Raw genomic sequence first — 227,739 nt, 5'->3', positions numbered from 1 at the left:
AGCTGTTTGTATAACTGGGTGGGGCATTTAGAAGAAGAATAATGGGGTTTATTTACCCCGTTTAATTTATAAAGCCGTTCCCCGCTGTTTCTATACACATTATCGGGGCTTTTAGGGCTGTAGAACCCTGCGATCCCCTCATACCCAGCAAACATTCTGACCTCCTAGAAAAGAGGGGCATCAGGGGAGGAGAGAGGGGCATCAGGGACTTGGAGACAAAATAGGGTAACATGTAGGGTGTTTTCAGCCTCCATACTTAAAAAGCTAATTCGACCAATCACCTTCTGCCAAAGGGTAGGGGCAACTTAATAGGAAAGATTTAGAATGCAGAGCCGATAAGATGGCTGCACGCATGTTAGACACAAAAGTTGGGTTTTTAGTCCACATAACTTGCCTCTCGATGAACTCATACTATTCATTTAATAGGGGAATCATTAAAAGATTTTCACCTTGTATCTAAATTACAGATTTAAACTCTAAAGGGATCAAAAAAAACCTACTGTTTAGGAGGGTTTGGCGGGGACGTTGAGAATCGCCGGTCCTGATCACATCGATTCAAGGCAGTTCACAAAGACTGGAATCCGCTGATTCCCTTTAATTTGTTTTATATGCTCCTTGTACTGCAAATAATGACTTCATGAGTTTCCTCCTGGTCATTGCCGGTGGTGGGAAGAGGTAGAACGTTGGAGATGAAGAATCTACGTTTCCGTGTGGAGTTTCGTAATCCCCGTCCGTTCCTAACTTCCTACTGTTACGGGGACCTGACGATGGCTATGCTTTACTTACGTTTCCCGTAGCATAAATATTGTCCTCTTATTCCACGATATTCAGTACCATAATCCAGTGGGTGATGCCGGTCAAATATCAAGGGACAGCCGGTCGATAGCACCATATAATTACCCTTCCCTAGTATCCTCACCCTTACTGCTCCAGTGGCAGATCAGGTCCTGGTGTGTGGGGTCGCTGGTTTTCACCCGCAGTCTGGCCTTGGGGTGATTTTCCTTTTCCTGAAGTCCAGAAACATCATTTTCTATGGCGGATACCCCGTGTGACTGGTGTGACTGGTGTGACTGGTGTGACTGGTGTGGTCGGCTTCTCTTTCTGAAGGTCTCTTTCCAAACCCTACGGAGGCCATTCGTTTTATCTTTTTTTTATACGCGTCGCCTTACATTCTATTAACAGAGCTCCAGCAGATTCCGCAGCGCTATTACAGTACAGAGTGAAAATAACGATAAATTGGCACTAAATTAACCCCTTAAGGACAATGGGCCGTCCCTAAACCCATTGAAAACAATGCATTTTGAGCCCGTACATGTACGGGCTTTGTCATTAACGGGTTAAACTGACAATAAGATTACCACGTGGAATAGAAGGAGAAGTGGACCATTTGAATTTTCTTGTGATATATCGGCACCCCTGGCGGGATTTAAATATAGAAAATGTAGCAAGACGAGTAATAAAGTGTTACGAATGGAACGTCTTCATTTATTACCCCCCCCCTCTGATATATTTCAAGCACAATTTCAAATAATCCAACGTTACTTAATTTCTGCTTAATTAAGCTGTGAGGCGTCCACCTAATGAATCACCCCGCACGGGATAATTGGTCCTCACCGTTCCTTTTCCTTAATGGTTCTATATTTTTCCGATTGCCCATCCGTCTTTATGTTAAACATTTAATTAAACTTTGGTGATCATTTAGTAATAAACCAAAAGGTTAGCGCAGATCATGTATATTCGCAGAGAACGGATTTGGACTCTGGCGATTTTTCATGTTTTGTTTGCTTATATTTAATATTCCGCTAAAAACAAAAAAACATCGCAGAAAAAACTTTACAAACAAACAACCGTAACGACAGAGCGCGTCATAAAGGGAGGTTTTTTGGGTTTTTTAATCCTTTTTTTGCAGGAAAAAAAATTATCAGGGTAGACTAAGGGGTCTTGGGGGAGAAAAAAGAGAGAGAGAGAGGATGAGAGAGAGAAGAGAGAGAGATAGAAAGGAGATGGGAGAGAAGTTTTTATTTCAAAGGAAGAGAAAAGTTACAAGAGACCGGAATCTAACACTACAAGGTTAGAGATGGAATGAAAGGAGGTTTTACTTTACTGAGAGGGTGGTAGATAAGTGGATCAGCCTCCCAGCAGAGGTGGTAGAGGGTAATACAGTGAGGGTATTAAACATGCATGGGATAGACATACGGCTCCTGAATCTAAGACGAGACCAACGACTGATTAAGGTTTGAGTCTTTACAGCAGGAGAAACGGGCAACTATATGGGGGCCGAATGGGGCTGATCTGCCGGCTGGTAGTAGGTTTCTAAAAGTCGCTGTATTTTTTTGTGTAATTAAATATAAATCTTCCATGATTTCTTAGATTAACATGCCAGAGGGTGTAATTAATGTTTCAATTGTGTGGAACATCTCCTTTTAATCATCGATATACCGGAGACGCAATTAAAACTTGGCCCGGTTACTCCTGCAGTCATGAAACCTCTTTTAACGCGAATCACTGATCTAAACCGGCCAAAGACCCCAAATCCCAACAATCTCTTTCCTTTATTTGAAAAGAAATGGCTATGGTGTCCTGTAACTGAAATCAGTGGCCCAGAGTAACGTTTTAAATGAAACTCTACATTTTTATCATTCCACTCTATTACAATTTCTTCCAAATATATACATTTTTTCCATCACTTAAACGCTAAAAAAAAAAATGTAAATTATTAATATCTTTCCAAATATCTTCAAGGTACGAACCGGATCTTCTAACCATGGCTCGAACGACACAGAACCCTCAAACACAGGACGGTCCTAGATGGGGGTGACGCTGCACGGATACTTTGTAGCAACGCGGCTCGATGTTCTTTCTTATAAATGTGGAATTCTAAAGCTCCGTTTATAACCGCGTCTCCCAATCGCTGCGTGGTTACGGATTATACTACGCGGCGCGTGATAATTATTTTACAGCGCTAATGATACTATAATGACCTAAACCCTAATTCATCTTTACATTACATTGTAAGTTTAATTAGGTTATAATGAAATAAAAAAAATAAGAAAAGTGTTAGCGTGAATTATGATCATCATAACAACGCAAGGAACATTGCCACCGATGTTTCATCTCCTTCTGATCAGAGCAACCAAGCTGCCATAACCTGTAGAATAAATGATATTTAAATGGCAGAACCTACCTAAAATGATTATTTACAATGAAGTTAAAGGGATATTTTTCTAAACATAAATTAATCCCAAAAAAAAGTAGATGCGGTGGAGGCTGTCGGGCAGTTGTTGGTAGTGTTTGTGATTAATGATACTCTTTGATTGATTGAACTCCGTCTCTTTGACAGTTATTGATAAATTGTTTATTGAAACTAGAATTTTCTGGCAGATCGGCCCCATCCGGCCCCCTGTCTAGTCGCCCGTTTCTCCCGCTGTAAAAACTCAAACCTTAATCAGTCGTTGGTCTCATCTTGGATTCAGGAGCCGTATGTCTATCCCGTGCATGTTTAATACCCTCACTGTATTACCATCTACCATCTCTGCTGGGAGGCTGTTCCACTTAGTAAGTAATAGTAGTAATAATAATAAATAATAGTTATAATAATAAATTATTATTAATAATTATTATAATAATTGGGGTAATATCTATTTAAATCTAAATAATAATAATTATTAATAATAATAAATAATAGTAATAATAATAAATTATTATTATTACTATTGATAATAATTATATTATTAATAATTATAATTTATTGATATTATTGTTATTAATAATTATTTAGATTTAAATAGATATTACCCCAATTATTATAATTATTATTAATAATAATAATTTATTATTATTACTATTATTAATAATAACTATTATTTAGATTTAAATAGATATTACCCCAATTATTATAATTATTATTAATAATAATTTATTATTATTACTATTATTAATAATAACTATTATTTAGATTTAAATAGATATTACCCCGATTATAATTATTATTAATAATAATAATTTATTATTATTACTATTATTAATAATAACTATTATTTAGATTTAGATAGATTTTACCCCAATATGCTGAATATTGGCATAGGGTATTGCAACCAATGAATACATTATTTTTAAGAAAAATAATTTCATTTTCATCTTTCTAAAATCTGGCTTATAAAAGTTGCACATATCCTGTTTTGCCAAAGCAAACTCTTAAAAAATATGATTGCTATTTTTTATATAAATAGGAGAGAATTGGAATAGAGGCGGACAGTTATAAAAGGGCCTTTATTTCCATGAATAAAACGCAACTTTGTTAATAAGACATATCAGAGGATGTTTTCACTTTAGTGAGTACTGTAATGGGAGCAGCCATCTTAACTTCCTGTTCTCGGTATCTGCATGATTATTCCTCCCCATTAAGTTATCGCTTTCCTGTTGTGAAGCATAGGACAAGAATGTGGTTGTGTGTTATCAACACACAACGTATTTCAACACAAACATAGCTGGCTGTCACATGAAGGGTTAAAGGCTTGTGAAAGGAGACTTGGATTTTAAACACTGCTGATTTTTTCTCTTATTCCCGGCCTTTTTGGCCAAGGCGCACAAAAATATCTGATTTTGCCAAACTAAATGAGTTTATTAAGACGCAAGAGCAAATGTCAGCCTAAAAATAGTCCTGAGTGGTAAAAGGGCTTTTTTGTCTGCAATTTTAAAAATAATGTAATTCTGGGGGGATAAACGCAGCAGAATGACCCTACTTTGGGCTTATTCTCTGGATGTTTGCCTTCGATTAACTGTTTGAGCGCCGGCGCGTTACATAAGCCCATCAAATTTCAAAACCAAAAAGCATTGTTCATCCTATGGTACCTTAATGGTTAAATAAATAATATAATATATATAAAAAGAAATCAAATGTCCAAATACACAGGGGATCATGTAAATATGTATATTTATTGGACGATCAGAACCCCTGGGGTGCCTTTGCTCAATGGGCTGGTTACAGGGGAGATCACTAACCTCCATACCCTTAAGGTTTGCCCCCTGAGTCTCAGGGTTTTTGCCCCAGTCTCAGGGTGAAGTGGCAGATTCTCGGGGTCACATAGTCTGGAACTGACTCATTTCTATTCTCCCCTCGTTGTGATCACATATAAGACTCCCAGTTGGTGCTTTTGCTCCCAATATGTTATGGTTGATTTCCCTGCTTGAATGCAGGTGACTCTATTAAGTGTATCTTTAAATAATGCACAAGAGTTACATATGTCTCTGGTGAAGCGCATAGTATTAAAGGATAAAATTCTTCTGAACCTGCTACAAAGATTAATATTATACCTGATGGGGAGGGAGTTAAATAAGCCAGAAGTCTCCAATATGCATTTAACAACCCAATAGAAGTGGAATGGTCCTTTAACCCTTTGCTTTCTTTCTATGGGTTGTTGACATTAATAAAATGTGCATATAGGTATAATGTGAATGGCCTGTTACAGGTTACACTTATAGCTTCACGACTTAATGTTATTTAGCGCATCGGTATTATTGGATACAGCGTAGCAACCGGAAGCACACGGCATCTTATACTCTTAAAAGTATGCAGACTCCTTAAACAGTCCAGGTGGCCGGAGTCAAACCCTACTAGGAGTCCAAGGCCTCTGGAACAGGAGCTAATAAAGGATGAATTAGGATTGCTCAAACTTCAGGAAGCATCAAGTCCAGGTTCACCCACCAGACATCACTTCCTTCTGCCCATAATCACCAGGAACACAAGACTAAGATCATCAGGTGGAAATAGCATTGACTACAGCAGCAAATACAGCCTCTGAGGAACCTCAGTGGTGCCATAACATAAAAATACAATTTCTACCCTGACAAAGACAGCACCAAGGCTTACCCCCAAAAACCAAACAGAGGTCTTGTTGAAAAATCACCCCCAGCCTCCAAGAGCCGTTCAATAAACTAGCGGTGAGCTATGTCCAGCATGCATCACACCATATGTAAACCGCAATATGCAGATCATATGCAAATTACACAACCAACACCAACTTACACAATGCTGCCATCAGAACCAATAATATTGGTCAGACAGACGGGTGGACACTGGGATGTAGAGATTGCTGTTGCCGCCCTGAATGCCTAATCAGGTACAGAGTGACTTACACATAAATCCAAGCAAAGGATCCAGATACTGCACGGCGATTAGTGTCCACTGTTGCTTGCTGGAAGTATGTTATGTAATCCAGGGGTCCACCATCTATATTGGGAAATACAGCCTCCAGGCGCCCCCTAAAGCCCCCTGCAATGTTTTTCTTTTCTCTTGTTGTATGTAACTTCTTGCAGCCAGTTTGCATTTGCTGATACTTATTAGATTTAATGGACTCAAGAACACATTGAACCTTAGCTACATTTTCTGGGAACGTTGCCAAGAGGCCAAGCACAGCTTGTTTCAGCCTCTCGCAACAAACGTAACATCCGGGGAGAGAGAAACATCCAGGGAAAAGACTCAGCTACTGAAAATGAGCATTTAGAGGGTTTTTTTTACTCGCTTTCGTTTGTTTCGTTGGAGGCCCTTCTAATGTTTGGAGATTTGCATAAAATCGATGAATTAGACAAAATTTGTTAAAATGAAAGTTGAGACGAATCCGATTGCAGAAGTCTAGTTTTTGTGACATGATATAGAATGTATGAACATCAACGCTAAAACATTTCTTACGTTCTCATTCCCTTTTCTGTTCGCATTGCCGTATCATCCTCTTTACCCAGGTAATAAGTGGGTATTATCAGCCGAGCAGATGGTTTGCTGTTTGACGCATATCAGTGCATTGACTTTCATGCATTTAATGCGCCGGTGGGTCCGGCGTGCGGCGATAATGCGCCGGTCTGAAACCGAGGTCATTGATTCACACGGTGGGACACGCCTGGCGGTTCCAGATAACGTAGCTTTATCCTTTTACTCTTTTCAACCGCAATCTCTATTTCTACAGACAGTTATATTTCATATTAAATAACAGCTGGTCCTTTACTGAACCAAACTAGTTTTTTTTTTTTACTAAGTTCCAAGGATCTTGGTGAAAACCATTAGAAAAATCATGGATTTATTACCTTCTTCTAAATAAGCTTCATGTTGTCTTGCAATATAATAAATCATAAATAATTCATTCACAGAGTAGCTATTCCTCCTGGCTCCTGCGCAGACTACTTTAAAAGAATGTTTTCGAATAAAAGCCATTTTAAAGATTAAATATTATAATCTTCAAGGGTCACCATGTCAGATTCAATGCTGGAGATACATATATCACACGTAATATGCGATCGATTTATCTCCAGCAGTAAAATCATGTCTAATGAAGGCCTACGAAGGAAAGGACTTCATTAGCATCGCCATAAAGCATCAGCTCAGTGTGGTGCTTGAGCCGGGAAAGTCACCCAAAATATCACATGACTGACAGCGACGGCGGCTCCAGATCTGCAGATAAAGGGGGTTTATTGGGACAGAATGAGATAAAACCAATGTTTCTTAAGTGCTACATTGTATAAGTGAATACAGCACTGGGCTTAAGGCCCAAAGAAATAATTATTTTCCCATGAGACTTCACCTTCAGCCTGAAGAAGCTTCTGCTGACTTGGCTCCACTGGGAACCGCCTTGGTTTCTATAATCGTGGTTCCTTTTGGCTTTTAGGACTGGGTTTTCTTCTCACATTTGCTCCGTACAACTTCAAAGACAAGATACTTTAATCATTTAACGCTATTAGGTCAGCTGGATGAGTTTGAAACACACGTCGGCCCATACGTAACACATTGAGGCCACCACGGTTATGAAGGGTAAAAGAAGATGGTTACCTTGGGTCCAATTTGTAATCTAAATGTTAATTCTGTCCACTGAATTCGAATGAAGGTCCATTTGTGTCGGCCCTGCGAGCTCTCATTACCTGGTAACATTATTCTATGCGACTCAAAATGAGCTGAATTGTTCTGTTGAAGCATTACCGATGCTATAAGAAGTGCAGGCCTCGCCGCGTTTCTCCTGCAGGAAGGTCGATGTTGGCCACAATTCATAGTTAATTATGTGGGAAATTCCTGTTTGTCTTTTCATGAGTGGCTGTTTAGTGAATAAATCCCACTATGAGGAGTACAAATCACTAGAGGAGATTGCTAACTCTTGGCACACGCGTGTTTTCTGTTAGTGGTCTGTATATGAGATAAGGGTTACGTTTCTGAATTGTTTTGTAGAGCTTTATGAACGGGTTTTATTTAAGGTATTTCTTTTTCTTTCTTTTTGTCTTTTCCAATACTCACAGCTCCAAAGACAGAGCCCAAGAAAAAAGAAGTGCCGACGGTATCCGGGAAAGTGGACGCGGAAGATACAAAGAAAGAGAGTGGGAAAGGAGGAAAGAAAAAAGAAGGAGATAAAGGAAAAGGAGACGGGAAAGAAGGAAAAGGAGACGGGAAAGCGGATGGGAAAAGTGGCAAAGAAGAAGGAAAAGGAGGCGGAAAAGGAGGCGGAAAAGGTGGAAAAACTGATGGTAAAGATGGTAAAGGCAAAGGAGACGTGAAGGATGGAAAAGATGGCGCTAAAAGGAAAGATGGTGAGAAAGCCGGCCCGGATAAACAGGGAGCAGGAAAGAGCGGAAAAGAATCGGGCGCCGCAAAACCAGGTGGGGCGAAATCGGCCGGGAAGGGAGCTGGTGACGCCAAAACCCCGGGGAAAAAGCCACCTGCAAAGAAATGATGGCGCTCTATGAGGGGGCATTCAGCGAAATGGACGCTTCTATCTTCAAAGCTCGTCCAGTGGACCTTGTGATTGTTCTCTGATGACTTCATTTGTGTTATACTGTAAAAACTGTAATTTTTGCCAAAAAAATATTATTTTTCATAAAATCGTGCCGCACGCCATTAATAATTTACTGAATAGAGGATGAATTCGTTGTCTATGGGTTTAGTATTAGATACAATTACATTTAATAAGGGATATTCAGTGATATTGCCCAATACCTAGATAATTCATGCAAGGAGGACTTCCAGGTCTGAGATGCCTCGACCGGCCCCTTGGTATTGAGGTCCACTGGGCGTGCGGGGGTTCTGCCAGTTACCGGCTCTCGCTATGAAGCCATAAAGGAGCGAGAGAGACAAGCTGGTGAATAACTGAAAGTCCTGAGTGGCCATTATCACTAATTAATGGGGCAATAATGCCATTTTTGGCTTCACGAGGTAAGTGAAGCACAACACGCTTGCTTCACTCTCCTCTAGCAGCAACATTAAGGACCGAATGCTTCTGCCACCTGCCTGTGCCATTGGCACACAAGCCAGCTAGATGGGCTAACGTGTTATTGGTGTTAGTAGAGGGAGGAGGGAGGAGGGGGGGGGGGGGTTTGGGGGTCGTAGACTGCGACCGCCACAAAAACCTACATAAAAATCACTAGGAAAACAACTTCTACCAAGCTGTTCAATGGGCTGCGAGGGATATTAGCAATTAACCGAAACGGGTACGTTTTTTTTGCACGCACATTCTAGACCATAAAAACCTTTGTCTGGAATCCACAGGCTAAAGAAATTTAATGTACCGTCCAAAAAAAAGGCATAAACACCCCGCGCATGCATAGAAAGGAAAAACATTGGCGATTCAATGCTTTCAATTCAATGCCGGTTATGTTAAATTGGATTCCACTGAATTAAGAGTTACTGGGATTCATTTATTGCCGTATTTCGCCTTTCTGTTTAAATGTGTTTTTGCATTAGTCCTCCCCGATACTATTTTTTTTTTTACTCGCTGTGAAAATAGAATTGCGCATTTTCAAAATAAGCAAGTTATTAATTTTATTAATCAATAAAACGCTAAATGCATTATTTTTGAGCTAACTTTAGTTTGAATTTTTCTGACTTCTGAAGTTATACCATATACCATAGAATCAAAAGTCTCCTCTCCATCCCCGTTACTGGGAATTGTCAGGGTTTGCCCCCTGAGTTTCACAGTTTTTACCCCAGTTTCAAGGCGTGGGGTGAATGTGGCAGATTCTCAGAGATTTTACCCCAGTCTCAGGGTCCGAGGGTGAATGGGCAGATTCTCTGGGTTTTACCCCCAGTTTCTGGGTGAATGGGCAGATTCTCTGGGTTTTACCCCAGTCTCCGGGTGAATGGGCAGATTCTCAGGGTTTTACCCCCAGTCTCCGGGTGAATGGGCAGATTCTCAGGGTTTTACCCCCAGTCTCCGGGTGAATGGGCAGATTCCCAGAGGGTCACGCAATCTGGAGTTGACTCCTTTATATTCTCGTTTGATTTAACGATATCCAAGCATCTCCCCATTATATCACAGTTGGAATCCCTGCTTGAATACAGGTGACTCAATTCAGAATAACCTTACCACCTGACAAGTCACGGTTTCCATAACGACCATTGTTAGAACCATTTAATTGAAATGAATAGTAGGTCACTATATTAACAACATATATATATATATATGTTATTAAAGGGTTAATATTTGAAAGAGTCCCATGTATGACAATTCCTGTTAATTAAGGGCACAATAAAAAAAAAACAAAAAAAGAAAAACATAATTTATGGTCTATGGGATAAATTCTTACTTTCCTTGGTAACTCAGCGCAGAGATTCAGAAATGAAATATTAATAAAAGGCTGCGACCTAAACGAATACTAAAAATACTACGCTAAAAAAACATAATAAATATCAAATCCAAGCTCCACTGACTCTGCCTTTATGATTCTCCGCTCTGCGAGCTAAGAAATGATTTCCGACGGATAAGAAAATAGATCAAAATATCAGAGATGCACCAGAACCCCTCCCCCCCCTTCCCGCCATAGAGCCCCCCTAGAATATCACCCGAGCCGGCGAAAGGCCTTTTCATGTTCCCGCTATTAAATATTTAGCGGAAAAGTTCCACGAAACCCAACTTTTTTTAATAAAGCAAAGCGGACCGGACCTCCGCAAGTCACCGCTAACAAATCGAAGAGAGCGGAACGTCCGCCGGTATTTTGTTACAAATAAAAACATTCTATCTTTGGAATGTGCGAGCGTTTATTATTCTGAATTCCGCGGAATGTATTCCATCTTTTATGGAGTTCTAATTCCGTGCCTCGTTTTATCAGGCATCCCGTCCTATTACCCGGGTTATTAATTTTTATTCAGATAAAAAAATCAAAAACTACTCATCAGGAACTTTTAAATGAATGAGGGATCCTGTCCCGTAATCACAGTTTATCCCGCTGCAGAACCGGGGGCGTCTCTTAAAACACACAAAAAAAATCAAAGCCGTGGCGCATCATTTTAGAAGAGACAGAAGCTAAAGATTCCGAGCCCTATCAATCAGCTCGAGGGAGGGAAAAAAAGCATTACGGCATCACAAAAGGAGCTTTAAAAGAAGACGTGAGACGTGCCAGTGAATATATCTGCATCAAATGTTAAAGACATAAAAGCGATTCTTCTGCTTAGCTAATGCGCTTTTAGCAAATATACCAAAAGCGGAGATTTTTTGCTTTATACAGGAAGATAAAAGAAATACATTTCACGTTGTGGCTTTGTTTCTATGGTTCAATAGTTAAAAAATACAGAGATTTCCATAGCAGGCGTTACCATTTTGACAAAAATGCTAAAAATCGGCAAATTGACTTTTCCCTGGCGTTACATTCGCTAAAAGTAATTAAGATGCACAAATTGAAAAAAAAAATGTTTCTTTGTAACATGAAAATCATCTTTTTTCTCTCCACGTCTTAGAGTTTTGTTCCCATCGCGGTTATTTTCGGACATGACCCTATCGTAACGGGGGTGAACGGCCTTTAACTATCCAAGTGCTGGCTGAACGTCATGGAAGTTCTAGTTATCGGAGGCTGGGGGGGTCTGGTTTGGATTTGGGGCTGACCGAGTATACTTGCATGTGAGTGGCCTCGTTTATACTCAAGGGCGAGCACTGGAGGTGGGATTATAATAATATTACAGAATAACTAGGAAAATTCAAGACCAAGATGGGAGGACTGGCAAGGGGGCAATTGCCTCCTATGCTGCTTTGATTTGAAGGTTTGGCTGGAAGTATCCTTTGGATCTATTCACTAAGAAGTTGAGTGACTTCTGTTGCAAGCCCTCGCATTTTAGCACTCAGACCTTCTTGCAGATTCTCTAGTCTGTGAGTTGTTTGTGAGTAGGATGAGTTTACATTTTGTGAGTTACGGGTGAGGGCATGCGTACGTCCCATGCATCCTTTTTTAGTCTTGCCAGTCCATCTTTGGTCTCTAAACCGTGGAAGGCTACCCCTCTTCCTTCTCCTGAGGGTATCAGATGTAAAGCCCTAATGATGTGTGTAGAAACAGTAAGGAATGGGTTAATACATCCATTATTCATTTTCTTAATGCCTCAGTTACACAAATAGCTCTGCCTTCAGACACGCCTCTAACCACACCCCCTAAAATAAAAGCACCCCAAAAATGTTAGATTTTTTGCAATGAACGCAAAAGTCAGACTTGACCATCTATCGTTAGCTTTAGCCATTTTGGGTGATATCGGCGTTTTTATTAAACTTGTTTTTGAAATACTGGATAAAGTCACTTTAAACTTAATCTAAACTTAATTTAAAAATGTTTACGTGAACAACTAAAAATGTACAAGCGAGAAAAGTTTATACGTAAAAGGCAGTTTCATTTTTAGATATTTAGAATATTTTAAGAAATTTGGATTAGATTTTACCAGCCGCGGAGTTAAAAGTTTTCTCATCGAACGAGAAACGAACTTTACGCTCTGATTTAAGTCGTCCTCGGGGAGTTGCTAGTTCTAAATTTAGTAGATCAGACCTTTTTTTTTCCTATTTTTCCATTATCTTTGACGATAGCCTCTGATTAATGACATCGCGTAAGGAAAACACCTTCTGGGGCTGCATACAAGCCAAGCGGAAATTCCACTTTTTGTACTAATTTTGGATAAACTCCGGCCATATGGAAAATTAATTTTTTTTGTTTAAGTACCGTATTGGCTCGAATATAGGCCGCACTTTTTTTCCCCCACTTTAAGTCTTTAAAGTGGGGGTGCGGCCTATATTCGGGGTCTAACGCCCGGGCAGGCAGCGGGGTTAGGATACAGATCCCCCGCAGCGTTGCAGGGGACCTGCATCCTACTCCCCGATACGCTCAGACACCCTCCCCTGCCAGCACTTTCCACGGGGGGGAGTACCGGCACGGGAGGTTGTCTAAGTGCATCGTGCGGACGGTCACCGGCTGCGGCGATGCGGGTAAACAGCCTCCGCTGCCGGCACATCTGCACGATGTGATTTAACAATCTCCCTTGCCGGGAATTCCCACGGGGGGGAGTCCCGGCAAGGGAGATTGTTAAAGCGCATCGTGCAGATGTCCCGGCAGCGGAGGCTGTTTACCCGCATCGCCGCAGCCGGTGACCGTCCGCACGATGCGCTTTACCTCTTCCCCCAAGACTTACCAGAGCAGACTCCCGGTTGTCTTGCGGGGCTGGCGGGGGGCATCTACGCAATACGTGTATACAACTTCCGGTGCCGGCACATCTGAGTGCCGGCACTGGAAGTTGTATACGCGTATTGCGTAGATGTCCCCGCCGGCCCCGCAAGACAACCGGGAGTCTGCTCTGGTAAGTCGGTGGGGCAGAGTGGCAGCATATCTCGGGGGGGGGGAGGGGGAGGACAGTGGCAGCATATCCGGGGGGGGGGACAGAGTGGCAGCATGTTTTTTTTGGTGCTTTTTTAAAGAAAAAAACTTTTTCTTTAAAAAAGCACCAAACTTTTAGGGTGCGGCCTATATACGGGGGCGGCCTATATCCGAGCCAATACGGTATATGACTGATACAAAGGCTCCCTGCGACTTCTCTAATATCATTGGACCTTATTTGCATGTGCCTACCCAGAATCCCTTGTGGTTGTGGCAGCACCATGAGATTTCTGAGGGAAAAACAAGCCTTCTGGCGTGTCTGGTGTCTGTAGATGAGCGTTTAATAATAATACTTCTACTATATATATATATATATATATATATATATATTACCTTATAATAGAATAATATAATTATTATATATTTTTTTTTATCACCATAAGAGTAAATATTTCCCACCATTAGACGGCAATTTGCAGATTTTTACAGCCCGTAACCTGTTTAGAATGATAAACTCGCTTTAATTAGATTGTTATAGCAAGATAAAATACAACATTTTATCGAGTGACTCAGAACGTCGAATTGGAAACCGAACAACCCAAAGCAATATTTAAACGTTATTGCCGTTATAAAGAAAATAATTAGAGTTTCTGTTCAAAGTTTTCCCATTATCTGAAAATCTGGAGAAAAAAAAAATATGTGAAAAGCAATATAACAAAATTAATGATTTTTCACTAATTAAATTACCCAAATGCTATACATAGATATATTAGCATTATTGAATTTAATACATTTTGGTAATAATATATATTCCCGAATTTTGTATTTTACTGTACAGATTCACCAACATTTCTATATTCAGAGCATATAAGTTGTTCATATTTTGTCATTTTAGGGGATTTTTTCCATATGATTTTATTTGATAATTTTTTTCCTACAGGAAGCTAATTTTAGACACTTTTCCCCACTAACTACATTTCATCCCGATAATCAGAGGGAAGCTGAATTGAAGCCAAACTGCCGGCTAAAATACCCTTTTCCTGGTGTTTACAGGATTTTTAATAATATTAATAATCATTTTTGTAAACACTTATTGAGAAGAAACCCATTTAGAAGACAATACACCCAAAGTCCGTTATCCAAAGACATTGGGAAGGTAGTTTTACTTTACTGAGAGGGTGGTAGATAACTGGAACAGCCCCCCAGCAGAGGTGGTAGAGGGTAATCCAGTGAGGGGATTAAACATGCGTGGGATAGACATACAGCTCCTGAATCTAAGACGAGACCAGCGACTGATTGAGGTTCGAATCACCCCACTTTTTCTGTCGCTAATGCGTCTCTGCTTGTTTTTCTGGCGCTTATCGATGAATAAATAATAAGAATTTCTTGCACCGGCTGAACTTCTCTCGTTTTTGTGAATCGCGGCTGGGAAGGTCCTCTTATTTTCCGTATTATTTTCTGAACCGGCCGGCCGCGGCTTTTATTATCCGCGTGTTCTTTGTGAGCCGCTTTTTGTGAGTTTTTGTAGGCAGGGTGGCCAAGGATCCCGTTAATCTCGATACATTTTTTTTTTCTTTTGTAGTCCTGGCTTTGACTAAAGAAAGAAAATCCATTATTAGTCGGAATGCCGAGGATTCGCGTAGCGTCTTACCGAACGCTTTACCGTTTCACCAGAAAAAAAGAACATCTACATTCCTTCATTTATTCCTATTTCATATTTATTATAGTTTTATTTTTTATTTTATTTTTTTATTTTTTTGCTTTTCTTGGTTCGTTTCTATTTTCGAAATAAAATTCATTCACATTTGGAAAAAGGTCTTTTCTGCCTAAAAAAAGGCAAAAGTACAGAACAGCGTCCGTCTTGCTTTCCGTGGAACCCCCAGCGGTTTAACACTTTGGTTATTATTCAACAGATTGGGTCAGCGGGCAGTCCTGGCCGCATCCCACATGGGAAGGCCCCGCGTGGCCGGAGCCCAGAAGTTCCCAGGTATGTGCGGAGCCCCTACTGTTGTCTCAATTACCCAAACTATACCTTTAGATTGTAAGCTCTCGAGCAGGGGCCTCAGAAGCCCCTCATTCTTGCCAGAAGCCTTGTACAACAGTGCCGTAGGGCTAGACGGCAGCTCACGGGCCGGGTCCTCATCTCCTGATGCGTCTGTATGTATTAACCCCTTAATGACAAAGCCCGTACATGTATGGGCTCAAAATGCATTGTTTTCAATGGGTTTAGGAACCGCCCATTGTCCTTAAGGGGTTAATGTATATTTGTTATGTGCGTTGACTGCCCCATTTAAATTGTACAGCGCTGCGGAATGTGTTGGCGCTCAATAAATAAAAGGTAATAATAATAATAATTACAATTAAATGAATAATATTTGCATGCCGGGGGCGTGTTTTGCCTGCTTTATTTTTTTTTATTATTATTTTGAGGCAAACGAGCAGGAAGCATGCTCTGTATATGATGTCATGAAAAAGAAATGTGTCCTTAATAAAGAAAGCGTCATCAGAAATAAACCTGTTTTCTCTGAGAGATTAACCAAACGTAGGTATTTTCACCCCGTTCTGTATCACTAATAATATTCTTAAAAGAGAAATCGGCAGCTGTTTTTTTTATATAAAGCCGTTGTTCATAGAAAATACTTTGAATGGCAATTTAAGTAAGAAAAGAAACAATTTTTAATTTCAGGAGGTTTTCACGGACTATCGGGGGGGGGCAGATATCTCAACCAGGAGGACTTTTTTTTGCAGAACCAAAATCTGGATGATTTGACCCAAAGTCAATCAACAGGGAAGTGTGCCGGGAGGACGGACACCGTCATTTTCGTTTGTTTTTTTTGGTACATTCGTGTTCAGATGATGAATTTCGGTTGCTGCCATCTTGGTTCCGATGAAATTCCAGAGAGGTTTTTCCATTCGGAAACCACATTTATTGTCACTCACTTTACTCTCTCATCCTCTCTCACATTCTATTTCACTCTTTTTTTCCTTTTTTTTTCTTTCTTTCCCTCTTTTTTCGCTTTTCTTCTTGTCTCCCTACCTTCTCCGCCGCCCCCCCATGCCCTTCCCTCAACGATGCTCCTTCTCTTGCTGCGAGAAAGTCTGAATCTTTATAGATGTAAATATTTTAAAAAAAAGTTAACAAGTGTTATAAAAATTATAAAAAAGTTATAAAAATTATCTTACTTTGTAAGATAAATAAAATTGGAAAAATCGGGGCGTTTTGGCCCAAACCTGATACCGTTTTATGATTTCAAACATCTCTAGTTTCTATTTTATTACATAATATTTTCCCTCAAATGGCTGCTTTTAGGCAGTTCTAGAGTTTCCTTTCTTTTATATTAAGTTTTTCACATTTTTTTGGCATTGATTTAATGTCTGCCGTAAACTGAAAACTCATTATATAAAACACCCGAACGGAGGCAATCAGATTCAGCACATTGGCATATTCACATTTCCAGCTAATTGGAATTACTTATCGCTCTCCCGCGGGTAATTACAACAAACAAACAAAAAAGTGAAATCCTAATGAAAGGTTTATTAAGAAAATATAACGATTTTTTTTATAATTTATGCTGTGTGAAAATAACAATTTTAATCTCTGATTCTTTTAAATTGCTTGGTGTACGATGTGGGAGATGCTGTCATTTTTTTCTTTACTAAATAGGTGGTTGATAAGTGAAACCGACTCCCAGTGGAAGTGGTAGAGAGTAACACAGCGAGGGAATTTAAACATGCGCGGGATAGACATACGGCTCCTGAATCTAAGACGAGACCAACAACTGATTAAGGTTTGAGTCTTTACAGCAGGAGAAACGGGCAACTAGACGGGGGCCGACAGGGGCCGATCTGATGTTTCTATACATTATTTTATATAATGCCACTAATTGTCAGCCATTAAATGGACGTCATTTTGTGGATATAAGGAAAACATGGCGGACGTCTGCTGACCAGCAGTGACTAAAGCCCATTCAGTAAAGTGCATTGGACCCAGCCATTCTAATCCAAAACAAAAGCGAATAAATCAGATGAAGGATCTCGCCTACCGTGACACCCGGTCAGAGACATCGGCAAAACGGTTACAATGTGAACCGAAATCTTCATTAATAAGTAAAAGACCCCGAATCCCCCCCCCCAGTCTGGCCGGGTATTTCATTTAATGCCCTAAGGGCAGCTGGGCATTTCCATAAAGCCTGTGAAGCGAAGTAGAGGGTTTGAAAGATTTATCACCGGCTTCATTTTTTATCCTTAAATTAAATACAGAAATGCGTTTTTAGACACAGAGGGAGATTTTATTTCTCCGACATTTTAAATGACCCTTTTTTAAAAAAAATATATGCTCCTGGGGGAACTGATCTGATCATCATTTTCTGAAAGTTTTTAACCGGTTGACGGGGAAATTTCATTTCTACGGCCATTATCCGCTGACCCTTCGACTGCTTAGTGAGAGGTGTGATGGGGGGGGGGAAGGGTTAAACTGTCAGATTCTATCATCGTAACGTGAAAATGAGAAACTCCATGTATTGTTCGCTGTGAAATATTTTATAAAAAAATCTATAAATGGACATCACCCCCCCCACTAAGGGGACATTTTAGTTTTTTAACCCCTTTCATCCCACAGGACATGGGTGGAGAGGGGGAGGGGTCTGTGTCCCTCCAAACTGGATTTAATTTATTCTTAATCATTTTCTCTCTCCAATGAGAAGAGGATGAGGGGCAAATATGCCACACAGGGGGCGGCTCTTTTCAGTGGCAGCTGATAATGCATCCAATGGGTAGAAAGTGGGGTCAAAGGTCAAGCTATTCCATATTGGGCCCTTTAATCATATTGATTATATTCATGACCTCATTTCCAAAGCAGGGACACTCAGATCAATTTGCCTAGAAGCCAAATAAAAATAAATTATATGATGTGATCAAAAAATATTAATTAGGACTATTGTAAAAATGTTACCATTTATGTACAATATGTATTTATTTTAATGTATCTTTTCTTAAATTACTTTTGGTTCAGTGCAGAATTTATTGAATTTTTAGCAGCATGAAGTCATTTTACAAAACTGTGTAAAAAAAAAAAATACGGAAATATTTGTCCATAAAATGGTAATTTATAATTAATTATATTACATAAGACGTTCTGCAAAATGTAACACTCGCTGATGGCGTTTAATGAATCTGGGTGTTAAATATTGTAATAGAGTCTGTAGCGGACTGACTAATTCATACACTGTATCTCAATTAGAACTAATGTAAGACCTAGGTAATATGCAAATTAAAATTTGATTTAGCACGCTAACCTGTTTCAATGCATTTGATTAAGATTTTATTTTAATATGACTTTTTCCCCTTAAAAGTTCTATGAAGTTAGTGCATTAATTTACAATGGGAAGCAGGGGCTTGAGGAGCACCTAATAATTAAGAAATGTTTTCATGGAGGTATAAAAGCCTCCCAGCTTATTTGCTTAATTTAAATGTTTAACATACACGGGAGTGCAATTAAAGTTTCGTCAAAAATTAGTTTTTAAACAGAATGGACTAAAGACATGGGAAACTGATAAACACATGAAAAATATATATATTACAATATTATAATATGGAACTCGCATGTCCTCCCCTTCAACTCACAAAATTATTAATTATTATGATTAGTAACTATATCATAATATTTTAATATTATATAAAATAAACTATATACATCATTCTTCAACCAAAAAAAACAATAATTAAAAAAAAGAAAAATAAATAAAAAAAAAGATTTTCCTTTCAACGCATCCTATTTTTTCTGTCTCAGGTTGAATTACTTGTGGTTGAAAAAAATCACCGATAAAGAGTCCATGCTATGCCTCATCCTAAAATTGGAGGGGGTTAAAAATGAAATTATCTTAGGGGAGATTGAGGCCTCTATCCCATGCCCATTATGATATGGACTTAAAGTAAAATGAACCCTTTGGAGGGGTATGGGGGAAACCGGCGCCATTCCTGTCCTACGTGGTGGAAGCGATTAAGTAAACTAAATTTTAAACAAGCTTTAGGAGATTCAAAAGAATTTATTTGAAACATTGTTCTAAATATAAGACACTTTAAATGCTAATCCTTTTTTAGACTTAATAATGTGCTTTGTCTACAGCAGATCTCAACAGTAATGATCGCAAAATAAATTCGCTGCAAATAATTCCTACTTTTAGGAAGCCCATGAGCTTTGGAAATGATTAATTTTATCTCGGCGGGAATATAATCAGATATCTTATCCCGAAGGTATTTTATAAAGATAACACGTGTGTAAAATCGAACAGAGACTCATATCTTCAAAGCAACAAATGACCTTTGATAATGATGTTTTTGGTGGGCACACAAGATCGAGTCATCCTACAAAAAACATTCCCACCAATAAAAGCGAAACAAGGAACAAAGTAGGTTACTGGAAGGAGAAAGTTTGAGCCCAGAAGAGCCGGCACCCAGCACCATTTTGCAGTTGATGGTGGATTATTTTTGTCCGAGCAAGATTGCCTTCTTACCTTGGGACACAGGGGTCCAGCGCCTGCACTGGAGATGAGACTTACCCAAAAAAACTGGGGAATATTTACCTATCTGCTGGTGACTTTGACTAAAAAAATAGATTTTTTTCACTGTTCCTTTTCTTTGTAGGAATTAATGTTTTTTGTACACTGACTATATAGAAGAGGCATTCATTGCGCACATCTTTAACTGAAATCACTTTACTATAATCCAATGAAAAGGAGGGGGGAGTTGCTAACGGTAAGAAATCCAGAGAAGGGGCTTTGCTTTATTATTTCTCCCGGGCCCTTAGCTCCTTAACCTGGCCTTGTCCACACACATACTAGCACACACATTCATGTTAACACTAACATACACTTACATACTCTAACCCCATACAGACACACACATGCTAACCCTCACAATATTTTACATAAGGTCACTTTTAGCTTTAGGCAGCAGTTAAAAAAGCTTTAAACATTATTAAACAGTCACCTACAGAAACCAGACAAGCCAGAAGGCTTGTTTTTCCCCTCAGAAACCTAATGGTGCTGCCACAAAGGATTCTGGGAAGACATATGCAAATAAGGATAATCATTATCACCCTTTGCCTCTATATCAACTTTATACAAGGATCCCTTAAAAACAATCACCCCGCCATACAGGACAGACTTTAGACAAAACTCAGGTAAGAGGAGTAATAGCTCCACTCATGGACGGCTGTTTTATCCTTCACGGGACTCATCAGCATGAGGTTGTGATACTGATAGTTGAGGCTTGGGGTGGCCAAGAAATATCATTACATAAGTTATGGTGAGTAAATGTGATGGGAAAACCCTTTCACTTAAATTTAAGGGGTAGTAGAAGTATTATTATTAAACACTCATCTACAGACACCAGAAGGCTTGCTTTTCCCTCAGAAATCTCATGGTGCTGCCACAACCACAAGGGATTCTGGGTAGGCGCATGCAAATAAGGTCAACAATTATCACCTTTTGCCTCTATATCCACTTTATACATGCATCCCTTGAAAGATAATTGTTGACCTTATTTGCATGCGCCAACCCAGAATCCCTTGTGGTTGTGGCAGCACCATGAGATTTCTGAGGGAAAAACAAGTTTTCTGGGTTGTGTGGTGTCTGTTTAATAATACTTCTACTACCCCTTAAAATTAAGTGGAAGGGTTTTCTATCACCTTTACTCACCATAACTTATGTAGTAAAACTTTAAATAAAATACAGTATATGTTAAAGCACTATTTGGTGGTTTCTAGATCAGTGTAGGTTGAAGAATATATGTTTTGGATATTTTTCCCTTTTATACTAGCTAATTTACATATAAGTAAATCTTTAAAAAATATTTCACGTAGATGAGCATGGCTTTCAAAAAAAGCCCCGGTCCCTAAGGGGTTAAATATTTTCGTCAGTCCTTAAAATGCTACATTTCTCAGTGTACCTCATAGTGTTTTAAACTTGTCCATTAATTAATGGAATATAAGGTCGGACCCTTTCTGTGCCCGACGTTTATTATAAAAAGCCATTAAATATACGTACATATGACGGCGCAACGCAACGATTCACCACGGACCCACAATTTTTAAAAGCTCTAAAGACCACAATATGGTGGAGATTATTATTATTTTTTAATAATAAAAATTAAGTGAAATTCTATGCTTTCAAATTCTACTATGCAGAAGTAATTACTGGTATTCCCCATGATATGGGTGGTTATGAAAGTGGAGCTCTCTATGGAACCCTAAGTAATTAATCACTGGCGGTTAGAGCCCTACGCCTGATACTAAATGCCATAAGAATCTTTATTCCATTGATGTATTGCAATTTTAATTAACCACATGGTGGCTCGACTGGCAAAATACATGCAAAATAAATCAAAATCAATTTGTCAGATTACAGGGTGAAGCAATTACTGTTAAAAAAAAAATCAGATCTCCCCCTGCCAACAAAATTAAGCCAGACAAGAGATAAAATATTCACATTTTTTTGTTATTTTTAAATGGTTAAATAGAAACAATTTGGGACCGGTAATTTTTTAACCCCTTAATGACAAAGCCCGTACATGCACGGGCTCAAAATGCATTGTTTTCAACGGGTTTAGGGACCACCCATTGTCCTTAAGGGGTTAAAAATGTGCTACAAAAGCATTATGAGGGGTTCCAGAGGAATAAATAAGATGATTTCAGCTGCATTCCAAATCTAAATTGTTTCTTCGACTAATTAAAAGAGTTCAGGGCCCGAATTAGTCTTTTTCCGCGGTGCCAGAAAGGCATGTTTCACGTCTCACCCGGGCCGTCTGTAGCCCAGAGCTTTCCCCCTCCCCTGGCAATGAGCTCTGGTAGAATTAATTTTAAATAACTTTTTAATTGCCGCGTTTATTGCTTTATTCTGCACTGAAGTGCGCAGGCATCTTGAATAAAAAAAAAAAAAAATTGAGATTCCTTGCAAGAAATTCTAAATAGGAAATAATTGTCCCCGAAATGAATTTTGTTTTCCCTTTTAACAAGTAACGGTTTACAAACAGCCCTATTGGTTCATCGTTATAAAGCATTTTTTAATTCCTAATTAGCGAGATTGCTCAGTTGAAAATACAATGTGCATTATACAAATGGCGGGTAGAATAATTGAGACGATTAGATTGTATTATTACGGCAGGTGACGTAAACATGGAATATTAAAACAGAATAATGGAATCATTAGACAGACTACTCCTAGGCTGGCAGGTCCAAGGGGCAGCTGAAAAAAGCAAGCAACTCGCAGATTCATTTGTGGATTAAGTTCTAACCCTAACTAATACTAACTCTGGTGGTTTGCCTGCCTGCCTGCCTGCCTGCCTGCCTGCCTGTCTGCCTGCCTGTCTGCCTGCCTGTCTGCCTGCCTGTCTGTCTGTCTGTCTGTCTGTCTGTCTGCCTGTCTTCATGCTCATAGGGAGTTACTTACCAGTGTAATATTCATTTGGCAGTTACCATGGAACGAGGTGAAAATGTGAATTCAAACACTGGAATCTCTAGCTGGGTTTCAGGGTAAGACACTTAGGTCTTTTTACAAAAAAGTTAAGTGGTCAATTGAGCTAAATCTTAACTCTACTGACCTGACCGGACTTCCGTTTTATACTAACAAACATGAAACAACTCACAGATTTACCCACCTGAAAATGATTAGGAAGGGATGCGACTTTGAATTTAGCGTGTTTCATGTGAGGGCATGCAAGTTCAAAATATACTGCTCCTCCCAATACAAATTATAATAAATAATAATACAATAATAAAAATAAATTATTTTAAAAATGAAGGGAGGTCCCCAGGATCCGCTAGTAACCAACAGGAGGACCAGTGATAGAGCTCCTTAATCCCCCCACCCTGTAACCCATTGGGGGTAATTAAAGTACATGTGGGGTTTATGAGCCATACTGGGTTAAATAATATAAAAAGAAAATCTGTGGAAGGAACAGATACCCAGCCTTTCCTAGTGTGCACAGGTCCCTGTAATCATTTAACCCATTTTATATTGTCTCTTTTTTGGCATCACATGTTGGCTGCTGTTCTTTAAATTATTCAGCTAAAGTACATTATAAATTATGAATTTTTATTATTTTCTTTGCTCTCATATTTTTTCTGACATTATTTCTCCAAGGAACAATAATAATAATTCTAGGGGTATAATGCTTACAATTTAGCCCATGAGTGTGTTGAATTATATTTTTTATTACCAGATAGGATGAGATAATCGGAGGTCATTTACCGACTTCCCTTTTCCATAGCCCTGGCCATTTATAGTTATTTTTTACATGCATTTAAAAATATAAATATAAATACATTATTTGGGATGTCTGTTTAAGCCACTTGATGAAGTATGAGCTGGCGAATGTTTTTCTCCCATTTGCATTTTATTTAATTTTTTGTTTGTTTTAATAAAAATATATATTTTTTTACATTTCCAACCGAGGAAAGCATGGTATCTCCGGCTTCTAATTATTTGCTGATTTTCACAAAGCTGGGTTTAAGCGGACGATACTGCGGATCAGCTCCAGACCAGATCATATTAATTAGCGCGACTAATTGAACGTAACACGGAGAGAACTTTATTTGACGCCCAAGTAGCTTCATAGGACTTAAGGCGCTTCATGTCTGTTCCTCTTACATCAACGCAACTGCTCTGTTCCAAGAGACTGAGTTACATTTAAATTTTTGGACTCAATACTTATTTTCTCTGAAAAATATATTTTTTAAATTGGTGATTTTTTTTTCATTCATATTGTTTATTATTTTAACTGTAAATGATGTTAACAGGAAGTTAAGACAAATTCTTATTTCTCTACTTTTTCCTTGATTTCTTTTTCTCCTCCCTCTTCTTTGATGGCGTTTGTGGACTTGAGCCATTTTTTTATTGCGTTTTGGGGGGGGGGTGTCCTAGGAGTTATCATAAGTCCCATATGTTATCTCTTTACCGCCAGGGGCAAAATATCACTGGATAATCACCGGGGGACGATGCAAACCCGTTCACTTACATATAACCAATCTGAATCATGGTCGGATTACAGATATGTCTTCAGACGGGTCAGATGAGATTTATATAGCCTCTCTCTCTCTCCTTTTTATCCCAAATGAGCCCCACAGGACGCATCTAGGATCCTCTTTCTTGTACTACCTACCGAGGCCTGGACTGGCCATTTGGCACACCAGATAAGGTCCGGTGGTCCGCTGGCCAACATCACTACATAATTACTACATACTAGACGTGCAAATGGGCCAAAAAGGATTCGCATAAATGTTTTGGTTAATTTTTTGTGGCCAATTCGTCTCGGCCAAAAATTTGGGTCGATATTTTGATAGAATTTTTCCACTAAAGGCAGGAAGTTCAAGTTTTTTGCAAGTCGTGCCCAACGTATTGACCCAAGAGACACTTTATATATATATATATATGAGGATTATTTTTTTTTTAAGTGAACTGCTGTATATAAGATGAATGATTGAAGGGTATAACACAGACTTCTTCAGCCAGGGACGGCTGTCATAGACAGGGCTGCACTGGCACTTTAAGGCCAGCGGCCAAATGATGACATAGGTGCAGCCGGAGGTTGGGTGTGTGCGGCTGTATGTTATGAATGCAGTCGGGTGTATCCAGCCAGTGGTCGCACAATTACCCCTGGGGTGTATGGGGCTGTGTTGGCCAGTGGCCCTGTGGGCATTCACCTTGTGTGTCAAGTGGCCAGCCTGGGGCTCCCTGTAGCCCCTGGGGCTCCCAGATTTAAAGTGCCCCTAAGGCTTTTTGTACAGAAGTGGGCTCTATGACGTTTTTGCTATTACCGAACACTCCCAAGGTCTTTGCCCATATTACACCGGCTCATATTTTGAGCTTGATTCCCTTTATTTGCTCTAAAATATTAATTCATTAGGAGTCGGGGCCCTGAACACAGATTGCGGGGGGGGGGCTGTGACTTTGTATTATTTCATTGAAATGAATGTTGCGTTTTTAAACAGAAGACGGGCGGACTGCGTGCCAGCTGATCCTTATGTGCCGAGAGCCGCTATCTTCCCGCGTCTGCCAACCGCTGCCAACAGAACAGCTTGGTAGAGTTTAGATTCCATTAGTAATCATTAAACTGTCCAAGAAAAGCAAGCAATGCGTTAAAAACCCTCATTTGTCAACATTCTGTTATCAAGGGTTCTGAAAGGCAAGCGATCTATAGAGAAATGCACCGGAGAATCGATTATTACCGTCCCAGAAATCTGATGAACTCTTTTCTTCCAAACTCGTTAACAACAAACCTCTAGGTCACAATAAATACATACAGAACTCGGAGGTCTATTCTTCAATTTCTCAACCAAAAGTCAACAAAAATTCCATAGGAACAAACATTTTTCCCCTTGAGTATAACCCTAAGTGTTGTATACAGTAATAATAATAACCCCCAGCGCTGTATACAGCAATAACCTGCAGCACTGTATACAGTAATATACCCCCCCAGCGCTGTATACAGTAATATAACCCCCAGCGCTGTATACAGTAATATAACCCCCCAGCGCTGTATACAGTAATATAACCCCCAGCGCTGTAAACAGTAATATAACCCCCAGCGCTGTATACAGTAATATAACCCCCCAGCGCTGTATACAGTAATATAACCCCCAGCGCTGTATACAGTAATATAACCCCCAGCGCTGTATACAGTAATATACCCCCAGCGCTGTATAAGTAATATAACCCCCAGCGCTGTATACAGTAATATAACCCCTAGCGCTGTATACAGTAATATAACCCCCAGTGCTGTATATAGTAATATAACCCCCAGCACTGTATACAGTAATATAACCCCCAGCGCTGTATACAGTAATATAACCCCCAGCGCTGTACACAGTAATATAACCCCCAGTGCTGTATACAGTAATATAACCCCCAGCGCTGTATGCAGTAATATAACCCCCCAGTGCTGTATACAGTAATATAACCCCCAGCGCTGTATACAGTAATATAACCCCCCAGCGCTGTATACAGTAATATAACCCCTAGCGCTGTATACAGTAATATAACCCCCAGTGCTGTATATAGTAATATAACCCCCAGCACTGTATACAGTAATATAACCCCCAGCGCTGTATACAGTAATATAACCCCCAGCGCTGTACACAGTAATATAACCCCCAGTGCTGTATACAGTAATATAACCCCCAGCGCTGTATGCAGTAATATAACCCCCCAGTGCTGTATACAGTAATATAACCCCCAGCGCTGTATACAGTAATATAACCCCCCAGCGCTGTATACAGTAATATAACCCCCCAGTGCTGTATACAGTAATATAACCCCCCAGCGCTGTATACAGTAATATAACCCCCAGCGCTGTATACAGTAATATAACCCCCAGCGCTGTATACAGTAATATAAACCCCCAGCACTGTATACAGTAATATAACCCCCAGCGCTGTATACAGTAATATAACCCCCAGCGCTGTATACAGTAATATAACCCCCAGCGCTGTACACAGTAATATAACCCCCAGCGCTGTATACAGTAATATCACCCCCAGTGCTGTATACAGTAATAACCCCCCCAGCGCTGTATACAGTAATATAACCCCCCAGCGCTGTATACAGTAATATAACCCCCAGTGCTGTATACAGTAATATAACCCCCCAGCACTGTATACAGTAATATAACCCCCAGCGCTGTATACAGTAATATAACCCCCAGTGCTGTATACAGTAATATAACCCCCCAGCGCTGTATACAGTAATATACCCCCCAGCGCTGTATACAGTAATATAACCCCCCAGCGCTGTATACAGTATTATAACCCCCCAGCGCTGTATACAGTAATATAACCCCCAGCACTGTATACAGTAATATAACCCCAGTGCTGTATACAGTAATATAACCCCCCAGCGCTGTATACAGTAATATAACCCCAGTGCTGTATACAGTAACATAACCCCCCAGCGCTGTATACAGTAATATAACCCCAGTGCTGTATACAGTAATATAACCCCCCAGCGCTGTATACAGTAATATAACCCCAGTGCTGTATACAGTAATATAACCCCCAGCGCTGTATACAGTAATATAACCCCCAGCGCTGTATAAAGTAATATAACCCCCCAGCGCTGTATACAGTAATATAACCCCAGTGCTGTATACAGTAATATAACCCCCCAGCGCTGTATACAGTAATATAACCCCAGTGCTGTATACAGTAATATAACCCCCAGCGCTGTATACAGTAATATAACCCCCCAGCGCTGTATACAGTAATATAACCCCAGTGCTGTATACAGTAATATAACCCCCCAGCGCTGTATACAGTAATATAACCCCAGTGCTGTATATAGTAATATAACCCCCCAGCGCTGTATACAGTAATATAACCCCAGTGCTGTATACAGTAATATAACCCCCTCCAGCGCTGTATACAGTAATATAACCCCAGTGCTGTATACAGTAATATAACCCCAGTGCTGTATACAGTAATATAACCCCCCAGCGCTGTATACAGTAATATAACCCCAGTGCTGTATACAGTAATATAACCCCCCAGCGCTGTATACAGTAATATAACCCCAGTGCTGTATACAGTAATATAACCCCCTCCAGCGCTGTATACAGTAATATAACCCCAGTGCTGTATACAGTAATATAACCCCAGTGCTGTATACAGTAATATAACCTCCCAGCGCTGTATACAGTAATATAACCCCAGTGCTGTATACAGTAATATAACCCCCTCCAGCGCTGTATACAGTAATATAACCCCCAGCGCTGTATACAGTAATATAACCCCCAGCACTGTATACAGTAATATAACCCCCTCCAGCGCTGTATACAGTAATATAACCCCCAGCACTGTATACAGTAATATAACCCCCTCCAGCGCTGTATACAGTAATATAACCCCCAGCGCTGTATACAGTAATATAACCCACAGCGCTGTATACAGTAATATAACCCCCAGCGCTGCATACAGTAATAACCCCCAGCGCTGTATACAGTAATATAACCCCCAGCACTGTATACAGTAATATAACCCCAGTGCTGTATACAGTAATATAACCCCCTCCAGCGCTGTATACAGTAATATAACCCCAGTGCTGTATACAGTAATATAACCCCCCAGCGCTGTATACAGTAATATAACCCCAGTGCTGTATACAGTAATATAACCCCCCAGCGCTGTATACAGTAATATAACCCCAGTGCTGTATACAGTAATATAACCCCCTCCAGCGCTGTATACAGTAATATAACCCCAGTGCTGTATACAGTAATATAACCCCAGTGCTGTATACAGTAATATAACCTCCCAGCTCTGTATACAGTAATATAACCCCAGTGCTGTATACAGTAATATAACCCCCTCCAGCGCTGTATACAGTAATATAACCCCCAGCGCTGTATACAGTAATATAACCCCCAGCACTGTATACAGTAATATAACCCCCTCCAGCGCTGTATACAGTAATATAACCCCCAGCACTGTATACAGTAATATAACCCCCCAGCGCTGTATACAGTAATATAACCCCGAGCGCTGTATACAGTAATATAACCTCCCAGCTCTGTATACAGTAATATAACCCCAGTGCTGTATACAGTAATATAACCTCCCAGCTCTGTATACAGTAATATAACCCCAGTGCTGTATACAGTAATATAACCCCCTCCAGCGCTGTATACAGTAATATAACCCCCAGCGCTGTATACAGTAATATAACCCCCAGCGCTGCATACAGTAATAACCAATACAGTTATTTCAGAACAGATATTCCGATTTTTATTGTTTCCCCGGTAAAAAAAAAAACAGTTGGGCTTTAAATGCAACTTTGTTACTTTTTGTGCCATCTGGATTTCCGTTTGTTGATTGCAGAAAGCAGCGCATGGTTTAAAATGCATTTGGCTAATTTTTCTGGATCTAAGAATTCACAGGTTTGTAAGTTACTTGTTAATCTCTGATAAGTTAAATGAAGTCTCAGCTGCTCTATTATGTATTTAATAAAATTTTTAGAGTGTGAATGAACAGGACGCTCTCCGTACCAGCTGTGCGTTGGAGGACGTTCAACTCAACGGTGGTCACCAAATGCAAAATGCGTTAAAATACTAAAAGAGGCTGTTAAGCGTCCAAAGGATCAGGGAATGACACACGGAGATTCTAATTCCTTTGTAAAGGTTCCAACAATCCTTTTTACTCTTCTGTGTGCGGGCAGAAGGACAATGGCGGACTTTGGCTCTGTGACGTACAGACGAGATCTGTTCGATGGCTCCATGATACCAAAACAATCAACAATGTACCAAGTACCTCGCAGTTATGGAGCAGTCTGGATAAAGTCGTGCCCATAGTGAGACATTAAGGAGCAATATACTTCTAACATTATGAATGATAAACAACCATAGTCGGCAATGCAGTCAATGAAGAGTTGAAAAGCCATCTTCAAAAGATCTTCTCATCAAATGTCCCAGAGCCACTAAAGTATCATCCAGCGGGGACCGATGCCAGGTAGAGGTCCTGCTGGTGGGATAGAGCAATCCTAGATGTGGTTGCCTTTTGGAGCTCAAGGTCATAGATAGTAAATGTATAACCTTCTCTGGTCAAACGAGTCTAAGAGATGGTGACCTCGTTCTTGGAAATTAGTTGCCCAAGACCACTGCCATAACAATGTATAACATATCTCCCAACCATTACCATTTTCAGTGGGAACTACCCTGCTGTTCAACCCAGCAACCCCTCTGGCAGTGGGAATCAACTCAGACTCCACTCCAATAGCCTATGAGGTCAATGGAAACTCAAAAGTTTAACCTATCATCGCCTATAGTCTGGCCCACCATCCCTGCGGTCAATGTCAGGGGGTATGGGCGATGGGTCCAGGGCAGGCCTTAGGGGTGTGCGACCTGTGCGACCGCACAGGGCGCCATGGTTGCAGGGGCGCCTGACCGGGACTTAGATTAAAGCATCGTTTTTTTTTTTTTTTTTTTTTTAAACTTTATTTAACATCATTGATGTTAAATAAAGTTTAAAAAAAACAAACGATGCTTTAATCTAAGTCCCGGTCAGGGGCGCCGAGCGGTTGCTCGTGAAGTTCTCGGCAACCGCTCGGCGCCCCTTACTCTCCGTGACTCCGTCGCGGTGCCAGCATCTCATGTTGAGCGGCGGACTATACCGGCGCTCAACATGAAATGCCGGCAGAGCGAGAAGACGGATGCCTCCCGCTCTTACCGCAGGACTCCGGCAACAAGGTAAGTGGGGGGGGGTAGTTTGAAGGGGCAGAGGGGGGGGTAGTTTGAAGGGGCAGAGGGGAGGGGTAGTTTGAAGGGGTAGAGGGGAGGGGTAGTTTGAGGGGGGGTAGTTTAAAGGGGCAGAGAGGGCGGGTAGTTTGAAGGGGCAGAGAGGGGGGGTAGTGAGGGGGGGCGCCAGAGGAGTAGTCCGCACAGGGCGCCACAACGCCTAAGGCCGGCTCTGGATGGGTCAATATCTCCAGCTTCATACGTACAGGTTCCCGGGCACTGCTTAGGGCAGGCAGTCTTTGGCGATGTTTGAACCCCAACTCCCATGCAAGCGGCTCAGCGTTGTGAAAATTATAGCCTTAAAGCTGCAAGACACCTGCTGGTTGCCTACTTTTAGGTAATATGGATTCCGTTGTCCTGCTGTTAATTTCCCTGTAAAAGATTCCGCGATCCCAAAAGGTCAAACTGTGACGTTCGATGTGCGGCCGGAGCCTACATGAACTGATGTTTCTCCTATTAATGTGTTAACTCCTTCGAGTCTGAAAGCTTTTCCTTTTCCCTTAATTTATTGTACATACATAATTAATACTAGATAGATGATAGATAGATGATAGATAGATAGATAGATGGATAGATAGATAGATAGATAGATAGATAGATAGATAGATAGATAGATAGATAGACGGATAGATAGATAGATAGATGGATAGATAGATAGATAGATAGATAGATAGATAGATAGATAGATAGATAGATAGATAATAGATAGATAGATAGATGGATAGATAGATAGATAGATAGATAGATAGATAATAGATAGATAGATAGATAGATAGATAGATGTTCCAATGTCCCAAACTCATCCAGCAAAGGACACACAGAAAGTAAATTTTGTTTATTTTAACCCCTATTTCATGGGGACTGGGATGGGGGATCAGGGGAGACAAAACTTAGGGTTTTTGCCTCCCATAGGGCAAATCTTCTAAATTTCACTATCCCAGGCGACTCTCCTGCAGGCGAGTGTATGTGATCAAACCTAAAGGTTCTGCATTAATAATGATGTGGGCTTAAAGTTTGGAATATGGCATTATTATGAGAAACCAATGGAAGCCTCTAATCAGCCGGAACATTCTATTAGTCGCTACAGTGATGATAGCTTTTCAAACGTTGCACCAGAATCATTTTTTTACGCATGACCCCAACGGATCCTTCAGTTACAACGGAGCAGCCGACATAAACCCTGATAAAAGTCCTAAAATGACTTTGGGGATGGCGGGATTACATACATTATCTGTGTGTGATTCTTGTATTGATCACTTACAATAAATGTCAACCTGCAAGTCTATCCCTTATCCCAAAGATCATTCAGTGCATGTATTATGTGCGTTATTTCAAGTTTTCCGATCTTATATTGGTTTTGCTGACACCTTCTGAACTCTTTATGTTAAATCAATTCTCTAGAATCTCACTTTTTTTGTCTTGGGAAATCCGCATGCGATAAACACTTATCTTCATATAAGAGGAAACGTCTATTATATTTAGGTGGAAAGAAAACAAGATTTGATCATAAAGTTGTTAGGATTCAATTATTAGCCTTTGCTACATCATTTCTATAAAATGCATTTTATTTAGGTTTTTTTTTTTATTCAAAGATTTAAAAATAAGAAAGCTGTGATTTAAAAAGGACATATTGGCCAAAAAAATAATTACACACTCATGCTAACACACACTTACACATACACATTTATGCTCACACACACATATACACATTCATACTCACATACACTTACACATTCATGCTCACATACACTTACACATTCATGCTCACACAAAAACCCTTAAACATACTTGCTAACACACAAACACTTACACTAACATACATACATTCATTAATAAATACCCACTATATGACACAATTTTAACACCGCCATGTCCAAAAAACATAACATACCCCATCACTACCATCTCAAATACCTATAAATACCTACCTCTATGTATATATACTTTTTTTGTTTTATGCACTGGCTATGTATAATTTTTTGGGGGTAAAACCTTGAAAACATATTTTTTTCCTTTTCAAATGTTGTAATATTTTAAATACTAAATGATGGTTTATTTATATATATATAAGGTTTCTAAAAAAAAAGGCATACCTGTTCAGAAAGATTAAAAATCAAAAATAATAATAAAAAAATAAATAAATAATAATAAAAATATATATATACATTTTATTTGTGCGAATTAAAAATTAAATCAAAAATTTGAATGCAAAATAGCATAAGTCCTCAAGGGGTTAAATTTATGAGCGATGCTAGTTAGTTACCATTGAGTGACAAATGGTTAAAATCCAATGTGTACATTGAAGCCACTGTGAAATCTGAAATGGAGCGCATTGATTTCACACTGAAGTATCCGGCAGCAAATCATGGTGTGCGACAAGGAGCGCACTGCCGGCAGCTTGGGTCGCAGCCAGCTTGGCTTCGGTACAATTATTTCAAATATTTCTAACGGGATCTTCAGTTCAATTAACTAACCTCACGGGATGCAAATAAATGATTCCCTGCACTTCCCTTTTTGACTTTGGAAATGCAAACTCTTTTTTTTGGACTCCAATTCAAAAATAAAGATAAATTACACAGTATAAAAACAGGATGTTTTATGTCGATATATCACCCCTTTTCCAAATATTTGACATTAACCCTACGTAATATTTTTTCATGAACCCCCATTTATGTATACATCACGTGAGCAGCCATTACTTTCTATTATCAGGATCTGCATGATTATTCCTCCCCTATTGTTAAGTTCCTGATTGGTTTACGCAGCCTTCCTAAGGGTGGCTTTGTAAACCAATCAGCAACTTAACAAGTGTTTGAATGCTGTATTGCAGCCTTAATTAACTTGCATGGGTCCTCGATGAGCTCTCTGTGCATAGGGGGTCTCATTATATCCCCCCACTAGGAACTCTCAGAGGGCCAGCCCTGGAGCTGACTAGTGGTCAGTAATAGTATGTCACGTGGCAGGAAAGGGGGCAAATAAATATCCATATTGCATGAAAGTGCATATGATAGCTGGAGCGGCCCTTGAAGTATAATTAGGGCCATATTAATTCATCTAAAATTTGTATTTCACTTTGTTGATTAATTAATTTGTTATTTTCTCCACTTTCAGGATGAAGTACAGCTAACAAATAAATGACTAATGATGAGATCTAAGTACCGACAATAAAAATAAAGAGTCCTAATGTCTTTCTCCGCTCTGATTTGTCACATCGCTATCTGCAGCAATGAATCATCAGACATCCAACTTATTTTATATCAAAACATGAAAGCGTTGTTATCGATGTAAATTGGTCTTTTGGGATGGAATTCGGTTATGGAAGCGCTCATAAAGCATTAGACGTTTTGTCAAATGACTGATTAATGACTTAATTATTAGAAGCCAGAGAATAAATTCTAAGAAACCCGTCAGATGTTCAGTCTTTACTCAAGATGCTAAAAAAATATAAAATGTGGGCCGTAAGCCTGATGATCTCATTCCTGAGATCCGTTAGCAGGGGTTAACAGGCATTAAAATAAACATCAGCAAACAAAATACAAACTTATTGGCTTTAATGAGCTTCTGCTGTGGCAACAACCTGCACCAATGTCAATTAGAAGGTTTTCATTGATCTTATAAGGTGCTCAGAGGTGCCGATTGTCCATTGAGTGATCTCGTTCCATGGTCATGTTGGGTGGAGAGACCAAAACGATTGTTTTTTGACCAACGCAAAATGTATTCTGCTGACTGGCAGCTGTTGTTGTTTTGGCCTCCGCTGCTGGTCTCTGCTTCCAGGCTCACTGAGGGCCAATGGGGAGGGCCGAGACCGCCTGTCTATCTAGCATAGCAAATTGGGTTAGTGCCACAAATCAGTAAAGGGACCTACTTGTCCCTTAAAGTCCACATCTCTCTCCGATTTGAGTGGGCAGAGGTGGGCAAGCCCCACGTGACAAATCACCAAACTAAGCTTGGGCCAACTCAACTTCTCAAGCTGTGTATGTGTCCTTCTAGACAAATGGTAAAGAAAGTTTAGACGAAGGAGGCGTCTCAGTGGACTGGGTCCAAGTCCAATTCTTAAACTCAACATTTCTGATGAACCAAAGAGAGCAGACACTAAGTTGAAGCTCACTCTGGCTCCACCAGCTCTCTACCAGCATCATTTCACTCCGATACACGGCTCGCTTACCTGGTGGCTGCATCCTGACCTCATTCATGGGCACCACATTCACGTCTTCCTAATACTCCCTCAATTATGAACCCCGGATACCCCATTACCTGCGACAATTGATAACTTTCTCAGACGGCTCCCAGTTGGATAATTTTTATTTTTGGGAAATTTCATTTAAATTACAAGCAGAATACATAAAGTGAATTATACTAATACCCCCCCCCCGAAATATTCATATTGATATTTTTTTATTCCCCATTAAAGTGCAGTGCTGAAAATATGTGATTTTGTTATTTTCTGAACAGGAAACAAATATATAGGTAATCTTTCTGCTTTTGGCTGAAGGCATTTCGTGTTCCTACCAAGCTTGTGGTGTTTATGAAATGCAATCAACAAACAATTGCGATGATGCATTAAATTCTCAGAACGATGATGCCAAAAATCTCCGCAAAGTTAAAATGCAAATAAATCAGTTTTGCCTTTGAGGACCCCCTGCAGAGAATCTGATGTCTTATAAAGAGAGCATGAAATGAATGAAAGGTAAAAAATAAAAAAAGAAGAAAATTCACAGATATTTTGTATTTTCCAGTACAGAAATATTTAATAAACTTTTAAAACATTTAGATCAAGAAAACAGGAGACAGGAGAAGCGTCACTAACCTTTGTAGGCAAATTTGTTTCTGTGTTACCTCAAGTGGGGACAAAATCTTGAATGATCGAGGGACCATTTTCTTTTAGTCTATTCTATACAGGAGCAGGGCCGGTAGGAGACGGAAATATTCGTGAACAGTGGTGGTAAGAAGCCATACGTAACCAGTAGAGATCACATGCCGCACTGGTCAGGAGCATTCCACTCTATGGTTAAGTTGCTGATTGTTGCTGATTGGTTCAGGCAGCCTCTGTAAGGGTGACGCAGGAGAGGAGAGAGAACTTTGGGACAGGGAATTGATTGGATAATATAGGTTGTAAGATAGGGTTATTGGATAGAAAAGGACAAAGGGAAGAAAAAAGTAGGAGCTCCAAAAGGGAAACAGGTATTACTTGAGACTGAATATGTGATTATAAAGAAAGTGAGAGAATGAAGTAAAGAAGAGAATGAATGAGACACGCACCCACTGGCTACCTTGTGGAAGGACTGGTTGGCTGCGCCTCCCTAGATATGACTCCTGGAGATGCCCCTGACCCATGGGGCACGTCAACTCAATGACAGGCCTCGTCTGCTGCGTCCCAACGCGCCGTACGCTTTAAATTAAGCAATTATGAGGTCCGTCTTACGCAAGCCCTGGTTATGTATTAACAGTGGAAGGCTGGAGAGCCGGCCATAAGATCACATCTGAGAAAATACTGTGTCATTTCACCGTTACAAGGGGTATTTGTTCAGAGGGGACGTTGGCAAGTTGTAAAAACGCTTCTCATTTACAGATCTGGAGCAGACGTTGTTGATCTGTTTGGTTATGTCACCCTCCAAACTGTGGTTTCCCTCAACTCCCGGGTCACAATGTTGCTTATTCTTCGGATTTCAACCGCCAGTAACATTTGAAGTTGGATCCAGAGACCCCAAACCACAATAAGCACATAAATCTTACTCTATTTTATATTTAAATGCCCTTTAAAGGGATCGTGTACAAACTAGACATTTTTTACATAATGTCATCATCTTATTCTATCGTCTCATTTTCTAAAAGGTTACATTTATATCAACAGATTACTGAATATTCATTAAAATATAGTTATTTTTTATATACAATATTTTCAGAACTCCAAGATATTTGGAAATACATCTAATACATTTTTTTAAAAATACATTTTGAATGAACAGAAAAAAAGGCATTCCAGAAGCCCACAGGGGGGCAGAATGGGCCCTGACTGAGATGCTGAGTAGGGCTAGGCCTAGCGGCAGTTAATGAATATAGAGGGCGGGGTTATTGGGAGGGTATATAAGGATGTATGCTGCAAGTGTAGGGGCCATTTTGTTTGTCACCTTATTATGTAGTTTGGCCCACCTTTGCTCTCTGTTTGTTGTTCAGGGTTCTAGTAGTCTTTATTTTGTCCCAGTCATGGGGCAGAAGCTTTCCAGGTATCTGAAGGTTTAATGCTGTGGTGAGAGCATTAGGTGGGACACTTTGTGGAAGGTTCCTGGTGGGTGGAGCTTGGAGCCTCAGGTCTCCTTCCCTAAGTTGATGGTACCTCGATAACTTTGCTTATGTTAATTATTTATGCTTTTTGGTAGTCATCACCCCGTTAACACACTCAGGTTTTACTTAAGGCTGCGTGGCAATGGCTGATGTTAAATTTATCGGCTGTGGTCTTTCCGGCCATTGTGTCTTTATCGTTATTTTAATTTAATGTACAGGCCTAGCATGGAAATTGAGGCGACATCCGTTATCATGTAGCCCCCTCCATTTCCTCACATTTATTGCCCCCACTGCTGATGGGTTGTTTAGTCTCAAAATGGAGGCTTTGGCTGGTCCTTCCATCCACCCCTGCTAGCAGGGCATGCAAGCAAAGACTCTCTCTTTGGCACTATTTACTCTTTGAGTAAAAATGGACACAGCGTATATTTTACTTTTTACAAAAGCCAATTACATACGTTATGGTGAGTAAAGGTGATGGAAACCCTTCCACTTAAAATTAAGGGGGTAGTAGAAGTATTATTATTAAACACTCATCTACACACACCAGACAGGCCAGAAGGCTTGTTTTTCCCTCAGAAATCTCATGGAGCTGCCACAACCACAAGGGTAGGCGCATGCAAATAAGGTACAAAATTAATCATCTTTTGTCATGAGATTTCTAAGGGAAAAACAAGCCGTCTGGTGTCTGTAGATGAGTATTTAATAATAATACTTTAAGTGGAGGGATTTTCCATCACCTTTACCCACCATAACTTATGTAATGGTATTACTTGTGCTTCCCCAAGCCTCGAGTATTAAGCCGGTATCAGAGCCTCGTGCTGACAAGTCCCATTAAGGATGAAACGGCTGTCCATGAGCGGTGATCTGGCTGCTGCACCTCTTCTGGAGTTTTGTCTAAAGGCTGTCTTGTACAGCGGGCAATTATTTTCAAGGGATCCGTGTATAAAGTGGATATAGAGGCAAAAGGTTGTAATTGTTGACCTTATTTGCATGCGCCTACCCAGAATCCCTTGTGGTTGTGGCAGCACCATGAGATTTCTGAGGGAAAAACAATCCTTCTGGATCGTGTGGTTGGAGGGACGCATTCTCAGGTAAATCTATAGGAAAAGTCAATTGCCCCCAAGGACAACCTGCCTCTGGAATCAACCCCAATGTCTACAACAATCGTATAAGGAGATTAGGAAGCTACTTTGGGCCCTCAGTGCCGTAGAGGCTGAAGGCGAGGAGGCTTTAGGTTTAAAATGGGTTCCTTAGCCCGTTATATCACTGGAAATAAAATCTAATTCATGCAAAATTATTCTTTTCATTGAGTTATTATTTTTAATAGACGGGAACCAGATAAATCCTTATTTTTTTTCTTAATGCTCGTAAAAAAATCCTAGATCCATCCCTCATCTTAACTTCCATTGAGATTGAAGAAAGCATCTTAATCCATAAACCGAAATCGGTCAAATTTACAGAAGCAGAACCCCCCCCACTCACCAGGGTCCTTCAGAGCAGATATAAGGACCACTGACACTAAAACGTGGGACTGACACTAACTCCAATTAGTGAAATATCTCTCCATGCCGACCAAATAAAGACCTTCTTTGCGACGAATAACCGCATGTATTTGGAAAGGAACAGGATGAGCTTTGATTCCCTTCCAAACGCGGCACAACGTTTACTTCTGTCCAGGGAGGTGTAAAAAAAAAAGAAAAATAATCAGAAAATATCATTAAATATGAAGCTTTGCTCAGTTATTTACCATCATCGGGATGAGGACGTTCTGACGTGCGTCGTAACATCGATATTAACCGAGGGTAACGTCCGTGACCTCCAAGGGTCAACGCCAAACGCAGTAGAATTAAATATATTCCTTAGTATCGGGATTGTGTTTCCAAAAAAACGCTATTTTTGTTTATACATTTTTTAATCCATATTCAGTGTTGGGATTGGCGCGCAGTCAACGCTACAAATGTATCCTCTGGAGGAACCGAACGGAACCCGTTAAAAAAAAAAAACCCCTCGTAGATCCTTCCATGAGAGATGATGAGCGGAAAAGGCCTCCACACAGATAACCATTATCCTTTTGTGCGATTTGCAGGATATAAATGATTTCTGTAAATTTTTCTGGCTGCGCGTCACAGGGAAATCGGTCAACAAAATAAAAATTTACTAGGTCCGCGTAATTTGGACTGGGCAAATACCGTGTTATTTGCAAATACTTTTTATTAAATCTCCCCTCTTCCTGCTGCTTCACAGTATGAATTTTTTTTTCATTTATAAGAAAATTCTCCATTTTTGATATTTTTTTATTTATTTTTTTTTAACTGCGTTGAGCTGGAAAATGGTCGATTTCGAACTGATTTTTTGTAAAAAAATTAATTAATTAATTAATTTTTTTAATGTTGATCTCTAATTTTTCCCGAGTCTGATTTCTTTACATTTTTAAACACCAATGTAATAAGTTTCCGAAGAATTTTATCCAGTAGAGAGGGATAATGGTCATGGAGTTATTGTCCTTAAGAATGATTTCCCCCAATGAGGGACTGGCCAAACTAAACAGGGGGCACTGGGTGTGTATGGTTGTCCATTGAAGCGCTGGTGGTTATTTTTACTTATTATATATATATTATAGCAGTACGTACCCCAATGAGAAAGTTCTAGAAGGGAAATGTGAGTTACGATGAACATTCTGTGCTGTTTTCCGCACAAACAGTTATTTTTGATGATTCGGCTCCGCGATGTTCCCGGTCCAGCGACCCAACCACAGCTTCGAATGAAATGTTTTCTCTTAAAATGAACCAAAAGCAGTTTATTTTTAATACAAAACCAACTGATTTTGGAGACAGTTTGTATTTTTTGTGTCACCAGAAAGAACTCATCTGGTAAACCACAGTTTGCAAACTTCCCCAATGCTACGGAGCGGAGACTCCAATAAAACAAACACGCAGTTCATCTTTTTTTTCCTCTTTATTTTTCCACTAAAAATTAATAAATCAAGTAAACATTCAACAGATACATTTTTTCCATATCTCACAACTTTTCATATAGCCAAACAATTCCTCTTTGGGTCCCAAAACCCTGAAGCATCCATTTAGTCTCCTGATGCCCCTCCTTCCTCCCCTGTGCCCCTCTTTCCTCTTCTGATGCCCCTTATCCCTCCTCTGTGTCCGACTTTCCTCTCCTTATGTCCCTCTTTCGTCCTATGTGCCCCTACGTCCTCCCCTGTGCCCTCTTTCCTCCTATGCGCCCCTCTTTCTTCTCCTGTTGCCTCTCTTTCCTCCTGTGTGCCCCTCTTTCCTCTCCTAATTCACCCCTTTCTTCCTATGTGCTTTGCTTTCCTCCACTGTGCCCCCTTTCCTCTCCTGATGCTTATTTTTTCTCTTATGTGCCCCTCTTTCCTCTCCTGATACCCCTCCTTCCTTCTCTGTGCCCCTCTTTCCTCTCCTTATACCCCTCCTTCCTCCTCTGCGCCCTCTTTCCTCTCCTCATGCCCCTCCTTCATTCTCTGTGCCCCTCTTTCCTCTCCTGATGCCCCTCCTTCATTCTCTGTGCCCCTCTTTCCTCCCCTGAAGGTTTTTGGACATGTTCCCATCAGTGATCATAAAGCATTAACCCCTAAAACCTCTATGTGTAACAAAACTTTTCTGAATTTAAACAAATACTCGCTTTATAGGTCACAGATACGCGCTATTAATGTTATTATTTTATGTGTAATGCGATGGTTCGAGTCTAACGCACGCTGGGCTTGTGCGGAGGAGTTCGGGGGAGAGATATTTTTAACTCTATTATCAAAATGTTCCTACTAACTGTTTTGAGGAAGAAAATGCGCTGACGTAGAAACACAAAACCTGCCTGTAGATCAGAACCGTCCTGCAAACCTTAATCAGTCGCTGGTCTCGTCTTCAGGAGCCGTATGTCTATCCCATGCATGTTTAAATCCTCTCGCTGTATTAGCCTCTACCACCTCTGCTGGGAGGCTGTTCCATGTATCGACTTCCCTCTTGGAAAAGTTGCTGTCCAGAGTTTCCATGATCACAATAGCCATCAATGTGTTTCTACTGATATTTCTAGATAATGGGTTTAGCAGTAGCAGAAAAAGGAATGTGTTTGCTACAAAGTAGCCGGGCTGCATTATTAAGTAACGACGAAACGTTCCTCCGCTCCCAGACCGCGCTCTGCGTGGACATTTTATAAAGTTACTCAGCAGAAGGCCGACGTTAAAAATAATTACTTACTGGTATTGCACATCTGCTTTAACTATTCACTCGAGAAACCAAACATCTGTTCCTGCGCTGGATTTAGTGTGAAATAAGCATAAAAAATAACCTGACAGGTACCGAGGGTGTAAACAGCAGAGCCTTAAAAACAACTGGAAGAAAATGTATCAACCTAGAATTACAATGACGGACGCGATGGAGCCCCTGCTCGTGAAGTTACCGAGCGGGTAACGAGAGGCCGTTTGTTACGTTTAGAAGAGTCGCCGGTTCTGGCTTAACCAGAAAAGGCTGTTGTTCCGCAGTAAGGGCTGTAAAGCTCTGGAACACACTGCCTATGGAAGTGGTGACCTCACCTATTGCCAAGGCTTTGGAGAAGAACCTCAATGTTACTCAGAGTACCCAGCATCGTTAATAAGATGAGGATCCAGGAATTTTCCTTTTTATTAAGTTCCTTAAAGAGTAGTGTTGCCCCCTTTGGCTCAAAGTAGATAAAGTAGTAGCTGCAGCTTGCACTTGGTCTGCACGAGGTAAGTGTGTAAGTGTAAAGTGTTAGAGTGAGTGTGTGAGTGTAAAGTGTTAGAGTGAGTGTGTGAGTGTAAAGTGTTAGAGTGAGTGTGTGAGTGTAAAGTGTTAGAGTGAGTGCGTGAGTGTAAAGTGTTTGAGTGAGTGCGTGAGTGTAAAGTGTTAGAGTGAGTGTGTGAGTGTATGGTGTTACTATCAACAGTCTTTTTTTAGCATGATTGTGGGGTTGAACTCCTTCCTATGTGTGCCGCACCTGTATATATAGTGTAATATATCGATATATTGTGTACTGTGAGCTACATGGGCTGTGAGCGCAATCTACATGGATTTACTAAGCGGGTCTTGGGGTTAATAGGCAGAATCTCAGGGTCACACAGTCTGGAGCCGACTCCTTTGCATTTTTCTCTGATTTAATGATATCTGAGCATCCCGACTGGTGCTTTTCTCCCTGCTGTATCACAAATGAAATCCCTGCTTGAATGCAGGTGACTTGATTCAGAAGATCGTCACCTCCTGACAAGTCATGGGTTTCCATAAGCACCTTTATTAGAGCCGTTTGGCCACTATTGTTGGCGAGTCCCTTCGATACGATGCACTTTTAAAGGGTTAAGATTTGGGAAGTCTCGGTAACGGTGTTACTATGTTACGTATGGCTGATTTCACTGAAGTTAACTCTATATTTAAAATAAAAACTTACTGCATTTTGCAAAAGTTTTAAAGAAGACCAAGAGACAAATCTATAAAGTACATTTTTTAATAGCTTCAACCAATTGAAAACATAGAAGTAGACATTTACAATGGCCTCGGGATCCTTGAGTGATACATGAAAATCGGGTGCACTGCGCATGCACTGTGAGTTTTACATATGTACAGAGTCATGATACACGGATCATAAATAATTCATTGTAGTGAATGTGTCAAAATAATCTGGGGTAAAATTAACAAATCAATCTAAAATCATTTTGTCGAAACACAGAATTAGCTCGGATTCCATCCTCCTTCAGCTCCCCTGCATTCTAACCATGACCTCTTCCTATGAGAAGTGCCGGGTATTAATGACATAGAGAGACAAACTAATTTCGTTTTACATGTGTTTATAGACTCCACTTCCCATGATCCTCTGGTCCCCATAACCTCCCACAAATACCCTTAGTCTTCTGGCTGGTGGAACGTTCAAGCAGCTCTCATGGACCATCGTAGACTGTGAAGGTCCTGCCATCGATGGACCTTTTTATCGATGGATTTGCCAAAATGGAAACCAGATACTCAACTTAAAGAGACTTAAACTTCATTTAACATGTTTTGTAAGTAGGGTTTGTTATCAATCTTGTTGGAACCAGGAGGCCAGAGCACAAAAAAATATATTGGAGCCCCATATCTGTTCAAAACTATTCTAGATGAATCCAAGAACCCACAATCTCTGTATCTCCAGCTGGCACGGGATACAATTTTAAGAATGATAAATCTTGAGGTTAACCTTGTGGAATTCCTGTCTCAGATAATCTCAAACCAATAAATACAAGATTTGTCAACATTCATTTTAAGATTATCTTCCTTAACGTATCTAATTTAAGTTCTTCCTGAGTTCTGTCCGCCATATTTGTTACGACATTTTTTCATGATGTTTTGGGAGTTACACATTATATAAGGTATAAGAAGTTTCATAAAAGCATTGAACTTGATACTTTGTTCTGTCTCCCCCGGTGGTCCACTTGTCCCGGTTCTCCGCAGGTGTAGTAGCCCTTGGTGTAGTATTTCCGCAAAGGGGCAGAACCTTGGCTCACACCATAGTAACCGCCTCTCTCCTATTCCTCCAATCGGGGGAGAGGATGTACGCCAAGGCTTCGCTGGGAAACGGCCAGGATAAAGCAGAGGAGAGCCGGGAGCAGTGGAGAGCTGGGAGAAGAAAAAGAAGAAGGAGAACAAGAAGCAGAGAAAAAAAGAAGAGGAGCTGTAGAAAAGGAGATGGAGAGGTGGAGACGTGTTTGTCAGAGAAGGTAGGGAGACATTGAGAGAGAGTGTGAGCGAGAGTGTGTGACTAAGAGTGGGTGACAATGAACTTAATTTCCAAATAAAAAAAAAATCCCTCTGAATTTCATTCAAACCAAAAGGTCTGAAAATGAATTGACCAAAAACAAATCAAAAAAATGCATCCAAATCGTCTTTGGTCCATGTCCTCAAGTCTAACCTTAACCCTTAACTCCCAACTACGCAGAGGCCAGAATCTCCTGTAGGAATCACTTACTGATTATACTTCCGCATGGGGCTTATTCACCAAAGAGCGACCTGCGGTGACGGGAATAATTCAATTTCATCAACCTTTCAATTTAATGTTGCATTGTGTAGTAGAACCTTGGCCTATCCTTCCCTGCATGGCTAATGAAACATTGAATCTCGCTGGAACCATTCTGTAATTAACCCCGTGTGTCTGAAAGGATCGCCGTCATTCAAGTGGAATTATTGGGCAGCATCTCACCAAGTTAGCCCGCCGGAATCTGGTGGTTTGCCATCAGTCGTTGGTATCTCGTTGGTAGCGGCTCAATCATCCAAGTGTTACCAACAAATACGCAAAAGGCAATACTCAGAATTCAAAGGGAAATATATTTATTGAAAGATCGATTCCTACAAATATTACCAACATTTTGACCTTTATCGGGGTGCATGTATAAAAAAAACAGCACAACTGGACTGTACCTCGATGAAGGTCCATGTCAGGGTCGAAAAGTTGGTCATCTTTGTAGGCGCCTAGCTTCCAATAAATATATTTTCTTTTGAATATTGAGCGTGTGGAGCCGTGGAGCCTATGAATATTTCCAGAAAAGACTAATATGATTATTCATTCGCTTCTACACCAAATACGTTATTCGCTGAGAATCATAGGAATATTCAACACTTAAGGGAACATTCAAAAACCCAGAATCTGGACCCATTATATTTAGAGACCGCCATGAGGTCAACGCAACGCATTGAAATAGTCAACAAAATCAATTTTTATTCCTAAGGAAGAGGCGATGACCTCATAAAACCCATCTTTTCCACGAATAGACAGAACCTTTGGTGAGTAGACTGCTGTTGACCCCATAACTCATCTAAGAACTAGAACTTTGCGAGCTAAACTGTAGTGAAATTTCGGATTCTCCCTCAAGATACCCGACGTGTCTGAAAATATCTAAAGAGGTTTTTTCCATAAATTAAATCAAACTCAGCGGAGAGGGTCAGACACAGGAATTTCCCCGTATAATATATATGTATATATATGACATATCGTTTGCATATGGTTTTACATTTGTCTTTAGTAGTTTTGCTTTAGCCAGAGTTACTTTTTTCCCAAAAAACATTTTCTTTTATTTTTAACCCAAAAACTGTAACACCGCATATTGTAAGAACATTTATCAAAAAAAAAACAGCATAATTTATCATTGCAATAATTAAATAAACATAGAATTTGACCAGTTTTGTTTTTCTGGTTTTTATTTAGGAGTTATCATTTGTTAACATGATTGGCAACGTCGCTCAGACGCAAAATATTTGTAATTTACCAAATCCCTGAAACCTTTCTTTCTAAGTCCTGTTATTATCTCACGGTGCCGTTACTCGTGGTTGTGAAGGACGTTGAGGGTCCAAGCGAACTGCGCTACCCAAGAGTTGGTAGAGCTGCGCAAACCTTTGGGAAAGAACTAAATCAGGCATTGTTTGGTATTTTAAATGCCCCAGCAACAATAATATACACCTCAAAAGTGGCGTTAAAGGGGGAAACAAGAGCTGGGACACATTTATAAAGAGCAATTCAGGTTCTAAATTTGGAGGAACCGAAAGGAACGTCCCATTGGCTTCAAAATCTCTCTTTCTGCTCAGAGGCGCTTTCTGAATCGTACGGTAATAACAAATATATCACATAAGGTAGACAGAAATCTGATATAATAACTTTTGATAATTCCCTATTTACCCAGATTTGACCATTATAAAGACGAGTCATAGTTGTTTTTATTTTGAATGCTCTACTAATTTCTATACTCTTTTTAATATCTAGATTTTATCTATAGGTGGAGCTGGGCAGGTTTAGTATTCGAAGGCTTTGGAGGGCTTGACTTATGCCGAGTCTGGGTAGGATCGGGCACAGCTTGGTAAATTCTGGGCCATACCAATGACTGAATGATTGGTTGCCCTCCACGACCTGCTGGAGTTTCTTTAGAGGGACAGAATGCCCCGATGTTTGCTTGAGTTAAACCCAATGCATCACAAAACTTTGGTATTCAAGCAGCCGGAGAATTATTAATAAGAGGTGTGCAGAGGTTTTAAGTCGGTTATTGGCCACACATTGTGGCCCCGTATTTGGTTCACCCCTGTGCTTTACATATTGGGAAACCTGGGAACTCTCTGAGGTTAACCCGGAGTCTTCTGGTAAAGAGCTGCCTCCATGGGTCTCCTGGTCACTTCCACCTTTTCCTGGCAGGGGAGTGGTGTTAGCCACGCCCACTCCTTGATCATTTCCCCTCATACTCCTCTCCTGGTGACTCCCCCTTTTCCTGGCAGGGGAGTGGTGTTAGCCACGCCCACTCCTTGATAATTTCCCCTCCTACTCCTCTCTTGGTAACATCCTCTTTTCCCGGAAGGGGAGTGGTGTTTAGCCACACCCACTCATTGCCCATTTCCCCTCCTACTCCCTCCAACTTAAGACTGTCTGCAGTTAGCCCAACCCCCACTGACGGTTATTCCAGCCCCTTTAATGAAGCCACTCCCCCAGAAGAGGAAGAGCTCTGGGTATCCAAAGAGCTTTTACATTGCTGCACCCACACCCCCCCTTTTTACTCCTGCGACATGCTTTTCATTGGTCACCTAAAAAACAGGTATATTATTAAGGGAGATTTTAATATCGCCCCAACATTCTATCCAAATATCAATATTTTCACTTATATCTAATATATTATTCCCCATAATCCTTAAAGTTCTGGCACCAAAAAATATAATAATTTAAATATGTATATATCACGAGATTATTTGGTAATAGAAGTTATTTAAATATTTTCTTCATTATTAATATTAATTTAATATTTTTTATTTGATTTTTTTCCTGAGGAAGGAGTGAATGATCTATCCCTGATCCCTGTTAAGAAATATTAGAGAGTTCATCAGTTTTAACCCCTGGCACGCACATTCTAAACTGTATTCCGACCTAATTGCATAGCTAATTTGGTAGGTTTTGTAAATTTAAACTTGTAATAATTAGTTATTTTTTTTACATTTTATGCTACACGTCATCTCTTTTTTTGTAATAAAAATAGAGCCTTTTTTTTTTTTCCTAGAACGCATTCTACTTTTATGGAATTACGAACGGTTAAAAAAAAATAAAAAATCATAATTATCTATTTTGACGGATGACTGACTTGCAGGACTTCAAAAAAAAAAAAAAAACACAAAAGTTTTAAAATCCGGGACTCACAACTAACTGCCTTGCAAAATAATACAAAAAAAAATAATAAAATAAATTAAAAAATATATATATTAACAGTCGTTGAAATGAATGCAATGGTACATTATATAAAAAAAATAATATATATATACTTTGAATGCACAGAATTTCTTGGTAATTGTGTTTTTGTGCTCTGATACTTCCAATAAACGGCCTTAAAGTAGCTGTTATTATCTTCTGCTTTATTCCCACCCGGGCAGCCCGACGGAGATCTTGTTAGTCTCCTATTCGGCCGCGTTCTTTTTTTTTAACGCCGCGTCTTTTCCCGCCATGTTTATAGGATCCGCGTGTCCTTTGGAACATGAAAATATTTACATTACGGTTTCCCTCTCCTCCTCAACCACGGAGTTGGGTCTTTCTGCGTCGTATAACCCCGACCCGTTCAGGTATTCATCATCTTTGTTATATTGTTCTGGTCCCGAGGAAGGTATGGAGTTTTCCGAAATGGAGCCGTTTTTGACGTAGCCCGGCAAGTTCCGGTGGCCGTTGAGGGCCGCCGATACGAGTCTAGTGTTCAGGTGCAAGGCGAGGGGCCCCCTCGTGGTTACGTTGGTGATACTCGTGTGCGAGACCATTGGTCCGTAGCTATACGTGGTGCTGCCGCTCCTGGCTTTGCGTTTAAAGTCAAGGGCCAGCGTCCACCGGCTCCAGGATTTCTTGATCTCCGCTTGTACCTGGAGGCAACAAATCCAAGTAAAAAAAAAACAAAAAACATGGCGGAAAATGGATTATCTCAACTGCACAAAACAATCTATAATTCTGTAAATTCTAGGTTTATATACATTTTCTGGACAAATATTTTATGAAGCTACTGAGAGGACAGCATTTTTTTGGAAACTCACCGTGACCTCCATAGTTTCCTTTTTCAATTAACATTTGCAGTGAGACCTCACTACGGGTCACTGACTGTGGGTTAAGTAATGGGTTAACTCTTCATTTTAATGGAGACCCACGTGCCGCAGCTGAATTTAATGGGAATTCAGATCGATCGAGTCTCAGTTGAGCTTGGCCTGTGTCCAGGTGGTGATATCACCCACCAACGGTCACTCTACTGGACCGAGTAGAGCACCCGGTTTAGCTGTGAGACCACAGACTTGGAGCTATGATCCCTTTACATAGTTAAGGAATAAGTAAGGTTGGAAAAAGCCATTGGTTCACCCGGTTCCACTTATGTAAGATGTCTCTAGGAGCGAGAAAGCCTCAAGAAGGTCTCTCCATGACCATGGACAGTCAGAATACGTTCTAGATCAACTTTTCAATTACGATATGTATCCATGAAAGAGATTTCTTCCCAGCCCAGCTTACTCTTAAAGGCGTCTGAGGTACTTGTGATCTCCACCTCCATTAGAAGTGGATTCCTGATCTTTAGGGTCCTTATTTTTTTAAGATGCACCAGTGGTTCCTCTAACCATAATAAACGATCGTCAAACATTCTGACCCTGGGGTGAAGATTTTTCCGGAAAGGGGCCTCAAACGGACCTCAAGTATGATTAAATATTGTATTCAAATTATTTGGATTTAGGCCAAAGTTTTTAGGGGCTTTAAAGACACTTCAGCCGACCCCGGCTTCTTACTTAACAGACCACAGGAACATAGAATCTAGGGTGCATCGGCCCCATTCGGCCCGTTTTTTTTTGTAAAGAATGGAACCTTAATCAGTCGTTGGTCTCGTCTTAGATTCAGGAGCCGTATGTCTATCCCATGCATGTTTAACCCCTTAATGACAAAGCCCGTACATGTAAAAATGCAAAATGTTTTCAATTGGTTTAGGGGCCGCCCATTGTCCTTAAGGGGTTAATAACTGCACTGTATTACCCTCTACCACAGATTCCCTTTATCCTTTATCTTGGAAACCAGATGAAAAGGGTGCGTTGCGAGTGGATGGAATTACTGTTACAAGAAATCTTTATAGAGCAATCGAATTGGAACAGAAGAATATCGAGTAGAAGATTATTCACGAGGAGCTTTCATTCTGATTGACGGAACGCGGTTATTCCCGCTGACAATGCATCCCTGCGGATATAACCGCTCCGTGTCATTTCCATTGCTTTGTACGGGGAATGAAGGGATTAAGGGGAGATCTCACCTCTCCGTTGCAGAAGCAGTAGATAATAGCCACGAAAAAACCCTGTTGAAAATCAGAGAGAGCAAAATATTTGATTTTGTCTTTTTTAACATGAAATTTTTTTATCAAGTTTTTTAAACAGCATGAATAATCAGCCGTGCGATTAAACTATAAATATAACACTGTAATATATATATAAGATTTAAATTAAGTGTTTGAATCCCCCTCCCCCTCCAAAAAAAACCATACCATCAAATAACTCCCTACCTGACCCCTATCTCTAAGTGCCCCAGGTAGGGGGGTGAGGTTCATCCAAGTACCCTTTTGGGTAGACAGTGAAAATGACACTGCTTTTTCACTCAAAGGGTGCAGCCTGGGGTAAAAATGTTCTTTGGGGTCCCCGAATCCTCATCTTCAGCCCAAAGGAAACGGCCATCCAAAAATTTGGCCAATAAAGAAAAGGCTGATGTAGAAAAACCCTTCTCCCCAGCTGGTTATTATTATTATTATTATTATCTTTTATTTATATAGCGCCAACAGTTTACGCAGCGCTTAATACAATACATAAATTCAAGGGATATGACAAGACAAGAATTGACAGACTAAGACAAACCGATACATTTGGTGGAGAGAGCCCTGCTCGCAAGCTTACAATCTAGAGGGAAAATGGGGTGATAAACAAACATAAGGCATAGAGAAAGGGTGAGAGGTATTGTGGGGGTATCAATGACAAGGATGTTCTAGCAGCTAAGATGGTATGCTTCTCTGAAGAAGTGGGTTTTTAGATGTTTCTTGAATGTCGGGAGGGAGGGTGAATTCTGAAGGTTCCTTGGGAGCAGATTCCAGAGATATGGGGCAGCTCGAGTGAAATCTTGTAGACGGGAAAAGGAAGAGGTGATGAGTGAGGAGGAGAGCCTTAGCCCATGGGAGGAACGTAGGGATCGAGTAGGAGAGTATTTGCTAATGAGGTCAGAAATGTACGGAGGAGCAGTATTGTGGATGGCCTTATATGTCAGTACCAGGATCTTAAATTTAAATCTAAAGGTAATTGGGAGCCAGTGGAGGGATTCACAGAGGGGGGAAGCAGAAGAGGAGCGACGTGCAAGGAAGATGAGCCTAGCAGCGGCATTAAGGATAGACTGTAGTGGAGAGAGTCGAGACAGTGGAATGCCAACCAGAAGAGTGTTGCAGTAGTCAAGACGGGAAATGATAAGTGAATGAACCAGAGTTTTTGTGGATTCTTGGGTGAGGAATGGGCGGATACGAGAGATGTTTTTTAGGTGCAGGCGGCAGGATCTGGCGAGGGACTGAATGTGAGGGATGAAGGAGAGGTTTGAGTCAAGGATGACCCCAAGGCATCGGGCCTGGTTAGTAGGAGAGATAGTTGTGTTGTTAATGGTGATAGAGAATTCAGGTAGTGGAGTGGAGATGGAGGGAGGGAAGATAATGAGTTCCGTTTTAGAAAGATTAAGTTTCAGGTAGTGTTGTGACATCCATGAAGAAATAGCAGACAAGCAGCTGGTGATCCGGGACAGGAGAGATGGAGAGAGATCAGGAGAAGACAGGTAGATTTGGGTATCATCTGCATATAGATGATACTGGAGGCCAAATGAGTTGATTAGTTTGCCAAGAGAGGAAGTATAAAGAGAGAACAGCAGAGGACCAAGGACTGAACCTTGGGGGACACCAACCGAAAGAGGAAGGGGCGATGATGTCTCGCCAGAGAAGCTGACAGAGAAGGAACGGTTAGACAGATATGAGGAGATCCAGGAGAGAGCTGTATCTCGAATGCCCATAGAAGCAAGTAGGTCAAGAAGAAGGTGGTGATCAACAGTATCGAAAGCAGCAGAGAGATCCAGTAGAATTAGAATAGAGTAGTGACCTTTAGCTTTGGCAGAGAGCAAGTCATTGGAGACTTTTGTTAGAGCTGTTTCAGTAGAGTGAAGGGGTTTGAAACCAGACTGTAGAGGGTCAAGGAGGGAATTAGAGGAGAGGAAGTTAGTGAGGCGATTGTACACAATCCGTTCAAGCAGCTTAGAGGTAAAAGGAAGCAGAGAGATAGGGCGGTAGTTAGTCAAACAGATGGGGTCTGAGGAAGGATTCTTTAGAATTGGTGTGATTAGCGCATGCTTGAAGGCAGATGGTACCGATCCAGATGATAGAGAAAGATTAAATAGGTGGGTAAGTGATGGACCAAGGGATGGACATAGAGACTTTGTGAGGTGTGAAGGGATGGGGTCAAGGGGACAGGTTGTTGGGTGAGAGGAAGAAAGAAGAGTGGCTATCTCTTCTTCGGTTGTAGGGGAGAAGGCAGTTAGTATAGTAGGAGTAGAGAGGGTGGTGGTGAGTGGTGTAGGAGGGAGTTGTAAGGAAGAGAGGTCTTTTCTAATAGTCTCGATCTTCTCTTTGAAGTAGGTAGCAAGATCTTGGGCAGTGAGAGAGGTTTGTGGTGTGGGTGTGGAGGGACAGAGAAGGGAGTTGAAAGTAGAAAAAAGGCGTCGTGGGTTGGAAGAAAGAGAGGATATGAGAGTGGAGAAGTAGAGCTGTTTGGCGAGAGAGAGGGCAGAGTTGTAGGTGTGAAGCATGAATTTATAATGAGTAAAGTCTTCGCTGGATTTTGATTTTCTGAAGTAGCGCTCAGCTGTGCGGCAGCACTTCTGAAGATACCGTGTGGTTTTGGTATGCCATGGTTGGCGTTTAAATTGTCGGGGGTAGCTTGTAGTAATTGGAGCTATGGTGTCGAGGGATGAAGCAAGTGTGTTGTTGTAAAAAGAGGCTGCTGTGTCTGGGCAGGAAAGGGTTAACATGGAAGGTAAGAGAGGTTCAAGTGAGGCTGACAGTTGGGTAATGGTATTTTCTGGTAATGGCCTACAAGTATGAGGTGAGCGCTGTAAGTTTGTCTTGTTAGGGGTTAGCACTGGAGAAAAAGATAGGAGGTGGTGGTCAGACAGAGGGAAGGGGTAGATGGAGAAGTCTGAAAGGGAGCATGATCTGGAGAAAACCAGATCAAGTGAGTGTCCCTCGGTGTGCGTAGGGGAATTAGTCCATTGAGAGAGACCAGAGGAAGATGTCAGGGAGAGGAGTTTGGAACTTGCAGAGTTGTTAGATATATCTAAAGGGATGTTAAAGTCACCCAGAATAAGACAGGGAATATTAGTAGAGAGGAAGAAAGGGAGCCAGGCAGAAAGGTGGTCAAAGAACTGCGAGGTAGGGCCTGGAGGGCGATATATGACAGCAATTTGAAGAGAGAGTGGAGAGAAAAGACGGATTGTGTGAGCTTCAAAGGAACCGAATGAGAGGGAGGGAGGGCTTGGTATATTCTGGAAGGTGCAGTGAGGTGAGAGAAGGATGCCTACACCACCACCCTTTCTGCCATCAGGCCTAGGAGTGTGGCTGAAGTGTAGTCCTCCGAAGGAGAGTGCAGCAGAAGCAGTAGTGTCTTGGGAGGGGATCCAGGTTTCAGTAAGAGCTAGGAGGTTAAAAGCATGAGATAGAAAAAGGTCATGTATACCAGCGAGTTTGTTGCATACCGAGCGGGCATTCCATAGGGCACAGTTAAAGACGGGAGGGAGTTTATGGTTGGAGATGATAGGAATAAGATTGGTTAGGTTGCGCATGTTGATTGAGTTTGCTGGTTGAGAATGATAGGAATAGGACAGGAGTGGTAGAGCAAATGCAGGTAGGTTTCACATATACAGGTTGAGTGTAGAGGTACTGGGATAGCTTTGACAGCAGAGAGATTGGGAGGGATAGGATCTGGAATGCTTTAATGGGGAGTAGTGGGTAATAAAGGGATCCACAGTGTGGTGCCCCCTACTGGCGTGATCCAGTAGATCCGGTACTTAACTGTCTATATATATATTAGAACAGCACTGGGGCGGGTGGGAGAGGGGCAGGGAGGGCGGGCAAAAAACCAGTTGATTGTGGGGAACATGAAGGTGGGTATTGCAGGTTGTGAGAGCTGTAATAGAGAGTGTTAAATAGTGTTAAAGTGGACGGGGGCAGTAAGAGGGCAGATATAGGAGATAAGGGGTCAGTAGAGCAGAAAGATAGAAAGTAAAATATAACACACTTAAGTAGTGACAGGCATGACATAAATTTTACCAAATAAAAACAAATAAAACAATCAGTGGAGAAATGCTGCAACTCCCAGTAAAGGCATTCCTAGGCCATAAAGCATAGATAGAAAAAAAGGGTAATAGACAATTCAGGCACAGAAACAGGAAAATGATAATAACAATACAGAAAACAATAACAGATAATAAAGGAGATCTCTTGGTCCACTCTGTATACCTTGTAGCAAAGTATGCAGGTTTGCTTGGGCTTCAGTTGATTGTGGGGAACATGAAGGTGGGTATTGCAGGTTGTGAGAGCTTGTAGCAAAGTATGCAGGTTTGCTTGGGCTTCAGTTGATTGTGGGGAACATGAAGGTGGGGAACATGAAGGTGGGTAATAATAATAAATAACCCCTGGATACCCCATTTTGTACACACCACATCTTGCACTCAGGGAGGTCAAAATATAACAAAAGACGCCATACTAGAGGGGCTGAAGCCATTCTGTACCTCGCCTGCACCACCTATCGTGTGTCCAGCGGCACTTTTATAGAAAGACTTCTGCTTGGAGCAGGCAAGATGGCTGCTGGTCAGCTCAGGAGCCGATCATGTGCCTCAACTACGCTACATAAAAGATAGAGGGGACACTAGATATAAGATGTGTGGCTGGCTCCTCGTGTGGTTGACACTGAAAGAGTTAAAGTTGTTAACCCTTTGGAGATTCTCAGAGCCTCATGTGCCTACAGAGGACCCCTGTTTCTTAACCATGCGTTGCTCTCTTCTTTCAACCTGCGCCAACTCGACTTTCCTTCAGCCGACCGCCTGCACATCTGTTGTTGACGTGATTTCTTTAAAAAAAAAACCATTAAATTCCTGGGGGAAGGGGTTTACTTTTACAAATTTACATTTTTTACAAAATTTGTGTTGGTTGGGCCAAATCCCAGCTATACATTTTATTTTTTTGTGAACTATTTGACTGCGATTGTCTCCCGCACAGCCAGGCTTGGAATTAATGGTGACGTTATAACCGCTCGACTGGTAAACATCAGGAAAAACGCGTACCTTCAATAAGGTATTCGCGCCGTCGTGGTAACGCTGTGTATTCTGGCGCGCCGAGCCGTGACGTGTCAACATGCTGACCTCGCTAATCACCAGCTCAATAAATCACAACGTGATTTAACGGCCACAATATTTACCGGCATAGAAAATGCCCAGATAGACCTTCCTTGTAAAAACATCTGGGTCTAATATAAGACCTTCCAGAGCCACGTGTTATTTTTCCGCTAAGTTCCCCGGCCCGGCTCGGAGCTGGCGATGACTGAATTATGATGATGCTAATCCTTCTGACCTTTGGGTTTGTCGTAGATGTTAATTCTATATTTGTTTATCGACCGCTTGCCTTTGATGATATTTTGGTACGACAGCCAGTGGACAACACCCCTCCCCCGCGCCGCACCCCCACCACCAGTGGAAATGGTTTGGTCCAGATGTGATACTCTTGAATGAAGGTTCCTACAGAGCCATCCTTAGCGGTCTTAGACGTGGTGCCGGGGATCAAGGAGCTCATTATGAACAAGTGAGGTTTATGGAAAACTACCAGTTTATTTCGTTATTCCAAAGCGATATTTATTTTCATAAAAAAGATATTGTTTCTCAGACCAGATCGCTGATGGAAATTCTATTCTGGAGACTTTATATAGTTTATTTTACATTTTAGTGGAATGTTGAAAGTGTGAAGTTGTGTACATTCTCCTAGAATTGGTGTGAACTCCTAATTGGCTGAAATATAAGCTATTTATTCAGACTTTTCACCTCCGTGTGGGGCTTCCTCGGTCGATACGCTCTTTGGTTTTAAGGTTTTTTGCCCCTGGCTCAATTTTTCCTGGGCTCTTTCTTTTAAGAGAACGTTTAATGAACAGCACTGAGTGTTTCCAGGGTGCACTGAATATCATGGACTAGACAGATCATAGATCGATTGAAGAGTTTATTTTCACAAATACCTATAAAAATCATTTATTTTCAGGTGGGGGAAGCATATTTCCTGCGCGTTGCTCCTGTGAGCGCTTCCTGTACACTTTCTCAGCAGGATATTGTTGTGAGATACAACAGGAAGTGACAAGTGCCACAGCACAAACAAAATATTATTTAGGAAAAAAACTAAAATGCTAATTTATCTTTCTTTATATTTTGAGGATTTGGGGGGGGTGAATATAGTATATTATTATATAGTATATATTTCCATGCAATGTTAAGAATTGTATTTGCAGCAATAAAAAGCGGTACCTGGAAGGAGTTAAAGAGCATCTCGTAATGCATCTGAATCTGCCAGAGAACCCCCGACACATCGGTATACGGCAGAGCCATGAATACGATATAGTGAACGCCGAAAAGTGGCATCAGTACGAGGGTCGATTTCAGCAGCTTCCTGCGGAGAAACACAGACACAAAGTAACGCCTGGATAACGATTGGCTGGAAAAATATCATGGAAAAGACTCGGGGATCGTTCTAAAAGTCTCTCTTTCTCCGTTTTAATTTTTTTTAAGGTTTGGAGGGTTAACTTGGGACCTGCACAGAGACATTTTTTTTTAAATTCCCTTACTATATTAACCTGTTCCACCTCTGCTGGGAGGCTGTTCCCCTTATCTACCACCCTCTCAGTAAAGTAAAACTTCCTTCCATTCTCTTGTTGTAATTTTTCTCCTCCTTTGAAATAAATTCCCTCCCGTCCTTTATCCCTTTATATATTTAAATATCTGCCCCCCCCCAAAGCCGGACATATTGAGAGCCCCTGTAACAATTCTGTTGTCATATAAAGGAAAATGACATCACCTGTACTGTTGTCGGGCGTCACATCTCCCCGCATTCGTTTCTCTTAATTTGGTCGCTAGAACTCTTACAATATTTAAAAAAAGACCAAAATTAACCTGAAAGAAAAAAGAATCTTGGTGTCAAATCAGGAATCAAAATGTGATTTTCGCCACCCCCCCCCATGACCCCTGTGTATATGTATAGAAACCATTTCCATTGACTTCAAAGGAAGAACTTTCCTGATTGGCTGCTTGGGTGTCTATTTTATTTTTAGATAACGCCAAAAATGGCCACTACTAAAATTTTACAAAACCACAAAATTTGTTGTGTTTCTGAACTCTGCAAACAGTAAGCCGAATGCCAATTTAAGCCGTAGGACCATCGCGTGACATCACACATATGACATCACTAGTTGAGGGAGGATACACAGAGGTCTGGAATGAAGAGCTTCACATGAACCATAAAGATTACTTAAATGTCTAAACAAAATCATACTTTTTTAAACAAAAAGGCTAAAAATACATAGGATAAAATATTCTCATGCAAGCCAATTCCTTGCTTTCTCATTTTCTTATTGCCTTCCGAAGGAGCGCAAGCAATTGTCCCAAAGAGACGAGTAACGCCGCTACATTGTTTAAGTTTTGCTCGTTATTAAACCACGAGACGCTCCACGTAATGTCCTTGATATCAGACCGCAGACGTCTAACTACATTCCGAGTCTCATCAGGACCTAGAAAAACAGACACAAAAAATCCACATCCCGGCCAAATGAATTCCAGTAATGGCTGCGAACAAAAAAAAAATAATAATAAAACAAAAAAAAAAACACGCGGCGGCGGCGACAAATAACGGCGACCGGGGTTTATTAGACCGCGTGGTCGTAAAAACTGAAAATAGCAAAGGGCAGGAAATGTGTTTCCATTTCTAGAAACGGTAATGGCTGTTAGAAAATAAATAATAAATCTCAGTACACGGGCCTGAACGCCTACCGTCCCCGAGGGCCGGCAAAGCTTCGCAACACACCGCGTATAAAACAAACATCCAATTGTGTTCGGAGATGCGGATTTGAACTTGACTGCGACCTCGTCCGAATCCCAGGCGTAAAAAAAAAAAACAAAAACCAAAAGGAAATATATGTTTTTGTTACATTTTTAGCATTTTTTTTTACAGCTCACCATCTGTATTTTAAAAACAAATAGTGCCAATTAATTAATAAAAAAATAATTAGTTAAAAAAAAAATATGTATATTTTTAATGCCCGTCACGGAAAATTTAATTTAATTTAATTTTTTTAAAGAAGCAAAAATAAAGGAATTAAACGGCTTTTACGATACATTTTCTAAAGGAAATTATTTCCGCTCGAGCACAAAGTATGTTTATCATGGAAACCGCTCCCTGTTTTATTAATAAATCCCTATTTCTGTTTTTGATTAGTAACTATTTTTGGGTCGGGCTGCTAATAAATACATTCATAAACACAAGCAGCAGATTATACTTTTCTCTGTTTTATATTATTTTATGATTCAGAGGAGGAGAAACGTTTGAACGGGAGGTTATATCCACTAGAGGGTCAGAGGCTGAAAGGAAGTTTTGCTTTAAAGAGTGGGTGGTAGATAAATGGAACAGCCTCCCAGCAGAAGTGGTAGAGGGTAATACAGTGAGGGTATTAAACATGAATGAGATAGGCATATGGCTCCTGAATCTAAGATGAGACCTATAGCACTGGGCTGATTAGATGGGGCGGAAGGATCTGATGTTCCGGTAGATTCCATGATGAGAAGTCAAGAAAAGGCTGGCAAGTTGGTCCTGGAAAAGTAAAAGCCAAGTGCCAGATTACCAAAGGGGAGGAATAACATTATGTGAATTGATTCCAGTTCACAGTTCGGGCTAAACGGCCTAAAGGGATTGAGCCCAGTTGGATCACCAGCTATCATCTCTTGTAATAGATCCTTTCCCTCCATCTCATGGGCCGAAGGAAGCCCTTAAGCAACTCAGTTGAGAGGGGCAAACTTTGGTCGCGGGTTCACATGGCACATTTATAAATGGCGGAACTGTAGGTCTTCCTTCTTCCAGCTAACGGGGCACTGGATCCCCTTGAGCTCGATGGTGGACATTACAGTAGACCATTCTTAATACACTTTCTGTGACCTCTTGTATTGCCGGAAGCCAACTGGAGATTGACGACCCTTTGTTCAGAAGGTTATCTGACTTTAATGAAGATGAAAGGTGCCCATTAATCCTCCGCTTGTCTCGCCTTACAAGGATAGCGTATGAATTTGGGCAAAGAAAATGAAGTAAAAGAGGGACCTGAATGAGATTTTGATGTTGGGTGGAAAACACCATCACTGGATAAATGTATCCGGAGAATCACGCGTGCCAGTGGTGGACATCTTCTTGCTTCGCTGCAAGTTGAGTTCATGGGGATTTCCTTGGTGCCTGAACTCTCCAGGGAACTTTATGGAAAACTCATGGAGTCCAGTTGCCACAAGAGCCCCATTGGTGGAGTAGGTCAAAAAGTTGACCCTGTTTCTACGGGACTTTCTCCGGTCGGAGGTGGCTTCCCATTGGGTTGTCTTTGAGGGCATCTACAACCAACATGCTTTTAGCTCAATCATCGCTGAAGCTCAGGTGGTCAAAGTTAAACTCCAGCCAGAGAACTTTCTAAAGGAATTGTAGAAAAACATTTTTAAGTGACGCACGGCGCTCCGCTCTTGTTCCAGATAAATCTGCCAATTACCAAAACCATTCGCTTCCTGAAACAAGGACCACAAGCTGTTCCGCTGCAGATGTGTATTAATCCAAAAAAAGCTATTTTACGAGCAGGTTCAGAAATAAATTTAACAGGTTTTTGTTGTGTAGGATGGGTCATTAGGTTGGCCGTAACGGCTTTTATCGCTCCGCTTTTACCTCGATTTGAATATTCAGCACAAAAGAACCTGATGATAATCATCCAATAAACTTGTTGTCCTCCCCGGCAAATTCCTCCCACGCCAATTCATGTGGGTTTTTGTTAAAGAGGAATTGGATTCAAGCGGCCGCGGTAGTCCGCAGGAGCCAATATCACGAGATGGGCCTTATTATCTAAACACCGAAAGGCATCAATACATCACATCGTTATGTAATTAAAAGCCAATTTCCGGAATTTATCTCGTGTTTTTTTTTTTTAATTAAATATTCAGATATAAATTCTAGTTAAATTAATCGATTATTTGGTTGAATTTAATAGAATATTAATTGTATTTAATAGAATATATATATTACTTTTTTCTATATTGGCCCAATAAAAAGCACCGACTATTTTTTTTAGTTAAATAAATCGAATTATATTAAAGGAATATTATACTCTATATTATATTAGTGATTATTATCAGTACAACATGCGTAGCGTATCCGGCCAGCAGCATTTGGGTGGTCTGGTAGAATATTATATTTGCAGCCATTTTTCTAATTAACAAATTCTTGGTTCTTCCTATAATTTCTCGCAGATGAAGTAAATGCTCTTCAGAATTATTATTATTTCATAAAATGTTAGTTATGGGTAGAAGTTTAGAAGCTATTAAAATGTATTAAAGGCTATAAATGCTTAATGTGCTTTTTTTATACTGTGGACGAAGCTCAAAGCTCTACAGAAAATCTGTGTCTTCAGGTTAAAAATCTGGATTTTAAATTAAATTAATCTATTTTTTTTTTCTATTTTGTTCGTGCCGTGGATTTCAGTCAATGTGGATGAGAAGAACCTATTTGGGTCCAAGAGATAGAAGAAAAGGCTGAAGGATGTCTTCCAGGAAGCAAAGGAACGTTACAGAGAACGTCACAAAGTAGTCCTCTTTGGAGTAGTACTGAAGTCCACAGTACCCATCTATAGGGGGTTGGAATCTTTATGGCCCGTAGAACACAAAGTAGAGATTGTATTGGGGTAGCTCTATGCGTTTTGTGATTTCCATGCTCTACAAGAGTTTTCTTGTATTAGGTAGGAAGAAACACCCATAACGTCTTCAAAAGCCACCTTTGAAGGTCTGACGTCCAACGAAGAAGATGCGGTCATCGATATGTTGCTTCTTCCAGTTGACGCACTCGTTGGAGTACTTTGATGGCCACATCCAATTTTGATGCCTATACCATTGGTCAACTTTTTGTCTGCCGTAGCAGCCATATTGTTTTACCACGGATTTGACTTTTATTTAGCCCTACCAATAAACTATGCTATGTTCCACCAACCATAGTAGGCATGGACAACGAATAATTCCAAATCAGAGGGTGTGTATCTTGGCGTCAGGTGTCTCTTGGTGTTCAAGACCAGTCCTCATGGTTAGAGAGGAAAAGGTTTAATTCCCGGCACCAGTCGCATCATCATCTTTCAACGTGTCCATTGTCTTTGGGCGATTATAGCAATCATTTCACTTGGGCCTCCGCATGTTGTGTGTGAGACGCCGAATGATGAAACCATGTCAATAAAGCCTCGGGTCGTTTCTACATATTGTGTGTGCGAGGATAACAAGCTTGTATTTTTCTACAAAAGGAAATATTTTCTGTAGACACCAAGCAGTGAACAAAAATGGCGCTTATCTTTTCCAGACATCTGTGGCCAAGGGGGTTCATTCATTCGCTAACTCCATGCGCCAGCATCACACTGCTGGTCAGCGCTATAGCAGTTCATTCGAGACCAATCGGAATGAGGATCCAACAAACAGGACAGTCCCATCTGACCCAGCCCTGAAAATTCGACTAAAGTGATATTATTTGCCACAAGGTAATTGTGGCAAATTCTGAAAAATTAATGCATTAAAATATTTTAAGCTTAGTTGGTAAATAAATGCGTGAAAAATATTCATGTTTTTGGAAAAAAAAAATAGCTTTCCTGGCGTCTGTCATGTCTTTTAGCTCATCGTCTTTATCTAAGTTTTAGAAATAAATGAATTTTTTTTTCTCATAATAGGAAAATATTTCCTGATTTGTAAAAATCTAAAAAAAAGAGGCAACACCTCCTCACTTTCTTGCCTTATTAACAGAAATAAGAAGCTTAAAAAGCAAAATCAAATTAATCAGCTTTTCCGCCAAAAATTCTCTCAGGACTGGGTTTTATAAAATGAATTTGGATAAACAGCTATTCATGACTTGATGAACGTGCAATGAATTAACCGGAGCCAATTAAACCTAGAATCTGCCGGGAGGTCGGCCCCATTCGGCCCCCCATCTCGTCGCCCGTGTTTTAGAGCAGTGGCATCTTCTGTTTTAAGAGAAATAATTGTAAAAGTGCAAAAACAGCATGCGATCAGTGATGGCAGAGCGAGCTTCCTACTTCCTATGTAGTAATAGCATCAGCCAATAAGAAGCCCTTTTTGTAGTCACATGCTGCAGTGAGAGCGGCAGCTGGCGGCTCTTAGGAAAAGTCACAGCCAGCAACCTGCAGTCCCAGGAGCTGAGATACTCTGCGCAGGCAGGTGCTTAGATCCGTGTGTATGGCGGTGTGCACGGCACTGTGCCTAGTAAATCTATCTGTGTGAGGGAGGGTTCTGGGGTCACGGCGCCAACTCATTTGGGTGCGCAAGAGTTTTATGCTTCTCTCTCTACCTCTCTCTATCTCTCTTTCTCGTTCTCTATGTCTTTCTCTCTCAGTCTTTCTCTCGTTCTCTCTCTCCTGTCTTTCTCTACCTCTCCCTCTCTCTCTGTATTCCTCTCTCTCTCTCTCTCTGTATTTCTCTCTCTCTCCCTTTCTGTTTCTCTCCTGTCTTTCTCTCTCTCTATCCTTCTCTCTTTCTCCCCTCTCTGTATTTTTCTCTCTCTATCTTCCTTTCTCTCTCTCTCTCTCTCTCTCTCTATTTCTCTCCTGTCTTTCTCTCCCTCTCCTGTCTTTCTCTTTCTCTCTCTCTCTCTCTCTGCATTTCTCCCCTGTCTCTCTCTCTCTTTCTCTCTCTCTCTTTCTCTCCTGTCTCTCTCTCTTTCTCCCTCTCTCTCTTTCTCCCTATCTCTCTCTCTCTCTCTCTCCCTCTCCTGTCTTTCTCGCTGTCTCTCTCTCTCTCTGCATTTCTCCCCTGTCTCTCTCTCTCTTTCTCTCTCTCTTTCTCCCTCTCCCTCTCTCTCTCTCCTGTCTTTCTCCCTCTCTCTCTCTCTCTCTCTCTCTCCTGTCTTTCTCTCTCTCTCTCTCTCCCTCTATCTTTCTCTCTCTCTCTGTCTTTCTCGCTGTCTCTTTGTACTCCCTGTTCTGTGGAATGAAGCTGTTATGAACGTCGTGCCGTGAGTCCTGCTGAATGTCACTCTCCTGTTTTCCCTTCCTTATCAGATTCATTCTTTACAGCCTCTGCCACCGAAGCTCCCGATAAAGGTAAAGGAATGAGGGATGTAAGGAGGACGCGTTCTCAGAGCGAAAGGTTATCGTGCCTGGAAATCATGCTTCACCGTATCAGCGCTGAAGCAGAAGCTTCAGAAACAGGTCTGGCATTAAAAACATGCAACGGATGCCGACAATTACTAGAAAAATAGCAAAGAAAATAGATTTTTTTAGATTTATATTTTTGTGTTAGATTTGCTTCACTTATGGACATGGAGCAGATGCCTCTTGGTGGAATTTGGCAAAAAGTGTATCATTTTGCCCATTTCTGACATCATGAGCCATCCAGAAAAAAGAGGTCTATTCACAAATGATTCAGTCAGTCCCCCTCTTGGGGCCAAAATAACCCCCACCCCACCAAACAAAAGATTGGGTGAGATATGGTGATTCCAGAGCATACGAAATGGGGTCACACCTCCTGCCCCGTCTATGGCCCCACCCACTCCCACCTATGGTCCCGCCCATTCCCTCCCCTTGTCGCCCCCCCCGAACACAGGTATCCCGATATTTATCAAGGCAAAGTGCCACATATGGGGCAATCCGGAGAGAATTCCCATTGGTTTCCATGGTGACGTATACCAACTTTGGCACTTTGGACTACAATTGTTTGTGATTGTGGCCCTTTACACTGATTGACACCCACTGAATGTCACAAACCCCGGGCTCATATCCGACTCACCAAAATAGCAGCCAGGATAGGAAACTGCACGATCCACTTTAAATAACCGGCACTTAGATCCCAGCACCTGAGGACGGAACGGAAGAACGACCGTGAAACCAAGCGCAAGGCACTTCGGGGACAGATTATTACATCGTATATGACATCATTATTACAAAGGGAATCAACACTCAAGGAAACGAAATAATACGCGGGGTCTCCCTGGCTGCCGCCGCAAACATGAAACCCGGTTCATGAAGTTACATTAGAAACCAAGTTTTCCTTTCATCGGCTAGTTTTTGGCACTTAAAGGGACATCCGGCATACAAACTTCACTGCATAAGACAGCTGATTGGTCCCTTTAAATGTATGCAGTGTCCCGCTTGATTTTATTGGGAGCGCCATCCTGCCGCAGAGAAAGCAGGGAGCTGCAGCTTCTCCTATAGGTCAGTCCCTATTTGTATTCCTTATTAACTCCGCATATTTGGGTTCTAATAAAGTATTTTGCATTCTTTGTTGAATATCCCGGCTGAGATACTGCTGTGTCTGTGGTTGTTTATGGCTGCTTGCAGGGACGCAGGCAAATCAGTCCCTTATATAATCCCGTCCACCCACTTCCCCTATAGATTGTCAGCTCTAGTGACCAAGGCTCTCTGCATCCTCTGTGTCTATTGCACCATGTGATAAATATGTATATTTTTTCTGCTCTGTAAAACTATTCACAAATAACACAAACTCCCTTTAAGAGGAAAGCCAGAACCTGACGCCAGATCGGCCCCATACGGCCCCCCGTCTAGTCGCCCGTTTCTCCTGCTATAACGACTCAAACCTTAATCAGTCGTTGGTCTCGTCTTAGATTCAGGAGCCGTATGTCTATCCCATGCATGTTTAATACCCTCACTGTATTACCCTCTACCACTTCTGCTGGGAGGCTGCTCCACTTATCTACCACCCTCTCAGTAAAGTAAAACTTCTACATCTGATGAGGTGAGGCCCGAACTGCACTCAAAGTACAAAATATACTTCAAATTCAGAAATAGCAGAAAATAAAAAGAAATGTACAACAAATACTGTATAATGATACTAATGCTGCAAATACGGCATGGTAACATAGTAATTAAGTAATTTAGTTTAATAAAAAAGACCGATCCTTCCTGCTTTTAATCCAAAAAAAGAAAAATAAACCTCAATTAAGTCATTTTTCTAATTTTACAAAAAAACAAAATCCTTCATGACTCCAGGAGGCAATTAGATTTCTCCTCGGATCCAGAAGCTCTAAAATATTAATGTTTATTCTGTTATTTATTCCCCCCCCAAAACAATTCTTTTGTATTTTAAAAAATAAATGTAAGAAAAAGTCTAACTAAACAAACCAAAAGAAAAGGAAAATGTTTTTTTTAAGTGCACATTTGATAGTTTTGCACAAAAACCTTCTAAAAATGCAAGCTTTTGGTGTAATGACTTTGTTGTTCTGGCATTCATGACCGCCGGACTCCAGCATTAAGAACGTTGCTGCTTTTTGTTGCATTAAACCCGTTTCGACGTCTTTGTAACGCAATCTCAGAGGCCAAATTAAGACTAATGTGATGGGATTTACGGTCATGCGCGGCCCGTTATTTACACGATATACAGCGCCGGCGTCTCCCGCGGCGACGGGGCGTTTGGTAATAACATCTTTGTACCTTTTTTTAAAGCTCTTGTCCTATTGATCATTAAAGTGCATTCATGTTTTGCTACCGATGACAAACCCAAGCTTTTAGACCAAGAAAATCGATCGGATGGCAGGAAAAAAAAACAAAAAAACCCCAAGGACGAGTAATCTTTGGCTCGATACTTTTTAACCCTTTAACCCCTTAAGGACCGGGCTCATTTTTCGTTTTCTACCCTGTGGGACCGAGGCTGTTTTGACACTTTTGTGGTGCTTGTGTTCAGGTGTAATTTTCTCCTCACCCATTTAGTGTACCCACATAAGTTATATATTGTTTTTTTCAGGACAAGATGGGCTTTCTTCAGATACCATTATTTTGATCGTATCATCTTATTTACTATAAAAAAAATAAAAAAAACATGGTGAAAAATTGAAAAAAAAGAAATTTTATGACTTTTATTTGAAAAATCTTTTACTCACCTAAATAAGCAAGTAAAAAAACTAGCTAAATAGATTCTACTACTTGTCCTGAGTTTAGAGATACCCAATGTTTTTATGTTTTTTTGCTGTTTTTTGTACGTTATAGGGCAATAAGTACAAGCAGCGTTTTATGATTTCCAAATCTTTTTTAACAAATCTGGTCAGTCTGCCTCCATCTCCTCTTTGGAACATCTTTGAAGCTGGTTAACTCAATTTAACCCCATCAAACCATATATTTTTGAAAACTAGACACCCCAGGGTATTCCAAATGCTGTTATTTTAACCCTTTACATGCACCAATTATACAACTACACTTTGTCAAACTTTGTAATAGTAATTTTTTTTATTTTTTTTTCCACACAAATTGTACTTTAGTTATAGATATAGAGGTTCTGGTATATGTCACTATCAAACAACACCCCAATGTGTGTTCAGGAACATCTCCTGAGTACAGCGATACCCCACATGCATGGGTTTGTCAGATTGTTTGGCTGGTAAAGGCTACTTTTGGGGCATGCGTAATTCAGGTGGTCATTTGGTCATTCTGCCTCCATCTCCTCTTTGGAATATCTTTGAAGCCGGTTAACTCAATTTAACCCATTCAAACCATACATTTTGGAAAACTAGACACCGCAGGGTATTCCGAATGCTGTTATTTTAACCCTTTCCATGCACCAATTATAGAACTACACTTTGTCAAACTTTGTAATAGTAATTTTTTTCACACAAATTGTACTTTAGTTATAGATATACAGGTTCTGGTATATGTCACTGTCAAACAACCCCCCAATATGTGTTCAGGAACATCTCCTGAGTGCAGTGATACCCGACATGCATGGGTTTGTCAGGTTGTTTCAGATTTAAAATGCCACATTTGGGAAGTGCGCTTTTTTTCTCCATTTTGGTCAGTCTGTACCTATGCCCTATCTGTGAGCTAGGCCACTCCAATTTACCCCATCAGCCATTTTTTTTATATATTAGACACCCGTTGGGTATTTGAAGTGCTTTTATTTTAACTCTTTGAGATTTTTGAGAAATTTTAGCACTTGCTCAAAATAATAAACTTTATTTTTTTTATTTTTTTATACTTTTTTTATATTTTTTTTTACACATTTTGCTGGTACTGGATGGTTCATCTAGTGACATCACTGCATAATTATTTTTAAATGTTAGCACATTTTTTTTTTTCCATTTTTTTTTTATTTTTATTTTTTTTTGAATATTGTACTAATCACATAGTGATTAGAAAGCTGGGCTCCATTGACTTGCATGGTTGAATGCAGTACCTGTATTCAACCAGCAAGTGGAGCCAGTTCTCTAGAGGGTCTGGAGACCATCTAGCAAACTTTGTCTTGTTCGTTTTTTTTACACAGAGCGGCGGCCATCTTACTTGATGGCGAAGATCACCGGCAGCTGCGGCTGTGACCGCTCTCCGGAGCGGTCACAGCCCACCTAAAGGTAAGTGTTTGGTGTCGCTGGATGCCTCCTGATCGAGGCATTCCAGCGACACCATTTAAGTTTAGGAGGCGATCGTTGATCGCCTCCTAAACGCTTTTAAAACGGGCGTCCGCCGCCATACAATGTATGGCGGCTGTTGACGCCCCGGGGAGGGGCCAGACATGGCCCCCGATGCCGATCTCGGCCTTGCTGAATGCCTCGACATCGAGGCATTGCAGCAAGGCCGTTTAAGCGAAGAAAGTGATCCTTGATCACTTTCTAAGCTTATTTAACCTTTTGACGGTTCAGGACCGTCAAAGGTCATTTAGTGACCTTCTTGTCATGACGGTCCTGAACCGGCAAAGGTCGCGAAGGGGTTAAAGAATATCAGGCAACCTGTCGCAAGTAATAAAAATAAATACTTTTTTCTGTGTTAATTTGGCATTTAGAGGATTTTATACAGGTTATATATATAGTTTTTTTTTTAAATCACCATTTTTAAGTAGGGAAAATTCCTTAAATTCTGTATGCTTCTTATAATCAAAATATTCCAAAACAACAGTGACTATTTTATTTAAATATAAAAAATATATATATATATATATAAATAAAAAAAATATAAATATATATATATAAATATAAAAAATATAAATATATATAAATATAAAAAATATAAATATATATATAAATATAAAAATATAAATATATATATATATATAAATATAAAAAATATAAATATATATATAAATATGAAAAATATAAATATATATATATAAATATAAAAAATATAATGCAGCGCTACATTTTATCTGTATAATAGGGGTGGAGGGGCAGCATTTTTTATTTTTTTTCTTAAATATAGAGGATAAAAATTAACAGAAAATAAAATGCTACTTACTCTGTATCCGCAACTGTTGCCCTTTCCCTGGCCCATATGGTCACGAATACAGCAGGCAGCCCTGGGATAGAACAAAAACATAAAAGATATGATTTTGTTCTGTACAGTTTGTTTTGTTTTGTATAGCTTTGTCTTTGTTTCTTCAATTTTTTCTGTTTTTTTAAAAAATGTATTTTTATTCATTTATTTCAGTAAAAATCAAAACTAAACTTTTCTTAATAAAGAGATATTTGTAAAAAAAAAAAAAATTAAAATAAAAAAGAGAGAAAATAGAGGTTTTGACCATATCTTTCCCAAGGTTATTTATAAAATCACAAAAAAACATTGGCGAGCCAGCCACTGCAAGTCATAGTGTAGACAGGAAGATTGCGTATCAGAGTGAGGGTAAGCCATGATTTTAACCCCTTAAGGACAATGGGTGGTCCCCTTGTCATCAAGGGGTTAAGGATTTGCATTTTTGCACAGTTTTTGAAAAAAATTATATGAAATACAATCTGAAATTGCAAGCTCGTGCACACAATTTGCAGCGGGGGAATTCATCCAAGATTTAATTCCCTAAACGTTGAGGTGTTACCTTGGTTTTAAAAGAAAATCAGGTGAATCAAGTTTATTTCGATTTCATAAAGTCAGCCGTAATCCATGGAAAATCCAAAGAAAAGTCTTAAGAAACTTTCTTTATCAAAAAAGGAAAAAAAAGAAAAAAAAAAAAAAGTTTTTGAGAGAGGGCAACCCAAATGATCAATAGTCAAAATATTTGGGGCAGATTTTGAGAGGAGGTCATTGGAGAAAGAAATACATAGATATTTTGCAGTAATATTATTAATAAAAGGTTATTTTGTATAAAATAAAAAACAAAAAATTGGCGAGCCAGCCACTGCGAGTCAGATGGTCAGGGCGGGGGCAGGGAGCCCCCATGCGGGTGCGAGAGGCCATGTTTGCTCCATCCTTTTTCCCTGTCACTCCTGCTCCTGACACCATTCACAGGAACGGCAGAGTGGCTGGGGAAAAACAAATGGAGCGGTCGATCGTGGCGATCATTTCATCATCGCTGTCAAACTGTTCCAAAGTGACAGATGCAATAACACTAAATCACATGCCTGGGAACCTTTTTATTTTCCACATTTAACTCTTTTCAACGGGGCTGGGGGGGGCTGGGGGGTTTGATCCATACATTCCTGCTTGCATTAAAAAAAAAACTCTTTCAAAACCTAGGGAGAAAAATTGCTGCTGAATATAATAGAAATCAAAAAATAATAATAACGTTCCACCTTTTTTAGCTGAAAGTTGTTTTATTATTTTTTCTCCATTTACGCCTCCCAAAACGTCAAATAACCGGATGGATTCTTTTGTTTGAGGGGCTGTGAGGCATTTAGAAGAAAAATGGCCTTTATTTACACAGTTTAATTTATAAAGCAAATTTCTATACACATTATCGGGGCGTTTAGGGCTGTAGAACCCTGCGATCCCCTCATACCCAGTAAACATTCTGACCTCCTAGAAAAGAGGGGCATCAGGGGGGGAAAAAGGGGTCTCAGGAGAGAGGGGCCCACGGGTGGTTATCCACTGCTATAGGCTTTCTTTTGGTGATTATTATATAGTTAAATATAAAAAATATACAACAATAAATATAAAATATATATATAATAATAATAATAATATATTTAGTAAAAAAAAATGTATTCGGGACTCATTGTCTATGTTTGTAGCAGCCGTGACGCCATTGACTGATATAGCATCCACATTGTATGCGCTGTGCAATCGGAAGTCACACACAGTGTGTACAATGCAGGCTCCATAACGCCAAAAATCCAACTCACCCCCTGAGCTCTTACTACAAAACATCCACTGAACAGAGGAGATTCACTAACTCATTAGCATCGCCATAAAGCATCAGCTCAGTGTGGTGTTTGAGCCGGGAAAGTCACCCAAAATATCACATGACTGACAGCAACGGCGGCTCCAGGTCTGCAGATAAAGGGAGTTTATTGGGACAAAATGAGATAAAACCAGGTTTTTGTCACCTACCGACTTTACTGTATACAGCGCTGGGGGTTATATTACTGTATACAGTGCTGGGGGGTTATATTACTGTATACAGTGCTGGGGGTTATATTACTGTATACAGCGCTGGGGGTTATATTACCGTATACAGCACTGGGGGGGTTATATTACTGTATACAGCGCTGGGGGTTATATTACTGTATACAGCGCTGGGGGTTATATTACTGTATACAGCGCTGGGGGTTATATTACTGTATACAGCGCTGGGGGGGTATATTACTGTATACAGCGCTGGGGGGTTATATTACTGTATACAGTGCTGGGGGGTTATATTACTGTATACAGCGCTGGGGGGGTTATATTACTGTATACAGCGCTGGGGGTTATATTACTGTATACAGCGCACGGGGTTATATTACTGTATGCAGCGCTGGGGGTTATATTACTGTATACAGCGCTGGAGGTTATATTACTGTATACAGCGCTGGGGGTTATATAACTGTATACAGCGCTGGGGGGTTATATTACTGTATACAGCGCTGGGGGGTTATATTACTGTATACAGTGCTGGGGGTTATGTTACTGTATACAGCGCTGGGGGTTATATTACTGTATACAGCGCTGGGGGTTATATTACTGTATACAGTGCTGGGGGTTATATTACTGTATACAGTGCTGGGGGTTATATTACTGTATACAGCGCTGGGGGTTATATTACTGTATACAGTGCTGGGGGTTATATTACTGTATACAGTGCTGGGGGTTATATTACTGTATACAGCGCCGGGGGGTTATATTACTGTATACAGCGCTAGGGGGTTATATTACTGTATACAGTGCTGGGGGGTTATATTACTGTATACAGCGCTGGGGGTTATATTACTGTATACAGCGCTGGGGGTTATATTACTGTATACAGTGCTGGGGGTTATATTACTGTATACAGCGCTGGGGGTTATATTACTGTATACAGCGCTGGGGGTTATATTACTGTATACAGTGCTGGGGGTTATATTACTGTATACAGCGCTGGGGGTTATATTACTGTATACAGTGCTGGGGGTTATATTACTGTATACAGCGCTGGGGGTTATATTACTGTATACAGCGCTGGGGGTTATATTACTGTATACAGTGCTGGGGGTTATATTACTGTATACAGCGCCGGGGGTTTATATTACTGTATACAGCGCTAGGGGGTTATATTACTGTATACAGTGCTGGGGGGTTATATTACTGTATACAGCGCCGGGGGTTATATTACTGTATACAGCGCTGGGGGTTATATTACTGTATACAGTGCTGGGGGTTATATTACTGTATACAGTGCTGGGGGTTATATTACTGTATACAGCGCTGGGGGTTATATTACTGTATACAGTGCTGGGGGTTATATTACTGTATACAGTGCTGGGGGTTATATTACTGTATACAGCGCTGGGGGTTATATTACTGTATACAGCGCTGGGGGTTATATTACTGTATACAGTGCTGGGGGTTATATTACTGTATACAGCGCTGGGGGGTTATATTACTGTATACAGTGCTGGGGGTTATATTACTGTATACAGCGCTGGGGGGTTATATTACTGTATACAGCGCTGGGGGTTATATTACTGTATACAGCGCTGGGGGGTTATATTACTGTATACAGCGCTGGGGGTTATATTACTGTATACAGCGCTGGGGGGTTATATTACTGTATACAGCGCTGGGGGGTTATATTACTGTATACAGCGCTGGGGGTTATATTACTGTATACAGCGCTGGGGGGTTATATTACTGTATACAGCGCTGGGGGTTATATTACTGTATACAGCACAGGGTTATATTACTGTATACAGTGCTGGGGGTTATATTACTGTATACAGTGCTGGGGGTTATATTACTGTATACAGTGCTGGGGGTTATATTACTGTATACAGCGCTGGGGGTTATATTACTGTATACAGCGCTGGGGGTTATATTACTGTATACAGCGCTGGGGGGTTATATTACTGTATACAGCGCTGGGGTTATATTACTGTATACAGCGCTGGGGGGTTATATTACTGTATACAGTGCTGGGGGTTATATTACTGTATACAGCGCTGGGGGTTATATTACTGTATACAGCGCTGGGGGTTATATTACTGTATACAGCGCTGGGGGGGTTATTACTGTATACAGTGCTGGGGGGTTATATTACTGTATACAGCGCTGGGGGTTATATAACTGTATACAGTGCTGGGGGTTATATTACTGTATACAGCGCTGGGGTTATATTACTGTATACAGCGCTGGGGGGTTATATTACTGTATACAGTGCTGGGGGTTATATTACTGTATACAGCGCTGGGGGTTATATTACTGTATACAGCGCTGGGGGGTTATATTACTGTATACAGCGCTGGGTATATTTTATTTTTTGATGGTCTGTGTAGGAAGTATTCTTAGGCCGTTCTATTGTTCTGATGTCATCGCTCGTGTAAAATAATTCTTGTTCCGTTTCCTCTTCATTATCTTGAAGTTAAGTTAAGAGAAGCAGGGATTCTGGAAGCGATGTTGTTATTGAATGGGAAGCGCTCGCGCTGTGAGGTGACTGCCGGGGTAATCAGCAATAAGGCAATCAAGACATCGAGACAAGACTGAGGTTCCCATTACACAGAGACTGTCGGAGTTAACCCGTTTCATGCCAAAGCCTTCTACATACAGTGTGACGGCCAAGACATGAAGCCAGTACGGCCTCGGCAAACAGCATCTAAAAATGTTCTTAAGCAAAACATATTTATTTTGTGACTTAACCCTTTAGTACACAGGCTGCTCGTGGAAATTAAGAATAATATTCAATGCATTATCCTTATAGAAATGTATGGTTTTATTGTTTTCAGGAGTATTTTTGGAAATTATTTTCTTGTTACAACTGAGGTTTTTAAAAAATCTTTTTCCTTCCATTGAAACCACGCTCATACTCAGCAGGGCTTTTATCGCATTCTTCTAGGCCGCTATCCAAAGTAAAAGGGAGTAGATGAAATGCAATTCCACCTACAGCCAGTGGGTGGCACTGCTGAGTCTCGCTGGTTCCATGCGCCTACAGGTCCACGTGCTAAACCCAAACGGGGTACAAATCTCCCCGACATTACCCCAGAGACATAATCCATGACATCACTACCAACATAGGGAGCACGCTGTCAAACAAGGACGTTTCTACCCCCACAAGGCGCACCATATATGCATCTGCCCCAATGTTTCTCTAACTATTGATGTTGATTTATATAGCGCCATCATATTCAGTAGCGCTGTACAATGCGTGTAGGTGCATGCGTAACACACTGTAGATATAATCATTTTGTGTAATTTGATATAATAATTTCCTATGCAGGCTGCAATTAAAGTAAATGAGGGGGGAGCGGAGTCCCGCGTTTCAAAAATTCCCGTTTCTTTCAAATAAATAAGTATTTTTTAACGTGTTTTAACACAATTTTCCAAGTAATGAACGAGACTCTTTATGGCAATCCCCCCAAAAAAGCAGATAATTAACAATAGTTGTGTTTTTTAAGCAGAACACCCTACTTCCGTACCCCAAAAACTAACAGCGTTATCATCGGTAATAGGAATGGGGGATCCTTCCTATGGAACACTAATAAATTCTAACAATATCTTAAAAAGAAAGCTTGTCCACGCCACACAATAAAACAGTGTAGATATTCACTCCCATCACTGGCAGCCAGACGATGGATTATTGGGAGACACGTTTGCATTCATCGGCCGTCGCTCTGACGCACGCGGGTCTCTTACCAGCAGACGTGTTCTATTATTATCTTTTCCTAATTATTCCGTCTTCCTTAATAGCATTCCGCTTCATTTAAAGTTAAAATAGTTATTGGCTATTTTTGGAACCACGGGGTAATGTATTAACCCTTTGAACTCCATTAACACGGACATTCACAGACTTTCTAACGATGTCTGGTAAAATGTATCGGCTCAGCTTTACGGGACAGAAGAGGAGCCTGCGCCAGGTATATGCTGTAAGACGGTAAGGTCTGGGAAGTCTAAAAGGTTAATGAATGCAGTTACTGCTTCTTACAGGGGTTCCTTTCGACCGGTAACTCATGAAACGTTCACCGGGGTATCGGTACAGAGTGCGGGGCGAGCTAATACAAGGAGACGGGAAGAGAAGTCGTTCCTGTAACAGTGTAACTCAACATGAACGATATAATATATACAATGTATCAATATCTAAATATTACTGATAAGGGCAATAATAAAATAATAAAAGATAATAAATCTGTTAAAAGAGATCAATAATATCAGATTAAAATACGTTTTCTGAAAAATTCTGCTGTTTTCTTTTTTTACCCCAGTTGTAGTTTTTGCCCCCATAATATTCTGTTTTCAGGCAGCTGCATATCAGCCGTTTGTATGATTCTCGCTCTGTTATCTGATCCCCGATCTACTAAACCCCCCGACTCCTTATCATACTGCCTGTGGGGAACAATAGAATGGCTCAGTCTTAATCACCCAGCAGGACTCTCTGACTAATGGAAGTCTATGGAGGAAGGGACTTTATTATCATTGCCATAAAGCATCGGCTTACATGATTGAAGAACTTTTTTTTTTGCTGAAATATGTATTACCTTAATATATTTTCTTCGTTAGAGAGACTGAAAGGGAGTCTATTTATTCCGCACAATATGCATTACACACCCAACTCGGCATGCAGGGGGTTAATAAAGAGTAAATGGATCCTTACCCCAGCCAAAGAGTGTGAATCCCCAGAGATACTTTTTGTCGGAGAAAAAAGCCATGAATATGAGGCTGTGCAGATAGAGGCCTTCCACCAGAATCCAGTAGTAATTGGTGGCCAGGAAGTAGAGGAAGAAAGTGACAGCAACTTTACATCCCACCTGGAGCGAGGAAAACATACCAGGTTTAAATAACCCGAGCACGGGCTGTATAAATCAGGGTAAAAGTGAAACAATCGCCATAGCAAGATTTAAGTCACAAGAGGGCTGGGAACATTCTCTGCGGGGGGGGGGGCAATCACAGCCAGGTGGCTCCCTGATAAAGCAGACTAAAGTTTGGAAGCAACGGGCACAGAATTTACTTCCAATCCCATCCATAAAAGTTTTTACAAAAAATGAATACATAAAAACAGATAAACAGAACATAGAAAGGATCTAGTCAATGAGTACATTTGTCCTGGAGCCTTTTTACTCTAGACCCCCCTGGTGGCTGTAAACGGGATTACAAGTAAAACACAATAAAAAGCTTCAGGCAGTGGCTCAGGATCATTAAATTATAACATCCTAGAGGGTAATTTCCTCCTGCCCTACTTGCCGGCCATCCCCTGATTTAAATCTGTCCATATTAATTATACATTATACAGGGCCAGCCCCTTCCTGCAAGGGCTTCTTGGGCTTGGTTCCTCGTAACGCGTGTGAACCATATCCCCTAATAGCACTTTATCCATAAACTCATCGTTTAGTAAAAAATACCCCCAATCCTCTGAAAAGGGCAGTAAATAAAAACATTTGGAAACGAATGATTCTGCTGCTTCTCAATAATGCCTTCCTTAAAGAATACGAAACTCAATAGTATGAGATGTACCTTCGTGTTTGTAACAATAAATATTTAACTGTGACATAAACTGAATTTGTTAATCATGATTCATGAGTATGCAAGATTATAATTATTATTTTTATGTCTTATTATTATTATTATTATTTTTATTATTATTATTTTTAATTATTATTATTATTATGTTTTATTATTATTATTATTTTTTTATTATTATTATTATTTTTTATTATTATTATTATTATGTTTATTTTTATTTTTTTTTTTTTTTTCATGGAGGTCCCAAAAATGAATAGCATGCCAAATAATATTTAATAAAGTAATTTACATATTTTTGCCAGTGTATATATATAATAATATAATAGATATAATAATATAATAGTTCATTGTATGTTTTATTTCTATAGATTAAATGTAGAGATATTTAGAGCTTTTCTTCCTGAGACCGGACAGGAAACACAAAATTCTAGATAAATATTTATTCAGCTATTGTTCCTTTATTTAATCTCAGATGGGATACTGATTGGCTCTCATCTAACCCCCTCCTCCCCCCAAAAAATGTTCATTTTTGAACGTAAGGCCGGATACATTAGTGACAATATTTTGAAGGTATCAAACTACAGAAAGGATACTTTTTTATTTTTTTGAGCTAACGCAAATACTTTTAGCCCCGGATCCTGTAAATGCCTCCGGGGCAAAACCTTATTATTTTATCGGAATGGAAGATAAGAGATTTAGGAGGAAAGGCGTTGGGCTTTGGACTCACAAACTGCGCCTTGTCTGCCGGAGGGACCTCAGTGATTGACTTAAAGTCTTCTTCGGATATCCGCTCCATCTCTTCGAGAGCCGATCCGGAATACAGGACGGCGTCCTTCACGAAGATGCTGACGGCTCTCAGCATGAAGGACACGAACAGATGCATGTGGATGTAGTTTCTGGTGCAGTGCAGCCTCCTAATTAAAAAAATAAATAAATAAAAATAATTTTAATTTTTTTTTTTATTTTTATTATTAAATATTAAAAAAAAATCAAAATTTTACCAATGTTCCCCTTGTCAATAAACGTAAGACTGCGGTGTTGGGATAATTGGGCAATTAAACGGTCAGCCTGGGGGTATGTTAGCTGCCGAAGACAACCTAATAGCCGAGCTGTTTATATTTTTGATGAGCGTGGTTTTGCCCGTGGCGCCTGTCATTTTATTTTAAACATATCTCGCCGTAAGTACAAAGAGACGTGTAACGAAGTAATTACCAATAATTATAAAAGGTATTATTCAACTATTTGATTAGATACCTCAGAATCTCTCCTTAAAATGCCGAAAGGGGATGATCTGCCGGCAGGTTGTATTTCGCTGGGTGCAATACACTTTATCACCACTGCGTTTTATGGGGGCGCTGTTTGATATTATTTCACTTAGCGGCACCAACGAACCATGTTAGATTTTTCTTACATTTCTAATGAATCCCTTGGGACTTTTGCTCTCAGCAGACTGATTCCTAAAAGGAAACGTCATTTGGAGGACACACTGACCTGAAGTATCCCAGAATCAGGACGGCCACGGTTAGCGAGCCCAGCGAGATGGAATATCCCACCGTATAGATCAAATAAAGACGGTCAAAGACTTCCTGAAAGAGAGTTATAAGGCGGTTTAACCGGGATAACGTGAAAACGTACGGGGACGGCTCCGCGGTAATAAAACGGAAGAGAAAAGATAAATGTTGTGTGGTGTAAGGGAAAGAGATACTTTGTTTCCAGAATTTATACTTTTGTAGTTAATCGGTAATAAATCAGGTGACCCGAGCCGGCTTCCTCTCTGCTTAAAATGTCTAATCTTATTTTATGTTATTTATCTATCCGACTATCTGTCTATCTATCTATCCATCTATCTATCTGTCTATTATTGTACAGCGCTACGGAATTTGATGGCGCTATATAAAACAATAAATAATAATAATAATCTATTATCTATCTATCTATCTATCTATCTATCTATCTATCCATCCATCCATCTATCTATCTATCTATCCATCTATCTATCTATCTATCTATCTATCTATCTATCTATCTATCTATCTATCTATCCATCCATCCATCTATCTATCTATCTATCCATCTATCTATCTATCTATCTATCTATCTATCATTCTATCTATCTATCTATCTATCTATCTATCTATCTATCTATCTATCTATCATCTATCTATCTATCCATCCATCTATCTATCTATCTATCTATCTATCTATCTATCTATCTATCTATCTATCTATCTATCCGTCTGTCTCTATCATCCATGCAGCTCTATTATTTAAAGAGACAGTAACATTTAATTATCACAATCTTGAGCCTCATTAACTTTTTTTTAACGTGTTGTTTAAATGCCATGACTGTTCCTTTAAGAAAATACAGATTTTTTTCCGTTCTTCTGCATGGATTCCCCAAAACATTTCATTCTAAAGCTCGATCGGAGAGCCGCAGTAACGTCAGGAACAAAGTGGCCGTTTACTCCTCTACACGACGGTCTTTGCGGAATAAAACGGGTTTAGTAGTTAATTCCCCCGCCGGCCGTTAGACAGAGAGAGATCGCTGAGACCTGGAGTCATCCGGCCTCGCAAGACCAAGAAAGGAGACGGGCGACACGCTGCAAGAGTCTGAGAACGCAACGTCAACCAGGAGACACAACATCTCACCGCCGGCCCCTCGGGGGCCGCTTCCTCACGAGTGACTGCAAACATCTCCCTTATTATTAGCGTCTGGAGAGATTATGGAGGAGACGCACGGAAAGTTCCGGTCTCCGAGGAGAAGATTCGATCTCTAAGTCATCCCGGATTCCCAAACTTTCCACAAATGACTTCTACGGAATTTCCTGTTTGCTACAATTAAAATTTCATTATATTAAAAAAAATGTATATTACTGTACGGGTCATGATAAAATATAAACATAAAAAATTAAAAATAAATGAATTGTTCCCTTTACAACTAAAAAAATAAATAAAATAATGGGGTTATTATATTTTACTGATAAATATGTATTTATTTTAAGTTATTTTATATTTATTTAGATGTTATGGTTGCTTATTTAAAAACCACGAATATTTACAAAGCTAATTTTAAAAAATACTTTCAGATTTTTATTTTTTTTATTTTTTAAGTAAGTTTATTTGGGTTGAATGAAAGGATTTGGAAAGTTCTGATTATAATAAATCTTACACTTTTAACTATTTTTCTTTAAACTAATATATATAAAATTTGGTCATTCTAACTCTGCGCAACCTGGATGGAACTCAGCAGGGCAAATGCAGCAATGCGCACGGGCCCGGGGGCAGATTAATAATGGGCGAATGGGGCAGTTTCCCCTGGGCCCCTGGTAGCAAGGGCCCCCCATATTGCTGCACCACGGAACATGAATACAGCAGTTATTGTGCTGGGTGATAGGGATCCTCTTGCTCTATGGGGGTCGCACTCCTGCAGCAGGGGTATCAGCAGAGGTGAAGAAGGGCATCAGTGATGGCAGAGTCAGCTTCCTCATTTGTGTCATGTGACAGGACCGACCAGTAAGAAGTCACACGTTGAAGTATGAGTGGAAGCTGCGCGGCTCTCTGCGTGTCAATAAAAGGCTCAGAGTTACTGAGTCAGGATCCTCCGCCCAGCAGCCCCCAGCCCCAGGAGCAGAGATACTCTGTGCGGATAGGAGCTGGGATTGGGGTTTACGGAAGTCTAACACTAGAGGATCAGAGGCTGAGATGGAATGAAAGGAAGATTTACTTTACTGAGACGGTGGTAGATAAGTGGAGTAGCCTCCCAGCAGAGGTGGTAGAGGGTAATACAGTGAGGGGATTAAACATGCATGGGATAGACATACGGCTCCTGAATCTAAGACGAGACCAACGACTGATTAAGGTTTGAGTCTTTACAGCTGGAGAAACGGGGCCGAATGGGGCCGATCTGCCGGCAGGTTTTATGTTTTTATGATTCTTCATGTTCTTTTATTTGAAGAAATCTGCTGCCCGAAATCACAAACAGTCTGGAGGTGCGGGGGGGGGTTGGGGGTTGCGTTACACAACAGCTTTTCGGGGCGTAACAGGTGCCCGGCGCACTCGCGAAGGATGAGCGGCGTCAGTTGTTTTTGATCTTTTCTGGAGAGCGCGATTGGACGCGGCAGGAATCCAGACGCTGGCGGAGGACGGAGCGGCGCTGGGATTCGGCTCTCGCTATTTTTACCGCCCGCCGCGTTTTAGAGTCTCAGGGCTTCGCTTTGAAGTAGAAAACTTTGAGGGGATTAAAACGGCAGAAGCGTGAAACCCGGCCGCGTAATCGCGAGAAACGCGAAGGCAAAGTCTACAGAAACTTTTATTAGGTGAAGATTACTCTGACTTAAAGGGGACCCCCTACATTCTTTTATTACAAGAAAAAAATTAAAATGTCAAAATATTGAGCAGTTTTCTTTTTTCACCCCAGTTGTAGTTTTTTCCCCCATAATATAATGTTTTCAGGCAGCTGCATATCAGCCGTTTTATATGATTCTCGCTCTGTTATCTGATCCCCGATCTACTAAACACCCCGATTCCTTATCCTACTGCCTGTGGGGGGCAATAGAATGGCTCAGACTTAATCACCCAGCAGGACTCTCTGACTAATGAAAGTCTATGGAGGAACGGACTTCATTAGCATTGCCATAAAGCATCAGCTCAGTGTGGTGTTTGAGGCGGGAAAGTCACCCAAAATATCACATGACTGACAGCGACGGCAACTGGGGGTTTTATTACTGTATACAGCGCTGGGGGTTATATTACTGTATACAGCGCTGGGGGGTTATATTACTGTATACAGCGCTGGGGGTTATATTACTGTATACAGCGCTGGGGGGTTATATTACTGTATACAGCGCTGGGGGTTATATTACTGTATACAGCGCTGGGGGTTTTATTACTGTATACAGCACTGGGGGTTATATTACTGTATACAGCGCTGGGGGGTTATATTACTGTATACAGTGCTGGGGGGTTATATTACTGTATACAGCGCTGGGGGGTTATATTACTGTATACAGCGCTGGGGGTTATATTACTGTATACAGCGCTGGGGGTTATATTACTGTATACAGCGCTGGGGGTTATATTACTGTATACAGCGCTGGGGGTTATATTACTGTATACAGCGCTGGGGGTATATTACTGTATACAGCGCTGGGGGTTATATTACTGTATACAGTGCTGGGGGTTATATTACTGTATACAGCGCTGGGGGGTTTTATTACTGTATACAGCGCTGGGGGTTATATTACTGTATACAGCGCTGGGGGGGTTATTACTGTATACAGCGCTGGGGGTTATATTACTGTATACAGTGCTGGGGGTTATATTACTGTATACAGCGCTGGGGGTTATATTACTGTATACAGCGCTGGGGGGGTATATTACTGTATACAGCGCTGGGGGGTTATATTACTGTATACAGTACTGAGGGGTTATATTACTGTATACAGCGCTGGGGGTTATATTACTGTATACAGCGCTGGGGGTTATATTACTGTATACAGCACTGGGGGTTATATTACTGTATACAGCGCTGGGGGGTTGTATTACTGTATACAGCGCTGGGGGTTATATTACTGTATACAGTGCTGGGGGGGTTATATTACTGTATACAGCGCTGGGGGGTTATATTACTGTATACAGCGCTGGGGGGTTATATTACTGTATACAGCGCTGGGGGTTATATTACTGTATACAGCGCTGGGGGTTATATTACTGTATACAGCGCTGGGGGTTATATTACTGTATACAGTGCTGGGGGTTATATTACTGTATACAGCGCTGGGGGTTATATTACTGTATACAGCGCTGGGGGTTATATTACTGTATACAGCGCTGGGGGTTATATTACTGTATACAGTGCTGGGGGTTATATTACTGTATACAGCGCTGGGGTTATATTACTGTATACAGCGCTGGGGGTTATATTACTGTATACAGCGCTGGGGGTTATATTACTGTATACAGCGCTGGGGGGTTATATTACTGTATACAGCACTGGGGGTTATATTACTGTATACAGCGCTGGGGGGTTATATTACTGTATACAGCGCTGGGGGTTATATTACTGTATACAGCGCTGGGGGTTATATTACTGTATACAGCGCTGGGGGGTTATATTACTGTATACAGCACTGGGGGTTATATTACTGTATACAGCGCTGGGGGGTTATATTACTGTATACAGCGCTGGGGGGGTTATTACTGTATACAGCGCTGGGGGGTTATACTGTCTACAGATGCATACATCTTCATCACGGGCTATTAAAGGGTTAATATTTTAAGAGTCTCGGGGTCCGCTCATTGTCCTGGGTATGACAGGAAGTTCACAGTTAGATGATGGCTTTAATGAGCTTGCAGGCGCTTTATTTAAATTATTCTTACATCTGAAGAAGAGACCTCTGAGCTCTTGTGAGTTTATGTGTCTCAGGTGTAAGATTGATGGTGGGGGGGTGGAGTCCAATAAATGTAATTCAGATGGAGAGACCAGGCTTGTGACCCCCAGCATTTCAATATTTGGTATACATTCTCCCAATATAAGCTCAATATTTAAAGGGTTAATAAGGTACCACCTGCTGCTGGGAGCTGATTAAGACGTTTAAATATTTACTGAAGCCTGGAACGTCTTCGGATTTTCTAACAGGTAAGAATTGGACCAAAAAAAAAGCGTCACCAATTCATTTTTCATCCTCGGAAATGACCTCATTCCCCCCTCTTTGCTTCAGAAAATCTGAAATTTGCCAAATCAGGAACTGAATTGCGATTTAAGAAAATGTTCGAAAAGTTTAAATATTTAAACTTTTTTTTTTTATGGCGAGATTCCAAATGAGAGACGGAAATTGCAGTTTCTGTAATTAAAATCCTTCGAGAAAAACGCAACGAACAGACGGTGAATGTAACGACATCTGGGTGTTTTAAGGCAATTCTTCAAAGATTTAGGACATTTTCATCCTGTATATCTTCATATTTAATAATAATAATAATAATAAGTAATATAATTAATAATAATAATTCATTCTTAACATAGAAACCCAGACCCCGCTGGCAGATCGGCCCCCATCCAGCCATATGCCTTTCCCATATATGTTTAAATCCCCTCACTGTATTAGCCTCTACCAGTTCTGCTGGGAGGCTGTTCCACTTATCTACCACCCTCTCGGTAAAGCCAAACTTCCCCCCGACCCTCTAGTTTTAGATTACTTAGTTCTTTATCTAACCAAAGCTCCCAGATTTGAGAGAAGCAGGATTTTGCTCATGTCAGAAAATGCTAAAAATAACCATGTGGGTATCTCTAAGCAGGGGCGGGGCGGGCAACTTAACTCCACCCACTGATGGTGTTGCCCCAGAGGAACATTCTAAGTTTTAGGAATTCTGAAAACAGAAGGACTGTTCACTTGTGTTAATGATTAGAGAGCATTTCTTAATGAGCGGTCATTACCCAATCAATATCCTTTCCTGAGTTCTCTCACTACCCCCACCCCCCTTACAAAGGCTGTCCAGGCCAATCAGCAGCCATCAGCACCTTAACAAGAGGTCAGAGATGAGTAAATGGGGAGGAATAATCCCGCAGATCTTGAAGAACAGGAAGTTAGATAAGTTCCTGGCAGTTACACTGATTTGTAATTTTTCCAACCCCCAAAATATCTGTCCTGATGAGTAAAGCGCGTCGGCCCCGGGAGCAATTAGAGCTCGACGGCCGGCCCCCACCTGTACATACGCAGCCGACACATAACTATTCCCTGTGACACGCGTAGTGATGGGAGTGAATTCCCAGCGTGGGCTTTTTAACCCCCCCCGAGCTGTTAAGCTATTGATTCCCACAAGCAGTCACTTAAAATCCGCTGAATTCCGGAACTTTCCATGCAATTTCTGCCCTACGTAAAACATTCTTATTTCAGTATCAGTTCAATGCCTTTTTTTTTTTTTTTACGTCTGTAAATTTCATGCCTAAAACCCCATAAATTGAAGAAAAAAAGACATTAAAAATAATAAATTCTGCCATCTATACAAATAATCAGCAAAAAAATATAAATTAAAGATTCTGTTCCACTGAGACGAAATATTCATCTCTCTGGTATCCTAAGAAAATCATCCGTAGCAAATCTGTCATTTTATATTTTTTGCATTTAAAGTTTAATCAGATAGGGGCTGCACGAAAAATATTTTTTAGTTTCTATGGCGACAACCTATCAGTGTCCGCTTTTGTCACATGACAATTAATTGTTCCCGCCAAAATTTTTTGTGAAAGAGGCAAAATTTTGCAGGATTTAAGAATTATTTCTGAGACGGGCTTGACGTTTCCGCAGGAGTAGGAATGATGTTTCTGATGCTGCATTAGGACGAGCAGGTGGAACGCGACGTTTAATTGGGCAAAACCCATTAAATAAATAAAATGGGGATTTAAAAGTTAAACTTTAAGATATAATCCAATGTGGGGTTTTTTTTTTCTTTGAATAAAGAAAAGAAAAATATAAAATACAATTATTTCTTTATTCCCTGAGAGGGTGGTAGATACATGGAACTGTCTCCCAGCAGAATTGGTAGTAATTAAAGGTTTAAGTCTTTACATGGAGAATTTTTCTTGTTCTTCTTTTAACTGCACAATATGTCGGCCAAAATACATGCATTCCACGTCTTCCCGGAGAAATTGCGATATTAGCATTAATTTACCCGTTCCCTGGTGTCGTTGGAGAGGTACTTGGCGCACTCGGAATAATTCGCCCAGGTGCGGTTGTTACCGGGCACCAGCTCCCAGCTTCCGTTCATGTCACACCGGCGATAGGCATGGCCTGCAACGTAAGCAAAAGAGAACAATGCTGACAATACGGCACCGACGAATAAATATCCGTAACCGGTCAGGACCAAGAGAGGGTTAACGTTATTTTTTTGAGAAAAGAATATTTATGTTTACCAAAGGGTCAAAGTAAATACCCCCCCAAGAAAAATAAACGAATAAACAAAAAACAATATGTTTGCCGATGTTTTCAATATATTTCTTAATGAAACCTACATTATTTGTGTCTCTGCAGCATGTATCGTTCTATTCACTAAGAAGTAGAGTTGTCAGTTGAGTGAAGGGTTAACTTGTCTGACCAGACTCCTCTTTGGTCGCACGCTGTCGCGTTGTAACACCTTGAAAACTGTGCTGTTCTGTGAGTTGTTTGCGGGGGAGGGGGGGGGCTGTGACTTTCAAAGTTACAGGCGAGGGCATGTTGTGTGTTCAGAGTGAATTCGCATGCCCTCATCTGCAACTCGCAACATTCAAACATAATAAACAATAATTATTATTATTATTTTAAACTAATAATAATGGGAGGGGTGCCGATTGTCTCCGCCTTCTCTTACTCTGAGCATGGTGGGTGAGGCTATTAAATCTGGGAGGGGTATATGCCATTTGGGGGGGGGGGACTTTGCTCCTCTGCCCTGCCCTTCAATGGGCTCCATAGACATGTTTCTTATCTGCTGTCCTCCGTAGACTTTCATTAGTCGGAGAGTCTGAGAGTCTGACTTGGTGATTAAGACCGAGCCATTCTATTGTTTCCCACGGGCAGTATGATAAGAAGTCGGGTGTTTGTCGAGTAGATTTGGCTCAGATAACAGCAAGAAGTCTTACAAATGGCTGATATGCAGCTACCTAAAAATATTATATTATGGGGTAAAAAAACTACAACTGGGGGAAAAAAGAAAACAGCAAGATTTTGAATAATGAGTTTCGTTTAAGGCATCTCTGCTTGAATTGAACGTTTTTTCCCCCCTGGTTTTACTCATTTCTAACAGCATTTGATTTTAGGGATTCATAAAATGTTCTAATCAAAACTATTTTGTAGCAGAGATTAAATATTGATAGATTTTAGCCAACAAAAAGCTGAGCGTGGGAATGACTCATTCTACAAATAATAAAGTATAAATAATGAAACATGCGCGGCGGGAGCTTCTATTATTCAGTTCCAAGAGAGGAATCTCTGCCCAGGTTATTTTATCGACGTAGTCGAGGACTTTTGGAAATGTCTTGACCCTGAGACTCTCCGAATATTAAAAGAGAGTGGTAGATAAGTGGAGCAGCCTCCCGTCAGAAGTGGTCGAGGGTAATACAGTGAGGGGATTAAACATGCATGGGATAGACATACGGCTCCTGAATCTAAGACGAGACCAACGACTGATTAAGGTTTGAGTCTTTACAGCAGGAGAAACGGGCGACTAGACGGGGGCCGGATGGGGCCGATCTGCCGGCGGGGTCTCTGTACGTTGAAAGAGAACGTAAGCCTTAGTTGTAACGGTTGCCTTTCAGCACCATGGACAGCGGCCCAGAGCCGGACAGTACAGAGCTTTTTGTGTTCTGGTCCAGCGAACTTTAACCCTCTCAAAAAACGAGTTAACCCTTTACATGAACGATGCCCGATACGGCAGCCATTAATGCGGTTAGGGCCTAGCGGTGCTTGTCCAAAATAGAACGTTACTTCAAATCTTTTTGAAACCAAACTTTCCCATATTTTAAGATTAAACTGGCTGGAATGTTTTAAATCTACAGAATTTCACACCAAAACTAGACGGGGGCCGGATGTGGGCCGATCTGCCAGCGGGTTTAACATTGCAAATATATCGCGATCAGAGGTTTATCTAATTCTGTGTCTTGGGGCAGGCGGTTGCTCCGAGCCCCGGACTGCGTCTCTCCGTGAGCTTCCTGATAGAAGTATTACCGTTGGGGGGGTTAGAGAGCGCATGCACACAGCACGGCGAGACTGTTTACCCAACCAACCGCCAATTAACTCTTCCCTATTGACACCGCGGATTATTACTCCCTGGATATGTTTATCTCTGATAATTATTCTCTGAAATAGAAACCCAAAACCCGCCGGCAGATCGGCCCCATCCGGCCCCCGGCTAGTCCCCCGTTTCTCCTGCTGTAAAGACTCAAACCTTAATCAGTCGTTGGTCTCGTCTTAGATTCAGGAGCCGTATGTCTATCCCGCGCATGTTTAATACCCTCACTGTATTACACTCTACCACCTCTGCTGGTAGGCTGTTCCACTTATCCACCGCCCTCTCAGTAAAGTAAAACTCCCTTCCATCCCATTTCAGCCTCTGACCCTCCAGTTTTGGCCTCTTGTTCTAACACTTCTCCTCCTTTAAATAAATGTGAAAGGTTTCCGTTCGCTAACACCAAAGATTAACGATTTATATAAATAAACCAGGGTGTACAAAAAAAAGTGCGAACTTCGTTAAAATCACCAGTATTTGACACATTATATATCATAATATATTTAAAATGATCTCAAAATCGCCATGGCAACGGCTAGTAAAAATAAAAAGAATGTTCCAAATTTAAAACCGAAAACATTTTAATCAATCATTTAAATGACGTCACGAGGATCCCGAACAGCATTTATTTTTTTGGTACTTCTTCAATTTTTGATTAGGATTTTTTATCCCCAAAAATATTATCTAAAAATATTTTAAAAAATCAACATAATTTCTTAGCCCCCCCAAAAATTGGAACTTTTCTAAAAGTTTGACCAATTCAGCCCCAATTGTATGGATTTTTTTTTTTTTTTTCTGGAAATTTCCCATAAATTTACAGATTCAAATTTTATATTTAAACTAAAATTTGGTTAAAAGCGAAGTGATGAGAACGAGGAATCTGCCCACCCCGAGAGCCCCAGAATCTGCCCCTTCGTTCCGGGGTTCCGCGTCAGACCAGCGGCGTTCCCGGGCGTCAGCGCCATGCGCGAGCGAGTCTGCGTTACCTTTGTGGTTGAAGTCATAGATGTACTCGGGGCACGGGACGGACACCACGTTTCCCGGCCTTCCCTCCGGCCAACAGACGACGCCGTCCCACTCGGAGAGACAGAATCCATCTGCACGGAGCAAACACAGAGCACCGAAGAAAGCGTTAGCGGGGGTGACGAGGAAGCGATGGCGCCCTCCATGGTTATTGCGAGAGCGACCATCGCGGTTCTGCCAATGGAAGAACGGCCTCAAGATTTATGATGTCATCAACTGAAGCTTATGTGAAAACGAGCTGCTCTTCGGGCCTACGATGATGGCGTTAATTTGTCTGCAATTCTGATAAAATTAGCAACAAATTTTTACGATGAGAAATAAATTATTTTGTAATTAAAAAGATGAATTCCAGGATAACAAGCGAGAAACCTGCGCAGAATAAACTTTCCTGCCCGTAGTTTGTTAATCCCCCTCTCTCTATCTCTTCACTCCCCCATCTCTCTCTTCTCTCCCCCATCTCTCTCTTCTCTCCCCTTTCTCTTTCTTCTCTCCTACTCTCTCTCTTCTTTCCCATTCCCTCACTGTCTTCTCTTCCATTACCTCTCTCTCTTCTCTCCCCTGTCTCTCTCTTCTCTCCTATCCCCTTTCTCTCTCTCTTCTCTCCCACTCTCTCTCTTCACTCACCCGTCTCTCTCTCTTCTCTCCCATCCCCTCTCTCTCTCTCTCTCCTCTCTCCCACTCTCTCTCTTCACTCACCCGTCTCTCTCTCTTCTCTCCCATCCCCTCTCTCTCTCTATCTCTTCTCTCCCACTCTCTCTCTTCTCTCCCATCCCCTCTCTCTCTCTCTCTTCTCTCCCACTCTCTCTTCTCTCCCCTGTCTCTCTCTTCTCTCCTATCCCCTTTCTCTCTCTCTTCTCTCCCACTCTCTCTCTTCACTCACCCGTCTCTCTCTCTTCTCTCCCATCCCCTCTCTCTCTCTCTCCTCTCTCCCACTCTCTCTCTTCACTCACCCGTCTCTCTCTTCTCTCCCATCCCCTCTCTCTCTCTCTCTTCTCTCCCACTCTCTCTTCTCTCCCACTCTCTCTCCTCTCTCCCATCACCTCTCTCTCTCTTCTCTCCCATCTCACTTCTCTCCCATCCCCTTTCTCTCTCTCTTCTCTCCCACTCTCTCTCCTCTCTCCCATCACCTCTCTCTCTCTTCTCTCCCATCTCACTTCTCTCCTATCCCCTCTCTCTCTCTCTCTTCTCTCCCCCAAGCCAAACACACTGAGGTCCCGCAGTCTTTCCTTTAAGTTATTTGTAAATATGGTGATAATGGATGTTTTGAATTATTTGACACAGATTTATGGAATGTGGATGCAGGCGCTGAGTATATTAACAGCCGGACCGGTTTACCGGATAACACATAAATTCCGTGTCATACAACAGCGGTGATAAAAATCATACAACCCCCCCCTCCCCCGCTGAACACTGAATCCATCAACATTACAAAGGTCACTAATAGAAGGACATTTTTACAAAGACGGACATCTGAGTATAACAAAGGTTTCCATGGTGACTGCACCAGATGTACTACCATCCAACATAACAATAATGATAATAATAATAATAATAAATGGATTATTTCCGTTAAAGCAGCGGCCAGGTCGGCTTCTCTCCGCTTCTTCCTAATAATCTTATGGGGAATATTGTGTTTTACTAAAAGTTATATCCCTCCTCATTCTAATTCATCTCTGGCCGTCCATGAAAACCAGAAACCGGTAACACAGAAACCCAGAATCCAACAGCAGATCGGCCCCCTCCGGCCCCCGTCCGGTCGCCCGTTTCTCCTGCTGTAACGACTCAAACCTTAATCAGTCGTTGGTCTCGTCTTAGATTCAGGAGCCGTATGTCTGTCCCATGCATGTTTAATACCCTCACTGTATTACCCTCTACCACCTCTGCTGGGAGGCTGTTCCACTTATCTACCACCCCCTCAGAAAAGCAGAAACAAGATAGTATAATAATCTCTAGATGCTATATGTTGATATTAATCTTTTTTGTGTGATTTTGAGGTCTGTGGTATCTCATTTTTATTGATTATAAGACCAGCTCCGAGGGGAGTCATGCATCTGGGGCTCTGTTGGCTCAGATCCGACCGTAAGTTTTTTTAAAGATAAGCTGAAGTTCTGATAACGAGCATCACTTTCCGGTTACCGGACACTCAGATCGATTCGCCCCGCGCGGCCCCCAGCTGCCCCCGTTAATAAACCCATCGGGGGGACGGATGGAGCCAATTTTTGCAGCGTCTTTAAGACGATCGTCACCTCGTTGGAGGCAGACGGAGAGTCTTGAGATCTCTTTAATGGCGATTTGCTGGCCTCTGCCTTCATGCAGCGACTTCTCGGGGATTCGTATAATCCGAGAACGACTGCACGCCGCGTGATGCTAAACCATTCTGAGACGTGACCGGTAACCGTTATAACCAGAGACGCAAAATGTACAATATGCACACGCTGGAGCTTTAATTTACTGAGAGGGCGGTAGATAAATGGAACAGCTTCCCAGCAGAAGTGGTAGAGGGTAATACAGTGAGGGTATGGGATAGACATACGGCTCCTGAATCTAAGACAAGACCAGGTGTGATTATATGTAACGGAATCAGATTATTATTTTAGTTTTTAGATATGTAGAATAACATTGATTTCAATGTGCAGGAAGTGTACTTAAGTATGCTTCCTGTTTACACTTCCTGGTTTCAGAAGAGGAAGTTGGGGGAGGAGCTAAATGGAGACCGAAGCCTCATTTTCTAACTCTAATAACTAAAGTACGCAAGCTCCGATTTGGGTGCGGTCAAATCCTTCGGTGTTCAAACAAATCGGACTTCAACATTAAAGCCGTCCTGGTCCCAGAACCAGCTGACAATTTAGTGGGTAGGGAAGGCGATTGTCCTCTCGGCCGCTCTGATTTGAAGATTTTGGGGATGCTTGTTCATTGGGTAATCAGGACATCAGGCAGCCTTTACTCAATGACTGGATCCTTTATATCAATGTGTTTTTCAGTGCACTAAACAGGTAGTGATATATTTTTAGTGGCTGACAACCATAAAGGACCTCAGAGGTCTCATCATCAGATGCCATCGAAAGACAGTATCTTTAAACATCTGAAGAAGAGACCTCCGAGCTCTTGAGAGCTCTAATGTGATTAATTGAATAACTTAATAACGTGGAAACGAATCCATTAATCAGAAACATTCCGATAGGCTGTTCGGTTTTATGTAAACGGAGACGCTGCGTGTAAACAATGATCAAATATCATCTTTTTCTATAAATGAAAAGGCCAGAAATTCCTACATCATTTCCTTTCCACTCAACGAACAAATAAATGGCGAGCCGCAGATACGATGACCCCGTTATTGCCCGGGGCAAATACATTTTTTTACAATGTATAACATTTTATTTTTATGTCGGGGGGGGGGGGGTGAAATAAAAGTCAAACATGCATTTGGTTCACATATGGAAACCATATGACCCGCGGAGTGTTTTTAACCCTTGCTGTGCAACAATGTACAGAGCAACAATACACAGAGCAGCGATAAAGCTGATACCTGATAAAAAAATTTAACCCTTTAAAAATTAGATATTTGTCCTATATAAAGTACAATGTATAGCTCAAATTAGACCCCAAATGAGTTAAATATATATATTAATCATCTTTGATAGTTTTGTAATTTCCTTTCCGGCAATTACACAGCTTTTATAATCCATTTTGGACTCGCGCTATTAAAGGGTTAATAGGAATAAAATCTTATTAAAGCATTTCTGAGAAACCCTTTCAGCCAATAGAATTTTCTATAGGATCCCAAGGAGGCAGACAGCGAGACTCTGGCCAAAGCGGTTAGAAAACGTTTAGCATACTTTGCTCCACCAATCATCGTATAAAACGCGAATATTCAACAAAAGCCCAAATTATATTTCTGGGAAAGAAAAAAAAATTTACTGGTAAGAATCACGCGAATTAAATTTCACTTAGTAAAGCAGAGTCATTGAGAAAATTCTTGCCGTTCGGCGGCGTTAAGCACGGTCCTTGTAGAGGGTAATTGCCGCCAGACAAATTATATTTTTTTAACGTTAACATCTTAATGGTCTATTTTGGGGGGGAATAAGTAGGGATATTGTTGGTTTGGGGATTATTAGGGATAATTAGACCGGGAGGTGCTGTGTGTGCCTACGGGTTCAACAATAATGGAAACAGACCACTCTAATACAAGGATACATTGTATACGCATCGGTCGCTAACGCCTGATTGGCCAAAGGCAATGTGACCATTTCGGCCATATTTTTTAAGGAATAAAATTATATTTTTAGCTTGTGGGGCCTTCAGGAGCCCATCATTCCTGCCGGGAACGTTTAATAAAAGTACCATAAGGCTAAAATCATGAGCTCGGGGGAGGGGTCCACTACTCCTGCTGTATCTATAAGTATATGTAATTGTGTAAATGTATATTTGTTGTGTTTGTTATTTAAATTGTACAGCGCTGCTGAATATGTTATCTCTGAATAAATAAAGAATAATAATAAGAATAATATTTGCATATCACTGACCAGCGCATGTAAAGTGCTGCCCCCTACAGCATGTGGGGTGTATAACATCGCAGAACGGAAATCAGTGACTTGGTTATACTTTCTGCTGAGAGGGATAAAACGTTATATTTTTATTTTTTGTTAAGTTTGTAGACCCCCGGGGATCACTCTTTTATTTGGTATAATTAATAATATCACGATGACATCATGAATTTAATTTTCATTTTTTCTTTATGATTTATTTGATTGCGCAGCGATCAGTAAGCAGGTCTTTGCAGTCCTGTTTCCCTGATCCTGGAGGGTTGCACAGATTTGAAGCTGGATCCTGTTCCATTACAAGCTAAAAAAACCCACCCATTTCCAATAAATATATTTAGGGAGAAGCCTATTGCGCGCTGAAGTTCATACTAACCCTCAGTGACAAGCACCAGTAAAAAATAGAATATTTTCAATAGATTTAATGGCTTTATTTTTAAGTTCCGTCAAATAAATTCGAATATTGGTCATTATTTGGACCTGTGCTGAGAAGAGAAGAGGCCATAATGTGAAACCCGAGGTTCAGAGGCATTGATGGAATCTAAGGAAGTTTTACTTTACTCAGAGCTGTATAAGTGGAGCAGCCTCCCAGCAGAAGCGGTAGAGGCTAATCCAGTGTATAGGTTAAACACACAGTGATTGCTGCTGATTAAGCGCTCGCTCTGTAAAAAAAAACCTATAATTTAACTAAATAACACAAATTGACACGGATTGCAATATCCTGATTAGCTGTAAAGGATCAGCAACTACAGGAAGTCGATAATCTATACGGCAGAGCGGAAAAAAACAACAGGTTTTTAATTAACCCCAGAAGGACCAAGGCTGTTATTTACACCTACAGACCAAAGCATCATCAGAGAGCAATGCAGCGCAAGTTAAGATTCTCCTGCCGTCTTTGTAATTAGCAGGTAAAAATTAAAATTCATTAAAAATGAATATTAAAAGATAATTATTTAATTCTTTGATTTTTTTTTTAATTATCATATTTTTTATGCGGCAATCTAGAAGCGGGGTGCTGCAGCCTTGTTTTCCTGATCACACCTCAGCAGCAGGTGGGGAGTCAACAGCAAGATGGCTTTTTTTTTTTTTACATTTTTCAAAGTTTCCATCAAACGCCTGAGCTTCAGTACAGACATTTAAATGCTCTCGGGGAATCGCTCCTCTCACAGAGCACCATCGCGGTGTCTCTGCCCGTGATCCTCACTCCCGGTGACAGAGAGGAGGCGGCGGATCAGACTCACCGGATGTGCAATGACTACTCTAACTATTTACTGTCATTTTGTTGCCCTGCGCTGACGAAGGCCAAAAATGATAGGCCAAGGGTGTCCAACCTGCGGCGCTCCAGCTGCTGCTGCAGGACTACATCTCCCATCCTCCTCTGCCAGCCACTTAGCTGAAAGAGCATTATGGGAGATGTAGTCCCACAGCAGCTCGAGGGCCGCAGGTTGGACGCCTCTGTGATAGGCGGTCTATTACACCTCCTGGGGCAACAGTATTTATTTTTGTCTGCCCTGAGAATCCAATCCTTAACCACAGACCTTCTGTTAAATAAAAGTAGTATAACTACAGCAGCGAGAATGGTCTAAATTAACACAGGGAAGTTGGGATGGGTGGGTCACAGGGAAGCATTGGGCTTCTGTGATTAGGAGATAATAATGATAAATAATGGAATATTCCACGCTATGGGGGTTGGGTATAAAGAACGATTCTGTTTCACAGTGGTGTTAGTGCCATAGCAACCAATTTCTATTTACTGGATCATTCTGTGGGTTGCTATGGTGATAACACCCCTTTTGTTTGTTCTTTTGGAGTTTATCTTTTCAGATTTTAATGTTTCTCTAAGTTTTCTGTTGTACTTTACGGCGTCCGATTACTTTTATAGTAATTGGAAAGCAACAAATTATCATTTCAGCCGCAAGAAACCTTTTTTGTTTTTTTTTATCTCGGAAACACTCTATAAACCCATAAACATGGCAGACACGGCCGCGGCGCCCCAGATAATACAGCCCAACGTTAGCAACAAAAGAAACATAATAATGGAAAAAAAACAAAGCCTATAAAATTGACAAAATGAAAGACAAAGAAAAGCCCTTTGCGTAAATTCATAAAAATACTGGATTTTATAAACAAAAACAAAACTATTAATTTGAACGTTACAGGGCGAGGAGCTCGATTTCCCCGCGGCCTGAAACATCGACTTGGCATAAAAATTGTAATTATTTCACTCTACCTTCTAAAAAAAACCAAAAACCTTTATTTTCAGTTTTTTAACCATGAAATGGACTGCAGAGGTCCAAAGGTAACCAACTCAGTGCCCTACTGTGACCTCACAAACACCACCTACCCTTCTTATCTGCTCTTTTTGCCCCCGACAGAGTCCCCTCTACATCGGGTTTTGCCCGGAGTCTCCAGGGGAAGCTCTGCTTCTCTGGGTCACCGTGCTCTGTCTCCAGGGTATGGGCGTGGCATCTAGGCACGCCCAATCCCCGCCCTATTCCTAGACTCCTCCCATACAGACTTAAGATATCTAGAGCTAGCCCAGACCTTGTAGGCAATGAGCCCCACCCCTAACATTGCTAGCCCCGCCCCTCTCCACGCCTCTTCTTAAAGATGGAGGGCTCCAGAGGGGGAGCGGCAGCCGTCTGGTGTAAAACCAGAAGGCCAGACCACCATCTTGGGCTATCGGGCCCCCGATGTGTGCTGCTGCTCAGTCACAATGGGAGATCTCCGGTCGGAATAGGGAACATGGCAGCCATGGAGGGGACGGCTGAGTGTGCTGCTCTGGGTCAGGCCTAGGGCAGCACCCAAAGGAGGCACACTCCCCGAAAATAAATTCTCAACAAACGGGTCGCGGCGTTCTAAGCTCTTGTAAGAGGGCCCTCGGTTATTTGGTGTTTGGAGGAAAGGTTTAATCTCCTGGAGAAACCCGAGAACGTTATTGAAAACACATGCTGGAGTCTCGGGGGGGGGGGACGTGACATCTGAGTTGGAAACATTCGGTGGTTTTGTAATAAAAAGCAGATTAATCCCATTGGAGGATTATGAGGACAGGTGGATGAAGCTGCTGGATCCCAGATTCGAGAGACGCGGGATAATCCATTTATTGGCCCAAATTGGACGCGCTCTTTCCTGATGGACTATTTTACCCTAACATGTGTTTAAAAAAACCGACATCTTTCTACATATTTAGATTCATTTGTGGTAAAAAAGAATTTAGGGGACTATTTTACCCCTGGGAAGCTGAGGTCAGTGGCAGCCTGTGGCAGAGTCAGTATTATCGAATCAATTTCCTCGCTCTTCTCCTCCTGTTATCCATACAAAGGCCGTCTGAAGCCATCATCAACCATCAGCAACTTAACAATAGGGGAGAGATAACTTAATTGGGGAGGAATAATCATGTTATGATGGCCGCTCCCATAGTATACACATCGGTTGAGCTTCTACTATATATATTGTTTATGTTCATCTCTTTATCGTGTTATTCCGTAGAACTATAATAGAATAATGGAGAATGTAAAATTAACAGAAACAATAAAGTTAACAAAATACAAAACTGACAACACGCGTTAAGACATATCGGTTTAGGAGAAAAATAGGGCCCTGCTCTTAGGAGTTTACAATCTATTAGGGAATTTGGTGTCGAAGCGGTTAAATCTAGGATTTGGGTAAAAGGACATGACCAACCGTAAGATAACCGTATTAGCCTCTGCTGGGATGCTGTTCCGCTTATCTACCACTCTCTCAGATAAGAGATGATTAGGGTGATACTTAAGTCTCTTTTATTTGAGTTTGTTCTGTCATCGGCTCGTACGTTCTATCGTTCTATCGTTCTATCATTTTATCGTTCTATCGTTTTATCGTTTTATCGTTCTATCGTGTTATCGGCTTGATTTTACTGCAAAGCAGACGGGATTGTCAGACAACATTCAATACGTATCGATCGCCTCATTAAATGAGTTAAAAGATGTCAGGATTGACGTCCTTCCAGAGGCCGCTCAGTTTAACCGATTAATCTCTGTGACAAACGGCTGAATATGATCTAAAGTCACCTTATAAAATCACTTCGCAGCAAATAGCATTAGCCGCTGGTAATCAGATCTACGAGCCACTCCATAAACTCCTGGATCCTCCCATACAGGCTTAAAAATCTCAGCTGCTTTTTATTAGAGAAAGCAAATGGAATAAAATGCTTTCATTTACCTGGATGGGATACTTTAGTAAATACAGGGAATTATTAAAAAGTATAAAGCCAGGTGTATAGGTAACTCGATAACGGCTCAATAAATAAAGAATTTTTTACATTTTTTGCTGAATTTCTCTATTTTATGACGTATATATTTTGGTCAGTATATACTTTGCTTCTGGTTTTCTATATTGGAGGTATAACAATTGTTACAAAGTATGTAGAGATTGAATGGGTTAACAAGACCCCAAGGTTAACAAGGCCCCCCCCCCAGAGCCAGGAAGTGGTTAATGTTAACTAACGTTAATTGGAAGTACAAAAATCCTTACAACGTAACATTACACAGAGAGGGAAAGGGTTACCAGGAGTTTATTTCCTAGAGACAGGAACAGGTTAACGTCAACTAACTGTTAATGTCACTAGGAGAGTTAATAATGTTGTGAGCTCATATAAAGTCGGTAGTCAAATGGTTAATAAGACTGTAAGCTTGTTACACGCAGAATAAGCAGGGGAGTGGTCAAGTATACCGTGAGAATGTTACATTGTATCAGAAGTGAAATGGTTAATGTTATGGTGCGCTTGCTAAACACAGGATTGGCAGTGGAATGGTTAATCCTTTGGGGAGCGTATGTAAAGTCAGTAACCAAATGGTTAATATCACCCTAAGCTTATTACACACAGAACAAGCTGGGGGGGGGGTTACTGTTGCTGCACAATTGTTGCTCAGAATCGGTACGGAAATGGTTGTGTGAAATGGTTAATGTTCCGTGAGACTTTTGCACACGGGAGCCAGCGGTGAAATAGTTAACATTACTGCGAGATTGATAAACAGTATCAGCAGTGAAATGGTTAATATTCGGGCGCGCTTGCTCAATACGCGAATGGCAGTGAAATGGTTAAACGGGACGTGGGTAATCTGTATTATGAAGGTCCAGCACAAACAGCGTTATAACCGGTGCACCTGCGCGGCAGTAACTCCTGGGAATGGACTATAGGTTCAGGAGCCGTATGTCTATCCCATGATTGTTTAAATTCCCTCACTGTATTACCCTCCACCACATCCGCTGGGACACTGCTCCACTTATCTACCACCCTCTCTTTAAAGTAAGAAAAAAAAAACCTATAATAACAAATCACTCTGGTGCATAAAGGGTTAATAGCTATTCCTGCACTCGTCCAAGCTCTGGATTATAAAAGTCTTTATTTATAAAGTCTCGGCATTTAGAGAAATGAAAATGTGATTCTGATCGAAAAAATGCCGTCGATTGAACAGCCTTTAAAAAAAAACGAGTCCCGGACTTTAATCTCTTCGCAAGATATACCAAAAAAAATAAAAATAAATAAAAATGGCAGAAAACCAATATCCAACAGAAACGCGGCATCCGAAGACAACGATATTGCCGTGTAACTCGATAATCTGCTTTATAATTAACTCAGGGCTTAGTTTTATTATTGTGACTTCCTGGAAGCTGCCGAAGTTTCGTGGCAATAGAGAAAAAAAAATAAAAAAACCTGAACAAAATGTTCTCATCATAAATTAAAAGAATTAAAAATTAAAATAACTTGACGTGCAAAATAAAACTGGTTATATAAAGAATATTAAAGAATAGGACATAGCATTTTATTATTTTTATTTTTTTATAATTATTTTTATTTTTTATTTAAATTTTTTAATTACATTTTTTATTAATTTTCTGAAAAAAATACTTTTTAAGTAACAACGGACTATTGCATAGTTATCTCGTAACGCTTTCATATTTCTCATCATTTTTTCAGAAGACGTCGGCCACGAGCGACTTTCGCATGCGCCAAAAAAAAAACACAAAATCCTGATAATTCTTCCATAAACCCCCAATGCGTTAAAGTTTTGTAGAAACTAAACAATAATCCACATGATCATATTTGGGATTTTCTGCTCAAAAATGCCAAGTGGTTCTTAAAATCTGTAATTCAAGAAATGTCGGATTTCTGGATAATCTTACAAAATCTCAGTAAACAAGTTGTAAACCATCGTAAAAAAAACAAAAAAAAAAAAACAAATGAAATAAAATAAAAAAATGGAAATCTGTCTTAAAATTCCAGGCGCCTGCAGCTTGTGATCGCGCTTCGCTTGGAAAGCTTAAGCTACTGAATGAATCATAATTTTAGATTTTTCAAATAAATGTAAATAAAAATTAAATTAAAATTCCAGGTTTAAATATATACATTTCTTCCATTCCTGGTATTAAAGGGGGGTCTTTTTTTTATTATCTATTTTTAGCATTTTTGTGTGTTTGCTGAATTTGGGATATTTCCTCTACCAAGGACACGTCTCGCTGATGCATGAGGAGAAGCGACAGGGCCACGGGCGCCTCTTATACCGACAGACAATAGCAGACGGGGCATTTTCAACGGCAAAGGACAAAGGTCCCCCCGATCGGCTGCTCAGCCCCAGCCACAGAGACCCCCGCGGGGTCAATACACTTTCTGCCCATGGAAATGACGATAATGCCATAAAAAGACATGTCTTTGGGTGAAAGTTGGCCACGCTCCGCATGTTCTACAAGCTTTGACATTGGCGCTTCCTCTTTAAGGACATTTCTCCAGTCCTAAACCGCTCCCAACCATCCACTAACCAGCGGTTTCTCCATCCTATCTCGAGAGGCAGTTAAAGGGACACACACCCCAGATCACACAGAAAGGGGCTCCCATTTGGGGTCAGGAGCCATATGCCTATCCCATGAATGTTTAAATTCCCTCACTGTATTAGCCTCTACCACTTCTGCTGGGAGGCTGATCCACTTATCGACCACCCTCTCTGTAAAGAAAATAAACCATAATAATAGAATTGTATTCTATACGTCTTCTGTATCTCGTCCAGACAACAACCTGTGAGCGCAGCCCGGAGCCCGTATATAATCATGGGATTTGTGCTTGTGGTGTGAAAGTAATAGGATAGAGATAATCCTGCAGCTTCAGCGATGATGCCGCGTTCACCGGTCATGTGACGTCCTGCAACATTCGTTGAGATGATTTTAAGATATTTAAAGGGACAGTTTTAGGCTGAACACATCTCTTGGGTGGTAAAAAGATGGAGGGGGGGCACAAAGGGGCAAATTTGTCCCTTTAAACTCCAACCAATCATAGCCTCTGATCCCATGCGATCGGTGTCATCCCATTAGTTTTTTAAATATTTTTCAATATCTTTCAATAAAGTTTTATTTATTGAATGAAGTCCTTTTTCCCATAGGCTTTCACGAGTTTCTGAGTCCGTCAGGGTGATTAAGACTGAGCCGTTCTACTATTTACCACAAAGCGCTGTCCTATGGACTTTTTACATCCAGCTGGGTTTGGATAACACAACTAGAACTCAAAAAAACATCAAAAATCAACGATGGAATTATTTCAAACATTTTTAAACATTTGTTTTTGATGTGATAATATTAAAAAACATTTTTTGGTGGAAACGTCCCCTTTTTAACAGTAAATATTCTGGAAGACGTTGCTCGATAATCTGTATTAACCGACCATGAATTATTCCCGTTGACTAATTAGATCCAGGAATAAATATTTTTGCCGACGATTAATGTATGGCCGCCTTTCATTACAAGAAAATAACTACTTCTAATTAACGTCTTCTCAAAGAAATGCTTATTATCTGACGCTCGTGTCCGGTGCGTTCCCCTTCACCCCATAAACCCGCGTCCCGTGAATTACTCTCTGTGCAAATTATTTTCACGAATAGCCTTTAATGGGTGCTGGGGAAAAAAATGCACAAAAAAGGCTTGTTTAGGGGGATCAGTGAGGCCCTTTCTTGAATTTTAAGCTGGAAAAAATAAAATTATTTTTATTTAATATATTTTCGGGAATTAAGAAAACCTTTTTTTTTTGTTTACTTATTTAGTAGCTATTTCAATTTTATTGTCGTATTTTATTTATTATTGTTTTTTTTTTTTTTATAAAATTCTAATAATGGTTAATCTCTTTATTTTAAAAAAATATTCTTGATTCCTAAAAAGAATTCTTAAAAAAAAAAAGAATTAGGAATTTAATTCTAAAATAAATACTGTAACAATTATTGGAATTTGTGATACAAAATGTAACAAGTAAATGTAGCCGGTCGCATCTATAGCACAGAAATAAGATTGAATGAGTATTTATAATTGATGTTATTGCCACAGCAGAAGCTCATTGTAACCAATGCGGTATAGCCAGTAGTCGGAGGGCTTTTATGTTTGCCGGTTCTGGTCGGAGCCGATCTAGTTACGTTTTTAAATTCAACTTAACTTCATGTATGTGTTAAATCTTGGGATGGAAGTGAATGTTTATGTTCAGGTAAGAAGCCCCCCTATGGAAAGGACGGTGAATGCGGTGGTCCACACGTCGCTGTATGGAGAGATTCTAGTTATTTAATGATTGCAAACCATGTATTTTTAATCACTATCAAGTAAACTAGAACTTATTCTGTTCAAAATGTGCTTTTCTTTCCAAAACAAGGAAGGTTCCGAGTGACCCCAAACTTTTGAACAGTATGTATATGTTATGTATATGTTATATATATGTATTTATAGATGATTGGAGGGCTCCTGTTGGCTGCAGGGGGGTCTCTCTGATTTCAGCAAACACTCAATAAACCTTAATGTGTAAAAGGGGCTTTTTCCTTTCTGAATGTAAATCTAGTGAGTCTAGCGCCGGGCGAGCGGGTAAATAAATCACCCGGGAGGGAATCCAGCGGGGAAACGTGCGCTCCGCCACTCCGACACACAACGCTGCCAGCGAGATAACCGGGATCAGACAGGACTCGCCAAACTTGGGGTACTCTGATGTAGTGGGGGGGGCGACGGAATCCCCAATATTTATGCCTTAAATAAGTGGGGGGGGTTTGGTATTTATTGGTCATTTTTATTCTAGCATCAACCCTGGAATCTGAATTTTTATGCTGTTTATGCTTTTTTTAGGTCGCGCTCCCCCTTCTGTATATTTTTTGTGAATATTTGCAGGTTCTGACCAAACCTGAGGGTTAACCCCCCACCTGCCACACAGGAGCCTCATTAATGGAGTCCAGAGAAGGCTTTAAGTTGCTGGAGAGTCTCAGCGGGGTTAAGGTGCAGTCCCACTGATTCAGCTCCTCGGTAAGCAACATAGCCGGGGAAAATTAGGTAGGAATCGCCAAACGTGGGGTAATTTGACGTAGCGGCGGGGGATATGCGGCCGGATAATGTGACGGAATCCCCAGTATTTACGCCGCAGATCGGTGTTTTTTGAGCAGTATTTACTGGCTGGGCGAATCCCGGGATATTTCCACAAAGTAAAAGAGTTGAAGGAATCAAAAAAACGCCGGTCTCTGATTTAATACAAAACAGTCACGCGGCACCATAACTAACCGGATTTTAGCATATAGTAACACGTAGAGCAATATGGTATGACATCATAGCGCCTATACCATAAACATATGTGGAACTTCCAATTATTATAGATTTCATTGATATTATTTACATTATTATAGATTTTATTGATATTATTTACATTATTATGGATTAATTTTCCAATTATCATAGATTTATTTTGCTTCCGTTACATTGTACCAACAGAACAATAGAATAGCGGATTCCGTTAGCGCTATTACAATACGAGGACGAGGAAAATAAATATTAAATAAAATAATATAAATAAAAATATATAAAATACCATTTAAAAAAGAATGGCTTAGAAATTGGAAAAAATCTATATATATATATATAAAATAACATGTTTTCTGTTAGAATCTATAGAGATTGGGTCTTTTTTAAACACGCGGTGAGCGCGGTGTCCGTATCGCGGGTATCACCTGTTCGTGATGAAAGGCCTCGTGCGTAGAACAGGCTGTATATCTTCACTTTAATGCTATATACGTTGAAAGCGCTCCACGTTCTGTTTATTTAAACATAAACCGTCCCGTCTTAAATCTCTTTTATGAGAAGGATTCTCGCAGACTGGAGACGCGGCCATATTCTTCCCGTAAAAAATATTTATTTGAAGTCTGCTTCCTTTTTTTAAAAAATCCGCGGAAAAACGGAAAAGCCGCTTTCCGTGTTTTATTGGTTAGGGGGTCTAATAAAATGTATCGCACCTTCATAGAACTGTAGGCGAGAGTAAAACTTTAAACCGCGACTGTAAGTAAGCCACGTTAACCCTTTCGGCCCCAAAAGGAGGGTTATATTACTATATACAGTGCTGGGGGGGTTATATTACTGTATACAGCGCTGAGGGGTTATATTACTGTATACAGCGCTGGGGGGTTATATTACTGTATACAGTGCTGGGGTTATATTACTGTATACAGTGCTGGGGGGGTTATATTACTGTATACAGTGCTGGGGGTTATATTACTGTATACAGCGCTGGGGGTTATTACTGTATACAGCGCTGGGGGTTATATTACTGTATACAGCGCTGGGGTTATATTACTGTATACAGCGCTGGGGGGTTATATTACTGTATACAGCGCTGGGGGTTATATTACTGTATACAGCGCTGGGGGTTATATTACTGTATACAGCACTGGGGGTTATATTACTGTATACAGCGCGGGGGGTTATATTACTGTATACAGCACTGGGGGGTTATATTACTGTATACAGCGCTGGGGGTTATATTACTGTATACAGTGCTGGGGGTTATATTACTGTATACAGTGCTGGGGGGCTATATTACTATATACAGCGCTGGGGGTTATATTACTGTATACAGCGCTGGGGGTTATATTACTGTATACAGTGCTGGGGTTATATTACTGTATACAGTGCTGGGGGTTATATTACTGTATACAGTGCTGGGGGTTATATTACTGTATACAGCGCTGGGGGTTATATTACTGTATACAGTGCTGGGGGTTATATTACTGTATACAGTGCTGGGGGTTATATTACTGTATACAGTGCTGGGGGTTATATTACTGTATACAGCGCTGGGGGTTATATTAACAAATAAAGAATATAAAAAGGCCTGAATGGAATGTTTTAAAGAATTCAGCAGGAGATATTAGAATTTATTTTGAATGCGTTGTTTAAATGAAAATATTTTGATCGCATAAAATCATGAAATATCTGTTAAAAAAAAACAAAACAATAATATAATATGAAAATTTGTGAAAATGTTAATGTTTATCATTAAAACAAATATATGGAAAAATGAACATTATCATACTTCCCAACAGTCCTGCTTTTTACAAGGCAGTCCCAATCTCTCAGGGGCTTCCTTTGCAGCTGTCAATGGGCGTCATGAGTTGGGTCTATGGGCAAGGCCAGGGTGGCCACGCCCACTTCAGGCACATGTGTCACTTATTTCTGGTCTAGCCCCGCCCCAAATATCCCAATTTCCTGTAATCGATGAAATAGAAGCCTTTTTCCCCCAAAATATAAGCATAAAAAATATATTACGCTGGGAAAAAAACCTATGAAATGTTATAATAGGAAATCGCAGAAGAATCGAGAAAAGCCTAAAGTACATAAGATCTTTAAAGTTGTGTTTTCGTTGAACGGGCTTTAGTCTGACTGGAAATGGAATAAATCTCCGATTCTAAAACTGCAATTAACGCTTCATTTATTTTGGCCGAGCGGAAAGGAAAAAAAATGAAGGACGAGAATTAAGAATATTAAATGGTCGACAATATTGAACAAATATTTTCTTCCACAGTAGTGAAGGTAAGAAGAGCTCGACGGGCAAAAGAACTACAAACCAGGAGAATTTAAGGAATCTAAAAAAAAACAACATTTTTGAGACCAAATATTTTTGATTTTAGTGATATTTTAGTCTGTCCTGAGATTTGTATTATATGTTTTTTTTTATTTAATGTTTCAAAATATTCTTGGTTGAATTTTGTTGTAATTTTAGAATTTTGTCACGAGTACAGAGGCAATAATAATAATGGCGCACATCACGCTCACGGACGGAATATTGGCCCCCAGTGTAGAGTAATATTGGCCCCCATACTGCAAATGAAGGGGCCTGAAGAGGAACCAAAGTAAGAAACGAAGGTAGAATTGGATGGTATGTTTGGTTTAATAAAGATAAATTTAACCATTTCATCTTTTTTTCCATAATTCTTAACAGGTTTTCATTGGAGAACCAGGGTTTCAGTGAAGACCTCCATCGGAGGTCGCCATTAGGTCAAGGTGTGGTCAAGCTAGACCTCCATAAATTTGACCAGAATTTGTCGACCTAAATATTAAGTCACTTTGTCACCGCTGGAGACGGCCTCTCGCACAGCATATACCCTTACATCAGCATTAGACATTCGCTGACATCTAGAAGTCCACAGAATGGAGTTATGTGCATTACTTCCAAGCGACAGGACAGTCTTCTGCTCTCACGCTCCGGAACAAAACTGATTGAACGCAAACATAAATTAATGATGGTGGGGAAAAAAAAATATTCTAAATTCCACCATGTGAAGAACTGCTCACAGTTTTAAAAAATGGTCTCTCGCTCCAAACAAGGCTTGGAGAAGATACAAAATATGTCCGAGTCTTGGCCGGTCCTCGACCAAATAGCTCCTGAGATGAGAAGCCCCCCACCAAAGCCAACCATGTGTTCTTCATTCATTGAAAATGAAATCATTGATCTCTTGTGCATTTCAGAAGCTTCTGACCCTTCTCAGGCACCACATTGAGTTCTACAATTGGGGGCATTTTGTATAGGAACTGTTGCCCCCCCCCCCCAGTCTAGGAACCAAAGGCAGCTGCCTGACTCGCCTGGTCCAGGTCACTTATAGATGACCCTGAAGTTATGATGGTACCACACGTCCTATGGAGTTCCATCAGCCCACATCATCATATGACTCAAAGTTCTACCACATCTCCACATCCACCACAGGACAGATCATCGTCTGCTGGATCCTTACAATAGTATTTCAAAAATAATGCCATCATTTCAATTTAATTATTTGTAATTTTGTAATGATTAAGCAATTACAAGACTCGTCTTCTAATCATATTGAATGATGTCATCAAATGTCACAATAATGTAATAAATGCATCAGAATGAAGCCAAAAAACAAAATGTGTTTTGTCATCATCTTGTGCAATAAATCGTTTCAAAGAACTGGAAAGCCATCCCGAGAGCGGGAAGCGGGTTGTGTGTCTGATTTCTAGAGATATTCTGCGGCTGATTATAAAGCTAAATATTTAAACGTTAGCTCCGGGGGCCGTATTACCCATTTCTTCTTTTATAGAGGTCCTGTATATAAAAAGTATAGAAAAAAATATTTCTTGGGCAATCGGATTCCAACAAATTTTAATTTTAACAATTTTCCAATTTTGTTCATTCTTATAAACGTTCAAAAATGAGGAGAAACCCCCAACAAAACAAATATATAACGTATATATAAATATCTCTCTCACGTTATTATAAAGAATTATTTTAATAAAAGAGATTTATTGACAGAATCACCGAAAACCTTTAAATTCCTGATTCTCACCAGAACTAAAATAAAGTCACCTCTCTCTCTTCGTGCGCCCTCCGGTTCCGCGTCTCTTACGTTAATGGGAAGTGCTTTTCCACCGTTTTGCTCTTTGGTTGTATCGTTATAACAACGCACTAAGTGGCCCATCAGCGGCCCCCCTGAACGCACACGCTTTATTACACGCGCATTAAACAGCCCCGTGATGCCCAGACTGACATTTAACACCTCGCGCAGGCTTTTCAAACATCTCACGTTAGTTCTTAGGCTTTCCAAGATGTCTTTGCGGTTGTGGCCATGAATATTCAGGAGGCCCGTGGAACGCGTCTAGATCCTGAGGGGTTTAGATATCGACGTGTTTGGAGGATTATGGAATAAAGCGGGAATTACGTCTCTATAAGCCTAGTATCTGGATGCGTACAATGATTAACCGCTTTGTGACCACCGACATACCAGGAACGCCACACAGAGAGGGTTCTTTACCACCAGTGAGGTACCTGGTCTCTCAGAGGTTCTTCTCCGATGCATTATCCTGGCCTTTTTTGAGAGTGGATACGCGTTAGGGCCTTTTTCGCCTGATTGGAGGAATGGTTGTCCCCGGTGGTGAGCGCCGAGGCTCGGCCCCCGTTGCGGAAGGACATGGAAGAGCCTAGGATAACGAAGAAGCCTAATACTGTAGACACAGGGAGGCCGAGACATCGGGTCAAACCTGTAGTGGCTACCACCATTAACTAGAGTCTTGAGTCTTTAGGGGGTTCATCCCAGTCACGTGGGATAAATGGGCAGATTCTCTGGGTTTTTACCCTAATCTTGGGATGAATGGGCAGATTCTTAGGGTCACACACCCGGGAGCCAACTCATTCATTCATGGTGTCTATAAGGACCGTCATTAGAGCCACTCCAATAGAATCTTTGTGATCGGCTGTTCTTATTTGAAGGGTTTTAGAGTCGGCAGAAAGTTCCCAGGTATGCTTAGAGTGATGAGAACCGACGGGGAATTTGGAAGAAACAACCGCTATTTTTAGCAGGGTCCGAACAACAAAATTGTCCCATTCTGCTAGATTTTTAATGACATTTCAGTTGTTTAATGAGGTCACAGGGGAGCTCCACGCACGATTTTATTTCAGAATTTTGTCGAGTAGGCTGGAAGAATACCAACTGACGTACGCAAGCCAGAGCGACCCGACGGATCAATTGACGTAAGTCATTGGTAATCTGGTGGGCCACCACGAGGCTCGTTCCTTGTGATACTCATCTCGCTTTGAGTGTGGAGCTCATTAGGTCCACCAGATGATGAGAAGGGACCTTCATCGAGATGCCTACGGCCTCAGCTGAGGCCGCGTGGCTGATCTGCTCGCATTTGATCTGCCGAAGGAAGTCGGAAGCTTTTGATTGTCCAAAAAAACGAAGCCAACCTCTCTTTCTTCGTTGAGGTTCCAGCCTGTAGGGTACGTCGACGGCCTCTCCTGAGTTTTCCGAGAGTTTGTGTGTGCGTTAGAACAGTGTGAGACTGTGGGCCTCTCGTTTGATACTAATTAGTTTGAGCGGAACGCTGGACTCCAACATGTCTCCCATTAATTGGTATCCGGGGGACTGGCGAGGTCAGCCACCTCAGACGCACATCTGTGTTCTGTTACATGTCCCATAATCTAATGATTGGAGGCACGGCGCAGACGTCGGCTAATTATTTACCCCCGAGGACTAACATATTCTATCCGCAGAATGTTCTAAAACCCCCGTATCCCTGAAAACAAGCTGTGCGCAGGCATCGGCACCAATATCTCAAATTAATCATCATTTCTATCAATAATTGTAAATGAGACCCGAGAAATATTAACTCTTTAATAGCCTATTGCGAAGATTCTAAGAAAATGCGTTACCAAAATGGCTCAAATGCCGGCCTTAATGGAGATCTTAACTTGTCATTATTTAAAGATACATTTAAGTGAGTCACCTGCATTCAAGCAGGGATATCAGCCATAACATACTGGGAGCAAACGCACCAACTTAGAGTCTAAGTTGATCCTAGCTGGGGGGGGAGGGTTGTAGGAAGGAGTGCGCTCCGGACTGAGAATCTGCCCCTAAACCCTGAGATTGGGGAAGAAACCCTGAGACCCGGGGCAAATCCGGCCCAGTAATCTTGTAAATGAAAATGAAAAGTGTCAGGGTGGCAGCCTGTGGCAGAGACAGTATTATCCAATCAATTTCCCATCCTGATGTTCTCTCAGCAGCAATCAGCAACTTAACAACGCGGGAGAGAGATAACTTAACGGGGAGGAATAATCCTGCAGATCCTGAAGACATGGTATTTCCAATAAATAAAATGTTGATTATTTTAATTTGGAAAGAAACACAATTTTCTGGTTTTTTTTTTTTTTTGAGCTGTAAAAAATGTTTTTTTAATTTCCCTTTTTATTTGGGAAATAACTTTTTAGATTAATATATATATATATATATAGAGAGATGTTATTATTGGCGCCACATAAATCTCATCAATCCCAGCCAAGAGAATTCACATACCCCCCCCCCCGCGTAAAATGATAAATCACCCTGCGGAGACAAACTTTCCTTATAATGCATCAAAAACCCACAAACGGATTAACGAGGAACGCGATTTATTTGGCGTCGTTTACTTGAGAAATGTTTCTTTCATAAACCTGTCTGCGGCGAGGTTAATGAACATGATTAATACTTCGGCATATCAAGGACGTACGACGCGGGGGATGGGATGCATTATTATCTAAATTAGGCTATTCTGACCTAAAAAAAAAGGCAAATAAATAATGTTACAAACAGGGAACAGCTGCCTTTACTGAGAGGGTGGTGGATAAGTGGAACCGTCTCCCAGCAGAAGTGGTAGAGGGTAATACAGTGAGGGTATTAAACATGCATGGGATAGACATACGGCTCCTGAATCTAAGACGAGAATAAATGAGATTATTGAGAAGATGTTGATCGCCCCCCGTAGTCGACAGATATTTCGAAGTCTGGATTTCGGTAAAATATATAATTCGGAAACAATTACAGAAAAGCCGTTAGTTTTTATTATTGAGATTCCGTTCTATTATTTTTTTGCGGCTGTTTCACGCCTGACGTCGCTGAGATATTTGGCGGCGCGCATGAATAATCGGGGCGGTGACCTGGGGATAATTCACTTTTACAATAATTATTAATTTCCCAGGAAAATGGCTACAAATACAAAGCGGGGGGGGGAATAAACGGGACCCAGAGAGGGGGGGTCGGGGTTTTCTTGCTTAATGTCAATCCATCTGGCGCATTAAGTGTCATCAGGCGCCCGCTGGCCTTAAAGTGCCGAGACCACCACATGACCACCAGTCCCGTCACCAAAGACACGCAATACCGTTCAAAGGTTTGGGGTCACTCGGCTGTTTTCATGGAAAACAAAGAAATTTCTGGCTGTAACATAAATTACAAAAAGGGCTTCTAACCATTAATTAGCCTTTTAAACTTAAACTCTGATCAGCGAACACAACGTGCCATTGGAACACAGGAGTGATGGGAGTGATAAAGGGCCATTGGAACACAGGAGTGATGGGAGTGATAAAGGGCCATTGGAACACAGGAGTGATGGGAGTGATAAAGGGTCATTGGAACACAGGAGTGATGGGAGTGATAAAGGGCCATTGGAACCCAGGAGTGATGGGAGTGATAAAGGGCCATTGGAACCCAGGAGTGATGGGAGTGATAAAGGGGCATTGGAACCCAGGAGTGATGGGAGTGATAAAGGGCCATTGGGACACAGGAGTGATGGGAGTGATAAAGGGCCATTGGAGCACAGGAGTGATGGGAGTGATAAAGGGCCATTGGAACACAGGAGTGATGGGAGTGATAAAGGGGCTCTGTGCACCTATGAAGAGATTCCATTAAAAATCAGCTGTTTACAGCTACAATAGTCATTTCCAACATTAACCCCGTCTGCGCTGAATTTCTGATCTGTTTCATGCTATTTTAATGGGGAAAATGTGCTCTCCCCCTGAAAAACAAAGAGATTTCTTAGTGACCCCAAACTTTTGGACCGCAGTGTATATAGGAATAACAAATAATTATACGATGTTCTAAAATGATGATGAAATGGAGGCCCCGTTAAGAAGCCGCGTATTCTGAGGTCACTCCAACACGTTTGGTAACGGAGCTGTGATTTTTGCAACTTTTGTGATAAAACGCAACGTAATTTTTCTTAAAAATGAAACAGTCCTGATTTGCTGACGGTTTGTATCGGGCCCCAAGATTTATGATGGTGGCCCTGTAACCCTTTATATTACATCATACAGTAATAATAGAGCGCGGGCGAGAGTGAAAATTGATGGTAACATTAAGAGTCGTCAAGATACCAAATTGATGGTAACATTAACACATATTATGACAGACTGTGACAGAAGGAGAAGGGGGCCTTGTTCCCGGGAGCTTACAATCTATCAGGTGCAAATGTAATGATATCAGAGTGAATATCCCACCTAAATTATTTTCCATATAAGTCTGAAATTATTATTATTTTCCCAATTATCAAAAACATATCGGGGTCACACATTTTGAGATCTGTTTTATATACAGCGTGATCTCTGCGTGATATTCAGTGCAAATGAACTCAAAAATTTAGAATTGATACAAAATTAGTTTTTTTTTTGGGAATAGTTCTAAATATTTTGGGTTCATTTATATCTAACGCTAACAGCTTACAGCCGGGACGCGATAAACTATCACATCAGCATCTCTACTTTATAAATAGAAAAAGGGTCATATAAACACAGAACCTGCCGGCAGATCGGCCCCATCCGGCCCCCGTCTAGTCGCCCATTTCTCCTGCTGTAAAGACTCAAACCGTAATCAGTCGTTGGTCTCGTCTTAAATTCATAAAATACCCCCCAATAAGTGCCGCATCATGTAAAAGAAACATTTCATTGAGTATTGAGATACTGGTGCTGCTTAGCAACAGAGTCCTGTCCTTCTTCCAAAGCTCTTCCTCTATGTTTTACATCACAGCTCTCTGACTTCCTATAACCACTTCTAGTCTCCTTTAAACAGACCGCCCATCCTACGCCCCCTTCTGTGATGTCAGAGCTGAGCAAAAAAATAAAATATACCAAACTGCAGAAAAACGGGGCATTATTTCCAATGGGAATTCCTTTATTTAACAAGCGTCCAAGAGTAGGATATAATAATGTAATCGGGGGGTCTTGGTGAATATCGGGCAAAGCCTCGGCAGGAAATGTTGTTTATTTGTTTATTTGCTATAAATTGTCTCCTGCGTTAAGTAAAAGGTAACTTTGTCGGCCTTCTATAAAGTAACAAACGCAAAGTTACATCAATTGGCCGCCGAGCGCTGCCTTCCGCCGGCAGGAAACAGATCGCCGCGGTTACAATGACATTTTGGTTTATTTTATGTGGATTTTGTATACGCTGCCTGAACGTTAGCGCTTCAGAATGAAAGGGGAAGGGATAGCGAACGCTGCGGTTATTTATGTTTCACGGATTCCGGTAAAAATAACCGCAAGTCAGCGATCCGAGCGTCTGCGGGGGGAAAAACCCTAAATAAAACGTAAACACGATAATTATTATGTTCACGCGGCGACTGCTCGGACTACAGTCAGGGAAGAATATTTCAGATAACTTTGGTGAACCACAGAAAGAAAGAAAGAGAGAGAGAGAGATAAGAGAGAGGAAGGGAGAGAAGAGAGAGATAAAGATGAGAGAGAGAGCAGAGAGAAGAGAGAGAGAAGAGAGAGATAAGAGAGAGAGAGAATAGAGAGAGGAGAGACAAGAGGGAGAGAGAGAGAAGAGAGATAAGAGAGAGAGAAGATAGAGAGAATAGAGGGAAAAGAGATGAGAGAGAGGAGAGAAGAAGAGAGAGAGAGAGACAGAGAGAGAAGACAGAAAGAGAGACAAGAGAATCGAGAATAGAGAGAAGATACAGAGAAGAGAGATAAGAGAGAGGGAGAGGGAGAGAAGAGAGATAAGAGAGAGCGAGAGGGAGAGAAGAGAGATAAGAGAGAGGGAGAGAGAGCGATAAGAGAGAGATAAGAGAGAGCGAGAGGGAGAGAAGAGAGAGAGAAGAAAGAAAGAGAAGAGAGAGAGGGTGAGAGAAGAGAGAGAGAGAGAGATAAGAGAGAAAGAGAGACAAGAGAATCAAGAATAGAGAGAAGAGAGAGAGACAGAGGGAGAGAAGAGAGAAGAGAAGAGAGAGAGAGAAGAGAGAGAGGGGGAGAGAGAGAGAATGTTGTTTGGCTTATAAATAACAGAATTAGTGGTGTGGAGAAGCACAGCTGGGACGGCCAGATTTATCTACAAGGCATGCGATCCACATACAGCGCTTAGGTTTTTTTAAACTTTATTTTTATTCATTTTCTCTAAAAATGGAATAAATAAATAAATATATATATAGATAATTTATGTTCTACGATGCCGGCAAATAGCGAATTAGAAGCAAAAAGAGCAGTAAAGCAAAAGAGAAAATGTTTAAGGTTCTTCATCACAGATTCATTTTCCACGATTTATATTCTGCGGGAAGCCTCTTAGAGAACGGGGCGCTGAGTTCCCAATAATCAATATTATTTCTTAAATCGGAGACCCCGGCCCCGTCGGCTGCGTAACTTATTCAGCCGTTGGTCAGACTCATAGCTCTCTAGTTGACGTTTCCATATGTCCAGCACTGACTTCCACTGTAGGTTTTATCTCATTTTGCCCCAATAACCCCCCTTTGCAGACCTGGAGCCGCCGTTGCTGTCAGTCATGTGATATTTTGCGTGACTTTCCCGGCTCAATCACCACACTGAGCTGATGCTTTATGGCAATGCTAATGAAGTCCGTTCCTCCATAGACTTTCATTAGTCCTATTGGGTGATTAACACAGAGTCATTCTATTATATCGCCACAAGAGCTATGATAGGGAGTCAGGGGGTTTATCTAGTAGATCGGGGCTCAGATAACAGAGCGAGAATCATACAAAACATTATATTATGGGGCAAAAACTACAACTGGGGTAAAAAATAACACAGAGCGATATTTATGAACTCTGACGCGAGGAATAAACGAATGCTTTCCCACTGAAAGGATTTTTTATAAACTTACCGTGTTGTTTGGGCACTTTGGAGCTTATATGTCTTTCGCACCTTGCTTTGGCTTTCAGTAACAGGAAAATTTGTTCTTCCTTGGTGATGACATCATCTGCATCCACCTGTAAGACGAGAGAGGCAGGGAGGTGAGTACGCTGTGTGTAACGTGAAACATGCGTTCGTATCCCGCCGGGAGCGAGGTAAACGTTTCATAAATTTGGGATACTGGGACTTGTAGTCCATCGTAGCTGGTGTTAGAGCTGATTTATTAAAGTTCCCAGGCCTCCCCATTTTTGGTTGTTACTCAGAGTCGCGCAGGCTCTCTGCTGGCCCATTGAAGGTCTAATGCTGGCTGAGGACCAATCTAGCTGGGTTTACATGGGAACTGTCTGGCTCCAGCTAGCCGTTGCCCCCCACTGCGGGATGCGGGTGGGAGGTTCCTCTGACATCAGCGAGTGGTCTCGCTGACGTCAGTAGGTGGTCCCGCTGACGTCAGTAGGTAGTCCCGCTGATGCCAGTAGGTGGTCCCGCTGACGCCAGTAGGTGGTCCCGCTGACGTCAGTAGGTGGTCCCGCTGACGCCAGTAGGTGGTCCCGCTGACGTCAGTAGGTGGTCCCGCTGACGCCAGTAGGTGGTCCTGCTGACGTCAGTAGGTGGTCCTGCTGACGTCAGTAGGTGGTCGTGCTGACACCAGTAGGTGGTCCTGCTAACGCCAGTAGGTGGTCCTGCTGACGTTACGGGATACACGCTGTGGTTGGAGGGGAAAGGGACGGCGTGTAGGGGGGCCGCAAGGCCTCTCCCACGACTTGGAGTTTCCCTGTAGTGACCCGGAGGGTCCCCAGTTATGGTTCCATGGAAAGACAGTGATGTCTTCCATCGTCATCTCGGTGTCACCCTCAACATCGTCCGATTCCAGAGACGACCCAGGTTTGGAAGGAAGCGTTGACTCCGTTGGTCACGGATCCACGACTAAAATACTTCATTCCAGGAAAAGAATTCAGAAGTTCTGGTATCAGCCCGACCCTCGCAGACCCTCAGAGACCGTCTCTGACATAAACTTTCCCAAACAGTTTGCACGTCTTTGATGTCATACATCAAACAAGCATCGGCCAGAATCGTTTTTCCATAAGACGTTCATCTAAATAAACTTTGAATTCGGAACTTTGTGTACTTAAAAAAAAAACATAAAAACATAAAAAATGGGATACAAGAGATGAATTAAGGAGATAAATTTAAAAATGTATTACAGATAATTTCCGATATCAGGAAAGTCGCCAGAAAATAGGCCGTCTGTGAAGATCTGAGGTATCTTCACGATTTTCTCCTTTCCTCCAAAGTCTTAATCGCATAAAAACTACATAGAATCTTTTTGAAGACGTCTGCTGTCTCCATGGCAACAACCAATCAGTGCTCGGTTGGGTGTCACGTGACAATTAGACATTCCCTGAAAACATATGAATTTTCTAGGATATAACACTTATTTCTTAATTATTGTCAGACCTCAATATGGGAACTATGTGTGATTTTTTTTTGTTGTCCTCCTAGAAAAAGAGAGACCAAAAATTTGCCTTATTTGGTCTTTTAATATCGTCGTATTTTTAGAAAAAGTTTGTAATAAATCCCCGCGGATACGGGAGAAACGTCTAGAATTCACTCGCCCTCGGGCTCCCTGATGGTTATCACAGTTCACCGGCTAACGAGCGACATTATTTAACAAATTAACTCGATTAAACGGATAAATTAGAGCTTTTCTTTGACTTTAACGACGCTTCGTGTGATCGCCTGAGGCTGCCGTCACAAACCGAGCGACGGAGAGAAGAGCGGAGAGACGCGGGCTGCCGCCTCTCATCCCGGAAAGGATAGGTTTGGGGCAAACAAATGATACGATCACCAAATTACAAGATAAATTCTGTCGCCGGGAATTAATTATCTGATTGTAGGAAAAAAATGACCTAAAAATAGTTGGAAAAAAAAACGAATGAATTCAAATAATATCTAAAATATAAAATAATATCACGACTTTCTGTGGTTCTCAGGGCAGATCCTTAGGGGGGGTGGGCACATTTTTTGGGTGATAGCATGAAGGGGCAGATTCCCACGGGAAATAGACATGGTTTAAGGGTAGAGGGGTAGATCCTCAGGGTGAATAGGCAGAATCTCAGAGTAGTGGGGTAAAATCTGAGGGTGAACGGGCAGGATCTCAGACTAAAGGGGTAGATTCCCAGAATGAATGGCTATGATGTCAGAGCAAAGAGGCAGGCTCCAAGGGTGAATGGCTATGATGTCAGAGTAAAGGGGGGGGCATCAAGGGTGAATGGCTATGATGTCAGAGTAAAAGGGGCAGGCTCCAAGGGTGAATGGCTATGATGTCAAAGTAAATGAGGAGGCTTCAAGCGTGAATGGCTATGATGTCAGAGTAAAGGGGGGGCATCAAGGGTGAATGGCTATGATGTCAGAGTAAAGAGGGGGCATCAAGGGTGAATGGCTATGATGTCTGAGTAAAGGGGGTAGGTTCCTAGGGTGAATAGGCAGAATCTCAGAGTGGTGAGGTAAATTCTGGGGGTAAATGGGCAGGATATCAGCATATAGGGGCAGATTCCTGAGGGGGTTGTTATATCAGACTCAAGGGGCTGAATTTCAGAGCGAACAGGCAGGATCTCTGACTAACGGGTCAGGATCTCAGCGTAAAGGGGCAGTTTCTCACAGTCAATGGGAAGGAACTCAGAGTAAAGGGGCAAATAAGGGGCAAATTATCAAAGTGAATAGGGAGGATTTCAGAGTAAAGGGGCAGAATCCCAAAACAACTGGCCAAGACTCCCGGAGTGAAAGGGGCAGAATCTCAGAGGAAAGGGTAGGTTCCCGGGACGAATGGGCAGAATCTCAGCACACTGGGGCAGATCCCCATGGCCAATAGTCCATAACCTCGTATGACCCCTGCCCACCTCCATACACATCGGTTATACCTCTGCCTGCAGCTGCCTTTCATTGCCGCCGTCCGGCGATCGCACAACATATTAGCCCAGTCTTCACCTACTAATCAACCTTTCCGAGCAGCCGGCAGAATCCGTGGCACGGTGCCACGCCACCACGCACTCGCTCGCTGTCAAACATAACACACGCAGACGCGTAATTATATTTGCAGAGTAAACTGCCACGGTGACGGCCGGCACGCGCTCTGAGATTACAGAATTCATTATTACGGCTGTCTCGGGACAGTTAAAGGGACAGACGAACAAAACGAGACATTTCATTTCTTTTCATTAACATTAAAAATTTATATATTTTGTCACCTTGTTATTAAAACACAAGATTTTGTTACATTTTAAATCATATATCATATAATAGTTGATTAACTAATAAAGCCCCCCCCATGTCCATAGTTCTGTAAGATTTTTTTTTTAATGGAAAGACCAGATTTTGATTAAAAGTTTCCATTCGTCCAGGAGGTGAAATCTCGGGACAATTTCTCATAATCTAAAACAGAAGGTTTTTTTTTTTTTTTTTTTTTTAACTAAAAATGGGGGGTTGTTAAGGGGAACAGTCTTCCAGCTGAGGTGGTAAAACCTTCAAGCAGCTAGGGAAATGAGTAGATTAAACAGGCCCGATGCTCTTAGGTCAGGTAAAATGCTAATATTTTAAGTTCTATCTTCTTGAATGTATATTTTAATTCATATTTAATAAGATTTTAGAACGCTTACATGCGCCAGACACACAGTTTGCCCATGGGGCTAAAAAGCCTCGGGCCGGCCTAGATGGGGTAAAAAGTGGTTAAAAAAGCCGTGGTGATCCATGCCACATATTTTTAATGAGACGCGATATCCAATCAATTTATTTCACAATTTTCATCGATTTTAGGTATTTAACTTTAACGTTGAAATTATTGCCCTATTTTTTTTTTTTTTTTTTTTTTTAACTGATTCCAAAAATTAATTTTCATGGTTTTTTATTTTTATTTATTTATTTATTTATTTTTACACATTTTTCGCATGTCCATCAGCGCAGCCGAAACGTCTCGAGAAATGTCATTAAGACCTGAATAAAGTATTTATTTACATTCTAACGTTCTAAATGTTTTGATACAACATTCCGGGGGGGCGGAGACAGAACTGCAGGATGTCAGCCCAAAGCAATCAATGGAACGCAAATTGCTGTAATTTACTGAAAAATTGTTTTTTTTTGGGGGGGGGAGCAACAAAGGTCCCTTTAATTCCTTCGGTAGCTAAAGGCTAGAAACAATTTTTTGCTGTTTAGCAAGCTAGATTTTTTTTTTGTATGTTTTGGGGCTTTTTTGGGCAGAAAATGTAAATTCCAAATTCTGAGCTGGAACACGGTTTTATGTCAAATGAAATTTGATTTGAAAACATTTCTTTTTCTGATAAACGATCTGATTGAGCGGAGCCCTCAGCGAGTTTTCCTCCTCCGTTGATGTTCTCAGGGGATCCCACTCGTTTATTTTATCTGGATAATATCATTTCTGTAATGCGGTTTGGCTCGTTAAACGGAGCGTAACACACAGCGAGGATGAATCCCGGACTGTCCGAGAGATTGCAGCGCGCGAAAGGTTAATCGCATTCAGCGGGATCTAAAAACACCAAACTTTGAAAAGTACAAATTTGGGAAAATAAATAATCGGGCAGCTGTTTAGTTTGGTAACGAATATAAGGGGCAGTTGATTTTTTATTGAAGTTTTGATGTTAAAATATAATTGTGACTCTTTTTGGATCGCAGAATTCTCAGAGATTCTGGATGAACTCCGAATACTTTGGGGTTTGAGCCAATAAATGCATCGGAGACAAAAGGGAGGAGGCAGCAGGGGCGGATTAGCATTGCGGCATTGGGGGTAATCGCCCCAGGGCCCCTGGTAGCAGAGGCTACCTGCAGTCACAGGAGCGGAGATACTCTGCAGTCACAGGAGCGGAGATACTCTGCAGTCACAGGAGCGGAGATACTCTGCAGTCACCGGAGCGGAGATACTCTGCAGTCAAGGGAGCGGAGATACTCTGCAGTCACAGGAGCGGAGATACTCTGCAGTCACGGGAGCGGAGATACTCTGCAGTCACAGGAGCCGAGATACTCTGCAGTCACGGGAGCGGAGATACTCTGCAGTCACAGGAGCGGAGATACTCTGCAGTCACAGGAGCCGAGATTCTCTGCAGTCACAGGAGCATAGATACTCTGCAGTCACGGGAGCCGAGATACTCTGCAGTCACGGGAGCGGAGATACTCTGCAGTCACGGGAGCGGAGATACTCTGCAGTCACGGGAGCCGAGATACTCTGCAGTCACAGGAGCGGAGATACTCTGCAGTCACAGGAGCGGAGATACTCTGCAGACACAGGAGCGGAGATACTCTGCAGTCACAGGAGCCGAGATACTCTGCAGTCACAGGAGCGGAGATACTCTGCAGTCACAGGAGCGGAGATACTCTGCAGTCACAGGAGCGGAGATACTCTGCAGTCACAGGAGCAGAGATACTCTGCAGTCACTGGAGCGGAGATACTCTGCAGTCACAGGAGCCGAGATACTCTGCAGTCACGGGAGCGGAGATACTCTGCAGTCACGGGAGCGGAGATACTCTGCAGTCACAGGAGCGGAGATACTCTGCAGTCACAGGAGCGGAGATACTCTGCAGTCACAGGAGCGGAGATACTCTGCAGTCACAGGAGCCGAGATACTCTGCAGTCACGGGAGCGGAGATACTCTGCAGTCACAGGAGCGGAGATACTCTGCAGTCACAGGAGCGGAGATACTCTGCGCAGTCACAGGAGCGGAGATGCTCTGCAGTCACAGGAGCCGAGATACTCTGCAGTCACAGGAGCCGAGATACTCTGCAGTCACGGGAGCGGAGATACTCTGCAGTCACAGGAGCGGAGATACTCTGCAGTCACAGGAGCGGAGATACTCTGCAGTCACGGGAGCGGAGATGCTCTGCAGTCACAGGAGCCGAGATACTCTGCAGTCACAGGAGCCGAGATACTCTGCAGTCCAGAAACCCGCAGCCATCCCTTCTCTGGACACAGGTACGCGGTCCTGCTGATGTCGGAGGACGGTCCGGTGGACGCTGGCAGACGGTCCGCTAGTATCAGTGGACGGTCCCGCTGGAGCTGTGGAAGGGGAACTGGCCTTTGATTGAGGGGACGTGTGTGGGGGGTGGGGAGTGGGGAGTGCGACGTTCTCCCAATTTCTCAAAATGGAGGGTATGGAAAAGATTTTAAAAAAAAGTAGAAATTCCTCTTTACAAGTGAAATTTGTAAATGTAATTTTCCACTGCAAGTTGCTGCCCAATAGCATTTCTAAAAAAAATAAAATCTGAGCTTCTCTTTAAATTCTACAAAAATGTTTTCTTTAAAAAAAAAAAAAAAATGTTAAGAGGAGATTATTAATAAACAACGATAGAAAAAAATAGTGATTTTTGTTTAGCTCAGACTTCTCACCCAGGCTGGTGGAGGAATTTCAAAAACGTGGGACACAAATTTAGAAAATGATTAGATGATCGGAGAGGCATCTGCTGAAATCAGGGGCTTAGCTATATTAAGCAGGTCCCACGATGGCACCAGGGGCTTTCACAGGCAATAAATCCGCTAACCGCGGAGTTTAAACAATTTGTCCTCCTTGAAGTTTTATCTAAAGTATTTAACACATACGGGCACATCTAATGCACACTACTATAAAAAAAATAAAAAAACTTTTTATACGCATGCATCTGTTTATATCTAACGTATATATATATATATATATATAATATATATACTAATACCGTATTTATATATACTATACTATATATTTTAAATTTATTTTTTATGGATATATTCTAAAATATTATTTTTTATGTATATTATTAAATTATAACTATATTTATATTTTTTATTTTTGAGATATTTACATTTTATTAAAATCTAAAATTTTATATATATATATATATAATATTTTAAATCTATATATTTTTAACACATATATATAATGTAAAATAGATATATATTTTTTTAACATATATATATATAAAATTTTAAATAGATATGAAACTTAAAATAAAATTTTAATAAAATGTAAATATCTCAAAAATAAAAAAGGTAAATATATTTATAATGTAATAATAAACATAAAAATATATATTTTTATTTAAAAAAATGGGTGTTTATATATATTTTAGTTTGTGAATACTGTTTATTTTCTTTGAATATTGATTTTTCTCTTGTTTTGTACACTAAATAAACCCATGTACTGCTGATTGTTGTTGATTGGTCGAGGCAGCCTTTGTGAGGGTGGGGGGAGGATGGGAGAGAAGGTTTAAAGGGAGAGTGACCTGGAAGCATAAGAAAGGGTTAAGGCTGGGGGGGGCGTTGTACATTTGCAAAAACCACAGTTTTACTGAGAAAAACAATTTTATTAATAGAAATGTTATGAAATGCTTTTTCTTGGACTAAAAATGACAAGTTACGTGGGCGTGTACGTTGGCTACAGCTGCGATGATTATTCCAACAAATAAGAATAATTTTATGTCAGTTACAATTTTAGTCTAATATTTGTAATTTTTTTTTTTTTAAACATTTTCCTTAATATTCCTGCCTTATTGCAAAAAAAAAAGAATTATGGAAAAAATGTTTTGTTAGATAACATAATGTCATTTTCCTTATTTTAAAATATTTGCTAATTTTTCACGTGAAGTACTTGGAACATGCACCATGCTGCGCGCTGTGTTCCCCCGATGACATCATCAGAAAAAAAAAAACATATTCTGAAATTCATTAACAAATGGAATTCAGACAGATGTTGTTTTGTTCAAAAACATTTTAAAAAAAATGTTTTAATTAATTTGCTTAATAGTCCATAAAAATGTATTATGTTATTCATCTTCTTTTTATTATAATAATCTGTATTTTGTTCCCAAATAATGTTAGTTATAAAAGACGTGCATTTAAAAATATAGAAAAAAAAATGTATGAAAAATAGATTTTCTAAAATATAGTCTTTTTAAGAAGTTCTTTTTGAATGACCGGGCGAACCACACATGGCTATCCCTCTTCTGGGGGAGTGGCTTCATTTAGGGGCAGGACTTGCTGTTTATAAGGGTGGGGCTATCTGAATCTAGGGGCGGGGCTAGTCCCAGACACTCTTTAGTGGAAGGGAACTGGGTGGGGAGACCCATTCGGCCCCCCATCTAATCCGCCTGTTATTTCAGCTTTAAAGACTCAAACCTTAATCAGTCGTTGGTCTCGTCTTAGATTCAGGAGCCGTATGCCTATCCCGCGCATGTTTAATCCCCTCACTGTATTACCCTCTACCACTTCTGCTGGGAGGCTGTTCCACTTATCCACCACCCTCTCAGTAAAGTAAAACTCCCCTCTGTTTCTCTAGTGTTAGATTCTGGCCTCTTGTTGTAACTGTCAAGCTGATGGCTGAGTTTACTTTCCCTTTAAGGATTCTTCCTTAACAGGAAGGCCTACAACAGGAAGTAAGGAGAGCGCTGGGAAATCTCTTCCCCCTGGGAACTGCAACAACACAAAATTGTTTTAAATATTTTCATGTCCAAACTATTTTTTTGGACATTTCGAAATCTTTAACAAACAAACCCTCTTTGACCAATTAAATAGATCGTTATCGATTTGGTAAAAAGCCATTTTTTTTCTTTTCTAAATCACACGAGACAACATTGCTTGAGCTCAACTTAACCTAAGGTTCTCTGCCAGAATTTTTGGGTAGAGAAATCCGGGAATATCTGTTTCCAAGTAGAAAATGTTCGGAATACAGCCAGAGTTAAGCGAGAGCGAGATAGAGATTCTATCCAGGACCCATAAACGAACGTTCATTTGGCGTTTCTTCCCCTGAGAAGCACATGGGGCAATTATGATAATATGTGCTGGAATTTCCATTTCATTGGCGCATCTCCCAGCCACTAAAATAAACCCCCGGCTCTCCAAGGAGCCTCCGTATTCATCCCCGTTTATGGGGCTCATTTTCAGAAATAACACGGCAGGTTTTTGTAAAAAAAATTCCTTGGCCCTTTTTCCGGATATAGCGGAAAACCAAATAGACTTTAACGGCACCAATACAACAGCCCAGGGAAATATTTCCGTGCCACGACCTCCCCACCTAAGGGGCATTGAGTGCGGCTACTTACCGGAGCTTAAGTAGCGACTACACCCTTAATATATATAAAGACCCCCCCAAAAAAGGAGCAACGCAGTGGGATTCTCCTTCATATCCTCGCCTATGTTTGCAAAAAAATATACATTTATAATTTTACCAACAATAAGGAAAGAAACCCAAAAACTATGATGGAAGATATGCCTCTAACTGGGAGTCAAACCAGCTCAAACCAGTAAACCCTAGTAATGGGTACAACCAGTACAACCAGCGGGGTACAACCAGTACCCATGTATAACACTCAGGAAAGCCCGGGGGGGGCATTGCCTTCTTGATGGCTCAAGTGCCCCCTTGTTGGTTCTTGTGGCCCGCTAACCAAAGCTGGGCCCTAACAGCCTGCCATACGGGACTGGACCCTCGTGGACTTTGGGGCCCAGATGACCTCTTTCCTGAGAATGGGGCCCACTGCCCAACTCCTGGACCTTCATTAATTTTACCCCCTCCCCGGGGTGGGTCAGATGATGCCCCCCAACCGGCCCATGTTCCCCGCTGCCCGCAAAAAAAGTGGCACAGTGAGGCAGCTGCGTCCTGCAAAAAAATTGCGACTGTCCTGCGAACACCGGGACTCTCGGGAGGTATGTCAGGACGATTTACCGAAAGGCATTTAAATTATTCACGTAACGGAGCCCGAGGACGGCCTTTCAGTCCGCAGCGTCGAATTTTCTCACCTATTTCTCGCGCTTTTTTCTGTTCGTCTCTACGGGGGCCCCGGGGGGATTAAACGCAATTTACTGGAACATTTTTTGTGGGAAGCAAAACCATTTGCAACAAAAAAACAAAAAAAAACGAGCAATTTATTATGTATGAAATACGCGTTTAAGGCTCGTTTTCCTTCCCTTCCCTTATTCCGCGACGCAAGGAGAGAAACTTTCAGTCATTCTGAATCGAGACTCGAGGCAAACGCGACACGGAGGGAAAGCGCTCTAAAGAGACGGACAAACACTGATTGCGAACAGATCCGGCGAACTGACCAGAAATTACCAGAAATCTCCCAAAAACGGATTTATGATTTCTAAAGACATCAGGCTCGCTGTAGACTTTAACAGCCAAGTCACATTTATAAGGATTCTAACAGCGTTTTAGCAGCAGAAACACCTGAAATTAAACATTTCCAACTAGAATCATCATACGTTTCCTTTTTTACCTCAGCCCCATAATGTTTTCAGCCATTTGTATGATTCTCGCTCTGTTATCTGCTCCCAAATCTACTAACCCCCCGACTCCTTATCATACTGCCTGTGGGGGACAATAGAATGGCTCAGTCTTAATCACCCAGGCAGACTAATGAAAGTCTATGGAGGAACGGACTTCATTAGCATTACCATAAAGCATCAGCTCAGTGTGATGTGTGAGGCGGGAAAGTCACCCAAAATATCACATGACTGACAGCGACGGCGGCTGCAGATCTGCAGATAAAGGGGGTTTATTGGGACAAAATGAGATACAAAAAACAGGTTTTTGTCAATATAGACCAACATTACTGTATACAGGGACTGTTCTCGGCTATGCAAATGCATTTTAAAATCAGGAAGACTGAAAAAGATTGGGAAAATTCCCAAAATAAACTATACCGCTTTCTAAGCCACCCTCTTGATGCACCTCATTTGGGGCCAAAGGCCTGATTTTACCCAGCCGCGATTGGCTCCATGCAGGTACTGTCTGTGAAAAATAAGTTACTACCAGTAAATATGCATTCATAACATGCTCAGTTCCCACGGATTGTTTTGGTAAAAGTGTTTGAAGCTTTAATTTCCCCGTCGATCGCTTTCCTGCCCCTCTGACGGGGTCCATAGGTTTTTCCGACCGCGCGGAGACAGCCGATTGGCTTCAGCTTCCTCCGTTTACCGATCACAGTCTTTAACCCCACAAAAAAATCATATTCATAAGTATTTGGCCGCTGCAGACGTCGCGTTCAGCGGCGTCATCTAAAATGCAAATGGCGGCTACCACTCCGCGTGGATCATCGCACCGTCTGAGAAAACCATTCACGAGTCGCCTTTAATCCTGTTTGAAAGGCGCATTGAAACGGGGGACTTGTACTTAGCTGCCACTAGGCTCAGATCGTCTATGGCTACTGGTGGCGGCAGAACGTGCGCCAACCCCATATCGGCCACCGCGCACGTTTACAAAACAGGAGGGGATAGTGTGTGTGGGGGGGGGGCGGAAGACTCTCCGAACATTCTAAGCGAGCCCTGATTGGCTACTTAGTGCTCTAATTTGGAACTTTGATAAGAATTGAGAAAGCGCAGTTTGTTCTTCATATCCCACCAACCCTGAAAGAGTTACTTCACATACACAGTACCCCGGCGCTGGCGCTCACGGTGACTTAAGGTGAGAAATCTCTTTCCCCGGGGCACCGAGCCAAATATATCAGCTTTTAGCTGCAAAGTGTTCTGAAATGGGAAATGGACGGATATATCGAGCAAACATTCATAAACGTAACCTGCAGAAGCCTTCACCCCATCACGGCAGCTTCTCTGTACACAATATCAACCGGGTGAGGGGGGGGCATTGTGAATACGGAAAAATATTCAGAACTGGCGCAGGATTTCTAAGGTCAACTGAGTGAACACATATACGACTTTTTTGTGTGTGTGTTTTTTTTCTGGAGTCCTTCACCAGTTACAAAAAAAACATTGCGAATTTATGAAACCGATCAAATTATCAATTTTACTAAAACACCTGCTATTAAAACCTGCTATTATTATTAAAATTATTTTTTCCCCTGTTATTTAGAGTATTTTTTTCTTAATATAAATCGGTTCTCTTTTAGTTAGCAGGAGGGTTTTTTTATGTAAAATATATAATTTTTTTTTTAAAAAAACAAACTTTTTTTTTAGATACTGAAACACCTGCTATTAAAACACCTTTTTTTTCCGTTATCTGCAGTATTTTTTCTTAATATAAATCAGTTCATTTTTAGTTAGCAGGAGGGTTTTTTGTAATTTTTTTAAAAAAAACTGTTTTAGACACTAAAACACCTGCTATTAAAACATCATTTTTTTCCCGTTATTTGCAGTATTTTTTCTTAATATAAATTGGTTCTCTTTTAGTTAGCAGGAGGGTTTTTTATGTAAAATAATATTTTTTTTAAAAAAAGCAACAACTTTTTTGAGATACTAAAACATCTGCTATTACAACATATTTTTTAAAGATTTTTTCGTTAATTATTATTTTTTTTAACATAATCTCTTTTAGTTAGCAGGAGGTTTTTTGTTTATAAAAAAAAAAAATTTAGGGGAATTAAACATTTTTTTTCCCCCTGTTCTGGGAATTTATAAGAGAAGCAGGCAGTTTTTGCCTTAAGCCCTAAAAGACGTTAAATCTACGACTGTGCCCGATCCACATGCGCGGCTCCCGGAGCAGATAAACGGAGAAGGAGGTGAAACGAATCGCGTTAGTTCTGCGAATACGTAAAGCTTTTGGAAGACTGGCAGAAACTAATTACTTCTCTATCTCCGCAGAAAATCCGAGGAGGGCAGCACAGTGACTGCGATTCACCCCCCGGCTCGATGGCGGGGGAATTGTTCTGAAATGAAAATTACCCAGAAATTGGATTTCCTTTTTTTTTTCGCTCAATGAGTTAGTCTTTCATCGCTGTTTTGACACGTTTTTAGCAAATCGCTCGGGGAATCATCCAAAGAGGCTCCAGGGAGAGAAACGTTACTGGAAGCCCCAGCGATATTTACCGGAGCCGCATAATAGTCCACCGGAGACAAGCGGAGAGCTCGGTGTATTTAGGGGCCCTTATTACAATAATAATAATAATAAAATAATAATAATAAAATAATAATAATAATAAAATAATAATAAAATAATAATAATAATAAAATAATAATAATAAAATAATAATAATAATAAAATAATAATAATAATAATAAAATAATAATAATAAAATAATAATAATAAGTGAAATTATAAAAAGTAACATAATATGCCCCATATTTAGGAGTAGCCACGTTTTTTGTAGGCTTGATACTTAACAGAGCGGCCACGTAACTTATAATAGCAGACTAAAAAATAAAAAAAAAAAACACATCCGTTCCCCACCTTTTATTCCCAGGTGTAGTTTTTGCCCCATAATATAATGCTTTCCGGAAGCTGCATATCAGCCGTTTGTATGATTCTCGCTCTGTTATCTGACCCCCAATCTACTAAACACCCCGACTCCTTATCATACTGCCTGTGGGGAACAATAGAATGGCTCAGTCTTAATCACCCAGTCGGACTCTCTGACTAATGAAAGTCTATGGCGGGACGGACTTCATTAGCATCGCCATAAAGCGTCAGCTCAGTGTGGTGTTTGAGCCGGGAAAGTCACCCAATTTAATTATCATTAAAAGGCAACAAATTTGGAAATAATAAACGCAGGATTCTCCAAAATAAAGGATGTTGACAACCACCGTGGTACTCAATGGGTTAAAGAAGAATCGGATAATGGGACTGGATGATGACATCATCAGTAAACCTCTTCTCCCCAATCAATTCTTACAGACTCCGGGAGGCTGCCTGCGCTCGACTCGGAGGCTGGCAATTTCTGAGCGGTTTTTTATTCACAGACTCCGCTGGGAAAAGCCTAAATATATAAATATAAGAAAATGTTACAACTCGATTTATCTTCCGCCAGTAAAAAAAAATGTGTTTTCTAAAAATAATGATAATAAAAAAAAAAGAAAAGCCCCCGTAGCCGTCTCCTGTTCGGTGGCATTACATTTTATTCACAAATGAGAGATGGCACGTGCCCCGGGGTGATACTTTACACTGTCCACTGGCTCAAGCGCTTCCTATCAGCTTGTCACAACGGGTTATCGCTCGAATGAGCTACAGAACCACAAAATACGGGTCAAAGTACCAGAAAGACAGGAAAGCACATCAAATATCCCCTTCATATCCTCATTCTTAAAGAAAAGGGAGCCAGACAAGGAAACGGCCCCATGCGGCCCCCATCTAGTCGCCAGTTTCTCCTGCTCTAAAGACTCAAACCTTAATCAGTCGTTGGTCTCGTCTTAGATTCAGGAGCCGTATGTCTATCCCGCGCATGTTTAATCCCCTCACTGTATTACCCTCTACCACCTCTGCTGGGAGTAATAACCACCCCCGGCGGGGCTGGAAGAGCTACCTTGTGTCCCTCAGCTTCAGAAGGTTGCGAGGAGGCCACGTCGGAGCTGCAATGGAGGTCCACTCAACAGCAGCACAGACCTCCATAGCTCCAACCCTGGACTGGTCACAGGAGATCACCGGACCCCCCCCCAACCGGACCATGGCCAGAAAAGTTGATTTAGAACCAAGCATTAGACGACTCGTCTCACAAATGACCCCAACATTGAAATGATGTCCTCAAAGAAATCCAAATGTTTCTATCGTTCTCTCTACTGTCACTCGACGGTTCGCATCTCTCCCCGACGCATTGTCTTTGACGGCTTCCCGTCAGCTGTCAGATGCGGCCCTGTGATTCAGCAATTAACGGCAACTTTGTAACTCGCGGCAGGTACCGCTAACTCTCAATTAAGTGGGAGTCTCCGAGAGAGAACATCTGAAAAGGGATGACAATGTATAAAAAAATAAAAAAACCCACAGTCACGGCCCCCGACAGGGAGAACGCACGCTCCCGACACTATTTTAAGAATTTCTAAAGTAGAGGTGTCTGTGGAACAAAAAAAAATTGACAAATGGCGCATTTTCTATGTTATTATTTTTTACATTTTTCAGCTAGGGGTGGAAATGGTCAGCACTCCCTGAGCACTGCCAAGGAGGTCAACTCAAGACCCAGACCTTCTCACTGACCTTCTGGTTGGAGCTAGGCAGGGGAAGGAGACTTGGGCTTGGTCCACTGTGGCTCCTCATTTGGCCCTCACTTGGCCCAAGCCACTTGGACCCTCGTACACGTCAGAGGAACGTTGTGCCTTGGCTTTCCATATTGGTGGAATGAGTCTGATGTCCTCACGGACATTCTTCCGAGTGAGCGGCAGAGCAGGGCGGCGGTGCCCCGGTAAACTCTGACTACTCGCCACTTTTTGTGTCACTTAGGGAGAACACATCAGGATATTACATAAGCACTCATGACATCACAGCGCATGCACATTTATGGAAATATTGTGACATTATCAGGTAGACACCACCTTCTTTCCCACAAATCTTTGCCACCATAGAAGTTACCCTATAGAGTGTCCAGACTCAGGACTTTGGTCTTCATTCTATGCCACCTGCTTCTTCTCTCTCTCCATCTCATCTCTTTTTTTCTCATTGTCTCCCTCCATATCCCTTTCCACACTTCTCATTATTCCTCCCCTCTCCCCTCTCTCCCCTTTTCCCCTCACCACCTGCCATCCTTTTTACTTGTATTTTACTTGTATAAAGCCCAGAGATTTATAACTCCCCTCCGCGTGGCACGGCTGACCTACCGCAACCGCTACTGTTTGTTCTTTTCTATATTTCCAGTAAGGCCGTATAACGCGCCATGGCGTGGAAACGCGATCTCCTTCCGATAGTAAACAAAACCTACGACTGGAAAGAAACGTTTTCTTCTCCGCAACGCGCATTATGTTATTAGTGAGAATAAAATTGTTTCCAAATGAATCGGTGTGCATTTTTTTTGGGGTGGGGGGGGTGCTCCTCCGTCCTATTGTAAGCTGTAACGGCGCATGTTCTCGTTATCCCAGCCGCGGTCTCGGGGTATGAATAGCTGTGTGGTATAGAAATGGCTTCCAGATGTTTGACCACAGCCGGCGGGGGGGTCGGGGGGGGTTCTTCTGGGTTTCTCTTTCTACTTTTTGCAAAAAAAACAAACAGAGGAATGACTCGGCGGGCTCGGCGCCCCACGGCAGGCTGGCTTCTCTTCTCCTGCGATGAAGAACTCCATAACAAACATGGCCGCCATGTCACACGAGCAGCTCCGGGCGTCCTTTCCGACCATCCAGCTGGTTCTTTACGTAGGAAAACACGCAGGGGGATCGTACAGAAAATTGTCATCATTTTATTCCATTTATTCCTATAAATTTAGTTCTGGTGAAACGTTTGGAAGATGGCCTTATCACCATAGCGACCAGTGAAATACACTTGCTGATTGGACCATTCTATTGGTTGCTATAGCAGCACTTTATAAAAAAAAGTGTTCTGGTATCAGGATCCAGCTTGGGTTGGATTTTACACCAGGTGTTTTCCGTGTCTTAATACAGAGGAGCCAGGACCGAACCGGCCCCCTGGCACGTGGGGCAAATGCCCGGCGGGCCGCTGGCCGACAGCAACACACGCTCACCCGATCTGCCGCTCCAGCAGTGCATTGGATGCTGCGGTGCGAGGCCGGATACGACCGGCCGTACTCTACATCATCAGGTGGCCACTGGCCTTAAAGTGCCAGAGCGGCCCAATCATCGCCAGGCCGACCCTGAGAGGAGCCTTATGAGGACAGCCGCTTCTTCTGCCGAATGACAGCTTCTTTACTCTCATTTTTAGTCCCAGAACAATAAATTGTAAGGAAATTTTAAGGAAATAAAAATATTTCGCATTTACGCCGCCCGATGAAGGTTCAGTCGTTGGCCACGTAGCTGTTTTGGGGTTTTTTATCGTATTTTAGTTTTTGGTTTTATTATAAATTTGGACACCGAATACACTTTTGAAATAAAAACCATTACAATAATAGTCTCAAAGTGTCCCCAATTTAATGCAATTTTATTCGAGAGAAACACGGAAATACGGTAGATACCGTGTATTCCCTGAGAGTCTGGAAGTATGTTCTGAAACGGCCTGATTTTCTGTCTTTTTTCAATGTTTTTTACATTATGAAGTCATCAAAAAGTTAACTTAACTTTGAGTTAACTTTTCAGAGGAAGTTGGTTTTCTTTTTTTTTTTCTTATAAATATGTTTTTCTGTAAATTCCAAGTTCTTCTCAGTTAATTGCGTCGGCTGGAACACCTTTCCCCGAAATTACAATAATTACAGCTGCTGATTGCTTTAGAAATGAGAAAACCGTTGTTTCCCGGGGTGAAAAGGTCCATTATTCTCCAGCGCACCTGTCAATCAGTCTGTCCGTCTATCTGTCCGTCTGTCTGTCCGTCTATCCATCTATCCGTCTGTCTATCTGTCTATTATTAAGTGGCTGATTAGTTAAGGCAGCCTTTGTAATGTTGGGGGAGGGGAGAGAGATCCACTTCTCACTTCTCTAGAGTGAAACAACGTTTAATTTTTTTCCAAAACAATCACTTTGATTGGAAAACAATCTGTTTTAGTAAAATTGAGTTCCACTATAAGCTACGAAGATGACGGTTTGGGCGCTCTGTCGGGCCGGGCTCTCTGTCGGGCCGGGCTCTCTGTCGGGCCGGGCTCTCGGTCGGGTCGGGCTCTCTGTCGGTTTCTGTCGGGCCGGGCTCTCGGTCGGGCCGGGCTCTCGGTCGGGCCGGGCTCTCGGTCGGGCCGGGCTCTCGGTCGGGCCGGGCTCTCGGTCGGGCCGGGCTCTCGGTCGGGCCGGGCTCTCTGTCAGTTTCTGTCGGACGGGGCTCTCTGTCGGGTCAGGCTCTCTGTCGGGTCGGATGCTCTGTCGGGTCTGGCTCTCTGTCGGGTCGCTGTTTTCTCACGTCGGGCTCTCTGTCGGGTCGTGTGTTCTGTCAGTTTCTGTCGGGTCGGGCTCTCTGTCAGTTTCTGTCAGATCGGGTCCTCTGTCGGGTCAGGCTCTCTGTTGGGTCGCGCGCTCTGTCGGGTTGGGCTCTCGGTCGGGCCGGGCGCTCTGTCGGGTCGGTCTCTCTGTCGGGTCGGGCTCTCTGTCGGGTCGGTCTCTCTGTCGGGTCGGGCTCTCTGTCGGGTCGGGCTCTCTGTCGGGTCGGTCTCTCTGTCGGGTCGGGCTCTCTGTAGGGTCGCTGTTTTGTCGCGTCGGGCTCTCTGTCAGTTTCTGTCGGGTCGGGCTCTCTGTCAGGTCAGGCTCTCTGTCGGGCCGGGTCCTCTGTCAGTTTCTGTCGGGTCGGTCTCTCTGTCGGGTCGCACTCTATAGACTCGGCGTCGGCTCGGTAATTGGTGACGCTGGCGTCGGATGTCACTCCTATCCTACTCTTGTATTGAGCCCGGCACTCGCAGGCATACATATTAAATGCACCGGGATACGTAGTGTCGCCAGGATTAAGTGGTGAATGCGTTTCTTACAATAAAGATCATTTACAGGAAGGACGTTAAGAATAAATAATTTAATACACGGAATTCTAGATTTAATGGTTTCCTCCGGCAACAAAACATTTCGGCTCCACAAAAGGGCTGGGATTGTGTAGGAAGGAAGTCGATGCGGCACAGCTGGGGTAGAAACAGAGCCGGGGCAACACGCGGCCCACACAAGCATTATGGATATATATATATAGATATTGTTTATCTTTACTGAAAGGGTGGTAGATAAGTGGAACAGCCTCCCAGCAGAATTGGTAGAGGGTAATACAGTGAGGGTATTAAACATGCATGGGATAGACATACGGCTCCTGAATCTAAGACGAGACCAACGACTGATTAAGGTTTGAGTCTTTACAGCAGAAGAAACGGGCGACTAGACGGGGGCCGGATGGGGGCCGATCCGTTTAGGTCTCTGTGTTTCTCGCGCACGCTGCACTTTTACAAGCCCCTTATTCTTCCTCTTTAGAAAATAATTCAATTTAAATAAATTTAAAAAAATAATAATAATAAAGAACAGTAAATGTATGTCCAGTTTCCAGCTCAAAACTCCAATTCCCATCATCCCCGGCGCTGTTTGAATATTGTGCGCTTCCTTCCTATTGTTAAGTTGCTGGTTGTTGCTGATTGGTTCAGGCAGCTCTTTGTAAGGAGGAGGGGACTTCTGGACAGGAAGTTGATGGGATAATGCTGGCTGTGTCACTTAAGGACTAAAATCCCGCATTTTAAATACATTTTAATCAATGAACTTAGTGATTTTTCACCAAAATTCCCTTTTAACCCTTTAAAAATGAGTCAGTGCAACTAGGCGATACGTAACGCTCCTTATAAACACTTTTTTAATGTTTTATTGGTTTAAGGCACGGGGTCGCTCGGACGGCGGGTCGGGGAGGTAAAGGTTATGTGAGGAGAATAGTTTGGGGCGGAAGACGTGGTTTCAGGGGCCGCAGGTTTTACAAGGTTAGAAAAGGTAAATAGCGGCTTTCTGTACCGGAGCAGAACGGGAGGAAACGGCCGGCAGTATAATTACCGCCAGCCACAGCTCCCCTTAATTAAATGTCCCGGAGCAAATATTTGCACGCAGTGACGGCGGCGACGACACCGCTGGGCTTCAAAAACAACACGAGCTTCGTAAATCACAAAATAAAATAAAACGGTCAGAAACGGAACAAGACACAGAACTTTACTACTGCGTACAAACCATCCGGGTCCTGCTGTAACGACGCAAACCTTAATCAGTCGTTGGTCTCGTCTTAGATTCAGGAGCCGGATGTCTATCCCATGCATGTTTAATACCCTCACTGTATTACCCTCTACCACTTCTGCTGGGAGGCTCAGCCCCGTCATGCCCGTGAAAGCTTTGGAAAGTCGAGAACGTGGCCAGCGCTGTCTCCTGACCCCTGATCCGTGGAATCCGGACCCCTCTGTCAGGGGGTTTTCTGTAAATGCCGCCCATGTGACCTTCTATAGGGTTCTCAATGACCATAAAGCGAGGGGGTATAGATGCGGTGGCCCTTATAGACGTCTCCCTTTATTTCTGGGATCTGATACATTGTGTCGAACGGACTTTGTATAACGACCAATCAGGAGGGTAGGCGTGACTGCTGGCCCATGCCGGGCTGGTTAGTAGTAAGCGTGGCCATTGGCTAAAGAGGTTGCGACAATGTTGCGAAGTGGGGTTTATTACGGGGGGACATGCTGGGGGGGGGCGACACCTTTTGCTGCCCAGAGTCAGCCCCCCTCCCCCCTTGTTGTTCTTGTGTTGTAGCCGCAGCGGGATGCTCCGTGGCCGCCGCTCCGGGGTCTGCCAAGAACATTGGGGGGTCAGGCCCTGAGTGGAGGCTGATTTGAGAAGAGTGCGGAAGCTGGAGGAGTGCTGGAAGCAATCCTAGCAGCTGGTAACAGAAAGGGTGGTAGATAAGGGGAACAGCGTCCCAGTAGAGGTGGTAGAGGCTAATACAGTGTGTGGGGGGGGGGTTGACCATGCAAATATTATGGTTTTGATGGACGCTGAAAATCTTATGGCTCAAAAATCCTACAGGCAGAAAAAAAAAAAGAATTCCATGGATACAGAGAAAGGAAGATTCTAGAATAAAACAGATGATCCCATGATTTCTGTGAATATGTTTCATTATTTTAACCCTTTGGTGAATTCTTCTTTTGCAAAAGGAGCCCTAGTACCTTGTGGGATCCTGGTCCGAATGAATATATTATTATTATTATTATTATTATTGTATATTAATAATAATAATAATAATTATTCATTGTTAATATTATTAATTATTCAGTCTTTGGTTTGACGTTTCTGAAAGACATTTCTCCAAATTTCTGATGTTTTCCGCCCTTACGGGCAAAGAGTTGCGCGGTTTGTTCCTCCCCATGTCGGGGATCCGTCCTGCAGCTCGCACAGAACCATAAAAACCAATTATCCGAAAAAAAAACAAGATCTTCCCCGAGCCGGGATCGAGAAAACGCTAAGCGCTCGGCCAGACGAGACGCTCACAGCTTTGGGGAAAAACTCACACTTTTAAGAAGCCTTTCTGAAAACGCTCTGTCTAAACGCAGAAAACCCATTAGCGCCGATTCTTATATAAAAACTTCCCGGACCCCCAGGGAGGCGCCGGAGTAAACAGATATTTGTCCGGTATTAACCCTTCCTGCCCCAAAACGCCTTTTGCCAGCATATTGTCTATAATATGATCCTCAACATCGCGTCACTGATACAGCCTTAAAACAACTATATATATAACCCCCAGCGCTGTATACAGTAATATAACCCCCAGCGCTGTATACAGTAATATAACCCCCAGCGCTGTATACAGTAATATAACCCCCAGCGCTGTATACAGTAATATAACCCCCAGCGCTGTATACAGTAATATAACCCCCAGCGCTGTATACAGTAATATAACCCTCCCAGCGCTGTATACAGTAATATAACCCCCAGCGCTGTATACAGTAATATAACCCCCAGCGCTGTATACAGTAATATAACCCCCAACACTGTATACAGTAATATAACCCCCCAGTGCTGTATACAGTAATATAACCCCCAGCGCTGTATACAGTAATATAACCCCCAGCGCTGTATACAGTAATATAACCCCCAGCGCTGTATACAGTAATATAACCCTCCCAGCGCTGTATACAGTAATATAACCCCCAGCGCTGTATACAGTAATATAACCCCCAGCGCTGTATACAGTAATATACCCCCCAGCGCTGTATACAGTAATATAACCCCCCAGCGCTGTATACATTAATATAACCCCCCAGCGCTGTATACAGTAATATAACCCCCCAGCGCTGTATACAGTAATATAACCCCCAGCCCTGTATACAGTAATATAACCCCCAGCACTGTATACAGTAATATAACCCCCAGCGCTGTATACAGTAATATAACCCCCAACACTGTATACAGTTATATAACCTCCAGCGCTGTATACAGTAATATAACCCCCAGCGCTGTATACAGTAATATAACCCCCCAGCGCTGTATACAGTAATATAAACCCCCAGCGCTGTATACAGTAATATAACCCCCCCAGCGCTGTATACAGTAATATAACCCCCGCACTGTATACAGTAATATAACCCCAGCGCTGTATACAGTAATATAACCCCCAGCGCTGTATACAGTAATATAACCCCCCAGCGCTGTATACAGTAATATAACCCCCAGCGCTGTATACAGTAATATAACCCCCCAGCGCTGTATACAGTAATATATCCCCCAGCGCTGTATACAGTAATATAACCCCCCAGCACGGGCGTAGGAACCGGGGGGGACGGGGGGGACGGATCCCCCCCAGGAAATCATGCGGGGGGGACCGATAATATAGAAATCCCCCCCAGGGTGAGCGCACTCGGGTGCAGCTGTGAGGGTGCTCACAGCTGCCCGATCGGCAGCTGCAGCCTGCAGGACTGGTTAGGGAAATCCGTGATCTCCCCAACCAGTCCTGCAGCTGCATTAAAGTCACACTCACCAGCTGTCTGTAACTGAGCGCCGGGGCGATGGGATATGACGTTTATATCCAGCCCCGGCGCTCAGCAGAAACAGCTGTGCGCAGCCGCACTGCACAGACTGCGAGCGGCAAACAGAAGGAAAGTTAGAACAGAAATCAGAAAGGAGGAAGCAGGAAGGAGGAAGGAGGAAGAAGGAAGAGAAAGCAGAAAGGAGGAAGAAGGAAGAAAAGGTAAGATTTGTGGAGAACCAAGGTGGGTGGGTGGTTGATTATTGGGGGGTCTGATGTAGAAAACGAAGGTTGTGGGGGGTCTGATGTAGAAAACGAAGGTTGTGGGGGGGTCTGATGTGGAAAACAAAGGTGGGTTAGGGGGGTCTGATGTGGAGAATGAAGGTGGGTGGGAGGGGGTCTGATGTGGAGAACAAAGGTTGTGGGGGGGTCTGATGTGGAGAACAGGTGGGTTGGGGGGTCTGATGTGGAGAATGAAGGTGGGAGGGGGTCTGATGTGGAGAACGAAGGTGGGGGGGTCTGATGGTAGATTTGTGTGTGTATATACATATGATAAGGCATGTGTATGGGCACTTGGGCAGGCATATGTGTATAGGGCAGCTGTGTATATGTGCGTGTATGTGCATACGTCTGTATGGGCAGTGTATATGTGTATGTCTGTATGGGCAGTGTATATGTGTGTATCTGTATGGGCAGTGTATATGTGTACGTCTGTATAGGCAGTGTATATGTGTATGTGTGTATGGGCAGTGTATATCTGTACGTGTGTATGGGCAGTGTATATGTGTACGTCTGTATGGGCAGTGTATATGTGTACGTCTGTATGGGCAGTGTATATGTGTATATGTGTATGGGCTGTGTATATGTGTACGTCTGTATGGGCAGTGTATATGTGTATGTCTGTATGGGCAGTGTATATGTGTACGTCTGTATGGGCAGTGTATATGTGTATATGTGTATGGGCTGTGTATATGTGTACGTCTGTATGGGCAGTGTATATGTGTATGTCTGTATGGGCAGTGTATATGTGTACGTCTGTATGGGCAGTGTATATGTGTACGTCTGTATGGGCAGTGTATATGTGTATGTCTGTATGGGCAGTGTATATGTGTGTGTATGGGCAGTGTATATGTATATGTGTATGTCTGTATGGGCAGTGTATATGTGTACGTCTGTATGGGCAGTGTATATGTGTACGTCTGTATGGGCTGTGTATATGTGTATGTCTGTATGGGCAGTGTATATGTGTACGTGTGTATAGGCAGTGTATATGTGTATATGTGTATGGGCAGTGTACATGTGTATGTGTGTATGGGCAGTGTATATGTGTACGTGTGTATAGGCAGTGTATATGTGTATGTCTGCATAGGCAGTGTATATGTGTACGTCTGTATGGGCAGTGTATATGTGTATGTGTGTATGGGCAGTGTATATGTGTACGTCTGTATGGGCAGTGTATATGTGTATGTGTGTATGGGCAGTGTATATGTGTATCTGTATGGGCAGTGTATATGTGTATGTGTGTATGGGCAGTGTATATGTGTACGTGTGTATGGGCATTGTATACGTGTACGTCTGTATGGGCAGTGTATATGTGTGTATATAAGGAGTGTATTTGTCTTATAGTGTACATGTCTGTGTAAGTATGTGCAAGGGCAGTGTATATTTATGGGGAGGCGTGTGTGTGTGTGAGCAGATTATGTATGTTTGGGCAGGCGTGTATAAGGGTAGTGCATATGTGTGAGTACTGGCAAGTGTGTATGTGCAGGCAATTGCAGCGTATACGTGTGTTTTTGTGGGCAGGCATGCGTAAGAGCAGTGCATATGTGGGTATGAGCAGGCATGTCGTACTTAAAGGGAAGATTATGATTCCCTGTAACACATGTTTAACCCATTGTGTGTGTACGTAAGTGTGTGCATGCGTGTGTATGTTATTCAAGTGTTTAAGCGTGTGGATATGTTCCTGTGTGCATGACGTGTTAGGAGTCTTAGATGGTTCCTTCAATACATCATAGTAGTCTCTGTGGCCGTGTCCAGTGGGGTCCATCTGTGCTTGTAAGATTTGTCTTTTTTTGTGAGTTTCTGTGGGAATTTTCTCCCATTTATCTAGTAGAACGTTTTATGAGCTGAAGGCGATAAACCAAGACATTTTGGACAACACTATGCTTCTAACTTTGTGGGAACAGTTTTGGGGATCATGACTGTGCCCCAGTGTGCAAAACAGCTACTTTGCACCATAACCACTACAGTGCGTTGGTTGTAGGGTCTTACTCTGCCTGCAGTTAATAAAATATTTCTATAAGAGTATTTAAGTGTTGTCTGCTCCCAGACCACAAATGCGGAAAGGGTTAATTGCATCATTGCATTTCTGTAGGATCTTTTGTTAAAATTTTGGCAATTGTGCATTACTTAAAGTATTATTACCAGTTGTTCTAAGTGAAATAACTGAAATATAGGCCAAACTTTTGGTTAATTTTCTTTGACCTGTTTGTTTAATAAAGAGCTTGTCTGTGAAAACTGAACATGATACTTTTTTTGTGCGGAAATTGTACACACACACCACACATACATTTATATAAAATTTGCCATGAACAATTCCCAGTTTACTGAACAAGAATATACCCTACCAGTAAAAATGCTATCCCCCCCAGATTTTTAGGGGTTCCTACGCCCATGCCCCCCAGCGCTGTATACAGTAATATAACCCCCAGCGCTGTATACAGTAATATAACCCCCCCAGCGCTGTATACAGTAATATAACCCCCCAGCGCTGTATACAGTAATATAACCCCCACCGCTGTATACAGTAATATAACCCCCAGTGCTGTATACAGTAATATCCCCCCAGCGCTGTATACAGTAATATAACCCCCAGCGCTGTATACAGTAATATAACCCCCACTCCTGTATACAGTAATATAACCCCCAGCGCTGTATACAGTAATATAACCCCCAGCGCTGTATACAGTAATATAACCCCCCAGCGCTGTATACAGTAATATAACCTCCAGCGCTGTATACAGTAATATAACCCCCAGCGCTGTATATAATAATATAACCCCCAGCGCTGTATACAGTAATATAACATCCCCAGCGCTGTATACAGTAATATAACCCCCAGCGCTGTATACAGTAATATAACCCCCCAGCGCTGTATACAGTAATATAATCCCCAGCGCTGTATACAGTAATATAACCCCCAGCGCTGTATACAGTAATATAACCCCCCAGCGCTGTATACAGTAATATAACCCCCAGCGCTGTATACAGTAATATAACCCCCCAGCGCTGTATACAGTAATATAACCCCAGCGCTGTATACAGTAATATAACCCCAGCGCTGTATACAGTAATATAACCCCAGCGCTGTATACAGTAATATAACCCCCAGTGCTGTATACAGTAATATAACCCCCCCAGCACTGTATACAGTAATATAACCCCCCCAGCGCTGTATACAGTAATTTAACCCCCAGCGCTGTATACAGTAATATAACCCCCAGCGCTGTATACAGTAATAACCCCCAGAGCTGTATACAGTAATATTTGGGTGACTTTCCTGGCTCAAACACCACACTGAGCTGATGCTTTATGCTAATGAAGTCCTTTCCTCCATAGACTTCCATTAGTCAGAGAGTCCGGCTGTGTGATTAAGACTGAGCCATTCTATTGTTCCCCACAGGCAGTATGATAAGGAGTCGGGGGTTTAGTAGATCGGGGATCAGATAACAGAGCGAGAATCATACAAACGGCTGATATGCAGCTGCCTGGAAACATTATATTATGGGGGAAATATGTCCATAAAAACACGGTTGGGTGAGTTTGGGGAGGAAGAACTTGACCGGCCGCACAGAGCCCTGACCTCAACCCCATCGAACTCCTTTGAACCGGGCGTCTCGTCCAACATCAGCGCCGGACCTCACAAACGCTCTACTGGATGAACGGGCAAATATTCCCCAAAACACCCCAAAATATATCTGCAAAGGGGGACCGACCACGGAGGGAAGCATTAAAAGCTTTATAATACAGAACATTTACATTTATTTGGATATTCTATACAGAGTCTCCCGTGTAATAATCACAGCCTTGGGCTGGAAACCAAGAATCATCGGTTTTACCAAATAACTGTAAAAATCCGATGAAATCATTTAAGTTTTTTGGCTCAGTTTCAGAATTTTAATTTTTTATTTGAATTTTGTTTTTTTATCGGCTAAATCCGAGATCTCGCCCCATCTTCTTGGGTTTTAAGGAGAGTCTAATTGCTAATCGCCCCATTCTAAGAGTCCATGAAGCAGAACATCTGTTTTGAGTTAAGAATCTGCTCTTCAGGGCAATAAGTTCTTTAAATCGTAATTTAATATCGTTAGCAGGTATTTTCAGACAAAATTATCTTATCGGGGTTTGCAGATTAAATTTAAGATGAGGAATCGGACTGACGAAAACACGTCCAGGTTCTACTGTACTGCTTGCCCATTGTACAGCGCCACGGAATATGATGGAGCTATAGAGACAAATAATTAATAATAATATATAATAACTCAGGCAAAGGTTATTCTTCATGCATTAATGATTCATTTTGGGTGAATCCTTCTGCTAAAAGTATAAAAATTACAGATTTTCATTATTATTATTAATTTATTATTATTATTATTATTTTAATATAGCCTCAACAATTCCCGCCGCGCCTGTTCCAGTCCCTACATTCAAAGGATGCGACAAAACTAGAACTAACAGACTGAGACAAACCAGTACATTAGGTGAAGCGGGCTTGGCTCGTGAGCTTACAATCTAGAGCATTTGCAGTCAACATCTGTAATTTTTTTTTAATAAATATTTTCTAAAATGGGGCCAAAAACCTTTTTTTTTACCATCAAAATGATTGTTTATCCTTTCATAAAAGTACTTTAATATGAATTATTTATTGGTGAGGCTGCACGGGGCTCAATTGTGCCGGATTCCCAAAACGAGGACATTTTTACCCAAAACATCATATTATGAAACCTATAAAATAAATGCAGGAAAACTACTAACAGAAACTTTATATATTGAAATGCAACCAAAAACTCTTTGTTATCGGGTGACCGTGGGATATTTAATCAGGGATGTATAAAAAACGGCAGATCGGCCCCATCCGGCCCCCGTCTAGTCGTCCGTTTCTCCTGCTGTAAAGACTCAAACCATAATCAGTCGTTGGTCTCGTCTTAGATTCAGGAGCCGTATGTCTATCCCATGCGTGTTTAATACCCTCACTGTATTACCCTCTACCACCTCTGCCGGGAGGCTGTTTCGCTTATCTACCACCCACTCAGTTATGTAAAGTAGAGCGATGTGGGCGCTGGAGATTTGTACAAATAAAACATTGCCATGGAGATCCCTGGTTCTGCTCGGACTGGATGGTGGTTTCCATCGTTCGACTAATTAGCGCATCATATACAGAAAATAAAATAAGTTCTCCTGTTTTTCTGGTAATTAGTAACTTCGGGAATTATGTTTCCAAAAATACTCAAAAATACTCAAAATATTCATTGAAAAAGCAGCGTCTTGTTCGGTTAAACGATGATATAAATGTATCAAGAACAAAAGAATTCTACCCGGGATAATCGACCTTCTCCAAGAACCCAACCTGCGATCCGTCCACGGCCTTCGCAGAGCGCTAATTACCGGCTCGTTAATCGGAAGATTCTGGACACCGGCGATGAGGAGAAGGAGACGCGACGTTTGGGTCAAACAACACAACGACCGAAAACCACACAAGCGCCTACCAGACAATCGCTGCAAAGGACGGTTGGCTTTTGGAATGGGCCATTCAAGTCCCCATCAACACCCCATTAAAACACCGTGGGCCCGACAGGAAGGGGGGTGTCCACGAGACCCTCCAATGCCTCCAAGCAGCTCATTTCCCAGTGAGGGAGAGCGACGAGGGTCCCACGAAATGCTTAAGACTTCTAAAGGAACCCAAGCTTGGTCCTCATGGATCCATAAACTGAGCGGGAACCCGCGCACGCCGATGGTGGAACCGTTCATAACAACTACATGACATGGGAGGTGATATCTGCTAAACGTCTGTCCTCGACTGTCCTCGGGGCTTTTAGTATTCAGTCTCATGAGTGACTAAAGAGTTTTCATTTCTGTGGTGGAACATCGGACAAAAAGCCGCTTTTAACCCTTTTATAGATTACGACCCTCTTTATGTTTCTCGTCGTAGCTCCCGGAGGGCTTCCTCTCGTCGAAGGGAAAGTAGAACGTCCAGGTCTCCAGACAATGTTATTAAGTACAAGGTCAGCCAGGGGACAGAGAGGTTAAACCAATTAGCAGCTTCTGCTGGATATCCTTCCCATTCATTCCATCATTCCTCCGCTCCAGACCGACAACGCATTCTCCTCCTAGTAATTATTCTCCTTTTTACGCATATCCAGCAGGTACGAGCCATCCGGCCCCCGACCCTGAAAACCCAGAACCCGCCGGCAGATCGGCCCCATCTGGCCCCGGTCTAGTCGCCCGTTTCTCCTTCTGTAAAGACTCAAACCTTAATCAGTCGTTGGTCTCGTCTTAGATTCAGGAGCCGTATGTCTATCCCATGCATGTTTAATACCCTCACTGTATTACCCTCTACCACTTCTGCTGGGAGTCGGCTCCACTTATTGACCACCCTCTCAATAAAGTAAAACTTCCTTCCATTCTGATCTTGATCTACCATTTCTCCTCTGAAATAAACTCTAGAAGGTTTCCAAATAGAAGGCAGAGGGTTCCAGGAGGCCATCACTGGTGGTGGAGCTGGAAGGACTATGGAGACCCATCTGGTGTTGCCCAGTTGTACCGGTAAACGGCCATACTGGGAGATTAATATGGAGGACGGGTTTCCTTTGGAAAGGGAAGGTTTGTAGGAAGTCCGGAATAATGGACTCCTCTGGACCCGAGGAAATATTCGGACTTCCCACCACAACGTAGAAAAAAATTGCAACATCCAACGTCGAGTTGTTAAAGGGTTAATATCGCCAGACATGAACGTTTGAAAAAAGTTTAGCTTTTGGATTATTTTGCTTACAAGTCAGGGGCTTTAAAGAGTTAAACCCGAAGCCGTAGCAGCGTTCAGGTCTCTGCGATGGAAAATAACGGAAAAAAACAGAATGTTTGGATGTTTTGTTTGCCAGAAAACACCAGTTTTATAAGAAGAACGATGCCCTGGCAGGCGGCATCAGCCGTGAACCGCAGCATTCCCGGTACAGCCATAAAGCCGGAGACGCGGATCCCACAGACATCTGATTCCCGTTCAGCCAATCATTAAAGGGATAAGGGGCGGCGGGGCGGATTACGGGGGGTTTGGGACAAATCAAAAAAAGTAAATAAAAATAAGGGATCATCAGAAATCTGAAGCAGAATCCAGAAGCGCGGAGAGACAGAAATATCTGTTTAGTTTTACGCATTTAGTGAAAAATATTCAGTAACCGGAGGGTTAAACAGCCGGGAAACGCTCTGCTCGTTTTACTGCAAATTCTGAATTTTTTTAAATTTTTTTTTTACTGTAAAATGAAAATTTTGAAGAAATTGGCATCCGAAGCAGAAAAGGGAAAGAAAAGTTCTTAAAGATCCAAAATCCTCAATTCACCGGGTCCCAATTTTCTCAATTCTATTTTCATATCTCCCAACAGTCCCAGTTCTTATGGGACAGTCACAATTTCAGGGCACTGTCCAGCTGCCCCCCCTGTCCAGGTTTTATGTGCAGAATCATTGAATCATTGGCCGGCTGGGGAGATCTCCATTGCACATGGCAACCTTTCAAAGCTCTACAGCTCCACCCACACTGGTCCCGCCCATGCTTAACTCTTGCCACACCCCCGAACAAAATTGTCGTGACAAGGACACATGAAATGTTAAAAGGTAATGTTTGCACACACACATGCCCCACCCTCATTGGCAGGTGACACACCCACTTTCATTTTTAGATCCACCCATCTTTACTTATCCCCTCCCCTTTTTTTATAAAGCCCACCTACAGAGAATTTCATTTTTACTTTTGAAAAACTAGATTTGTGCGGCCCAGAGATTTACATAAATCCACAGAACTCGAGGAGAAATAAAGTCAACATAATCCACCCCAAAACGCAGAATTTAAAATGAAATTGTAAATTTATGCAAATGGACCAAAAAAATAAAAAAATGACAGAATTCATAATAAACGAGGACTACGCAAAATAATTATGTAAATCCGCTTCGATTATACAAATCGTATGAATTATTCATAATGACGATAAAACAAACAACAGTCATTGCCCCCCCCAACCTGCGACTACTAAATATACAAATCCTAGAAACCGTGAGGTCATCGGGGCGGAAAAACAGATTTATAAAAAAAAAGGGCATTAGTGAACGTAGCGGACGGAATCCAACAATTCCACGGCTAACGGGACGCGATTAGAGCCCAGAATCTGAGAATTTGGAAATTCGGCCAAAATAACAGCTGCCGCTCGGCTTCTTTTTCCCAGTTCGGCTCCATTTAAAGGATCGAGGGCCGGCTTCCCGGGCGGCTGCGATGAGGACCGGAGCGAAGGAGGAGGAAAGTTACAACCAGAGAGCGGAATCCAACGCTAGAGGGTCAGAGACTGAGATGGGACGGAAGGGAGTTTTACTTTACTGAGAGGGGGTAGATAAGTGGAACAGCCTCCCAGCAGAAGTGGTAGAGGGTAATACAGTGAGGGGACGTATAATGTTTTGAGAGGAACAGCCCCGCTGGAAAGAGGGGCCACATCTACAGAGCGCTTCCGGGGCCCCTCCTGCGTTTATCACCCCCACTGGGGCAATTAACCCAACGCCAGAGGACGCCATCTTTAACTCGTCCACATAATAATTTCAAGCATAACCTCCAAGTGTCCCTGATTCATTTGTTCAGTCCCTCCCTGAAACCCCTGCACCCCTTTTTCCTCTCCTGATGCCCTTTTTGTCTCCCCTGATGGCCCTCTCAGGACAGGTATCCTGTCAATAGGTATCGTCACAAAGGGGGTAGTAGATAAGTGGAACAACGTCTCAGCAGAAGTGGTAGAGGCTGTTTGAGTCCTTACAAGAGGAAAATAGGACAGACTAGACGGGCCGAATGGGGCCGGTACTTTATGTTTTTTAAATTGCAAAGCGCATGGACTCTGTCGCGTGATTTCTGTCTAAATTTCAAACCGCAAATTTCACTGTGAAAGTAAAAAAACGCTGGGGGGAAAAAATCACTTTCTTCCAGTCCTGACCAAACTGGGATAAGGTGAATCATCACTGGTTTAACCCTTTCCGTTGCAGGGGTGAGTCAAACATACACTCCATGATATTACGCAGTTTAGACTATACTGAGGGGGTGGTAGATAAGTGGAACAGCCTCCCAGCAGAGGTGGTAGAGGGTAATACAGTGAGGGGATTAAACATGCATGGGATAGACATACGGCTCCTGAATGTAAGACGAGACCAACGACTGATTAAGGTTTGAGTCTTTGGGCAGACTGGGCGGGCCGATGGGGGCCGGTTTCTATGATTATTATTAGGAAAATTCTACAATTTAAAATTTTTGGATAATTCGACAAAATAGTTAAGTAACCCCAAAAATCCTGGGGCGCTCGGCTCTCGCCCCGGGGCGTCTTCCACCCGCTTTGCCGAGAAGTTAATCCTCCGCAGATTTTATCCGACCGCCGGGGAGCGGATCGCCGCTTTTATTTTTTCAGCTGCTGAAACCACAAAGACGCATCCTGCCCGAAAATCACTTAAATCCACACAAAAGAGCCGAGCAAGACGAGGAAGTAAGAGAAATGACTGAAATTCAACAAAAACCTAAAAAAAACCAAGAAAAAAAGGCTGCGAATTCTCAGCGCAAACGGACTTTAATTAATAGTTCAATATTTCCATATATTTTTATTTCTTTATATTATACCATTTTTGAATTTTTTACCACTAGCATTAAATTAAAAACGTTATTTAGATTTAAATATTTCAATAAAAGATTTTTTTTTAAATATCGTTCTGTTCGCTTTTTACCCCACTTGTAGTTTTTGCCCCCAGTTTTCAGGCAGCTGCATATCAGCCGTTTGTATGATTCTCGCTCTGTTATCTGACCCCCGATCTACTAAACCCCCCGACTCCTTATCATACTGCCTGTGGGGGACAATAGAATGGCTCAGTCTTAATGACCCAACCGGACTCTCTGACTAATGAAAGTCTATGGAGGAACGGACTTCATTAGCATCGCCATAAAGCATCAGCTGATATAAACCTTAAACCTTTTTATCTGCTGACCCGGAAGTCTCCATGGCACCGACACCAAGCTCATTAAACATTTATAAGGACTCTGGGGACGTTAGCCAAGTTGTCAGTCCTGACATATTCAGGACTGTTGGCATCTATGGTCCACATTTTCCTTGTATCCCTTACTGAGCATCATTTTGGCCCCGTGGGTCTTCGGCTCCTGGTGGAAGGTCGGGGTTGAGTCACATTGTCTCTCTAGATATATTTTCCCCGACTTTCCCAGGAAATTGAATACATTTGGGTCAAAAAAACACAAAAGGATCGTTTTATAAACCCCCCCCCCCCCGCTAATCAGCTGCTTTGTCCGGCTCTCCTGGACGCAGATTGTTTTTTGGGACGGCGCCCGTGAGCCCCGCGGCCGCCCCGTCCCGGTGGTTGTTTGTGACGGCGATCAATGAACTCCTTTCTTTCATCAAACAGCGGAATTTTGGACCAAAAAAAAAATATATATATTTTTGAAATGATTTTAGAAACGATGATATTTGATTACGTTGGATTTTTTTTGGAGGTTGGGCTAAAGGGTATCCCTGGCTTGATTGAGTTGTTTAGGAGCTATTTTTTTAAAGCGGTTCCAGCGGGCTGTGAAAGAGACCACCGTGACGCGCTGCAGTCCCATCGGGTTATCAGAAAGCTGTGATTACGGCGTGAATTCTTGTGCCCTTTGTGGTCAGGAAAGGTCGTCGGCGCCGCTTCTAGTCGCCAACTCACCGCGTTCTAACCGAATTACCCAGCATTCCCTCTGCACGCCGCCCGCTATCATTCCACCACCGCACACAGACGCCAAGTGTCTCATTTTACTTCAACCAGTCCCTCTATGGTCTCTAAATTCCCTGTGTCCCTCTCTCCTCCCATGATGCCCCTCTGACCTTCCCTGATGCCCCTCATTCCTCTCTTGATGTCCCCTCTATCCAGCTGTGATGCCCCTCTCATCCCTTGATGCCCCCTCTCCTCCCTTGATGCCCCTCTTTCCTCGCCTGCACCCTTCTTTCCTCCCCTGTGCCAATCATTCCTCCTCTGATACCCCCTCTTTCCTCTCTTGATGCCCCTCTTTCCTCCCCCAATGCCCCTCTCTTCTAGGATCTGGTAATGTTTGCGGGGTATGAGGGCATCGCAGGGTTCTACGGCCCTGAAGGGGTCAAATGTCAGCCGATGTCAGCCGGGATGCTCCCCAATTTCCTCGTTTCTTTAAACTAACAGGGAAAAAAAATCAAAGTTTTTATAAATCCATCGTCCGGGGAACGCGGAAATCTTTCCCATGCGTGTTTAAATCCCCTCACTGTATTACCCTCTGCCACTTCTGCTGGGAGGCTGTTCCACTTATCTACTACTCTGGAGATCGTTTGAATATTATTGTATAGAGTGGGGTGGAGAATAGACGACGAATGGCAAAAAAATAATAATTCTCCAGCACACAAAGATTTAAGTTAAAAAAACAAAAACTAAAATCATAAACCCCTCCCCCCACCGCTCCCCCCCCTCCCCCCAGGGCTGGTTTGCGGATTTAAAATTGCAAAGTTCTGGAAAATAAAAAGATCCCTGAGATTTTCTGGAAAAGCTTTAAAGTTTGGGAAATTATAGGTGTCTGAAAAATGTTCTCCGCGGAATCTTCTGCCGGACGAGACCCGACGCAGCGAGAGCGCTCACGAGACCGCCGCTGCCGGGTGACTATTTTAGGATTCCGAGGCGAAAGGAACGCGGCTTCAAACGCGTTGGTTTTTTTTTGTGGCCGTTGATTGAAAGGACGCGTTATTCCACCCCACCCCGGGGGGGCTAACCTCGGGGGTCTCCGGCACAGGCCGCCCCCGGGGTTTAATTATCTCTGTGTGGCGTTCTCCCTCTGCTACCAATTCACTTTGTTGGCGTAGAGCGAGACCACAAGGATCTGTCAGGGTCCCAAATCCCGCAACGCTGATTAATGGAACGAGTCGCTGCCCACGCTCTGCAAACACGAGCCGGGGGGCCGCTGCAGGTCGGGAGACTCTTTAGATGTGGCGGCCCCTCGGACGGCAGGTTCCGTGTGATGGTGCGGGGCTGGGAGGAACGCGGAGTGATGTTCCGGATCATCTGCCAAGTTTCGCTTCATGTCATCTGATTTACGCCGACGGGGATTTCTCAGTCCGGTCCTTTCACTTTCTACGTCTTTCCGCCCCAGTGGAGCCGTCCTGCGCCTCCAGTCTACTCCTCACCCCTTCACCCAACGCACCCTGCGTTCCCTTCCAAGCCCTGTTTTAAAACTTTCTCTCTCCTCTTGCCCTTCTCTCTCTCTCCTTCCTCCCATGTCTGTCTATCACCCTTCTCTCTCTTCATCCTCCCTCGTCTGTTATGTTCCTTCTCTCTGTCCTTCATCTCCTGGCCTTCACTCTCTTCTCCATTCAATGTGTCTCTTGCCCTTCTCTCTCCTCTCTCTCGTCTATTTCTCTCCTTTCTCTCTTTCCTTCATCCCAATTCTATTGCTTCATCCTCCTTCCTCCCTTTTCTATATACTGCCCTCCTCTCTCACTCCTGCATCCCATCTCCTGACCTCCTCTCTTTCTCCATCCGATCTTTTCCTTCTCCCTTTCTCTCTTCAATTCCATTTCCATCTCTTCCACCTTCATTGCATTTTCCCACCTTGCCCTTCTCTCTAGATCTCCACGTCGGCCTTCTCTCCATCCTCTCCATTCTAAGTGTCTTTCTCTTCCATTCCCACCAAACCTCTGATCCTCAATCTTCTTTCTTTCTTCTCCCTTCATTCTTGTGACTCGTCTAAAACGTTCTATGTTGTCTTCTCCATTCCACCCCTGCCTCTTTCCCTTTCATATTCCTATCATTCCCAGCTCTCTCTCAAGCCCTTTTTCCCTCCTCCCCATCTTGATCCATTTTCGCTCTCTTCTTTTTCCATGAATCTTCCACCGTGATGGACAGAAGATGGACAGAAAACCATGGCAACCTTTCCATCAGTGCCTTATTTTCCAACTACCCTGGGATCTGCGTTCGGACCGAGAGCCCCCTAATTGTCTTCTTATCGTTCTTCCCAACTCAATGAAGCCGAAGACCCTCCATGCGATCCCAACGAGCTTTCTTCCCTTCCTGTAGCATCAACGTATAGATCATCGAGAAAAAAAACGCAGACCTCGGCAGAACGCCCATCGATTTCCTTCTCCACCAATCACATCTCCTTCCTACAAAGCCCATTAGAGGAGAGGAAGATGGAGAAGACACCGGTATTGGCCGCCATCGTTTAATGAGATGAAGATTACCCGCAGCCTTCAGTCTACTAATGTACTGGGGGGGGCACATCAATAATTACCCCCTCGCTCCATTTCGGGTCCCGCCCGTCTTTTATATTTTAGAATTTCCGTTTTATTATTATTACAATCAATATTTTTTGAATAAATAAATAAAAAAAGATTTTTTCGGATGGATTTTTATTTTATTTTAATTTATAATTTATTATTCGGAGAAATCGTCTCTCCTGCGTTCAGAAAAGTCACCTTTCGTATTCTGGTAAAACGGCCCGAATGTTTCGATGACATCATCGTGGGTCTGAGGGGGGGGTGAGCTGGAAATGTCAATCAAAGACGAAAAGGATCGGACATGAAATCATTTCCCAGCAGCTCGCGCCCCGCAAGGGGGCTTCTTACGTCTTTTACGTTTTTGGGTCAGCGAAAGCTTTACTGTTTTTAATTTACTAAGAAAGATCTTTAAACGAGGAGATGCTGCGGGGGGGGGTATTTTAAAAATGCCAACGTTCTCCCCAAACTGTCCATTATAACCCTCAATCAGTCGTTGGTCTCGTCTCAGGAGCCGTATGTCTATCCCATGTTCAAATCCCCTTCGCTGTATTAGCCTCTACCACCTCTGCTGGGAGGCTGTTCCGCTTATCTACCACCCTCTCAGCTTTTTTGTTAGGACAGAATAAAAGGACAGATCTGCCAAGGGTTTATTTGCTTCTAAAGAGCGTGATTAGTGGAACAGCAGCTTAAAGCGTCCGGGGGGGGCTGGGAATCTGATGTTTCCCCTTTAAGCCAGGGGGGGGGGGATTAGCGCTAATCATGTCAACAGGAAAGAGGCCAAAGCGGCCGGGGCACCCGGGGCCAGGCGCTCCACGGTTAAAGCTACGGCTATAACAGGAGGCCACTGTGTTGGCTCGCGGGAACCTCGGTGTGTTTCTTTCTGCAGCCTAACAGCTCCTGGAACAGACGGGGAGGAAAAACTGAAATGAGAGAAAGTGAAAAGCAATTTTCAGGCTTCAGACGTTCGAAATCCATTAACGTGCGGCGATTATTTAAAAACCGTGACAAGCGTTTCTGCCGAGCCTGCATTACAATAAAAATAATGTCATTTCTCTCGCGCTCTGCCGGCAGATCGGCCCCATCCGGCCCCCGTCTAGTCGCCCGTTCCTCCTGCTGTAAAGACTCAAATCTTAATCAGTCGTTGGTCTCGTCTTAGATTCAGGAGCCATGTGCCTACCCCATGCGTGTTTAAATCCCTTCTACCACTTCTGCTGGGAGGCCTTTCCACGTATCTACCACTCTCTCAGTAAAGAAAAAAATCTGCTGACTCGATTTCAGAGTGAATTTCCCACTTTTAAAACTTTTTTTTACATGGAAAAGGAAAATTCCATATTTTGAGTTTCTATGTTATATTCTCCCAGAAACAGGTTATTTATAAATAGTTGGTAGTAACGGGGCGAGTGCACAGTGTGCGGGGTGAGCGAATGCCTGAAAACGGGGAGGGACCCCAAAGAAACAAATGCTTTTTTTTGTCAGTAAATCCGTCTTCATTATTTTGGACCCTCTGAGAGCTTCTGCTGAAGGACGGAGGAGCTCCGGGAGGCCGGGTTCCCGAAGAAGAGCACAAAGAAAGAAGACGCGGGGGGGAAAGGAGACGGGGCACGGGGGCGATCGGCGGAGAAAGTAGAGAGACACTAAGAGAGAGAGAGAGCGTGAAAGTGAGAGAATGAAGGTGAGAGAATGTGAATAAGAGAACATGGGGGAGTTTGAGAGAGTGAATGAGGGCGAGAGAGCGTGAATAAGGCTCTGCTACGAGACGAAATATATTTACATGCTAGTTTTCTCATTTATATGTTTTCATGCCCCCATGGGATTGGTCGCATGCGTTGGGGGTGTGGCTATAGGTCAAGCTATACGTCGGACGCGAGTCAGAAGTAGGCAGGGCTTGGCTGGACTACCGCCTTACCCAAAGAGCCACTTTGCGGAGCTCAGCCACAGAGCGCCTGTTTAATCCCCTCACTGTATTACCCTCTACCGCTTCTGCTGGGAGGCTGTTCCACTTATCTACCACCCTCTCAGTAAAGTAACACTCCCTTCCATTCTCAGCCTCTGACCCTCTAGTTTTAGTTCTTGATAAATTAACTTGCGCCGCCCTCTTCTTGCAAAACCCATTTTTTTTTTTAAATGTTACTAATATTTTTCTGCCAATACAAAGTAATTTATCTTTTAATTTCCCGCAGCAGAGAAGTGGAACAAAAAAACGTGAAAAAAGCTCTGGTGTCGGTAGCTCTGTATAGACCGATGGCTCGGCGTTCCTGCGCGGCGCGGCGCGTTTCTGTTATTTATTCGTTTAATTGGCAAGAAAAACTTTTGGTTTCTAAAAATAAAAAACGTGAAGCCGCAGACAGATCGTTTCTGTGTATCCGGCTGAAAAATTAACAATATGACATCACAACAAGGAGGAGAAAAGTTACAACAGGAGACCGGAATCTAACGATAGAGGGTCGGAGGCTGAGATGGGACGGAAGGAAGCTTTGCTTTCTGGAGAGGGAGGTAGATACGTGGAACAGCCTCCCAGCAGAGGCGGTAGAGGCTAATACAGTTAGCTAATACAGCTCCACGGGCCGGTCGAGGGAGATCAGAGGATCCCTCCAACTGACCCATGATCCGTACTGCCCAGTAGATCGCCTGAATAGGGACTGTCTCATGAAAAACGGGACTGTTGGGAGGTACTTTCATATCTGTTTAGTACAATTATCAATAAGACTCGTTTTGTGATAAAAGTGCGAAGCTGTCACCTTGTGACCCGACTAATCACCCCGGTAACCAAGAGATGGCCTGCGCAGGGTTAAAGAGACCCCCCAACCCCCGCTGAAAACAAATTTCTAAGCAATCTTATGTTTTTGATGCCACCATTCGTCACGTTTAACCCCTTCCACAGTGCAGTTTGGAACGTTAATCACGAAAGCCACCGTTTCTGGCATTTTTTTGGTGTTCCTTTCCCTTTAATCAGAAACGTGCGATTTTTTCGACGCGCTATAAATAGAAAGTGGAACCGCAGCTCGAACGCACCTTAACCCCTTGATGACAATTGCCGGTCCGGGCACGTCACTCAAAATCGTGACGATTATGACAATTGACGTGCCAGGACCGGCACGTCTTTAAACGGGTGAAAAAATCGATCCGTGATCGATTTTTTCACTCAAACGGTGTTGCTCTAATGCCTCGACATCGAGGCATTGAGCAACACCAAAAAAAACATTCACGCCCCCCCCCGATCGCTCCTAGGAGCAAAAAAAAAAATGTTTGAAAGACTGCACGTCTTTCAAACATGGCGATCGCGAGTCGCTTCCTTTGCTTAGCTGGTGTTGCTAAGATGCCTCAGTATCGAGGCATCTTTGCAACACCTGTTTAGCAAAGGAAGCGACTCGCGATCGCTTCCTAAATGCTTAACTTACCTTCCCGGTGCCGGTGTCTTCGAAACACACGCGGTGTTTCAAGATGGCGGCGCCCATCAAGCCGGGGGGCGGAGCCTGCTGACATCATCGGGGGGGGGGTTGCTGGATGTCATGGACATCCAGTGAATAGCACCCCTAGTGGTCAGATCACTCATAAGAGTGATCATTATTTGCTAAATCAAAGGCAATGTTTTCTAAACATTGCCTTTGATCAGTATTGGATCTGCCTCCCTCCCTCACTTGCTTCTAGTGAGGGAGAGAGACAGATCAGTGTGTATTCCCAATAAAATATATATATATATATATATATATATATATATTGATCCAAAGGCTCTTATAAGAGCCACCCATTTAATATTAACCCCTTCATTGCCATTGATCACTGCATAAACAGTGATCTTGCATAGTGGCAATTGTTTTTGGGGTTTTTTTTTTTTTTTACTTTTTTTTTACTTTTTTTTTTTTTACTTTTTTTTTACTTTTTTTTTTACATTTTTGTAGGTTTTTTTTATTAGGACCATTAACCCTTTCCTTCCCCACTATTTTTGCTGCAATTGTTACCATGCAGCGGTATACGGCTGAGGAGGCATGTTCCAAATGTGGCCCTTTTGCCCCCAAACAATCTGACAAACCCATGCATGTGGGGTATCAATGTACTCAGGAGATGTTGCTGGACACATATCGGGGTGTTGTGTGACAGCAACATATACCAGGAGCTGTAATTTCACACCTGAAGTACAAAGTATGTGAAAAAAACACCAAAAACAATTACTATCACAAACTTTGACAAGGGTTGGTGGTAGGATTAGTGCATGGAAAGGGTTAAACTATCAGCATCTAAAATACCCTGGGGTGTCTAGTTTTCAAAAATATATGGTTTGGTGGGGTAAATTTAATTTGCTGGCTTCAAAGATGCCCCAAATACCACATAGAGACAGAATTACCAGATTCAGAGAAAAATGGTTTTGAATTAGCAAAACGCTACTTGTACTTATTGCCCCATAACGTGTAGAAGAAAGCAAAAAAACATAAAAACATTGGGTATTTCTAAACTCGGGACAAATAGTAGAATCTATTTAGCAGGTTTTTTCAGTAGTTTTTTATGATGAATAAAAGATTTTTCAAATAAAAGTGAGAAAATGTGTTTTTTTTTTCAATTTTTCGTCATATTTTAATATTTTTATTATAGGAAATTACATCATATGAAAAAAAATTTGGTGTCTGAAGAAAGCCCTTCTTGTCCTGAAAAAAACAATATATAACTTGTGTGGGTTTAGTAAATGGGTTAAGAGAAAATTACAGCTAAACACAAACACCGCAGAAACGATAAAACAGCCATTGTCACGAAGGGTACAAAAAGGAAAATCAGCCTTTGTCACGAAGGGGTTAAAGTGAATGCGACCTGCGCCCAGAAGAGGCGGTTTAACGGGCAGAGATATTTCCCATCATGCCCCAGAACGCAAAGAACCAAGAAAAACGGGATTCAAAAATACAGCTTTGGAGGAAAAAGCGAAATTTGCTGACTCCTTCAGAACGCCTCCTCCGTGTTGTTTTTGAGCTAAATATACATTATTTCTGGCCTATTCTATCCGACCTCCGAAAATATTTTCTCTGCGGATTTTCCATATGAAAAATGAAGGTTTTGTATAACTCGGCTCGCCCAGCTGGGCCGTAAAGACCGGGGTGAAATAATATACAGAACGGGCCATAAAGTGTCATTTCTGTGCTTCTTCGCATCAAAACTCGTAATTCCAACTAAATATGTGCTTTTGTGTTGTTTTATTTTAGTAATTTTCTTATTATATTCTACAAATAATTAGTGATTTTTGTGCTTTTAGTTTTTGTGAATTTTTAAATTATATTAAACAATTTTTTTAGTGATTTTCGTGCTTTTTGTAATCTTTTATTTTATTAAATAGATTTTTTTCTGATTTTTGTACTTTTTGTTTTTTTATTATAGTAAATATATTTTAAGCGATTTTTGTGCTTTTTTTATTATATTAAATACATTTTTTGGTGAGTTTTGGGTTTTCTAGCGATTTTTTTTGCTATTGTTTTTTTGGCGCATCTTTTTGTGTTGTTTTTGGACATATTTGGATTAAAGGTAAAAGGCCATTTTTCTTCTTATCAGACATAATTTCTTTGACTGTGGGTGAGAAAATTGGGTCAAATGGGGGGGGCCTCTGATTCTATTTTACCATGCATGATCTGAATCTTATCTTGGGTAGTAGATAGGCGGAACAGCATCCCAGCAGAAGTGGTAGATGAGATTTAAACATGCATGGGATAGAGATATTCCTCTCTGCAGGGTATAATAATTTTAATCTCGTCTTTATTACCTGTGTACTGCGCATGTGCATGGAGCTATATGTTGCAAATCACGGTCTGAAGGGGATAAAATATTAAATCAATTTAGCGCTTGCCTGATGTATGACATCACTGATTAGAAGCATCATTCCATAGAAAATGTCTCTATTATTTAATATTTATTACATTTTTATATTATTTAATTAAATAATGTTACTAAGTAACGACAACAATGTAACGTGAATGAATGAAGCGCATGAATGAGGTTTAAAACTCTTCGGAGGTCTTTGTTAATAATTACTGTCGAGTCTCGGCTGCTTAGAGATGGCGCTTAAATAATTTCAAAGCTGGCATTACATCATCATCCCGTCGGGTCTCATCACACCCTAGATGGGAAACATTAGGAGCCGCGCGGAGACGGCAGCGTCTTCCCCCACGCGTGGCCTCCTGCCGCAGAATTTGTTTGTAAACAAACTACAGAACAATCAGTTCTATTTACAAACAGATGATGAGGCCGCGGAACGCGTCGGATTCTATCCATCCTCGAGACATTTGGGTGCTATGTGCGCGCGTTTTGCTTTTCTTCTCGTGGATGCGGCGGAGGGTTAGTGCGATATTTCACGTTACACGGCGGAATGTCGAATGTTTCCCGTACAATTTCACGGGGCGGCCGGAGGGAATTCGTGGAAGTCGAACAAGCCCATTCACACTATGGAGGCTGCGTTAGAACCCGCCGGCAGATCGGCCCCCATTCGGCCCCCGTCTAGTCGCCCGCTTCTCCTGCTGTAAAAACCTTAATCAGTCGTTGGTCTCGTCTTAGATTCAGGAGCCGTATGTCTATCCCATGCATGTTTAAACCCCCTCACTGTATTAGTCTCTACCACCTCTACTGGGAGGCTGTTTCATTTGTCCACCACCCTCTCAGTAAAGTTTGAAACATGTTTCTTGATTAACAGGGAAGTAAGAAGTCAGGGGCCCATGTCCTGTCTCCACTACTACAAGAAAGTAGGAAGAGCTATAAATATCTGCCCCTTTTCCACGAGTGTCTTCCCTTAGAATTTATTTCACTGGAATGAAGCCTCTCGTAGGATAGAGAATTAGGAACGCATTGCTTTGTCAGCTCGAGTCGGAATGAATTCCGTATTAAGAGGATCAGAAAAGCACTCAATCTAACAACCCCCCCCCGGCGCATAAATCCCGCGGGACTCGCCTTTTCTGAATATTATAATCAAAACGTCCGCCAACAACCGGCGACGCGATTCAAATTCCTAACACGTAATACATCACAGAGACAACGCGGACGGATAACACGCTGAACGAGAGCCGGGGATCATAACGGGAAACTTCCACCAACCTTATTACACGGAAAAGTCTTCTTTCTTTAAGCTATTTGTAGTTTTTGCCCCGTAATATAATGATTTCAGGAAGCTGCATATCAGCCGTTTGTATGATTCTCGCTCTGACCCCCAATCTACTAAACACCCCGACTCCTTATCATACTGCCTGTAGGTGACAATAGAATGCCTCAGTCGTAATCACCCACGTAGACTCTCTGACTAATGAAAGTCTATGGAGGAACGGACTTCATTAGCATCGCCATAAAGCATCAGCTCAGTGCAGTGTTTAAGCCGGGAAAGTCACCCAAAATATCACATGACTGACAGCAACGGCGGCTCCAGGTCTGTAGATAAAGGGGGTTTATTGGGGCAAAATGAGATAAAACAAGGGGGTTATATTACTGTATACAGCGCTGGGGGGTTATATTACTGTATACAGCGCTGGGGGTTATATTACTGTATACAGCGCTGGGGGTTATATTACTGTATACAGCGCTGGGGGGTTATATTACTGTATACAGCGCTGGGGGTTATATTACTGTATACAGCACTGGGGGTTATATTACTGTATACAGTGCTGGGGGTTATATTACTGTATACAGCGCTGGGGGTTATATTACTGTATACAGCACTGGGGTTATATTACTGTATACAGCACTGGGGGTTATATTACTGTATACAGCACTGGGGGTTATATTACTGTATACAGTGCTGGGGGTTATATTACTGTATACAGTGCTGGGGGTTATATTACTGTATACAGTGCTGGGGGGTTATATTACTGTATACAGCGCTGGGGGTTATATTACTGTATACAGTGCTGGGGGTTATATTACTGTATACAGCGCTGGGGGTTATATTACTGTATACAGTGCTGGGGGTTATATTACTGTATACAGTGCTGGGGGTTATATTACTGTATACAGCGCTGGGGGGTTATATTACTGTATACAGCACGCCACACTCCAGGGGGCGCCGCCGCGGGGTCCGCTGCCGCCAGTCGCGTACCTAGCGGGGGGGGGCGTTCCGCACCGGGTGCCGCTCATCAGAAGGGTGCCAACTTGCCGGCACCCGGCACCCCTCCAGAGACGGACAGTAATGTCCGCCGCTGGAGGAGCAGGCTCGCAAGGGAGCGGTATCGGAGGTCTTTAACAGACCTCCGGTTCCCTTGAGTGATTTTAAGCCGGTTCAAGGATCTCCCTTGTGATCCGCGCGGCAACAGCTGTTGTGCGCCGGGGTTTGTTGTCAGATCCCGGCGCACGACACTGAAGCTGCGCCCACCGCTGTCCGTGCCCTCTGACCCGGAAGAAGACAGAGAGGACAGAAGAACTGAAGAAGAGGAGCGAAGAGGAGGAAAAGAAGCTGTAAGGAGAAAATAGGAAAGGTAGGAAAGCATTCAGTGAGAGTGAGAGTGGATTGGTATATGTGTGTGGATTAGTGTACGTGTGGATTATTTAATTGTTTTGTCCTATTTTGGTGTGTTACTTACTTTAAATAAAAGTGTTAGATTTCTTTATGGTATGGGGGGGGGGTCATATTCGGTTTTAGCCAGGTAAATGCTGCACTTTCGGTTTCAGTCCAGACATCGTTTCGGTGCATCCCTACTACTAAGCCAGACAATGAAGTGGTAGGCCTACACCACATCGATGTTTGGCGTAGTATATAGTGATTGGGGTTTTGTTACAAGTTTTTATTCCTTTCTTTTTTTGGGATGGGGGGGTGCCAGAGGAGTAGTCCGCACAGGGCGCCAGAACACCTAAGGCCGGCTCTGATTACCATATACAGCGCTGGGGGTTATATTACTGTATACAGCACTGGGGGTTATATTACTGTATACAGCGCTGGGGGGCTATATTACTGTATACAGCGCTAGGGGTTATATTACTGTATACAGCACTGGGGGTTATATTACTGTATACAGTGCTGGGGGGTTATATTACTGTATACAGAGCTGGGGGTTATTACTGTATACAGTGCTGGGGGTTATATTACTGTATACAGCGCTGGGGGTTATATTACTGTATACAGCGCTGGGGGGTTATTACTGTATACAGCGCTGGGGGTTATATTACTGTATACAGCGCTGGGGGTTATATTATTGTATACAGCGCTGGGGGTTATATTACTGTATACAGTGCTGGGGGGTTATATTACTGTATACAGCGCTGGGGGTTATATAACTGTATACAGCGCTGGGGTTATATTACTGTATACAGCGCTGGGGGTTATATTACTGTATACAGTGCTGGGGGGTTATATTACTGTATACAGTGCTGGGGGTTATATTACTGTATACAGCGCTGGGGGTTATATTACTGTATACAGTGCTGGGGGGTTATATTACTGTATACAGCGCTGGGGGTTATATAACTGTATACAGCGCTGGGGTTATATTACTGTATACAGCGCTGGGGGTTATATTACTGTATACAGCGCTGGGGGGTTATATTACTGTATACAGTGCTGGGGGGTTATATTACTGTATACAGTGCTGGGGGGATCTGTAATTCAGACACTTTTTAGCGACATTAACACTATTAATTCCACATAAATACATGTTTTTAGCTTTGCAGATATTTGGCTTAAAAGTCAGAAATTGGTTGAAAATCCAACATTTGCTGCCCTCAACTCACCTTCCTTTTTCTCACTGGAGCACTTAGCAGCTGAATGGGGAGGAATAATCATGCTGCTCTGCGAACAGGAGGTTAAGTTGGCTGCTCTCACGGCAAACATCAGTTGGGTTTCCAAAAAACATACAAATTGCGTATTTCTAACCCATTAAAGGGGTTTTTACGATATCTCCCCCTGAATCTACGACCTTCCGCCTCTTCTCTTAAGGAAAAGGAGATTCGATGACCTTCCTCCATTCCCAGCCGCCAAGGAAATCGCTCTCAGAGAAATTACGGGAACCCAAGAAAAGGCGTGAAGCGCGTCCTTAAACGGCTGACGCCTACCGAGGATTTCTAAGCCGCCAATTCATTACTTCGGGAGAAAGAGACATCTGAGCTCTAATGTACAAATTACACGCAGACCTCCCCCACGAGCCGCGGCAGGAATAGAGATTTGTTGAGTTTCGCGGATTTTCTCTTATTTCAGAAAATGTCGTATTCGTCGTCTCGGAGTCCTGTGTTTAGTGCTTTTGTGTAAATTTGACGATTCGTACGAAGCCCCGAAAACGAGGCCAAAGCCCCTTCAAGAAACGGATGAAAGCGAAGCTAAAAACACAGAATTTCTGTCCAGAATTCAAACTCTCTCTCACGCTCTCTCGTTCACTCACACTCTCTCTCACGCTCTCTAAATGTTTTCCCTCCCTTCTATGCCGAACACTTCCGCCTCTCCATCTCCTGCTCTCTGCTATCTTCGGCCGCATCTTCGCCAACCCAGTTCACGTTGGGGCAAAGTGATGACGCTTTCAATGACGTCCGCTCCCCTGATCCGAGGATCGAACGTCGCCGCAAGCGTCGCCATTTTGGCTGAGATTATGCCGGCGAAGATGCGGATGAAGACAGCAGAGAGCGGAAGATGAAGAAGTGAAAGTGTTCGGCAGAGAAGGTAGGGAAACATTCGGAGAGCGTGAGAGAGAGAGTGCAGGAGAATGAGAGTGTGAGAGATAGTGAGAGTTACGGGGCCTACAAATTTCTGACAAAAGTTCAGAGGGGGTCTGGCTTTGTTTTCGGGGGCTTCATACGTATCATCAAAACTAACCAAAATTCTGTAAATTTAGGGAAACCAGCGCGGAATGTGTCGACAGAACTCATTCATTCACATTTGGATCATTCGCATTCGTTACTCAAGCTCAGGCGGAATGTGAGTGGATGGGTATTTGAGTCAAAATTCCGAACACCTGGCAGGGTAACTCCAGGGCAGCCGGTCTAACGCACCCTTAATAACATCAACACCCAAGGCCAAGAGTGCGGGATTTAAAACTCATTACATCTGAAGAATGTCTGCTGCATTCTCCTGAATTCTTTTTGTATGGATTTATAGCTTCAGCTGCTGAGAACAATTCTTCTATTTATTTATTTTTAACGATTCCAACAGAATTTTGGAGAAATATTCGACAAATAACGTCCTTTCGAGCCTTTCCTTCTAACGTGTAAAAAAAAAAGGTTATCATTCCTGGGTGCTTGTTATTGAAATATTGTTCTTTTTAACCCTTTTATGTTGGAGGGGAGGAGGAACTCATTGCAGGATAATGAAGGGGTTAAATCATAAATGATATCACTGCCACCGGTATCTCATGCACCGCTTGGGTGCTACAAACAAATACAAACTCTCACCAATTATGCCTCGGAATGCGGCAGCGGAACTTTATAAACCTCACCACTGTTCCTCGGGGGCGGGACCCATGCAGGGAGGAGCCATAGTTAAGTCTTTTATACAGCAGTAAAAAAGTATAGGGATTTTCCCCGTGAAGCCAGGTCCAGGAATTCGGGCTGGTTCTTGTCCCCGCTGATGTTTCCAATTTTTTCTCCTAAATCTTATATTCCCGCAGTATCCTGCCTGTCCTTGGATCGCACTCCCCTCCCCCCACCCCCGTCAGATGCTTTTCATAGCTACACCATCTATATTAATAATCTCCTTCATGCTAATCTGATTTTTATATCGGTCTGTGCGTCCGCTGCTCCGTGGGAGGATGATGTTCCTGCTGTTATTTCAAGGCTGCGTGACTCGACTTTTATTACTTATTAAAACACAACTTCGATTCCGTAAAATCCGTAAATACCAATAAATACGTAACATCCAATTAAACCCGATTAACGGGCCATCACTTGTAATCCACCTTCGTATTCCGACGCATCGCCCGCAAACCTTTATTCCTCATCAAATCACGGCAGGCGCGATATATTTGTAAGCGGGGCAGCCGCGGATATAATTATCGGGGATGGTTGCAATTATAAACATTTTTTTTGCTGTTTTAGCAGAAAAAATGGAATTTACTGCTTTTTTTTTTTTTGCCGACAGCGAAATATGCCATTCAGCAGAAAGTTACTTAAATTAACGCAGAATAATTAAAATTCTATTTTTGCACCATTGTTTTTAATCACATTTTTTTCACGCTATACCTTTTACGTAATGTATGGGGGGGGGAATAAATACCGCGTTGGAATTTATATGATTCCACCCCGATTCTACTAAGGTTTGGTTAACGGTAGTTAAAATAAATGAGATAATAGAGGGTTTTAACACAATAATCTGTATGGAAACTAGACTTTTAGATTTGTACGAATTTAGATTTCTAACAAATGTTGTTAATTCATAAAAATGTCTAAAAAACAAAGGGGAAGCCACAATTTTTCTATGAAATTTGTTGGTTTTTTTCCTCATTCTCACTCTCACTTTCTCCCTACCTTCTCTGATGACCACTTCCATGTCACCACTTCTCCATCTGCATTCTTCCCTCCTCTTATTTCAACAACAGGTTGGAGGCTCCGCGCAGGCGGAGATGAGGAGGAAGCCGCGTTGGGGAGTTGACTATGGTTTCTGTGCCGGTTTGGCCGGTTACGCTGGCACATAGTGCCGATCTGGCCCCCGGTTACGCGGCAGATGGGGCACCACCTGTTGCAGCAGCTCTATAGAAGACTTTTTCACTCACTCTCTTATGCTCATTCACTCACTCTCTCACGTTATCTAAACATTCGCTACATTTTCTGCCGACCACTTTTGCTTCTGCCGACCGCTTCCTCTCCTTCTTCCGCACCTTCTCTCTTTTTATCTCCTATATTCGTCCACATCTCTGCTGACATAATCCGGCGCAAACCTCCACCAATATGGCAGCGTTTCCCGTGACATCCTCCCCCCTGATTGAAGGATTGGACCAGAGGACATCACCGGTAGCGTGGCCATTTTGGCCGAGGTTCGCACCAAGTTATGTCTGGAGAGATGATGACGAAGAGAGAAGATAAAGAACAAGAAGATGAGGAAGTGGAATTGGTCGGCAGAGAAGGTAGGGAAGCATGAGGGAGAAAGTGTGCAAGAATGAGTGTGTGCGAGAGATCTACATGCCTCGGCAGATATGAACTACAGCTGCCTGACCCGTCCAAGGGGCTTCCACACTTTTGGGACCCGACGAAGTCAGGAGGTTTGGTAGATGTGTCGTCAAAGTATTTCAATGGGTTAAAATGTACTTTCGGGGGTTTGGAGGGTCCGTACAATATGTTCGACATGAAACTGTCACCTTACATGAAATACAGCGGGGGACCTGAGAAGGCGCCGCCGAGCTGATTCCCGAAACGCAGGAGGGGCTGTAAATCAGGGCCAGGTGCCGTGATTTATTCTCTCCGCGTGCGACTTTAATGATTGCCTCTCAGCTGCGCGGCGCTCGGCGAGATGTGGCGCCGCTTTATAAATAATGTTACAGACATTTCATCATATTTGCATCTCCTTATCTATGCGGATTCAGTCGTCTCCTTACCAGAGATGCGAAGCTGTTAACCCTTTGTGTTGTAATGGCTTTTAAATAGCCAAAAGATGTTTTGGATATGAAAACTTTGCTCTCGGACTTCAGAAAATAAGATTAAGTGCGTGCCTTGTTACAGCAAATTTACATACATCGGAAACTATGGGTTGGGGGGGTGGCTAGTGATGGGAAGGGGTGGGACCAAAACTGAGAGGGGGTGTGGCTGGACACAGGAAGTATTGGGCATTGGGGCAGGACCACCCGCCCAGCAGACTCAAAGAGCTTTACATGGAGGCTATGTGGGAGCCGCTGTATACAGTAATATAACCCCCCCAGCGCTGTATACAGTAATATAACCCCCCAGCACTGTATATACAGTAATATAACCCCCCAGCGCTGTATACAGTAATATAACCCCCAGCGCTGTATACAGTAATATAACCCCCCGCGCTGTATACAGTAATATAACCCCCAGCACTGTATACAGTAATATAACCCCCCAGCGCTGTATACAGTAATATAACCCCCCCAGCGCTGTATACAGTAATATAACCCCCAGCGCTGTATACAGTAATATAACCCCCAGCGCTGTATACAGTAATATAACCCCCCAGCGCTGTATACAGTAATATAACCCCCCAGCGCTGTATACAGTAATATAACCCCCAGCGCTGTATACAGTAATATAACCCCCCAGCGCTGTATACAGTAATATAACCCCCCAGCGCTGTATACAGTAATATAACCCCCAGCGCTGTATACAGTAATAAAACCCCCAGCACTGTATACAGTAATATAACCCCCAGCGCTGTATACAGTAATATAACCCCCCAGCGCTGTATACAGTAATATAACCCCCCAGCGCTGTATACAGTAATATAACCCCCCAGCGCTGTATACAGTAATATAACCCCCAGCGCTGTATACAGTAATATACCCCCCAGCGCTGTATACAGTAATATAACCCCCAGCGCTGTATACAGTAATATACCCCCCCAGCGCTGTATACAGTAATAACCCCCCAGCGCTGTATACAGTAATATAACCCCCCAGTGCTGTATACAGTAATATAACCCCCAGCGCTGTATACAGTAATATAACCCCCCAGCGCTGTATACATTAATATAACCCCCAGCACTGTATACAGTAATATAACCCCCCAGCGCTATATACAGTAATACAACCCCCAGTGCTGTATACAGTAATATAACCCCCCAGCGCTGTATACAGTAATACAACCCCCAGTGCTGTATACAGTAATATAACCCCCCAGCACTGTATACAGTAATATAACCCCCAGCGCTGTATACAGTAATATAACCCCCAGCCCTGTATACAGTAATATAACCACCAGCACTGTATACAGTAATATAACCCCCCCAGCGCTGTATACAGTAATATAACCCCCAGCACTGTATACAGTAATATAACCCCCAGCGCTGTATACAGTAATATAACCCCCAGCACTGTATACAGTAATATAACCCCCAGCACTGTATACAGTAATATAACCCCCAGCGCTGTATACAGTAATATAACTCCCCAGCACTGTATACAGTATTATACCCCCCAGCGCTGTATACAGTAATATAACCCCCCCAGTGCTGTATACAGTAATATAACCCCCCAGCGCTATATACAGTAATATAACCCCCCCAGCGCTGTATACAGTAATATAACCCCCAGCCCTGTATACAGTAATATAACCACCAGCACTGTATACAGTAATATAACCCCCTCCAGTGCTGTATACAGTAATATAACCCCCCAGCGCTATATACAGTAATATAACCCCCCCAGCGCTGTATACAGTAATATAACCCCCCCAGCGCTGTATACAGTAATATAACCCCCAGCGCTGTATACAGTAATATAACCCCCCAGCGCTGTATACAGTAATATATCCCCCAGCGCTGTATACAGTAATATAACCCCCAGCACTGTATACAGTAATATAACCCCCCAGCGCTGTATACAGTAATATACCCCCCAGCGCTGTATACAGTAATATAACCCCCAGCACTGTATACAGTAATATAACCCCCCAGCGCTGTATACAGTAATATACCCCCCAGTGCTGTATACAGTAATATAACCCCCAGCGCTGTATACAGTAATATAACCCCCAGCACTGGTGACTTTCCCAGCTCAAACACCACACTGAGCTGATGCTTTATGGCGATGCTAATGAAGTCCGTCCCTCCATAGACTTTCATTAGTCAGAGTGTCCAGCTGGGTGATTAAGACTGAGCCATTCTATTGTTCCCCACAGGCAGTATGATAAGGAGTCGGGGTGTTTAGTAGATCGGGGATCAGATAACAGAGCGAGAATCATACAAACGGCTGATATGCAGCTGCCTGAAAACTTTATCTTATGGGGCAAAAACTACAAAAACAGGGATCAGCAAGTTTTTTATCTGATACGAGGAATATAGAAATGGTGGGATATTTTCTTTCCGTAGAGGTTTAGATGGAAGTTGTTTGTGTTGTCTGCGGATTATCGTGCCGGGTTGTGATGAGTGATACCGCTGTTATCTCGCCCCGTGTGATTGTTTCCCCCGCTCGCGTATGATCACCGTATCTGTTGCCGTTCTCCTGCGTACCGTGAATTATTTCGTATCGTGACGGATCGTTTGGCTCTGGAATTATGACACGAGAGCGCAGAATACCGTCTGCTGCCATTATCCCAATCATATTAGCTGCAGAATAATAGAGCGTCTGTTCCTATATCATTCATATGTAAACACATTAACCCTTCTAATCCTGGAAGTAGCTTCTTTGCTGAATTTAACCCCTTCATAACTAAACTTACACACATCAATCACAATACTCTCGAAAGCCCGGACCCTTTCTAAAAAGAATGACTTTATTTTGTGAAATTCTGCCCCGTTTATGTTTTCAGTGAATGTTTGTCATGTGACATTAAAGGGGCAGTCCCACCAACCCAATATTTTAATATATAAGGAGAAGTCAGCAAGGACGCCCGCATTAAGTTTCACCCGACACAAACCTACTAAGCATACATTACTACTGAGCTACTCCGTGATCCAATGATTCTTGCCACTGATTGGCTGCTAGAAGTAGCCAATCAGTTGCAAGAAATTGCTCCCATTTAAATCAATGGAAGCACTTTCTGGGCATGTCCACAAGATACCCCCTGCACAATAAATCGCAGGATAAGGGGGGCAAGCAAGGGGCAAATGCATGAGGGAGGATTCTACAGACCCCCCCCTCCATTCTTTTGCAAGGGGGGGGCAACTCATAAAATGTAAAGGGACCTCTGGGCTCTCATATGTATTAAAGTGCATTTGATGGCCCCGAGTGGCCCTTCAATCTCTGAAGTGCAAGACCTCCATGTGTGGTTAACCTCATCAATGCTGGAGTGATAAACATGTGTCATTAACCTTTTCAATGCTGATGGGGAAACCTGCCCTGTCTGTCTTAGACCTCTTCCATATTGGAGCGCAACCCCCGAAAACGATTAGAGTTTAGTGCAAAATGTGCCGAAACTGTGAAATGTTACTGATGTAAAGCTGTGTTGAGGCCATTTTTGAAGCTGGCAGCCCTACTGCATCCTGGCAGCTGATGTGTCGCTGGGTCAGCTCGCCAGCTTGCAGGCACAATTGTCCGATCCCTGCTAACGTGCAGGATGGAAGCACCGGAGATGTAAAAAAGGGTATAATACTTACAGAAATGTATATTTTCTCCCTAGACTGCGTTTCTTTACCATAATTACAATAATTAACCCCGTATTATATGTCTTTCCTACATGTATAGGATATAGCCGGGGGAGGGGTGAATATATAACGACGGCACTAATGCAGGTAGCCGGGTCGTTATGGTGAAGACGTGGCTGACAGAGAAGCGAGACAGCAGGGGGTCTCTTTAAACGCTAACAAGCAATAACCGCGCATGATCAGCTTCGCTGCGGGCTTCCGGCTCCACACTCAGAAATGAATCACTCCAACGTTATTTATTTTAACTTTAAAACCACAGCTTATTCATTTCTCACCGCAGCAGAAAGCTCTAAAAATACAGCAAAAATATTTTCTGAATCAATTAAAACTGAACTCCTCACCTTTATTTTTCTTTTGCTGCTGCAGAGATCACGACGTCGATGAAATGAATCGGCCGAGGTACAGACCGTGAGATAATTCGATTTCCGATGTCACGGCAGGCATCGCACATTTCAAAAGTTTAGATGTAATAGAAGTTGGTTTTACTGCACTGAGAGGGTGGTAGATATGTGGAACAGCCTCCCAGCAGAAGTGGTAGAGGCTAATACAGTGAGGGCATTTAAACATACATGACGTAGGCATAAGAAAGCTGTTAGGGACCAAATAGGGCCACACCTGTAGTGTGCCAGCGGGAGCTGCATGCTCCTAAAAACCTAGAATTTGCCCCATCCGGCCCCCGTCTAGTCGCCCGTTTCTCCCGCTGTAAAGACTCAAACCTTAATCAGTCGTTGGTCTCGTCTTAGATTCAGGAGCCGTATGTCTATCCCACGCATGTTTAATACCCTCACTGTATTACCCTTTACCACCTCTGCTGGGAGGCTGTTCCACTAATCCACCACTCTTGCAGTAACTGAATCTAACGTTTATCCCAGCGTCACCGTAGGATATGTACAGACTGTCCTCGCCGCGGCTCACAGAACTCTGTTATCAGTGATTTATTTCGAACGATGTAGAAATATCAATACGCTGCGTCTTTTGTAAAAGAACAGCAATTAACCCTTCGCAAGCCGAGCCGCCTGATATTAAAAGTTTACATTGCTTGCGCTCTCCGTTCGTACGTCTTCGGGGCGCGTGCCGCGTGTGCACCGGACGACACGTCTCAGGCTAATGACACGGCGTTATCCCGTCCGAGACGGCCGTCTGACTTGGCTTCGCTACAGAAAGCTCATAAAAAAAACACGGAGAAGTTTCAGACTCTCCGGGATCCGCTAATCGGCGGCCGGTTATTTATAGACGCCGGGCGCTGGTTAATGCCAGGAGACGGTAAGAGGATCCCTCGGTTTAAAATGAGATTTATCCTCTCCCCCGCTGGGGGCAGATCCACCCCTGGGCATTAAAGGGGCAGAAACGCCTGATGACAATTTATAGGCATTCGCTCTTTAATGCATATTATAGGTGCGAGGCCCCTTTAAAAATTCTCCATTTGGGGGGGATTCTGCTAAACACCTCCATGTGCATTTGCCCCTTTCCCCACCCCCCAGGGGCAATAACGTCTGATGACGTCTTATAGGCATTCGCTCTTTAATGTATATTATAGGTGCGAGGTCCCTTTAAAAAATACTCACTTTGGATGTATTGAGCCGCGTGAGCAGAAGTCACTTCAATTTATTCCAATGGGAGTGCTTTCCTGCCGCTGATTGGCTGCTTCAAGCAGCCAATCAATGGCAAGAATCGTCGGCCAACGAAGGAGAAGGCCAGCTGAAGCAGCAGGGCTGCAGCTTCCAGCTCACGTTTTATTTCTTTGTGGGTTGGAGTTACTCACGGAGCGCAGTCACACGCATTCTGCTATAGTGGCGCCGTCAGGGGCATTAAACTGTCCTTTCACTAAAGAGCAGCCGATGCTTTGTCTCAGTGGAACAGCAGCTTTAATCCCGAGATATTATAAGACTTTGGGATAAAGTAACAGAAAAAAAAAAGAGAAGTGGAGCAAATACGGCTCTCGGGGGAATTGGATAATTTGTAAATTATGTTTGAAAACATAAAAAAGTCCAAATATTTGGAAAGCGGATACATTGTAACCGAAAAAGCGGAGCGGAACTTTCCGGATTTCTCTTAAATCAATGCGGTTCTGTATCCTTGTTAAAAAAACAAATGGATTTTTCCATCTTTTATAATCGATATCGAGTATTCCTTCTGTGGAATATTAGTTAAAAAATAAACGCTCATTTGGAGTTAAAAAAAAAAAGCAATTGCTGTCCCTTTAACTCTTAAAGAGACCATCGCATCACAAAATCAATTCCTAGTGTTTGGAACAAGACTGCGGTGTATTATATGTATTATATGACCTTATCTGACATCTGTTCCGTCTTCATATAGAGGATATATTTGACCTATACATCCGCTTGCTCCGGCACACTGTTTAGGTGACAATGACCTAAAATAACCAAAGATTGTTTTTTTTTTATTATTATTTTGCCTTATTTTTGAGCGCTTTAGGATTTGCTGTCCTCCCCTACAGTTTAGCGGCTTTAATTTCACGGTTCACAGATGTAGTCAATCAGTAAACCGATATCTCCGAGGCGACGGAGCGTTTCCAGAGTAAATGTTCGGGGCTGGAAGCGACCGTTTTATTTTTTTTTTTCGTTTTTTTTTTGCGATGATGGTTTGCGGATTGAAGCTCTGAAGAAAGATTAAACGGAACGGAGAGCAGGAGACGGGGTTCGGTGACAAGGGATTCGAAATGGAAAACCATTGTTGGATAACCGGCCGTCTGGATGTATCGGAGCCGTCAGATTTATCAAACGGCGCGGGCGTTTAGAGCTCTTCCTGGGAATCCGAGCTGCACGTCAGCACCTTCCCGAAACACGCGGCGGGGCCGCTCTATTACACGACCCCCCCATGCCACAAAAACGCTCCGGGAAAAGTGACCATTATCGGGTCTGGAGCGCCGTAAACGTCTGTTATTAAATTATCGGAATAATGAATAACCCCACTACTTCCCGAAAGCAGAGCCATGTGCCAGTGAAGGGTTAATATCAGCTTAAAAGGATTTGCTCCTCTAATGCTATATTTTATAGCCCTATACACTAAATTGACCCATGTAATGATGTTAAAATACACCATGTATTTGTATTAGAAGCCGTTCTCAGGATCTGCAGGATTATTCCTCCCCATTAGGTTATCTCTCCCCTATTGTTAAGTTGCTGACTGTTGCTGATTTGTTCAGGCAGCTTTTGTAACGGTGTGGGGGGGGCCGTCACAAATGATGGACAACAAACCTAAATGAAGATGTCACTCGTTGGTATCTTTGTTGCCCTCTAGTGCCCGGAGGTTGCAATGACAGATTTGAATCTTGTAATTCAACAAAAACACGGCACTGAACAGAGACAATGTCCAACCTGGTGCATGTGTGGTGGATAAGTGGAACAGCCTCCCAGCAGAGGTGGTAGAGGGTAATACAGTGAGGGTATTAAACATGCATGGGATAGACATACGGCTCCTGAATCTAAGACGAGACCAACGACTGATTAAGGTTTGAGTCTTTACAGCGGGAGAAACGGGCGACTAGGCGGGGGCCGGATGGGGCCGATCTGCTGTCATGGTTCTAAGTTTCTGTGGTCTGGGAAGTTACTGCTGAAAAGAAACAAATCATAGAACCTCATCAATGCGAACACATTTTACAGTTGTTCCTGATTTATTAACCCCCCGTATTCCTTAATAAGAAGCGGAATTCTGCTGAGCCGACTACAGCTGGATCTCAGAAGAACCTGCTGAGTCCTGGATTCTCATAGATGTTGATGGCGCGGCTTCTTTGGGGGGGAAAACTAATATTTTAGCTAAGAAAAAATGAGAAAAATATACAAGAAGAAGAAGGAGGTCGAATGACTCCTTTAGGTGACCACTGAGGTTGACGCTACTCTCAAGCATCGCCATCAGAAGACCCTGAGACAAAGTAGGAGAACTCCTAGAACTTTCCCCCTCCCGTTCCGAGAGGAAGAATTTGGTTCAAACGTTTCCGTTTTAACATTTTTTAAAAAAAATGAAACATTTTGAGCAAAAGCCTGCAGTTGACCATCTGGTAGACGATTGCTAGGAGAGCTTCGAGGCGGAAAACATACGGAGCGGAAAAGGATGCTGAAGGTCAGCTGTCCGAGCCCAAAAAACCCCCATTATGATAAAAATAATGAATGAACTTTATCAATAAATAGAGAGGAACATTTAACCCACGGAAGGACCAAGCGCTAAGTAAACTCCAAACATCAAAACACCATCACTGAAGTATACTTTGGGGGGGGGCAGCTCTGCATAGATCCTACGACCCGGAGACCCCAAGACTCTGGAAGTAGGAATCCTTTACTAGCCCACCACACAGATCCTGCTGCAGGGACTCGCTAATGGCTGCGGCCAAATCATTTTAATAGTGACTTGATGGGTGCATGGAGTCACCTGTATTCAAGCAGGGATTCCAGCTGTGATATAGCAGGGAGAAAAGCACCAGTCGGGAGGCTTGGATATCATTAAATCAGAGGAGAATACAAAGGCGTCGCTCCAGACTGTGTGACCCTGAGAATCTGCCCATTTACCCCAAAGACCCTGAGACCGGGGTAAAAACCCTGAGAATCTGCCCATTTACCCCAAAGACCCTGAGACAGGGGTAAAAACCCTGAGAATCTGCCCATTTACCCCAAAGACCCTGAGACCGGGGTAAAAACCCTGAGAATCTTCCCATTCACCCCAAAGACTGGGGCTTAAATCCAATGGATTTGGTGCGAATTTCTAGCCATTATTGTTATAAAATGCCAGCTCCGTAGGGCAAACAACAATCAGTTTAGCACTCGAAGGATTATTTCTTCATTTAAAGCCCTACTTATGATGACCTTTGCTTTTGCGCACTCTGCCTCCATCAGCCTCTAGCACTTCTGCTGGGAGGCTGTTCCACTTATCTACTACCCTCTTATCTACCAAGGGAGTAAAGTAAACGTCCTTACATTACATATAAGCCTCTGCTGTTGGTGGAACAGCAGCTTTAACATGCAGAAGTTTTTCAGTGCGAGGAGATAACACGGAGCTCTTTGGCACTCAGATGGTTAATACGTTTTTTCCATTTGTTGACATTTTCACTACATCTCCATTTACCAATTAATAAGCAATTTGAGTGAAAAAGACATTAATGATTAACCCTCGCTTTGGATCATCACTCAGCTGGTTTATCTCCTGTACAAGGATCAGGCTAATCAGCGGATCCAAGTTCCTCCTGTCAATCAAATTGATTTAAAGAGACAGTGTGTAAATATTGGACGTTCCCTCCCCCCCCTCCCCTCTGTTATTATATGTACAGGAGATCTGTGTAAGAACATGTGTAGCTCCTGTCATCAGCCGTGTTCTAAAACTGGAACGTGTTTCATAATGAAAATGCAGCAGCCAATAAAATATCGAGAAACCAACTGATCCACGAAACATAGTAACCGGAAAAAGATCCGCCAAGTCCGTCCAGAAGAAGCAAAAATTATACATATTATATATTATATACTCTCCGGCCGTATAACTAATCCCGTCCTTATAACCCGTTATATCCTGTATATTCCTCATATTATATATTATATACTCTCCTGCCGTATAACTAATCCCGTCCTTATAACCCGTTATATCCCTGTATATTCCTCATATTATATATTATATACTCTCCCCCCGTATAACTAATCCCGTCCTTATAACCCGTTATATCCCTGTATATTCCTCATATTATATATTATATACTCTCCCCCCTATAACTAATCCCGTCCTTATAACCCGTTATATCCCTGTATATTCCTCATATTATATATTATATACTCTCCCCCCGTATAACAAATCCCGTCCTTATAACCCGTTATATCCTGTATATTCCTCATATTATATATTATATACTCTCCCCCCGTATAACAAATCCCATCCTTATAACCCGTTATATCCTGTATATTCCTCATATTATATATTATATACTCTCCCCCGTATAACTAATCCCGTCCTTATAACCCGTTATATCCTGTATATTCCTCATGTTATATATTATATACTCTCCGGCCGTATAACTAATCCCATCCTTATAACCCGTTATATCCTGTATATTCCTCATATTATATATTATATACTCTCCGGCCGTATAACTAATCCCGTCCTTATAACCTGTTATATCCTGTATATTCCTCATATTATATATTATATACTGTCCCCCCGTATAACTAATCCCGTCCTTATAACCCGTTATATCCTGTATATTCCTCATATTATATATTATATACTCTCCGGCCGTATAACTAATCCCGTCCTTATAACCCGTTATATCCCTGTATATTCCTCATATTATATATTATACACTCTCCGGCCGTATAACTAATCCCATCCTTATAACCCGTTATACCCTGTATATTCCTCATATTATATATTATATACTCTCCCCCCGTATAACTAATCCCGTCCTTATAACCCGTTATATCCCTGTATATTCCTCATATTATATATTATATACTCTCCCCCCGTATAACTAATCCCATCCTTATAACCCGTTATACCCTGTATATTCCTCATATTATATATTATATATTCTCCCCCCGTATAACTAATCCCATCCTTATAACCCGTTATATCCCTGTATATTCCTCATATTATATATTATATACTCTCCCCCCGTATAACTAATCCCATCCTTATAACCCGTTATATCCCTGTATATTCCTCATATTATATATTATATACTCTCCGGCCGTATAACTAATCCCGTCCTTATAACCCGTTATATCCCTGTATATTCCTCATATTATATATTATACACTCTCCGGCCGTATAACTAATCCCATCCTTATAACCCGTTATACCCTGTATATTCCTCATATTATATATTATATACTCTCCCCCCGTATAACTAATCCCGTCCTTATAACCCGTTATATCCCTGTATATTCCTCATATTATATATTATATACTCTCCCCCCGTATAACTAATCCCATCCTTATAACCCGTTATACCCTGTATATTCCTCATATTATATATTATATATTCTCCCCCCGTATAACTAATCCCATCCTTATAACCCGTTATATCCCTGTATATTCCTCATATTATATATTATATACTCTCCCCCCGTATAACTAATCCCATCCTTATAACCCGTTATACCCTGTATATTCCTCATATTATATATTATATACTCTCCGGCCGTATAACTAATCCCGTCCTTATAACCCGTTATATCCCTGTATATTCCTCATATTATATATTATATACTCTCCCCCCGTATAACTAATCCCGTCCTTATAACCCGTTATATGCTGTATATTCCTCATATTATATATTATATACTCTCTGGTCCGGTATATAAAGGCATCTTAGACTCTGAATGGACGATCGCTTGTTCTTTGCATAGACCTACTAATGAACAGGTCACCAGGTATTTGCCCCCGTATGTATTTGTATAATGACATCATATCCCCTCTAAGGTAAGGATTATGATGCTATAAGTGGTCCTGTAGTATTATTAGGGCAGCCACAGGTTTCTGTGGTCAATATGCTGGGAATAAATGATGCCAGTTAATGCAAGACGAGCTTCAGCAAATAAAAAGATAAAGTTCACTTCAACATCTGGCGTTTCTATAGGGTTAACACACAATGATAGAAACATGCGCAGCCTCATCCTCTGCAGCAAAAATATGTTTGTTTTTTTTTAATGAAAAAGCAGCAATTTCCAGGGGTTCTCTTATTGCATGGGGTTTAAGCCATTGCATAGTCCTGGCATGGATGCACAGACATGATGGGAGAATGAAGGGTTAATGCACAGTCCTTTCAGTGACAGCGGCTGGGAGAGTAAACTGCAAACATCTGGGGGTATTCTTTATCTCTAGGGTGCCAGTGCAGCTGGACTCCAACCCCTATAACCCTTAGACAGCTGGTAGCTGGCTGAGAGCCGCAGGACTTGGGGTCCACCATTGCTGAGGTTCCAAAAACTTGGAAAACATGGCAGGCTGAGAGTGATGGGCTTTGGAGTCCTCAACCTCTAAAATTGGGACTGGGATGGCAGGGGCTCTGGACTCCAATCCCTATAACCCTTAGGCAAGCCAATGGCTGGAAAATACTGGATTTTTAGGGGTTTCATGACTATTGAAGATCAAAAGGAGGTGCAACTCAGGATGGCTCCTAACTTTGGCATTGGGGCTCAGAGCAAATAACTTGGCTTCCAGGCTATGAGAGGGCGCCCGGGGGGGGGGGTAACTAAATAACAACATAAATCCACAGACAGCAGGAAGGATACTTTGTAGCAGGAGACTCACCATGGCATAGACAGCGCTCAGCAGGGAGGAACACAGAGCTATACACAGGCTGGAGGACAGCAGGGAAGATCCCATATCCAACTGGAACTGCAGCCGAAGAAAACGGATCGCAGGATCGCAGGATCACAGGATCGCAGGATCGCAGGATCGCAGGATCGCAGGATCACAGGAGGCTTTCTGGGCAGAACTTCCTTAATCTCCACATCTAGCCAAGAAGGCGCATGGCGAGGAGGTCCACCTGGCTGCCCCTTCCCAGCTTCTCCCGGGGTCTACAAGCCATGGCTCTTGGTGGCCACCAAGGAATACCATAAAAAAAGGGGCAATTGTTGTGAGCAGAGGATCTGAGGGATCAGAGTGCGCGGAACCCCAGAGAGATCACAGATCTCACATCCCAGGGGATCTGTCCAGGTTGTCCAAGCCCATTGGGTTGGAGGGTCCTTTATGGGCTCCTGGGGGTCAGAATAATAGCCCCAGTGTCTGTCTATTGCCTCTGATGTCTCTTCTCCATTCCTGACCGAGGATCTGGGAACCGCTGTCTCCAAAGTGTCCTCTCCCGGGTCATGGATCTCTTCTGGACTCCGGTAATCTCAATTGGCTGCTGGGAGGGATCTTATAAGTGATCTTCTGGGGACCGCAGTGGGTGAAAAAGTGCTTTCAGAGAATGCAGGAGATCTCTGTTGGTACAAAGTAGCGGCACCCTGGGGAAGGACACAGCCGGTCAGCGGATCCCTGATCAGCGGGTCTCTGGATGCAGTGATCCGTGTGGGTCTCTGTATAGCGATCTCTGCGGGTCTCTGTATCGCGATCTCTGAGGTTCACTGAGGGTCTCTGTATCGCGATCTCTGAGGGTCTCTGTTTAGCGATCTCTGAGGGTCTCTGTTTAGCAATCTCTGAGGGTCTCTGTATTGCGATCTCTGAGGTTCACTGAGGGTCTCTGTATCGCGATCTCTGCGGGTCTCCGGATACAGTCGGGATCTGCTTGTTACGGATCGCATGCACCGGTCCCTCCGGGCAGATCTCTTGGCAGGGAAGCTCCTCCGGTGCTGTGGGGCTGCGGGCTGGGGTGAGTGTCAGAGACCCCGGGTCCTCCCCTGGCCGGAATACCCCAGTAGTTTGTTAACTTCACGTGTTCTGCCTCCCGGCGTCACTGTTCATTCATAAAAAAGTGCGAGTTTCGGGGCCGCTTCTCCGCAGCTCCTCGCCGGGTGGCGGATCGGGGGCTCCCCGGGAGGTGTTTAGGAGCCGCTGTCAGGCTGCTGTGTTTTGGGAGGTTCGGAGAGGCGGATCTCTCCCCCCCGTCCACTCAATGGCTGCCTTCAGCTCACTTTATGAAAGGAGCTTCTCTGCTGCTCGCTGCGGGTATAAGAGCCCCTGCCTGCCCCCCCCCCCCCGTCACCATGTGACCCACAGCCCGGGGAAGGGGGCTACTCCGCTGCCCACCCGGTAACAGCCCTGGGGCAGCCCCGGACAACCCCCGCCTTAACCCATTCGCTGCCAAAACGGAGAGCACAACGCCTTTCACCGGCTGGCAGCGAGAGCGAATTAACCCTTTCAGTGCCGGTGCGCATGCAAAGCGATTGCTCTGCACAGGCAGGACTAAGCTTAACCCTTTCAGAGACAGGCATATCCTGGCGGCTGGAGTGAATTAACCCTTTCAGTGCCTGATGAGTGATTTTTTTCTTTTTCTTCATTATTATTATTATTTTTTTTTTTTTTAGGTCTGAGACCTTTGGGATGTTTAACCCTTTCGGAGTATAGTGCAAAGTGGGTAGTCAGTGCCAGGTTTTTGCCCGAAGTGTTGCTTACAATGCAAGGCGATACCAGCCTCTCGAGGGTAGGAGAGATTAACCCTTTTGGTGACAGTTAACCCCCTGTGCTACCAGAGGTGAGTGCAACCCTGCGACCGATGGACAAACATTAGCATTTCTCTTGCAATGCAGGGCCAATTAACCCATTAACAGATTGCATGAAGGCAATGGCTGAATTTTGTCTTGGAAAGATATTAACCCCTTAATTCAAAGATCCACGCGAAGCTCCAATATCCCAGGAGCATGCATTGTGTATAGGGAATATTGGCACATCATCCAGCATTAATTCCATAAAAAAGGAATCACAATATAACTACAGCTGCTGCAGAACCTCTTGGAGAAGCGCATTCTGACTCTTTAACTCCCAGCCCACCCTCAGATCCCTGAGAAAAAATATATGTTTATAAACAGTCATGCTAAATATTTCATTTTCTGATTTTTTTTTCAAAATAACATCTTATTAACCATCGAGTTGCTTTGTTCACTATTTGGCTTCGATATCCCTGGGAATTACTGAGCAGATGATGATGGGGGCAGTTAGCACAAGCCGGGGATGATTAGTGCTTTACGGACGCTGCCGGCCGTCATTCCTTTATCACAATAGATCCAGGATGATCACAACGTTCCATGTAAATAGCGCCAGCAGGTTCCGTAGCGCAGTTACAAAAGGTGACAAGAAAAGACAATCGACAATACATTTTACACGCGTTACGTCAGATTGGAACAGATAGAGTGGAAAACCCTGTTCTTGGGAGCTTGCAATCTATTGGGTGGGATCCGTCTGTGGTTTGGGGTAAATAATCACCGCTAATATTCCGTATCGTCTAACAGACCAAACCGGATCGGATTAGCCGCTTGAACTATACAGTCGCTATAACGCCATGAAACGGGAAATTACATAGTTACAAAATTCCCATTTTTTAAAAGGAATATAAATTTCTTTTTTATTGTAAATTCCATTCAGGGGTATTTTTTTTTATTTATTTTTATGAATTTTATTACATGTTAGGTTGCTTTAATATATAAATGTAATAACCCGATGTTATATAATGATAAGGTAATAAATAATAAATATATATATTCTGGTGCAAAACTGTTACACCGGATTAACCAGAAGGAACCTTTTGCTGGTTGCTATGGTGATTGCACACTTCAAAGCAGCACTTTGCTGCAGCAAACCCATTTTGATCCTGTAGAGCTTCCTACCGATTCAGTGATGCGCATGCCGTGTGGCAAATGTATTATTATTATATGTTATATAGCGCCATCATACGCCGCAGCGCTGTACAATGGGTTACCAGTCGTGATGGTTTCCGGTCCTTGCCGTTAGATCCCTATGATATTTCGCTATTAGCTCGGATTAACCCCGAATTCTTTGACACAAAGTCAGGATAAGCGGGCATTGAGCCAATCCGTGTTGAGTATTCACGCTCCACACCAAGCCCGCGTGTACATCTCACATACGTGATCATCTGTCCACATGTGACCGATGGCTGGGATCCAGTCGATCCGCGTATAACTGCACACCATGGATTTTCTGTGTTAGAAGTTGAATTTCCCCAATGTGCACGCGATGACCCCGGTTATATCCGAGCAGCGCGGGGGAGGGGGCAGGGGGTTCTCGTGGGGTCACCGAGCACACAGGAAAATCTATAGCTCGTATATACGCCTGATTATGTTGTCACAGTTATTCCGTCCCGGAGGGGAGCAGTGACAGCAGCAGCTGGGAAGCTAAAGCTAAGCAGACAGGGAACGAAGGAGAGGAGGTTTTTTTTTTTTTCTATCTTGTTTTGGGGCTATATCTACAGAAAACGCAATGTTACGAATTTGGGAGAATCAAGATTTATGAAAAAACTCCGGAAAAGAGAATTTAGGGAGTTTTAGACTATTGAGAGATACGCTGGGGAGGAAAGACAGATACAGGGATTCGGGAAAGGGACTGGGCAAGCTAAACAAGGACACTTGGGAGGTATAGGCAAAGACTACTCCCAAGACCCGGGAGCAGTCCAGGAAAGCTGACATCCGCAGCCGGATTGTAGGCTAGAACCGGCCCCATGGCCAGGTGGCATTCTTACCAACACCGCCGCTCCGGCGCCACTGGACACGCGCGGCCGCACACACGGCAGGAGTATAAAAATATACACCGCGCGGCCGCCTGTGTCCAGCCGCCGGCTTAATGTTCACCGTTTGGCTACCCGAGAAAAACGTCATCAGTCATTAAATCGATCCTCGCCGTCTCGGCCGGGCGAACCTCGAACTGCGACGTTCAGACAGAAAATAGAAAACCTCTGTTTCAGAAACGCCAAGATTCCTGCCGTACAAAGTAAGAACGTTTTTCCAAAAGAGATACCCGGCTAATGACATCATCAGTGCCCCCCCCATCCGTGATGTCAGGATATGGAGGGGAACCCCGCTCCCCGTCGGAGTTACTCGCACGTAGTTACCGAGCTGCGACAGCCGGATCCGCTCAGCGCTTTCGCTGCAGAACATCTGGGTCCGATTTGGGAAACGTCGTCGGGAGATTTTATTTTTATCTCCTGGCTGATAAAAGTTTTTTAATCAGTTACAGCATAGAAGAGGAATTTCGGAGAGATTTGAAGCCGTGGGGCGCAGTAAATGCTTATCGCCGCCTCTATGTACGAGTTTCTACGATGAAACCAATATTTAAATCGATGCATACCTCCCAAGTGTCCCTGGTCAGCCTGAACAGTCCCTCTTAGTCCCCTGGAGCCCTCACCCCCCCCCCCGATTCCCCTCTCTCCCCCTGATGCCCCTCTTTTCTAGGAGGTGAGAATGTTTGCTGGGTATGAGGGGATCGCAGGGTTCTACAGCCCCGATAATGTGTAGAGAAACAGCAGAAGACGGGGTTATACATTAAACGGGGTAAATAAACCCCATTATGGTTACAAAGTGATATAAAAAGTCTTCTTAAAGCCCCGTCCTCTATCTGCACCTCTCAGATGTTGGCGGTTGTGTTCGTTGCGTATTATTTGAACGTTAAAGGGCAAGGCCGTCTTTTCTCCTTAAATTAAGGGCCGCGTTATTTACGTCCCTTTAACCTTTTCAGCTGCGACGTTTGTAACCTTTCCGCGCGTCGCGGGGGATCCTGCGCTCTCGCTGCCCGTGGGAAGCCCACCGTAAACTAACCGCAGAGATGCCGTCGGCCGCAGCCCCCCCCTCCGCGTTGCGTCTCCATAATGTTTTCTGGCAGGGATTCGCTCTTCCTCCCGTGGGGGTCAGATGGCCCTCCGGCTCCCCGTGATGAAGGAGGAAGCGGCAGAGCAGGAGCTGTAGGAAATGGATTGGTAGACGTCGGACGTCACGGCGATCGATTCAGCTATTAACTTATACACGGCATACAGGAGCTGGCACATCTTCTCAGTAAATATACGTAAAAGCCGGTAATTGGAGATTGTAAGCCTGCGTGCCGAGCCCTCTATACCTAACGTACGTACCTGGGGACTTCCAGGCTCCATCTGCGGGTAGCCCAATGCCATCGGTGAGCTGGGCCAACTCCATCTACGGCAGGGGCTGACAGCATCAGTGGAAGGGCTTGGTGACAGCCCCAACCACTGGCCATGGCTACCGTGACCCATAGCAACCAGGCCATGGCCCAGAGAGGCGATGCTTCCACACACCGGCTCATCTTAGTCTGTCGGTTCAAGTACTGTCAGACCTTTGGATGTAGGGACTGTAAGAAGAGCTGTAGGAATTGCTGGAGCTATATTGTCACAGGAGCATCTAAGACTTGCACCTGCAGGCTGTATTTCCCATTATAGACGGTGGACCCCCAGATTGCATAACATACTTCCAGCAGGAGCCAGCCTGAGCCCTCTAGATCCAAGCTTCCCCCTCCCTCCTGCTCGTCTGACCAATATTATTGGTTCTGATGGCAGGATTGTGTAGGTTGGTGTGGTTTCCGGGTATAACTAATCTACATACGATCTGCATATTGTGTTTTACATACGGTGTGACGCATGCCGGTCATAACTCACCGCCAGTGTGTTGGAAGGCCCTTGGAGGCCGGTGGTGATCGTTGCTTCAAATTGTTGGTGGCTGCTTTGGCTTGATATGAGTTTTGAGTGTCTGTAAAGTGCTTGGTTGTTTGGCCTTAGGGTTAGAGATGGGGGTTTAGCATCTGTTAGCACATATCGGGGTGTATGGTTCTGTTTTATTCAGCTTGTGTGGGTTGATAAGTATGCTGTATTTATGTTAGATTTTCTCGTGGTTCACCTGTTTTTTTATACCCCCTCTCAAATTGCCCTTGAGGCTAGCTGGTGATGGAGGGTGAATTTTTTATTTTGCCAGTCTTTGGCACTTGTTTTGGTGCAGGCGCTTTTTCGGTTATCCTGATTCAGAGCGCGATTGATTTCAGGTTTTGGAAGTGAGTTAAGCACTGAAACCACAGTGAAGCTGAGACCCCGAAGACTCAGTACAGTATTGGTCGGGGGGGGAGTTTCTTGTACAGTAGGACGAGACGACTTAAGTGGATCTCCTCTCAGGAAGATCCTAGAAGATCCGGCCCTAGAAGATTCCGGGAGGGAAGGGGATGCGTATCCTTTCGGGAGTGCAGCCCCAGAAGACCAAAGTTGAGGACTCGGCTCCACTGTGGCTCCAACAGTTTGGATCACTGATCACCTTCTTCACATTTTGATTAATGCACAACAGAAGAAGATGGAAGAGAATGACCTCGGGCTCTAAAAAAAAAAATGGGGGTGAGCCTCGTCGGGGCAGTAAAGCGCTGTATTGCTTCCGTATACTACAGCGCTGCCGAGGTTCCCAAACAGCTGTGTTTCCTGAGTCTTAGACGCTAGTCTTGCCTGACAGTTGAAGTTTCGTGTTCCCGGCGGCCATGGGGAAAAGGAAGCAACGTCTGGCGGGTGTACCCGTCACATTGGTGGGAAGCTTCCTTTCCAGCGGGAAATCCAATTCACCACTGGGATTGATCACCATGCGGGCAGAGAAAGAGCGATGCCAGGATCCTCAGCTCTGGAAGTAGAGTTCGGATGGCGTTGGCCCGATCTGAACCGGCAGAGGACAAGCCGCTGTGGAGGTATGATATCCCCGACATGAGGTCTGGTGCCTGGTCACTCTCTTTTTGAGGGGGGGAGAAATGTCACGGGAGCCTCTGTGACTTGGTGGGCATCTGATGGCTGTATTTCCCGTTATAGACTGCGGACCCCTGGATTGCATAACGTACTTCCAGCAGGCAACAGTGAACACTAATTACAGCGCAATACCTGCTCGTTTTATGTTTAAGTCCCCCTACACCTGATTAGGGGTACAGGTCAGCACCAGTTTTTTTTTTCGCATACAAAACTCCCAGTACTTTATTTTGTCAAACAATGATAAAGCCTGGCTGTCCCACCCTTAACAAGGCTTGTCAGGTGAGAGCACCAGAACTCTTTAGAGCCCAGTTTCCCCATTCATCCTGTCTGCCTGACCAATAGTATTGGTTCTGATGGCTGGCTTGTGTAAGTTGGTGTGGTTTTCTATTATAGACTATTTGCATATGATCTGCATATTGTGTTTTACATATGGTGTGATGCATGCTGGACGTAACTCGCCACCACCCTAGGGAAAGGCACCTGGAGGCCGGTGGTGATTGTTTCCTTAACAAAGTTTAATTGTTTTATTTCAACGAAAGCGCCATTTTGTTGATGGGGTAAGCTTTGGTGTGACTTATTATTCTTTTGTATACTATAATGCTGCTGAGGTTCCTGAAGGGCTGTGTTTATCTTGCCTGTTTTATCTACCCTGATGGTAGGGTTTATGTTTTCTGGGTGGCTCTGGGGAGAAGGTAGGGTTGTTTGGCGGCTGCACCTATTCAGGTTGCCGGCTCTTATTGTCACATGTATAAATAATAGCTAATACTAAAAAGAATTCTGTTTTCTGTATTATTATACGCTTTGCACATGTGACATACTGCAGCTTTAAAGCACGTGCCTCGCTTCCCGTGTACATCGTGCCATTTGCAATCATTTCCTTGATTATTCCTCCCCTTTAAGTCAGCGTCTGCCACGTAAGGCGCGCCAAGCAGGACCGAGATAGCCCCTAACTTATAACCGGGATATATTTGAAAATAAATGGAAAAACTGAGGTGTAGGAAGTGGGGTAAAAGTATCGCCGCGCATGCTGTGTAAGCATGATGAGGTGCGTGAGGCTGTGACCTGAATTTTGCAGATGTGTTTGTCAGGACTGCTTATCACTGCCATAAAATGTATGTGTTTATGCCGCAGTAAACGTATATATATAAGTTTCCACGCATATAAAACCAGTTTATGGGTTTCTTCTACAGGCCATAGAATGCAAACACGCAGATAAAGGATTTCTGCCGGAACGCAGGGGATCCGTGTATTTCTGTGTATTTCTGTGTGTTTCTGTGTGTTTTTGTGTATTTTGGCGTATTTCTGTGTATTTTAGCATGTGCGTCTCCTTCTTTTGGCTTTTGGCCATTTATTTATTAGCTTTTTATTTGGGGGGGGGGTCCTGGGGTGTCGCCCGGCCATTTACTATTTTATTATTAATCATTTTGGGTGGGCTTCTTTATAATTTCCCCTTTTTTGTCCTTAACTTTGCATTGGAGAATTAAGGGAATCCAAAAACAGCTAATTTGAGACTGAAGCGATAGGTCTTCCTTATTCAATCAGTAGAAAGAGCCGTGGGACCATGGAGGAGGAGGAGGGCTGCTGCAGCAGCAGGGCTGCAGCTTCTACCTTAGCTAAGTGATTTTTTTGTCCTTTTAAGCAGCATTAATTGACCTCACTAACGCGGTGTTACTGTCAGCAGATCTTGGTGACCCCCAGACTCACCCCTCTGCCCGCTCCCTCTTGCCCTACCCTACCACACCCCCCCCAGACAAGGAAGAAGTAGTTGGTTTTTTTGGGCAAACATATGAAAAGTTTATGGTTGGTGTGCAGCCTCGCTTTATGTGTTTTCCGTGCATTTTCATTCGATTTATCTCCAAATAAAAATGTAATTGAAACTCGACACACGAGAAAGACGCAGGTATCCCGGAGCACACCGTGTGCTTTAAACCGGAGTCCCGGTGACCTTTAGGCACCGCTAGGCGCTCCAAGGGCCGTTTCGCTACAATAGGCCCCATGAGCTAAATAAAAGTGAAAGGATATTCACTCTGACATCTCCCATTTGGTTACCCGCCATTGGTTTTACAGAACCACGGGAGATTAGAAGAGATCCCCAACTGGCCAATGAAAAGCAGGACTGAGGAGGGCAGGTGCCCAAAAATCAGGACTGTTGGAAGGTAAGCATTTAGTTAGAAAAATATTCAACGCTGCACAGAAGGTGGAACAGCAGAAGATTAAATGTAAATGTATAACATAATGACTACTTTGTATTGAAACAGTGAAACACAATAATTAGAATGTCTCTTATCGTTCTGGGTAGATCTTAGACCAAAAGTCAGGCATAAACCTAAAGGAACGGAACGTTATTTATCTTAAAGGGACAGCTTGAAATGTTCTACTGATCCAAGATTACACCCACTAAAAATCAGATACTCAGATAAATACTGTCCCTTAAATAGGACAAATATAATCTAATTAAAAATATAATACAATTATTATCATTATTAATAATAATAATTATTAGTGGTAGTATTTTTATGATTACTATTATTATTATTAATAGTATTATTAGTAGTATTTTTTATTACTATTATTAATAGTATTAGTAGTAGTAGTATTTTTATTACTATTCTTATTTTATTATTAATAATAGTATTAGTATTTTTATTACTATTAATATTATTATAAATATTTTTTATTGTTGTTGTTGTTATTATTAAAATATAATAGTTTATTTCACCTAAAATGGTTAAAAAAAAAAAATAATAAAAAATTTGGAGGTTACTTAAAAAAAATGATCCCGGTGCTAAATGTAGTCGTATCACCATATAAACCAACGGAATGTTCTAATCAACGGGAACATTCCATTGGTTGCTATAGACCATATAAGGAGTATCGCTTTTTATACATAACCCCCAGTGTTCTAGAGCATGAAAGAGGCCGTAGAACATTTACGATGCTGTCAATGCGACGTACAGAACGTCATGCATCCGAATCAATGCGACGTCTTCTATCAGGTATATATATATATTTGCGGGCGATTTTCTGTTTGTTATTAAGAGCCAGAGCCCAAGTAAAATGAAGAGTCCCCTGCTGGATGAGCGGCTGTCACCCGACGGCTCTAATTTCCATACCTCAATATTGCTGCTTCGATTCCTGTGGTCACCAGTTAAATATTGATCTTGAGATTCCGTGCTGTTCATTCACCTGAATTAGCACTGTCCTGAAATAACTCGCTGCCAATTTTCGTAACCACTTTGCTTCAGGAGGAGCCAAATATCTTCGCTCCACGCCATTTCTGGGACTTTTGCCCACGTCCCGTCCTGTTAATGGCCGCAAACTTTACCGAGGAGACAGGGGGGACCTGTCAGTGAGTCGGGCTGTGAGCTCATCAGGGAGTTTATCATGGAAACTAAATTCTGTGCAGAATAAAGCCACTGTTGGGAAGCTGCCCCAATAAATATTAGAGGCTAAAGGGAAAAAAAAAGAAGAAGAATTCAACAAATTAAGAGCTTGTGTCAAAAACGCTGCACCCGCGGCTCAGCGAGGGGCTGTCCGTAGGAAGAAGTCTGGGCGGATGGACCAAAGCTTGGATATTCATCCTAAACACAGTTTTAGCATATTTTGCCCTTTTTTACGTTTGTGATTCATGAAAGTGATCCATAATAATAAATAACCATTTTTACTATCCATTCACCCATTTTTTCCCACATCTTTTAGAAAAGAGACGTTCCTTTTTTTTACAAAACTATTTATATCTTGTGTTTTTAGTTTGTCAATCGCTGTAATTGATTTGGATTTTTTTTTTATTTAAGTGGAAACATTAGGAAAGCCGAGATTGGTGGCAGCCGGTGGCAGAGACAGAATTATCTGATCAGCTTCCTGCCTGTCCTGAAGTTCCTTTCCTTGTCCTCCTCCTTCCTTACAAAGGCTTCCTGAACCAATCAGCAACTTAAAAACAGGGGAGAGATAACTTACTGGCGAGATAAAAACCTAAATCAATATCTGATGTAACTACCCTTTGTGTTCAAAAGAGCATCAATTCTCCTAGGTACACAAGATCAGAGATTTTGTAGACATATAGTTGGGTTTATGATTACACAATCGTACCAAACAGATGCTAACGATCACCAATTTAATATGGAAATTGAAACAAAATCATTAATTTTGAACCAGAAATAGCTGTAGGAGGAATAAAACTGGGTGAGTTTAATGTCAAAGGTCACACACCATGGCAAGACTGAGAACAGCAACAACCCACAGGGTAGCTACACCGCTTCAGCAACGTCTCTCGCATGCAGAAAGTTTAAGGCAGGCAGGGGTTTTCAGATGCTCAGTCCAAAGATCTTTAGAAGAAGCACAAAGAAACGGCCAATGCCAAGGACCATAGACTCAGCGGTTGGCCAAAAAACTTGAAAAACAAATGACTACTTCCCTTTCAAAAGCAGAAGATATCCAGCAGTGCCATCACCTCAGCATTGGCAGAACATCTACTGTCCAGAGAAATCTGGTCAGAAATGATCTTAATGGAAGACTTGTGACCAAAAAGCCAAAAAGCAAGGCCAAGCGACTCAACTCTTCGCTAAATTTGCAGAAAAATGGCAGCAGGTGTTCTGGACTGATGAGACAAAATGGGAAATATCTGGCGGTAGCTGAAGGCGGTTTGTTGGCCGAAGGGCTGAAGAGCGGTAGAAGAATGAGTGTTTGCAGAAAGAGTGAAGCATGGTGGAGGTTCCTTGCAAGTTTAGGGTTGCATGTCTGGAGTTGGACAAGGAGTTGGGGACTTGGGCAGAATGAACGGTCTCCTCAATGCTGATACTTATCCATCATGCGATACCACCAGGGAGGCGTCTAAATAAATAAATTTATTCTGCAGAACCCAAACATCCAGCCAAAGCCATTATTAACTATCTTCAACGTAAAGAAGAACAAGGAGTCCTGGAAGTCCTGGGATTCCATGAAGAGAGAAGCAACTGAGGAGCCGAAATCCACAGAAGAAACAGAGTTAGTTCTCCAAGATTTCTGGAACAACCAACCTGCCGAGTTCCCTAAACTGTGTGCAAGAACCTGGAATACGTGATGCTGTGATGGTCACCAAATATTGATTCAATTTGCATTTTGTTAAATGATAAAAAAAAACTATTAACGTCTCTTACTTGGCAGCATTTTTTTCACACCTGCCTAAAACTTCTGCACAGTACTTTTATATTGCCACAGATCTTAACAAGCAATATCTCCTAAACCAGTGGTTCTTAACCTTGTTGGAGGCACTGACCCCCACCAGTTTCATATGCGCATTCACTGAACCCTTCTTAATTTGAAAAATAAAATATGATTTATTCAAATTCAAAACATAGGTATATATTTAGGTATATATTTATACATAGGTGCACAAAATGAACAAAACCATTAAGAACAAAGAACAAAACCATTAAAATATTAAAACATGATTTTCACACAAAAACAAAACCATAATAATAAATAATTACTGCAAATCAGTGCGACTTCTGCTGTTGCCTTTCAGAGACCGGTTCAGAAATGCGCGGCTTTACCTTGGCACGTGCCACTCTCACGTCATTGTCGGGTGGGTGTCTTGACCTCCCCCGAACCCACAAGACTGACTCACCGAACCCCTGGTGTTCGATCGAACCCAGGTTAAGAACCACTGTCCTAAACCATTACAATCATTGACCTTCAAAAACACGCATTGGTGACAGTTCTCTTTACAGCTTAATCTCAAACATTAAACGGATTAGCATGTTATAGATAAATCACCCTCTGTGTGCAGCTTTAATACCCCCCCCCCCTGGGGTTAATTCATTAACAAAACTGATTGCAATTCTTGAACATCTCAAGGCATGAGCTTTGCTCCACAATGGCCAACTCAGTCCTTCTTCTAGTAGAACTTTGCTAAAGATGACCCTTCCCAAATATCACCGGCCACTCATGATTTATTTTGTAACCCCAGACCCCCAACTACAGGTGCAGCACAAAAACCGCGCCAGCTTGTTTTAGCTATTATGTTACTACAAGAAAGAATCGTCACTGTTTCCACTTAAAAAGTTATTTTCGGACCAAACGATTTCATTTAAAAATAATCTCTCAGTGTCAGCTTTCTTCTGCTTTGTGGGAGGTTTCCTGTTTTTGTAAAATTCCTTCTGAAATTGCAGTTCGGTTTTGGTGGCAGAAGTGGGATATTTTGTTTATTTTATATTTTTTTTTCTTCTGAACCTCCAGCTTGTGTGGTGTCTGTTAATTACAGGAAAGCAGAATGAAAAACACCATCAAAAGTGTCAGTCACAGCTAAACAAATCAGGCTTAATCTTCTCGCCGCGCAGGAACCGAGGAGTAAAAAACGACAAGAAAAAAACTATATTATTAAGCAGAAAAAAGTGGTAAAATCACATGGTTTCTCTAAAACCGTTTTTTTTAAATCAAATCTTTTTTTTTTAAATATATCTTTAAAATATTCACCCTCACTGGTTTACATTAAGTTAACAAAATTGTCAGTTACCATAGATTTGCGTTTAACCCATTATAATAGTTTCTCACACACTCAATAAAACTTGTATTTGTAATTACGGAATGAAATAAGCAATAAATATGCCTTAGAAATCCACCTTGTGTGTATATAATGGAAGCAGCCGTCTTTACTTCGTGTTCTCTGGACCTTATCTCTTTAAGAGATTTCTTCTTTATTTTTTAAACGCTGCTTGTTGTTGATTGGTTCAGGCAGCCTTACCAAAAACGGGAAGAAAGAAAATTGCGTTTTTGGCAATACACAAGATGATGTCATGGAGGATCATTTAATTTTTTTTTATTTTTTAAATAATTTTTTAAAAATAAAAAAAAATTCAATAAAAATAAATTAAATAAAATCAAAGTTTTACATACATTATTATTATTATTATTATTATTATTATTATTATTATTATTATTATTATAATTATTATTTTTTTACATATTTAGTGGAGAACGTTGGCCATGGTGGAGAGGGTTCCTCTTTAAGACTTCAACTTTTATTATACGGATTCGCAGAGCATTACATAGTTACCTTCCGCTATTTCTTGATGTTAATAGGTTAATTAGATTACAAAAATCTTAAAACTCTGGAAAGTTAATAGCCGCTTTACCGTCCCCAAAGTTGCGAATCTCATTAAAGTGAGTATTTATTACTTTTTTACCACTTAGACATGAAAGGGCGTTAGGTGCGTTCCGTGAACAAGCAAATTTAAATTTAAATACAATGTATCACAGCCTAACGGTGCGGACCCCACGCAAAAACGGACGAGCGTGGGGGGGGGTTAGTAAGTCGCTCATTATGGGGAAATTTATAGCTTAATTACCAATGGTAAATATCTGATCTTTGATAATTAGCTACGGCTATTATTTCACTAATTGTTCATCAGAGAAGGCTGCGAAGGGTGGCTCGTTAGCATTCATCGGGTATTATTCTTTGTGTGCCCGGAATGTGGCATTAACCGATGGCAACATTAGCCACGTCTCAGCTGGCAAGAACCTTTTTTCTAAAGAGATCATTTAAATATTTTTAATTATTATTTAAATCAGTGGGGTACCAATGATTAACCAATGAAGTGACAGCCTGCATATTAGCCATTTGTATGATTTCTCGCTCTACGAGGCCCCGGCCTATGTTGGGCCCGATGCGACCCCTGCGACCCCCTTCGTCCCGTCTCCTCGTGCCGGTTCTAAATTTATTACAGAGGGCGCGCTCCTCTAAAGTATTTTGAAGCGCACGGGTTGGCAGGAACGTATCGGGGGTCTCGTGAGCATATCGGGGTCTCGTGACGTCACCATACCTGGGGGGTTTCAAGACCCAGCAACCCAGAGGATTCTAAACCCAGAGAGTTCCCAGGTATGGACATCACGTGACCCCCGGGGTAAAACTAGGACTGCCCGTGCACTGTGTGAGCGGGATGTATGTATACGTGTAAATGTGTTGGTATATATATATATATATGTAGGTATGTATGTGTGTGTGTGTGAGCATGGACAGTGGCGTCGCTACAGGGGGGCAAGGGGGGGCAATCATCCCTGGAGCCCCTTGCATTTTTACTGCAAAACTTATTTTTGCTGTAAAAGTGATTTTTTTTTTCTCCCTTTACCATCATTTCTTTGGGATTGTACGGGGAAAGAATGGTGTGTGAGTGAATGTATGGATAGTATGGTGTGTGCTTCTGCGAGTGAATGGAGATATGAAAGGCATGTGAATGATCAGTAATTAGGGTTGAAGCCTTGACGTGGCATTACTGCTCACATAGGAAGTTAAATTATGGCACAAAAAGTACACATTTGCAAAAACGACATCCCTTGGCGCATCAAATGAGGAGCTGCATGTGTTTCTAGTACAAACCTGGAGTGCGCAAGACACAAATGAACATGTCGTTATGGTTAGAAAAAACATATTTTCTAGCCAAAGCGACATATTCCATCATTATTTGTGCACTCAACTTTTGTCCTAGAAATACATGTAGCCCCTCATTTGAAGCTCCAAGGGGCGTAGTTTCTTAAAATGGATGAATTGTCTGAATGAGGGAGAGCATGAGTTAATATGTGGATGAGTTGTCTGAATGAGGGAGAGCATGAGTTAATGTGTTGTGTGTATCATAGATGTATAATTGTGGAAGGGCAAAGATGGCACTAGCAGGATGTTTGAGCCTTGGGGACCAAGATGGCACAGGCAGGGTGTATATGGGACAAAGATGGCAAATCGTATGTGTGTTATCTGGGTGTGCAACCTGTGATCCATACCTGTAATTTACGGGGTTTTAAATATACCTTTAATGCTGTGTTTTTATGTGAATTCCAACTGATCTATACCTGCAAAGCTGGGTTTCTGTGTTCTTCTGTAGATCCATATCTGCTATGCTATGTTTCCATACATTATTTATGTATACCTGCAAATACAGGGTTTGTATATCTTGTTCAGTTGATTAATACCTGCAATGCTGTTTCCATGTATTTATTTGATCTATACCTGCGATGCTACGTTTCATATATTATTATTGTATACCTGCAAATACAGGATTTGTATGTCTGATTCTGTTTATTTGATCTATACCTTCAGTGCTGAGATCACAAGTGAATTTCAATTGATCTATACATGCAAAGCTGGGTTTGTGTGTTAATGTGTTGATCTATACCTGCTATCAGCAGCAGGGTCTAATATTTATATATATATCGGCAGCAGGGACTAATATTAATATATATCGGCAACTGAGGCTAATAATATATTTGGGGAGCAGGGGCTAATATATATATATCAGCAGCAGGATCTAATATTAGGCCCTTAAATCATTTAGTGCAAAAGTTAAGGTATTGTGTTGTTTAAAGGATTAGTCGTACTAAATTGTGGCTTCAGGCTTCCCATGTTGAATGATCAAGTATTGTATTGTCCAATAACAAAAGTATCATTCCATAGCACATTACTTTTGACAATATATATATATATATATATATATATATATATATGTGTGTTTTTTCAGTGGTATGATTTAATGGTGGAAATTATTAATGCCCCCCCAGTTTGACTGTGGTATCTTGTGTGCCCCCCCTATATATTGTTTCTAGAGTCGCCACTGAGCATGGATGTTGTTGAAGATGTTGGGGGGCCCCGGGGCAATTTGTGGTTTTACGTTACGCTCCCGGCAAGTGGTATTGGAGGGGGTATCATAAGAAGAATCTAATTACTATTAGTACTGGTCTAGTTTCGCTGCAGATTTAGGATTCCCAGGACTAAAATAGGTATTTTATACAAAATAAAGGGAAAAAAAAGCAGATGGGTCGCTTTATGAGATAACTTTGCAGATATCCTTTAAAAATAAAAAAAAGTCAAATTAAAGACAAATTTCACCCAATCACTCGTCAGATTTCAAAATGTATCTCAATCTAAATAAAATATAATAATAATAATATTAATAATCAGGCGGTCTGAGTGTTTCACCTAAAATACACCAAAAATGACAGAGATTAAATTTTAAAATTCTAAACAAAGAAAAAGATCCAACAAATATATAAGAAGTGAAATAAAGGAAATAAAATATTTATTGTCGCCGGCGATTTGAATTCCTGCAGATTGGGAATCATGAGATCCTCCTAATGAATGGATTCAGGGGGTATTTTGTGACATCGACGCGCTTCAAAAAACGTGGATTATTATAGCGAGATTTTTTTCATTTTTTTTTTATCTGAAACAACATGAAACCATCGCTGACCTGAACTAATCATGTAATGAAATGTTCCAATAACGCGGAACGGTGTCAGGCGAGAAGCGGATCAGCGCCGGGTGTCACAATTGCTTCTACAACTAAAAAAAAAAACACCTTTTCTCCATGAATTCATAATGAACTGATGATGTCATAGCCGCGGCTGGAGGGACGCAGAACAGCGTATTGCATTTCTCTGCTGATAACACATCAAAGAAACCCGTTACACGTATGTGCTGTTTTTTATGCGGAGAATCTGCGTGTTAACGATAGATACAGTTCATGTATCGTATTATTTTAATTATTTAAGACCTAAATCATTTCCAGAGTTCAGTACCAACATGCCCGATGTCAGCTATCCAGTCCTGCCAGCAACCATTACATTTATAGGGCTACATGGAATACCCATTGAAAAAGCTCAAAAGGGACACAGTCAGGGTACAAATGTACTGTAAGCTCCTTTGAGCTGCCCTCACCTTCTGTTCCTGTAAGTCCAAGTGGCTGTATGATGTCATACTTGTTATGCCCGTTTTACCCTTTGTACATCGCTATGGAATATGATGGCGCCATATAAATCAATAAACAATCATATCTGTAGTTGTTGGTACTAAACACACCCTGGTGGCTGTTTGCGGTATTACAAGTCAGTATGTATGTGAAATGTATGTAAACCCCCCTTACGTGTAACCCGTGGCAGCAGCCATCGAAACGTCCAGGATCTTCACAGTTATTCCTCCCCGTTAAGTTATCTCTCCTTTATTGCGAAGTTGCTGGTTCCTATTGGTTAGTTCAGGCAGCCATTGTAAGGGTGGGGGGGAGAAAAAGGTAGAGAACCTGAGAATATGATTCTTTTGCCACGATCTGCCCTTCCTTCTAAACTAAATACTTCCGAAGCAGTCAGACCGTAGGCGTCCCGTTAAACGGCCAAAAGTCAAATTGCCATCATGTTTTTAGGGCCTGCCGGGGTCGTTTACTCATTAACTCTCCCGTGTCAGATATCTCTGGGGTGCCACGCGGAGTTAAGAGCGATGAGCATCTTATTCCTGATAATCGCTCGCGCCGTGATTAGGGATTAATAATTAGCAGCCTTTTCTACCAACGCCAGTCTTAAAACGAGGTAACAGAGCTCTATTACATAGGCAGGAAGACTTAACCCTTAGGGTGCCCATAGTGTGCCTGTGCTCCAGGGGGGGCAAGGGCAGTAGGCGGAGGGGGGGGCTAAAGGCCCTGAATCCTTTAAAGACGATGACATGATATGACATCATATTCCAGCCCGCAGAAGACGGCTGGCAGTATGGAGGGTAGCGGCTGGCGTTGCTGTCCTGGGATAAGCCTAGGACAGGGTTAATGCGACCCTAATGTGCACCAATTTTTTGATTTCTACTGAAAACCTCTCCGAATTCCCCCTCCCGAACCTAAAATGTAACCCACACCTGCCTGGGGAGATCATGGCGCATCTCGTTGGACAGGGTCAGGCTTCGTTCGGATGGCCTGTAAAAAAGTGCAATCAACAGATTACCCTCCCAGCTATTTAAATGGACAAAGAGGGGCAGTTTTGAGGTGTGGTTATAGGCGTGGCTGGGTTGAGTAATTTGTGTAACTGGGTGGGGCAATTAGAGGAAAAATAATTGGTTTTATTTACCCCGTTTAATTTATAAAGACGTTTCTTGGTGGGAAGAATATTCCAAACGAGGAGAAAAGTTACAAGAGAGCGGAATCTAACACTAGAGGGTCAGAGACTGAGATGGAACGGAAGGAAGTTTTACTTTACTGAGAGGGTGGTGGATGCGTGGAACAGCCTCCCAGCAGAAGTGGTAGAGGGTAATACAGTGAGGGGATTAAACATGCATGGGATAGACATACGGCTCCTGAATCTAAGACGAGACCAACGACTGATTAAGATTTCAGTCTTGGACTGGTTCTGCAAATTGTTCCATTTTAACCCTTTTGCACCAGAATTCCTCTTCATATATAACTGAAAGTGAATAATCCATAAATTCACGCCTTAAATAAAGAGAAGCTGAAACGCCGTCACCGACAGGAGGGTATTTTGTGTTCTCTGTACTGAGAGATAATTGCGTTCCATACGGTGCCGAGGATGAGATAATATCCGATCTCCGTGGCGATAAGGCTTGTGTATGCTTTTCCTGCTCCGCGTCTGCGGGGATAATTACAGCAGGCAGGGAATTTCCGGCAATCATTTGCCGTCATCTCCTCCTCGGAATTCTGTGTCCGAAGTCCAAAGGTAAGGACCGGTCAGAACGCTGGGGCCCTGGAGTGATCGGTGTGGGGCCCCTCAGTACACGAGGACCCTGCAGCATGCACGATACAAATGTAGCATTCTGTTCGTGGATGACGACTTTCGCTGGTATCGGGGGGGGGATATAGCTGCGTACAGGATTAGTGTTATAGCGAGACAGACGGACGGAGCAATGAAATCCCCCGCTGACTCCATCATCCGGGATTATTATATGCGATGGCTACGCGGGGGACGCGGAATCCGCTGCAAAGAAACGAAGCGGGGAATTAGATCTTTTTTTGTGACGCTTGCTGCGGAAAAGTTATATCTCAGGAGTCTTTCCCAGTCGACACTTATTATTGTTAACCCTTTAGTGGCAGGATGGTGTGCCGTGCGACACGCTGGGACGCGCATCAGGATACCGACCCCTGTTTATGGTGGGAGACACGACCCAAAAATGTTTAAAGGGAGAACTCCAACCATTTTTTTTGTATTCATAGTATTAAAATTTTCATAAATATTCCTCTGTTTTCTTATTTTTACCCCAGTTGTATTTTTTGCCCCATAATATAAAGTTTTCAGGCAGCTGCATATCAGCTGTTTGTATGATTCTCGCTCTGTTATCTGATCCCGGATCTACTAAATCCCCCCCCGACTCCTTATCATACTGCCTGTGGGGGGGACAATAGAACGGCTCAGACTTAATCACCCAGATGGACTCTCTGACAAAGTCTTTGGAGAAACGGACTTCATTAGCATCGCCGTAAAGCATCAGCTCAGTGTGGTGTTTGAGCCTATTGTCCTATTGCAGTATCAAGCTGCCTGCTGGATGGGGCTGTCAAAAATGGAAATATCTCAACCTGACCCATTAACACCATTAAGAGCAATGCCGAGTCAGGACAGCAAAAAGAAAAAATGTCGGTGCGCTAAGCTAGTCACAGGCTCAAATAATACAAATGTGTAATACGAGGCGTAACCAAACAGGTGTAAGCATGCTGCAAGAAACAGTGTATTGGCTGTACAATGTATACAAGAAACAAAAACTGTCTGCGCTTCTTACCCTAATAAAGCTGGCAACAAATATATAAACAAAATATAAATGAGAGGTTTTGGTTATATGAATTGGCCAAAGCATAATTAAGCTCACCCGCCACGTCAAGGACAGCCTCCATAGTTTACTTCCACCATATTCCGCAATGTCCGCATGTCCCCGAAAGGCAGAGCGCTGGGATATGACATCAGAAGCAGTATGGCAACACGGAGGTGGTGGTTGATTAATATCCGGGATTTGCCTGGAGGCTCGGGATGAAGGACCGATTCTTCGGGTCTCTGTGTCACCCGGGAGCTACGTTGAGGTACGTCCCACTTCCCTCCCCCTTCCCTTCCTACCGCTTTCAGTTTCTCAGGTTGTGGGGCACTAGTAGACCACCCATCAATGGCAGCCGACCGACATCAGTAGACCCGCCATCCCGCATCCCAAAAAAGGAGGGCTCCGGGATGTTTCCAAGTATCAATATGACACTGACTATACGGCCACTAAATCAAAATACCTCATTTTTGGCGAGTCCTATCTATTTCCAACGGAAGGCGAACTATGGAGCTGAATTAGGGCCACAACATTTTTTTCTGCAAAGTGACAATTCGATTCGTGTGTTCTTTATTTTTTTTTAACATAAACCTTCCCCGCTTATCTCTTTCAGTCTCTCTGACTCGGCTGAGGGTCAGTGTATCTGCCAGCATGTCTCCTTGAAGTCTTCATCTCCGACGGAGTACGGCGGCAGCCGGTAATTACATGCGAATAGGTCTAAGATGGAGGAGGAGCGGATCTCTACCTCCCTCCTCCTATAACCCCGGGGGGAAAGGGTTTAGAGAGGGTCTTTTGCTGCTTCTCATGGTTTCCTTCATAGGACTGGGGGGAAATGCACCGCTGAGACCTGCCGAGGGCCAGCCTTGCCCTAAAAGTCCTTATTCCCCTGTCCGCTTGAACAGCATCTTCTCTGCATCTTGACCAGCCCATCCGGCCCCCGTCTAGTCGCCCGTTTCTCCTGCTGTAACGACTCAAACCTTAATCAGTCGTTGGTCTCGTCTTAGATTCAGGAGCTGTATGTCTATCCCATGCATGTTTAATCCCCTCACTGTATTACCCTCTACCACTTCTGCTGGGAGGCTGTTCCATTTATCTACCACCCTCTCAGTAAAGTAAAACTTCCTTTACGTTACAGAAAGAATCTACTTTTTGGTAAATATGGCCGACATCTAGAGTTCTCTCTAGCATCTCTCTTCTATCGCGCAAAAAAGAAACTTTTATCCAAATCTGGTGTATTACACGCATCCCTTGGGTGATATTAGTGAATCTGACATTCAAGTGAAATTGAATTCTATAATTAGGCATTATCGACGTCTTGCGCCTGACACGGCATGTCTCAAGGCATCCACACATTTCTAATATTTTTATATATATGAGCCATATCTGGGGAATTCTGCCTTTCCGTCCTGATATTTTTATTGTCAAAACCAACCCAGAAGCGAGGGGATAATAAGACGAAGAAGCTTTGTTCCTGGCTGATGTTTCTCCCGGGGACCTCCGTGCTTTAATTGTAATCACAATCTATACTGAGCCGTAAGTGCCTGTGCTAGATCTTATTAGGTTCTTATTATGGTTATTATGGAAGATAATTAACATATTTTTGCAATATATTTTTTTTCTTCACTTTGTTTGTTTTTACATTTTTGGAGGGGAAGGAAGGCCATATGCCGGTACTTTAACAATGAACAAAGTTCCAAAGCTAATCTTTCTTTGCTTGCTGTAAGTGAATCAAACCGTACTGGAAGGGGAGAGAATATCGAGAGATGGAAGGGAGAGGAGGAAAAAAAAGAGGACAGATGTCAAAGTAAGGAAAAAAGAGAGACAGAAGAAAGAGGAAAGAGAGAAAAAGAGAGAAAGGAGGCACAGGGCTAAAATGTGAAAAGACACAAGAGATAGAGGAAGAAAGAGAAGAGAGAAAATAGAGGAGAGAAGTGCGAATAGACAAGAAAAAGCAAAAAGTGAAAGAAAGAAGAAGAGAATAATAAAGATAAAAAAAAGAGAGCCAGGTGAAGAAAGTAGGGAGAGAGAAAGGAGAGACGGCAGAAGAATGAAAGAAGTGCCGGGAATGGATAGTCATGAGAGGAGAGACAGGAGAAAGAGGAGAGACAAAGCAATAAAAATGAGAGAAAGGAGAGAGGAGAAAAAATAGGAGATACGAAAGAAAGGAGGGAAGAAAAGAGCAAAGGAGAGCCAATAAAAGCAAAAGCAATAGAAAAAACAAACTGAGAGAAGAGGACAGAGAAGAGAACTTTCAACCCGCTAAGTGTGGTGACATTTGCACTCGAACAGTTTTATCAGAAAAAAAATGTATAGCTTAATATCTTTCCGGGGTATTTCACCGCGTTCACTTCTCCAAAGGCTGCCCGCTCTCCCCTTCTACGCTAAAGTTCTCCTCCAATAGTTAAAAGCGTGAAAGCGATTGGCTGATAGGCAGCTGCCTGGAAATGATATATAACGAGGATTTTAAAAAAAGTAATATTTTTGAAAACTTATTTTTATCTGATATTAATAATGAAAAAACATTGGCGGGGGTTCCTCTTTACGCCTGGCTCTAGGATAATCCCCCACAACTATTCACGGCTATTCTAGAAACATCTGGAAAGATTGACACAACTAAGAGATACATTTTACTCTTCACTCTGCTCCCTGCAGGCGTTATACACAGAAGGCGACGTGTAATTATTATCCTTAACAAGCGCTACTTAAATACAGACAGTGACACGGATATATCGACGACATTTCACTCCCAGCAGGTTACTCGCTTTCGCTATCTGTGTTGCTCACATCGGATGATACATTCCTTCTGAAAACAAACCACCAGTGGTTATTCCGTATCGACTTTTTACTTGTTAGACACCGTAAAAAATATACATTCTGAAATGAAAAAAAGACTTATAAATTGGAATCTATCTACCTGAAAACAGTTTCACTTAAAGCTTTTTGGTAATAAAATGATTTTTTTACGTTTATCCTGATGAAATCGATACATTGTTGCTGAGGGTTCGGTTTCTTTGGAATTTTGGACACGGAATCTTCTCACTCGAAGAATATGAAAAGTGAAATTACTTTCGAGTTTACTTTCACAGAAATACACCTTTTTCCTCCATTTGTTTCCTCAATCTATGAGCTGCTGTTAAGAATGTTAGCTGGATCTATAGAAAGTTACTCCGAAAAGAGAAGAGAGTGTTATCTCACTGGGATCAGCTTTAATGGTGAAGTACAGATGCTGTGCAAGAAGGAGAATGGCCGTGAGTGACATCATATCTAGATTACATCACTGATAAAGTCACTGATTTCCGGTCCCCCTGCTAGACACGTAGGTAAGGTTAGTGGAACTCAGTAGACGTGCAAATGGGGACGAACTGAGGTTCCTGCCTGTTCCTTTCGTACAAAAATTGAGGGTCATTTTACTCTAAATGAAATTTGTTGACTGACACCCACATTTACTCTCACACTCTCTCAGACTCTCACACTATCATTTTTGTTCACTCTCATGCTCGTTGAATATCTCCCTACCTTCTCTGCCGACCTTTAACAAGGTTATCTTAGGGCAAAGTGGCCGAACTTCCCGTGACGTCCTCTCCCCAATTATTCAATCGGGGGAGAGGACGTCGCCAGAAGCTCCACGATTTCGGAGGAAGTTCGCTGGGAAGAGAAAAAAGAAGAGAAGAAAGAAGAGAAGAAAGGAGAACAAGCGGAGCTACGAGACACAGAAGTGGAAGCGGTTGGCAGAGAAGGTAGGGAGACATTCAGAGGGTGTGAGAGAGTGGAAATTGAGGAGCCTGCCAAAAATTCAGAGCTTTTTGCCTCGTTTTCCTCCGTGGAGCGGGGGGGGGCTGTCTGACCTCGTTTTTGGAGATTCGTATGAATTGACGAAATCAGAATCCAATCCGAATGCACGAGTCTAGAACTAAGTATTCTAATTAAAGGGCCCCTAACGTTTCATCTACTGCTGCTTTTTTATTACCAGAGGTGAAGAAGACAAAGAAGCGTCATTGGCTAGAAAGAAATTAGGGGAAAAAAACACATAAACCATAACAAGATATATCACATGCGCCAGAAACTGCTTGTTCTGTATTTCTTTGTCTATAATAATATCTCTTGCGGTTAATACGGAAGACGGGCGATTTGTTACTTTTACAGTCTCCAATTTCTCTGTTATGACTTTCAATGAATCTCCCGAGAAACTCCGAGCGGCTTCACGGCACAAAAATCGCACAAACAAGTGTTTCCCCCGCCAACTGTGTCGCTTTACAAAGCGTATTCATCATCTCGTTATATTCCGGCTCTTATGCTCCGGAACGCGCAGCGAGTTTAAAGTTCTTTCCATCCCGACGGGAAACGCATTAACCCGGCGGGGCGCAAAGATCCAGCGATCGCTTATCTGTCGCCTTCGCTGGGACGCAAACTTATTTTGGAATCGAGACACTACCTGCGCTTTTTTATTATCTCTAAAAACGCATTTCAGGTAATAGGAACACAGCCTTCAGGAGCGACTCGTCCTTCTAGAAAGATCTGAAGAGTGAATTTTCCATTTCGCAAAGTTACTTAGAGATTAAATATGATTTGGGAGATATAGCAACGCTTATAAGAATATCATACAGATTTATAGCAATGCGCGTTAACCCTCGGTTGATCCGTCTGTCAAGTCATCTGAATTTCAAAATGTTCAAAAGAAAGAGTGGTAGATAAGTGGAACAGCCTCCCAGCAGAGGTGGTAGGGGGGTAATACAGTGAGGGTATTAAACATGCATGGGATAGACATACGGCTCCTGAATCTAAGACGAGACCAACGACTGATTAAGGTTAAAGCAGGAAAAACAGGCAGACTAGACGGGGGCCGGATGGGGCCAATCAGAAAAATTTGACTTTTTGAAATCTCCATTTGTGTATTTTTTCCTCCCCAAGCTTTAAATGCTTAATAACATTTTCATGTTTCATTTGAATGTTCGGCGTCATCTTAACCTCTTCATTGCCAGTTGGACTCCTGTAAACTGTCCCTCCTGTGTTAAGATAACGAATTATCTCCAGATATTCCGCCATTTTAACCTAAATTACTCATGAATTTAATAAAAACGTCCTGAATGCTGTAACCTTGTGAATTTTCAAAAATGCTTTAGATGTTCCCAAAATTCAATTAATTTATGTCAACGAAAGAGAAGGAAGCACTTGGATGGGGAAAAAAGGCATCTCTCCAGAAATATAAAACCTCTAATTATTTCATTTTCATTAAAGTCCAGCAATAAAACTGTCACCGAAAGTCTCCACGAGAGCAAATACCCAATAAGAAAAATACTCTGTCCTAATTAGGTAAAATATTGTTATTTTGGGTTATGAGACGATTATACAATCCTTTGGTGAGTGAGGGAGTGACTATGGCTAGACTGCTGAAAGACGTGAAATCACTTTTGGAATAAATGCAGATGTAATTAATTGAGGTTTTTTTTTTTTTTTTTTTTTTAGATTATTATTTATTTATATATATATTTTTTTGTATTTTTTTTTTTTGGACTGTGGGTCAGAATACTCACTAGAACAGACCTCCACTTGGTACAAATTATTTTAATGAATAAAAAAAAAAATGTTTATTACTTAAAGAAGATATTGCAGCGCACATAAAAAAAAAACATATTTTAAAAACAAATTTTAATATAAAACATTTATAAAGTAACCGTTACAAGCTGCAGTCATGGACTTGGTTGAAGAAAGTGTTGCACGGGGAGCAGATAAACCTCAACGTGATGGAAAACATGGAAAGCCTTGGGTCCTTACCATAGAGATTCTAATCAATGTTTCCCTTACTCCAAGGGGGCTAAACCAAAGGAAATTAAGACCTGGAGTGGGGGCATCTGACAATGTGCTTGACTCTCTTAAACACTTTGACTCCTCCGCAGTCCAGCTGTAGTCATCCATATTAAAAGAAAATGGTCCAAAAGTGTCACTTCTTGCCCCACCAAAAAAATCGTGTTTCCAATACCAGTGGCGCCACGTACATCATAATGCTTATGTTATGACATCATAATGTTTAAGGGATCATTACTACCGGGGAATCTACCCTGGCATGCAGGTGAGAATGTAAGTTCACGTTTTTGTACGGCTCTGTTCCCAAAGTAAGAGGCTTTCATCCCACCAGCTGGTGGTAACAGCACCTCAGGCCCCACCAGTGGTGGAAAGGAAAGACCTCTCGCCATATCTGGGAGGTCTCACCGCTTCTCTGGTCCTCTCTGTCACGGCGGTAACTCTTTGGTCGTGGGAGCGAGTTTTAGACACGCCCACTCCCTGCCCTATTCCCCTCCCGCCCCATACAAAGTCAGTGTATTTGAAGCTAGCCCTGCCCATGTCTAACCCTGCCCCCTCATGAAGCCACTCCCCCAAGGAGTTAGCGCTCCGAGTAGCCCTACGTATGACTGTAATTCTGTGACTCCTTATTTCTGTGGGCACCCAAGGTCACGAGGAGACAGCAAACAGCAGTACAAAGTATTAAGGTACGACTACAAAGTACTTCTGCCCCCACGTCAGCTTCCTGTCCTGGATTCCCGATCCATCCTGTTTTTCAGTCTCGGTGCCCATTTGTGGGATCAAACATCACCGTTCGTCACAAAAAAACGAGATTTATAACCCAAAGCCCGATGACTTCACTTGGGCTCTTTCTACCATACCGTAGGCCCGTGCGTAGTTCTGCTGTTTGTTCAATAAAGTTTTTTGTTTGCCTTGAAAAAGCCATTGGAGAGGCGAGGGACAGGAAGAGCGCAGACAGAGGCTATTTCTCTGCGGGCCGTTTGATGTGGAAGTATTACTCGTGTTTAGGTTTCCTTACCGTGTCATCACGGGAACGTTACCTTCTTCTGTGCCGCGGCCCCCGTGCCAAGCTCAATATTAAACCTATTTATTCGACTCGCGACAAAATCACTCCCTGTCCTACCATTCGGCCTTATTCAGTGTTTCCGAAACGACAGACTTCTCATTCCTCCTACGTCATTTTGAAAAACAAAATGAAATTTATGCCGGTCGTTCTAATTAGGTAAATCTCCACCAGAAAAAAAAAAAAAAAAAAAGGGATATATATTTTCTTAGACGAAAATAAGCTGCCATTTCATTTTCCCCTCTAAAACATGTTTTCCAAGCAGAAAATGAGACTGTCATTTTTTTTTTCCCAAAAAAATGTTTCTAATCAAGAGACGAAAAAAATGACGGTTTTAATTGAATGAAAATAATTTGGTTTAGAACAATCACTGTTTCAGCAACGCAGGTGGGGTTTTTTTTTAATTTTTAATGAATTAAATGAACAAAATCTGGAAAGTGGGAAAAGTTGAGTATTTTTGAGGGAAATTATATTCAAGGTGATAAAAAAATCAGATTTTTTTTTTTTTCCAAAAAAAAAAATTATTCTCAAAAAGATTGTGTGTCGCTTTTTGAAAAATTTTGGAATATGCACTAAACTGTGAGAAGTTGCTCAAAAATATTTAGAGTGACGCTCTGCGTGGCACCTGGGGCAGTTAAAAGTAGGATTATTTAAGGCTTTTTTTTTAAATTTCCTTTTTTTTACACCACATTCTTCATCCCACCGGTCAGGGATGGACGGAGGGGGAAGGCGAATGATGGGTCTGTGTCTGCCCAAAGGGTTTATAAGGCTTTTTAACCCCCACACCACAGTAGGCAGGGGGTGAGGGACAGAGCTGGACCCCCAAAGGTCATTTAGGGTTTTTTTAACCCCCACCAACCCTCCAGGAAGAGGGTGAGGAGGAGGCATGACTTAGGGCTAGTTTTATACCCTAAGTTTTTCGACCAATAGATCAGTTGCCAGCCGATATTTATTTTTTGTAACCATGGAAACCGACATTTACATTAGAATGCTTTTTCAGATTTGTTTATCACATGTATTTTTTTTTGCCCCAAAAAATCCAGAGGAAGATGACTGCGTACATTTCTTTTTTCTGTGTTTCCTTATCATATCATCACCAGAATGTTACCTTATTTCCCCTACAGTGCATCATGTACATGATATTAATCTTAAATAATATATATATTTATATACAGTCTCTTTTATATCAGGGAGGTACTGGTAAGGATGAGTCGGAGGTAGTTGGCCGCTACCGAAAGCTTTTTTCCCCATTTATTATTATGAATTTATTTAACCCCAGATAATGTAACAATGTATCAAGAGTAATAGACGGCATTCTCTCCGGCCAAATCCTTCCTTTCCCCTTTTAGTCGTTAATAGTAAACGCATGCTGGGCCTGTCTTTAAGCGACTCTCCGGTATCCCAAGTAACCCCCCCCAAAAAACCAAATCTGTATTAAAGTATTTTTTTAAGTAACATTAATTAATTTCCTCCAAACGGGGAAGATGATGTCACCAAAATTGCTACCAAAAGTGTCCTTTTAACTTCCTGTTCTCAGGATCTGCACGATTATTTCTCCCCATTAAGTTATTTATTGGGTTTACAGAGTTTTTGGGCCAAACAATCATAATTTCCTTATTTATGTCCGCAGAGTAAAATACCCATTTATAAAAAATAATATGATTTGAGCTCACGGGAGACGGACGAACGAAGGAATCCCAGAGCAGTGAACTCACCGGCCAAAAATCATGAATATGTTCTGAAAAATAGATTTGGGTTTTGAAAGTTGTAGTTCTTAGCAATCTATTATCTATTTTTTTTTTTTTTTTTTTTTGTTCTCACGCTCAAAAGTTTTTGTTTAAAGGACCAGATATCAGGTGAGTGTTACTTGAAATGTGCATTTTTTATACGCTGAGATAGCGAGAGATCCCCTTGGGGGAAAAGAAGAAGAAAGTCTGGAAAAAAAAAAAAAAGGTCAATAAATCTGATGAATAAAATCAAAATCGGCCATTGTGGATAAAGATAGAAGGACTGAAAACCTGACCCTTAAACCCTTCCAAAGGATCTAGAACTTATCAAAAACAGGCGATATACAGTAAAAAGGACAGTTTATATCAGCTTCCTTAGGATTCATTAACCCCGTGTTTCCCGCGTGACCTGCTGCCTGTTCTGGCACCGGGAAGGTTTAATGCGGTTTTGTGAAACTCAGTCCAATTTCCTCCAGGCGTTTAAAAGATTGCGAGACGGTTAACCACAACTTTACTTTAAATTCCAGTGTCAGTTCTTGTTAGTTTTCCTTTGATTTGCGAAAAGATACATCGCGTATGAGGATACCTTGCAGCAAAATGGAAAGGCGGCCACAAAATAAATAGATTTATTGATTTATTTTTTTTCCGATCTCCTTGCGTGTTTTTTTTTTTTTTATCATTAGGTTTTTCCATGGGTTTTGTTTGCACCGGAAAGTTTTTTTATTTATTTATTTATTTTTCTTTTCCGAGCAGACAATGAACGTCGATAGCGGGGCGGCCTTCGGGGAATGGGAATAATTCCCATAGTAATGAACATTGATGGATTCCAGTTTCTGCCCCCAGTTTCCACCGTGTAACCAGCGGATACATTCCAGATTGGACGATTGTCCGGGAAAATGGAATATTAGAACAATAGGAGATGGGTCGAGGTTGGAAGAACGAGAGATAAAACAAAAAGTATAAAAACAAACAATAAAATCAGGTCCAATTTTCTAAAAGAATGGAGATTTCTTTAAACCACCCTGTCTTCTATCAGAATAATAAAAAAATAAGCAAAAGAAAGTTCGCAAAGAAAAGTCTTTCTGTAATATTTTATAGAATTAATAAATAAAAAAACATCCTTCGTATTCCGCATTCGCCCTGAAAAGAACACGGGGGGGGGGGGGAGAATATTCATGGAAAACGAAGGTTGGTTTTTTCACAAAGTCAAACGCGAAGACGAACACAAAGAGTTGGCCGGCGCCCAAGTCTACTTTATACGTTAAATCTGAATGAATTGAAAGTTATGTCTGCGGACAAAGATAGAAGATGAAGAACAAGAAGGTGCGGAAGTGGAAGTGTTCAGCAGAAGCAGAGTGAACGAGAATGAGAGTGTAAGAGAGAGTGAGTGACAGTGAATGTAGGCACCGGGCAATGAACGACCTTAGAAACGAATCCCAATATTTTTATTAGTGATATTGCAGAAGGTGTTGATGGAAAGGTTTGTTTATTTGCTGACAACACAAAAATTTGCAACAGGGTTGATTTTCCTGGAAGAAGCCGAATGGCAAATGATTTCGGTAAACTGGAAAAATGGCCAGAGCTGCGGCAGCCGGCGTTAAATGCGGATAAATGCAAAGTAATGCATCTGGGGCATAAAAACCCAAGGGCAGAGTATAGAATATCTGATACGGTCCTAACTTCAACGTGCGAGGAAAGGGATTTAGGGGTAAATATTTCTGAGGATGTAAAGGTAGGCAGACAGTAGAGCAGCAGGTAATGCGAGGAGAATGCTTGGTTGTATAGCGAGAGGTATTAGCAGTAGGAAGAGGGAAGAGCTCGTGCCGTTGTACAGAGGACCGCTGAGACCTCACTTGGAGTATTGTGTACAGAACTGGAGACCGGATCTCCAGAAGGATATAGAAATGTTGGAGAAAGTGCAGAGAAGGCCTACTAAAATGATTCATGGAATACAAGATAAAACTTACCAGGACAGGTTAATGGATCTTAACCTATATAGCCTGGAAGAAAGTTTTAATTTTTTTCTGTTTATAGCACTTGCGGAGGTAACACAGGCAGAGCTTGTTGTTTTGTTAGCGCGTCTATTGGCCAGTTTTCTGTTTTCCCCACCTTCAGCCTTATTTAACCCCACTTGCCTGTGCTACGAGTCACTATTACTGTGCTCTGGGTGCGTGTTCCATGTTTTCTGTGTCTTGCTGCCTGATTTTCGGTGTATCCGGCCCTCGGTTATTGTCTCCTGATATCGCTCCTACCCTGCCTGCCCTGACCTCAGCTGTTTAGTTATTGTGCCTTTGCCTCTGGCCTTGATTTGTCCAAGTTGCCTTGGATCTTGCCGTCCATCTGCGAGTTACGAGTACGCCTCCACTCCCGCATAGTGGGTCCACTCGTGTGTTGCCTGGACTTGCGTAACACGCGTCAATTTTTGAAACCATTCTTACATTACAGCATTTTGTCACACCTGCCTAAAACTTCTGCACAGCTCTTATATATATATAAATATATATAAATATATATATATTTATATTTAATTTCATCTGTAAACTTAGGTTTATTTGGGGTATAACATTTTAAAAATGTAGGATTTAGGAAAATTCACCGACTCATTTGAAGTTCTGTTTTTCAAAACTTTTTTTTATCTTTTGGTTTCAGGCTCTTTAATTTGTTTGTTTTATGGCGGTGACAGCAATAAAAGCAGCAGAATTGGGTTATTTTAGAATTTTATTATTTTCCGTTATTTAGTTATCTCCAATTATCTGATATAAAGTATCCATAATAGAGGCCTGGATCAGATAATGGCGTTTTATGAGAATATCAGTCTCCAGACTCCAGTGCGTTTTTCCCCCCTGATTTTCATTTATTTATAGTTTTTTTTTATAATTGTTTAGGTGTTATATTACAGCTACAATACAGCTCTCCGCCTGAACGTTTCAATCTAGAAACATTATCCGTGCCAGTGGAGTCAGGTGCGGAATAACAGCTTTGTTGTTGTCAAAACGAAAAGAAGATAAAAAAGGGAATAAAACTCATTAACTTGCTAGAAGCTTGTTTTTTCGCTGTTTGCATCTGGTTTTATTTATTTTTTTCTCTGTAGGAAGCTTAAAATAATTAAATAAAGGATATATTTCAAGGTTCTTTGTTTTTGTCCGGTCCTGAAATGTTGAATGCATCACCTCGTCATGGAACTCACCCTCATCTAATGCTCCCTAAGCTCCCTCTTGCCTGAAGACCTTTTCCCACCATGCGATCTCCCACCCATCTCCACGAATCTCGATCTTCAGCTCGATGACTTACATATATGACCTGGATGGGTTCCAAATTTGTCTTAAAATTCATGGTCCGCGACCTGGCGTTGAATCCGACGGTCCACTCGCTTCTTGGTTGTCCTTTAAATGAGTCAACAAACAGATTTCTGTCTGTGTCTCGATGGGTCACCATGTGTATGAAACCAGGGTTGACTATTGACCGCTTTCTCTGACCTTGGATTTCTCGGACCTCGTCCTTCCTTAAGTATCCTGTATACTGGCAAGCAGCCAAGTCTGGTGTCTAATATCTTGGGTTCTCAAGCAAAAGGGGCGTTTTAGGGGTTAGGTTACCCTCCAAGTATACTTGGTTACAAAGACCTACCTCAGAGGCAAGTCGTAGACATTTCCATCCCTTGAGGGGTCTTCAGTGTTAGGTCTTGATCTCATTCCCCACTCTTTGCCTTACCTCTTGGGTTAATACTTGGCTCCCTGCTCCCTTCATGCCCTACCTTCCATCACCGTGGTACATTCTGTCCATCTAGACCGACCACCAGGGGGCATAAAGGAACAGGGATCTCTCCGCATAACCCATAAAGTACACCTAACAGCCCACCTATGAAGTCATCACTTATACCTAACAATGAATCCAGCGTTGTTTTACTTCTACGGATATTTTGTACCAGTCGATCTCCAAATAACCCCAATGGACCTCTTCAAGTTAGGGGCTCTCCTAATGCATAGTGGGAAATATTATTTTCAAAGGAGAAAATAACTAAAGTTAGTGTGAATATTCTGCTAAAAAAATAATTTTTAACGGCTAAATACTTTTGATCAAAACGTTCAGGATCAAAGCATTAGAAAGACGCGATCTGCTCGTGAAAGTTTCTCCGTCTTGTTAGTCCACTTTAAGGAAGTTTTCGGAGGATTCATAATCTAGAAACATTTCTAGTTCTATTTTTACAGATCAATGATCTCCTGGTCTGGATGCCTTCGGGAACGTCGAGCCTTAAGCATGTGTAATGACCTAAGCCCTTTAATTAACACACTTGTGCCAAGTTAAAAAAACCCTTGACACGTACATTCTTGGGTCTCCGTTGGGAGCCTCTGAGAAATGTTTGTCCTTTATTAATCTCAAGAGGTTCTACAACAGAGTGACACGAGCCAGCAATGGAGTCCGTTTCAACATCAAGTCTAGATGCCCTAACCAAGTTTCCCATTCTGATGTCAGCTAGGCCTTTATTTTGCCAAAGGCATTATGGGTAGGAGGTCCCAGTTGCATCGCATCAATGACCGGCATGTCAACCAGTACACCGTATGACAAGGAGATCTAAGACATGCACAGAATATGAGGACCGGAGATATGTATCAGGCAAACATTGTGATTAAAAGTTTAATGTTATCCAGAAGTCTTTAGAAGAGTTTCTTAGTAGGTAGAGCTGAGTGAAGACTGAAGTTTGTGTCAAGTTCTGGAGATCCAGAAGGTCATTGACATTTTGGGAAAGAGTTCAGAGGAGGCGACTAAAATGGGGATTGTTTTGAAGGCTAAAAATGATCAAGAAACAAATATGAGACACTAAACCAAGCACGGCCGGGCACCTTATAGCCTGTCCTACAGTGCGTCCCCTGCTTGGGAGCGTCTCAAGGATTGGCTCTCTCGCACCATTACAGAAGAAACATCTCCATCTACTTATCAGTCCGATCCTGACCCAAGGGGGAGTCCAGAACTGAAATATGAGGCACAAGAGAACCAACGACCCCAGACGTACATTTCAGCCTTCCTTGGCCTCAACAGTGAGGAACCACTAGTATCCCACTAGATATAAGAGCGTGAAGAGGTCCACGTCTGGATCCACCTTTTACTCGCGGGTAGCATCTCATATTTCTTTTGCATGATATTTTAGTCTATGGGGATCTCTTGGGACTCGCCGTAAGTGAAAGCATGGATCCAGACATGGAGAAGAGAGAGAGACATTTGAAAACATAAAGGGATTTAACAAATGACAGGAGGGAAGTTTATTCCAAAGGAGGAGAAAAGTTACAACGAGAGTCAATAATCACAGTCAATAATAAACACTGGAGGGTCGGAGATTTAGATGGAAGAGCAGGACGTTTTCCTTTACTGAGTGGGTAGTAGATAAGTGGAACAGCCTCCCAGCAGAAGTGGTAGAGGGTAATACAGTGAGGGGATTAAACATGCATGGGATAGACATACGGCTCCTGAATCTAAGACGAGACCAACGACTGATTAAGGTTTGAGTCTTTACAGCAGGAGACATGGGCAGAGTAGACGGGGGCCGGATGGGGCCGGATCTGCTGGCAGATTCTAAGTTTCTGTATGAAAAAGCGATTCAAGCTCCGAGGAAGCCCCGGATTTGGGAGGAAAGCGGGTTGCCCGTCTTATACGGTAAAGGCTGTGATTAGTAATGAATGTTTTTCTGATATAATAGAAGGAATATCTCCTATTTCTTTAATAATTTCACATTCATTATAAGGCCGGGGAGGTCATGGCTGGTAGAGGCTCATGTTTAGGTTCTTCTTTATTCGTTTTGGTTTCATTGATTGATTCCGGAGTGATAAACACTTGAATCCACTCAGTCTCCAGCTAAGATCCCTTCTGTCGTATTATGAAGGTATTGAAGGACGGCAGCCACCAAGCCCATCACATTCAGAAAAAGCCTCCGGTGACGTCCCAAGCCGCTCTCTAGAAATTTTCTGTGCATCTAAAACAATAAATTTTGTTTCTATGAAAGAAGCAAAGTGTAATTGAATGTAATGCAGCTCTATAAGTGTTTGATCAGCATAGTCCTATAACGCTGGCTTTCTATGGTCTTGCGGGTACCTTCTGTACATCTTGAGAATCCATTACTGGGATTTGTACCAGCAAAGCAAACTCACTTCATTCTAATGAAGAAAACCAAGATGGACGAAGATTAAAGCTTCTGAAATAGTATGTGCTGTTACATGTGGGAAGGGCGCACAATCATGAACAGAAACGTAGAGCTGGGTGGGTTTCTCCATCGTGACCGATACAGGCAAATGCCCCGGTGGGACGGAGTCAAATAGCACAGACCCTCACCTCTGATCTCACTCATGCAGCGGATCTGAGGCTTTAATCAGATACACATGGACATGAGTCTACGTGTGTAGCGTGTACATGGACATGAGTGTATGGGTGTAGCGTGTGGCCCACGTGTATCCAGCTGGCAGCTTCACATACACTATATGGACAAAAGTATTGGGACGCCTGACCATTACACCAGCAGGGACTTTGATGACATCACATTCTAAATACACAGACATTAATATGAAGTCGGTCCCCCCTTTGCAGCTATAACGGCTTCTGGGAAGGATTTCCACAAGATTTTGGGATTTCTGTGGGATTTTTGCCCGTTCTTCCAGTAGAGCGTTTGTGATGTCAGGGGCTGATGTTGAACGAGAAGATCCGTCTAGCAATCTCCGTTCCGGTTCATCCCGTTGGGGTTCGATGGGGTTGAGGTCGAGGCTCTGTGCGGCCGGTTAAGTTCTTCCACTCCAAACCCATCCAACCATGTCTTTTGGGCAACAATTCCCACAGAAACACTTCCCAGAGGAGTTTAGAAAGTGATGTCATCAAAGTCCCTGATGGTGTAATGGTCAGATGTCCTAACACTTTTGTCCATATAGTGTATATCATATCATAAGGCCCCGTTTCCTGTCCAACTCACGGCGCATGCTGTCTCTGGACGGGAGTTTATCTCAGAAGCAGACGAAATAGCCTGGTTTCCGTCATTTTTCTGGTGGATTTTACCTTTTTAAATATTTCACCGGGCTCTACGTATAAGGTGCGCGTGTTTCGTATAGAGCCATGTCTGCAGACTAGTTTTTTTTGTTTCCTGCCCTTTCGGTTCGGGGGGGAAAAAAATCTTTTTAGAATTTGTTTCGCTTCATTTTCGTTTGTTTCATTTGGGCTCCTCCTCTTTCGCACAAATTGACAAAATTGGCAAATTTCATTAAAATTAAAAATTTTAAATTTGAATTCGAAAGCACATACAGGAATATTACACATGTGTGCGACGTATGTAAACGGTATATAAACGCTCCTCTGCTATTGGCTGCTGTGCTGAATGTTCTCGCTGCCGATTCATTCTAACCTTTTGAGAGGCTTTAAAAAAAAACACTTTATTTATAGTGTAATTTCACCCCCCCACCACGTTCAGTTTCTATAGAAACAACATTTTCCCAGGATACCGCTTTCTGCTGAATGAAGCAGAGATTTCCTTTTTTTTCATTCATCCTTCTAGGTCTCGAGTCTGAAATGACGTTAAGGAACCGGCAGAGAATATTCACAGCGGATGATATTCCAAGTATTTATTACGTATAAATTTGGTTAAAACTGGACTAAAAAGCAAAATGTATTATTATTACTGCAGACTTTTGTTACAGTTTTTGTAAAGCGTGCTACGTGGTTTTTGTCCGATATATAACAATAAAAAAGTGTGAATAAAATAGTGCTGTTTCTAGGGCCGTAGAACCCTGCGATCCCCTCATACCCCGCAAACATTCTAACCTCCTAGAAAAGAGGGGCAATAGGGGAGGAGAGAGGGGCATCAAAGGAGAAAAGAGGGGCATCAGGGGAGGAGAGAGGGGCATCAAAGGAGAAAAGAGGGGCAACAAGGGAGGAGAGAGGGGAATCAGGGGAGGAGAGAGGGGGATCAGGGGAGAAAAGAGGGGCATCAGGGGAGGAGAGAGGGGCATCAAAGGAGAAAAGAGGGGCATCAGGGGAGGAGAGAGGGGCATCAGGGGAGGAGAGAGGGGCATCAAGGGAGAAAAGAGGGGCATCAGGGGAGGAGACAGGGGCATCAAAGGAGAAAAGAGGGGCAACAAGGGAGGAGAGAGGGGAATCAGGGTAGGAGAGAGGGGGGATCAGGGGAGGAGAGAGGGGGATCAGGGGAGGAGAGAGGGGGATCAGGGGAGAAAAGAGGGGCATCAGGGGAGGAGAGAGGGGCATCAAAGGAGAAAAGAGGGGCATCAGGGGAGGAGAGAGGGGCATCAGGGGAGGAGAGAGGGGCATCAAGGGAGAAAAGAGGGGCATCAGGGGAGGAGACAGGGGCATCAAAGGAGAAAAGAGGGGCAACAAGGGAGGAGAGAGGGGAATCAGGGTAGGAGAGAGGGGGGATCAGGGGAGGAGAGAGGGGGATCAGGGGAGGAGAGAGGGGGATCAGGGGAGAAAAGAGGGGCATCAGGGGAGGAGAGAGGGGCATCAAAGGAGAAAAGAGGGGCATCAGGGGAGGAGAGAGGGGCATCAGGGGAGGAGAGAGGGGCATCAAGGGAGAAAAGAGGGGCATCAGGGGAGGAGACAGGGGCATCAAAGGAGAAAAGAGGGGCATCAGGGGAGGAGAGAGGGGCATCAAGGGAGAAAAGAGGGGCATCAGGGAAGGAGAGAGGGGCATCAGGGGAGGAGAGAGGAGCAGGGAAGGAAACAGGTGCAATCGGGGCAGGAAAAGGTGAGAAGTACATCAGGGGAGGACAAAAGGGCATCAGAGGAAGAAAGAGGGACACAGGGGTGGAATGGGGGGCATCAGGGCAAATGGTCCGATTTCAATAAATTAAGTAAAACAAATGTTAAAATCTTTCCTTTTAAACAAAAGTGACCTATCTGTGACAACGACGATGCGTCAGCATGCGCGGGCACGAGATTGACTCCGAGTCTGCTCGATTGATTTAACCCTTAACTCAACTGACCACTCAACGTCTTAGTAAATAGACCCAAGAGAGTAACCGGCCCCCCGAAACCCACGTAATGCGATTACTTACAGCTTCTGTGTTTTGTTTTGCGAGTTAGTAATAATGGTTTTAGAAATAAGTAACTGCTGAATCTCACAGGAGTGGAGGGATAGACGTCACCCGTCGGATATTTTAATTAGTCCAAAATCCCAGCTGAGAAGAAAGAGTATAATTTGAATTTTTAAAAAATTCAGTGTTTTCATCAAGGTCATCAAATCAATTAAACCCCCCCAAAAAAGCAAATAGAAGATCTTAGGATAAAACACTTTGAAAAGTTACTAAGTTACTAATTCTGACTTCCAATGAAATCACTTTTCCTATAGAATGATGGATCATTTGCGTTAAATATGATGGCCGGAGGGTCCCTTGACCGAAAAAAAATAGAAATGTAAGAAATGAATGTTTTAAAAGAACCAGACGAGGGGGGGGGAAATCCAGATTTATTTGATTTCACATTTTTGGTGACGCCTGGATAATCTGTTTTGTTTTCTATCGAATGTTTCTATTGAATGTTCATTTTTAGGATATTAATCTTATTGAATCTTCCGATCGGGGACAGGCAGGGGCAGCTCGGCGAGTGCCAGTAAAGCGGCGGAAGGACGTTTGCCAAACGCCCGTTCAATAAACCTCTCTGAAATCAGGACACAGCATGCAGAAAGGATTCTGAATTACAATTTTTTTTTTAAAAAAATGTCTTTTGTATATTAAGGTTGAATTAATTACGTTTTATTTGTATCAGTGCTGGCCCAACGTGCCTTCAGCTAATATCCCACCTATTGTGTTTACTGCGCTGACTTATATTGCACATAAAAACAAGGGAATTAATACAAAAACAGAAGCGGACAGAATTCATTATCTGATCACGTGATCGGGTGGATAATTTGACGTTAATGAAGCGGCCGTCGGCTGGAGCACTGCGTCTTCTTTTTTTTCTTAATTATTTACAAGTTTTTTTTGTTTTTTTATGAGAACAATCCTTTTCTGCAAAGCTATGAGAAATGATGCCAATATTTTATTTCCCCTGACGGCCTGTCCATCAAAAACGCTCATTATTTGCCAAAGGAATCAAAAAAACAAATGTAATTTTCATAAAAATAATTAATCGAAATTTCTCTGCCTCCTCTTTTTTATTTTCTTGGAGAAAATTTGTAACGGACCTGAAAAAAAAACATCACATTTGGTTTTTTTTGGCTGGAAATCCTTAAAAAAAAAATTGAACAAAAATATTCAGATGCGTAATTGCCAATATTTCAAACAGGCGTTTTTGAGGGTGTGGTTAGAGGCGTGGCTGGGGCGGGGCTCTAGCCACATATTTTATGTGGCTTTGTGCCCTGTCACTGGGTATTTGTGTAACTTGTAACTTGTGTAATTTAGAAGAATAATGGGGTTTTATTTACCCCGTTTAATTTATAAAGCCATTTCCTGCTGTTTCTATACACATTATCGGGGCTTTTACGGCTGAAACCCTCAATCCTGAAAAAAAAAATTAAAATTTGTATAAAATTATTTTAAAAAAGTTTTACAAGATAAAAAAATGTACATTTGTCGGTTGTCAGACGTGCCCTAAATTTATAGTCATTTTTGGTAATAACCAAATACCAATATATTGATATAACTCTTAATTTATGTTGGTTCTGCAGAAAGTCGAGGTTGACGGAAAATATCTCAACCTGAAATTCCTTTCCATGCAATTAAACCGCCTGATATAATAGAGAAGACATCGCTCGGCCGCTAGATGCTTATTTCCTGACGTATTCGCTATAATCTGGTTTTCCAATTAATGTCGGCAGGAAAGCACTTTCATTTAAGTAACGAGAAGAAAATTGATATTCGATAGACATATTTAGTAAATGGTCTTAATACGGGTAGAAATAGAAACACCTCCAGGTTTTATATTCGGAAAGCGCCAAGCCGTGAACCCCCGAGTAAGCAAATCACTTAAACCGTATGACTCCCCACTAATGTACGAGTCATTTTCACCTATTATATCCAAGTCACTTATTGCTTACTTTACTTCTTGTAAGGAATGGATTTGGAATGCAGGAGATTTCTCGAGTATTCCATTATCTAGGAAAAGCATAGAATTATGAAGGCCAGATTCCCATTATTACTTAAGAATATTAAAAAAAGCTATTTATTCTGAGCGTGTGAATAAAGAAAAAAAAGAAAAATATATCATCAAAAGAAAAATCAAGTCAGATTTTAGACATAATTATAATTTAGTTATTATTTCCCCCCGAATGTTTTTTTTTTTATTATTTTAAAATTACTGGCATTTAAGGTTTCTCTTTCTGCCAAGAGTAGTCATTCAGATATTGTGCTTTCTTTACTTTTCATAAAGGGTAGACGAAAGTAGAATAAATGTAATAAAAAGAATTAATAATAATAATTGAAATATTCATTAAAAATAGTTGAATCTCTCCAGTGACTTGTTGCCAGCGGCAAGTACTGACTGCTTCTAACAGTAATTCTCTAACAGTCCAGAGAATTATTTGTGGTCAGCCAAGTAGCCATATTTTGGGGCACTGTTACTTTTTGCCTTATTTCCTGCCTGTACAAAGTGATTGGTCCATGGAGCAGGCAGCCGATACGGCATGACGTCCGAGGGGAAAAATGTGTCCAGACCCTCAGCATTCAAAGAGGGGACCCAAACAGCTCGGCAGACTGCTTCTGTGTCGTCAAATGCCAAGCTACTCCTTCTGGACCCTTCCGCTCGTTCAGAACCTTTGGACCAGTCTCTTCTTCTTTTAACACTTAATAATAATGTTTTTTAATAAAACCGCTCTTTCTTGGTTCTCATCCTACCTCTCACGCTACTGGACCAGAAAAATGTTACGTGCGGCTGAACATATCCGGTGTCATCAGGCGGCCACCAGTCTTCAAATGTCAGGGCCACCCAACTGTCGCCAGTCCGTCCCTGCCACCACCACCTTTGTAAGATTGTAAGCTCCTTTGAGCAGGGTCCTCCTCGTCTTTTGTTTCTCTAAGACTAAATACCCCCCCCCCCCTGGCAAGCAAAGCCTTACAGTGTAAGATCAGTTCTTAATTCAGTCAAGTAATTAAATTTGGGTTGAAAAAATCTCAAATCCATCCAATTCAAACATGGTTTTTGTATTTATTTATTTATTTTATTTATTTAAGAAAATAAATGAATCCATTAACCCTTTCAAAGATATCCGAACTGCGCCGATCAAGATGAAGGCAAATAAATCTTTCCCCTTTTAAGTCAGGAGACATTTTGTCCGGAGAAATTCCGTTCTGACTTCAGGGACAGGAGGTCTTTGAAGAGCTACTTAATATTCCCAATTAAGTGAAAAACTCTACCGCATGCTGGTACGCAATTAAGTATTTTTTTAATTATAAATCTTAACGAGTACCTACATTCTCATTCTCATCTTTTTTGGATAACACTAAATGTTTTCAATAACATGAAAAGGATCAATCGCATCATTTGTTTTTTTTTGAAATTTTGTTTTAATTAAAAGTAAAAACTTTTTTCGTTATTTTAGGTGGCGCGTTGTCAAGTTCCGTGGTAGTTGAAATAGTCCAATAACGGGGAGCTCCCGCCATTTTAAAGAAAAATTGTTTTTAAAAATATTGCGCTGTTTTCTACTTTAAACCACTTGTGGTTTTCCTAAAATAATATTTTCAGGCAGCTGCGTTCTTACTCTCATTCTCGCACTCTCATTCTCGCTCACTCTCACGATCTCTAAAACTTACTCTACCTTCTCTGCCAACCACTTCCGCTTCTACCGACCACGTCACCTTCTGCATCTTCTTCTGCTTCTTATTCTTCAATCTTTAATCCTTAATCTTCTTTCTTCGTCCGCAGAAATAACCCGGCAACTTCCGCCAAAATGGCAGCACTGCGGTGACTTCCTCCCCGATCCTCCAATTGGGGAGGAGGACGTCACCGAAAGCACCAATTGAGGGCAATACGGCGACTCTTCAGGAGACATCCTCTCCCGATCCTCCAATTGGGGGAGAGAACATCACCACAAGGGCCGCCATATTGCCCTAAGCTGCATACGGCCCACACCTTCTCAAAGACCGCATCGAGTAACCTTCTCCTGGAAGTATGGTCACCTTATCCAGGATGGATCAAATAGTTTCTCAAATATATGGTCACTTGTTTAAGGACCTACAATGACCTTCTTGTCTCAATGCACAGCGGAGTTATTGAGGTTGGATGGTTTAATGCACCAGCAAACTCCTAATCTAATGAAAAGACAGTTTGCCATTGGCAACAATTACTAACATGGAGCCACAAGATGATGAGAGAGATTGTGATATTGCTTTAATTAGCTCATCCTAGGTGTTTTTTGGAGCAAATGTTCTGGTTGAGATATTTGAGATGCATCACCCAACTCTCAACATCTCAATGGCCAACCAGGCATGGACGTAATAACAAGATTCTTAAGGGAATAACCATCTTTTTCTGTAGTCTGGATGTATCAATAATCAACTTAACCATAGACAACAAAATTTAGGAACACTTTACCTCCCTGAACCCAGGTGACATCATCATTTATAATGGAACAAAATGATCTAAGACCGAAAACCTACTAGATATTGAAAGCCAATTATCCCACCATAGGAGACATAAAAAAAAGTTCCTCTGTGAAACACTTAAAATGGATGTTTTTCTATGATCTCATCGAGTTGCATCATAACGTCTACCTGTTTAAAGGTCTTTTTATTTGGGGGGATATTCTTCATCTAAACTGGGTTAAGGGGTCCTGACCAGAAAAAGGGTCCAAAGCTTAGACCAATGATATTCCTGGGTTAATCTGCCCCCATTTGCATTTGTTTTATAAGTTCATATGTTTTATATTTCTTTTTAATTTAAGTGCGTTAAAGGAACACTCCAGTGCCCTAAAAATATTGGAAGAACATCCAAGGAGGACACAACATAAATTTAAAGGGACCACACAGCAATTATATGCATTAAAGTACAGATGGCTGGAGTGTCCCTTTAAATATTCTACAAGCTTTACTTGGTCCACATTGTGGGACCCCTTAATACATTGTCGCGAATACTTTGTATCAAAGTGTATCATCGGCTACCGTGTCCTGGCTTTGGTTTTACTTTCTTCTATGGGATAATCTGTATTAAAATCAACTCAATGCTGGGAATCTGATCTATTTTTTACATTATTATTATTCAAAAATTCCAATAAAAGCATATATATAAAGTAAAAAAATATCAAATACTACATCCTTAGGAACAATTTAATAATAACATTTATTAAAGATTTTCTTTTATTTTTAAATAAATAAAAAACCTTTAAAAAAAAAACAACATTTCTGCCTTGGATTTTTATCTCTCTCTTTTTCTCCCAAACAGTCTTATTTATGATATAAGAGATAAATTGTCATTTCTTTTTTCCCCCCATCAAACCCGTCAGCGCAGGATCTCTCCGGCTCTTGCGTTGTAACCTGCGCGACTTCACCTTGTCTCTTTATAGCCGGGTTTTTACGGCCCTTTTCACCTCGTCGCAAAGTAGAATTTGATGTGCAGAAAGCCGCTTGGTAATTGGACGCGTTTGATATTCGAGAGACGTTACAGAGATGGGGGGGGCGAGTGATTGGGGCGGCTGAAACATATCGGCGAAGCTCAATTCATCAAAGAAGATGTTCAATTCCGGAGCAATCGGATGTTCCCTTTAATAAATCTGGAACTTTGATTTATTAGCGAATATAAAGCAGAAGAACAAAAGTATCCACCGCCCAGCGTCTGAGCTCGACGTGCCAACGAATTCTTTGTGCGTTTCAATGAGCTAAGAGTTTGCCACAAACAAATTGTACTGTTATTTTATTTGGGGGGGGGGGATGGATTCTGGAAACCGATTTCGCGCCTTGTGGAGCGCATAGGCCGAGGGACGTTCTTACATAGAGTCGCTGCGCCCAACAGCTTAATAACTTTGTTAAAACGTTCGTGAAAAATTATATCAAGAGACAGGCAGAGAGAGAGAGAGAGAGACAGAGAGAGGAGAGGGAGAGGAGGAGAGGGAGAGAGAGGAGGAGAGAGAGAGAGGAGGAGAGAGAGAGGAGGAGAGGGAGGAGGAGAGAGAGAGAGAGAGAGGAGGAGAGAGAGAGAGAGGAGGAGAGAGAGAGAGAGAGAGAGAGAGGAGGAGAGAGAGAGAGAGGAGGAGAGAGAGAGAGAGAGAGAGAGAGAGAGAGAGAGAGAGAGGAGGAGAGGGAGAGGAGGAGAGGGAGAGAGAGGAGGAGAGAGAGAGGAGGAGAGGGAGGAGGAGAGAGAGAGAGAGAGGAGGAGAGGGAGAGGAGGAGAGGGGCGGTGAGGAGTCCTGTGTTTGTCGACTGTTATTAAAGGGACACTCCAGCCGGGGTCCGGTCTATCTGGGGTGTTTTGCTAATGGGGGGCTCTACATATGCATTTGCCCCATTCTACGCTCCTCGGCTTCAAGCAGCCAATCAGTGGCAAGAACAGTCGGACCATGGGGGGGGCAACTGCTGCTGCAGGGCTGCATCTTCTGTGTCAGGGATGAGCTTTAAGTTTATGATTTTGTTTATTTTGGAAGAATACGTATTAAATCCTCACCGAGGGTTATGGTTACTCACGGAGCGCTTTATTACGCATTTTACTATATAATGGGTCAACATTTTAGTCTACAGAGGCCGTCATCGACTCCGACGTCTCCCATCCCCCGTCAGCCACTCAGAGCTACTTGTGAATAATGAGCGATTTTGAGAGATGCAATGAAAATGCAATTAAAAAAAATTTTTTGTTTTATAGATTAGAGGAGATCTGTCAGAGTCTTCAAACTAAATCTATTTATTAATCAAAAATGTCTATAAGTTTGTGGTTTTGGCAACCAGTTTATGGGTATCGGATGCTCGGCGTGGGTCTGCGCCAATGAGGTGGAAATGGGGGAGTAAAGTGAGGAGTCTAGCAGCTCAAGAAAAAACACCAAAATCCAAGAATACAAGACAATAAATAATGGTAATATTTTGGTGCAGAATCTGAAATCAAGAAAAGAATAGGGTGATAGAGCTAAAAAAAATAATAAAATTAATATAATTTAGTACAATCATTCACACATAATTATATGAAATTAATAGTAATGATGATATTTTTTATGTATTTATTATTGCTGGTTTATGAAGCGATTGTTTTTATGGTATATAATGATGTTGTGCACCTAACGCGTTTCGCCGCTACGGCTTCTTCAGAGGTCGCTAGCAGATGTCACTGTTCAACCCTCTCTTGGGAAGAGACAAGAAAAGATAATAAGGGACAAAAACATCACAATTTTTTTTTTACATTTGGTGTATTTATATATACTGTATTGGCCGCCCCCCCCCTTTAGGTCTTTAAAGTGGGGGTGCAGCCTATAATCGGAGTTTAGGGCAATTCGTATCGCCCGACCCCCGGGACATGCAGTTCCCGGCGCTGGGCGGGGGTGTTTTTTTTTATTTTATTTTCATTTATCCCTGCTGCGGGCAAACAGCAGGGTTAGGATCCAGATCCCCCGCAGCGCTGCAGGGACCTGGATCCTCCTCTCTGGCAGCCGGGACATCTATGACCGAGTGCCGACATAGCAGCCCTGGCGGAAGTGCCGGGCAGCAGCAGAGGTTGTCTACCATTCTTTAAAAATAATATTTTCTTTAAAATAGCACCAAACGTTTAGGGTGCGGCCTATTTTCGGGCCAATACGGTAAATACAAACATTTTGTTAACAATAAAAAATGTAAAAAAAAAATGTAAATGTGACATAAAAAGTGATGGCACCATAATATAAATAAGATGATTTTGATGATGATTTTGTTGATGATAAATATATATCTGTATCGTATCAATCGAGCGGTAATAGCACCAGAATAGTTACAGAGAAATACTCGAGATCAGTTTATTTGCTTTTGGACAGAGATAACTCGATGGGGAGGAATAATCCTGCAGATACTGAACCAAGATGGCTGCTGCTGTAGGATACACAGAAGAGGGGGTTTCTTATTGAAATTTATTGAATTAATTTTGCTTATTTTTGTTTACAAGCCTTTTTTTTTGCCTATTTTTGGCACCGGTTTTCAGTCCGGTTGGCAGATGAATCATTCTCCGTACTCCGCGTGCCGTTTATTTTATAAAAGATCTTTGTTTTATGTCGTTTTTTGACATTATTAGCCGAGCTTGGAAATCGTCTCATCAATCAATTCTGACCATGAACAACAGAAAGGCTCTGTGCGAACATGCGCTAAACCTGGCGCTCTCGCTATGGAAACCCCTGGAAGGTCTTTGCTGGTCATTCAGCTCTTTGCCAAAACCCGTTCCGTGTCGCTCTGATCAACGCCGGTGGCGAGACCAACGATTGACGGATGGCCCGTCTAGCCGCGCAGGCACATGTCCGAGCAGCCGTGGAAACGAATTCCCCCGTGATGGCATTTTGTGAGAGCGAGCGGCAGACGTTAAGGGCTTAAAGCTTTTGTGACATGCGGACGGCGTCTCGTGAGGCTCTCCTTGGCGAGGCGCCCGGGAGATGTTACGAAGGAGCCATTTTGATGAATTTCGGGGCTTGGAAAACGCACGCTCAGCTGAAATCGCCGCTAATGGTAATTGGATCGTACGATTTATGTCACTTTTGCCCAAATTGTTACAATCAACGGTGTTTCTTTAGAAATTAGAGTTGCTGTTAATGTGGACTTTGCAGCTTAAAATACGACGTGCGTTCCGTTCCTCGCCTGACGGAATAATTCTATTGGTTACTAGGTTACTATAAGAGTCCGAGCTTTTGAAATCTAAAGGGCGATAAACTGGAGACAAAGAGGAGACGGCGTAGCGGTAAGGGGGGCTCTCCGCGCCACATTGGCGCCATGTTGGTGCCCGGCGGTAGTGAGGGCGCGCATTCTGATTTGCACGCGTAGCGTATAGCTGACAGTGTGAACGGAGCATGAATGTCACAGGAAGCAGGAAGGAATATTAGAAGCGAGTCGGACAGAAACACTTTTTCGGTGATGGATCCCAGAGCGAGAGCAGAATGAATTCATCGTATCAGGAAAGCAGGCCTTATAAGTTATGTTGTAGTAGTGTCGATGTCGGTTATTATATCTACTGGTAAGGGGGCAATATATAAAACAATAAATAATAATAATAAAAATAGCAATAATAAGGGAATTATCCCTGTACCCCCAGGTTATTCTTTTAATACCCCCCCCTACCATCGGTGAGAGAAGAGGACCATTGTCACCCCACTTTTGTTGTAAAGGCATCAAGGGGAGATGAAAGGTTAATTTATGAGAGTTATTCATAAACATATTGAGATTATTTTTATCCTGCATTTTAGTCGCTCTCCTCCAGAATGTCCGTATCCTTCTAGATACGGAGTCTCCAGAACCGGACCTGATACTCTAGGCGAGTTCTGATTGGTTGGTAATAGCGAATATGTGAGTGCGTAACATTTTCTGGCCACTCTGGCATATAGGGGGTTAAAAGGCATATCATGGGGCACAGTGGCAAATAGGGGGTATAAGGCATTTCTGGGGGTAGAGTGGCAAACCTGGGGGCAGATGTGCATAACTGGGGGGGGCAGGTTGGCAAATAAAAGGAAATACAAAAAATATATTTTTCTCAATCATAGCTTTTATTAAATATGAAAATTAGTTTACATGAATTAATATTTACTGGTAAAACTTTTTTCCTGTAGGGTCGTCTTATATTCAGGCTTTTAGTTTTTTTCCTAAATTAATATTTAGATTTTGGGGGGGTCGTCTTATAATTGAGCAAATACTGTAATTCCGCGCATTATTTTTACAAAAACCCCGTAAATCGTGAACACGGAACCTTTTAAATACCCTTTGAAATAAAGTAAAACTCGGGCTGTGCGGGGTCCGGCTTTTTACAGTCCCGGGATATATAAGTCTTATAATCAGTGGCGACTCTAGAAACAATATATAGGGGGGGCACACAAGATACCACAGTCAAACTGGGGGGGCATTAATAATTTCCACCATTAAATCATACCACTGAAAAAAACACACACATATATATATATATATATATATATTGCCAAAAGTAATGTGCTATGGAATGATACTTTTGTTATTGGACAATACTTGATCATTCAACATGGGAAGCCTGAAGCCACAATTTAGTAAGACTAATCCTTGAAATCCTTTAAACAACACAATACCTTAACTTTTGCACTAAATGATTTAAGGGCCTAATATTAGATCCTGCTGCTGATATATATATATATTAGCCCCTGCTGCCCAAATATATTAATATTAGCCCCAGTTGCCAATATATATGTTAATATTAGTCCCTGCTGCCGATATATATATAAATATTAGACCCTGCTGCCGATAGCAGGTATAGATCAACACATTAACACACAAACCCAGCTTTGCATGTATAGATCAATTGAAATTCACTTGTGATCTCAGCACTGAAGGTATATATCAAATAAACAGAATCAGACATACAAATCCTGTATTTGCAGGTATACAATAATAATATATGAAACGTAGCATCGCAGGTATAGATCAAATAAATACATGGAAACAGCATTGCAGGTATTAATCAACTGAACAAGACATACAAACCCTGTGTTTGCAGATATACATAAATAATGTATGGAAACATAGCATAGCAGATATGGATCTACAGAAGAACACACAAACCCAGCTTTGCAGGTATAGATCAATTGGAATTCACATAAAAACATGGCATTAATGGTATATTTAAAACCCCCTAAATTACAGGGATAGATCACAGGTTGCACACCCAGATAACACACATACGATTTGCCATCTTTGTCCCATATACACCCTGCCTGTGCCATCTCGGTCCCCAAGGCTCAAACATCCTGCTAGTGCCATCTTTGCCCTTCCACAATTATACATCTATGACACGCACAATCACATTAACTCATGCTCTCCCTCATTCAGACAATTTATCCACATATTAACTCATGCTCTCCCTCATTCAGACAATTCATCCATTTTAAGAAACTACACCTCTTGGAGCTTCAAATGAGGGGTTACATGTATTTCTAGGACAAAAGTTGAGTGCACAAATAATGATGGAATATGTCGCTTTGGCTAGAAAATATGTTTTTTCTATCCATAGCGACATGTTCATTTGTGTCTTGCGCACTCCAGGTTTGTACTAGAAACACATGCAGCCCCTCATTTGATGCGCCAAGGGATGTCGTTTTTGCAAATGTGTACTTTTTGTGCCATAATTTAACTTCCTACGTGAGCAGTAATACCACGTCAAGGCTTCAACCCTAATTACTGACCATTCACACGCCTTTCATATCTCCATTCACTCGCAGAAGCACACACACCATACCTTAAATACATTCACTCACAGAAGCACACAATTCTTTCCCCTCACAATCCCAAAGAAATGATGGTAAAGGGAGAAAAAAAATCACTTTTACAGCAAAAATAAGTTTTGCAGTAAAAATGCAAGGCGCTCCAGGGATGATACAGGGATGATATGGTTACTCACGTACCGCACAGGCTAAATGGCTGATTTTAATAATATTTGCAGTTCATCAGGATTTCAAAAATTGCCTCCCTCTACCGTTGGCTAAATTTAACCCCATGATAAAAGGGATCATGGGATTAAAAATTAGTATCGGCCATTTTTAAAAAGGGAATGTGACTTTTTATAGCTATATGATCGCTGTGGTAACATTGGCTACCACAGTGATCATTTAGCTAGAATACTTAAACTTTTTTTTTTTTTTTAAAGTTAAACTACTTTGTTTAAATAATTTAATTTGGGGGTCTCTAGGCAATTTTGATCTTTTTTATCTGCCTTTAGAGACCCCCAAATCATTTTTTTTACATTTTTATTTTTTTAACTTAATATTTTTTATTATTTTTTTTACAAGCTATATACCGTTGGAAAGGCGAGGCGATTACCTTTCCAATGGTATATGTTGGGGGTATGTAGCTGCTTAGATGCCTGAGATACAGGCATCTAAGCAGCATGCCCCCATACCTCTTTAACTGACAATTGTCAGTTGTTAATAAAGTTGCGCGGTGACGTCATCGCGTCATTGCGCGAGACGTTACCGGGCAGATCGGGTGGCTCCGGTGATGCCCTTCAGTTTGAGGGGCAGATCGCCGGGGTAGGTGGTAATGGAGGTCCACAGACCTCCATCAAGGTAAGGTAGTGCTAGTGACGGCATGGTGCCGTCGTTAGCACCTGACTGGGACTGCTAGCGACGGCACCATGCCGTCGTTAGCAGTCAAAGGGTTACAAATTCGGCGGGGGGGCAACAGGGGGGGCAAGGAATAACCTAGGGGGGGCAATTGCCCCCCCTTGCCCCCCTGTAGCGACGCCACTGCTTATAATCCTTTACATTGTATCGCTTTACAAAACAAAATAATCCGAAACGCTCGATTCTATAGAATCCGCAGCCTCTGAGTCTAAAAAAAAACCCCAAGGCATCGGCAGGGGGCCGGAATTCAGTCGCTGCGCGGGAATCGCGTTATTGTTCCCAACCTGCATAAAAACCTCTGTATTCTGTACTTTATTGCAATTTTCTTTCATTTTCAGGGAACGCGACGTGAAGCTCCTAATAGTTATATTTGTAAATACGTGGATTCTGTTTATCGTTAAGAGAAATACATTTCTGGCCCCGATGGGCGCTTTTGGCATAATTTGTGTTTTCAGAATTATTCCCCCGCATTACCTGGGGAGTTTTTATCTTTTTTTTTTTTTTTGCAAATCTCTGGCGCATCGCTGTATTCCCAACTATTGTTGGACGGCAAATCTCATTACCCTCAAACAACTAGTCTCAGATGCTTGATATGAGTTGTAGGCCAGCGTGGGGACTGAAGATTGTTGACCTGACGTTTTAAGGCTTAAAAAGCTGAGAAACAACGTTGTTAAATGTAAAAAAAAAAAAAAACCAAAAACCAAGGTTTTTGCGTAGAGAACTATTTTCTATGCTGTAGAGAGCTGCGGGGCCGCGAAACGCGTAGAATGTTACGTCTTAACAAGTTGCAAAAATGTTTCTTCAAGAGGAACTAAAAACTAAAGCCACGTTTGCCCTGCCGGGTGCGGATCCTCACCCAGCTGTTTAGCTTTGAAATATAATTTAGTCTTAAAATGAGTGAAAAGGGCCTATCTGGGCACAAAAATCTCGACCCAGGGGACTGAAAATACCGACGTCTGTAGGGTTGGATGAACAATGGGGCAAAGGGGGCATTTTACGCAGGGTTGGCAAGGGGCACATATTTGTTGCTTACTTGCTGCAGTGCGAGTTATGTGTTTGCCTGCGCAGTGGGAAGCCGGTGTTTGTTGCGGGGAGTGATGTAGGAGCCCAGGTGGGGGCACTTTGTCCATGGGGTCCTTTTATAGCCACGCGTTATGGCCGGTAAGAGCGGCGGCTCAGAGTCACCGTGTCAGGAGAGGAGATACTCTGTGCAGGCAGCGGCTTGGATCCAGGTTCTCAGAACAGATTGCTGACCCAGGACATTTTACCGAAAAAGGAACATCCGTTATAGCGGGTAAAGAAAAATGGGGGGGAATTACATAAAAACCCCAAACATTTCATCATAACTCCATAAATCAGAAAGCAGTAAATAGGTTTTATGCTGAATATCACGGCGAGCTGAGCAGCCCCTCCATCCCCCGCAGACGGAATGACCTCCATAAATATCCAATTACCCCGGGAATAACTCATTCATTTCACTTAATTTTATGGCGAAATTTGGTAAATGATTAACATAGAGACACGGCGTTACTGCTCGTTATTTAATAACTCCATCCGGGGGGGGTGTATAAAGCCGCTCTGGCGCAAATGGTGATAAAATTATGGAATCGGTTTGTTTTCCCAGAAAACGTCCTATTCAAAGCTAACAAAAAAAAATTGTGTTATGCCTTTCGTGGCAAATCCTGAAAGATTTAAGCCTTTAACGGGGAGGGATAAGTACAAAAAACACTACCCGGGAACGGTGCGTGGAATCACAAAGCACACGCGACGCTCCGATTTTCAGGGAATGATTGCATGACTTTTTAATTACAAATCTACGGCCCCGGCGGAAAATTCCGGAAAATTTTATTGGTGCAAATGTTTGGGTTTTTTCCCCCATCTTTTACGCACCTGCGGCACCTTTATAATTCACCCTAAAATATTCCATTATCCACCATTGACCGCAGGGCCGAATTGCCACCGTGTCTCATTGTTAATGATTCACTAAAGTATGAAATAATATTAAGCGAAGTTAATGAATTATTCCCAGTGAAATTCCGGATAATCTTCTCCTACGCACAGAACCGACCGCTCAGCCCGGCACTATGTCGAGAATAAAAATCTATTTAAAGGGGATGAAAACTAGGCGGTAAATAAATACTATTTCAGTGCAAAAGGATTTTTCTGGGGTTTTTTTAAGCAATAAAGATGAAATGGTTAATTTTCTGAGCAAAGTGGAGTTCTTCTCTTTTAAGATAATGAAAGACAACGAACTTGTTTTGCCGATGCCTGAAAAACATCTGGAGGTTTCTGTCCCGTTAAATACCCCTCTGGAGACCAATGGAGTCCTTCTGATGACTTAAAGCAGCAGTTTAGTTTTTCGCTCAGGGATAGCTCTGTATAAGTAAATTCTTGTTGTCAGGGGTATACTAAGGGCCCCTTGGGTCTATTTATCATGAAGTCGAGTGGTCCGTCAATTCGACTGACGAGGCTCAACTTTACAGTAACAACCTGCTATTCACTATGACAGGCGCATCGTCCAGTTAGGGCTAAAGGAACCGATAAAAACCCCCCCAAACATTGACCCAATAATTGAGACCACACCATATATGTTGGAAAAATATTGTCCACAGCTTTATTATAACCACAGAATTAAATATAATATATATATGATATATACATATCAAAACATAACAATAAGTCATTGTCCAAACATGAAAACAATGAAAACCCCTTACACATTCCCACCTGTCAAAACACATAGACAATGACCCCCAAGATAACAGATCTAACAATAAACATCACCATACCTTTAAGGTACAATACCTTACCAACCAACAGCAGGGGCACACCGTGACACCCCTACACCCCCAGGTTCTGAGCCACAGACCAGCTCGAAACCTACCATACCAACCAACACCACCAACCAATCAACCCAAAGTAACCGAAACATCCCAATTATACCCCGCCTAACCAAACCGGCAGCGCTGCTGCGACAAAGCGAAGCCAGAAGACAAAAACAAAAATTAGGGAGGGAGGAAGGGACAAAAGCAGGTAAGTGGCTCAAATTAAAAGTGACCGTTATCTAAAATGTCCGCCCATTTATAGCACCAGAAAGACCCCACCTACTGAACCCTGTAACCAACTCCAGACCTAGTGACATAACACAAGCCCTCCTCCTAGCTCTGTCAAGGCCTGCTCCGCTAAGCTGCGCTGCTCCTCTGGCCACAATCTGTGAGTTGTTTGCGAGGGCATGTGACTTTTTTTGCATTCATTACGAGGTTGGCCATATGAGTCCACTTAAGCCCCCTAAGCATCTCCTATGTCATCGCCGCTCGAGAGGTTAAATTAGATCTACCATTTCTCTAAATACTTAAATTTTATCAACTAACAAAAACCTACATTGTCATAGATTTAAATAAAGAACACGGCTGCTAACCCCCAACCTGTATGGATACCCCCGGGAAGCTGACAACCTGTACTAAGCGTAATCTAGGGGTATTTGGGAGTTTTATGAGTAACTCAGCCATAGCTGCCAACTTTCTGTCCTGGCTTGCCAGGTGTAGCATTAACGCTGTACTTTTATGTCAAATTCTACCCACCTTGCTTAATTGCTAGAAACAGAAATTAAGGACAGGATCTTGATGAGATAATTCTAGTTCTATCATCTTCTTGCACGGATCTCAGCATCCCTGGGGTGAAAAAGTCTTTTAAAATATATCCAAAACAATGATACCGATACGGCAAAAAATAGTAATAATAACTTTAAAAGAGACAGTCGCTCGTATGTTTAGAAACCTACAGTATGGGATTAAGGTCATGCGCCATCATTGTCATTATCAAAAATTGGGGCTCTAAGAAGGGTTTGTGCTTCTTCGGCCTAACCCAACGCCGCCCCCTCCTCACCGCCATCTTTAATGCTAGGAGTTGGGATATGAAGTCATATATTGGTGCTCCACCTCTTTAAGACACACAGCGCCAGGTGGAAGTAA

At 42.2% G+C, this 227,739-nt stretch overlaps 1 protein-coding gene across 1 annotated transcript; it reads right to left on the bottom strand.

The window, feature by feature from the left end:
• Window positions 1-47,219: 47,219 nt before the first annotated feature.
• PTH1R (parathyroid hormone 1 receptor) lies at window positions 47,220-173,632 on the bottom strand. The gene is made up of 13 exons (XM_053466130.1): window positions 173,537-173,632; window positions 112,321-112,426; window positions 87,059-87,169; window positions 83,985-84,103; window positions 76,812-76,906; window positions 76,048-76,234; window positions 74,455-74,608; window positions 67,722-67,782; window positions 63,280-63,346; window positions 56,294-56,388; window positions 55,747-55,888; window positions 49,430-49,471; window positions 47,220-48,017 (listed from the first exon to the last, which is right to left on the bottom strand). Exons 1-13 carry the CDS (start codon window positions 173,609-173,611, stop codon window positions 47,655-47,657), a joined length of 1,617 nt encoding a protein of 538 aa, XP_053322105.1. The 5' UTR covers window positions 173,612-173,632; the 3' UTR covers window positions 47,220-47,654.
• Window positions 173,633-227,739: the final 54,107 nt, after the last annotated feature.

This window comes from Spea bombifrons, chromosome 5 (assembly GCF_027358695.1).
Source record: "Spea bombifrons isolate aSpeBom1 chromosome 5, aSpeBom1.2.pri, whole genome shotgun sequence".
Classification (NCBI taxonomy): domain Eukaryota; kingdom Metazoa; phylum Chordata; class Amphibia; order Anura; family Pelobatidae; genus Spea; species Spea bombifrons.
Note: the sequence above shows the minus strand (reverse complement) of the source record. Positions and strands in the feature narration are given on the sequence as shown.

Coding starts and splice junctions, on each gene's coding strand:
- PTH1R (XM_053466130.1), bottom strand. CDS start 173,611: ATGGGATCTTCCCTGCTGTCCTCCAGCCTGTGTATAGCTCTGTGTTCC. Junction 87,170..112,320: donor CAAAGTGCCCAAACAACACG/GTAAGTTTATAA, acceptor TGCTCCGTGCAG/ATGGATTCTGTCTCTCCGAG. Junction 63,347..67,721: donor GCAACAGTTGCGGATACAGA/GTAAGTAGCATT, acceptor TTCCGTCCTCAG/GTGCTGGGATCTAAGTGCCG.